The 248,316-nt window shown below is 39.8% G+C and overlaps 13 protein-coding genes across 22 annotated transcripts; 5 read left to right on the top strand and 8 right to left on the bottom strand.

Annotated features, from left to right (window-relative positions):
* Positions 1-3,796: 3,796 nt before the first annotated feature.
* LOC119741122 (probable cyclin-dependent kinase 8) lies at positions 3,797-9,032 on the bottom strand. The gene is made up of 3 exons (XM_038216811.1): positions 8,935-9,032; positions 6,289-7,563; positions 3,797-5,699 (listed from the first exon to the last, which is right to left on the bottom strand). The coding sequence occupies exons 1-2, from the start codon at positions 8,993-8,995 to the stop codon at positions 6,320-6,322; spliced, it is 1,305 nt and encodes a 434-aa protein (XP_038072739.1). The 5' UTR covers positions 8,996-9,032; the 3' UTR covers positions 3,797-5,699; positions 6,289-6,319.
* A 3,698-nt stretch (positions 9,033-12,730) lies between these two features.
* LOC119741201 (CAAX prenyl protease 2-like) lies at positions 12,731-22,926 on the bottom strand. 2 transcript variants are annotated; one of them, XM_038216928.1, is made up of 9 exons: positions 22,673-22,924; positions 21,112-21,217; positions 19,794-19,874; positions 19,350-19,410; positions 18,180-18,250; positions 17,253-17,361; positions 16,087-16,158; positions 14,078-14,140; positions 12,731-13,401 (listed from the first exon to the last, which is right to left on the bottom strand). In XM_038216928.1, exons 1-9 carry the CDS (start codon positions 22,801-22,803, stop codon positions 13,190-13,192), a joined length of 906 nt encoding a protein of 301 aa, XP_038072856.1. In that variant the 5' UTR covers positions 22,804-22,924; the 3' UTR covers positions 12,731-13,189. The 2 variants fall into 2 exon arrangements, with proteins under 2 accessions (XP_038072856.1, XP_038072857.1); XM_038216929.1 differs by lacking the exon at positions 16,087-16,158 and having other exon boundaries at positions 22,673-22,926.
* An 869-nt stretch (positions 22,927-23,795) lies between these two features.
* LOC119741199 (thioredoxin domain-containing protein 16-like) lies at positions 23,796-62,906 on the top strand. Its single transcript, XM_038216926.1, has 18 exons — positions 23,796-24,089; positions 25,061-25,146; positions 26,003-26,076; positions 26,676-26,750; positions 28,775-28,896; positions 30,220-30,313; positions 35,424-35,580; positions 37,187-37,347; positions 38,110-38,188; positions 40,067-40,193; positions 40,825-40,974; positions 51,905-52,160; positions 53,416-53,552; positions 54,649-54,733; positions 55,989-56,127; positions 57,951-58,117; positions 59,444-59,637; positions 60,235-62,906. The coding sequence occupies exons 1-18, from the start codon at positions 23,927-23,929 to the stop codon at positions 60,465-60,467; spliced, it is 2,499 nt and encodes an 832-aa protein (XP_038072854.1). The 5' UTR covers positions 23,796-23,926; the 3' UTR covers positions 60,468-62,906.
* LOC119741200 (short-chain dehydrogenase/reductase family 9C member 7-like) lies at positions 42,805-50,314 on the bottom strand. The gene is made up of 5 exons (XM_038216927.1): positions 50,050-50,314; positions 46,940-47,306; positions 44,850-45,108; positions 44,133-44,299; positions 42,805-43,319 (listed from the first exon to the last, which is right to left on the bottom strand). Exons 1-5 carry the CDS (start codon positions 50,050-50,052, stop codon positions 43,123-43,125), a joined length of 993 nt encoding a protein of 330 aa, XP_038072855.1. The 5' UTR covers positions 50,053-50,314; the 3' UTR covers positions 42,805-43,122.
* A 318-nt stretch (positions 62,907-63,224) lies between the features above and the next one.
* Positions 63,225-78,929, bottom strand: LOC119741198 (serine--tRNA ligase, mitochondrial-like). Of its 4 annotated transcripts, none has more exons than XM_038216921.1 (11): positions 78,826-78,929; positions 75,469-75,784; positions 73,584-73,742; positions 71,392-71,510; positions 69,960-70,113; positions 69,293-69,404; positions 67,692-67,825; positions 67,093-67,196; positions 66,381-66,474; positions 65,653-65,745; positions 63,225-65,097 (listed from the first exon to the last, which is right to left on the bottom strand). In XM_038216921.1, the coding sequence occupies exons 2-11, from the start codon at positions 75,772-75,774 to the stop codon at positions 64,930-64,932; spliced, it is 1,443 nt and encodes a 480-aa protein (XP_038072849.1). In that variant the 5' UTR covers positions 75,775-75,784; positions 78,826-78,929; the 3' UTR covers positions 63,225-64,929. The 4 variants fall into 4 exon arrangements, with proteins under 4 accessions (XP_038072849.1, XP_038072851.1, XP_038072852.1 ...); XM_038216923.1 differs by having other exon boundaries at positions 78,820-78,918; XM_038216924.1 differs by lacking the exon at positions 78,826-78,929 and adding an exon at positions 78,653-78,813.
* A 40-nt stretch (positions 78,930-78,969) lies between these two features.
* LOC119741196 (dipeptidyl peptidase 3-like) lies at positions 78,970-127,816 on the top strand. 2 transcript variants are annotated; one of them, XM_038216919.1, is made up of 17 exons: positions 78,970-79,104; positions 80,618-80,911; positions 81,635-81,724; positions 82,343-82,480; positions 83,903-83,977; positions 85,124-85,214; positions 85,584-85,711; positions 86,915-87,045; positions 88,200-88,258; positions 89,562-89,756; positions 92,328-92,434; positions 115,067-115,222; positions 116,560-116,684; positions 118,527-118,647; positions 119,577-119,756; positions 122,277-122,442; positions 127,545-127,816. In XM_038216919.1, the coding sequence occupies exons 2-17, from the start codon at positions 80,624-80,626 to the stop codon at positions 127,679-127,681; spliced, it is 2,187 nt and encodes a 728-aa protein (XP_038072847.1). In that variant the 5' UTR covers positions 78,970-79,104; positions 80,618-80,623; the 3' UTR covers positions 127,682-127,816. The 2 variants fall into 2 exon arrangements, with proteins under 2 accessions (XP_038072847.1, XP_038072848.1); XM_038216920.1 differs by having other exon boundaries at positions 78,981-79,108.
* Positions 127,817-140,923: 13,107 nt separating this feature from the next.
* LOC119740872 (N-acylneuraminate-9-phosphatase-like) lies at positions 140,924-149,850 on the bottom strand. The gene is made up of 2 exons (XM_038216331.1): positions 149,705-149,850; positions 140,924-143,373 (listed from the first exon to the last, which is right to left on the bottom strand). Exons 1-2 carry the CDS (start codon positions 149,795-149,797, stop codon positions 142,729-142,731), a joined length of 738 nt encoding a protein of 245 aa, XP_038072259.1. The 5' UTR covers positions 149,798-149,850; the 3' UTR covers positions 140,924-142,728.
* LOC119740871 (DNA repair protein RAD51 homolog 1-like) lies at positions 149,847-162,723 on the top strand. 2 transcript variants are annotated; one of them, XM_038216330.1, is made up of 10 exons: positions 149,847-149,865; positions 152,405-152,518; positions 153,367-153,504; positions 154,521-154,638; positions 155,386-155,477; positions 157,606-157,700; positions 158,973-159,086; positions 159,832-159,961; positions 160,262-160,383; positions 161,813-162,723. In XM_038216330.1, exons 2-10 carry the CDS (start codon positions 152,432-152,434, stop codon positions 161,934-161,936), a joined length of 1,020 nt encoding a protein of 339 aa, XP_038072258.1. In that variant the 5' UTR covers positions 149,847-149,865; positions 152,405-152,431; the 3' UTR covers positions 161,937-162,723. The 2 variants fall into 2 exon arrangements, with proteins under 2 accessions (XP_038072258.1, XP_038072257.1); XM_038216329.1 differs by lacking the exon at positions 149,847-149,865 and adding an exon at positions 150,054-150,192.
* A 1,330-nt stretch (positions 162,724-164,053) lies between these two features.
* Positions 164,054-176,930, bottom strand: LOC119740868 (abscission/NoCut checkpoint regulator-like). Of its 2 annotated transcripts, none has more exons than XM_038216325.1 (10): positions 176,698-176,930; positions 173,194-173,384; positions 171,699-171,847; positions 170,039-170,133; positions 169,012-169,123; positions 168,187-168,360; positions 167,479-167,567; positions 166,479-166,568; positions 165,801-165,925; positions 164,054-164,253 (listed from the first exon to the last, which is right to left on the bottom strand). In XM_038216325.1, exons 1-10 carry the CDS (start codon positions 176,749-176,751, stop codon positions 164,178-164,180), a joined length of 1,155 nt encoding a protein of 384 aa, XP_038072253.1. In that variant the 5' UTR covers positions 176,752-176,930; the 3' UTR covers positions 164,054-164,177. The 2 variants fall into 2 exon arrangements, with proteins under 2 accessions (XP_038072253.1, XP_038072254.1); XM_038216326.1 differs by having other exon boundaries at positions 168,187-168,357.
* Positions 176,931-177,118: 188 nt separating this feature from the next.
* Positions 177,119-184,572, top strand: LOC119740869 (histone H3.3A). Of its 2 annotated transcripts, none has more exons than XM_038216327.1 (3): positions 177,119-177,226; positions 180,846-181,147; positions 182,360-184,572. In XM_038216327.1, the coding sequence occupies exons 2-3, from the start codon at positions 180,866-180,868 to the stop codon at positions 182,486-182,488; spliced, it is 411 nt and encodes a 136-aa protein (XP_038072255.1). In that variant the 5' UTR covers positions 177,119-177,226; positions 180,846-180,865; the 3' UTR covers positions 182,489-184,572. The 2 variants fall into 2 exon arrangements, with proteins under 2 accessions (XP_038072255.1, XP_038072256.1); XM_038216328.1 differs by lacking the exon at positions 177,119-177,226 and adding an exon at positions 180,202-180,338.
* Positions 184,573-192,528: 7,956 nt separating this feature from the next.
* Positions 192,529-223,336, bottom strand: LOC119740371 (nuclear RNA export factor 1-like). Its single transcript, XM_038215645.1, has 20 exons — positions 223,127-223,336; positions 221,936-222,089; positions 218,930-219,088; positions 216,656-216,860; positions 215,373-215,456; positions 212,564-212,668; positions 210,712-210,847; positions 210,012-210,100; positions 207,842-207,949; positions 206,206-206,303; positions 202,113-202,149; positions 200,912-201,036; positions 200,173-200,233; positions 198,914-199,013; positions 197,286-197,401; positions 197,027-197,069; positions 196,254-196,384; positions 195,305-195,459; positions 193,292-193,352; positions 192,529-192,636 (listed from the first exon to the last, which is right to left on the bottom strand). Exons 1-20 carry the CDS (start codon positions 223,179-223,181, stop codon positions 192,598-192,600), a joined length of 2,061 nt encoding a protein of 686 aa, XP_038071573.1. The 5' UTR covers positions 223,182-223,336; the 3' UTR covers positions 192,529-192,597.
* On the top strand, positions 223,047-242,303 carry LOC119740372 (protein fuzzy homolog). 2 transcript variants are annotated; one of them, XM_038215647.1, is made up of 10 exons: positions 223,047-223,097; positions 232,578-232,699; positions 233,108-233,192; positions 234,874-234,942; positions 235,249-235,353; positions 236,026-236,223; positions 237,509-237,717; positions 239,599-239,780; positions 240,415-240,562; positions 241,399-242,303. In XM_038215647.1, the coding sequence occupies exons 1-10, from the start codon at positions 223,083-223,085 to the stop codon at positions 241,469-241,471; spliced, it is 1,206 nt and encodes a 401-aa protein (XP_038071575.1). In that variant the 5' UTR covers positions 223,047-223,082; the 3' UTR covers positions 241,472-242,303. The 2 variants fall into 2 exon arrangements, with proteins under 2 accessions (XP_038071575.1, XP_038071574.1); XM_038215646.1 differs by lacking the exon at positions 223,047-223,097 and adding an exon at positions 223,407-223,579.
* A 601-nt stretch (positions 242,304-242,904) lies between these two features.
* Positions 242,905-245,443, bottom strand: LOC119740374 (branched-chain-amino-acid aminotransferase-like protein 2). Its single transcript, XM_038215648.1, has one exon. It carries the CDS (start codon positions 245,305-245,307, stop codon positions 244,411-244,413), a length of 897 nt encoding a protein of 298 aa, XP_038071576.1. The 5' UTR covers positions 245,308-245,443; the 3' UTR covers positions 242,905-244,410.
* Between the last annotated feature and the right edge of the window lie 2,873 nt (positions 245,444-248,316).

Genomic DNA, 248,316 nt, shown 5'->3' with positions numbered 1-248,316 from the left:
CTTCCTTGCGCCTAACAGGCAGCATCGAGCTGTATACTCCCCAGGGAGCTGAGATGGTATATGGAATGTTTAATTGGCCCAATGATTAGGGATAATAATAATGTAAAGCGCTTTGATCTTAGTTAAAAGCGCTATGTAAGAACCTGTTATTATTATTGTTATTATTTATACCCACCCAATATTTAAACCGTGGTGCAGTGCATAACCCAACCGTTTCCGATTCAAATGAAACATTGCATACAAAACTTTGATAAAATCTGCAAAAAGCGAACAGCCGAAGAGGTGTATAGAGGGAGTAGCTTAGAAGTGTAAGGAGGAGAATGATTCTTTTAGGATTGTCGTGCAGCTGATATTATGTAGCACTTACAATTGCATGTTTCAGTCATGTTGACATTAATTGCCAGTTTCTCAATCTGAGACTTTAAACTGATCTCACCTCGAAGACTTCTTGGCCGGGATGTCACGCCAAAATTGACTCCCCCCCCCCCATAAAAAGAGGGTCTTTCTCTGCACCTTGTTTTATGATTTATTAAGATGTAATAATCATGTTTGGCCAGTGGCCATACAACTCATGTTTGAAAGCTATGGTAAAGATCCGATCATAAAATGGTGCTTTTAAATTCACTGAAATACATGTAGTTTACCGATAGGCTTACCCAAAAGATTGGTCATTTATTATAGAAAGTTGTGTCCTGCGCTTCATATGCGTTTGGGCACATGGATTGGCCTTGTACTATTAAACTTCAAAAGTGTCTCCGTAATTATTTGACCCGGTTAGCCCAACAAAATGGGTCGAAAATCGCAAGAGCTTCTTTTGAGTTAATGATTCTTAAAAAAAAAAACCTATGCAGTTCTTGTAAAATGCTGATGAGTACTTTAGTTAATAAATTCAACTCGTTAATGCACCAGTCCTTATTTCCAGCATTTAGAGTTCAGACTCGTCACTTTGACACGGGGAGTCAGGGAATGCAAAACAGTTTTTTCGATGACTATTTTTTTTAGGCCCTACCCTTTGCCTACTTGATTCAATTTTGTGTTGTTGTTTTATTAAAACTCCTCTGGAAACATGCATTGTCAGCCTTGTTATTACTTGGGTCAGTATTGGTCAAGACCCCCATTGGTTTATACACAGTATGCCAGGAGGTATTAAGGAAGAACATTTTGACCGTTTGTGACCTCTGTGCGTCTATTGTATGGAATTAAAAAAAAAAAACCTCATGCAGCTTATATAATAGGGTGTGTGCAAATAGAATTTATTTTGTTTGTAACATGTGGTTTGTTTAATCTTCATATTAGAATGGAACTTAAATCTGTATATAAATTGCGTTGACATTCAATGTATTGGGATTTTTAGTATTAATATTGAATATGTGTAGTTTTGTGTACAGGGGCATTGTTTTTTTTAAAGTGATTTTGTCGAGTAGCTGATAAGGCCAGTGACAAGCACAACATTGTATTACAATTGGTTACCAGCCACAGCACCATGCAGTGTGTAGTGAGTATTGACTGGTTCCCGTCGGTTTTGCCGCGTAGGTAGGTTTTGACTCGGGGAACAAAGTTGCTCTAAAATGAGGCACCAGATCTAGGTTAGTCTTCTCTCAAGTCAACCCTTCCAAGTTGTTCCAGAGCGTAGTTGTGTATTTTGAATGGTGCTGGGCGAAGAATGCATCCACTCCATGCCTGTGCCAAGTCTAGATAGTATGTTTTGATTGTCTAGTGCAGCTGACATACAATGAAATTTATAAAAAAAAGTTGCACCGAATGCACTCATTTATGCAAATATATGTAAATTAATTATTTCCAAAAAAATGGGGGAAGTAAAAGCCAGAAGCAATCATCCACGTGGTCGTTCTTGGTTTTTCAGTGAAATTTTTGTTGTAAATTTAGGATCAAAAAATTGTCTAACTTCTCCATTTCCACTAAACGCCCAATACGGGAAAGTGTTAAGTAGCAAGCAAATGGACCAAAAACATAATGACATCACACTTTGTTTACGTATGGGAGCCAGGTGGGTCTCATGATCATCCTGGCTCCCATAATTATGTAAACAAAGTGTGACGTCATTATGTCCAAGGGCTATTGTGCATCTTTCTCCTGAGAAACGTTTACCTCGGTTCTTATCTGAGCTCATTTGTAATCTTTCAGATATTATTTTCGTGCATTAATTTCAGCCCTTGACAAGTCACATTTGACAGGTACTGGCCTTCGGCTTCTTGTAATGTTTAATCGATCAATATGATTAATCGATCAATATGATTAATCGATCAATATGTATTCCACAAAAAAAAACCGATCAAAGTGATTGGAAAACTACTAATCTGATCACCAAGTTGGCTTGTCATTAATTTGGTTTGTCCTGTACATATTGTCACACACATAATGCCCCGACAGCTATCTGCATTCTTATGTAGCTGGAGTTACCTCAGCCCTATATCTATTACAACAACCCAATGATAAAATATAGGGCTGAGGTAACTCCAGCTAATTATTATGCATGTAAAGCCCTCCTATGCAAACATGCGTTCTGTGCCAAGGTGCCCTTTCAGTCGAAATCAAACAAGTGACTGTTTTCAACAGTCAAGAATTCCCAGCCTACATAAAGCAGGATCGACTGTTTAAGTAACTTGCAACGGCTATGCTTTGACTCCGGGTGAGTGATAAAACAGCTGTGACCACAACTTGCTGGCATTGTCTAATGACCCAATTTGACTTGTCACAGTGCTTGCTTGACATGTGATCTGATTGGGCCAATTTCATAGAGCTGCTTAAGCACACAATTTGCTTAAGCACAAAAACGTCTTGCTTAATAAAATCATGTTTACCGGCCAAAACTCCATGCGATTGTTATGCTAAGTAAGCAACAGCTAAATACCAGTCACAAGCAATGTACATCACGTGGAGTTTTGGCCGGTAACCTAATATTACTAAGCAATGTTTGTTCGTGCTTAAAGCAAATTTTGTGCTTAAGCAGCTCTATGAAATTGGGCCACAGTGTCTAGCCTTTGTTAAAAAGTATAGCAGGGGAAGTGGAAGTGAATGCTGATTGTCTGTGACTTGTTAAAGGTATAGTCCATCATTTGCAGCCATCCGAAAAGTAACTGGCGTAATTATTGTTGAAAAACATACTTGGTTGAAAGATAGTAAGGGGACTAAACTCCCTGTGAAATTATTCTTTCTGGCAAGCTGTCATTTTGAAGTTATCAACGAAAGAAGGCATTTCCAACGGTGATTCTTAAGAAGCACCGTAGGAAAATTTAAATTAGTAGTTCGTTTTGTTATTCAGCGCAGCGCGCACAAGTATTGGAACGACGCACACGCGCGCGCGGTTGTTATAATTCGTCGGATCAGTGCGCGACGTCGCGTATAGCTGCAATTCAAAACAATTCAAAACATGATTCAGTAACTTTGGATTTGAAATTGAGATCTTAGAATGCTGTTTTTCTCGGAATGTACAGCTGAAGCTTAGCTGAAACTTCATCAGGTTAGTTGCTCAGTATCCTTCATTAGATTTTGAACTCTTTTGTTGCTTCAAACGAACAAAATGCACACATTACAAATGATGGACTGTAGCTTTAAATAGCAGGAGGGTTAATTACACAAATACCTAATGGAGAGTCATAGTTGAATCCATCACAAGTCAAGTCGCAAGCTATTAACCTATACTGTGCCAAAATCATTCCTTTGTTATTTATATGTTATTACTTATGACTGGAATTGTGAAAAGGACCTTGCACTAATTATTTCACTTTTGACCGGCATTGTGATGGACTGCTGATGAACTCGACTACAACACTGATTTATTGAAAAGTGTTTACAATTTATTTTAGCATCACTTTCATTTATGCGGTTTTTTTCCTTTTCCTCTATTTTGATAGAGTACAACTCTTTGCAAATAACCTCAAAACAATTAAATTAAAGATTTGCCTTTTTCTTTTTTGTTAGAAATTAAAAAAAAAATTACATGTATTTTAAATCAGTGCTTCAATGTCAATGTCACTGCATGGTGTGTAGGTGATCCTATGAGGGGAATAACTCATGTTAAATGTATATTTGGATAGCTAACGTAAGTAAATTAAAATGTAATATGGTAATAGAATGAACACAATAGTTTGTGTCAAGCAATAACGATGCAGATGCTGTATACTATTGAATGAAATTTCTATTAAACTGAATGTTACACATCTCTTTGTCGAGTTGATTATTGAGTTCGACATAGTTGGGGTTTTTTTTTAACAATGAGCATGTTCTGTTATTTTGTGCGCAGTATTCTTTTAGTCCATAAATTCATAGTACATGCATTGGAAAATGGAATTTGAAAATCTACCATCATTTGTATTCATTCAATTCAAATTCTCAGCGGCAAGTTTTCCAGGCATTTAATGCAATTCTTTTCAAGTAAACCAGGTTTGCAGCATTGCTAAGGCCGAATAAAAACAAACAAACATGTTTCTCGTCCGGGTTTTTTGAAAAAACCTACAATAAGTTTCCTATGCTTACATAGAAAAAAGGGTGACATCCAGTAACATTCTTGAGAATGTAAAAGCTAGTTTGCAGTCAACCTATTAATATTTTTCCAAAAAGCCCTTTTATTTTGCTCTTAAAATGATAAAATATCACCCATAGACAACTGGCTGGAGAGATTCAAGAAACACTTCTTTTAAAATGTCACTTTTTAAAATAATTACGCAATGATCACAATATAATCAACTACATGTACTTGATAATTTAACTATGTACAGCCGTGAACTTTATACAGTAATTACATGTTTTATGTACAAAGCAATGTCTAAGCAAGTGCGCTTGGCCTGCAGTGCCATTTTGCAACAGTTTTGTTCCTGAAAGACACAAGATGACTTAAAATATACCACAGTTTCAATTTCCAAAGGAGAAGAGATCTGGTCTATGACCGAGTGGAGAATAATGAAACATAAATGTATTGATTTCTGGCCAAAATACCTCATGGAAATTATTATCTCCACCATTTCACACCTTTTTAGTTACTGAGTGCCCCCCCCCCCCTCTAAAAAAAATAATTGAATTTTAGCCTTTTTCCATTCTGTCCCAATATTAAAATTTATATAGTCTCCACTTATTTTGTAACTTGGTATGCAGCCTTCAACAAGTATTGAAAAAAAAACAGAATCGTTTGTGGTATAGGGAATGTACAAAACTGCACTTTATATCTGCGCTAAAACTCCAAGCAGATCCCGTCCAAGTGACCAGAGATGTGAACAAAAAATGTGATGGGACTGATCTTTCATGAACAGAAATAATGAGCATATTTCTCTGACTTCCCTGCTGTTTATTAAAACCAAAAAAGTGTGAACATTGGGAAATATGTTATCTTTGAAGATGAAATTTAAACTTTGAAACGACAATTTCAGTTTTCTGTGTTCGAAATCATCCTGTCGGATGAAAAAAAAATGCGTTGGAACACCAAGTTTTCTCTGATTCAGTGTATCTAAATTATATTAAGTATAGACCTATATACACAAATAGGTGACTGTTGATTCGCAAATGTTGACATTCTGCAGACATGTAGCATTTGGGCCGTCGAACCATGTTAGTTTACCCACAATATTCCCTATTGCCACTTTTTATTTATACAACATTTCAGAAAATAACGAAGAATATCGTCTCTGATTTTATTCGTGTCCACAGTCGGCGATCCGGGAATGCAACGCGTTCATTCTTGGACACTGAAAAGACAAAGTTTGTTTTACAAAACGTTAAAAAAAAAATGAAATTTTGGTCGGAATGAAATGATGTAATGTAGTTGGCCAATATTTTCATACCGGCCGGTACAGTGTGATATCTTCGTTGTTGTTTCAGCTTTCGTTTTTATTGACGCCGACATGGGAGTAAATGGATCGAAGTTCAATTTCGTACTCCCTGTATAGCAACTGAAAAGCTGCATATAAATATAAAGTTCGTTGGCAACGCCCCGAAAAATTGCCATGTATGTTGGAAAGAATGTTGCAACGTGACGGCAGTTTTTTCTTTATAATAATCTCAATTAAGGCCAGTCATTACAAAAATTTTGAAAAGACATGAATCTGGGACTGAGAAACATTTCCAATTTTGTTTGGAAATATTCGACAAGACAAAATCTGGCCATATTCAAAATGGCGATTATAATGCTTTCTTCAGCTGTCGATGTTGCATTACACTTTACAATTAGTTTCGATGAAGTTACCTAATTATAAAATTTCGGGGATTTCAAAGTGAATAATACCCGACGTCAGTGTTCAATGTGGACACTTTTTTTTAAAAACCAAATCAACTTACATGTGCTTTCAAACAAACATCACTGTAGGCATCAGTCGGTGATTTTCATGGACTTCTTTTGATTGAGGAAGTCACTAACACTTTTAGCTCTTTGAGACAATCGCAGAGATGCCCGCCTGATGAGGCTGGACGCTGCCTCTGATGTCGCCTTCTCCCATTCCTTAGCTGGGCCCGCCATCCTGTTCTTCTTCGGCGCTGTGGTGGTCGTAGGATCAAAGGGGATGGAGGAACTCCTCCTCTTCCTGTTGGTGGTAGTCATGAACGGAGCTAGGGGCATCTTGAAGGTGCTGTCGTCGGCTTCTTCGGTAGGTTTCCGAATCGCCTTGCAGGCGTTCAGCATCTGTATGACCCCGGTGGGTGCTGGGCGGTCGTTGGGCTCAAGCAAGGCCATCCTACGAAGCAGGCGTCGCAGGTCTGGGCTGACGGTACGGAAGAGTTGGCGGTCGAGATCCACGCTGGGATTGCTGTGAAGGAACTTGCCGACCGGCACCGACCCGTAGCCGGGGAACGGCAAGACGGTCGCAAAGACCCGAACCATTTGGTTGTCATTGTCACTTCGTGTGTTCTTCTTCTGGGATTCAGGGACCGGGAGGAGGGAGTGGTCAGCAACTGCGTTGAAGAGCATCCCCAGCATGAAGATATCAGCGGCTCTGTTTGGTTTATCGAACTCCCTCCCCCACGTGGGTTGGTAAGCCTCGGGAGGCAGGGCGTACATCAGGCTAAGGGACCGCCCTTCCTCTAGATCGTAGCAATCATCCGTGGCCTGCAGGCAGAGCTGGGCCAAGCCGTAATCGGTCAGCTTGGCCACACCGTTGCCGTTGTGGAACTCCGTCATGACCACGCTGAAAGGCGTCAGTGTGTTGTGGGCGATGTTGTTGGAGTGCAGGTAGGACAGTCCGCTGGTGATCTGCAGAAACAGCGTCTTGTAGGCTTCATCTGTTAACCCCGAGTGCTTCTGCAGCAGAAATTCGTTCAGGGTTTGACCGCCGTACTCTTTGCCCACCGAGCACAGGTACATGGTGCCTTGTTGACGGTGCAGGAAGGCCTCCTTCACCTTGGCCACATTCTCGTGCTTGGGCAGGTAGGCCAGCTCCCTATACACGCTCAGTGCTCGCAGGGCGAACTCTCTGCTACCGCACGGCACCAGTTTCACCCTCCGTTCCTTCTTGCCGGGACGTCGCTCTCTCACACGGTGATCTGAGCCGTAGTAGCCGCTACATAGCCTCTCCACAGGTGTGTAGCGATTCATTGTTGCTGATAAACTCACAAAAATGGCTGATCAGTAACAAGAAGAAACCGTCAGTATTTTTCAAAATAACCCACAAATTACAGTATCGCCTGCCGTTAACACGTTATCAGTGGAATTGAAACAGTGGCATGAAATTTACAAACTACAAGAACGGGTCTGCAGTATACACGAGACAGCAATCCATTCATCCGGTCTGTTGTAATACACGAGTCACGAGTTCAAATTTGACGGGCTGTTCCCAGGCTTCACTGCCATTGGACAATTTCCGTGTAACCAAGGAGTTAACAAAGCGCAGGCCGCCAAAGCCTTTGTCCTTGGACAATGGACCCCGGCCTCGTTATCCAAACAAATGAACCGTGCCCTTGTCTGACTAGCCTTTGTTATTTGTGGTTTCACGGTTAAGCAGCGGACGACGTTATCCCCGTTCGGTAATTAAATTATTGGAACATGACCCGGGTGCAGAGCTTGACTAAAGAGCTTATATTCAGAGAGACACTCGCAAGCGGAGAATGGAAATGCGCAAGAAATGGAAACGGAGGAAAATTATTTTTTACTTTTAAGATAATTATTATGATAAAATATTGCGGTCTTATATACAAGGATTTTATTATACAAATGTATGCCCATAACTTTAATTCTCATGCTTTTCTTGGCATAAATGCATACAAGACTCTATAAGATCATTTGCATTTCTTGAATTTCGTTCGTTCCCAATAATAACACCACTCAAAATCCAAAGAAGAATGTTCAAAACCTAGCCAGTTGAAGCAGTGGACCCAATGAAGGTGGACATAACACTTTTCGAGAAAACAATGGAAAACCACGCACAACCTTTTATTTGATCAACCTCCGTCCTAGTTCCCTCGAAAACAACCAAGTTCAGGACTTAATAACGAGTTCATCAATAGCACTCTTTAGTCCAAAAATCAGCCAATTCTCAACTGACTGATCGTTAGAAATCACCCTTATGTCTTGATTTCTTGTAAATGACAGCAAGCCAGACGGAATGTAGGCCCACCATAGGCCTAACCATAACGATCTTTGAATCCAAGTAGGCCTAAAGCTTAACCAATTTAATCGGTGGGTTACTTTTGGGATAAATACAGATGATCTTATTGGCTTTGACGCTAGTTTCTCACACATGCAAGTTGCTTGTTTAAGGGGGGGGGGGCTGTTATAAACTTTTACCTTGTAAATTTGAAGGATATAAAGTAGCCATAGGCGCTTACTTCGGAAAACATTATGGACAACATTATTTCTGCCACTCTCTCAATAGAATTTTAAACAAACCGAGGAAACAGGCCAATTCTAGCGAACATTATGGATATAATTTGACAAGAACATTCGGTCCTTGCTCTTATGATATAGTTAACAACACCGAAGTCTTCAACACTTACCGTCAAGGGTCATCTTGGCTTCTTCTTGTCTATGATAAAGATATTTGGCATGGCACAACATTTAAGTTCACTTTTTGAAAGCGCGGTCGTGGCCGTCACGCGTTCTGGATTAAAAAAAACCCGGCGCTTTTGTGCGTTTTCTTTGAATCGCGTGTCATTCTTAATCGCGGTAGAATCGCGTTAGAATCGCGTCAAGCCCATAGGCTTGTGAAATAATATAAAGACCGCTTGCAGACGCGATCGATAATTGACGCGCGAAGGTGCGCGACGCCATGTTGTGGGACAAAATGTGCATGGATAGATATATGCTTGTCCCACAACATGGTGTCGCGCGCCTTCGCGCGTCGATTATCGAACGCATCTGCAAGCGGTCTATTGTCAAATTACATGATATACAAATGGACGCGGAACGCGCAACATCCGAGACAAACAAAACTTAGCATACAAACATTCCATAGGGTTGTCTAAGGGGCGTGGGTGTAGTCGTTTTATTTCACTTTTTCATGATACATTATATTGTCCGCATAAGCTGTAAACATGAAAAATAACATAAACTTGACATTTCGCGTTTGATTTTTGGTTACAAACTCATGGTGATCGGGCAGGCAACTATTTCATTGGACACTGTCCAGTTCAGCTTTGAACACTTTTATGTAAAAACACTACAGAAAAATTCAACCTTTTCCAGTCATCCTATTAACCAAAGGTCACTAGCAAAAATATTGCAGTTTTTCCAATCAAAATGTCGCACTTTAGAAAGTTTGTGGTACCATCAATGGACGTGTTTGTTTCAGAGTGGGAAAAATGCGAGTTCTTTAGAACCATGTGGTTTGACACTCGACCAGTATTCTCTGACGATCTTCAGCAGTCCCCATGGAGGCATCTTTCAATCCTGCCATACCACATTTAAAGTTTTTCATCATTGAAAGCCTTAATTCTTCCGGACCCACTGAAAGCTTTAATACATGTACTCTGTGAAAGAATATACTCTGAAAGAACGCCTAAGTGTATCAAATAAAAATTCTAATTTATTTTAATCAGTTTGATTCCATTCAACTACAAAATAGTTAAACTGTTTAAAATCGGCATGCGTGACTTTTATTTATAACTATGATCAGGTACACTAAAATAAAAACCTTTGTTCACATACTTAAAAGACACCGAGTCTACAACACAATAATGAAACACAACAAACAGTAAAGTGCATTGATAAAAAGTCTTATATTTGCAGCTCGTCTCAACTTTACTATGATAAAATTTTCAACATAACATAAACATAAAAACATTACAAACAGAAATAGTACTGCAGAGATAATAATGCAATCAATGATCGATTTGGAAAGAAAAGCCTTCTCAATATTTCACCTAATCCGAACACAAGGGGAATGTTGATACTACTAATGACATGAACTTTAATCCACTAAATGTGAAGAAATAAAACTCGTCCGTGCATTTAGTTACTTAAAGTAATATCTGCATTGGAAGGGAGGGGTCCTAAATTTGGCCTTATTAGTTTCCTCCTATGTGAATTGTATTTTGTTTTCAATTAAAAAGAAATGTGCAAAACTGTTCCTGAGTTTGTACCTAACCAGAAAAAGGAAGATGCTTTCACTTCGTATTCTATGCCCTGTACCACCACTTTTTAATTACAATCACTTAGATAAACTAGGAATGCATTTTGGAGGTTGTAACCGAAAATGGTTCAGTTGTTTCCCATTCGTTTAGGGTTTTGGTGACTTTACTAGAGTATTAATTCAATTCGGGCGATTCACAATGCAGTGCGCCACCAAGAGTTTGCCATGGAGTCCATTATTCAAGTTTACGGTCGACAAAACACGGCCCATTTGAACGAGTGTCAGTAGATAACGAGCTAATTTGTTATAGATTAAGGCATAGCGTTCTGTCACCTTACAAAAACACCATATTGATAAAAAGAAAAACAGAAAACACCATATTGATAAAAAGAAAAGAAAAGGGCAAACATATACTTGAATCATACGCTTATGAAACTACTGACCGGAAAAATTAACAATTTCAAATGTCTCCCGCTGCGAATTTTTCAACCATCTCCCACAATGCACTGGGAAAAATGAACTCCGAGTGGCAAACTCTTGGTGGTGCACTGCACTGTGAATTGCCCGAATTGCAATTACCTTAACACTAATTGTCGCCAAAACTCAGAAACAATACCAAACACACAATGCACTTTTTGGTTGAGGCCACCAAAAAGCCCCCATCCCCCCACCCCAGAAAAACACTTTACAACAGCTGCGATGTTGAACTCTTAAACAATGAAATAAGTTACATCTACGTTTGGGGTTGGGTTGAGAGTAAAAGGCAGCCATAGACAAATTTCAAATTACATGTAGCATTGACACCAAGGATCCAGTGGTAGTCATGTTTTTTTTCACTACAAAAGAATAGCTCCTCAGTGTCCAACCAATGGCTTAACATTGAGCACCTCAGCTGCAATGCTAATGTGAAATTTGCCTCGATCCCCCACCCAACCGCCAAACCTGAACTTAACTGCACAAACCATGTCCTGAAAACCCTACAAGTACTGACTCTTAAACAAGACAATGTCATTCCCCTCCCAACAAAATTGAAATTAGTCATTTTATCCAAAATCACTTATGCAGAACCTTTGACCATGAAACATGATTTCATCAAAAGCACACTTAATTCCCAAAATTAGTCCATTGACTGATCGTTTTCAAATCACCTACATTTCTTGATTTTGTTCTTAACGACAACAAAGCCAACAGTTTGTTATCACCCAATTACTGCTACGTATTCCTAGCCACAGCACAAAACTGCATTGTCTGCAAGTAACTGTTTACTAAACCAACTTTTCAGAAAATTCCTGGCATTTTACAACTACCCAGCAACTTTTCAAGGTAGGGTACATCATTTGTAATTTGTGCATCATGTTTGTTTAAAGCAACAAAAGTGCTCAAAATCTAAAGATAGGTGCTTAACAACTAACCTGATGAAATTTTAGCTCTGTGAATGCTGTACATTTCGAGAAAACAATATTCTAGGATCTCGATATCAATTCAAAAGTAGCCGAGTCATGTTTTGAATTGCGCACGAAATCAGCGTCCGGGACAAATTCTCATTCAGCCGATAGCAACTACGCCATGCCACGCACTGAACCAACAATTATAGCAACTGCACACGTGTGTGCATCGTGTCAACACTTGCGCACACCCATTCACAGCTTCGCCGAATCAAAAAACGAATGACTAGCGGATATTTCCAAAAAGGCGTCTTTAGACACATCTTTAGAAATGACCTTCTTTTTACTGTTTTCTTCAAAATGACATGCCAGGAGGAATACCTTCACAGGGAGTTAAGTGCCATTGCTATCTTTAAACCAAGTAAGCTTTTCAACAGTAATTCAGTCAGTTACTTTTTGGATAGCTGCAAATGATGTACTCTACCTTTAACCCCAGTTAGACAAACTGTACTGAAATGCACATCGGATGCATGGACAACTTGAGTTGGACAATAGTTGCAAATGCCCAGACATGTTGGTCAGGAGATATCAACTGATATTTGACCATTGATTGCATGTGAACTTGCCTTTAGAGTAAGGACATGATGAATTCATTCAATACCAATCGGTGACTATGTTTATTTACCGTTTACTTACTTTGCATTTTCCAGACTGAGGTACAAGTGGTTTGAAAACTATACTACATGACTACCGAGGAATGATAAGATAATACGGGAATTACAACCTCCGAAGCTTACAGGCAGAAGCAAAAACGTATTTGGTTGGTCATTTTTTTTAACGTTACACCACTAATTACAACTTGTGAGTGTACAAAAAGTGCTTCTGTGTTGAACGCGATTTATCAACTCCTAAAGTGTCTCCATACAAAGTATATGCCGTAGGACACTTGCAGTGCATATGCACTTTAACGTCATACTGTTACTTCACACACTCGGCGTGGACTCCGTGTACGAACCATAGATGATGTTGTGTTGGCTACTTACGGGACCCACTGCAAGACATATCAGGTGCCTGCACCAGTTCCAGATCACATGATAGGCACATGACTAATTCTCAACGGACATGTACGCAAGCTCGTAACACCTGTGCATGAGACTATTGCGACTGAGCATGGGTGGACGGCTGGAATGGCACACATATGCCATTCAACACTGGCACTTATTTTTACTGTTCAGGACGTCCCTGTGCGAGGATTCCATGGGACAGCATACTACTACACCACTGCATGAGGTTCGGTTACCAGACCTGTGACCAGCGGTACGTCTCATTTGCAAACCACTCTGGATTGGTCAGTGGTAAGAGTAGGCAGACAAACAGCGACAGTCCGGTGAGGAACACGGCGCATATGACGACCCTCTGCAGCAGGGTGTGGTTGGGGATTTCCTCAAAGGCTGGGAAGCCCATGAAGTTGCAGAACATGTGCGTTATGATGCAGGCAATCAGGTGACCTAGGGGATCATACACATTCAAGTACAGTGTGTTAAGGAGCGTGTGACAAGTCACATGATAGGTCAGGTGACAAATATATCATTTTGCACAACGAATCATTGTAAACAAAATAATACACTTGTGAACAAAATAATTGAAAACACTTTTTTATTAACCAAAAAAGATTGTGAAATGCGACAGTTCTTTTTGCCTGCATGCAAAACTTTCTTTAAATTGTGGTAACTCATACTTTCAGGTCCTAGACTATAGAGCACTGCTACTAACAATCACAATATTACTATCATTCCAAGACAGTCATTCATTTCTTTTGTGTCAACATTAATTGACCTATCGCCAATTTGCGAGTTAGCCACGCCCCTTAGACAATCCTATATAATTTTGTACGTTAAGTTTTGTTTGTCTCAGATTTTGCGCGTTCCGTGTCAATTTGTATATCATGTAATTGGACATCATTTCACCAGCTGCGTTGATGTGATTCTACTCACTGTCATAAGTTCCAGGAAAGCAGTTTAAGGAGACATTTTTACAAAGAGCCATCAACCACTATCACTCTAATCAGCAGGGGAATATTCACCACTTCACTGATATTTTTTTTGTGATTTATGTATATATTTGTGAATTTGTAAATTTTATAAAATTTTAATTTATAGAATTAAACAAAATCAACAATCTCACCTGTCCTGAGGAATATGAAGGCTGACAAGGCACCGAAGACTGTTGTGTAGAAAAACTGGAAAACTGGGGGAAAAAATAAAAATCTTGTTGGCATTTCCGCTCAGTTATTTTAAGTCAGTTTTTTCCTCAAGTCTGTTCAATAAAAAAAGCGGTATTAAAAGACTCATTTAAATAAAAAAAACATGGTATATTGACAAAAATTGTCACTGGATAAGTCTCAACTGATGTGATATTATTTTTTCTATTCTACATGGGTATATTTTCCAATTTTCATTTTCTTTCCACTGTAGACCAGGATAAAAGCTTTCGAGTATTTCTTTTCGTTTGCAACACATAATTTATAACTGACATCCACTATATGTGAATTTAACTTCTCAGAGCAAATCAAGATTATGTTTACTTATTCATAAAGGCCACGGTGCTGTGCCCGTGGCAAACCAATGACTTGATTGCTTTTTCATATTCACTGTCAAATTGCGGATGAAATCGATAAATTTTGGAACCAATGAAGGCGCTAATAAAGACGCCATTTCAGGGTACAAGTAGCTGTAAATCACAGGGTACTGATGCCAATTAACATGTGGATTTAATTTAAAAATTATATTTTTTCAACCATCAATGTTTAGATTGAACGTTAAGCTGTTAAAAATGTGCCAATGAACAGAACATTTCTCCTGCTTAAGTACCCAGAACAATGATGGCCTCTCAATATTGGTGATGAAATGAAGAATCAGTGGCGTATCTAGCTTTTTTATGCCCGGGAAGGGTGTGGGGGTGGTTGGCAAACTTAAGACTTTACTGTATCAATGGCAAAATTAAGACTTTATTGTATCAACGTCTGAACCGTCTTAAAACCGTCTTATAAATACTGTAGTTTTCAGTTTCATGATGCCATCAAAATCCCCCCCCCCCCGGATACGCCACTCTCTAGAACCTTAAGCTTCCCCTGCATTACTCAGCATCCAGGGCCCAATTTCACGGCGCTGCTAAGCACATCATTTTCTGCTAACAGAGCCTCCGTCTATTTCAAGGAGACAGTAAGCATAAGCACAGCAAAAGGCACGCTTACTTCAGAGGAAAAATTTGCTCAACTTAGTGACGTAACAATAGAAATCTCCATGCACGCGCGACCATTAGCACACACGCCGTGAAACAGTGCTATAGGTTAGCAAATTTGTCTGCTTTGCTAAGCACAACTTTTCTGCTAACTGTTAAGCAGCGCCGTGAAATTGGCCCCAGGGAATTCACCATGGTAATATCACAACCACTGGTTGTAGACGGAATTGTTTGCTTTGCATTGAGGTAATGTACGTTTGTTAACATTTGGGTTTGTCTATCTCTGATGAAGTGTTGTTAAGTTAAAGGGAATATACACATCATTGGCTTTTGCTGTATTTTTCAGAAATGAACTATTTGAGGGGTTTGTATAATAGATCAAATATTGTTACACTGACATGTTTGAAGTTTTGTGTTCGAAAATGCTGGAAAAGCCAAGAAAAACAAAACTGTTCAAGTAGTCTGGTTCCCTGACTCCACTAAATGTAAAATGGATCAATTTACAGATGCCGGAAAATTGTAATGTAAGGGTACCAGTCTAGCTGGCCTTCACCTGTTCATGAACATGTAACCAATAGCAAACAAAATTTGGACTAAATTAATGGTAAATTTGGGGCAGCAGTTGAAAAATGGTTAGGTTTTTCCAATGGCCGACCACCGCTGAAAATTTTTACAAAAATACCATTTTCTTGAAAATGACTTCACACCAGGTGCCATAATTTTACAGGATGCTTTAGACTGTCATTTACCAACATCCTATTAAGGTATTTCGTAAAAACTTGGTAGTTTTATTTTTCGATGTTTGCAAATGTTGTATATTCCCTTTAATGCAATGTGTTTTTAAAACACAATATTCTATAAAAATAACACAAATATATACATGTATACTTTTTTAATGATGTAAATCATCATGCTTGAATATTTTTCATGCCCAGCTAAATATTGGGACTTACTTGCAGCAAACCAAACAACTAGGGGCTTTTTAACACCTTGCCGTAAACCCTCTATCACATGGTGCACATGGGCTGTAAACAATAAGAACAAAATTAAAATGTACAGACAAAGTAAACAAGTATTTATGTGATATAATAAATCAAGGGAAAAGCTATAGAGGTTAGAGATTTCTGTGTAAAATGTGCTGATGGGATGAAATAACACTTGTTTTTCAAGGAATGATTTCAGACCAAAGGTTTTTGGGGGGTGTGTGGGAGGTGGGGGAAGAGGTTACAAAAAGGTTGTTAGTAAACATTTTGAAAACAGTGGATAATGAAGGTGATTTGTGCAACAGTGCTAAAATTGTTATGATCTCTAGTGAAAGTACGTTACTCAATTCAGAAGGGGGCCTTTCAAGATGTTAACTACACAGCCAACTGACTGCACATGAGTTCTGGTACCTGACCAGGTTTGGTAGGCTACTCAATATAAAAATCCTATGTACTTGTTCACTATTCTTCAACTACACTCAACCAAAAAAGAAAGGCCCCCCCCCCCTTAATACTTTTTTGTCTAACTCAAATACTATTGGGCACATCTTGCTCAAATTATGACTGATCAGTACAGAAATTCCTTAGCAATCCAGCCATACTCTTTGTTTGGCCCAAAACATTGATGATGTGTACAAAATTATGCAATTTATGACAAATGGTACTGGAAAAAAAGTTGCACTTTTGTATACGTGCAAGGTGAGTGTGAACCACTTGCACGTATACAAAAGTGCAACTGTTTTCGGTATCATTTGTCATACATATTATCACTGTTTTGGGACAATTAAAGAGTATGGCTGGATTGCTAAGGAATTTCTGTACTGATCAGTCATTATTTGAGCGAGAGGTGCTCAGTAGTTTTTGAGTTAGACAAAAAAGTATTGGAAGGGGGGGGGGACTTTCTTTTTTGGTTGAGTGTATTTTACGCAAATGCATTTACATTTAATTAGCTTCAAATTTCATTAAATCATAAAATTAAAACTTTTAACCAGCGTGAAAATGTCCAAGCATTTACAGTTTTTGTTGTCATTTCTCTACAAAAGTGGCTTCTAGCCAGGCTTGGCGCAGTCTAATGCAACCCAACAACAAGCAAGTCTTGTGCGACTGAATCCGCCATTCCTTAATTATCCTCTTACCTACTCCAAAGAACAGAGGACAGACAAAGATAGCCTGGAGGTTCCCAAGGCAAGGCACTAGTAGCGGCAGCATGCACGCCCTGAAGACAACTTCCTCCGTGATGGGACCCTGGCAGCGCAGACACAAAGGGAAATCCATCTTATTAACATGACAAACCCTTGTAATAACAACGAGGCTTTGTCTCCCCGCGCACTTCACTGCTAGTCTAGAGGCCAGACGTTGTTATTGTTTGTACGCGATAGCGTATAGCCCGCCGCGCCGCCGCGATAATCAGCCACACGAGGGCGCTATCATGACCAACCAATATCGCCAACGAACCTGTCAGAATAACGTCTAGACCACTTGCTAAAATCTCCCCCTGAAAAATGGGGGAAATTAGTGCGCATGCGCGACTTCTGCAGACAATTACGGTCCATTTACAGTCCCACACATACTACACACAACAAAAGAGCTGACCAGTAAAATTGCAGTCTTGCTGCAGCTTTTAACCTACTGGAAGAAATTTGAGAGTTTGCTTTTGAACTACTATGATTTTTTAATTTGCGCGCTGCATATATTAGGCCGAACAGGTGCCCGCGCATTACACAACCAATAGCAAGTGATCTAGACGTTGTTCTGACGGATTCGTGGGCGATATTGGTTTGTCGTGATAGCGCCCTCGTGCAGCGGCCGGTTATCGCGGCGGGCTATCGCGTACAAACAGTAACAACGTCTAGCCTCTAGACTACTTCACTACCTGTCAACTGCTTCTTGGGCAATTTAAGATTTTGAGCAATTTTGTTGCTCCAAATAAAAAAGAATGCACAGAAAAGCAAATGATTCTTAGCACCTTTTCACTGAAAAGTTGACATAACAAACAGATAAATAGATGTTCAGGCGACAAAATAAAATAAATGCTTTGAAAAGTTTGCAACTTGCATACTTACAACAATGTAATTTCGTATTGCTACGGCCAATCCCCCACTGTTTGCCCACCACTTCCTAGGCATCTCTTTGACTACAGAATAAGAAGACACAAATACAGAGGGACAATGAAACAAACTTCTACACAGATATGCAAAGAGATTTTTAAATCCAGTTATCCTCTAATATTTTTTGAAACCGAAAAACGGTTATCTGAATTCACTGGAAGTTCCCATCCAGCTCAGTCATGCACTGTTGCTGCACAACAAAAAGTAGCGCGTGAGGTGCCACATGAAATGCCCTCCCAATGACTGGATATGTTCAATGACCACCGGGCCTTTGCAAAAACACTTCAGAGTTGTAATAATACTAATATTGAAAACAATTGGTGGGAACTCTTTGTGAAGTCGAATGGGCAGGCTATTCATAGGTATATCAAGAAGACCACTAGCAAGTGAATGCAGGTACAATCAGAGAACATAGTCTAGAGCAAAAAATGGTAGGCTTAATTGTTTTTCAAGGTCAGTTTCGAATATCTGGTTTTTAAAATCATAGTGAAATTCAAGCTGAATGTTAAAAAATCCCACCACCATAATTAATCCACAGAAGACATTACATGCTCCCCATAATGTGATGAGGATTGCCTTTATTTTACAATTATTTTATTTTTCTTTCAGAAAAACCATGGAATAACAATGCAAAGGGCCTCAACTGATGCTTATTACATGTAGCTTACAAAATTCAACCGCAAATGGGCTCCCTATATCTTTTGAAATATCCGTCTGAAATTTACCATATCAAAGGGTAAATCACTCTTTTTTTCTAACTTGCCTTCTTTCAATTTAGCAAATTAAAAATGTATCCCCGTTTGCTATTTTCAGGGTTTGCAGCTTTGCTAATGTTGCTGGTATCATGACTTTGGGCGTGATCCCTGGCTACATGGCATCTACAGGTTTATGGCTTCTGACTAGCGCCCCTTGAACAAAGACATTGACAGAATGAGGAACTGCCAACATAGGGCTGGATGGCTCAGTTGGTAGAGCACCGGAACGGCAATCGGGAGGTCAATTTTTTTTGTTCAACTTTAAAAATAATAATTCAGCAAAGTATTTAAATTAGACAACAAAGCTGTGTTCTGTTAATAATATAATTTTTGAATTTTTTTTCTGTATATACAAGACATGCCAACTCACTGGGTAAAGATTGTCTGGAGTCACCAAGCAGCAGCATGTACAGTGGTCCTAAAAACAGAAACTGTGATTGAAAAAAATGAGTACCAGTTGAACAATTAATAACATTTTTTTGCACCTGAAGAAAATTATTGGAAAATGCAAATGTAGAATTAGTAATTTACTAATTTACATCAGTACGGTATTCTTGCCTGTAGTAATCTCAATAGACCTTTTCTTAATATTAATCAAAGACTTCATACAATCACTTCACTAGGATGCACAAGCTAACCCTCTTTGAAATATCTTAGCTGCTTTTTATTTCTAGTCTATTTCATCTCTCAAAGGCTTGTGGTTCTGTAAGGCAAAACCCAATGAAGTACAGGGAATTGTATCGAGGAATTCATTTACTGATTGCACTATGAATAAAAAGAAAATGTTTCATGTCTGTCGCCCAGACTCACATACCATGGTAAGTAACAGTGGAAGGCAGAAAGATGGTAAGAGACCAGCCTGCCGTATTCCAAGATACTGCCAAATTGAATAGCCCTGTTGGCGAGGGGAAAACAAAAAACAAAAATAAAAATATTTTGTAACATCATCAGCACAATTTAGCTAATGTGAAACCTTACTTACAATTTCAAAAAGCAGTTTCAATAAAAAAAAAGCATATTCACCACTTCTTGATAACCGACAAAATCGGTTACTCACGTTACATTTTCGTAACGTGAGTAACCGATTTTGTGCGTCTTGTTTATCATACATAACACGTTTTTCTGGATGTTATCTTTGGTGCTTAGGTAGGTCTAGGTCTACTCTATCTACCATGGGGATAACAGTTATTAAACCTTTTCAGTAAGGTAATTACAGCCCAAGGAAACTCAAAAGTACATCAAAAATGTAACGTGAGTAACCGTGGAATTGCCCTTATACAGTGTATGTCAATTTTTTAATGGCATAATTGTGAAGTACAAACACAAGGAAGTCAGCTGATCCGAGGTCAAGTTGCATGCCTGGTTATTGAAAAAAAAAACCTTAAGACCTACATGTATGTCCAAACCAATATTTAGAAGACATCAATAGAAGTTATACACATGTATTTTAAGTAGAACTGCAGAGTGGCAAAAGTAGGATTTTTTCTGTACAGGGTGAGTAAGAAAAAACGAAACCCAAATGTCGGGACCATTTTTTTTAGTGAAGTTCTGCATGTAGCACTTTCAAAATCTAGGATATGAAAGCCCAATTCATATGCTTTCATTTAGTACAAGAATCATTCAGATCAGTCATGTACTTTTTAAGTTACGGAATTTTAAACACAAACACCGTTTTGAAGTTCTGTCCACGGATCACAAAAAAAGGTGGTGTTCTTTCAGCCAAACGAAAACAATTCAGATAGGGATGTGTGCCAACTCTGTGTAAGAGCTGAGAGTGAGAATTTAGCTTGATCAGAATTAATGCGAGCGCGAAGAAGCCCTAATGGCAGGGTGTCCAGGGCCCGCTTAAGGGCCCCTGAACATTTTGGATTCTAGATGCTCTGTGGTGCAATCTAAGGCAATTTCTGACCCCGTTCACCAAATATTTTTAGCAAAAGATAATCATTTCAACATCATTTTTGAGTTTGGAGTTCATCAGCATAAAAACTTGTACCGCATGTTTTCAATACCTTACGTTTTGAGACTCTCATACACAGTATTGAGAGTCCCAAATTTTCGGACTAAACTTGGGGCCATTGCTACATGCGATGCTATCACAGCTTTATAGTCCCAATGTTGGTTGCCATGGTTACCTTGCCAGCCTCGGCTCGATAAGCCTGAGTGAGAACACAGATTGGAGCAAGGAGCGTTACTGCAGCTGCGCTGAGGCTTCTTCTCTTGATTGTGTTAGGGTCATCCCTGAGGAGAGAAACACAATAAACCAGGCTTATCAAAACTGGAATCATCAAAGCAATGAACTTGATTTATACACGTTTTGAAGGTGATTCAGGAAAGGGTGGATTTTTGAGGTGGGGGGGGGGGGGTGGTTGGGGAGGAGGCGGTGGGGGGGGGGGTATGGTATGGCTTTATATTGCAATTAAAACCTTGAGAATGATATTTGTTGATACATTTGCATCCACCGCAATGACCGCCCCCCCCCCCTTTCCTGCATCCCCTTGATATGCCTGAGGCTACCACCTGAAAATTTCAAAAATGATTTTGAAGTTGTAAAATGTCAATCTGATGTATTTATACTTATCAACTTAGACCACAGAGCAAGAGAACAGCAGGGTGGCTGTCGGGACTACACAGTACTCACATCACAGAAACATCAGGGGAGGATCCAGGAATATTTGTGTCCGAGTAACTAAGACTCTACGGATCGCTTTTTTTAACATTTGGTCATGGTCGTCTGAGTTACTCGGACTAGAATATTTGCAGGTTTTTTTCTCATCAGCAAAAAGATCTGAAATGTAGTTTGTAGACATTTTTTTCTTCTTTTCAGGACACTTGGCCTCTGTAAAATCAATGGGGGGGGGGGGGGGCACTCGTAGTCGTATCATACTTCCAATGGGGGTACTGTTAAAATCCGACAATCATCAACAATATGAGTATAATATTACAGAATAGTTTAAAACTAGAAATACCCCCTGTAACCATGGTAACCCAGCTTGCTCTGATTCTGAAAAAAATCTGTGCACAGGTTGATTATCATAATGTTTTTTTTTGGGGGGGGGGGGGGGTGTCAGAGCAGGAGGGGGGGGGCTCACATTATTTTTTTGTATTCTATGAAACAAATTTTTTGCGCCTGAACATTTGGTATTTTTGGATCGCACTTAAAGGGAAGATACAACATTTGCAAAACATCACAAAACGAAATGATCAAATTATCATGAAATACCTTACTGGATTTTTAGGGAATGACAGTCTAAAGCATCCTGTTAAATCGTGGCTCCTGGTGTGCTATCATTCTCAAGAAAAATGGTATTTTTCCAACGCTGGTCGGCCGACCAGCGTTGGAAAAAACTGGCTTTTTTCAAATCCTGCTTCTAATTTTTCATAATTAGTTATTCATTGTTTTCTTTGCAATTGATTGCACACCTGTGAAGGGGTACAAGCCTGCTAGACTGATTCTCTGACTTTACAATTCCCAAAAGTCTATAAATTGCTCCGTTTCATCTTAAGTGGGGTCGGGGAACCAGACTACAAGAACATGATTGGTTTTCTTGGTTTTTCTAACATCTACAAGCCCAAAACGTGAAACAAGTCATTTTAACAATATTTGCTATAACATACTAATCCTCCTAACCCATTTATTTCTGAAAGTTGCAGCAAAAGCAAATGTTGTACATTCCCTTTAACATGCTTAATTACCTTGGAAGGTTTGTTCGCCAAACGTATAAACTGCCTACATAACTGGTAGCCAAAATAAAGCAGGTTAGAACTGCTTTTGGTAATGAATCACACCGGAACACTAGTTGATCTCCAGCAAGGTTCTCAAACATTTTGTCGATTTGGGTTTTTTAATTTCCCACCTTGAAATGCACACCACAAATACATGAAATAGCCACCAGTCATGCCAGTGTCGTGCCAAAAACCGTCCGGTGCCAAATAGTGTCCGCTAATTAGCATAATGCGATCTGATTGGTCATGCGTCCATGACGTCACATTGTTTACGGAAGCTTGCAAATAGTGTCCGCGCTTAGCGTACGAATAGGCCTAAAGTAACGCCGTAGTGTGTGTAGTATAGTACTGTTCCGTGTAGCATTATAACCAACGTTATTTCTGTTTGGTCAAAATCTAGAGGTCAAGATGCGGTTGTCTTGTACAATTAATCAGCGAATCTGCTCAAATGTCCATGGTCTATTGCATAGACTAGTCTGTGTGAGGGTTGCGCTTTAAAAGGTCTGAAACCCTGCAACTTTTTAAGACGCTTGAAGAAGCTTGATCGAAGCACGCATCGCCGACACCTATCAATGTCTCCAACGACAAGATAAATCATAATCATAAGCATAACACGAACATTTACATCTTTGCGTGCGTTTTAACCATCAATCATTCGAAGACAATTCTCCCCCGCTGCTTTCCCCGTCATTGGCCCTTGCACTTCGAGGTCATCAGTCGTATCGAAGGGACTTTCCCCAACTTTTACCGTTGGACACTATTTGCAAGCTTCCGTAAACAATGTGACGTCATGGACGCATGACCAATCAGATCGCATTATGCTGGTTAGCGGACACTATTTGGCACCGGACGGTTTTTGGCACGACACCAGTACATAATTTAGCGTGTATCCTACTACTGATTTATGTTTGTAAGCTCTTAATTTTACATGAGAATGAATTAATAGAAATAAATGAACGATATTAATGGACAATAATGCATCAAAATACAACATAAATTTAAAGCCTATTTTTTTTTTGTTCAATTGATTCTATCCGAAATTTGATTTTTTTTTACAGCAAAATACTGCACTACCCTATATGAAACAGCCGTCGTGTACATTAATTGAATCTGCCAACACTTGGTGGCGCTGTTTCTAATTTCCGCCACCAACAAATCACAACATCACTTTCCTCAACTAGCTACGGCCGTGCGGACGCAATTTGATCGAGGAGGCATTTCAAGATGGAACAGATTTTTCTGTTTTTCTTAACAGTGTGGCTTGCTGCTGCTGCAGTTTGTGCACAGGATTACTACAACGTGTTGCCTTCCAAGGATTTCGAATCGTTTAAGAGTTCAGCGTTGCCATGCGCCGTTCATTTCATCACTAAATCCCCAGAAAAACTGAGTGAGTAGAAAAAGCGGGGGGGGGGGGGGGGGGGGGGGGAGGGGGCGTGGGATTGGGGGGGGGGGGTAGGGGGCATGGGGTTGGGTACATAAAAAAAAAAAAGTAAGGACGTTGTTGATACAGTTGATGACATCAATTATTAATAATACTAGGAAATGTTATTAACATTTGCTTTTCCGGCTCATTTTTAGTCCAATTCTGCGTTCTAATTTGTTTGCAAAAATCACACTAGCTGTACTACATGTAGCCCCATAAATGTGGCCTATTTACTGGACTGCCTCCGTAAACATAGGCCACACATCCACATGTACAAAAACGTGTCGACTTTGCCAAATTTTGATTTTCACATTTAGGCTTACTTTGTGGTTTTTTTTTGCTTTAGAAGCATTCTCACCCTCTATATAGGCTAATCAGAAAGTGCTGCCTTTTTCAGATGTCTAATTTTTGTGAAATTTCATGCTGAAATTTTGATACGCAAACGTGTGCAAATGTATCTGGAAATTTCACGAAAAATGGACATCTGAAAAAGGCCGCACTTTCTGATTAGCCTATATAGAGGGTGAGAATGCTTCTAAAGCCAAAAAAATCTACAAAGTAAGTCTAAATGTGAAAATCAAAATTTGGCAAAGTCGACACGTTTTTGTACATGTGGATGTGTGGCCTATGTTTACGGAGGCAGTCCAGTAAATAGGCCACATTTATGGGGCTATACTACATGTAGCTGCATTAAAGCGAACACATTTAGGGACAAAAAAATCCATACTTTTAATTAATCAATTTTTCTTTCCTTTGCAGAATCAAATGGATTCTCTACGAAAACACATCAAAAAAAATTTATTCGAAAAATGCATTAGATTTGTACACATACAGGCGTTCAGCAGCATAGTTTTTTTTATACATAGTTTAGATTATTTCTGAGTTCTACATAGGCCTTAGTTTATACTTGTATTTTTAAACAATTTTTTTTCCAGAAAAGGATTGGCAAATGAAAGAGTTTATCACAAACTTTATGGATGCTGGACGGTACCTGGTGGACTTCGAAGTCAATTTTGCCACTGTATGTAAACTTTATTTACCCTTACGTCCGCCCAAAAATTATTATATTAATATCTTCACCAACTTGCACCCAAAAGTATAATTAACCTGCTGTGCTGAATTCTACATAATGTATTGTCACAAAAATTTAACACCTACATTTCTGGGTGGGTGGACTGTTATGTCATTAAAATACAATTAGACAATAAGATAGGGAAACTGCAAACTGGCGGCATTGGCAGAATACCGCAGAAATTCAAAAAAAAATATAGTTGTTACACGGTATTAGGCGAAATAAAAAAATACATGTTTAGCGTCCCTGCCCGCTTCCTTTTTGGAGGCCGCCTTTTAAAAAAAAAAAAATACAAAAAATACACACCTGAAAAAATGATAAATTTTCAACAGTGACATCATTTTGGTCTCTTTATCTGTTGCATCTAGCCCATAGAAAGCTGTTTGTCATTTACTGAGTCCAATGGTGGCCATTTAAAAAAAAATTGCAGGCCATCTTGAAAACTAGCCCGGTCGGGTGGCCATTTTGGAGGGGGGGGGGGGGAAAGGGCCTCCCGCTTCCTATTTTTTAAAAAGGCAGGACGCTAAACATGTCTTTTTTTTATTTCGCCTTACCGAAATATCGTCCAAACCTTATACACAGGAAATAATAGTCATGATGATATTCATTTGCATCTATTGTATTGGCAAAGTAAATTTCTCACAAATTGAGCTGATGTTATTAAAAGCAAACCTAATTAGCACGCGACCAATTCACAATTCCTTAAAAAAATACTGGTACATTGTAATTTGTATACATGATCTGCTTAAAAAGTTGATTATATTGACAACACGCCAATAGAGTACATTTGTTTTTGTGTGTACAGATTGACTGTAGCTCTGACCCTGTGGAAGATTATTGCTCAAGGGACAATCATAAGAATTCACTCTTTGTGTTCAGGTAAATAACCTTCGAAACACACCAAACAAAACTCGACAATTAACTGTTCCAGAATAAACATTTATGTAGACAAATTATGTTTACCCTCCTATGCAAACATGTACACTCTGTGTAAAGTTGTCCTAACAGTCAAAATCAGCCAAGTAACTGTTTTTAACAGTTAAGAGCTCCCAGCCTACATAAAAGCAGGATTGACTGGCTGTGACTGTTTTGTAACTTGACACAGCTAGGTGATTGATAATCCTGCCGACCACTTGCCTGCTTTTGTAGGTTGACTGAATTTGACTATAGAAACACACTTGAAATATGATCTGACTGTTTGTGACTAGCCTGTGTAAAAGGCGTGGCAGGGGAAGCTTAGGATTGATTTTTTTGACTGTCTGTGACTGTTCAGACTGTAGGAGGGTTAAATCCATTGTAAAGGTAGTTTCCATACATTGTTTTGGCCCTAAAGCAATACAAACCTACTTACAAAACTGTTCAGTTTTGTCTTTTTTTCGGGGGGGGGGGGGTACATTTTTGTCACTTCTATGTCTTGTTTTTATTAACTAGTTCATACTATTTTTCTCAACGTTTCCTTCCTTGTCCTGTCACAACAGATATGGTCACATTCTCACTGAACTGCCCATGGACGCACTGTACAATGTGGATGCCATCGTTTCAAACATGCTGCAGTAAGAAATGTCTCTCTCCTTTATTTTAACAGACATGACCTGTAATATTTTTATGGTTTATGTTTTATTATGGTTTCATATTACCATCTCACCTAATATTCGCATACAGCATAACAAATAGAGGGAAAAGGAATCTACACACAGTATATCTAAGTGGATCCTTGTGGGGCAGCTAGAACTGTCTATTTCCAACAATATGGGCTCTGTGCACAAGTACCCCCTCAACGGTAGGAAAGGGAGAGTTGGGGGAGACCACTGGGAGGGACGTTCACAAGCATCGCCGACGTCGCGTGATGTTCACACGAAGATAATATTGCTTTGTGCACATTCAGAACATAATAAGCCATGCCTACTTTGAGCTACAATGTATGCGCACGAACCAGTTCGCACATGCAGTGTGTCCTGCCCCCACGACTCTCAAAAGTAATACAGAAAACTGCCCTCTCTTGTTTGGAGCACGGAGCCCAAACCTGAGCATGCTAGTTAGTCTGGTTCCCAGACCAAAAGATTCTGACTATTCCTGATGAATCTTAGGTCAGGCAGCCGCCGTGGCTAAAAATAAACATGACGACATTGATGGCCCTTTTTCAAAGCTTGGCTTCGTTTCCGATTTCGTTTTATCGCTTTTAGCTTTTAATGTTCTGATCAAATTTGTAAATAAATCACTTGCTTCATAATATCATACAGTTATGATAATACAGTTTGATGTTTCTGTAAAATAACATTGACTAATGTTGATCTGGAATCTTCAAATTTAGGCACCCAAATAGCACTGTTAGCAGGCGGAGCCGAATGAAGACCGAGTTTTGGAAAATCTTGGTAACAGTCGTCAAATTCAAAATTGTACATGACGCGGCAAAAAGTTTACCCATACGATCCGAGTATAATTGATGCACAAAATCGTCATTGAATTTCAAGTTTTCTAAATGAAAGCAATAAATATTAATTATCAACTCATTTAAAAAAAAATTAATAAGCAATTAGCGGTTAATTGAACCTATATTATACTCGGAATTACTCGGGCACTATCCGATTGTCGACGAAACGAATTCAGCAAACTTCAGAAATTTTCGGAAAAAGGAGGAATTCCTCCCGTTTTTGTCACGTGACGTAAATTGTAATACAATTTACCGGAGGCTACCGGACCTACCCCGGTAAGATTCATCAGGAATAGTCAGAATCTATTTGTCTGGGAACCAGACTACATGTACATGCTAGTATCACTTTTAACGGAACTGGGTCCTGGGCAATTCCATCATTATGTGATGTCCATGACAGAGCTTTTAAGAGCTCATTGAATAAACCTGAAAAAGTAATTTTTCAAATCTTATACAAGTATCCATCATCTCATAATGGTCAAGGACATCATCTCATTTGGTCAAGGACATTACAGATTAGGAGTTTTGGATCATTCCTCTGAATCATGAATTAGATATCATGGTTTAATTGGCTCTGTCACAGACATAACACTTCCTTTCATACTGTCCAGGACCCCTTCAATAGCAAAAGCACTGTGCTAGCTATTGTACTAAGCAACTACCCCAGGATGGATTATCTGAACAATAGCTAGCACAATGCTTCCACCATTAACGGGGGCCTCAATGAATGTACGTTATAGCGTGCTTGGAATGGTCTGTACCAATTGCATACGTTTTTCACCAACTCCTAATTTTTGCCAAACTAACCTGATCTTTGTCGGGCTCAATTTGGTTAAAAGTCAAGGAAACATGGCTAAAAATGTTAATACTACATTGGGAGTATTCTGTATTGGACTGGTGCACATAATGTGAATTGAAAGGGGTGTTTTTTCAGATAGATAAAGTCAAAGTGTTGTTGTGGTGGGTAAGTATGCAAACCAAAACAAATTGCAATAGAAACCAACACTAGCTCAAAATCCAGCAAGTGGTCTTTGGACAATTTTGTTAGGATTCAGAGAGGTCCCAAACAATGGTGTCAAGAAAGGAGTTACTGTCGACAAAGACTTATAATTCTTTATGTGGCTGTGTGCCGTTTTTGTCTGTTAGTCTGGTGCTGTTGCGAGAAGTTCCCCTCATCCAGGAGCCTATGGATCTAGCTGCCATGCAGCAACGTCTTAAAGGACACAAAGACATCTTGTTTGCCAAGCTGCTCGCTGTCGGCACATCAGGTAGGGTTTTTTTGGTCTATTTAGTCTGGTGCTGTTACGATGTGGGGACTTTGGGTCCCGGACTTCATGCACAAGTACCCACTCAACCAGTGACAAAGAAAGAATATCTGACAGACACTTGAATGCCATTGCTACGGTGCACCTGGCGCCCATGGGTTTGAGCATATTTATTTGCATGAAATTAGTTGTGGGTAAGTTGTGCGATAGTGTGCTATCTACTATTTCAAACTTGATGGAACACAGAATTCTACAGTCTTGCAAAGTAACACTGCCATGGATGCTTTTGAGGATTCTGTGGCTTCCTTACCATAAGAATTCATTGGAGATATACCTCGTTATCTCTTTTGGTTTTAATTAATTAATTAATTTGCACTTGTAATGCATTGCACTATGCTGTATTTACTTAGAATGTGATGTTGACAGTTTTTAAAGGTTTAAACGAAATAAAAATCTAAATCCGTTGACTAATTTTCCAAAACTTTGAAAGGAAACCTGAATGTTAAACCTACATTCATGTGATCTTCATTTGAGATAAACGTACTAGCACAAATAATTCATTGTTTTTTTTTAATCTATTCAATTTACAAAACCTCCGCAGTGTTTGCGTTTGGGGTACATGTAGTTAAGTTTGTGCTTTTTTCAATGACTGCCTGCATTTTATTTTGTCAATCATTGTTGATTTATCATAGGCGTCAGCGTTTGTGCAATTTAAAAAGTAATAAAGAGTAAAGTCTGTCACGAACCAATATGGCTCATCAGGCCGGCGTTTATCTCCAGTTTCAGAAGCATGAAACGACTGAGAATATTTTTACTCCCCCTGGATGGGATGCTAGTCCATCGCAGGTTGCTCCCCAGCCAATGCTGGTACCCATTTATATTCCTGGGTGGAGAGCGGAAAGTGGGGGTGAAATGGCTTGCCCAAGGACACAACATATGGCCAGCAGCTGGATTCGAACCCCTGACCCTCTGATCATGAATTACAAACCCTAACCACTAGGCCACACTCCCCTGTTTGTGCAATGGCTGAACTTTAAACATTTAAGTTAAAATATTTGCTAAACATACATGACAAAATTAAGTCACATCCTTAGTATTTACTTCTTTATGAATCTAAAAACCCATACAGTGCTGGGGGGGGGGGGGGGGGCCACGGGGTATAAGAGGTAACAGGCAAGGTACTTGGGGCAATACACAGAATATGGGTTTATGAAAATACATTTTGCCAATGAAAAGCAGAACTAATTGATTTTCAGGAAATAGTGACTCGTTTGTAAAATGGTAGCATTTTATTAAAATAAATATTTTTTCCTCTTCTGTTTACAGAGCACCGAGCATTTATGGAAGGAGCCTTTGCATATAGCCACCTCTATCAATTTGTCATGACCACGAACATAGGCGACAACATGCTAGGATCTGGGTAAGAATCTGTCATATGTGAGGCGTTGTGGAAAAATGAGACGGCACTGGGCACTTTCTGTAGTGGAGCAAAATGCAGAAATATAATGAATGGGGTGATTTCTCTTCGATTTTCAGATTTATTGATTGTAATCTTTGATATATCTACTACACATAGTTTAAAGAAATGGTACAAAAATAGAGGAATAAAAGTGTTTTTAAGGAAAAACAATTGGCGTCTTTCATTTTCAAGACTACAAAACAGAACTCGAAGGGCCTTTTTCTCAGTATTTTACATGTTTGACGTGTCAATAAATGCGAACTTTAAACAGCCATAACTTGTCAACGGAATGCCCGATTGAAGTGCAACAAACAGTGTTGTAAAATTTTATTCTCTTTCCTAATACCCACAAACCCTCATTTTGACCTCTGCCCAGTTCCGTCTTATTTTACCAGAACACCTCACATATTTTCAATTGTTGCCTCTGTTTCTATTGAAATCTCAAACTCCATTGCATTTTCCTTGTGGGGGCAGATAAACTTCTAGAGACTGACTTGTTATACATGCTTTGCTGCCCCATAACGAACCATGTGTGTGTGTGTGTGTGTCTGGCCCCCCCCCCCCCAGATAATTATAATTGCGCATGACTTTAATTCAAGGCTAACGCCTGTCTCCCCGATGTGTGTCCCATGAAACGCAATCATCTTTTAACACGTTACGTGTGTCCTAATTTGCTGATTTCATCCCTACATAAGTACACGTAGTTCATGTCAATAGAGCACTGTTTATTTGCATCTGCTTGGCTGAACTACATGTAGGCCTACTTGTTTTAATTTTATGCTTGAAAACAAATTAATTAAATCATTTATCGTTTGGGTATTAATATGTATATATCTATAAATCCTTCTGGGAAAGACTGTAGTATCAAGACGCCCCTTCAGGGGTTTGTACAAAGTCTATGGAGAGTCAAGACAATTTTCTAAGTATTTCCTAAAGAAATTGGAATTTTTTCTCAGTCCCAGACTCTTTTCAACATTTTTGCAATAACTGACCTTTATTGAGATGATATATGAAGAAAAAAGTGGCGTCAGGTTGCAACATTCTTACCTCCTTCTGTCCTGATCAACATTTTAGATTCTTCTTATTTTTTTAAGGCTGATTTTGTTAAAATTAGTTGATTTAAATTTCTGTTTCTGATTTTTGATACGTATGAAATGTGCCTATACATGCAGTGAACAAAATTATCATCTTAAATGCAACACAACATAAATTTTGTATAAAAGTGATTTTAATTAGTAATGCATGAATGGTTATTCTGTCAATAGTCCGATAATTGAAAAATTTTACTGGTACCGTATACCAGTATAAATTTTAAATTATAAAATTTAGTAATTATATTTCATCTGTGGGATGTGTCAGGCAAACCTTTAAACAGACTGGAATCTAATTTAAAATGTATACTGGGACTGTATACCAGTATAAATGTTAAATTATTAAATTTAGTAATTACACTTCATCTGTGGCATTAAAAACTGACTAGAATCAAGAAGTACACCGGACACCTTTGTGTAGATTCCATCGCGCTAGCTCTGTGTGGGCGATTGGGCAACCAAAATGCCCCTTCAGGGACATTGCCATCATCGGATGTCAGCTGACATTACTGTACTCCTAATTGACTTCAGCATGTTGCAGATGAGATGCCATGGACATCTTGCATAACAGCATCTTGCACCGTTCTGCAATGTGATACATTGTGCGTGGTTCTTGGCCCAAAAAATGGCTTAGGCAAAAAAAAAATAGGAAAACAAAAATCTTCTGCTTCCAGTTTCCCTACCAACCCTATTCTGACAGCCCCTACCCTAATTTTTTTATGGGGAAAAAACACCCAAAACCATCAATTTATACACTTTACCCTTGACTACACGCAGACGCCTCCATATGATTGTACACACAAAAAAATGGCCAAAAAAAAATTCCCTACCTACCTACCCTATTTCGAATGCCAGGTAATCGGAAGCAGAACTATTTTTTTTGTTTTGCCTTAGCCATGTTAGCCAAGTATTGTGTTGTTTGTGATCCTGCATTAGATACTGTAATTAGTCCATTAAAATTTGTTTGGTTTAATTTTGAAAAAAACTTGACATGCATGCAGAGAAAGAATGCAGAATGCAAATATTGTTAATAGTACATGTAAGCATCTAATCATGTTGAAATTTTTGGGCTGAGTGAATTTTTTGCACATTTTATTTTTATATGTATTATTCATTTGTCTGTCAAAAACATCTGGGGTGATCTCAGATTTTTTCTTCTTCTTTCGATGTAGTTTCATTTTTGTTGTCTGATGCCTTTTTTATGATTTCTTTTCCAGCAGATGTATGCTTCATTAGGCAGTTCTATTGAATTGTTTTCAGGATGTTATCTCACTGAAATGGAACATTATTAACCGCTACTCAAAAAATTGATGAGAGATTGCCAATTTGTTTAGCATATTCCTTCAACTGTTGCACTTATTACCAAGAGAGTTTAAATTTGTCTGAATTTGTGAATACATTTAATTTAAAGATACATACTGTCCATCCTCTTCAACAAATGGGACTATTTCTTCGTTTGGATTTTCAATTAATACGTTTAATTTTAACAGAAACAAAAGAGTTTTTTTTCTTATTTGGGCATTTTAAAGTTGTAGTCTTAACTACTTTTGCGTCTCTAATTTATATAAAGATTAGCCTAAATTATCATAGTATGCCACAGATAATTTGAAATTTGTGAAGTAATTCATCCATAACTATAAAATGGCATATTATCATGCAAGAAAAAAATCATTTGAGCTCAAAAAATGGCACTGCCAAATGTTCATTTGCAAGTTGTGGCAAGTTTTATTTATGAATGGAAATACATGTTATGGTGTACTAGGCCCCTCCCCCCAAAAAAACAACTCTGCTTTCGGTTACCCAACCTACCATATTTTCACAGCCCCTACCCTAATTTTGTTTTGGAAAAATGAGGGGAAAAAACCCTGAAAATCATCAATTACATGTACCACCTTTTACCCTAGACTACATGCAGACATCTGCATATGATCGTACCAAAAAAATTGCCAAAAACAAATTTTTCCCTACCTACCTACCGTATTTTCAAATGCCATGTTATTGGAAGCAGAAGTATGTTTTTTTGGATTTATTATTTTAATTTTTTTATGATTCATTATTGAATGTAGTTGATGGTTTAATTGCTGTAAAACACAGATGCATGGCTCCAGCAGTCAAGACAAAAAATGTAACTATTGAACCGTGAAAATAATTTGAGCATTGTCCTGAACTGGTGGAGTGTTACATAATTGTGGAATTTAAGACATATTTCTGTTATATTGTACTTTTGGGGATGCGTTTATGTAATGATTTGGTAGTTTTGTTTTTTGACGTTTGCAAATGTTGTATTACTTTTAAAGATTTTTGAATGAAGCGTTACAGAAAATATTTTCTGCCAAAAAAAATCCGGAGCATACTGTGATTATATCCAGCAAGGCATGAAATCAGCCTCAATTGTGCCATCATGCAGACTTTTAAACTACGGGCTTGAATTGAAGGAGGTTGTGTGAAGCCTGAATGCCAAATGTGGAGGGAAAAAATGAATTCCATGTCACAAAATCGTTGAAGTCCAAAATTGGTGGAATTGAAACGTTAACAACATTTTCAAATTGGCAGTACGAATACTTGCCTTGAACTCAAAAATTTGCATTTCGCATTTGTGATGTGGTATGTCAAAATCAGGCACATATGGGCAAGAAGTCAATTCATGAGTTATTGCAAAATTAGTAAAATATAGACCTTGCTCTTTGAGCCCCACTTTTGTCAAACAAAGCCCCACGAAATGTCAAACATGAGAAATAGGCCTCTAAAAGTTTGAGTTAAGTGAAAAAAAAAAATATTCAGAAAAGGTGTCATTATAAAACAATAATATTACCTGAGCTACGGGCATACAGAGGTAGAGAAACTGGCCTATTATTGGTTTGCAAAAAAAAATGCTCAAAATTGCTGAAAATCACCCCCATGTCATTTTACAGGTGTTTCTCCATGTCATACTAACGGTAGGAGCCCAATTGTGCCTGCGTTTGATATACCATGTCACATAAATTTGTTATGGAGTATGAACCAGTCTCAACAAGGAAAAGGAAAGGGCACTAACTACTTCAAAGCATCTTGTTGCAAATTTAAGAATCTCTGCAAAGGTGTTCCAGAGAAGTGGCCTCTTCACTGACAACGATGCTTTGCATGTTTTGCTGCTGATGGGGTACTTGTGCCTTGAGCTCATTGCAAAAGACACACTTATCAGCATAGAGTTATAGAAAAGAGCTGTTGGACTTTCTTCAGTTTATAGCTCCAGGGTCTCAGTAAAGAGTCAATGTTTGTCAGACAAAATAAGGTTTTCTGTAGCTTACAATGCTGTGGAGTTAACGAATGTTGGTTATGCTTAAAGCTACAGTCCATCATTTGCAGCTATCTAAAAAGTAACTGACATAATTAGTGTTGAAAAACATACTTAATTGAAAGATAGTAAGGGGACTAAACTCTCTGTGAAATTATTCTTTCTGATAAGCTGTCATTTTGAAGAAATCAACGAAAGAAGGCCTTTCCAACGGTGCATTGAGACGCACCATTGGAAATTTCCGTTAGTATTTCAGTTTTTTTTTATTCGGCGAAGCGCGCGCAAGCGTTTGCACGATGCACACGCGCGCGCTCGTTGCTATAATTCGTCGGATCAGTGCTCGACATCGTGTAGCTGCAATCGGCTCTGTGAGAACGTGTCTCGGACGCTGAATTCAGGCCCAATTCAAAACATGATTCAGCAACTTTTGATTAGAAATCGAGATCCTAGAATGTTGTTTTTCTCGAAATATACAGCTAAAACTGAACTGAAACTTCATCAGTTTAGTTGTTCAGCACCCTTCTTTAGATTTTGAGCACGTTTGTTGCTTCAAACAAACAAAATGCACAAATTACAAATGTTGGACTGTACCTTTAATCCAAGTTGACACTAAGTGAAAAGACCTTGTGGAAAACAAAGGTGTTGTTTATAAGGTTGTAACTTATTTTTGTGTTTTTATTTTATTCGTATTTTTTTTCTTTTGAAGTTCGGAGGAAGAATGGGCTGAATCTCGGAACAGGGTATGGCTGTTCAACTGTAAGCCGGCCAAAACTGCCGACCTGTGTCAAAGGTCATTCTACAGGGGCAAGATGAACGTGCCAGCTTTTGCCTTGTACCTCAAGACTTTAGATGTTCTGCCATATGTGAGTCTAACATCAACTCGTCTTAAAGGCATATTGGATCATTTGCATATCCCAAGAGTAACCTTTCCCCATTATTATTTTAAAAAAAGATCGTAATGGCACTAATAAGGAACCATGAAACTATTCAGTCTGGCTGGCTGTCATTTAGAAGAAGTCAAGAAATGTAGGTGATTTCCAATGATCAGTCAATTGACTGATTTCTGGAAATAAAGAGTGCTAATTGAAGAAATTGTGTTTCTTGATCGAAAGGTTGTGCATGGTTTTTCCGCACTGTTGTCTCGAAAAGTGTAATATCCACTGAGCTGAAACTTCCATATTATCCATAAGTTAGGTTTTGAACATTCTTCTTGCGAGTTTGAGTGGTGTTATTATTGGAAATGAACAAAATGCATGAAAAGCAAATGATCCTATATGTCTTTAAACTCTTAGCCTTAATCTGTTTGTGATAATAGACCCTTTTTCAGATAAGGAATATATTGCATTGCCTTTCGGACATTTTTCACTAGAATGGGACGTTGCTGAGTGTAAATTGTCCCAAACTATGGTAAAATATGTACTTTCATCATTCACTTTGGTCTGGTCACTATCCCCACGGTTGGACGTTGGTTCTAGATGTGGTAGTTAGAACTTTAAACATTCAGTAAATTGTGCCATTACAATATGGATTTTAGTATGTATGAGGTGGAAATAGTTTTCAAAATATTTTTCCATTTTCCTTGCATGTGTGGCAGGGCCAAATTTATCTTGTATATTTTTCATGTATGAAGTGTATAGTATAGGAGTAGCTCCCCTTTAGAACAAAAAGAAATCATTTTAGTTTTACTTAAGATTCCCCCCCCCTTTCTTGGTAGTGTGTCCCCCTGTTTGTTTACTTAAGCCCACATGTTCCCCTATATAAGCTGCCACATGGTCCAGCCACACTTTAGTTCAACCAGCAGACCAACAGAGACAACTTCATAGTATACCGGTATCTTATGTTCCTCCTAACTGGAGTGGTGTGTCCTGTTTGAGCTCTGTCTGCTCGAGTCATTTGATTTCTGCCAGAAGTGTCTTTAAGGTCCACTTTATATACAACACTGTGTTGGTTAAATACTTTTGGTTTTTAACTTGGTTTTGAGTCTTTGGTTTTTTTTTTAGATTTAAGTTGTTGGTTTGAGTCTTTTTTAGGTTTGAGTCTTTAGTTTTTTTTAGAGTTTAAGTTTCTTTATGATTCTTTAAGTCTTTGGGTTTTTTTAGGTTTAAGTTTTGGTTTTTAGTCTTTGCTCTTACTTGATTTTCGTGGTCTTGGTTTTATAATTATCTGGTCATTTTGAAAGTTCTTGTAAATAAATTCTTTTTTGGTTTTTTTTGTTCGAAATCTAGAATTGTGTCCCTTGTCCCTAGTAATTCAGTCTCCTCGCGCCCTTTTCCCTTCAAAGATCCTGAGTTTAGTTTAGTTGTAGTAGTTTTAGTGCGAGTTCCCCATAGTGTGTCATTTTTCCAGGTTACACATGGTCAAAATAAAGAAGGGTCTTTTGGTAGTATGAAGTTTGACTTGTGTGAGATGAAAACCACATATTGACATGAGAATTGTCAATATTTTGTTCCCTTTTTTTTCTGGAAACAGATTGAGTACAAAGCGTCGGGTGCAACCATCTTTTACCAGCGACTGGGCATCCCAACAGCCTACGTGTACAGCAACACAGCTGAGTATGGACATGACAAAGAGATGGTGCACCAACTGGCCCAGAAGTACCGGGGGAACCTGGGCTTTGTCTTGGTTAACAGGTAAAAGCTGCCTTTTTTTATATTTATTGCCATATATTTATTGCCATATTTAATGAGCCGTTAGGCTGAGAAACTGAGTAAGCACTTATATTTTATATATCTATTTATTTATTTCGTCGGGCCAACAGTGGATAACCGCCAAGTACAGGCTGAGTAAAAATACTAAATAAATAAATTCCTTTCTTTATTGGGTTCTTCTTTTTATTTATAATATTTGCTTAGCAACTCCCCCCCCCCAAAAATTTGGTTTTGTATAAAATCCCTAAATCAGCCCTCGGGACATGATTCCTGTCTTTTTATTCTATAATATTTAATTGTTAAAGGGACACTAGGTCCTGGAACAGCCCAACTGGGCTACAAAACGCGCTTTGAACGAGATTATGTTAACCGGAAAGAACATTTAAATGAACGTGTATATCGTACACTGTATGAGAACGACACGAAAAACGTATTCGTCATGTTCGTACTCCGTCGTGTCCAATGTAAACAACCGGGTTTTTTTTTCTTTCTCGGGAACGGTAAGACATTAGGTTGGTTTCCTTTCAACCATATGTTTGAAATAGGATAAGTAAACAATCCAAAACCAATGAAGTTTTCGGGGATTTCAGGACCTAGTGCCCCTTTAATAAATAAAGAAATATAAAGAGAAACCATAAACAAATAAATAGCATGACAGACCCAACATTGAAATGAATTTGTAGTGATGAGGGTATAGGCAGACTCACATTTTTGTTTTTTGTGTGTGTGTTTTTGTTTTAACAGTGACAAAACTCCAGAGAGTGTAGTTGCTGAGAGTGAACGCTGCCAGCCGCCGTGTCTCATGTTACAACGGGCACCACAGGTACGGACAAACTGACCCTAACCCTCTGTGATCTTTCAAAAACCCCTTGAAGGTAATGGAGGATTTTGCCTCCGGAAAGTTTGAGTGTGCAGAATGAGGCCATTGGGTTCCAGCACAGTTAGGATCATGCAGTCGTGAATTTCTATACGCCCGAGGACAATGCTTTGTGTTTCTCTTTGTCCCTGTAATATAACACTCTCCCACAGACTTACGATAGCACATTACCGTACGATCGAGGACCGTTTTCAACAAAAGACTCGAGGACTGACGGTCCTCGATCGTACGGTAGACTTGTCTGAGAGGATCTTTTGTTCTCCCTTTGTGTGTCTGTCCTCTATCGTAAAGCCATACGTGTACATATGCTTTTTGTGCAATTTTATTTTGTTTACGGCAACAATGTTGCTCAGAATTTTAAGTAGCTTGCTAAAGTTTCAGTTCAGTGGATGCTGTATATTTTGAGAAAACAGAGCAAATTTATGCACATATATTGGTCTCGTAAGTGGCAGACGTGAAATTTGTTTTCATGGATTTCCCCCTGAATCATGATGCCTTCAACTTAAAGTCTTTTTTCCCCCAGTACCCACTCGCATGCCTGAAGTGGATACTATTGCCAGCACTTCCAATTCAAACATTTCAATTTTAATATTTTTGAATTCCACCCTCTCATGTAAAATCTGTAAATCAGCCCTTGGGATATAATTCCCATTCATTTGGTTAGCGTGCATGAAGTTCCGATGTGCATGACGTCAATGTTTTTTTAAAGTGTGCCAGCTTCACAAACCACCTTCACTGATGTTTTTTTCCCCAAATGATACCATTGCAGGTGGAATAATTTCACAGGGTATTTAGTATACCAGTCATTTCTTCACCTATAAAATGGTTTATCTTGTTAAATCAATGGGTCCGTGTCCAGGTAATTACAAAGGGGATTTTGGGAAACCACCTTCAGTGATAGTTTTCTTCCCAAAATGATACTACATTTTGTATTTCAAGAGAGCAAATTTACAGGGGATTAAGTACCAGTCCTTTCTCATTAAATCAATACGCTAAGTCCGTTTCCCGGTAATAACCACTTGGGGATTTTAAAAGGTTCAAAGCAAAAATTCCTACAGAATTAGGGTTGAAAAAGAAACTGTTTTGATCTAACTCAGCTCAGTGGTATACAGGGTGTTTCAAAACAAAAGAAACCCAGATGTAAATGTAAATTAATAAAAATCAAATAAACATTTTCAGATCATGTGAAACGCCAATGTGTCCTCTTTCTAATGATATCTTGATTGTGTGTCTGTGGCCACGGATGACTGAGCATTCGTTGTTATTCTGTCAAGGGTCAAAACCTGTACTGGGCCAAGGTTTACCTGGCGTAGATTGCTGGCTGGTGTGTTATGCAAAGGTCGAAATGTACTAGATTTCGTACAGGGCCTTGTGTGGAAAGTAGTGGTGGCCAATGTTGAAGGCATTTTAACTTCAACAATAAGAGTTGTTAAATCACCATTTAAAAATTAAATAAATTGTTTAATGAAACAGATGTCTTCTTTCTTTAATTAAGCCGTTCCACATGCCCAGAATAGGCCTACCAGTTTTACCCTTTTGCACAAACTTGGCCCAGTACAGGTTTTGACCCTTGACAGATAACAACGAATGCTCAGTCTGTTTAATTCTGCATTCTCCCCTAAAATTCTGGAGCCAAAGGATGATGTTCGTTAAAGCCGAATGTTCGGTACAGCGGTGTTTGTTATAGCGACGTTCTACTTGTACTGTCTTTGGAGGTGTGAATCAAGGAAGAAAAAGCCCCCAGTGTTATTAACAGCTCAGCACTGAGATCCTCTTAGACGCTAATCTGACATTCTGCTGTTGATTCGTTTTTTTCTCTCGAAGGAGGAATTGTATGTGATGTCAGCCGATCTGACTGAAGACAACGTGTCCGCATTTATTGAGGACAACATGTATGTCCGGGAAGATCCTTCAGAGAACCAAGAAGACGGTGATGATGAAAGAGTGCCAGGTAAAAACAAATATGCAGATGGTGTACTGTGTTGCCATGGTGATTTCAGAATTTCAGAAAATCTGTCCAATCTTGAGCTGTCCATTTTTTGTATATCCAAGACGGTTAGTTAGGGATAACTTTGCTTAATCTTATCATTTATTCTTTGGGTTCTTTCGTGTGTTTTTTCCTGTGAATTAATAAATGGAATTTTGTTCAAGAAAGGATATTTTTGGTTGTTTTTTTACTTCATTACAAAAAGGGAACAATACTAAACTAAACCAACAAAACCAAAAATTCACAAAACAAAACAAACAACCACAATAAATTCAACAAAGATAATAACCTGAAAATGTACTTGGAATTATAAGTACCCAACTTCTGTAAAAGTTCTTTGACCCAGAATGGTGGTGTTCAAATGTTTGACCATTTAGGGTTAATACCTACATTCTCTATTGAGAATGTGGAAATAACAATTATTTGTCTTGACTGCATTTTGAAGAGATTAAGTGCAAAAGGCTGTATTTTGGTCAGCATCTTCTTTCCCCCCGTTTATTACATCGTTGACATCATTTTGGGTTCATTTCAATATCGGTCAAGTTTGAACACGTTTTCATGCTGTCTATTGTATTATAACTCGTTGCGGTCACAGTTCAAGAGGTTCAGGATGATGAGGTACAGTACGCGGTCTACAGCGACACCAGGCTCCTGGCCATGGAGCACGTCTCCAAGCTGACGGACAAGACCTTCCCAGAGTTCGTTGCCAGCGCGGGATTGGTCGTTGTGCTCTTCACTGTCCGCTGTAAGTAGAAATTATCTCCTCGTCTTTCGCATGATTCATCCACCCCCAAACTTGGAGAAAAAAAACTTGTGAAAACGTTTTTGTAGATATCAACAAGAGGACGCATTATTCACACGGCAAGTTTTGAAATAGTGAAATAGGTGCTGTTTATGGATTGCCGTGGCCTCGTAGTCTGGAGCCTTGTATTCGTGGTCTGCGGGTAATAACGCAGGTTTTGGGTTTGAGTCCAGCCTGCGGCTATGGTGCGTGTGCCCTTGGGCAAGGCACTTTGTCATTCATTGCTTCTCTCCACCCAGGAGTAAATGGGTACCTGTGAGGGCAGATATGGTTATTGTGATTGATTTTAGCTACTTTGCACCGAAATTGCAGCATCAAGCTGTATGCTCCCCAGGGAGCTGAGGTGGTATTTGGAATGTTTCAACTTTCATTGGCCAAATGAGCAGGGTAATAATTATGTAGTGCCTTGAGCACCAATACTGGCAGATACGTGCGCTTTGTAAATACACATTACATTACTTATGCATTGCAAGTATCTCAGGGGGCATTCCTTGGTATTTTAATTTAGTTAACAGGGAACGCACTAAAGGTTAAAAAATGTTGGTGGGTTCGAATCCCACCTGAGTTACGTGTACCTTGTGAAGCTTTTTGTTTCACAAGCTTGGAAATCACCCAGTATTGTACTTCACAGATTCCTTCAATTTATCTTTTTGTATTTCTTGCCGGATAAATTGCAAACTTAGTGTTTGGTTGTCCATCCCTCCCTTAAAGCCTTTAGTTACGCAATTTTATGCCTGGTGAAATGGATTTAAGGTTATAGTAAATGGCTCTGGAACAGGTGCATCAAGTTTAGGTTGATTCTGAGGTTTAATAATGATCAAAACTTGTAACCTGTAATGGCACAATTTAATTGATTGACATGGTCAAGTATAAATTTGCCTTTGAGATTAATCCTATAATGTGTATATTTCAGATTTTACAAAAAAAGTAAAACAAATAAGTTACAAATCTATCCAAATGTAGATATCGATGGAGAAAAAAATTACTACACAATAATGCTGTTCTTACGAAGCACTTTTACATGGATGTATCAAAGTACTTCACAAAAGTCCTAATGATGTCACATTTTGTTTACATGTGCGCTCTCATGGGAAAGCGCACATGTAAACAAAGCATGACGTCATTAGGTTTTAGGTTCATTATTACCCATGTTCATCAGGCAATGAGATCAGTTTCATGCAGTTTCAATAGAGATTGCATAGTCTGTTCTCTACCCTCACTAAGTACCATTAATGCTCCACAGTTATGGACACTTGAAGAAAAGTGTCTTGCCCAAGAACACAAGCACCGTGATTTCTGCCATGTTTGGGCCCCACATAGTGCTCCTGCAACCATTTGGCAATGACACTATACAAACTGTACAACATGTATCAAAAGATGTATCAAAGTGTGTCAGATGAAAGTACCACACAAAGAAGCGAGGTTAACGGCAACTTTTTGCAAGCCTCACATAACGCCCGTACTTACATCATTTCTCACGGTACCTGTTGTGAGTGAAATTCTCACTGCATTGATCAGATCTCAAACAATTAAACTATAGTCTGCTTTAAATTCTACACTCTCTGAAGTCTGCAACAACGTCTACGCTTTATAATTGGGTTTTGCCCTTTGCCAACATGTTTTAAAAATATGTCAGTGAAGGCCAAAAGCCAAAATAAAAATCAAATTTACACAAATTCCATCTTATAAAAATTTGGTCGCAATATCAGCCAGCCGACCCTGGCAAGCTCGGTGGTCGAGTGGTAAGTCGTCTGCACTAGTGAGCAGAAGGTCGTGGGTTTGAGTCCCACTCGAGTAAGCTTTTGATTGTTTTCTTGCATGCCCTTAGACAACACTGAGTATACCTTGTTTCTGAATTACGTCGGCGAAGAACAAAACCTAAAATGTAATTTAAATCTCCCTTATAAAACGTCTACATTTTCAAACGATTAAATTAAAGACAAAGTCTGTGACAAATGGAATAAAAGACAGCTTTTGCATCAAAGTCTGTATTCTCTTAACAATTAAAAGTAAAGACAAAGTCTGTGATAAAGTCTACATTCTCTATAGACTAACCTAAACACGAAGTCTATGTTAAAGTCTACGCTTTCATCAAACGATTAAACCAAGGACAAAGTCAACGACAAAGGCCGGCATGAGTGACAAGGGTTTGAAGACGAACTTGGCATCAAGGCCTGGCAGGTAACGTCTCCAGGGCCAGCGGGAACACAGAGCATGCTCCATGGCTCCCGTCACGTGATGGAGCTTGGATGAGGCAGCCTGGAGGCCTATCTTCATTATGGCCTCGTCTGTAGAGAAACAGAGACAATTCAGACACTGGATTTGGTTATGGAAATCAGTTGTGCAGTAGCATAACTAATGGAGCTATGGGAGGGGGGGGGTGCCATAAGGCCTTTTCTCCCTTGTCTCCCCTTCCCCTTCAGAATATAAGGGAAAGCAAATATGAGCTGTTTATGGTAATAAAACCGTGTAGTGCCCCCTCCAGAAAACGAGGCCCCTGAGTCTCCCCTTGGCTCCCCAAGAAAATTGGACCCTATTAGCCCATTTCTTTGATGGTTTGGGTGTTATGTCATTCTTGTGCTCAAAATACATCATCCTGAGCCATTGTGTTTCCACAAATTGCCTAACCCTTAGACTTGCTGGCCTGGCAGTGTTTGATTTTTAGTGTGACCATTTCCCTGTTATAAACCACAAGGGTAAGGTTGTACCCAGTCTAAGGCTGGTTTATAAATAGCGAATGCAAATGCGAATTTGTGAGTGCAGCAAGTAGTTGTGGTGCAAATTTTGCAAAAGTTGAACACATTTCAACTGCGGCAAATTTCACAGCAAATGTTTCCACACGTTGTTTTCGCTTATGAACCAGCCTCTTTGCAGTGCTGTTTCCCATCGTACATACGTCAGACCCACAAGATCTTTGGAGTAGAACGCAATTTCCCAGGACAGCTCAAGTCCTGAGCTTCATCAAAACCCAAGATAACTCTACTTGAGAGCAAGTTTAATGGATGTTGAGGTATTTTTGGTAAAATGTTTGTTCCACTGGGCAGGAAAAGGTTGCACTAGGGAAATTGTCCAGAGTATTCATAATCATACTTGAAATGTACCTCTTTTGAATCTTTCGATGCCACCGTACTGTTGTCGCTCTTCCTCTGTCAGCCTTTCCCATAGTCTTCTCTGAGACCCAAGAACATTTTCTGGATTAGCGATCCAAGTCTTGAATGCTCCGGGCTCCAAGATGTGCACAGTGATGCCCTGCTTTCTTTGACTGAATCTAGAAAAGAAATTGATAACAAAAAGGTGTGTTGTTTAATGCAGAGAGAAGCTTACTGGGTTTGAATAGTGCTGCTTGGCAATTTCATTATGCATTCACTTTCTGATCCCTCAAAATACACCAAAATGTTTCAGAGGATTTTGCAGAATTTAAGAAAGGTATGATTGTGTTTGCGGATAATGATGCTTTTTATCTGAGGCCTCTGAATGCATTACATTGGTAAAGTACCACACTTAAACAACGGAGGACTTCAGAACAAAACTGCTGGAAGTTGACCTTGAAATAAAAAAGGCAAACACTTGTTTGCACTCTGTATTGTTAATTTCACCTGTAGACTCGGGGCTTAAGTAACCCTTCAACGCTGGCAAAGCAAGAAGGTTGACTCTTGGACACTTTTGCCGCTGTACGCCTGGCACGTACACAAAGATTCTATCGGTTTGTGCATATTACAAATAATATTAGGGACAAAACAGTCCATTGAGAATAACAAATTAAAAACATTCTACAAAAAGTACAGATGCATGTGTGTCTGTCCATCCACCCACCTTACCGTAGGTTATCTGAGTAAGCCTCCACAGCCATTTTGGAAGCCGTGTAAGCAGTCTCCACATAGGGCAGCATGACGGAGCAACTGGACATGTTGACCACGCGGCCCCTAGCTTGCCGAAGCAGGGGCAGGAAGGTACTAGTCACTTCAACGGTACCCATGAAGTTGACTTGGAAGATTTTATTGATCTCTTCTCGTTTGAGCCACTCGTAGGCGCCCTTGGGTGTGTTGATACCTGCATTGTTGACCAGTCCCCATAGACCTGTGTCAGAACAAGGGGAGAAACAACAGAGTCTGAATCTGACAGTTTGTGATGCGATCAAGCTAAATGAGTCGTTTGTCGGGAACCTTCATTTGGAGATTCAGGCCAAAATAGGGTCACTTCATCACATCACTTAATCACATCTCTTGGTGTTCCGACTTCCGTAATTTTTAACTAAAGATGGTATCAGCATGCGGTTTTCACAGCAGTAATGCTGAGATTGTGCTCTTTTCAAATCTGTAATAAAAAAAGCTTTTACCGGGGTCGACAAACGACTCATTTAGCTTGATCACATCACATATACTGACATATCGATAGATACAGTGAGAATTAAACCTAAGAAATGGGACAGAGTTGTCTCAAAATATTGGCTTTTGATAATGGTTGAGAACCTGACTATTTGGGCAAAAAATTACCAAATAACAAAATGTCCAAGAACTCCCAACAGGACTTGGACTTGGCCCCAAGGACCAGTGTTGTGGCTAGGGGGGTGCATTTACGGGTAGTATGGTAACCAGGTACCTGATTGAAACAAAACACGGTTACCCAGGTACTCTTAAAGAAACCTCACCCTAAAATTCAAATTCGGAAGTTGCTGTTCAGATTGTTCATAAAGGTCTGCATGATAATACTACTACATCGGTGTGCCAATACAGCGGCAAACAAGTGTGTACAGCAAGTTTTATAGCTCAACGGTGTAGATTGCAACTTTCGCAAGCGTCATAAACATTAAATATGTTTTGTATTCCCATGTAGCCTGGTTTTCATTAAAAAAATTCCCCACAAATGACATTCAAAACCTTTCTTTCTCATTGTCGGAGAAGTTACTAAGTAATTTGTAAAGTTGGTTACGCGTACCCAATCCCATAATCTGGAACGGGTTCCTGACTAGCGTTGTGCATCGGGTCGGGTTGACCTGGCCAATCTGACCCAAAACATTATCGATCTAAACTGAATCTGAACTGAAACCAATCTGAACGCCCTTAAACTGACTCGACCCGACCCGACGAGAATTCAAGGAAAACCGACCCGAACCGACCTGAAATCGAACCGACCTGAAAAAAACCCACGAATATCTGGCTTGGGCAACTGTGTCCGCTGTTTGTACCTGAACTTACCCGCGTCGTGTGAAATTTGTCATTTCTCAGTAACTGAATCACACCGTAAGGCACTCATAACGTGACCTACTGGTGGGCCTACATGTTATAGACAGTGCTTGATCGATAGACCACAAACCATTTTGGTCGTACCAGGCACAGTGACTCTGCGGTTTATTTTCAGTTTATTTTCGGTTTATTAGCTGGTTTTTCGAAAATGGCTTAACCGACCCAACCCAACCCGAAAATCGCAAATGCAAAACTGAAAATTACCACCTGATGAGATACTGCCCCCCCCCCCCCCATTGGCAAAAATCATAAGCGTAAAAATTATACATACATGTAAGTGTGTTTTTTCTTGTGGTGTGGCCCCCTTGTTTGTACTGTGATAATGCCCGGAGCTGGCGACGGTGCTGATCACAAGTCATTACAAGTTAATCACAGGTATTCCAGTACCAAGCCAACTCACAAGCTATGACAACTGTGATAAAATATTTCCTTTGCTTTTTTCCATCTCCTGTTATCTGTAACTGGACTTGTCAATTGACTTGATTACTTCTGACCATACTGGTGATCAGCTTGTGGTCCATTAGAGACACAGGTACCTTGACTACAGCACTGCTCAACTCTGGGTCCTTTTGTAAACATTTGTACGTTTCTCACATATATCCTTATCTGCTTTGTGTGTAAACACTCATATTCCATCTCATTTGAAGTCTCTGACATCTGTATACCTTGGTCTGATGGAATGATCCCGCGTACCTCGTTGTACGCCTGTTTAATGCTCTGGGTGTTTGTGACGTCAAGCACAATGGTTGTGACCGGCTGACCAGCCACTGCCATTTCCTGTTTCAGTTGTGTGGCAGCACCCTCTGTCAGGCACGCAGCAATCACGCAGCAGCCTCGGTGCTTGCCCAACGTCCGTGTCAAGAGGTTGCCGAACCCGCTATCGCAGCCCGTGATGAGCACGTATTTGCCAGCAGTGTCCAAATAAACCTGGTCCATGAAATATTGCACAATGATCCACAAGGCGAACACGGCTACGCCGATAATAAACCAGGATACCATGATGCTAGTGTCTGTTACATAGACCCAAGAAATCTGTGGGATATAAATGTAAAGCCAAAATGTCAACTTTTTTTTGAGATGGAAAGACTTGTTATGATACCTGTATGAAAAGGGCTAGTTCAAAACTCGCTGTGAAACACCACAGTAGCAAGTGATTGCCCCGAAATATTTGCAGTTGTTCAACCTCAAAAATTTGATCCTCAAGATTTTCTTTTTGCAATGTTTATTTGCACCAAATATGAACCAGCCTTTAATTGTAGCAAGAAAATGAGCAAACGGCTATATCTGTACATGTACATGTACATGTGTCTGACTGATTGAAGTCAACCATGTCTTTTTTTGTCGTTGAACAAAGCAAATTTGTTAAAGATATAGTCCATCATTTGTAATTTGTGCATTTTGTTCGTTTGAAGCAACAAATTTGTTCAAAATCTAATGAAGGATACTGAACAACTAACCTGATGAAGTTTCAGCTCAGCTTCAGCTGTATATTCCGAGAAAAACAGCATTCTAGGATCTCAATTTCAAATCAAAAGTTGCTGAATCATGTTTTGAATTGGGCCTGAATTCAGCATCTGAGATGCGTTCTCACTGAGCCGATTGCAGCTGTACTGATCCGACGAATTATAGCAACCGCACGCGCGTGTGCGTCATGCCAATGCTTGCACGCGCTTCGCCTAATAACAAAACGAACTACTAATTTAAATTTTCCTAATTTTCCTTTTGAAGTGATTACTTCAAAATGACAGCTTGCCAGAAAGATTAAAGGGAAAATACAATATTTGCAAACATCAAAAAATAAAACTACCAAATCATTTTGAAATACCTTGCTGGACTGTTAGTGAATGACAGTATAAAGCATCCTGTAAAATCATGGCACCTGGTATACTGTCATTTTCAAGAAAAGTGGTATTTTTGTATCAATTTCCAACGCTGATCGGCCGATCAGCGTTGGAAACAACTGGCTTTTTTTTCAAATACTGGCCCCAATTGACCATCGCACTTGTTTGCAATCGATTACAAACCTATGAACGGGTACGAGCCAGCTAGACTGGTTCCCTGACCTTACAATTCCCCAATGTATGTAAACTGCTCTGTTTCTTCTTATATGGGGTCAGGGAACCAGACTACAGGAAAATGATCGTTTTTCTTGGTTTTTATAGCATTTTCGAACCAAAAACCTCAAAAAAGTCAGTGTAACTATATTTGCTATATATTTCCAACCCCCCAATTCCATCCATTTCTGAAAATTACAGCAAAAGCAAATGATGTATATTCCCTTTAATTTCACAGGGAGTTTAGTCCCCTTACTATCTTCCAACCAAGTATGTTTTTCAACAATAATTATGCCAGTTACTTTTCGGATGGCTGCAAATGATGGACTATAGCTTTAATGTATAACATCAGAAATAAAAAAAATTTGCACAAAAATATTTTGTTTTGCACATTTGTTGTATTTTATAACAGTGAACATAGTATGTACAGTTCAGATTTTGAATGTATAAAGTTGATCACAGATCCTTAATTCTGGCTACATTGACATGCCTGTTGTCTAACAGGCATGTCAAATGCATTACGTGTTAAGAAGTAAAGTAAAGTCTGTCCCGAGCCAATGTGGCTCATCAGGCCGGCGTTTATCTCCGGTTTCAGTCGCATGAAACGACTGAGAATATTTCTACTCCCCCTGGATGGGATGCTAGTCCATCGCAGGTTACCCCCCAGCTAATGCCGGTACCCATTTATACTCCTGGTTGGAGAGGGGCAAGTGGGGGTGAAGTGCCTTGCCCAAGGACACAATATATGACCAGCGGCTGGATTCGAACCCCGGACCCTCTGATCATGAGTCACGAACCCTAACCACTAGGCCACACACGTTTTAAGAACATGTTACAATTTGGTCTCAATTTCATGGCCCCGCTTACTATACCAAAGACTCTCCACCACTACAGCAGAAAACTCTGTAGTAACAATTGAAATATTTAATTGAGTAAGAATATTAGGGCCTTGAATATTGGGCCTGTTCATAAGCTTATACATCCATTTCATGTGCTTACAATCAAGGTTGGGATATAGCACTGTAAGCACTGATAAACAGCACTGATCTAAGTGCAGAATTTAGCACAACAAAGGAGTGTTGCCCAGATATACTTGATTTTCAGTAAATCTTTCACTGTTTTAAAAGTCTGTCTAAAACATGACTTCAAGTATTCATGTCTAGACTTTAAATGTGGGAGATGTATTTTGTTTGTTTGTTTGTTTTTGTTTTACCTATTTACTTATATTTTATGGGTGCTTGAAGGTTAACCAGAACAACCCCTAATTTTGAACACAGAACTGCACATGTGGTTTATTCATCACATCCGCCCCAACAGAGGAAGTTAAACTTGGACAAAGAGCCAGATCAGATGAGGACAAAGAAATATCCAATTTAGTGGCCTTTTACTTGTTCAAAGGGAGACAAAATGATCTGCAATGTCCTAATTATTCGGGACAACTGTGCGATTGGTAATTCAAATTATACACACATGTGAAGGTTGGCAGCAGAACATTGGAATACTCCATTTGCAAAATATTCACGTTACTTGCACATGTACGCATTGAAATCCCAACCGTCAATTTGCAAATCTCTTGCCGCAGAACCTGTATTTTTCCCCAGCATTTGTGAAAATTAGGAGGATTCTTTTCTCACTTTATCGAGACCATCGTACATACATGTTGAGATTGATGGTAACAAAAATATTGGTAACAAAAAAAAGGAAGATATAAAATTGCTTACCATTGATTAAACACGTATTCCTAAGCAGTAATAAGCACAACCTTGCTGCTGTGCGGTTATCTGTCATGCGCATGAATGGCCACAATTATATAGAAGCCGTTTATTCAACCAGTCTGCACTATTTGGCGTGTACAAACAAAATCTCTTTGACCTTCAGAGAGCTAAGGCTGTGAACAAGGGATCCAGTTTTGTATTCAAATCCAAATATAGATCAGATTTGACCCTGTTATCGGACAAAAATGTCAACTTGAAAAATAGGGCAGCGTAAACAGCAAAGCGGTATTTTATAGCAATTACTTGGATGTTTGTGGCGACAGGATGTCACAGTAAATCTTGTTTGCGAGTAAAGTGCATCCAGCTTTGGTGTAAACACATATTTTGAGCACAAACCCCCAACTAGTAGGAGCCCAGCATTTTTAAACAGGCTGTCCTGAGACCTTAAAAGATAATCTCAGTCTATCAACTTCACTAATTTACCATGGTGATCTGTCCTTTTTTCTTTCTTTTTTTTGAAAAAATACATGAGGTAATTTTTAAATAAGTTATAGCCTCTTTTCCGGTTACAGAGGAACGTTTCTGGGAGTGGAGGGGCGGTATATAGGCAGAGCATGGCCATTTCTTTAATAATAATAATAATTACCGCGAATGGGTCATCTGGGAGACTTTCCCATAGACTTGTGCACAAAATTTTTCCAACTTAAATGTGCCCTAACCCAATATTCCCTTGTCTTTTTTCCACGAATTTCGGTATTTTTTACTAATTAGACCACGAGCAACAAATATAACCTAATTACGACGGTAAAGTTTTGCCTCTAAATGGGGGCTGCGCCATTAGGGAGACAGTTGTGTGTCTCCCTAAAAGCCGGTGTCTCCCTATTATCAAAACAATTACGATAATGTGTCTCCCTAATGGTACATTTGTAGGAATTCTACTCCTACTACTAATAATAATAACAGGCATTTATATAGCGCTTTTAAACTGGGTATCAAAGCGATTTACAGTTTAATATTACCCCTTCAGTTTCTTTAGCAAATGATACAAAAGATTGTTGGTGGGTGGGAACAAATTCATGATTCTCTCAATCCCCCCCCCCCCCAATACTCAGACTACCCAACACACCCCATCCCCCCCCAGCCAAACAAAAAGTGGGAATTACTACACATGTGGGAGATCAGTTAAAAAATTGGGGATGGGGGACACATTATGTCCATAGGCTGTCAGTTTATTGGGAAGAGGCTAAAAACCATAGTTCCCCCCCCAAAAAAAAAGTGGGGGGGGGGGATGTGCAGGTGGAACGTTTCTGAAATTTACTTGGAAAAGATAAAATATTCTTTCCCTGTTGGTACCCCTGGAGTAAAAATGCCCTAATTTTTCTACTGTTCTCGTCATCTATTATCTTCAAATTAGGTTTTGCCCTTCACAGACGTTTAAACACTGTATACTCAGTGTGTTACCTCCCGAGTGAAAGTTGGAAAAAATCACTCGGGTGGGACTCGAACCCGAGACCTCCTGCTTTCTAGTGCAGATGTCTTACCACTCGACCACCGAGCTAACGGGATCGGTTGGCTGGTTTGAATCTGATGTACATAGCAGCGGGTACCGCATAAACTATTATAAGATAGAATTTTGCATCGGGGTGATAAATCAAATTAGGTTTTGCCCTTCACCGACGTTTAAACACTGTTTTTTTTCCAACTTTCACTCGGGAGGTAACACACTGAGTATACAGAGTTTAAACGTCGTTGAAGGGCAAAACCTATAAATTTGATTTATATCGACCCGACGCAAAATTCCATCTTATAATAATCTGTTATCTTGTTCTTCATTTGTATAAATCCTTTCCCATTTCTGCAGGGGATCCTCGATGCAAGGCATTCCTAGAGTCCTACTCCGATGCTGCAACTACCATCCAACAGAACGATCTACCGGCGGATATCCAAGCCACCGCTACTGGTCCATTTGCCCAGGTAGAGTGCTACAACTGGCCCGACGTCTGCCAGCTCAACAACGTGACTATTTACCCGACCATCAAGCTGTATAGAGAAGGAAAATGGCTGACGGATTACAAGGGATCGCTCAGCGATCAGGGCATCCTGAAGTCATACAGACTGTAAGTAAATTGGTTTTGTTCGTATTTCAAGAAAATAAAATGACTTTTTGATAATGATTTTTGCCATGTAATAATGATTTTTGCCCTGTTGTAATTTTTTTTTACCAGCATAGTCAGTGCTCTCAAAGAGTTTGCAAGAAAAAAATAGCAGATTTACTTAGGTGGAACTCGAACCCACAACCTCCTTCTATGTAGTGCCGATGTCTTAAGAATCGACATCGGATTTTTCTAGGGTCTGATGGCCGATTCAAGTCTGATATTATGGCACGTACCACATATTAAGAGAAGGTCATTGGTTAAAATCTCCTTTCAAAGGCCTAGCAAGCTTATCGATTTATTCTTGCAAGTAAGTACTGAAAAATAAATTACAAAGTAAAAAAAAAAATCAATGAAGGCAAAACTCAACATCAAAATGTTCATCTCTCCTCTGCTAAATTTAGTTGAGAAAGGAAGTTTGACGTAAATTAGTTACTAGTACAGTTGAGGATTATGGGGAGAAGCAGGCAGATTTTTAGCAAAAATGCTCCAGAATTAAGATTAAAGTTACATTTTTCCGGGCTATTTTCGAGTTTCATCCCGAAAAAAAGATTCCTATTCTAAATTGCTATTTTTCAAGCAGTGCAAAAGTTATTCACTTTTGAATAAGACATTGATCGAAAAAATTGACCCGTGTTTAGTTATTGAATGACTACTTTACAAATTTGAATTATTGGCTGCCAGACAATACATGTAGTTTCCGTTCTCGCGGGGTAGGCTGGTTCCCGCCCCACAATCAGTAACCGAAAATGGACCGGAAGCCAGCCTGCTCACAGAGCTGATCTGTTTGTGCCAAAAACAAAACCTTTTATTCAGAGGGTTCAGACGGACAAAAAAAGGGGGGAAAAAGGTTTTTCGGTTGGAGTAAAACACACAAGTTGAAAATTTATTAAAAGAAAAAAAATTGAATTTGTTGAACTGCACGGGGAATTCATCTCAACTCATCAAACCCCAACGGCATGTTTTGTTGGAATCTGTCAGGATGGGTACAGTACCCCTAAACTGACAGCCTTTTGCATTGGGTTGGCACACCTCCAGAATCAAAGTCAGAAATATGTGTGTGCAGTTTCCCATATGGTGTTGGAATTTGCCAGGATGGGTATGGTTCCTAGTAAATCATGCTAGGGAGTTAGGGTTCAGCTTTTGAGAACCAAGTGGTGTTCCTGCAAATACTCCCAGATGAGATTGCAGTTTGTACTTGATTTTCCTGGTATTCCAGGTACTCTACTGCTAATCCCCTCGTGTTGGAGACCTGTTCCGATTGCCAAGCCTTCAGCAAGGGAGAGCTGCCGCACTGGGCTGCTTCCACTCTCAATGCCGTGGTGACTGGATACTTCCCAGATGCAAACACCGGAGGTACATATGACAAAGAAGCACACTAAACTCATTTTTAATGAGGGGATAACAGTGTGATGGAGCAGTTGTCAACGTGTGGTTTAAAACTGGTTAGGGGCCAGGCTGTGAATCTTTTTTTCCCAAACGACATCCGTTTCCCATCTTCTGATTGGTCCATTACATGCATATCTAATGCCTTGTTCTCCACAACACATTCACAAATCCAAGATAGGCTTTATGTCTTGTGAGAAATGTTCCTTCCTCACTTTAGTTATTTAAAAGGTAAAATGAGAAGAAGCGAAAAACGCTCACTGGGCTTCAAACTCGGATCACCTGATTAGAAGTCAGGACTACTTCCAACCAGTCCACGAATCAGCTGCCAATCGTCGGTGATTTAAACACCATTATTCCTTGTTGTGTAACCTCTTCTCTAAAGCCCTGGGCATATCATGAATATGCATAATGCAGAGAGAGTGCCCTCGTTTGATATTGTCCGGTTTCGTTCGGGAAAAAAAAATTGGCAGCCTGGCCGCCAATAATGGCCCGAGCCAGAGGCCAGGGCTATTATCGACGACCAAGCTCCTTACCGGTTTTACACATGTGTACTTATTACTCCATCACACTTTTAGCCCCATTCATAAATACCTTTTTTGGTTAAAAACCACAAGTCGAAAAGTTGACAAATTTCCAACAAGTTTTGTTCTGCCATTTTACTTCCATGTTTGGGACTTTCCTTTGGTGCGCGTGGCATGTGCGGTGTGCTCTACCTCTCCGCATATAGAGATTATATCAGTGGCTCTCAAACCGCGAGCGTGCAGCGCATACTGCGCACATGTTGCGCAGAGTGCGGGTGCTCACAATTGGTTATAAATATTGCTGTTTAAACACTGAGCAGTGTTTTTATACAGCAGTTTAAAACCGCCCGTGTGACGGGCTCTCGACCAATAAGAATGGGTGAACTGTCTTAGGTATTTATGAATTCTTCAAGTGTTTAAAGTCAAGTAGCAATACAGTAATGACTGTGTACTGGATGACTTGTGATTGACATGTAACGACTTTGTAAGGATTGATTACCAGATTGTGTGAGAGAAAGTCTGTCTGTGTTTTATATTTGTAGAGCGGTCCGCATATGAGCAAGCAGCCAAGATGCTTCAGGGTCAGCACTTGATGGCAGTATGCCCAAAAGACTGTGCAGAACACAAGTAAGTATGCTATAGGGCAGCACATTAGGGCATTACATCATGATCAGCGGAGCGGATGAAAAGATTTTTTATACAGGTGCGTTTTCATCCGTTGTTATCATTCAGCACTCCAGACTCAAGAACCATTGACTTTAAAGAACATGGGTCTGGGAGCTAAATAAGCCATTGTAAAAAAAATCCCAGATGTTCGTGCCCACCTAATAACTTTCGCCTAAGCAGTGCCACATTTAGATGAATATTTGTTCTTGGGCTACTTTACAACTGATTTGTTGTCAAATCTGGAGCCAATTTTAGTGTACATGTAGGTATGTAGAGAAACTTTACTGTACGATAGAGGACAGACACACAAAGGCAGAACAAAAGATCCTTTTAGTCTTCGAGCGTTGGGTCTTTTGTTGAAAAGTAGTTAGAGGAACTGTCAATTATAAACATAGAAATGTTGGGTTTTACTCTTCACAACTGTCAGTTACATGTAGTAAGCTCTGCATACTCATTGCTGTCCTAGGATTTGGCAGACAAAAATTCACAAGCTTACTTAGCTGGGACTCAAACCCATGACCTGCTCACTAGTGCAGGTGCAGAAAAATTCCATCATGTAAAACAGTCTGTTTGGTTCAGCATGGTGAGCCTTTATGAAATTTCACGCTGCCGTCTCGCATGTCGAAATTAACACGGGCCCAATGTAAGCAGAGCTGGGCCTCATCGAACACGGGCAGGCAAGGCATACTGTTCACCCTTAACCAGGGCCCAATTTCATGGTGCTGCTTAACAGTTAGCAGAAAAATTTGTGCTTACTATAGCAGAAAATTGTGCTAACCTTAAGCACTATTTCACGGCGTAGATGTGCTAACGGATACACGCGCATGGAGATTTCTATTGCTACATCACTTAGTTAAGCATTTTTCCCCTTTATGGTAAGCGTGCCTTTTGCTGTGCTTACTGCTTACGGTCTCCATGAAATTCGCGGAGCCTCTGTTAGCGTAAACTCATGTGCTTAGCAGTGCCATGAAATTGGGCTCAGGTTGTACACAGGTCAGCTGTAGATTTTGGATTTTCTACCTGGGTAGAGCCTCTTAACCCTCGTCCTGACCAGGGTTGGATCTTATCCGGGTAAAAGCAGACCCATGTAGAGGCCGTGTTGGATTCATGCTAGAGTGAAAGTGGTTCCCAAAATCTCTGTGTTGGTCCCGGGTCCAATTAAAAGTGCCTTAAGTTACCCACTCCGATCCAACTTTGTGGTGTGATTTGTCGTTAGTTCTGACGTGGATGCCTCCAAGCCTACAGTGACTGCATTCAAGTGGGGGGACCACCACCAGCCATCGGTGAAGTACAGCGGAGACTACACTGCCAGCGATCTGATCCAGTTTGTGCAGGCTGCAACTCTACCTTTAGTGGTGAATGGGCAAGATTAATTCTTTACGCAAACTGTTTTATTATAAGCCAAGAAGAAGATGACCTGATGTGAGTTATCTGCTCAAAGAGGGTGTTATTTAAGTGTGAGCTAATAAATTCATTTGTATTTGGCAATGAATATGCTCACCCTAGAACAGGAACACAAACTTATGAAGTTGTGGCAAACCTTTTCAGTGTAAATCCCATTACCCCCCATAAAAAAAACCCTGAAAACAAAACACATTTCAACAAAACACATTTGAACTTGCCTTTTTGCTAGGATAATTCCCAAATCCGTCAAGAACCAACAATGGGCAGTAAACCAATTAAACATATTTTAATATTCAAACAAAATTGGGTCATCAAGCCAAATGTGAATTCAGTTTGATAGTTGCTGGGCTGTAGAGCTCTGAAGACATCAAAATGCTGCAAAAACGAGGTGTTGGGTGCTGGTGAGCTTGTCTTACATATGCAGTGTGGACTTCCGAACAAAAGACGTCCACATAATGTAGGTAGCAGCGACGAAGTGTGGACTTGCCCACGTCCACACAGTGTTTCCCCATTTCTGGAAAACAGGTTTAGAGGCATTTTTGGGTTAGGTTTATCTGTAGCAGAATGAAGAGAAACACTAAAGGGAATCATTGAAAAAAATTGGGTTGTAAGAGTTTTCACAGTTTGAGAAAAATGAGTTTTTCCACTGGTGTTCCTTAACTACACGAAAAGAAAGGAAAGTTCACACTAGGTATGTGAAACAAGTCTGGGTGTGTTTGAGGTGGCTTAACATCAGAGGTTTCTGTTTGCACAGTGAATTTCTTATTTTTATTTTGGTACACTTAAAACTTCTTTTATACAGGGTGGTGCAAAAGGAAGGAAACCCACTTACGACAGCAATTTTCAACTTCTTGTTGAGCATATTTCAAAAAGTCAATTTAATGGTATTAAAATATTGATCTTTAACCATAAGTGACGAAAAAATGATTGTAAAGGCATTATTTTGTCTCTGAAATATGGTAGTTTAAAAATTTCATGTGCCAAACCTGTTTGTCCACGGACGGCTTTATTCTATCTGCTTGACTGAGCTCCAAAGCTTCATTTTACAGACAAAAACCACTACACTAGACTTACACGTGGACAACAGTGATTTTGGTGACTTGTACTCAAATTAGCATAATAACACTTTTCTTGCCATTTTTTAAAGACTTTATCACCATGTGCGGTTGAAGAGCTATACTTCACTACATTATAAAAAAAGAACCAGTTCAAATAAGTTAAGTAAGTAGGTAAAAATTCCTGTCAAAAGTGGGTTTCCTCCTTTTTGCACCACCCTGTAGTTCAAAATGTTGTTTTTAAAATTAACATTTGGGTCATTCCATAAAATTGGGGCCTATTTGTTTTCATGTCCCTGTTACATCTGATATAAGATTTTGAAAATTCATGACACATTCTTTTAATACCTTCTATCTCCAAGAGTGATTATGCAAAGCGCAAGACCTGCCAAACAAATAAAAAACAGTTTTGAAGTCAAATTTAATTATATTTGTATAGCAAATTACACAGGTCAGGTCACACTTGTGGAGCCCACATTTATGAATTGACCCATGTCATTCTTAATAATACATTTTATACACTTTTTCAGTGTTGTATGAAAGCTTTTGAGGAATAAAAAGTTTGCAAGCTTGATCTGGTGGTACTGAAATGGTACTGAGCCCACAACGTCCTGTTTACTAGTGCAGATATCTTTACCAACCGACAACCGAGTTTGCTGGGTTTCTCCTGTCCTATTCAAGTCACTAAATCTTCTGTCTTGATTTCTCATTCTGACCAGCCTGAGCTGACGCCAAGCACCCTTCCGCTCCACTTTGCCAAGGGCAAGCCTTTCCTCATACTCTTCAAGGACACGGACAAACAGTCCAGGGAAGCAGAGGCATCGCTGGCTAGTCTGGCCCGAGAGAAGACGTTTGAATCGGAGCTCAGCATACTGTGGATAGATGTGTAAGTGGGTCTTGGAAGCCAGACTTGCAGTTGGGATGAATGAATAGATGTGATAGTACGAGGCCCCTCCCCCTTTTGACATATATGGCAATGAGTAGTTTTCAAAGGGCTGGCTGTCATTTTTACACAGAGAGTTGGTTCCAGGGTGTGGCCCCTGAGGAGATTTGAGTGTTGACTGGAACAATCTCTGCCTGCTGAAAAATATTATGAAGGGATTTCTATACCGGTACTTCTGCACAAACAAGTCAATAAATTGTTGCAAAACCCCTCCCCATTTTGCCATACATGTACATGTATATATGGCAATACAGTGGAACATCGCTATACAGAACACTGCTGTACCAAACATTCGGCTATACCGAACATCGTCCTTGGCCCTCAATTTTTGTGTACAAAATGTACCGAACATTGTTGTTGAAAAATGTCAACAGAAGAGTGACAAGTGGCTTTCCCCAAGGAATAGAAGGAGAAAGCCACCCATTGCTGTAGGTAGTAAAGCTAAAAAACTGTGTGATTACATAATTCAGTAGTCTGCACATGTTCAAAGTCATCTTTCGGTGACTACCAGGGCGTGCAGGGTGAAGTTCTGAAGGGCACTATTTATTGAAAAGTGAGTACCGGAGCACCAGCAGCTTAAAATCGCTATACCGAACGATCGCTATTACAAACAATTTTTGTGGATCCAGCGATGTTCATTAGAGCGACGTTCTACTGTATATTGTTACAAGACCCCTCCCCTTTTTTGCCATATATGGCCAAAAAAACCTTCGCATGAGATTGTGGCCACTCTCTGCCCGCTGGAATTTCCATCGGTTGTTCCTAGAGTGGATAATTCTGTGCAGCGTCAACCAAGCCAAGGGTGTATCTTTCCACATGTGTAAACTGTGCAGGTGGTGTTTCCTTCAATGACTTTCATGATCAAGAGATGCATTACTATTTACAGTCCATGTGCAGAGCCCATAGACTCCAAATGGGCCTTATTCACGAGTCGGCCATATTGAATGGAAAGTTAGGTAAAATCTTAATTTTTTTAACTTGCGAAGAGAAATGAAAGCAACTTAATTTTATAATCAATTCCAGTCTGCCTCAATAAATGATTTTAAATTTGTAATTAAACATTCCCTAATGTTTAAAGCCATATTTTAAAAAAATGACAGTAAAATAAGGCTGCATTGTGCCTGCATAAAAAGTCTGGCGCCATCCCATTCAACAGTTAACAATTAATGAAATACATGCAGGGAACTCGACAAAAATGGCCAACTTGTGAATACGGCCCATTGATAAAAAAGAAGTAACCGTTTTTGTGAAAAAATATCTCCGGTTCAGATCTCAGCCTTCCTGTATCGGCTCGGAAATCCTTAAGGACTACGGCATCAAGCGGCAGCCGTTGCATCCTTGTGTGGTCTTTGTGGACCATGCTACCAGCCGTGTGTGCAACTATCCAGCCGACTACAGCCTCAAGACTTCGGCTATGACTGACTGGGTCGTCATTGTGCTGAAGGGCGAAACCTCCTGCTCAGGTTGGTATCCTTCTTGAATGAATTAAATTAATTTAAAAAATAGATTCCTTTTCTACACTCCTGTTTTTCTAGCAATATGGAAATTCTTTCCTCATTCGAATTACTTCTACTGTGAATGTTAGGCCCGTTCTAGACGTCTTGCAACTGCCATGCCGAACTCAATTAATTTGACTGGTTTAAATTCGGCATGGAGATAGCACGGCATTTAGAACCATTTGGCTTGGCGAATTGAATTCGGCACGGCACCATCCTTTGGCTCGATAGGGCTGCCGTGCTATCGTCATTCCAAATGGCAGTCACATGGCACTGTACTCTTAAAGGCCGTGCCATTGCTGTGCCGAACTCAATTCAAGTCGAAGTCAGGGCAAACATTTTAGGAATGTGCATGCTCACAATACCCTGTGAAATTGGCGCGAATATTTTGACGGCCCTGAACTGCTTGAACCTCTTTAACCTGGCCCATTCCTCCAAATGCATTAAGGTTTGACTAACTTAGAGCAACTGCCGTGCTGTAGACGAGCTATATTGCAGCACTCATTTCAGTTAAGTTTGGCACGACAGTGGCACAACATTTATTCCCTTCCCCATCCCCACCAGGTTTGAGAGAGGGCAAGTTTGAGCCTCAGGTCAGCCCCTACGACTACCTGGCGTTTATCGAAGAGAGCAAGAACAAAGACAACAATGCCCCGAGGATGGGCAGGCTAGCGACGGACCATCGTCATGTGACAGAGGCAGCAGGGGAGGCGCTTGATGACGAGGAGGAGCATGATGAAGACGGGGGGCGTGGACGGCAGTTTGTCTCCGATGAACACCGCCACACTGAACTCTAGCTTAGATCCTGGCAAATTGTTAGTGTGTTAAGGGATGCCAACGCATTGAAACTTTGTTTTTCTTCTCTTGAATCCATTTATGCACTTGTGTAGTTGTCCAGTTTACCATCACTTTCAATGTCTTAGTTTTATGAGTGTTTTGTGACCTTGTTTCATACTTTTGTGGTTATGTTTTAAGCAAATATTCGTTTCCATGAGCACTGATGTGATGTCACCTCAGGGGGGACATTGGGAGGAAACTAGAAATCCATGAGATAGTCGGCAGACGGTTTGAGGATAGCTGAGGGTCCCAGAGTAACGTAGGGTCTTTGGTATACATGTATGGTACACATGAATTTACCTAAAGGCACCTAATAAAATAGCCATTTCTTTTGCTCAATATCAACTTTAAAAGATAAAAACACCTTTACTGTACAACCTTAGGAATTCCGGATCCCAAAAGGGAGTTCTTTAAAAATCCGGAGACCAAAAAATCCAGATACAAAAAAAAGTCCTGGAAACAAGAAAAAAATCTTGACACTAAATCTCACTCCTGAGGTGGAAGCTAAGTTTCACAGCTATTTTAGTATGAATTGTTTCCAGAATTTTTGTGGGTTTTTTGGTCAGCAGCTGTTTGAAAAAGTGCACATCAAAATGGGATATTCAATAACTTTGGTTCAGCTCGGGAGCGCGTAGACATTGGCACAAATTATGTTTTCCTTTGCAAGACATGAAGCGGCCCTTTGACACTATCTTTGTACTGTAGTCCTTGCTACAAAATCACCAATGTTCAATTTCAATTATTTTTTAGTTAGTAGTACATTTTGGGGGAATGTAGTGGTAATTCTTACTGTAATTTGTGAAGTATTTGAAGAGTTCTGTGGTTTAGGGTTATTGTCTTACTTGTAGCAAAGTCCTCGTAAAGATGTGACTTTTCGATGATTTTTGTAGTGGGTGTTGGGGACGTAATTTTCAATAGTGTGTTTTAGCCTTCCACAATAGTCACTTGCTTCAATATCAGATTTTAATAGGCCGATAGACTTTTTAGGGCGAGTTTAAAAAGCCCATTATGATGAGTTTTTCATTGGTCACAGTGCTATGTGGAAGTGACTTATTAATCTGTTTTAGGTGATGTGTTGTAAGCGACTTGTTGTCTTCAGTGTTGTAAGCGAATGGTTGTCTTCAGTTCACTTTCTTTACATTTTCACAGCAGGATCGCAATGTTATACCTTGGGTTGATCGAGACCTGTGTACTGGGATAATTTCAAGTTTATGACGCCAAGTACGCAAATGTATTAGATTGTGGTAGTTTGGTCAAAATATTGCTTGTCTTATTGTTGCACTTGTAGCGGCACTAAAATTTGTGTTCTATGTACTTGCCTGGAATTGAAGTACCGGTACCTACTCAGGTTTCAAATAACTTACTCAGTACTTGAAGTTGGGCCAAGTTTGCATACAGGCCACACACATGCACTCTAGCTACTCGGACCGATGTATACACATTTGCTTGGCAGCCATCTTGAAGAGCGCTCTAAAATTTTAAGTTTAAAGATGGCTGTAGGATAGGTCTATCCTACTTATGAAGAGTGTGTGTAGCATGGCACCAGTAATGTCAGATTGTCATTTCAAGATTAGTCTGTATGTAATGCATTGATTTTTGAAACATTATTACTTGAGCCCTTTTACACTAGTTTAGGTGTAGTTTTTTTGGGGAAAAAACATCAAAAAATCACCTCAGAAGATTTTTGGAATGTGCAGTTATATTTTGGACAAAGAATAATGAAAAGAGTTTGGCTGAAGTACTGTACTTTTTGAGAAAACAGTAATGATTGCATTTTCAAATTTGCAATGATGTGATAAAACTTTAGCTAGCGCAGTTTTTCAGTCGAAGGGTGTACTGAAAATAACCAAACTTGAATTTTAGAATTATTTGAAACTAAATTTTAAAATATGGAATACATGCGAGGAAGGTACATCAACTCATGTAAGGCCAAAAAAAAAAAAAAAATACTCGGTCTCTGGTCAGCGTGCGCGTCGATTTTAATTCCGGAACTTCGGTCTGACCAGAGACCGACTATTTTTTTTTGGGGGGGGGGCCTAAGTGACCATGTCGAATGGTAACTTAGAGGTTGAAAGATAGCTATTACTAGTACTAGAAATTGAAATGGAAAGCATATTTTTGATTTCTATTGTATATTTGGTTTTAATATTTACTCTTTGCCACAATGTTGCCAGTCCATTATCAAGTATCATTATTTATATCAGGCTTCCAGTGGTAAATTAAATCAGTGTTTTGTATGCTTTCGTAAGAACTACCTGGATGACGGCAATATTATTTTTGATATTGTCTTCATCTGGGGATTTTAACAATTTTATTCTATCTTTCAATCGGGAGGTAACACACCGAGCACACAGTGTTATACATAAATTTGAGAAATATAGACATTGTCATGAAATGTATTTCCTGTCGATCAAGTCAGCCTGATATAAATAAATAATAACAATATTGCATGGCTTTTTTTCGGGGGGATACAAGAATATAGTGCACTCGTCTACTACTCCTGCAATATAATAATTAATAATAAGAATTTGGGAGGATAATCAACCTAACACGCAGATGAGAAGCTGAATTGCTGAATTGGCTACAACGTGGGCGAGCCGCAGGCATGTAAAAGCATGACCATGGACCACAGCCAGATATTGAGTGTTTGATTTATAATGTTGTAGCCCGTGCAACATATCCTTGTTCCTTCTCAAAGCCATCCAATATTACATAAATATTTTGCAATTTTTAACAGATGTTTTTATTTTCTGACCATTACATTAAGCAGACTAACATCTTTAAAGAAAACTGAAATATTGTTTGCCTCTTAAAGTAGAATAATTTACATTATAACATCTCATGCATATTTATTAGGCAAGGCACCTCTGCCATTGGTCAGTATTTCTCCAGTCAGTAGATCTTTTGAAGATACGTCTGACAAATATGTTATGCGCCTTGTTTCCAACTCTGCGATGCACAAGGGACAATTTTATGATCTGTAAATATGTGCGAGATGTAATGAAAATTAACAACTTGGTTGTTTTGAGGATAAAGTACAGAAATACCGGCCCTTCGGTGTTTGCGAACATCTCTGGACCAGTAATTTTCCATAAAATTTGCACCCCCCCCCCAAGCCAAGCTGTCTATGAATTACTATCTGTTTGATGAGTATGGACATTACTATTATTATTATTATAGATCTCATTTTTCAAAATCGTGTCCAATTCTTACCAATGATCATGTGAACAAAATCCTAAATGAAGAGAGTTAAAAGTTATAAGGGTACAGTGCATTAAATACAATAGAATGAAGCACCAAAAACCTTTTTTTGAAATTGTTTTACTGCATTTGTGTGAACTTACTGAACTCCTTTAATTATTTTTAAAAAAGTATTATAACCCAATTCTTTATCTTACAGTGTGACCCACACTGTTATTTTTATCAACCAGAACAAGTCTCATGAAGGGAATTATTATTCCTAAAATGAAACCGAATAAACAAAACAACCACCAGTTTTGGGTTTCGCTCTTTTTTTTTCTACGCAAAATGTTTGCACCAAATCTGAAATAAAAAAGCTGGATCGCGGAAGCTACGGGCCAACAATTTGTGTTCATGTACGAGTCACATGACTGTGCCATGTACTTTCTGGAAGGAGTAGTGTTTTGACTAGAATAATCAGGATTTTGACCCCAGTTTGGTCATGTGACATGTTGGGGCTGGGCTACTGATACTTTTGACAAAGTTTGGTTGAAATCGGTCAAAATATGTAGGAGCAATAGACAGTGTCAGCATTTGTTACTAACTAACGGACTAACAGAGACGCAGGATGATTTGTTGAGCGGCTATCCTGCTGCTAAAAACCAAAAGAAGTATGAAAAACATTCACAGAATGAAGTTGGTATGGACTCCACGTGCAACTACCCCTTATACAATTAAAAACAAGAAAGAGATATGACAGATACTTCATGTCATGCTCAGCACCAATGTGGCAAAAACTATGATTTTTTTTGCACATCAAGATAAAGTGGTCCTGTGTATTTTGCAACGTGGACTGTGTATTTTGCAACGTATTTTGCAACGTGCACAAGTCCTTCCTCAATGGTTACGAAAGGTAGAGTTGGAGGAAGAAAACATTTTAATGCACAGCTGACGACACCTGATGCTCACACAAGGATGCTACGGGTTTCTGCACTTTCAGAACAAAACAAGTTGTTGGTACTTGGCACCATATGTGCATGAACAGTACGTGTATGTGGTGTGTGTCCCTCTGGGCTCTCGAAAGTGATAAAAGAGCATCATCTATTGTCCATAGGCATGCAAATCTTGAGATTTGTCCCACGACATGAGTAAGCCTCGTTGCCATCTATGGTGTCTGTAGAATTTTCTGTAGAATTTTCTGCCTGTTTATTTGTTATTTTGGTGGTGATCCATCGAAAGATGTCAGAGTCTCGTGTGATGTAAGAGTCCACTTGACGGTTTGGTGATGACGGTTTTCCCGTTCATGTACAGCTGCAGCGCGTTTGGGATGGTGACACTTCCATCCCTCTCTTGATTACATTCTAACAGCGTGAGAAGGACACGGGGTACTGCACAGGCCGTACCATTCAACTGGAAACACAGCAGAAGGGAAAATACGACAACATTTAAACAAAAAGCTTACAAATTACAAGGGCTGAGACAATTTAAAAAATGCAATACTCAAATATTTGAAATTCCATTCAATTGAATATTCAAATATCCAATATTATTGGATGGAGGATATTTGGTGAACAAAGCAATTCAACTGAACTTACAGTTCTGCAGAACATTGCTTTTTAAAACCACTTCAATACTTTCTTCATATGGAACTACCACTAATGAAGGTGGGTTTTCACAAAGTATTCAACAAGTAAAAAATGACAAACACAATTCCGTACCGAAAAGGGCTCTGTCCTGTACTGCCTACCAAATGGATAATTTTCAGAATACTCCTTACACAAAGCGGTTTATTTTAGAGTACTGTTAAAAAGTATTTTAATATTCAATAACCGATCACATATTCAAATATTACAAACTACACAATTTTGAAGATGATATGAAATAATGATGTGAATCTTTGATAAGATGAGCTGTAATGTTGCGGAGCGAGTGTTCAAAGGCAAATGTATGACGAAACCGAATTACCGTGTATGCGTGTCTGAGATCACCCTCCTTGGATCTGTACTTGATCCTCAGCCTTCGGCTCTGGTAGTCGGTGCAGTTGGACGCGCTGGATATCTGCAGGGGAGCATCAGAAAAAAGAAAACCTTGACGGAAAAAGTCATGGTGAAAGAAGTCGGTTGGATATGATATCTTACTACCACCAGTTAACCCTAACTGCCTAGGACCGTTTGGCTAGGAACCATTCGCAATCCTAGAAAATCCTCATATTGCCACCACGTAAAAATTAGAGTCAGCCCTAATCGTCTGAAATCATCTGTTATTTCTTGAACTTGATCCTTTGATCCTTCAAAATCCTCTAATAATCAATCACTTGACGCACCTTTGGAAATGGCCTATTTTTTTGTTTTCTTCAACTTAAAATGACAGCACGCTAGAGAGAATAATTTCAGTTTTCACAGGGAGTTTAGTGTCATTACTTTCTTTAAAGCAAATAAGATTTTCAACAATAATTTTGTCGGTTACTTTATGGATAGCAGCAAAATGATCTACTCTTCCTTTAATATTATTGTCAAAAAGTATTAAGTCTAGAACCGAGTTCTAGACCGTTCTATGTTGAAGTCCTACCAACGGTCGTTAAACAACCAAAAACACTTGACAGATTTTTTTCTCAACTGAAAATTTTGAAATTAGCCCTCAATTAAAACATTTCCCCTCCAGCCTTTGGTCCAGTTTGTTGCATTCATTCTTACCTCCCCGTAGCCGTGTCTAGCAGGCATCCATGCTTCTATGTCGTATTTTCGGAAGGCGGGTGCTCCCAGATCATGGGATGGCATGTCTAAAACCCTGGCAAAGATTGATAATAAATAAACAGAAAAATGTCAACATCTGTATAAGGAAGAAACCATGAAAAGTACGGGCATCTCGTTTTATTTCTAGTATGATTCTCATATTTTTGTTTGGCCTCTGAAGTAGGGTTGGTCGGTCGGCAAACTTGTATATATATATCTGAAGAAAGAAATTGCAGTTACAGCAGCATGGATGGCTAAATGTATGCTGTCTTTGTTTTGTTTTATTGGACTGAGATTATCATGAGTTGATTTCACTGAACAGAATAATATAGTCATCTTGGACAAGAATTAGTTGACTTACATTATATCTGCAGCATTACTAATGTTTTGGATGTAGTGGCAGCCATGACATAACAGTAAAAGTAAACCACAGACCCCTGCTTTGATGAGAGGCAACACCCTAGCATCTTCTGGGATTGCATTGGTTGCTATATGCAGTGCTTCACGCAAATTGGATATGAACTTCCATAGCTTTTCAAATAAGACAGAGCCCGATTGCCTGAATTTCGTATTCATATATTTTTATATTTTTTTGCATTTTTTAAAAAAGTTTGTGGGGGTTTCCAGACAGGGTCGGCAGTAATAAAAAAGAATTTTGGTCAGAAACACTCACTGGAAGTGAAGGCCAAGTTCGGCGAAGAGATCTTTTTGGATTGCAACCAGCTCATCAAAGATGCACTCACTCTGATCATCAGTGGTGACACAGAACATCTCAACCTGGTGGGGAAAAGAACAAAAATGTAAAAACACAATTTCAGTCCGTGGAAATGTGCTTTTCATAATCTTAACATGGTATGCATTGAAGCTGAACCACTTAGAATTGGCTTTTAAAAAGTTACATTTGCGATTTTGGGTGATTCTGAAAAGAACTCGCAGAAAATTATTGTTTCAGATAGTGTGATGTGCCCATTGTTAGGAGTCTTTTCTGATGGTGGGAAAACTGCTTACGACGGACAGAGCATCTTGTCAAACCTCGAAATCATCTTTTAAAAATTACTTGAGGTTCAGACAAAAAAATGTTTTATTTATTGTTTTAAGAAGCACAGCGCAAGCAATAGAATACAAACTTTTAATTACTGTACAATAATGATTAAAGTACAAAATGTGCTTATCAGTTTTGTTCTTAGTTGGTCCAAGTTGTGATTAGTCTAAGTTAAAGCTAGCCATTTTCAGGTTGGTTTCAATTCAAAAAATATGTCTTGAGGTTCGGACCTTGGTGAACTGATGGACCCTGTACAGCCCCTTTGCCTCAGCACTGTGAGTGGTCTCCGCCCTGAAGCACTGACTGACTGCAAACACCTTCTGTGGTAAGTCCTCAACGTCAAGCACCCTGTCCATGAAGTAGCCTGACGAATAACACACAAGACCAGGTTAGTAAACACAACAACAAAAAAAGCGAAATGCCACTGTTTATGTTTTCTGACTCGTCTAGGCAGCTGGCAGTGATACCATGTTGAATATCAACAGGATTAATTTTGTGGAAAGAGGGCAGGGTTTTGATTTATGAGGGAAATCACGGGGTAAAACACGACGATGACGACAAACCATATGACTAAAAAACGACGATGGCGACAATGCCGAACAAGTTTTAAAGCACGTCTCTGATTGGCTGGTGTTTTTGTAATATGATCTCTGATTGGTTGAGAATGATAGAAGGATGCCGGGTACAGAATGAAGTAATTTGAAGCTATATTTGGAGATGCATTGGTGTTCGTAAAAGGACAAGTTGCAGTTTTAGATCTGTTCTGGAACGTTGTGATTCACGTAATTGCAACATCGTCATTCACCCTTTTTCCCAGTGGCGTAAATCTGTGCCGGCGAGTAGGGGGGATGGGGGATGACCAAAAGCCAAAATTTGCCTGGCCATGGACATTCGAAAAGCGGGGGGGGGGGGGGGGGGGGGGGGGGGGGGGGGGGGGGGGGGGGGGGGGGCTGGGACTGGACACCACATTACCCTAGGGGGCGCTCTTCAGGATATAGACGTATATCAATATGTATGCTCACGCTTACATAAAAATGCCGCATTTTAAAAGCTTTTGTACTGTGTTTCTCCACTTTTCAGTGCTATTAAATACATTTTGATTGTTGGGATGTTTGAAAAAAACCTCGAAATCTGCATTTTTTTTTCGCATCACGAAAAAGTGTGTGTGTGGGGGGGGGGGATGATTCAATAGCCCATCCCCCAGGTCAAAAAATGGGGGATATATATCCCCATCCCCCCGGGATTTACGCCCCTGCTTTTTCCGCCATGCCTCACAGTATTTTAAATGTCTTGGTGTACTTTTTGAACGTCTCAGTTCACTATTGACGGCATTTGCTGATATCATTACAGTGGAAACTTGTTCATTCTGAAACTGCGTCCAAATCTTGATAAAGCGAGAGCAGAAGGTACGCACAGAACGTTCGTGTATCGGCTGCCATTTTTGGAATACAGAGGGCAAACTGGTCAATAAGCGACCAGGGCCCCATTTCACGGCGCTGCTAAGCACAAAAATTTGCTTACCACAAAAAAAGTCTGGCTTATAAAAGCAGGTTATCAGCCAAAACTCCATGTGATTTTCATGCTAAGCAAACAACAGCTGAATATTAGTCACAAGCAATATACATCATGTGGAGTTTTGGCTGATAACCTGCTTTTATGAGCCAGAGTTTTTGTGTGCTAAGCAAATTTTGTGCTTAGCAGCGCCGTAAAATTGGCCCCTGAGCATATGTACGGGTGTAATAGGGATAGCTATCCAGTCAGTTTATCAGTGATAAAAGCCTGCGCATACAGTCACAATCAGACTCAATTATAAAAACAGATGGATGACTACCTGCTAGACCGACTTCAGCCGTGCCAGACAGACACAGGTTTCTGTCGTGTTTCCTACGATCCAATTGGTAGACCTGGGTGTGCAGACCCTTGGTGCGCATTCCACATCCTTCCTGGAAAATACAAAAGCAAAAATAAGTCCACAAAATTACAGAGTTAGCAGACTGTACTATCTTGACGGATCGTACCGAGAAATTTACATTTCAATACTTCATGAATCGGCAACTTCATATCATGAACTGTAACTTGCCATATCAGTTATGACAGTGTTGGCATTGAAACCTTGTTTTGGTGGGGAGGGAGGTGTGAATAGGGGTATGTAATGTATTTCTGAGATATCTTTATTTTTTTGTTCCTTTATACAATTTTTGGTAAATTTATATGTATTTTTAAAAGATTTTTCTTACATTTATTGTTAATAACTAATAATTTATGAGCTGTCGACAATTTTCTCCTTCAGTGGTTAATAAAGGGAAAACAAATGATAATAAAATTAAAATCTGGTCTTTTAGAGCTCAGTGTACATATTAAGGAAGGTGCAATCATCATTCCAAAACCATTGTTGGGGTTGCATGGGCAATATAAGTACAAATCTCCAATTCTATAGGTACTTCAGAATCAAAAATTCAAAATAATGTTCTTCAGATTATTTAAAATTTTAAACTTACAAAGACGATTGGCTGCACAAGGTCCGGGACAGTCACAGCCCTGAAGCCTCTGCCTAGAAGCCTGTCCACCGTGAAGCGAATGAGGGCGTGCTCCAACATGGCTCCGGCACCTTTCAAATAATATGACCTGTGACCTGTGACATGACCCAGATTCCTGTCATCAAAAAAACAAATGATGTACTGTTGAAGAACAATTATTCAATGTAAGAAAATCTACCATTGTTTTGTTTTTTATAAATACCAGATGCTCTGTACACATATCTGGTTCTACTACACGGAACTCTTAGACTCTTAGACTAATGCACAATCCTCTTAATAGGAAATTATCATCATTACCAACTCTACCAGTTTTGGCAGTAATCTTTAACTTTAAGGGGGCCTGAAACATCCTATCCCTTATTTTCCTCTCAAAATATCTACCGGTAATTATCACTTTCCAAAATTCCTTTAATGGGAAAATTCGGCCAAGAAATGTTGGCACATTTAGTACTTAAAATACTCACATTTGGAATTCATTGGCCAAACAAAATTGAAGTCCCAGTAGGTTGGTTCCAAATAGTTGACTAGCGTAGTCAACCACTGTCGACTAGACAGAGTTCGGGATAACTTTAATCGAACTACGGTTAAGCAATGGTCAACAATAGTTCTTGTGCGAACTTGCCCCTAAATGCGCAAATGAAAGTTCTAGAACTATGTTGGCTTGTTGGCATATTACAAAGCTTGCTGCCCATGCCTCCAAGTTTAATGCTAGTACTAGTCTAACAACATGTTCACCTGTTTCTGACTTCCAAATTTCAGCAACTATGAACTTTTTAACACTGTCTTAAATTTCTATTGACAGATGACCAAACTTGATTGATCAGAGAACAAGCTGCTGTTGCAGGTGCTATATATCCTATTATAACACCTCACCCACAGATTGTGTGTCTTGATTGGACGAGAGCGAGTCACATGGCATTCGCTATTTTTGTTATCTTGCTGTGCATGGCCAAAAGTACTATACCCATAGCAACCAAAGTACTATACCATTAGCAACCAAAGAACTATACGCACTGTGTGCAAATGCATACGGTGTGTGCGTTGCGGGTTCAAGCATTTCTTTAAGGGGTAGTTTGGAAAAGTGCAAGTGAATTTCAACCAATTTTGTATTCAAATAGAGGTAAATTTTAATTGTATTCAGATTAAATTAATCAGTTATCGCTTAAAATCAATCAGAATCTGTGGGAGAGGTGTTATAAAAAAAATATTGACTGCTTTATCTCGTGGTGTAGTAAAATTAGCCTCCCTCAGTGATCCATGGAGCTAGTTTTACTACACCACTCGAAGCAGTTAATATTTGTATACTATATCCTGTTCAATATAAAGAAAAAAATTAAATCTGGCAAACTCTAGATCTTTTGGAAAGTCAGGATACTTTGTGGTAAGAACGTACTTGATTCTGATGATATCTAGATGTTCTCCCAACTCATAGTGACTCCTGATTGAGAAAGTAAACTTCGGTTTCTCACCAACCAGCAGGACCAATTGAGGTTCATCTTCCTCACCCCAGGGCTGTAGCAGAGTAAGAAAATATCAGTACACCTTTGAAATGATTTTTTCGATTTGCAGTATTTCAATTAGGCCGTGGATATTTGGCCGGCGCCGGTTTTCTTTGGTAAACGTTATTTTCACGGAGGCTTTCTCTGATTGGCTCATATATAATTACGTCATATTGGCTGCGTTGGCTTTCTTTTGTTAAACACTAATTTGCGGGGGGAATCAAAGGCAACCTCCTGCAAACTAGCATTTAATAAAAGAAAACCGGCGTGGGCATTATGACGTATTTATATTTGGGCTAATCAGAGAACACCTCCGTGAAAATAACATATACTGCAAGCTGCCTTTCAATTGCTGTTCGCACAAAATGAGTCGTAAGGACATTTTTTGTTGTTTTTCAATTGAAGTAGGAAGATCACAGTGTGCCCTTCATTTTGATATCACTCAGTTTGGCATCATCACTTATTAATCAATATATGGGCTCCATGCGCCAACAAGAGAGGGCGCTTTTTACTTCTTTCAACAACCCTGTGGACAGCACACATCGCATGAGCGTACTGTTTTGAGAGCGTATAGTGTGAAGTTAATTACGCGTGGCATATTTTATTCTGAATTTGATTAAGCCACAGCTTCTTCTATAACACCTCACCCACAGATTCTGTGTCTTGATTGGCCGAGAGCGAGTCACATGATACTTTCTATTTTTGCTGTCTATTTGTGCACGGCCCAAAGTGCTATACCCGTAGCAACCAAAGTACTATACCATTAGCAACCAAAGTACTATATCCACGGCGCGGTATTTGTGTGCAAATTATGCATGCTGGTATGCGCGTTGCACGTAGCGCGTATTGTTCCAAAGAGAGCGCTCCGCAGAGTTGGGTTCAAACATTACGTGAAGGGGTAGTTTGGAAGAGAGAAATACATTTTCCACCGAATTTGTATTGAAATTGAAGTTTATTTCAACTGTGTTCAGATTTAAATAATCTAAAATATTAAAACCAAGCAGAATCTGTGGGTGAAGTGTTATAAAACAAATATTGAATGCTTTATCTCGTGGTGAAGTAAAACTAGCCTCCCTCGTTGATCCATGGAGCATGTCCATGGATCACCTCGGGAGGCTAGTTTTACTACACCACGAGATAAAGCATTCAATATTTGTATACTATTTGCGTGAGCGTCATGCGTCGCCAGCAATCATTCCAATGTCTCTCCCAGTGGTCTCCCCAAACTCTTCCTTTCTCACTGTTGAGGGGGTACTTGTGCACGTAGCTCATACCACCCTAAACCCCCTGCGAATTACTCCCTGTAGTGCCAGAAACTGCCCAAGCTCTTTAGTAAATAAACACAGTGTAGTACTATACTATGTAGTACCGCTGCTAAAGGGTTAAAGGCATAGTCCATCATTTGTAATTTGTGCATTTTGTTCGTTTGAAGCAACAAAAGTGCTCAAGATCTAAAGAAGGGTGCTGAACAACTAACCTGATGAAGTTCCAGCTCAGCTTCAGCTGCATATTTCGAGAAATACAACATTCTAGGATCTCGATTTCCAATCAAAAGTTGCTGAATCATGTTTTGAATTGGGCCTGAATTTAGCGTCCGAGACACGTTCTCACTGAGCCAATTGCAGCTTCACGATGTCGCGCACTGATCCGACGAATTATAGCAACTGCGCGCGCGTGTGCGTCGTGCTAATGCTTGCGCGCACTTCGCTGAAAAACAAAACGAGCTTCTAATTTGAATTTCCTACGGTGCATCTTAAGAAGCACTGTTGGAAAGGCCTGCTTTTGTTGATTTCTTCAAAATGACAGCTTGCCAGAAAGAATAATTTCACAGGGAGTTCAGTCCCCTTACTATCTTTCAACCAAGTATGTTTTTCAACAATAATTACGCCAGTTACTTTTTGGATAGCTGCAAAGGATGGACTCTGGCTTGAATACTTCAATGCCGGTGAACTTTTTCAAATCTGCAAGAATCCGACTTTGAACACTGTGGCATCAAGTCCCATGTCAACTTACTGGCGTTTACATTTCTGAATTGATCTGAGTACTGTGAAACCAATGATGTTCGTTCCAGTATGCTAAAAATTACCGCTTCTGGATGTGTCCTGTTTGGCAGCCGAGATGCGGACTGGTAGAATGCATCTTCTGTTTCCCTAATCTGGTCCTTCAAGAGGTTGAGGCGATCTTCCTCAATCTGAAAGTCACTCATTTCCTTCTCCAAACACTTCAACCTTTTCCAGAGTTCTACCTGAATCAATAAGGCATCAAAAATGTCATGTGTGCAAAGGTGGTCCATCGTTGCTTTTACGTGTGGCACCAGAAACAATTACTTTTCAAATTGCTTTGTTAAAATTTAAAGTGAAAGCAATGATAGATAGGGGAAAAAAAATCCCCAAACAGGTCAAGGATAATTGAAGTTGCGTTCTCCGTGCTATTTTCGAGCTTCATCAGGAAAAATAGATTTTGTTTCTTAATTGATATTTTACTAGTAATACAATAGTTATCCACTTTTGAATAGGACATCAACAGAAAAAAATCAGCCCATGTTCAGTTATTGAATTATTACTTTACAATTTTGAATTATTGGCTGCCAGACAATAATTCTGTTCTGGCAGGGTAGGCTGGTTCCTGCCCCACAATCAGTATTGATAACGTACGGACCAGGAGCCAGTCTGCTCACAAAACTGATCTGTTTGTGCCCAAAACAAAAAAACCCTTTCTTTTCAGAGGGTTGCATACGTTCAGAAAAGAAAAAAGAGAGGTTTGGGGGTTGGAATAAAACATACAAGTTGAAAATTTCTTAATAGAAAAAAAATTGAATTTGTTGAAGAGCACAGGAATGCAACTTTAAGAGAATAATGAAATTTAAAAATTCTAAAGCAGGAGCACCCCACTTCTGTGACTGGCTTGTGTTCAGACTTATGATTGACTTGCGATTGACTTGAAATGATCTGAGTTATGATTGACTTGTGATTGACTTATGATGATCTGAGTTATGATTGACTTGTGATTGACTTGTGATTGACTTGTGATGATCTGACTTTGGTTGGCTTTTGATTGACTTGTGATGGTCCGAGTTATGATTGACTTGTGATGATCTGACTTAGATTGGCTTTTGATTGACTTGTGATGATCAGACTCAGATTGACTTTTGATTGATTTTTTCTGGTCGGAGTTATGATCGACTTGTGATGATCCGAGTTATGATTGACTTGTGGTTGATTTGTGATGATCTGACTTAGATTGGCTTTTGATTGACTTGTGATGGTCCGAGTTATGATTGACTTGTGATGATCTGACTTAGATTGGCTTTTAATTGACTTGTGATGATCAGACTCAGATTGACTTTTGATTGATTTTTTCTGGTCGGAGTTATGATCGACTTGTGATGATCCGAGTTATGATTGACTTGTGGTTGATTTGTGATGATCCAAGTTATGATCTGACTTGTGATTGTTTTGTGATGATCGGACTTAGATTGACTTTTGATTGACTTGTGATAGTTTGAATTATGATTGCCTTATGATGGTCTGAGTTATGAATGCCTTATGATGGTCTGAGTTATGATTTACTTGAGATGGTCTGAGTTATGATTGACTTGTGATGATCTGAGTTATGATTGCCTTATGATGGTCTGAGTTATGATTGACTTGTGATGGTCTGAGTTATGATTGCCTTGTGATGTTCTGAGTTATGATTGCCTTGTGATGATCTGAGTTATGATTGACTTGTGATAGTCTGAGTTATGATTGCCTTATGATGGTCTGAGTTATGATTGCCTTATGATGGTCTGAGTTATGATTGCCTTGTGATGGTCTGAGTTATGATTGACTTGTGATGGTCTGAGTTATGATTGACTTGTGATGGTCTGAGTTATGATTGACTTGTGATGGTCTGAGTTATGATTGCCTTGTGATGATCTGAGTTATGACTGACTTGTGATTGGCTTGATTACAACTTTGTCTAGTGGTTACCACTTCATGCACATCAGCATCTCCTTTCCTGTGTCGTACGTTCTCCGCAATCTGCTCTATGTTGTCGCAGATTTCCTGCATGTCAAATTCGGGTCTCAGACTCTTTGAGTAGACCCATTCGCTCATCAGCCGCTGGCACTTGGAGTGACGGCCGATGGGTCTAAGATGACGGCTGGTATGTTGGGTAGTCTCGGGTTTTGAAGGCAGGACTTGGAGACCTCGGGATGGGATTCTCTTTGACTGTCGCGCTAACAAGGTGCTCAAGAACTGGACTGATCGTTGTGTGAGAAGTCTCCTTGCCATCATGTTGTACTTGCTGTTAATGAAAAATACTCTTGAATGAGTTGGTTGATAGCAGAAGAATCAGGTTGGCGTAGCGGTACTTTCCTCGCCTTCCACCGCTGTGACCTGGGTTCGAATCCCGCCTGGGCCAATATGTGGATTGGGTTTTCAGTCCCTACCTGATTCCGTGGGTTTTCCTCAGAATATTCTTCTGGGCTTTTCCTCCCACCTCTAAAACTGTAATTTCTTCTCATTGTCTTCTCTCCACAGGTTTCTTCAGGCTTGCGAGCTACAGCGCCTAGGGCGCTTTTGAGGAATCCTTGGTTTCATTACCAAAAACGATTAATAATAATAATAATAATAATAATAATTATGATCATCGATTCTCCTGTTTGTCTAATTGTCTGAGACTACTTGTAGTTCACCTTAGAAAGCCTTGTTACATCCCAAGTTGGCTCAACTATAGCAGGGCAATTTCCAGTGGGGTTATGTAATGTCCGTGACAGAGCTCGGTGAATAAACCTGAAAAATGTATGTCAAACATTGATCATCTAGTAACTGTCAAAGAGAATAAGAACTACTGTAGGAGTTTTGGATCATTTCTCTGAATCATTCATTAGATATCGTGGTTAACTGGCTCTGTCACGGACATTACACTTCGCTTCATAATGCTGGATCTGCCCAGCATCGTCCGATCGTAACAATAATTTAAGACCACTCGACCGACTTTTTCCTGGTATATGCATGTATCATCTCAACTACGGTTGTGACTCTCAACTGTAGTTGGGTACACTGCTTGCTACAGTTTGGGTGTTACAGCCTCAACTAATAACTGACAAAAATTGAAACTTTAAGCGAGTCATCTAAAAAATTACTCCAGTACATTGACAACAATCAAGACAATCCGACAATAGTCCAGACACATATTCTATATCTTCCACTCTCAGTATTACATCTAAATGCTCAGGATGAGTATATGAAAATTCAATGTGAGATATACCAAATTAAGCCAATCAACATTACATCAGCCCTTTTATGGATAAAGCCGCCCGACCAGAAATGTGGACTAGAAGTAGGCAGGAAAAATCCATTTGTAGGACAAATTGTACCATGACGCGATGCAGCATTATAAGTCTGGCTAATACTGCTGGAGTGAATCTGCACAATAGATAACAAGTACATGTACTGTTAATTATAGTGGGAAGAAAAAAGGCACCGTCGACATAGTGTCCCTTTTCCTTCCACAGTGCTTTGTAAACTCATGCAACTTGGAAGAAAGAATAAAACGAGGAAACCCCAATGCACAATTCAAATCTACCTGGAAAAGGCACTGTGTTAGTACAGAAAAAATGAAAGTGAAACTGATCATGCAATATGGTGATGAAATTGAAGTATGCTCATGCAATAGGGCCTATGGTGAGGAAATATCAATCAAGGCAGTTGATATCAATATATTAGGCTGGCGCTGGTTTTCTTTTAGTAAATGTTATGTTCACGGATGTTTGCTCTGATTAGGCTCATATACAAGAGGCAATTGTACATGTATATTTGACAGTGAACCAGACAACCGGTTCAACCGGTCCCCGTTTTCTTTTGCTCTTGTACTGGCACTACTTGGATGTTTTTGGGACTTAGAAATTTTTACTGTGACGAATCTTCATCTAGTGCCTCGCTTCCACTGTCATTGTGACTTTGTATTTAGGAGTCTTTAGGAGATAGGTATTAATGAGGAATCACACGTGTGCACACCTACATCCTCCAGAGCCATGATTTAGAAAAGAAGACAAAATATTCATCAATATATATTGATGAATATCAATATCTGAAAATATTCAGATTTAAATGTAGGATTTGATTTAAAACGGTAGAGGAAGAACACTCGTACTTTAGGAAAAACAAAAATATAGAAATGCTGAACAAATTTTCTACATTTGTTTTTAAATTGGTTTTGTAGAGAAAGTCGCAAGATCATTTTAATTCCAGTTTGGGTTCTGTCAGATTCTGCAAAGCAAAGAAACTTGTTTTCAAGCAGGCATTCTTTTGGGAAATACCTGGACATCACTTGACACCCTGTGCACAAACCCTATGAGACTGGTCGGAAAAATTCCAAGTGTTTTCTCAGCAAATGCTTCAATATTTTCCCTTCCAAATTTGACTTTTTAGGAATTCATTTCCGTTTCTGACAGCTGAAAGGTCATTCAGGGGTGTGAGTGACCACTGATAAAAAGAGCTGAAAACAGCTGAAAAAGGTGTTAAAAAAGCTGAACTTTGGAAATTTGCTATACTTTTGTACACAGCAAGTGAGGAAAAAGGTGAAAAAAAGCTGAAATCCAAAACTAAAAATAGCTGAAATCAGCTTTACAGCTGAGATTTCACACCCCTGGTCATTGCAGGGAATATGAGTGATGTCCATGTATGGAATTCTTCCCTTTTTTGTCTCTAAAATGTGTAAAGTAAAGTGTGATTATTTTAGATCATTATCATGTAAACCAAAGTGCAATTAGACTTAAATTTTCTCAAATAAAGCTTTGTCTTTATTCATTCATGCCTTGTTTCAATGAACAGTACAAGACATGAAAATCACGTTTTCAAATGTTTTGATATCTAAATTTAAATAGAAGTATGCTTAGAAAACTAAAAATGAGCCGGAAAAAAAAGCAGGAAAGAAAGTTGCAACTTGCTGCCACTTTTTTCTTCATACCGGTATATCATCTAGTAGTACTCTAGGCCTAAATGAAGGTCATTGACTCATCCATTGCAAAAATGATGATAAGACTTGAATCTGGGACTGAGAAACATTTCCAATTTTGTTAGGAAATACTTACATCAGGTTGCAACATTCTTTCCAAAAAGCAAATTTAAAATTTAACTATTCCTCATCAAATGAACAGCGCCCTCTTACATTTTCTAATACCGTAAATGTTCCTCTCGAACTTCGAAGTTGATCGTTTTTAGTTAAAATAAGACGGGCCTCTAAAGTTCCAATGATACATTCGCTAAAATGTAACTCGAGTGAACAACACTTGTCGTTCTATTTCACACAAATATCTACAGTTAATCATTTATTACCGGTACCTCAACCACGATCACAGCACGACGAAATTATTGCGTTCATGGGCGCCGCCATATTGAGTATGGAGCCCTACTTTTCGAATCGCGCTATCGATTAATCGTATTGGAATGGCACGCGTCGGCATTATTTATGGTATCTGACTATTTAGCACTTGTAGCTTTTGTGCACAACAACAGCGTCGGCTCTTTTTATGTGTGCACCTGCATGAGTACAGTTGATCGCCCGGTTCCGCAAACAAGCAGTTTCCCACTCTTCTTTCTCTTGATCATTAGTGACAAAGTGTGAGTGAATATTTAGTTTTGAACTCATGCGTGTTTTTACTTTTAATCCTGGTCTTAAAATGTTCAACTTTTTTGCCCTGAATCATGAGTGTTGTGATTTTTTCACTAAATTTCAGGACACGTAGCATGATGAAGCAAGTCAGTGTAAATTCAACTTTTTCAAATAAATCAACAGGCCTATGTTTGGCGCAATCGGTCGATCAGCGCCATTGGATTGGTTGATCACGCTGCGCCATCTGTCGATCGTTACCGATATCTCGGACTTTACTTACCTTTTAAAAAAATATCCTCCAGAACCGTGCATTAGAAAGAAATTGTTCGAGTGTTGGCAGCGTGATAGACCGGCTGATAGTGTCATGATCGACAAATAGTGCCATGATCGACCGATAGCGCAGTGCCATCGACCGATCGCGCACATCGACCGATCGCGCCCAACAAATACATTTACGAGGTGGCTTAGCTTCAGCACAATATAGCCCATCGGATTTCGACATTTATTATAAATGTCGCATTCCGATGAGCTTTTTGCGCTGGGGTTTCCAAAGTTAAAGTGGCTATTTTTACAGAAGCAGTAACAGTGGCTGTTGCAACATAACATTACGAATCTATTTATTTGAGGTTTTAAATTCCTGCAACAGTTGAAGTACTTCAGTAGCTAAACTAGTACGTACGTAGTGGCTATTGTTACGACAGCCGTTACGCAATTTCCAAAATACTATCGTTACGGCATTGTAAAAACACAATGCGAGCGTACATGTATATCAGATTGCCCATCCATCCAGAACGCTTTGGTAGCTCGATTGGTACAGACATTAGCTCAATCAGCTGCGGACCCTGGTTCGAACCTCTGCCGCACTACTCATTTTTAAAAAAAAAATTTGGAAATAGATTTCTTAAGTCTAAGGTTTTTAATCAAATTGTTCTTTTTATTTAAGTTAGATTTCATTTTCTTCCCTTTGAAATCAGTGGTGTTGGAGGATTTTTTTTATAAAGAAAAGTAAAGTCCGGGAACTATTTAGTTGATAGTCTGGTTCCAATCAGTAGGAGATCGTGACGTTGAATACTATTATGCCAGGGAACCAGACAGTTCCGCGATAGCAGTTGAAAGTTGCATTATGTCTGCTGTAACGATAGCCACGGCGAAACTAGTATCTATTAGTACTATTAGTACTAGGAAGTGCTTTTTGAATCCCGAATGTGCTGAGTTTGAATCCCGATGACAACGTTTTATAGGAAAATTCTCGAAATATGTATTTTCTTACTTTCAATTTTTGAATGTTTTTTTTTATCAAATTCAACTTTTCATTGAAGTAGGAGTAATTTTTCATTTTGTTTCATGGCTCTGAAGGATTTTCTTTAAAGTGAAGTAAAGTCCGAGAACCATTCAGTTGCTGTCTTTATGATGTTTGCATGACACAGTATGCAATGATCGACTTCCGTAAAAGTGGTGTATGGCGATAAATTGATCAATTGCAAAATGCCTTAAACTGTGTCTCATCTTTGCATCCACCAGATCACCATGGCAACCGAGCAGAACATTGACCGGTCGCAGTTCCTGATCCCAAACGAAGTTCCGATTGTTCCCTTGGAATGTAAGAAGGCATTCCAGGAGCTCACATCCGAGGAAAAGAAGTACGCCCATTATTTGGCCAGAGCTTCCTGGAGTGGTGGACTGATCTGCCTGTTTCAGACGTCGCCTGAGTCTCCCGTCATTTACCTCCTCCTACAGAAGCTGTTCAAGACGGAGCCTGTCGGTGCCTTGAAGGAGAAGGCTGTGAAAGCCGGTCTCACTGAGAATGAGTTTCAGGTGAGTTTTTGGCAATTCATCAGTCAGTGGTGTGGCAGAGATGACGCTACCTTGCGATCAAGTGTAATAGATAATGGAGTCGTTTACGATTATTTATAGTATCCGATTTGTTGTGGTTTCTTTCCCCCTTTTCAGTCCCAATGTTTTTTGTGAACTCTTGAAATATTGGAAATTTGTCGAAGTTTATCAATTTGCCTTTTACACAGCCACCGTGATATATAGGCCCTATTTGTGAATGTGTAAATTGACATTTATAAAAATTAATGCAACTTGACATTGTTTTTTTTTTTTAACTAGGTCATTTCTTTTAATTGACAAATTAATATTGATTATAAAACAATCAGATTTGCAGACCAGCCTCTGTAGCTTGAAAAAAAATTAAGATATTGGGGAAATGTAATGCTGAAAGGCCCCAACTGTACCTAGCATTGTTCAGCTCACATGTGGACCACGCAGAAATTTATTGTCCTTGTTGAAAATGACCTCAATCAAAGGATAATCAACTCAGGAATACGGACAATAAATCTGCATGTGGTCCAAATTTGCTTTGAACACAGCTAGAAACATTATGTTTCCCCAATTTCCCTTTTTTTTCAAGTTACAGGCTGATCTCTAAATGTGATTCATCTACACTTTGGATGTTCCTGCATAGTTATGACCAAAACTGAGAAGTTGAAAGTTCCTCTAGTGTGATTTGTCTTATTTTGTAACGTTCTTTTCCAGGCATTTCTGACCTATGCTGCTGCCTTCTTCTCCAACTTGGGCAACTACAAATCTTTCGGTGATACAAAATTCATTCCAGATTTGCCGAAGGTATTTGACAGTTTTATTTCCTTTCCCTATTTCTCTTCAATATCTATTAGAAAGTTACAGATTATTTTTCAGGAAAAAACTGTATGTAAAATGTATGCAAATTTTGCAAGCCTTGTGTAAGGCCAAGTTAAAAAAAATAAACTAGTTTTTCGTCCCTGCCTGCTTCCTTTTTTTCTGGCCTGCCTCCTCTTTTTAAAACTCATGCATTTGGAATATATTTTGCCAATATATCGTCAATACATTGTCTTTTAATTCGTTTCTAACAAAATTGTACTTTCTGGTATGTAGAAAGTGTTACAGCTCCGTTGGACACAATTTGAAATCAGCAAAAGAGTCGAGAAAATGGAAGAATATATCCACAAAAATGGAAATTAAATCTACCATCTTGGGGGAAACAAAGAGAAAAAAACAAAACAAAGCAAGAAAACCCTCTTGAATCCTTCATTCGTTTCTATAATTTGATTCATTCCTCGTTATCACCTGACCTGGCAATTAGACGTTTACTTTTATGTCGCGAGTGAAGAGGATTGGAATGAAGAATGAAAACTGTGTCTCATTTCTGTACATGAGTTCATCTATAGATAATCTTGTCAATTTATCTCATTATAATCCGCACAGGACAAGTTGCTGAGTCTACTCAAAGCCAGTGCAGCCTATGCCTCGGACCCTTCATACCTTGACGAGCTCATCTCCCGCTGTGGTGATGCCATCTTGACCCTCTCCAAGAAGACACAGCAGCTAGGTCTAGGAGATGATGTAAGCTTCCTTAGGCAGTGTCTGAATCATAAAGCCACGGCCAGCAGTTACACATTTCTATAGGTGGTGGTTCCAGCTGCTTCCATGGTGTAATTGCATGTCACGGCCAAGTAATTCAGATACTGTCTTAGACACCCTACGATTCCCAAATGCACCTTTTGTGTCCCATTTTGCCATTTTCAAGGGTTATTGGGTACCTTTTTGGTTCTCATGTTTATGATAATTTCCATATTCATGAGCAAAACTGTGATGTCATTTCAGGCAGAAACCTCAATGATAAATCGCTATTTCAGCACCAAGAGTTGCCAGAATTTTGGTTATTTTGCTGTTGTAAATTTTCTTTTCATTGGTGATTTTTTGTTGTGTTTAGTACATGGCAATAAGCCAATGAGCAAACTTTTCTCAAACGTTTTCAATGAACAAATTTTTGGGTCACAATTTGAACAGGAAACACGTAGACTGAACAGTGCCTTCCTGAAATGACATCACAGTAACAGCGCCCTCAGTTGTCCGAAAAGACAATTTTTAAATGTTTAAAGACGAGCATTTTTCAATAAAATTAACCAAAAAGGGATGTCAAATAGTTTTCATACGTTTATTGAGGAGTGGAAAATTGCACAAAATGTGTTTCTAAGAAGAAAAAAAATCATCTCATGGACCCTTAATTTCAGAAATGACTGTGACTTGGCTAGGGTTAAAATGAGATCTGTGGTTGATATAGGTCTACATGTTAAACACGTTAAAGGAACCACAGCTATGTTCAAAATTTACATAATTTCATTAAAGCAAAAACAGCTGTGAAACCGTCACGAGAAATATACATTGCATTACATTTCAGTTCTGCTGAGAGAATATTATTTGTGATTTGCAAATGTTGATGCTTAGTAAAAACAGGCCGCCGAAACCTTTCAAGAGAGTTCTGTAATTCACTACCTTGTGGAGACGTGTGTACAAAAGATTGTAAAGGTCTCCACAAGGCAATTTCTATAGGTGAATACGTCTCCACAAGGTTTTCACGAAATAGATATATGGATTTCATTCAAAAAGTTAGAATTTCTAAGGTGTGTTTATTTGTCGCAAATTGAAGCATTTTATGTAAGGGATATTTGGTAAGAATTTCACCCCAGGAAATTAATTCTGGTTAAAATAGAAAATTTTGGAACTAGATTTTCACACTCTAAAATTTAAGTACACGAGAACAAAGAGATGTATCCAAAAGGATACAAATTCCAGTATGTTTGAGATTATAGTGACAACTTAGTGTGTCTTTGTAAGCATTTTTTAATTGATAAAAGAAGTTTTTGTTTGCAACAATTGTGAACAACGGTGATTGATTTATGATTTTCAGTTTCCAAAATGAATCATGTGTTTCTCTGATGTCTCCAAACCTACTGATAATTTGTTATCCTCATTCTTGTGCAGGGCATATCAACATATTTCTCCGGCAATTGCACCATGGCAGATGCTGAGCTGGCCAAGAGATTCATGTTGGAAAAGGTAATTTTAAGTCAAGTGCAGATTTTTGGAAAGTGTTATTTTATCATAAGTCATAGCTGTCTTTTTTTGTCTTGTTTTCCTTTGGGTGACAATCGTTATTCGTAAGGTGGAATTTTGCGTCGGGGTGATGTAAATTAATATAAGGTTTCGCCCTTCACTGACGTATAAACACTGTATACTCGGTGTGTTACCTCCCGAGTGGAAGTTGGAAAAAACTCACTCGGGTGGGATTAGTACTCACTGCCTCCTGCTTTGTAGTGCAGACTTCTTACCATTCGACCACCGAGCTTGCGGGATCAGTTGGTTGGTTCGAATCTGATGTACATAACAGCGGGTACCACATTAAAGTATTCATAAGATGGAATTTTGCGTCGGGGTGATGTAAATCAATATTAGGTTTTGCCCTTCACCGACGTATAAACACTGTATACTCAGTGTGTTACCTCCCATGTGAAAGTTGGAAAAATCAAGTGCCGATGTCTTACCACTCGACCACAGAGCTTGGGGGATCGGTTGGCTGGTACATTTACATTCGAACCAGTCAACCGATCCCGCAAGCTCGGTGGTCGAGTGGTAAGACATCTGCACAAGAAAGCAGGAGGTCCTGGGTTCGAGTCCCACCCGAGTGATTTTTTCCCAACTTTTAAAGTACTCGCAAACTGACCACGATATTTTCTTTCGGATGATACCAGAAAGAAAAAAATCACTTGCTGATAAATGCCTATAAATTGTTTTGGCGGTCGGCAATTTGGACCAATTTGGATGGGAAAACAGTATCGTAATATATATTTTCCCCAATAAACCGATAAAATTGTGTGGGGTCGCATGTTATCGCTTTCAAAAATAGGGTTGGTCGGGTGACCTGAACCAAAGGTATTTATTTTTTTTGGCCTTAGATGGGAGGCTGATGCCAAATTCAACTAACTCAGTGAAGCAGTGTTAATGCCCCTGGCAAGTATTACCTGGCATAGCAGCAGAATATGAGGATCACTTAGAAAGATCATGATGCATCCTTCTCAACCTTTTGCAAAATAGCTTACTACTGCCATTGCAATCTGGATGTTTAAAGTTTATGACCTCACAGTTTTTGGTTCAATCAAAATTTGTGTGAATTTGTCAATGTTGTTTCTTTTTTTGTCGAAACAGAAAATCGATGCGTACAACACTCGTCTTTTTAAGTCCAAGGGTGCTGATGGGAAGTTTGAATATGAAGTACGCTTGGCATCTGCCCAAACTGGTAAGTTGCTATCTTGAGGGAAAAAAATTGTGAAGTTTGCAAAACTTTTAACATTAACCCCCAGTTTCAAGTTTGTCTCATACTGCTGCAAACAGTGTGCAAGATACAAATGAATATAACAGTACTTGCCTACACTGTGTGCGGAGGTCAGACAATAAGCCGAAGCTAACAGACGAGGCATAGTCCTTTTTAAAAACACTTTAGTCAATGGTGTAGTAAAAAATATTTCTGTGCAAAAAATATAGCCCTGTTTTTGCTATAGAGCAATTTTTTATGCTCAGCAGATTTCTTTGCTTACTAACTCATCAAAAACCAGCCCCCGTTTTCAGTAATGAATGCACTTTCCCATTATTCTTGCCTTGTATTAAGGTGCTGCTGATGGTGATAATAACCTGAAGTTGGGCTCCTACGACTTTGAGGGCGTCAAAGTGAACGTGACCAGGGGTGATTACGGACCCCTGATGAAAATGGTGTCGGACAATCTGCTGAAAGCAAAGGTACGTCCCTTTAAAGTGTTATGATTGATGGCTAGGTGATTTTTAGAACATAATTTTCTGGCACATATCTGGAACCAAATGTTAGTGGGGAGGCAAGAAAATGGGAATTTTACTTTTTGAAAGGAGTAATGCTGGTCACCTTTAAAGGTAGACCGGAGACCTAACCTCATGACACATTATTTGTATATGAGGACAGGCAACGGCCTCATGCTTCTCCAGGGTGGTTCAAAATAAAGGAAATCTGCTTGTGACAGCAGTTTCACCTACTTAGTTAACTTATTTCAGTTTCTTCACATAGTAGTTAAGAATAGCCCTTTAACCATGCATGGTGATGAGGCCACAAAACAAATAAAAATAGTCGGTCTCTGGTCAGCGCGTGCGTCGATTTTAATCATGCGCGTCAATCTCTTTTTTTTCCAAATTTTCCGTGGTAGCTACAACAGTGATTTCTATTGCCGCACCTCCTCAAATGTTTGGAGCACCGAGAAATGTGGAAATTGCACAAAGGCAAGTGATGGAGGGCACCAAGGCAAATGATGGAGGACAGCAATGTTCATGAGGACACAAAAAAGCAAAATAGTACCCACCTTGTCTGTACAATTCAAGCTTGAAAAAAAAAAAGCCCCAAAAAAAGAAAAAAGAAAACACGTCGCCGCATCAATTCCGGAACTCTGGCCCGACCAGAGACTGACTATTTTTTTTGGCCTAAAAAAAAGCTTAGTGGCAAGAATAGTGATATTATGCTCATGTGAATACAAGCCACCAAAATCAGTCTTGTCCACTTGTTATTCCATTTCAACTGCAGACATGCAACTTTTCCTCGGATCAGCTGATTTCCGTGTTCTTCACTTCACAATTATGACATTAAAGATGGAAAAACACTGTACATTCTTGTAAAGAGAAGTTTCCTAGTTTTTTGTTTCTTCCAAGTTGCATGCCTGAAATTGGACAATTTTGTAGTTCATTCAAAATAATCCGCCATCTTCAGTCTGTGTTCAGACTATATAGGTTGATTTTACCCGAAGGAAAAGGGTGATTGGTAGAACACAGTATCAATTTAAAGAGAGTTGTCTTCTCTTCGGGGGTGAGGGAAGAGGAATGGGCCAATTGGAGGCCGCCCCCCCTCCCCCCCCCCCCCCCCCCCCCGATCCCTGATAAAATTAGGAATTCAGGTTGGGATTTTGCTTGCTTCCCTGCATGCAGGAGTATGGGGCTAATGAACATGAGGTTAAGATGCTGCAGTTGTATGCCAGCAGCTTCACCACAGGGCTACTCCAAGACCACATGGATGGATCCAGGAGCTGGATCAAAGATAAAGGACCCATTGTTGAACAGTAAGCTCACGACCAGTTTTAACAAATTTGGTTTCGTCAGAACAAAGATTCAGTCCAAAAAAAGGATCTAACAGCACTTGATATTGCATGGTTACGAATACTGATTATTCTGTCTTTCTACGAGCATTCATCTGGGGGAGAATTTTTGTCCCTTCCTTGATTCACAACATAATAGTTTGTGAATTTTTTGTTCCTGTTGAATGTAAACCTCCTAACAAATATTATTGATATATCCTGTGACTCTTTCTTACTCGTTTCCAAATAAATCTAAGTTATGACTTCTGACTATCACCCCTTGAACAAAGACATTGACAAATAGAGGAACCACCAACAGAGGACTAGATAGCTCAGTCGGTAGAGCACTGGAATGGCAATCTGGAGGTTGCAGGTTCATACCCCGCTCCAGTCAGTTCTTTGTTCAGCTTTGAAAAAAAAAGTTTTTTTGGTGAGTTCCAAAATAGTGCCAATTTTCTGTTCTCGTTGATGGCAATCGGTTGCACCTTTGTAGCCATTAAAAAATATTAAATATTAGTTAATTTATATACTTAATTTCACAAATGTGCTAGACTAGGGTTTGTTATCAAAAACAAAGTTTTGGCCTTCCTGATGTTGTCCTGGTTACTAATAATTTGACCGACACCAAACTTAACACCTAAAAATTGTGAACAATGCCCATTTGCAGTTAGCCTTCGTTAAAAATCTGTTGAAATTTTCAAATAAACCTCAAAGGAAAACTGACTAGGTACGTTATAATAATACTTTCTTTCAAAAGATAAACAAAGAAATTGACTGGAGCAGGGTTTGAACTTGGACCTATGGATTGCCGTTCTGGTGCTCTACCAAATGAGCTATCCAGCCCTGTGTCACCCCATTCCCCAATTTGTCAATGTCTTTGCTCAAGACACACTTCAGAAGCCATAGGGCTGGATGGCTCAGTTGGCAGAGCACCGGAACAACAATCCAAGGGTCGCAGGTTCAAACCCTGCTCCAGTCAATGTCTTTGTACATCATTGAACAAATTAAAAATCTGATGGTGTGATATTTCTTTGGTAGTCCCCACTCCTTATATGTCGGGGATGTTGGCAGTAATTGTTTTTGGTTTTATCTGATGTCTTTAAAAAATATTACTATCACATGGTGTTTTGTCATTGCAGCTATATTGGCTTCATTGAGACGTACAGAGATCCGTTTGGCATGCGGGGTGAATGGGAAGGTAATACAGTTTGATGTTGGTGCAGTGTTTAAATGTGTGTAGAATCCATAGAGCTATATTAAATTACTAGAGCGCTAACTCTGTGTACAAAGAGATGCCTGCTGGGCGCATCCATGTTTGTGCACAAACCTATGGAGACCTAGACATTTTGTACGGCCTTTGTACGGCTCTTTGCATATGTGCATTTGTATTCCATACCGGTGCGTTATCGAAGCCAATACGCCCAAAACTGAAACGCACGATCAGCAAATGAGCGTTTCATTTTGCTCTCCGCAAACAGTGCAACGTGTGCGCGTATTCGCTGCAGATGCTTCTTACCATCATATTTTTTTGAACCGGCAATGACGCGCTTAAGTTGCTTGCGTATGTTCTACTTGCGCGTTGCATATAGAGTACACTTTCAAAATTGATCTATCTAATTTCTTTATGTTCTACAAACACGCACATGAATTCAAAATGTCTGCACCCAGGACGGCTTCAAAGCGTCTCCCCACGCAGAATGACGAGTTAGCGCTCTAGTAATTTAATATAGCTCTATGGTAGAATCAAATCTTTCAGCAAGAATAGACAACTCCGGGTACGCTATCACTTCTATCAAGTAGGCCCCCTTCAATGGCGAAGGCATTGTGCTAGCTATTGTTCAGATAATCCGTCATGGGGCAGTAGCTTTACACAGTAGCTTGCACAGTGCTTTTGCCATTGATGGGGGCCTCGTGTATGTACAGTGATCACTTGCCCAGATTTGTCTATCAAATGAATGTTTTCTTTTTAACATCATAATTCACTTTAACCACCATACCCATATTCAGAGTTATAATCGCTGGTGTCCTTTTTCAGGGATTAAAAGGGAATGCTACCCTGTACATTTTTTTTATGCTAGCCGAGGTTTTCCTACGCACTGAATACTCCAGTCTGGAATTACAGGGCCAACCTTTGTTAGCCAATAGGAGAGCGCTTTTCGAGACGGCACCGTTTTACTTCACAGGAGAACAATCCTGGGTCAGCTTTTGTAAAAGAGCGATATGATTATAGTCAGAAATTATATCAGTCCATATTTGGAATTGTTCGTGAATAAATCTCGCGAGGTCAAAATAGGAAAGATGTCGCCTGGGCTTGCACAGCTTCCGTCTTGTGACCTAGGCGAGTAAGACTACCCTGGCTAGTGAGGGTACACTGCCCCAGCATTGTATGGCTTTATGAATTCATTAGGGAATTAATACAATGTTATACAATGCATTACAGGTGAAAATTGGTAAAGATAAATTACATGAGGATTCGTGCCTCATTGCTCCTTGTTTTGCAGGCTTTGTGTCAATCGTCAACAAGCAGATGAGCGCCAAGTTCGGACAGCTTGTTGAGAACGCCGAGAGGTTTCTGCCCCTCCTCCCGTGGCCCAAGGACTATGAGAAGGATGTCTTCCTCAAGCCAGACTTCACCTCGTTGGAGGTCCTGAGCTATGCTTCCAGTGGCATCCCAGCTGGCATCAACATTCCAAACTGTAAGAAGATATTATTGGCATGTAGTTTTTGTATGTATAGTATGTGTGTAGTATGTATTGTATGGGACTTGACATATCTGGATCAAATACAGTGGAACGTCGCTATACTGAACACCCCTATACCGAACATTTGACTAAACTTAGCCCAGGTTGGACAAAGTCTTCATTGCATTACGACTAACGTCCAGGATGAGAATTCTCTACATAAGACCACCCAAAATTTGGACCAGATTTTTGTTACGTTTTACCTCGTTACAGAAGCTTATTTCACGCCTACATTTTCTATGTGTCCTTCTCTATTGATCCAGGGGTTCAGGAATTCCATATGTGATGCTGACCGACATTAATCAGGAAAATAAACTCTAAAGCAACGTTAAACTTGTACGTGTTTGTAGTCTCTTTTCATCAGTTTTATTCCCGAGTCGTACATCATGTACGGGCGCACGAAAGCGCGCACAAAAGCGCGCGCGCACGCTAGCGCCCTCATTTGTTTAGTTTTGGTTGGAACAGTGACGTCACTCCAGCCAACCGACGTCACGAAAACGCTCAACCAATGACCAAAGCCGAAACATGTTTCTGGTAACTGGCGTGAAAACACGCTCGGTCATTGGATTATCGACCGCGCCTTCAAGTAAGTGCGCGTGCGTATGAGGGTGGTTACTAAGCAAATCGCGCGTGCGCACTGCATATTCACGCTGCATAGTCTGGCTCCCAGACCAGACGTGATATGAGCGCCGAGAATAATTGTCAGGTCTAAGGAACCAGACTACACGCTGCACGGACGTACTAGAATAGACTCGGCAGAATTCCTGAACCTAGCGGCCCAATAGATAAGGACACATAGAATACTACGACGTAAAAATTGGCTTCTCCAACAAGGTAAAAATATTGAAAACATTGGTCATAAATTTTTTCGGCCGGTTTTGAGCACTTCATACCCTGGACTCCCTCCGTTACGTAGGGAGAAAAAGGGAGTCCACCTGGGCTAGACTAAACTGAACTTCGTCCTTGGCTCCACATCTTTGTGTACAAAACATACCGAACATTGTTGTTGAAAAATGTCAACAGAAGAGCAACAAATGGTCATTACTTCTCCAAGGAATAAAAGAGAAAAGCCACCTGTGTATTAAGCTAAAAAAACTGTAATTACGTGATTCGATAGTCGCACTCATTCAAAGTCGTCTTTCAGTAACTACCAGGGTGTACAAGGTGAAGTTCTGCTTTCGGAACTGAAAAGATGAATGGACAAGTTTGGCTAAACAGCACATGGTTTGTAAATGCCACTACATTGTAACAATGGTCAAAAGAGGGCGCCACTAATGTGTAAAAAACCACAAGCTGGTGAGTATCGGCTTAATATCGCTATACCGAACAATCGCTATTACGAACAATTTCTGTGGATCCCGCGATGTTCGTTTTAGGGACGTTTTACTGTAAAGTGATTTGCATGCTGCTGGTCTAGTATTTTCAGGAACCGCCTTGTGATTTTGTTTGTAGTTTTGTGTCATTTTTTTTTCCAAAATGGTTCTTGCATATTTTTTTCTGTATCGTACATTGTGACCTTGCATGTGGTCTTTTCTTTCGTTTATGGAATTCAAGCCCTGTGGTATAATGTGCATTTTACAATTTCACCGCATTGTGTTTGTCCCTTCCTGAGTATATTAGTGCGACTGTCAAGTCGACCCATACAAGTAGCGCTATGTCTTCTCGCACATGCCAACATTGTGAGCCTACATTGTTTTATTGTTGTGCAAAGGGTACCATAATATTAAGCTAAAAAAATATATCTGTGAGAGAAAGCTTGTGAAGTGTGCTCATGAAGGGAGATAAAGGATAAACAAGATTTGTTTTTCCCTTTTTTTGGGGGGGGGGCCTAGTGTCACGTACTCCACACAGAAGTTATTGATGGGAAATTGCATGCAGATTAAAACAGGAATAATATGAGGATACTAAGGGAATACACATTTGCAAGCATCAAAAAACAAAACTACCCAATTATTATGAAATACCTTACTGGACTGTTAGTGAAAGACAGTCTAAAGCATCCTGTAAAATCGTGGCACCTGGTGTGCTATCATTTTCAAGAAAAGTGGTGTTCTTGTATCCATTTCCAATGCTGGTCAGCCGACCAGCGTTGGGAAAAAAAATGGCTTTTTTTTTCAAATTCTACCCCAAATTTACCACATTTAGTTAGACCCCACTTTGTTTGCAATCAAATACACACCTGTGAACGGGTACAAACCAGCAAGACTGGTTCCCTGACCTTACAATTCCCTGAAGTCTATAAATTGCTCCATTTCATCTTAAGTGGGGTCAGGGAACCAGACCACAGGAACATAATTGTTTTTCTTGGTTTTTCCAGCATCTACGAACACAAAACTTCAAACAAGCCAGTGTAACAATATTTGCTATAAAATACTAACCCACCAAATCAATCTTTTTCTGAAACTTACAGCAAAAGCAAATGTTGTATATTTCCTTTAAGATAATGTGGACTCACGAAAAATTAAACTCTTCTGATACAAAAGTGAAAGAGTTTTGATTCCTTGATGGGTTTTTTGTATCCCTCAGATGATGACATTCGTCAGAGTGAAGGGTTCAAGAACGTGTCGCTAGGCAACGTCCTATCAGCTCACACCAAAGACCAGAAGATCACTTTCCTGAAAGAGGCCGATAAGGTATGTGGACTTAACAATAAAGACTGAAATAACCAGACAAATTATAGAAATGTAACCGACCACTCAACAACGGCACATAGTTTTATCTGCCCTCATCCAGTTGAAACAAGCAAAATACAAATTGTGAGTTTATGATGACATCACGTGACAAGACGCCATTTATTAGTGTTTAGCATTTTTATCCTGGGTTTAGCGGGTTTATTTTTTTTGCTTCAGTTGGGGTGCAAGTATCTGTTTTTGGCAAGCTGCAAAGCAGATGCGAGCCTATGTATTGTAATACCGATTTCCGTCCGTCCCTATGGGTGTCCGTCGCACCGTCAGTACTTACCACAGCTACCTGTGGGGTACTCACACAAAGGGAAATTTAGCGGTACCCCAGCGGTACCCCAACGGTACCCCAGAAGTGAAATTCTAAAGAAGAGGGATGAAAGGACAACAATGCAAGTACCCCAGAACTCCCATCTGCGCGGATGATCGTCTGTCCGGGGATCCGGCAGTCCACATTCAGATTAAAATGTTTAAGTTTTTGCTTCTAGCTAATTTGGTAAAAAAAAAAGGCGATTTATCAGCTCTACAACTTCCAATTAGGTTCATTGCCTTGCAGTCAATTTTACGATTTTATTGAGGAATTTTAATTCCAGAAAATGTTAAAGTTGTTGATTGTTACATGTATAAACTGGTATAACATGAACATGTACATTTACATGTGCATGAATTTCCAATATGTACTAACTGGCCCACGTGTACGACCGTCTCCTGTCATGTGACCAAGCTTGGTCACGTGATGGGTCACGTGAGGGCCTCAACAACACCAGTTGATAAAGACACAGTGATGGTGTCGCAAGCTCCTGATACGAGCTCTGTAACCAAAGTCTCAAAAAGGTATCTTTTATTTAATGTACTAACTGGTTTGTTAGTGTGACGTCATCTCAACTTAACCATGCGTACTTCACACGGTGTAGCATAGCACAAATGGAACCGGAAGTTAACGCAACTTGAGTGTTCAGCCAATGGGCGCTAGTAATCAATGGTGCGTGCGCATGTATGACTTTTTTACTAACGAACAGGATGTACGTGTAGAGTACGTAATTTGGGGGGGGGGAGCATTCATGTGCATGTGCGTCTGGTTTGACCTTTTAGTTTTATGGGGTGGGGTGGGAGTTGGATCAATTCTCCCCCCCCCCCAGATTTTTTTGTGGTGGGAAACTAAAAATGCTGATTTTAAGGTTATATTCTAACTTTCCAACAGCCCAAATGTATTAAATAGCACTGAATTGAGAATAGAGAACAAACAGTACAAAATCTTTAAATGTATTGTCTTGATGTATTGTAATAGAGAGCGAACAGCACAAAAACTTTAAATGTACCGTCTTGATGTATTGTAAACACGCCAGTTTGCATGAGATGTACATTTGTATCATAAACAGAACCCCCTAGTGCCATGTGGTGTCAACCCCCCTCCCCAATTTTAGGATTTCATTCATTCCCCACCCCTCCCACTTGCTGGCACGGTTGTGTGCTGTGTCCTCACTCACTTGGCTGCAGCCGAAAAAGAAAACCATGCACACCTATGCCACTGTTATTGCTTGCCATAGCGAAATGATTCCATTCAGATGCAGTCTATGCTATGCAAGGCCTAGTACTGTTCATATTTTTTAGTATCTACTTTTTTTCTAGGTATTTTTTCATCTCTAGAACTAGATCAATGTTTTTGCGAGTGGTTTTAAAAATGGTAATACGGTCTCCTGACGACCAACAGTGTATGCTGTTCCAAATGTTGAGTTTCACACAGGCAGAACTCATAACCGCACACAACATACAGAGGGTGGTGGCAAACTCCTGTATATTTTTTTTTACAGAAACGTGTGTCTCATAACTGTCTCAACTAGGTTTAACCTTAAAAAATGTTGAGAAAGCTTTTAATAATGAGATTATCTTCTATGGTTTATCAAGTCTGACAGTAGGTACATAAACGTTTCCTCATGTAAAGCTTGATAAATGTTTACAATTTTTTTTTTTTTAAATGAATTGAAGAAAATGAGGTTTTTTATCATTCTTACTAAAACTCATAACGTAACCTCCCTATTATTCAGGCATGCAACTTTTCCTCGGATCAGCTGATTTCCTCGTTTTTCACTTCCAGTGTGTGCCATTGAAAATAGAAAAACACTGTACAAAGTCTTGGATAGATTTGATTTTCCTCTTTTTTTGTGACTTCCCAGTTGCATGCCTGATTATTGCTATGTTGAGAGACAGCTGTAATAAAGCTTTTAAGTTGTTCTCTCCATGCTAGTTTCAAGTTTAACCCCAAAATTGTGCTGTTTTTGTAAATTGCCATTTTTGTAGTTATACACGAGTCATTTACTTTGGAACAAGACATTGAACAAAGATCATTTACTTATTAAATATTTACTTAACTTTTTTCAAATTATTTGCAGCCCGACCTTATATTTCAGGCATATCTTTTGTACACTTTCAAGGGCGGATCCAGAACACAATTTTTTGGGAGGCCAAAAAAAATGTTGTTCCCCCCAAAAAATGGGTCCAAAAAATTACGGCGTGGGGTTCGGGGCCCGCTTAAAAGGGCCCCGAAATTTTTTTGGATTCTAGATGCTCTGTGGTGCGATCTGAGGCAATTTCTGACCACTTTAACCAATGTTTTTTTGGAGGAAAAGATGGTGGTGTACTCATTGCCTGCCTTTATTGCGATGTCACATAAAAAAAAAAAAATGGTTTGTTTTGGGGGGGGGGGGGGGCCATGGCCCCCTTTGGCCCCCCTGGATCTGCCCTTGTACACTTTTGAGGCAAAAGCAACCCAAAGTTAAAACGTATTTTCAGAGGAATGAAAACTTCCAAAATAGGAGAAAGTAGCCTTTCCCGTTTAAATTAAACACATACAACACGAACATGAGTTAGGAGAAAAAAAGGTAAGGAGAAGAAAAAAAAATTGAATATGTTGAAGTTGCGCGGGTAGAGAAACTAAAGTAATACCAGTTTGCTTCATTTATTTATGGTCTTGCTGACACTGCAAAATATCAGTGAGCCTGAATTAATTGTTCCCTGGTCTGTTCTTGACAAGATAACGTGCATGAATGCACAGCCAAGGTTTTTACTGGATAAGCATTGATACCGGTAGGTACTAATCATTCGTAATCGAGGTTTTTTTTTACGACAATATGTTCTTCTTCTTTGGAGAGTGACATTTCATTCTTCAGCTCCACCCACTGCGTTTTCAGTTACCATGGTTTACAGCAACAGTTTTTTCGTCAATTCTTGCTTGATCAAATGTAGCCTAAGATAAGAATTCTCTGCTTGTTGATGGAATCACAGGCTGACATGCCTATCTGAAATCAATAGGACCAGGTTTCAGTGTTGTTTGCATTCCTATTACTCTATATACAGGGTGAGTCCAAAAGAAAGTGACCTAGTGAGAAAAAATATTTAAAAACAAAATTGTGGGTCGCTCCATTTAATCAAAGTAACATAGGGATTAAGTTCATGTTATCGACTAGTAACTGTGAAAATCTCACGTAATTTGTGTACTATAGTAAAGTCTATTTTAATACAAACATCACAAAATTCAGCTGTCCACCAATGATCATTTACCGTTCAAATACAATGAAACAAGGGCGTTTTCCCGTCTTCGTGAATGAACGTAAATTTGCACTATTGACGGCTAATATGACGAGAGGCAACATCCTGTCATCTTCTGGGATTCCACTGGATGCTATATGCCACACTTTGTGGGGAAAAAAAACTGATGTTCGTGTTCAATAGCTTTTCAAATAACATAGGGCCTGATTGGCCTGAATTTGTATGCAATATTTTTTTTCAGTTGTTATTTGTTCTTTTTTTAGTTACTGGGGTTCAAGACCGGGTCGGCTGTAATTAAAAAAAATTCAAAATTCTTGGGTCAGGAGACCAAAAAAGAGTAAATGGAAAAGAGAATCACCCAAATAAGAAAGGGATGCCCTTCAAATAAAAAAAAAATTACCTCTAAATTTCCCATTAAAAAGTATTACATTTATGAGCATTTCACCGTGACCCACGTTTTACCTGCCACTTTCGTTGTCAATTAGCGGTAACCATTTATCAATAATCTAGAAGGTCAACTTACAAGTTTCATTAGTTTTCCGAGGAGAGCACCGTGGCATTAACAATTGAACAGTTGATCCACGTTGATCAAGGTCGGCCCTCTTGGGAAAGTACATGTAGTAGCGTTGATGACTCTGTCTTTGGCAAAACAACTTCTTTAATTATTCAAAAGTAGTTGCTTGGCAACAGCGCATAAACAAATAACAAATAAGACCTTCACATTGTGTGTCAAGTTTTTTTTTTAAGGTACAGACTTTCCCTTAGTCTATAGAATATCCCCTAGCACAGCAAGTATCTATGATATGCGAGCGATTAATTTTGCGATTCAGCGATAAATTAGGCAAAACAAGATGAGATTCTGACCATTCAGCGGGCGCCTTCTATCGGGTCTTCTGTAACCCATTGTTGTATAATTACAAAAACATGGTAGTCAAATTGACCAATCAGCAGCTTGGTCCACTGTTCTGATCAGATTGATGTCACAGTGACGACTCTCATTGGCTGGTGCTTGGGTCGCATACAATTTGCATCAGTCATTGGTTACGGAGAGGGTTCTATTGAACAACGGCTGATACTCAGACTAACCTTTCCTGGTCTCTCATCAAGATCTTCTGTAGTGTTTCATCACGGCAGTTCTCTCGACATCAATTTTCCTTGGAAACTGGACAGACGCATCTATCTATTGCCACTTTACTTAGTCCAAGTGCAGGATAAGTCAGTTGTTAGTTGTCAGTCAGTTGTTCAGTTGGACCTGAGATACTTGTTCTTTCGTTAACAACTGGCATCGTCTATAGCCACCAACATGCATTCTACAGTTTCCATCATCCTGGTTGCTTTGAGCTGTTTTGTCATTCCTCAAGTCACAGCTCGATGCAGATCTCTGGGGCCTGACTGCCTTCTCCCCTGGCGTCAGTTGGGCAACTCCTGCTTCTTGGTGACCGAGTCCACAGTTCAGCGCCAGAGCTGAGTGCGGCAAGGTGAATGCCGTGCTGGCCGCGCTGCGCTCCATGGAAGAACAAGACTTTGTGGCGTCGATGATCCCAGACGCGAGCTCAGCCTGGTTGGATTGCAATGATCTCGACGCCGAGGGAACATGGGTGTGCATGGAGGGACAGGTGGAGGTCAGCGAAAGGAATTGGGATTGGGACCAGCCCAATAATTACAATGACCAGGACTGTGGAGGAATTTTCAGTGTAGTTAATAGTGGTAATGACAGAGGATTGCACGATTTTGACTGCGCCGACAGGATCCATGCAGTCTGCAAGATATCTTTAGCCTAAGGCCAAAAAAGAAAAAGTCTCCGGTTTCTGGTATGCGCGCGCGTCGCCGTAGCCATGCGCGTCGGCAAAATGAAAAAGTTTTTTTTTCAATACAAGATGATGTCTCAAAACCGCCAAACTCACTGGTTTGACTGGAATCCTGCTGCTGCACAATTTTAATGTGTTTTTAGATGGGGTTATGATCGAGAATAAGCTTTATGTGGCCTCTCTGGACTCCCATATATTTGCACTAAGTTTAGTCAGGCACCATTTGCAGTCATCAGCCGACATGTGAAGCCAGAAAAAAAAAAAAAAAAAGGTAAAAAAAAAAAAAAGCCGCGTCGCCGCACCACTTTTTGGGCAAGCTCCATACCAGAAACCGGAGACTTTTTTTTTTTGGCCTAAGCCACTGCTTTACTCAGCTTTCATTTTGATTTGAGGTGAGATAGATCGGGATTCTCAAGAACGCTCAATACAACACAAGATTGACAAATCATTTATGCTCTCAATTTTTGCATTACTGATAACTTTTGGTATCCCACTGTTTAGCTGCTTGCAAATAGGTTTCAAAATCAAATCAAATTACAGAGATAACTTCACTTGCTGAGATAGTTAGCTTATTTTGCAACCCTTAACTAGTAAACTTGTCTTAAAGATGGGACAACGGCGTACCTGTCTTTTTTTGTCAAGACGTGGAACACTACAGACCTATATTCTCAACTTTGCACCTGTAAACCTGTAATGTGGAGGCAGAACAATAGAGAAACAGAACATCAACTCTGAATTTGTATATATTTGCGTTGGAGGCTGGACAATAGAAATCTGTGCCTGTACCTTTTGTACAGACGAAACACCTTTAAATGTATTTACTAGTTTATAGCGTTTGATATCCATGGTATCCCTCACCAGTCAAAACTGGTCTCCATTGGGGAGACCAGTTTGAAGCATAAAGTTGAAGCAAAGTAAACTTCAAAAGGAAAAATGCATTGGTGCAACAGACTAGGAATATTAATAATTATCTTCAAGTAAACTTGAATCCTCGATCCTGATTGGTCGATCCATGAAGCTGTGCTACGTGTACATGTAACCATGTAGCATGGCCTCCCTCCATACCGCACTCCGCGTATTGCGCTTTTCTAAGATGAGAGCGCCATTCCGTACAACACGCATGTGCAATGAGGATAACCGCTGAAAAGATTGTGTACAGCGTGCGTGTTCCATCTTTACTGTGCATCAAGTTTGCTTGAAGATAAATTCGTTACCGTACTCGCGCTCGTGGAACACAAAAAATGTTGTGCGTCTGTGTCCCACATCCGTGTTCCAGATAACTAATAGTACGTGTACTTTTGGAAATATACACTGGTGCATTTTAAACATAAAAGTATGAGGCACCAATTAACGATTAAGGGATGGGTGAAGACCCTTCAAAAACCCATTAAAAAGAAAAAACGGTAAAAATTCCAATCTGCCTGCAAATACTGTGGCAACAAACTTCAAATCTTTGTAGATCAGCACATCTGTGATATTATGTTTTGAAAGTGAAACACATAGATTTCAAATTTTTCAAAGGTGCGCCATTAAACTTTACTGTGGATATAGAATAGTAGATAACTAGAATTTCTGCTTCAGAACTGCACATTTTATTGGTAGCAGTGAAACAATAGAAAGATGTGTTTGGACTTGTACATTTATATTCATTGTGGAGATGGAACAAATGAGAAAGTTATAGAAAAGGAACTCGACACTGTTAAACTAAGTTTAGGAAGTGAAAAAATATCAAATGTGCTCCAATTAACTTGCTGTGGAAATAGAACAGAAGATACAAGTGATTAGAAATTCAACTTTGCAACTGTACATGTATATTTTTTAATATTAGCTGTACAACAATAGAAAGATCATGTGTTTGCACTTGTGCATTCATATTCATTGTGAAGATCGAAAAAAAGAGAAAGTTCCAGAAAACAAACTCTGTTTAAGTTAAGTTTTTGAATTTAATCAGTAGACATTGGAAAATCAGCTGTCCACCATTGACTGCTGTTGTAAGAAAGAAACAAATATATAAACATTGAGAGAAAATCAATAGAAATATTATAATTAGAAACTGAACTGTGCATCTGGAAATATATGTGGTGGTAGTGGATTGAGAAAACAAAGGCTAAGTTTGTCATCTGTATTTTCCAGTGGAGATGGAACAGTAGAGAACAAGAAATCAAGTCCATACTTGTAAATTTTGCCATGGGGCTGAAATACTTGGGCAAAAACAACACTTTATACCTGTTTAATTTACTAAACATGTAGACATGGGGGTAGAGAAATAGAAATTTGCATCTGTATAAAGATAAAAATTCAAGTGTGAAGCTATACTTAACCGTCATTTGGTAAAATCAAACAGAGGTGAACAACAGGTTGTCTCACAAAACCCTAAAAATAACAGTTGAAAACCAATTCGTGAAGGATTACATGTGAGTTTTGGAAATTTCCAAATTACCTCCTAAAATCAGATAACCAATCTACCATACAAACTTTATTTCATTCAAATCGATGCATTGTAACAAATGCTATGCTTCATCGAACTCAAGGGTTGAAAATCGTCTTGAGCCACTTTCCTTGAAAGTTATGAAGCGTTTGTCAACAATTGAAAGCAGTTTGAATGGAAAGTTTAATTAGTATCAGTGGAGAGCCCCGTGGCATTAAGAACGGGACAACTGGTCCATTGTCCAAAACCGGTGAATTTGTACGCGTCAGCACTCCAGGGAAAGTTGTCATAGCAATCAGAAGCACCTGCTACTCTGCTTGGGCCGTTATCATTGCCATTGTCATTTTGTCAACAATAGGAAGCAGTTTGAATGGAAAGTTTAATTAGTATCAGTGGAGAGCCCACTGATCTCTATATAAAGACTGGATAGCTAATAAAGAGCCGCACAATGAACGAATTTGACGCCATATTGGTGAGACCGGCTGGTGATCTACAAAGGACAAGTTGCTGTCTTTATAGACAGCATGATTTCTTTTGTAACGTCGCGGTTCACTTGACTTATATTTTGACCACCACCACTGACCAAGGTTAACTACAATTTTTCTAACGTCGTGGTTACTAAAATGCCGCAAATATAACTTTTTCGGCGTTTTGAAATAATAATCACTACGGAAATGTGTCCCTTTTAGAACATCATAATATGTGTACGTGACCAAAATGCGCGTCAACTGTTGATACAACGCGCGCGTAGTTACGCGTAGAACGTTCGTATTATACGCGGCCATCTTCGTGAGACCGGGGGCGAATTGGTCAATATGCAAAGTCTACTGTGTAAATTGTATGCATATCCGCTATCCAGTCTTTATATAGAGATCAGTGGGAGAGCCCCGTCGCATTAAGAACGGGACAACTGGTCCATTGTCCAAAACCGGTAAATTTGTACGCGTCAGCACTCCAGGGAAAGTTGTCATGGCAATCAGAAGCACTGGTTACTCTGTCTTTTGTTGCTGTCTTATACAGCTTCTTCTTGAATTGTAAGTTGCTTGGCAACAGTGCCGAGCCAGACAACAAATGAGACTTTCATATTGCTTGTCCAGTTTTTTTTTGTTGAGATGCATACCTTTCCTGGTCTCTCATCCAGATCTTGTGTAGTCGGTAGTGTTTCATCACAGTAATTCTCTAGGTTACTTGGATACTGGACAGCCACATGTATGTGTTGCCACTTTGAATAGTTAGTCCCAATAGTGAAACACAGGATAAGTCAGTTGGACCTGAGATACTTGTTCTCTTGTTAGCAACCGACATCATTCTCTAGCAACCAACATGCATTGTACAGTTTCCATCATCCTGGCTGCTTTGAGCTGTTTTGTCATTCCTCAAGTCACAGCTCGATGCAGATCTCTGGGGCCTGACTGCCTTCTCCCCTGGCGTCAGTTGGGCAACTCCTGCTTCTTGGTGACCGAGTCCACAGTTCAGTGGTCCAGCGCCAGAGCTGAGTGCGGCAAGGTGAACGCCGTGCTGGCCGCGCTACGCTCCATGGAAGAACAAGACTTTGTGGCGTCGATGATCCCAGACTGGGGCACAGCCTGGCTGGATTGCAATGATCTTGATGCCGAAGGAGCATGGGTGTGCATGGAGGGACAGGTGGAGGTCAGCGAAAGGAATTGGGATTGGGACCAGCCCAATAATGCAGAAGGGAACGAGAACTGTGGAGGGATTTACAGTGAAGTTAATAGTGGTGGTGACGGAGGATTGCACGATTTTGACTGCATCGTCAGTTTGCACGCAGTCTGCAAGATATCTTTAGCCTGAGCAGCTATATTACTGCAGCTTTCATTTTTATTTGAGGTGAGATAAATCGGGATGCTCGATTCTCAAGAACGCTCAATAGAACACAGGATTGACTAAGTCATTTATGCAGTGTTGGTAACTTTTGGTATCCCACTGTTCAGTTGCTAGCATGGAGATAACTTCACTTGCTGAGATTATTTTGATGGAGTTTGTAGGGGAGAACTTTTGATAAAGAGCAACTCTTAACTAGTATACTTGTCTTAAAGATGGGACAGCGGTGCACCTGTCTTCTTTGTCAAGATGTGGAACACTACAGAACTAGACTATTAACTTTGCAGCTGTAAACCTGTAATGTGGAGGCAGAACAATAGAGAAATAGAAAATCAACTCTGAATTTGTATATTTTGGTGGTGGAAGCTGGACAATAAAAAATCTGTGCCTGCACCTGTTGCAGAGATGAAACATAGGAGAATTAGAAAAACAGTTCTGTACCTTTAAATTAATTTACTAAATTAAAACATTTGATACCCAGGATATCCCTCAACAGTTAAAACTGGTCTCCATTGGGGCCCTGCACACATTACAAATTTTATGATAAAAGTTGAAGCAAAGTCGGAGTACGAGTCACAAGCCTCGAGTCCGAGTCCAAGTCTCGAGTCACAAGCCTCGAGTCCGAGTCTCGAGTCACTTGTTCTTAGTTGTTTACCAAACTAATCAAATTTGTTTTGATTCTTTTTTCAATCATCCATTCTGTCTTTTAAGTAAATCCCAGTGTATATACCGGTAGTTTACTTTGTGTACATGTTGTTTAGACCCAAAATGTGTTTTCCTTTAAATTCCAATCCCTAAAAACCTCCTCCATCCCTTCCCTCCATGTTTTATCATCCAAACATTATTCCTCAGGGTGCACATCGGTAAATAGGTCTAAATCCTTCCGCCGAGCTCATGAATAAAAGTTATACCCTCAAAATATTCTATATTAGAGAGTTCTGAGAGCCATAAACTTGGGAAATTGAAGAGATATGGCAATGAACCTCTGGCCCGGACTTGGGCTTCCTACCGGTATTCTGAGCATTTTGGATGGAATTGGGCTCGAAAGTGGAGTTATTTTGTGGAGGGATCGTTTTTCAAGATGGCTACTTTTCCGCTTTGGGGAAAATGAGGGTTGTCTTCTTTGGGTGAGAATACCTTATCTCGAAAAGTCAATGGTCATCCCACATTTTAAAAGAAAATGAAAGATGACATTTTGATCATCATTTATCTGTGCAGCTTAAATATCGGTACCTGTGAGAGTGCTGAGTATTTTGAAAAGAATTTTGAAGTATGGGCATTTAGCACTAGTGTCTATGGGAATTTTTTTGCACCTGGGTGAACCCTCAATGATCCTTTTCCATCCCTACGTTACAGTGTATGTTTTTTCTTTTGATGAACATGTGTGCGTGACTCGATTCACGAGTCACCAAGCTCGAGTCCGAGTCATCATGGTCAAGTCCGAGACTGAGTCATTTTCCAATGTGACCCGAGTCGAGTCCGAGTTACAAAAAAATGTGACTCAAGTCCGACTCGAGTCTGAGTCCTGGACTCGAGTCCTACAACACTGTAGAGCAGTAGATACCTAGAAAAGCAACTTCACAACTGTACATTTAATTGGTAGCAGTGAAACAATACAAAGATGTGTTTGCACTTGTATGTTTATATTCATACATTGGCAATTCTTGATTGATCAAATAAAGCCTACAAATATAATTATCTGTTTTTGATATATAACGCAGGCTGGCATGCCTATCTGAAATCAAAGGAACCATGCTTTAGTGCTGTTTACATTCTTATTTCTCTATCTAGACAGATAGAGTTACATGTACATGTAAATGTACCAGCAGTAATACATAATAGCATTAACCATATTAGCAGGAACCAGATTAGCAGTAACCATAGTAACACCAGTGGTTCTTTGTTGCTCTCCTATGCAACTTCTTCTTGAATTGTATACAAAAGAAGTTGCTTGGCAACAGTGCTGAGCCAGACATCAAATGAGATTTTCATATTGCTTGATGTCCATTTTTTTTTTTTAAGATACATACCTTGCCTGGTCTCTCATCCAGATCTTGTGTGGTGTTTCATCACCGTAGTTCTCTAGTTGACTTGGATACTGGACAGCCACATGCATTTATTGCCATTTTAGTCCCAATAGTGAAACACAGGATAAGTCAGTTGGACCTGAGATACTTGTTCTCTTGTTAGCAACCGTCATCATTCTCTAGCAACCAACATGCATTCTACAGTTTCCATCATCCTGGCTGCTTTGAGCTGTTTTGTCATTCCTCGAGTCACAGCTCGATGCAGATCTCTGGGGCCTGACTGCCTTTCCCCCAGGTGTCAGTTGGGCAACTCCTGCTTCTTGGTGACCAATTCCACAGTTCAGTGGTCCAGAGCTGAGTGCGGCAAGGTGAACGCCGTGCTGGACGCGCTGCGCTCCATGAAAGAACAAGACTTTGTGGCATCGATGATCCCAGACGCGAGCTCAGCCTGGTTGGATTGCACTGATCTCGACACCGAGGGAACATGGGTGTGCATGTAGGGACAGGTGGAGGTCAGCGAAAGGAATTGGGATTGGGACCAGCCCAATGATTATAGAGGACAGGACTGCGGAGGAATGTACAGTGCAGTTAACAGTGGTAATGACAGAGGATTGCATGATTTTGACTGCGCCGACAGGATCCATGCAGTCTGCAAGATATCTTTAGCCTGAGCAGCTGCTTTACTTAGCTTTCATTTTGATTTGAGGTGAGATAGATCGGGATGCTTGATTCTCAAGATTGCTCAATACTGATACTCGTGATTAATTAGAAGATATTAATTAGTCAAGATATCCGGCGCTTCGTCAAAAAGGAAAATCTACTTCTTCACAAAAACGAGGCATATGTTTGTACACAGCGTGCGCATATATAAAATGTATACATTTTGGAACGCAGGTTCGTCACTTCCTCATAACGCAAATCGTGGAGGCTTCATATTTCTAAATATAGCACACGTGTAAAATCAATGAGACTAGGTGACAATGGAGAAAAACTTAGTGTTGAGCACTTTCAGTACTTTGTGTAATTAGCGTGATTAACAAAGGATGGAATGTTGTGTCTCGAAATTTGGTTATCATGTAGAGGACATCATAAAATGTTAGAATATCCAAAAATCTCAGATTTCAGAAAATTTCGGTTTTGGACGGATTCATCACTTCGTCAAAACGGTGACGATTCGATACCCAGGATATCCCTCAACAGTTTAAACTGGTTTCCATTTGGGGCCCCTACACATTGCAAATTAGAAAGTAGTTGAAGTTGAAGCAAAGGAAAATTCAATGGGAAAAGTGTATTGGTGGAACAGACTAGGAATATTAATATGTACGTGTACTTTGGAAATATTTACACAAAGGAAAGCGTATATACACTGGTGCATTTTAAACATAAAAGTACAAGGCATCAATTGGTGATTAAGGCATGGGCTTAATCAAAGACCCTGCAAAAATCCATTTAAAAAAAAAAACGGTAAAATTTCCCATCCGACTGCAAGCTCGATCTGAGGCAACCAACTTTATAACTTCGTAGATCAGCACATCTTTGAAATTGTGTTTTGAAAGTGAAACAATAGATTTGTAAATATCAAATGTGCACCATTAAACTTTGCTGTGGAGATAGAATAAGAGATAACTACAAAATCAACTTCGCAACTGTACATTTTATTGGTAGCAGTCAAACAGTAGAAAGATGTGTTTGCACTTGTACATTTATATTCATTGTGGAGATGGAATCAACGAGAAAGTTCTAGAAAATTATTATTATTATTATTCAAGTTTATTTCATTAAAAAGACTCATGACAGCCCAAGGGCTGAATTACGGTCATTTTACAATAGTTAAAAAACATTAAAACCCTAACCCACCTCACTCCTCCAAAATCCTCCTGGCGGTTTTGGAGGATTCTAGAGGATTGAGGATGAATGGTGATTGAATAATATGAGGATTCTGGAGGATTGAGGATGAATGGTGATTGAAGCACATGAGGATTTTGGAGGATTGAGGATGAATGGTGATTGAAGCACAAGAGGATTTTGGAGGATTGAGGATGAATGCATTTTGAGGCAGGACTGTCTGATGATTTTGAAGGATTTGGCGTTGGTTATCCTTCATTTAAACACGAGTGCAAAGTTTTGGGATGAGGAGGATTTTGGAGGATTGAGGATGAATGCATTTTGAGGCAGGACTGTCTGACAATTTTGAAAAATGTAGGCGGAGTTGCAAAATTTTTGAAAATTTTGGAGGATTTTGGAGGATTGAGGATGGTTGTAAGCAACAAGGGCCTAGGGGGTTAGGGTTAAAGTTAAAACAAAATCAACATGGTGCAATGATCCTAAAAGCTAAAATCAGAACATGTACTTAAAAATATATTAAGGGAATGTGGGGGAGGGGGGGACTAGGAAAAAGGTTTGGCTGGGAAAATGGGGGGGGGGGGGGTAAGAGGGATGGTATTAGGATATTTAAGTGAATAAGGAATTTGGTTAAAATAATAAAACACATTCAGTAATATCTGGAATAACATCAGATACATAATTACTTCAAAATTGCTAGTGAGGGGATTGCTGAATTTCTATATCTTTCAGTGCAACATTTTGGGATTACCAGGGCATGACTTCCACTCGACCGCAAATCTTTACAATTTATTTTATCTGGAGGCAGCATATCTCAAAATTTTGTCGAAGACATGAGCTTTTTTCCAGATTTGTACAGAAGGCTTTGGCGCCTGATATCTAGCGTGGTGATTTTTAACCTCTCGATGGCATCATCATATTTAACATATTCATGACCCAGAATAATGCGGCAAGCCCGCTTCTGCACTTGTGCTATTTCGTTACTTTGCTTCAAGGTTATTGAGGTATGCCAGACTTGACTTGCATATTCTAGAATGGGTCTAATGTAACATTTACAAGCCAACAATATGTCAGATTGATCAAGGAATCTTGGCCTTTTTGAGGATGCACAGGGTGCCTACAAGAAGCTCTAGAGACAATATCATCAACACACATCAACTCTGAGTTTGTATATTTTTGTGATGGAGGCTGGACAGCACAGCGCATCCCAAAATATCTGCAACTTTTTTGCGAGGCTGTAGCGTCAGCACGGAAACACGTACCACCGTTCTTTTTATACCATTTTAAAGCTTGGAATCTGAACTTTATCCCTGGTGAGTATTGGTTTGATATTTAAAAGAGTTTTAAAATTATTCGTGTCCAAATAAGGCATGTCCAAAACAAACTTTACCGATTTCAAGGAAAATCGATAATGCGGTACATCAGATGCAAACTCGAGTCACACTTTGAGCGTGCTTTTTGAATAGGTACATACTTGCACATGAATTTCAAAATTGAACTGAAAAAAACAACAATATTGTAAATTAATTTAAGGTGTAGCCTACGTGAATCGAAAAGAATAGAAAACACAGAAAGTTAAAGGCAACAGGATCGTCATATCATGAACATGAACCATTTCCACATTAGAAAAAATGCGCATGTTTGATTTTGACACCCCTTTATTTGAACACGAATCATTTTAAAACCCTTGTGAAAATCAAACCAATACTTTACCTGGAATAAATGTCAGATTCCACGCTTTAAAATTATATAAAAATAATGGCGGTATGTGTTTCCACGGCGATGCTAGAGCCCCGCAAAAAAAATGTTGCGGGTATTTTGGGACGCGTTGTAGAAATCTGTGCCTGCACTTTTTGTTGAGATGAAACAACAGAGAACTAGAAAATCAAATCTGCACCTTTAAATTTATTTATTTCATTATAGCATTTAATACCCAGAGTATCTCAACGGTTAAAACTGGTTTTCCATTGGGGCCCTGCACACATTACATATAATAAAATAAAGTTGAAGCAAAGTAAACTTCAAAACGAAAAGTGCATTGGTGGATCAGACTGTGGGAACATTATTCCTAATACTTTGGAAATATTTACACGAAGGAAAACACATGCACTGGTGCAATTTAAACATAAAAGTATAAGGCATCAATTGGTGATTAAGGCATGGGCAAAAACTTGTTAAAAAAAAAAGGGAAAAACTCCCATCTGCCTGCAAATACTGCATGGCAACCAAGTTGATAACTTTGTAGATCATCACAGCTGTGAAATTGTTTTTTGAAAGAAATAGATTTGAAAATATCGAACGTGCACCATTAAGCTTTGTTGTAGAGATAGGACAGTAGATAACTATATTCATTGTGAAGATGGAACAAAAGAGAAGTTTCTAGAAAAGAAACTTGGCAATATTAAAATAAGTTTTGGAAGTTCATCATTGTACATTGGAAAATCAGCTGCCCACCATTGACTTTTGTTGTGTGTAAGAAACAGATATATAGAATATGTACAGCACATCAGCTCTGCACCTTCAAATTGCGTTGTGGAAGTGAAACAATAGATCTTGAGAAATCAACTGTACTCCATTGAATTTTGTCGTGAGAGTGGATCAATTGATACATGTACACTATGACTAGAAAACCAACTTTGCACCTGTAAATTTATGTGGTGGAAGTGGATCAAAAAAAGGCTAAGTTTGTCATCTGTATACATTTTTCGTTGTGGAGATGGAACATTTGGCTGACATTTTTGAAAAAAACAACAGCTCTATACCCTTTAAATTTCCTAAACATGTGTAATATGGAAGAGTAGAGAAATATAAATTTGTATTCGTTGTGGAAATTGAACAGTATTGAATTAGATAATCAACTTACATGTAGCACCTAAATTTTATTCAGAGGAAACAAAAGAGAACTACAATCTGAACTCTGCACCTGCATGTGTTGTGAAATTGAAGAATAAAGAACCAGAACAATTTAATAGTAAAGAACGAAAAGTTGACGTCTGAGCCTGTTATCATAAAATCATGGAGAACATTGAGTATCGATTTGTTAATTTTAAAGTTTGATAATGAAATTGGTAAAAAAAAAAAAGCAAATAGAGAACTACATGTAGAAACTCAACTGAACGCTTGTACAGTTATTGTAAAAATGAAATCATGGAAAACAAGTAAAATTAAAAAAAAATTTTTTTAAAGATTTTGAAAAAAAAATGGACCTCAGAAGAAAATAGGAAAAATATCAATTAAAACATCTTATTAATTTGAATGACCAAACGATGAAAATGACTGCCAATAATTGAATAACAAAAGAAAAATGTGGTCATACGCCATATGCCCAGCGACGTTCGCTAATTTGAATGCGTCAACCGTCAAAAGATGTCAAAACTAAAATGAAATAGAATGCCCCAAAACGAAAACGAACATGAGGAACAAAATCTTGAGTGCCAAAAAAATTGAAATTGAATGCCCCAACTATGACAAAAGAAACCCCAATCTAATCCGATGTGTCAAAATCACGCACAATTGAATGGCAAAATAATGAAAATGATCGAACAAATTTGGAAATTGGTCAAAAAACCTATTATAAACAAATATAAGAGTTACAGAATAAGTCTCCTTCACTCGGTACAATTCCATGGCGCTGCTTAACATTTTTTTTGTTCTCCTTATGAGAAAATTGCTGAAGCATAAAGTTATTTCATCAGCGTGGCTTTGTCACAGAAACCGCTGTACATGTGCATCTTTAGATAATGAGTGCAATTCGTGAGGCCTGCAGCTCAGCTCAGCTCAGCTCAGCGCAGGTAATGTTCAGATTCAGATCCAGGGGAGTGGTTGGGTTGGCTTTTAAAAGCCAACCATCCATCAAATGTCAACTATATATACACATTTCTAGAAAATTGAAAAATAACCTGTTCTGAGAAAGTCACAGAGAGTAATTAACTCCACTTCTCCTCTTCTACACTCAAAGCGGGGCTGTATCAAGTTACTTAAATATAGGTTTTCCTGGCCAGTTTTCTCCAAGTTTTCATTCAATTTAACGCCTGGCTCATTCAGTTCAGATTGAAATTGAAAGATCATGCAGATGGTCATTCGACAATCAAAAAGAATCATTCAACTATCCGAGCAATCTATCGTCTTTTAGCTTCACTCGTCCCTGTAAAAGATGTATTCAAATTGAAAGTGACGTATTGTTCATTCAATTGCGTCTGAACCAGCAGTAAGGGGTTGATTGGGCATTCATTTTTCACATTTGTTCAAGCTTCTTTTAGGAAATCCCTGCATTTTGTATTCTTGTAAAAACCGGGGGAGAGGGTGGTTTGCACCATCTTCAGTTAGAGGGCACTGTTAAAAGTAAACAGTAATGGACATTTTCGCTGTTCATCCCTGCAAATTTCCAGAAGGATGTACGATTTTTCTGACAGGCCGATTTCGCTGTCCCGATTTCGCTCCTATCAGCTTCCCGTTTACGCTTTTAAAAAGTCTAGCCCATTGCAATCTTCCACTCTGCACTCCCACCCCCTGATTACACCACTTTGTCTCACATGTCAAGAGATCGATAGGTGAATCAGGAAAATAGCAAAAATATCAATTAAAACATCTTATTAATTTGAATGACCAAACAATGGAAATGACTGCCCATAAACAAATAAGAAAAGAAAAACTTGGTCATACGTCATATGCCCAGTGACGTTCGCTATAAATTTGAATGCGTCAACCGCATGTCAAAAACCTAATGTATGAATGCTGCAAATTAAGTCTTGAGTGCACCAAAACGAAATAGAATGCCCCAAAACGAAAACGAACATTAGGAACAAAATCTTGAGTGCCAACAATTGAAATTAAATGCCCCAACAATGGAAAAGAAACCCCAATTTGATCTGATATACCGGTAGGTCATTCCATGAAGTTGAGGAACAGGCCATAATTTCCTGAGGTCTGATTATAAAACAGTTTTTTCTTAGTTATGGAACTGTTATTTCAAAAACAAATGTCATTTGACAATAAGGCTATAAGATGAGCTTTTAAATGATACCACGCTCGATGATATTTAAAAAAAAATGAGGAAAAAGTGTGACAAAGAAACCTATAGTTCAAAAATAACTCATTTTGAAAAGAAAACAAGTGGGCTGGAGTTGAGTTTTACACAGATTATAGCGAGAAGATGTGCCCTTTCTATTGAAAAAAATAAATATCAGATGTTAAAATGTTTTGCCAAAATGGCATGCACAATTGGGTTGTGGATGTAACATATGTTCCGTGTTTCATATTATGTTACATCCACAACTGGCTTGTGCAAAGTTTTCTTTTTGCAGCAATTTTGGTCGGATTGATCCCAATATCTCATGATTGAACTGGTATTTGTAAAATAATGTGATTGTAGTCTATGCAAATAAACGTTTTGGCCAAATATGAAGAAAATCTTATGCCTGTGGGCACATGGTGTCCCGTGTTACATCCACAACTGGTTGACATGGTCATGCCTAAAATAAGTATGAAAATCATGACCTGCAATCTGCAAATTGCCCTTGAAACAGAGATTTGGGGACAACATTTCTAAACACAAACAACATTTAGTTCCATTCATATCGAGGTGAAGAATACCACATTGTGATGTACCGGTAGTGGTTTCCCACATGTTACATCCACAACCATTATTTTTTGTTGTTGGAAATAACAATTTTATCAGTCTTTAAAAGTATATAAGTATGGATATTATTAAATGAAGCTATTTGATGATAAAATCAAGTTTGGTGTGAATTTGAAGTATTTTGAAGTATTAATTATGAACAAAACAAGGTTTGGATGTAACAGGACGTGGCATCCGGTTACATCCACAACTTCTCCATAGTCATTATATGTAAATATGTATCGTGCACAAATTTACCAACTTTCCAAAATCATGTGACTTAAATTTGAATGAATTGTTAAACCACAATGTATGGGCTATCAAAAAATGCATAAACAAAACTTGTACGAGCAATTTGAAAATTTGACCCCAATGTCACACTTTGTATCTCAACTTCGTGGAATGACCCATGTGTCAAAATCACGCGAAATTGAAGGCAAATAATGAAAATGATCAGAAAAATTCGGAAATTGGCCGGGAAAACCTATCAAAAACAAATATAATAGTTACGGAATGAGACAGTCTCCTTCACTCAGTACAATTTCACGGCGCTGAAAAACAATTTTTTGTTTGTTCTCCTTATGAGAAAATTGCTGAAGCATAAAGTTATTTCATCAGCGTTGTGTTCCTAGCTCAGTGGTCACACGCTGTACACGTGCATCTTTAAATAATGAGTGCAATTCGTGAGTCCTGCAGCTCAGCTCAGCTCAGCGCAGGTAATGTTCCCCATTCAGATCCAGGGGAGTGGTTGGGTTGGCTTTTCGAAGCCATCCATCCATCAAATGTCAATTACCGTATATATGTACACATTTCTAGAAAATTGACAAATTACCTGGTCTGAAGGTCAACTCTTTTACAGTTTAATTAGTAACAGAGTAATTTAAAGAGCTTGTGGAATGCTCGAAGACATTTCCGTCATTTTTCGGGTATATGTAGCCTAAGGTGTGATGAAATAAAAACGAGTATTGTTTCTGTCATAAAATGAGTACAAAAGGTACTTTTGAGAGCTGTTTTTCAAGTCCTGTCATGCCTGTTTCTACCCGAGCGTGCAATTTGTGTAAAAGTCGTCGTTGCGGGCAGCAAACAAAACACAGTAAATCGTGACGTAATAAACAGGACTCCCGATGCAGAGTTGCATAAACGAGTCCTGTTTATTACGTCACGATTTACTGTGTTTTGTTTGCTGCCCGCAACGAGGACTTTTACACAAATTGCACGTTCGGGTCGAAACAGGACCTGAAAAATAGCTCTCAAAACTCAAAAGTACCCTTTGTACTCATTTCATGACAGAAACAATAGTCGTTTTTATTTCATCACACCTTAGGCTACATAAACCCAAAAAATGACGGAAATGTCTTCGAGCATTCCACAACCTCTTTAATCCACTATCCCTCCCATAACTTATACATAGGCTCGTCACCAACAGTCAGATCATATTTCATGTAGGCGTATAGTCAACAGACCGTAAAGCCATGCGCGGTTCTAGAGCCTATATTTTTTTTGGGGGGGGGGGGTGGGGCTAGCAGGGTGGATCCAGAATTTTTTTTCAGGTAGGCGTGCTGCAATGTAGACTGGTTATTTTCTCCGGACAATTAGGCAATGTTAGGCCTCCGAAAATCAATAGGGGGGGGGGGGGGGGGGGAAAGAGCTCGTGCAATACTTTCAATGGGGACCGCTGATAAAATCCTACAATCAGGCATACTATATTAAATGAAAGTGTACAAATGCACCCTTCTCACGACTATTTATTTAGGGGGAGACCATTCGCATGTATGTCACATTCTTAAATTTGCTAGTGCAATTTTTTTTTTTTCTGGACTTTTTTTGGGGGGGGGGCCTAGCCCCTGTAGAACCGCCATGGTGTAAAGCAACATTAGCAACTAATAAGCCGGAAGATGCTGGCCGACCAGTGGTGGAAATTAATAAAAAAAATACCACTTTTCTTGAAATTGTCAGCACAACAGGTGCCATGATTGTACAGTTTGCTTTAGACTGTCATTCACTAACCAGGTATATTGAATGTGAATACGTTTGTGTATACATTTTGAAACGTGTAAATTAATTTCACAAACTGACTTGATATATCTAAATTATTGAATAGCATTGCTAGAAACTAATACCCGACACCGAAAATGTCATCAAAATGTGGCGCACACAGGCTGTTGTGTCTCTTTTGTTGATGTTCATAAAACATGCAAAAAAGTCCACTCGTCTATTTCCTTTCTACACATGAAGCGATACAAAGAAGGATGATTAATGATGTCATTAGAGTTGTTTTCAATGAATAGGTATTGTTGCTTTGCTGCAAAGGGCATGGCAATTAATCATCTATGGAGAAGCTGTTGGAAAGCTTGACGAACATGCAGCGCATGATTGTAAAATTTTGTAATTTGAAAGGTAAAAGTTGGTATATATGTGCTTTTTTTCAAAATGTGTATTTTCTTTTTTTGAATGAAATTAAAAGGAATATAATGTCCTGCAACAAATAAATTTGCTTGTTTATTTTTGCAGGCCTTTATACAGCTTTAAAAAGTGGTTTTAAATGGCGCGCTCCAGTTATGAAATGGAGCAGGCCAAATATTTTAAAAATATTTTCAAATTCAGTCACTTTCTTTTTGACTCGCGCTGTATGGAGGAGCCGGTAGAAAGTCTTGTGAATCAGTATCGGCTGAGCAGCGCATGCATGGTTGTATACACGGTAGCCTCATCAGTAACCTCTGCTCCGAACTGACCCCTAAGTATTAACAATTTAGGTCGATTTTGGATCTAGAATCGCTTGTAATTTCATACTTGATGACATCAGAATAACGTCTCAGTGATATTGAGACCGATGTCTCATTCAAAAGTGAATAAGTTTTATAATTGCTAGAAAAAGAGCAATTGAAAAGCAAATTTAATTTTCGAGGTGAAACTCAAAATAATTCATCTCGACAAGTCGTCATCTAGAATTCGTTAAGTCGACTTGGCAAGATGATTTATCCCGGCAAGTCGTCATCTCGACTTCTGGAGGTCAACTTGGCTAGATAATTCATCTTGACAAGTCGTCATCTTGACTTCGGGAAGTCCACTTGCCTAGATAATGCATCTCGACAAGTCGTCATCTCGGCTTCGGGGAGTCGACTTGACGAGATAATTTATGTGATTAAGTCGCCTTACTCTCCGTTATATGTCAACATGGCGTGATAAATTATCTCAGTATAGAAATAAGTGGATGGCACTCATGGAGCACCCTACTTTAATCTCTGAATGTGCTGACTTCAACAACTCAGCCTGGAATTATGAAGAATTTCAGTATGGGATTGGGAAAGTTTTGAAACAGCAATTTTTGGCTGGGATTGAGGAGATTTGATTCTTCAGAAATCCCTTCATTTTGTGGGCAGTGTGAAGGCTGAACCCATAGCATGATGGTACACACATGCCCCATGGTTCTTTTCTAATTGTTTGTATGTTTGTTTTGTTTTTGTTTGTTTATAGGAGCTGTACAGCAATCTAAAGGGACCCTCCTTCGAGGTGCAGGTTGGCTTACATGAGCTTCTAGGTCACGGTAGTGGCAAGCTCTTCATTCAGGATGAGAAACAAAACTTCAACTTTGACATTGAGAATGTCAAACACGCAGAAACAGGAGAGAAGGTCAGTAAGGGAACATACGCAAAATAGCTGTGTCTGCTCTGAAATGAAACCTGTATACAGTCAGCAGAGATCTAATCATTTAGCAGATCTATGAAACGGGGTCTTTGTGCTATACATGTACATGTATGCTACCACATTATCTCATGTTGGGGAGTTGTAGTCATTTGTCCAATCCAATCCAATCCAATCCAATCCGATGTGAACTCAAAAGTAAAATCACAAGCCCAAACACAAGCCCAGACACATGCCCAATCACAAGTCCAATCACAAGCCCAATCCAAGTCAAATCACAAGCCCAATCAAAAGTCAAATCACAAGCCCAATCACAAGCCCAATCACAAGCCCAATCACAAGTCAAATCACAAGCCCAATCAAAAGTCAAATCACAAGCCCAATCAAAAGTCAAATCACAATCCCGATCACAATTCAAATCACAAGCCTACATAATCAAAAGTCTAAATCACTAACTCATTGCAAGCCCAATCACAAGCCAAATCACACAAGTCCAATCACAAAACCAATCACAAGTCCAATCACAAAACTAATCACAAGTCAATCAAAAGTCCAATCACAAGCCCAATCGCAAGTCCAATCACAAGCCCAATCACAAGTTCAATCACAAGCCCATCACAAGCCAATCACAAGGCCAATCTTAAGTCCAATCACAAGTCCAAATTTGCTTAACTTTAAGTGACACAAGAATGGAAATCCCCATGCGCGCAACTGTTTGCACATCCACGCCATGAAATAGTGCTTAAAGCTATAGTCCATCATTTGCAGCCATCCGGAAAAGTAACTGGCGTATTATTGTTGAAAAACATACTTGGTTGAAAGATAGTAAGTGGACTAAGCTCCCTGTGAAATTAATCTTTCTGGCAAGCTATCATTTTGAAGTAATCAACGAAAGAAGGCCTTTCCAACGCACCGTAGGAAAATTTAAATTAGTAGTTCGTTTTGTTATTCGGCGCAGCGCGCGCAAGCATTGGCACGACGCACAGGCACGCGCGGTTGCAAACAATTCAAAACATGATTCAATACATGATTCAGCAACTTTTGATTTGAAATAGAGATCCTAGAATGCTGTTTTTCTCGGAATAAACAGCTGAAGCTGAGCTGAAATTTCATCAAGTTAGTTGTTCAGTATCCTTCATTAGATTTTGAACACTTTTGTTGCTTCAAACGAACAAAATGCACAAATTACAAATGATGGACTATATCTTTAAGGTTAGCACAATTTTCTGCTATAGTAAGCACAACTTTTCTGCTAACTGTTAAGCAGCGCAATGTAATTGCATCTAGGGCTTTAAACATGGACTAATTCATATTTGACCAATCAGATCAAGAGCTGGTATCTGTCAAGTGACACCTATGACAGTAAGTTTCCAGTCATCGGCTCATCCTATGAAGAATGTCGCGCTGAGTGCGTTGGGCTCTATCTCTGTCTCAGCAGGGATATACTCAAGTAAGTCTGATAGTTAATGCTACATTCTGTTAGATTATTTATTTTGGCACGATTGGTTCAGAGCTGAAATACACGCATCTGAATTGGAAGTTCTTATATTTTTAAGTTGAGCATGATTTTTTTTTGGGGGGGGGGTAGCTATAAGCTCAGGTATGTGACAAAAAGGCACGGAAAAAACATGAGAAAAGTGTAGTGCTGTATTTTTTTACTTGAATGATTCTCATGGACTTCTAAAGTGAAATCATAAACAGAACATAATGAATTTGTATTTGATATAAGATAATAAAAAAAAAACTTTGTAAGTTTACTTCATTTACATGAACATGAGATAAGTTTTTAATTGGTACATCCTGGTCCCATCACGGACATTGTGAAACCAAGAAAAGTTTTGAAAAAATCTCTTTGTTTTCCTTCAGTCTTTGAAGGAAAACAACCAAGACAAATAAATAAATAAATATAGGCGTATATATATTTCCACTATCCATTTATAAACAGCAGTGGCTTGATTTCAGCAAATTCAAAATTCAAAGTGAAGATAGGACCGGTATTAAATACCCTGCGAAAAATTTACCTGAAATGGTTTCATTTGGAAGAAAGTAATCATTGAAGGTGGTTTTAAGAAAGTGTGCATGCAGACACAATTTGTTTACATGTGTCAGCAATGGAATCCAGTTAAAAGACCCCAAAAATTGTGCCTAAGTTTTCTCTGTTTTCTCAAAATGTATAGTATCCACCGAGCTGAAACGTCAATAAGTTAGTTGTTTCACACCCTTCTTAAAGGGAATGTACATCATTGGCTTTTTCTGTAAGTTTTAGAAATGAACTATTCGGGGGTTAGAATAATAGATCAAATATTGTTACACTAACATGTTTGAAGTTATGTGTTCGAAAATGCTGAAAAAACCAAGAAAAGCAAAAATGTTCAAGTGGTCTGGTTCCCTGACTCCACTAAAGATAAAATGGATCAATTAGATGCAGGAAAATTGTAAGGTAAGGGAACCAGTCTAGCTGGCCTGCACCCGTTAATGAACATGTAACCAATAGCAAACAAAATTTGGACTGAAAAAAAGGGGTAAATTTGGAGCAGTAGTTGAAAAATACCATTTTCTTGAAAACGACTTCACACCAGGTGCCATAATTTTACAGGATGTTTTAGACTGTCATTTACCAACATCCTAGTAAGGTATTTCATAAAGACTTGGTAGTTTTATTTTTCGACGTTGCAAATGTTGTATATTCCCTTTAAGATTGTGAGCAATTTTGTTGCTTTCAAATGAAAAAAAAATGGGGGAAAAAAAGCAACTGATTCGATTTGCCCTTAACACCTACACTTCCTTATTGCCCTTGTGAAAAGTGAGTATTTTTTGTGTCTACACATCAGTGGCGTTTCGAAGGGGGGGGGGGGCACTTTGCTTTGATTTCTTTTGACAATTTTTTTTTGTCAGCAACGATTTAAATAAATGTATAAAGAGTTCTTCTGACATCAATTCCACCAAAGAAAACCCACTCAACAACCATTACAATGCGCCGTGATAATGTCCATATGTAGTATGCATAATAATGGTCAGTTTTGAAGAGCGCCCCCATTTGGAAGATGGATACTAGCCCCTCCCCCCCCCCCCCTGCTTTTTTATTTTAAGAGGGCAAGTGTCCGGAGAAAAAAAACATGTCTACATTTCTGTGCAGATGTGCGGTTGCCCCCTCTGACATCAAAAGCTGGATACGCTGCTGCTACACATGGATGTTGACTTCACACCACAGTGCACTGTGATCTGATTCTCCAATAGCAGCTTTTCTGCGTTGTGAAGTGCTTGAATTGTTGAACTTTTGTTTTTTTTACAGAATCTTCGGCCATGAAGGCAGTGCAGCTGAAGACATTTTCTACATCAACTGGCTGAATATGGTCCGGGCCGGGCTCCTAGCACTGGAGTTCTATACGCCAGAGACTCGGACTTGGCGGCAGGTGTGTGAATTAAATCAATGAAATTATCAACTTTATCAGAGGGGATAATAAGGTTACAACTTGGATCATGCTTGTAACAATTGATTAAAATTATCATAATGATATCAGTGTTGAAACGCAGACTAAACACAGCTACAAGATAGATTCTAAAAAACTCTTTTTTGAGAAAGATCATTGATAAGGCCCAAAAAAAAAAGTCTCCGGTTTCTGGTATGCGCGCGCGTCGCCGTAGCCATGCGCATCGGCAAAATGAAAAGTTTTTTTTCAATGAAAGATGATGTCTCAAAACCGCCAAACGCACTGGTTTGACTGGAATCCTGCTGCTGCACAATTTTAACGTGTTTTTAGATAGGGTTATGGTCGAGAATAAGCTTTATGTGGCCTCTCTGGACTCCCATATATTTGCACTAAGTTTAGTCGGGCACCATTTGCAGTCATCAGCCGACATTTGAAGCAAAAAAATCAGGTAAAAAAAAAAAAAAGCCGCGTCGCCGCACCACTTTTTGGGCAAGCTCCATACCAGAAACCGGAGACTTTTTTTTTTGGCCTAATATCGGGTTGATAAAATCAGGTTGCATGGGAACCAGTCTGCCTGGAAAGAACACAATTATTGTTACAAAATGTAGACCCCAAAATAAAATCGATGTTTGTACAGAAATTGTTCCACAACTACATTGGGGCTGATTTTTCAGTTGGTACATGTATTTCATTCAAAAAATAAGTTACTTTTTTGTTTTGCTTACAAAAAATATAATGTTTTCAAAACATCAAATTTTGGGGATGAAACTATGAAAGAGCTTGGACAGTAATCTTTTAGTAATCAGGTAATAGTCGCTGGGCTTTACCTTCTTCGTCACTTTTTGCCAAATCTGGCAAGAGGGCTAGCAATAACTTGTTATTGTCCATGGAAACCAATGCTGTTTCTACAGGCTCACATGCAAGCTCGCTACGTCATCCTGCGGGTGCTACTAGAGGCCGGCAAGGGGCTGGTCACCATTGAACGGGACACCGGTGAGGATGGACGGCCCGACGCAACCGTACTACTAGACAGGCAGAAGATAGAGACGGGTGGCAAAGAAGCCATAGAGAAGTTCCTCAGGAAACTCCAGGTATTCTCAATATCCTTCCCAGAAATTCCACATCCTGTATCAAAAAATCCTACGCTGTCTGTCTGTTTGTCTGTATGATGGATGTCTGATGTCTGTGTGTCACTTTTTTTTGTAAAAAATCCTTTGGAATACATGTGCGGAAGCACAAAATGCAAGGGTCAGTGGAGGGGCTTGGCTATTGTATGCAGGTCCTTAAATGGTATATATACTCTGATTTCACTGTCCTCTAAAGCCACGGTTGGCACGTCAAAAAGTGATTTATAAATTGTTTTGTTCTGCTTTTTTTGGCATTTTTTTTTTCTTTCAGACTTTGAATAGTTAAATATTACAACATTACATCAATGAAAACACTCTGTATAATGAACCCCTTCTCAAAGATATGTCAATTGAGGGCGCACTGACCAGCTAGTGGGATGCCACCCAAACCTGGGGTGCGTTTTGGCGGTCATAACCAAGAATTGGTTCGGTGGTTTCTCTTTGGTTAATTGTTTTGGGGATTTGAGTTCTACATGATCACGCGTAATTCTAACCCAATCAAAATTGCCGAAGAAATTCACCGACAAGAAACCACTGAACCAATTCTTGGTTATGACTGCCAAAACACACCCCTGACTGTATAATGAACCCCTTCTCTAAGACACGTCAATTGAGGGCGCACTGACTAGCTACGCGAAGTGTGGCATCCGGCTAGTAATATATAAAAGCAGAGTTCCAAAATGATTGTCCTAACGAGCGTTCACCCCAAATTGTACCACCCTAAATTGCCTAAGCTCTCTGTGGTTTATCAGGAATAATAATATGTACCGGCTATGTAAGGCCCCCCCCAAAAAATATTCGGTCTCTGGTCAGACCAAAGTTCCGGAATTGACGCGGCCATGCGGCTTTTTTTTTTTCTTCTTCAAGCTTGGATTGTACAGACAAGGTGGGGTACTACTTCGCTTTTTTGGTGTCCTCATGTACATTGGTGTCCTCCATAATTTGCCTTGGTGCTTTCGATCATTTGCCTTGGTGCAATTTCCCATTCCTTGGTGCTCTTTGGTAAAAAAAATTGAGGAGGTGCGGAAATAGAGGGCGCTGTTGGAGCTACCGCGGAACATTTTGGGGAAAAAAAAGATTGACGCCCATGATTAAAATCGACGCGCGCGCCGACCAGAGACCGACTTATTATTTTTTTTGGCCTAATACAGTATGAGTGCTATTGGGTTAATATGTTTTGCCAAACATTTTCAGATTAAGTTTTGTAAAGGGAGAATACCTCCAGGTTTTTACAAGTTTTATGGGGTACCTCAGGATTCAACTTCAAGTTCCTGCTTAATGTTGCATTTTTCCCCTTGTTGAAGGGCCTAACCCAATATTAAAATTTCCTCATCACCGCTGATGTAAAATTCCATCAGAGTCACTGACCATGGCCACCACTGTCTTGTTTCATTGCGATGGGACTCTTTTGTTTTCTCGTCATTGAGTCCAGCAGGTCTTCCAAAATATAAGTTGGTATTATTATTATTATTATTATTATTATGCATTTAGGTACGCTATTCATAGTATAACTATATCACAGCGATTACAGTAGTAATGAGCAATATAATAACAAATCATTAAACATTATACAAACAAAACAACAATAATACATCAATTGGGAAAGAGGTATGTTTTGAGGATCTTCTTAAACACATCCACTGATGGAGCAGATTTAATATAGGAGGGAAGTTCATTCCACTCCTTAGCTGCTGTAACAGTGAATGTACGATCTCCTGCCTTACTATGAGTCCTGGGAAAAGTTAGCCGAGATTGATCTGCATTGGTATGAAGTAAGAATCAAGCCTTCATAACTACACAGGCTTTTTCTTATGGAGAGAGATAATAGTTTTTCGATAAAAAAAGTGTGCTGAAAGTGTCCAAGTATTTGCAAAAGGTCTGGCAATTGAGACTGACTCTGAATCCAGTTTCTTTTTGCAAATATTTGCTGTGTGTCCATTCATGCATATATTCCTGACTCATTCAACATGTTCGTTGTCCTCAATCATTCTATATTACCTCAGAAAAACAGCTTTATTTCTATACTGTACAAGCGACCAGATATTTCAGCATGTATCAGCCATATTTTAGGTGTGTCCAACAGGGATGTGCACGAGTTGCACCCCAGACGTGCATTCATTGTAACCCCTAGAGAGTCAGGTTGGCATGGAGGGACTTTCCTCGCCTTCCACCGCTGTCACCCGGGTTATGTCTGGACCAATATGTGGATTGGGTTTTCTATCTGTCCCTGCCCTGTGGGTTTTCCTCAAAATATTCTTCTGGGGTTTTCCTCCCACATCTAGAACTGTAATTTCTGCATGATGTCTTCTCTTTACTGGGCCCCATGGGAGACCAGTGGATTCCACTTCAAATAAGAGTTAAATAAATAAAATAAATAGATAAAATAATAGCAAAATAATCCGCTAAGATGGCTGCTGATTTCAAAGCGTCTATACTTGGGGAATCAAAAAGGAAGTACATTACAGTTTTATTCCATGCTTTCAGGTCTTCAAATCTACTGGCGACTATGACAGTGCTAGGGCAATGTACGATGGCTACTCGGCAGTCAACGACGACACGGCGGAGCAATTCCTGTCTCTAAGGCAGGTGGTCTTGTCGAGGAAACTGCCCCGCAGGATGTTCGTGCAGGTCAACACCACTACAGATGCAGGTAAGTGGGACAGGAGTTGGTGACTTCTCAGTCGGGGCTGTTTTTGCTGGTCCCAGAGGGCTAGCCGAGTAGTACGTGCCTTCTTTGTACCTTTCTCACTGACCGTCACTTGTGAGCCGCGCAGTGTCTTCGTTTATGATCACCGGTACTGCCCCGCCCATGCGCATGTGGGCAACCAACCTCTCTAATGCCATACTGCATGTTCCAGCAGCTCGCGTCATGCGCATGTGCACGCAGGTCAGACTTTTGTGGACGCACATCGGACATTTAATCACGGCTGTGATTGTTCAGAATATTATAGTGTGGGGCTTATTATGGATCGGTCTATTCTGAATTAATTGAATAGATTTTTGGTGGGTTCTGGGACCACTTTTACTGCTCATCTTGTTTTATGATATAAGGTTGACGGGAAAACAAATTGAATGGAGTGGGAATTGAACCGATACTCCTGAAGAAGAGACCTGAGTGCTCTACCAACTGAGCTTACCGGTCAATGCTATTTGTCAATATCTTTGTTAATGGCTCGGCACTTGTCAGAAGTCGTCAACCCCGGTTTACGGGTGTAAAGCGAACCCGGAATAAATGGCTATTTAAAAAAAAATTGTGTGCTTCAACCGAGGTTATAGAAAAAATGGAATTAGGACTGCTACATTTTACCCAGTGCAACTTGGGTTAAAGACTTGCCGTTAACCCTAAGATTTTTTTTATAGATTTTAAGAGTTACACATATGCATAGCCTTGGTCAAGGTGTTCGTCGATAGAGTCCAATGATCGGTGGTCGGCCACCAACAAAACAGTAGCCACGCGCTATGCAATCACACGTACTGTACGAAGCGCGAAGAGCAACCTCACATGGCTAGGCTAGATAAGCAAATCAGGTGGGGCTGAACGAATGCCTTGGAACACCTGTGGGCCACGGCTTATCTGTTTCTTGGGCAATTTTTGTAATTTTGTCCCTGGATTTATGTCGAGTTCTTTTTGGTCTGCGGACTTCAAACTTGTTTATAGGGAATGTAGCCACACGTACTGAATGATAATCTCATCTTTATTCGCATACCGGGTCGTCGCTGGAAATCCAGCGACAAAAAAAATGTTATAAGCCAAGGCTTACAGATGTTCCAAGGTGTTCAGCACCAGCTGATTTGCATGTTGTAGCCTAGCCGCGTGAGGTCGCTGCAGTTCGCGCTGTACATGTGCAGGCCCGGATCCAGGGGTGGGCCGCGGGGGCACGTGCCCCCCGTCAAATTTGAGTCCCAAAAAAAAATAGAAGGGGGAAAAAGAGGGGGAGGTGACAGAAAAGGAGGAGAGGAGGGAACCTCCTTACTGACAAAATACCGATATTAAACTTGAGCCTGCAAACATTGCGTACTCAACTCGAGAAGCTTCGAAATAAACCGCGATCCCACCCTGCATATACCGTTATTAAACCGATTCGTAAGAACGTACATGTACACGATTTATTCTCTACGAACATGCAGCTCAAACACACGTTGTGCATTGCTCTTTGGACCACACCATTGGTCAAGGGTGTGTTTTAGTAAGAACAATTTGCCAGCAGTTCCACGCGCTTTTGAATTACAAATTATACTTTTTCACGGAGTCCAAAACATGTCCTTGTTTTAAATTGACTTCTTCAACGTCACGTCATCATTCGTAAAGACTTTATTCGAGAAACGATGTAAAACCCTGAAAAAATTGAAACACCCCTGAAGGTCATGGATCCGTCAATAAAACATTTTTTTAACGAAGAAAGTTGAGATCCAAAAGTTGGGTTTTGACGTTACTAGGCGTTGCAGAAAATACAAATCTGATAATTTTGGTACATAAAAGAGATCTGTTTGTTCTTAGGACAAAAACAATCAGCACTCAAGACATGCTCTTGCAAGCTAGACGAAACGCAAGTGTGTTGCTCTTTGAATTGCAAGCGACGTAAATTTGATCGTAGTTCGCCGGTGGCGACGCGGGCCGGCATCCGTGTCCCAGCCGGGAGGTATACACCTATTCCCGATGTGTACCTCTCAACGTTATTGTCAACCATTATTTACTGCAATGTTTTTTTACATAACTAAATGACGAATACTCCTTCAAAATTGTACCATGGCGCCGAAAGACCCAATGTCAATTATATGTCCGCAATGTCTCACACAATTTGTCTTGCCGCTCCACCTATCTGCCGATGGTATATTTACAAATACATGCACGTGTAATATGCCCTATTCTTGAAATTAAAACTGGACTGAATTAAAAGAACATTTCTTTAAAATGTTTGGGCATTTTACATTATGCAAAAAAAGAGGGAGAAACTTGGATGACGTTTGATTAATTTCTGTAGTCATGAGATAAAACTGAGCTGTGAAGTTACAATGGAGGCTAATTGCTCCTCTGTTTAAGTTTGATTAAATTACACTAATTTTAAACTTGAATTCGATTAACATGTTCAAGTGGTTTGTTCTTGTTGATATAACTGAAAATTTCAACTTCAAACAGAACATTTAATAGAAAGCATCCTTACACCAGCTACCAAACTAAGTTTTTACAATTCCTTTTTCAAAATATATTGCACGAAGACATGCAGACGAAAATACATGGTATCAAGTGAAGAACAGAAGAAACTGAGAAGGCTTGTAAAAAGCAAGAGTAATTTTAATCAATGAAAAAATCTTATAATCTTTAAACAAATTTAGTCAAATAACTCTGGGGAAGAGGAGCCAGGAATCGCCTCAGATCGCACCACAGAGCATGTAGAATCCAAAATTTCCCGGGGCCCTTAAGCGGGCCCCGGACCCCACGCCGAAAGATGTTCGCGCTACGCATTGGTCTTCGGGCAGATGCCCTATACTCATCACTGCAAGATACGATTCCTTTTCAAAAATAAGCACGGAAATAACTATGCAGACAAAAATATTTGGAATACAAGTGAAAAACAGACAAAAATAAAAGGCTTGTAAACGAAAGAGTATATTATAAAACCAATGAAAAATATCCTCGTAATCTTAAAACATTTTGCTCAAATAACTGGGAAAAAGGGGCCAGGAGTCCCCTCAGAATACACCACACAGCATCTGAAATTCCAATTTTCTGGGGCCCTTAAGCGGGCCCCGGACCCCACGTGGTAAGACAGGCGTGATCCACCCTCGCATTAGTCCTCGGAGCAAATGTCACAACGCATCGTTGCAACAGTTAACAAAACGAAGTCAATACAATTCCTTTTCAAAAATAAAAGCAAGAAAATATAAAGAGGAAAATAGTTTGTAAAAGTAAGAGTATGTTTTTAAAAAATCCTTATCTTAAAAACTTTTGCTGAACTAATTCAGTCGAAAGGAGCCAGGAATCGCCTCAGATTGCACCACAGAGCATCTAGAATCCAAAATTTCCCGGGGCCCTTAAGCGGGCCCCGGACCCCACGCCGTTAGGGCTTCGCGCTCCGCGCTCGCATTAATTTTCGGAGCAAATGATTTTTTTTTTTTACAACAGTGTGCCCCCCGTCTAAAAAATTCCTGTCCTGGATCCGGGCCTGATGTGAGTACATAGCGTACGGCTACTGTTGTTCGTGGCCAACCTTTGATCATCGGAATCTATCATCGAATGCCTTGACCAAGGCTAACATATGCACTGAATTTAAGAGTTGATCTATTCTGAATCAATTGAATAGAGTTTTGGTGGGTTCTTGGACCACTTTTACTGGGCTTGCCTCATCTTGTTTTATGATATAAGGTTGACGGGAAAACAAATTGACTGGAGTAGGACTTGAACCCATACTTCTGAACAACAGACCTGAGCGCTCTACCAACTGAGCTTACCGGTCAATGCTATTATTGTCAATATCTTTGTTAATGGCTGGGCAATTGTCAGAAGTCGTCAACCCCGGTTTACGGGTGTAAAGCAAACCCGGAATAAATGGCTATTTATTTTAAAAAATTGCGTGCTTCAGCCGAGGTTATAGAAAAAATGGAATTAGGACTGCTACATTTTACCCAAAGCAACTTGGGTTAAAGACTTGCCGTTAGGCCAAAAAAAAAAGTCTCCGGTTTCTGGTATGCGCGCGCGTCGCCGTAGCCATGTGCGTTGGCAAAATGAAAAAGTTTTTTTTTCAATTAAAGATGATGTCTCAAAACCGCCAAACTCACTGGTTTGACTGGAATCCTGCTGCTGCACAATTTTAACGTGTTTTTAGATTGGGTTATGGTCGAGAATAAGCTTTATAAGCTTTATGTGGCCTCTCTGGACTCCCATATATTTGCACTAAGTTTAGTCGGGCACCATTTGCAGTCATCAGCCGACATTTGAAGCAAAAAATCAGGTAAAAAAAAAAAAAAAGCCGCGTCGCCGCACCACTTTTTGGGCAAGCCCCATACCAGAAACCGGAGACTTTTTTTTTTTGGCCTTAACCCTAAGATTTTTTTTGTAGATTTTAAGAGTTACACATATGCATAGCCTTGGTCAAGGTGTCTGTCGATAGAGTCCAATGATTGGTGGTCGGCCACCAACAAAACAGTAGCCACGCGCTATGCAATCACACGTACCGTACGAAGTGCGAAGAGCAACCTCACATGGCTAGGCTAGATAAGCAAATCAGGTGGGGCTGAACGAATGCCTTGGAACATCCGTGGGTCACAGCTTATCTTTTTGGGGCAATTTTCGTTATTTTGTCCCTGGATTTATGTCGAGTTCTTTTTGGTCTGCGGACTTCAAACTTGTTAGGGAATGTAGCCACACTATCCAGCTCTCTGTCCATGTACAATATGAGCCTCCATGACCAAGCACTGAATGATAATCGCATCTTTATTTGCGTTAGGGGTCGTCGCTGGAAATCCAGCGACAAAATAAAGAAACACATACTGTTCAGCCAAGGCTCACACATGTACCAAGGCGTTCGTTCAGCACCAGCTGATTTGCATATTGTAGCCTAGCCACATTAGGTCGCTGTTCGCGCAGTATATGTGAGTGCATAGCGTACGGCTACTGTTGTTCACGGCCAACCATTGATCATCGGAATCTATCGTCGAACGCCTTGACCTAGGCTAACATATGCACTGAATGTAAGAGTTGATCGCACATTTCTCCAACTGATTCATTTCCTTGATCTTTACTTTATTCTTCAGAAGGGGAGATTGTACTACAGGAGTACGAGGCGACGGCCGCCGGGATTGTCCAGTCATTTGTGGAACGCTTCCCAGGGACAGAATACGAGCAGATCGTCAAGGAACTGTGGGAAAAGGACAGGAAGCATTTCTACTAGATCCCACAGTGTCTACAGGGACGAGCACCAGTGCCTAATCTCATGCAGCTGCTTACTGTCAAAATATCGCTTAAAGGGAATATACAACATTTGCAAACATCAAAAAACAAAACTACCAAATTATTATGAAATACCTTACTGGACTGTTAGTGAATGACAGTCTAAAGCATCCTGTAAAATCTTGACAACTGGTGTGCTGTCATTTTCTAGAAGAGTGGTATTTTTGTATCCGTTTCCAACGCTGGTTGGCCGACCAGCATTGGAAAAAAACTGGCTTTTTTCAAATACTGCCGCCAATTTACCATATTTAGTTAGTCTGCATTTTGTTTGCAATCGATTACACACCTTGCAGTTCTGAAGTTGATATGTTTGGTGAAAAAACAAAAAAAAAAAAAAAAAAAATCGGCTGAGCACCGGTCTCAAACAAGATAAATCCTGCAACAGTTTAACTGGTATCCTGTTGAGATTAGCTACCTTCTGTGCTTAGCAAACCCATGAAAGTACTTGATTTCTGACCCATGATTTCCGTTTACCAGTGAAGCAGTTGTTTCTCGTATAAAAGCTTTCGGAGAGCTAGCACTAGGTATAAACAGAAATGTCCGTGAAGGGATGTTTAAAAAAGTTTAAACTCCCCATGAAAATAAAAATCCATTATAAGGCCAAATAAAAAAGTCTCCATTTTCTGGTATGGAGCTTGCCCCAAAAGTAGTGCAGCAACGCAGCTTTTTTTTTTTTGACTTTTTTTCCTTCAAATGTCGGCCGATGACTGCAAATGATGGCCGACTAAATTTAGTGCAAAATGTATGGGAGCCCAGAGTGGCCACATAAAGCTTATACTCGATCGTAACCCCATCAAAAAACACGTTAAAATTGTGCAGCAGCAGGATTCCAGTCAAACCAGTGAGTTTGGCGGTTTTGAGACATCATCTTACATTGATATTTTTTTTTTTTTGAATTTTGCCGACGCGCATGGCTACTGCGACGCGCGCGCATACCAGAAACCAGAGACGTTTTTTGGGGGGGCCTAAAGGCCGGTTCATTCTCCATGTGAAAGTAAAGCAATTTCATGACGTAAACAACTGAAGTTTCATTGCGACGTCCTCCGTTACTTGAACAAATTTGGTTCACACCAACATTTGCATTAAGTATGAACCGGCCTCAATATACTCACAAGATCTGAAGTGGTGTGGAATACCTGCCCACAGGGTAACAACAGTCAGCTTTTGAGATCACAATCTTTATTTCAAATATTGCCTCTAGATCCGACTCTCAATTGAGTGCCATTTCAAAGGCCTCAAGGCACCGTCTGAAGTACTTGGACCAAGTTCAATGGCTCTGACTACTGCTCGACATCTAAAGCTTTCATGTACAATTCAAAACAAGTCTTCTGTCATTAGCGGTGTAAAATTCAGGCAGCGAAAGCCACAATTTCAAATACCAGGGGCATCCGAGCCTTTTGATCTTCACTTGTCTCTTAGCCTTTTGATCTTCACTTGTTTCATGTGGTCTTGCGGTGGAGCACAGGATTCGTGATCGAGAGGTTGTGGGTTCGAGCCCCACCGTGGCCATGCGTGTTGTGCCCTTGAGTAAGGCGCTTTAGCTCAATTACTCCTCTCAACCCAGGTGTTAAATGGGTCCTGGCATTATTCAATGCTGGGAAGGTAACAGACTCGCTGTGGAGGAGGTGTGGCGATCCCCCCACAGCAGCATATGAGTCTGGCCCAATCGCTAATGAAAGAGAGATGGGCACTCCGTTCCTGTCTGTGGGTCATTTTGGAAATTTGGGGTCCACTTTTTTCCCTGTCCCTGTTACATCCGACATCTATGATTTTATAATTCTGATGCACTCCTTAATGCAGTCATCCTCCAAGAGTGATTATGAGTAGCAAACTACCTACCCAACAAATGAAAAATCATGATGCATGAATGGCAAATTACAAAGTATCAAGGTATCAGGGTCAGGGAAAAAAAATGTCACACTGAAATTTTCTTCTCTTAGTTTTGATTTCGTTTGTTTGAAGACATTTTATTGTATTTCACTTTATCCATTATTCATGTGGATGCATGGATCATGGCAGATCCATGTTTTTGATTTATAAAAGGTACATGTTTTTTTGTTAATGTACATGTATTCTGCAATTCCTGCTGTCGCTATTTCTTCAAAAGATTTCCAATGTATTATTTTCTTAAAAATCAATCACTGGTATTGATTTCACTGATGAATTTTTTTATAATAAATGGAAAAAGTTGGTAAAAAATCAAGTTGTTGAAAAATCAAGATATCAGTGTGTGTGTTTTTTTTTTTATGAAGATATGTAACTTAACTATGGGCAGGAAGGGAGGGGAGTATTTTTATGCAAATCTAAGGAACTTTTGAAAATTTGCGTCACAAAAAGCGAAGCTGTTACCCAGACAAATTCGCTTCACACTGAAATTCCCGTGACTTATGAATCAGCCCTATTTGAAGTAACAGTGTCGCAGATTCAATGACTGTCCAACTCAAAAAGTGTACATACATGTAAATGATTGTTTGCCATTCGGGCGATTCACAATGCAGTGCACCACCAAGAGGTTGCCAAGGAGCGTTCATTTTTCCCAGTGCATTGTGGGAGATGGTCGACAAATTCGCAGCGCGGGACATTTGAAATTGTTCGTTTTTCCGGCCAGTAGTTTCGTAAGCGTATGATATATAGTGGGTTTTTTTGCAAGGCGGCAGAATGCTATGCCCCAATCTATAACAAATAAGCTCAAGTTGTCTACTGACACTCATTCAAATGGGCCATGTTTTGTCGACCGTAAATTTGAAAAATGGACTCTCCATGGCAAACTCTTGGTGGCGCACTGCATTGTGAATCGCCCAAACTACATGTACTATTATTATATTTCTGGTACTGAAACCAAGGAATCTGCATTAGCGTCCAAGGCACTGCAAGCTGGCAAGCCTGAAAAAAAAAAAACTCTTTAGAGAAGACAATGACAAGAAATTACGGTTTTAGTGGTGGGAGGAAAACCCCAATAGTATTCTGGGGAAAACCCACGGAATCTGGTAGGGACTGAAAACCCAATCCACATGTGGACCAGGACAGGAATCGAACCTGGGCCATAGAGGTGGAAGGCAAGGAAAGTAACTACTGCATCAACCTGAAAGAACATCACAAAGGCAGCCTCTCAACTGAATACATATAGTGACTTTATTCAAATCAACCGAAAAAAACAACAAACAAAAAGAACCACAATAACTGAGTATTATTAGCACATGGCCGTTTTACATAGGTCACCCGCATTTAAGTCTTTGAAAGGCTAAACACACACACTTACACTAGAAAGGCATAGTCGATTGGCAAGTGAAGTACACGTACATCTAAATGTAGATACTACTAATAAAGGACCACATGCAGAATTCCCATTTCAGGGTGGGGCAGTTTATCAAAATATAAAGATGGGAATGTTCAATGGATTAAAACTCACTCAAATTGGGAAAAAAATTAAAAATCTTTGGTGCACCGACATATTCAGATTAATTAACCCTCCTGTTTTCAACAGTTTAGAGCTCCCAGCCTACATAAAGCAGGATTGACTGGCTGTGACTGTTTATGTAACTTGATACAGCTATGCTCTGACCGTAGGTGATTGATAAGCCAGCTGGGCCTATCACTTGCCTGTTGACTAAATTTAAATAGTCACAGTGCTTGCTTGAAATATGATCTGACTGTTGGTGACCAGCCTGTGTAAAAGGCATGGCAGGGGAAGAGGATTGATTTTTTGACTGTCTGTGACTGTTCAAACAGTAGGAGGGTTAATGTGGTGACATACTGGGGGAAATGAAATTGTTGGGAATTTTCTTTTTGATACTGTGCTTTGGGAGTCTGAAGGGAATTGAATCACTGATAGGAATATGTCATGCATATCCACAGTGTACAATTTGTTGATAATTTCTTTTGTAGCACATGGTTCTTTAATAGCTCAACATGACAAACATTAGAACTATTTTTTTCTTCAGTTTACTAACTTGGTAAAAATGTATCCGTTCAGTGGATTATCTAAAAAAGATCTTAACATTGTTCACGGAACCAAAATGTATGTTTTGGACCCATCAATCTAGGCAACAAAGAGATATCATAGGAAACACATTCTACCTGACCCCAACTGAAATCGAACCTCTTGGCCCCACCGTGAAAGGGAAATTCTGAGGAAATAAAAGGTCACCTCTGCAATGCTCCGCAAACTGAGATGGCTCAGTAAAAATCACTAACTACATGTATACATCTAGAATAGTCACTATTATTAAAAACAAAGGCTCAGCATAACTACTTGCATAATAAGGTGTTGGTGAAGCATTCTTCCCCCAAAAATAGAAACCTTGTATGGCCATCGTTTTACAATAACAAAAGGGAATCATTTGACAAGAGTACATGCTAGTAAACTTTGGTCATTCCATTGCTCCAAGTACATGGTCTAAGATCTTAAGAAGTAATACTTATTGGGACCTGTTCATTGTTCCTCTTAAAGCTATAGTCCATCATTTGCAGCCATCCGAAAAAGTAACTGGCGTATTATTGTTGAAAAACATACTTGGTTGAAAGATAGTAAGTGGATTAAACTCCCTGTGAAATTAATCTTTCCGGCAAGCTATGGTTTTGAAGTAATCAACGAAAGAAGGCCTTTCCAACGGTGCGTCTTAAGACGCTCCTTAGGAAAATTTAAATGAGTAGTTCGTTTTGTTATTCGGCGTGGTACAGCACGCGCAAGCATTGGCACGACGCACAGGCGCGCGCGGTTGCTATAATTCGTCGGATCAGTGCGCGACATCGCGTATAGGTGCAATTCAAAACATGATTCAGCAACTTTTGATTTGAAAGTGAGATCCTAGAATGCTGTTTTTCTCGGAATATACAGCTGAAGCTGAGCTGAAACTTCATCAGGTTAGTTGTTCAGTATCCTTCATTAGATTTTGAACACTTTTGTTGCTTCAAACGAACAAAATGCACAAATTACAAATGATGGACTATATCTTTAAGATAACAGTTATAATGCACATATACAAAAAAATTTTTTTTAAAGGCTTACAATGTTACATTCAGAATTCAACTTATTCAGAAAGACAACTTAACTTGACATTTGTATTCCCAACATTAAATTCAATTCATTGTTATGTAATTTTGTTCATTGTATTTAAGATATTTTATCAATGTGACTATACGCCCATTCCTCAGAAAACCAAATATGTGGTAAATATGAAAGCCACTGACCAGATTTAAATCATCAGTTGGATCCAGGAAGTCACATGACTGGCGTCGGAGTGCAGCAAATATTGTTGGTACTAGAGCAAGGGTTGGTGATAGCACCATGTGACAAAACTCTTAAATTACCCAAGTCTACCGCCTAACTTCTCAGAACCATTCATAACTTCAAAGAAATTGATCGCATGATACTATCACAAACCAACCCATCATAACCACTTCCTTTGTGCAAACTTTCCAGTGTTAAAAAAAATCATTGATACTAATGCAACATCATCTGAATGATCTTTTCAACACATTGAATGCCTAAGATAAAATGTCCATAGTAATTCTTGTAATAAAAAAAAAGGTAACTTTGCTCTAAATGTTGACTCACTCTCGAAAATTGAAACTCAACGGTTTTCGTATTTTAGTTTTTAGCTTCCGGTAGATAACAGAAATACCTTGAGTTCATTTTGAAAATTACTTGCCACTTTGTGGGTTGCGGATTTTACTGCAAAATTACTCTCGCATTGTTGGTCCAACCCTCAAAATGTCTACACCACGAGCAATTGTATACTATAAATACGTAATAATTCTACACTCTAAATATTTAAAAGCAGCAAACTCTTCAAACCAGCACCATAAATACATACGAAAATCGATAATATGCACAGCATACAGTTTCAGACATATTTTTTTTCTTTTTCTTTCTTTGGCAGTTGGAATGTAATAATGAAAAGAAAACAAAAAAAGAGCACATTTTGGTATTGCATACGTTGTCAAAGGAGCATTACAGCATTCACCTCGTAATCCCGGGTAAGTAGTACATAAATACCATTCGCCACGTAATGAGTCAAAATGTAAAAGAGGGTTAAATTTAATACCCTTCTACAGATCACGGCCCTATTGTATGGCTCTGCTAACCACAGACTTCCGTGCTTATGATCACCAATTTGTGCTTACCCCGCTAGCAGAAAAGTTCTGTGCTAACCCTGTGAGCACAGGATCCTTAGTTATGGGACGTACGCATGCGCAGAAGCCAAAAGTCCTCACTAACCCATGAAATACACTTACTGTAAGCACGGAATTTTCCGATACCATGAAATTGGGCCCAGGAGTTTGGTCTGAAATGTCCTGGTAGTTACGGTAAGGAGTTAACACCCATATAGCTACTGCAACATGTAGGAATCTGCAGGGATGTCAACACGATTGCAAACAATGGAATGTCCTGTACAATTAGTGCGAGTTTAACACTGACAAACTGGGCTGATGTGGCCAAAATGAAAATCTCTATGACAAGATTCTTCTTCAAGCATCACAAAAATAATGTGTGTTCGACGTCCAAATGACCAAAGTCCATTAGCAAGGAGGGAAAAAACCGAGAAGACTTTGGGGTTAACACAAAACTTGAATTTCAACAGCAGAAATCAACATTCGGCGATGATTCAGTATAAATAAACATTTTCTCACGAAATGTTTTGGGCCCCCCCCCCCCCCCCAGTTGAAATTTGCAGCAGGGAAATTTCCAGGCTGTTCTTAAAAGTAACCACATTTTGTGCTGCCTTCTTGCAGATAGTTAATGGAAGAAAGCAACATGTATGGAGTGTATGCGTTCCCTGCAGATTCCTAAACCAATGCACAAATTTAATGAGATGTTCCATATAAAAAACAATTAAAAAAAAAAGCTTACTACATGTATTTAAATGTTTCCAAGATGAATATTCATCACTTCCAGCCTACTTGCACCGCCCAATGTCATGGCTTGTGATAAAGGCGTTTGAAAACGCTTCTAAGCAATCGTTTCATTGGTTGACACTGCATGTCGGCTTGTGTTAACCTAACCCAAACATCTGCTTAATCAAGAACAAACAGAGTTTTGGTTTCACCAAGTTTTTCTTTGGTTTCAGGTGAATTGTTTGGTGGCTTTGCACAAGTTTTGTTTTCTCAGTCAGCAACAAGAGTTTCATGCACATCAAGAAGCCATGACATGAGTTGTGCTGTTTTGCTAAACGTTACTTTTTGATCTTATGCGGCACGGCGAACAAACAACGACACTAATTCTCCATTGAAGTGCCATACAATGTTTGAAATACAAGCATCTCCAAGCATTTCAGACACCACTTCGTGAATGAGAACAAAAAAAACAACACAAAAACCAAGTCACTACTTATTCTCCTTTACATTGCATGTCCCTAAAAAGATGATTATTTGCTGAATTTGGTTACATTTGGCACATCATAAATCGTACATAGAGCAAGACACTGCAGCAAGTATACCATACATGTACAATCAACAGAGCTCTAGGCACCAGCAAGGTTTTCTGTAAAATACACAGGCAAGATTTAACTAGTCTAGACACGCTTTTTTTACAAATAAGATTTTCTGACTTTGGGAAACGAGCTCTGGTACATTCTACTAGCATCTACATGTACCGGTATACATCATATGTGACCTGTTCTGTCAAAAGCAGACGCTTCTGGGCAGACGTTGAAATTGAGATAGGGCCAAAAAAGGCTGTGGGGGTGATTTTTTTCCATTTTCAAATTTTTGCTTATTTGTAATCCTGAACATGTCTAAAATATACTATAAAAGTTTGAAACCCTAATTTGAGCTCTAAATATAGTATTTTTGATGATTTGTTAAGGTATCAGTTAAAGATATTACTGTTTTGTGACGTTCGTGGCCTTTTTCTCAGTTTTCTACTTTTGGACACATTGAACTTCAAAATAGCATAACTCTGCCCAGGAATGACCGGTTTCAAAAATTAAACCACCTATGAAAAGGAAAAAGAACATATTTTAACAATGTGCAAAAATCTCATTTTTGACCTTATGCCCAGAAGAGTCTGATTTTGACAGAACAGGTCACATATGAGAAACCCAGCTAAAATTAAAGTTATAAATTGAAATCATTAACAATCCTACCCTGATAAGTACTCTCTTGTACTGGATTTAAATATACACATATACATACTGTCATAAACACTGCAATATTCCATACTTTTAAATGTATCTGCTATGTGTAGAATATATATTTGTTTTTTTATTTGGTTGGAATGGAAGTGCTTATTCTTTATGCAACCATGGGCGCAGTTGCATAAGGCACAGAGGTTTCACTGCGTAGTTTACTACAAGGAATAGGAATTCTACGCAAAACTTTGAAAAGTGGAAAAATCGGTGTCACTTACATAATCGGAACCCATGTGAGAAAGATTCACTTGGGTAAACGTGGCAAGTACACATCAAATGTCAAAATCTGCACCAATTTTACCACCACCACCAGACTGCAGAAAACAAGAGACACTACTGCACAATTCTTGCAGTGTTTCATATTAAATATAAGTGCTTTAGCAGCCTGGAAATAGCAGGAAAGCTTACTATTACTACGTGCATAGATGCTTCGATTTGATAGCAAAATACTGCAGAATTCTTAATTTTGTCTGAACACTGACTACACTCACACATCACATCAATTTAGAATTTGCTCTGAGTTTTCCATTTACTGAACATGTGTTTCGAACTGAACGGATAAAAAAAACCCCAGAATTTACAAAATTGAAATTCCCCTATTATTAAATCAACCAGTTCACATCAGATGACGTGTATACACACAAAGGTTTTGCATTATTTGGAACGGATGATGGATAAACACACAAGGAGCGAGGCCGGAATTATCTGTCTGCGACCCGCTCACAGCGAGTGAGGCGGGAAATATCTGGGCGTGCTACCCGCAGATGACAGCCTGAACCCGTCTGCCATCAAGGTTTGTGAAAACAATCCCGCGCCTGGGTCCGGTCAATATCAAAATATAATCCCGGCATGAACTGGTTAAAACAATTTTTATTTTGTAATGCCCTCATGTGCAACTGTATAATGACCCTCCCACATGTCCACAATAGTTGGTACAATTTTGCAAAAACCTTCAAACACTGTTTTCAAGAAGAGAGCATACCGGTATGTGCACATGCAGCATACATTGTATGTACACGTTCTTTACAAATACAATGTATTAAGCCCGGTTCATACTTCATGCGAAAACGAATGCAAAGCGAAGTTGACGTCATGAAACATTCGCTGCGAAATTCGTCCGAGTTGAAATGTGTTCAACTTTTGTGAATTCGCAGCGCGAATACTTGCCATGTCGTCACAAATTAGCGTTCGCTTTCGCGCCGAGTATGAACCGGGCTTTAGAACTCTGATTCACATTTTCATTACAAAGATATTCACAGCTGCAATTTTGCTAAGTCTTTTTGCTTTTTGTGTAATTTTTTTTTTTTACAGATTGCTTAGTTGTGAAACTGCACACCCCAGTAAAGACACTACAATTCTGATTTACCGAGTAAATGTAAATCTAGTGGACTACACAGTTACCATGGGAACAGCACCATTCGAATTACAAAACAATAGACCTATGTTTCTGTTTCTGCAGAAATAAACACATGAATACTGGCGAGAGAAAAAAAAACTGAATGATTAAAAAAAAATAATAGACATGTCAGCCAAACGTTGAAGCTTATGTGGCTTCACGTACAGATCTTAAACTTATACGTACATGTGAACATGTCGGTCTGGTGTACAGAGGTAGTGTGTATATATTTGTATCGATGAGATATTTTAATGACTTTACAATATTATTAGTTTTCCCATGCACGCGAGTGGAACACGGAATAATGTAGTGCGTCTGTGTCCCATATGCCACAAGGCCAAAGGCAGAGTGGCATATATGGAACACAGACGCACTACGTTTTCCATGTTCCATGAGCATGAGTGGAATAGCAATTTTTTCCATGCAAACCTACATGTTATGCACAATAAAGATTGAACGCACACGCTGCGTGCCATTCCTGCTGCACGCAACTCAGAATAGCACGATATACGGAGTGCGATTTGGACCATGCTACATGTATATGGGATAACACGCTGTTTTTGCCATGAATCAACCAATCAGGATCAAGGATTCAAGCTTGCTTGAAAATAATAATTCTTATGAGATGTCATCAGAACTATAATATACAGTGCAAGAAGTCCCCCAACAGGGATCATTTCGGAATTTGGGGTGTAGCTTCTAATGACTAGCGTTAGTTTTAATGACAGTAACATTTAATTGTGTGATAGCACGCTATTGCTAAACACAAGAAGATGTACAAATTTAATACAATTAGCAGAAAAATTCATTTTAAAAAATCTATAAAGTGCCATTATTTGCCACGATGCAATACAAGTACATTTTTGTACATGTATGAGCATACAGATGTGCACGTACAATACATTTGTATGTAAAATGTATGCTGTGTTGCTACAGGTTCAACAGCAGGTGTTCATGATGATTGTACCTTGTTGGTGTTGTAATTAATTGTACAACAGTGAAAAATAAAATTATAAATCACAATTGGAATTTGATTTTTAATCACAGTTTACCACATCATGCACACTAAGAAGTTCTTCGAATTAGAGAAACTCAAGTGTTTGAAAACGTTTTTTTCTCTCTTTTTTTTCAGTGCATAATGTGTGAATATTTAAAGGCATATAGGATTATTTGCAGTTACCACAAAAAGCAACTTACTACAAATCATGATCAAAAAGCTTAGTTGGATTAAAAGATCGGACTGCTACTAAACACCTCATGAAATTATTCCGTCTGGCTTGCTGTCATTTAGAAGAAATCAACAAGTGCAGGTGATTTCCAGCTATCAGTCAATGGACTGATTTTTGGATATAAAGAGTGCTAAATAAAGAGTGCTATACTTGACAGGTGTTTTGTAATCAAAAGACTGTGCATGGTTATTTCCTGTTTTCTCGAAGAATTGTAATATCCACTGAGCTGAAACTTCCAACAGGTTAGGTTTTGAACATTCCTCTTTGGTTTTGAACGGTATTATTATTATTGGAAACTAACGAAAAGCATGAAAAGCAAATGATCCTCTATTTCTTTAATGTGCTGAATTTAACAACACAAAATAACAAAGGCTCCGATAATCCACCGAATGAAACCAAAAAAAATGGCCTTTACCGCTTCTTGTTGACTGAAGTGAGTGGGGCAACAAGTATTTCTCCTACATGTTTGACATGTGTTTTGAGCACATACATGTGTTTTAAACCTACAAAAATGTATGTACCGTTATAACACAACTTAGAAAACAAACCTGGAAGGAATGTGAGACGTATTTACCCCTGGCTTGCCAGAGTTTTTGGGAAAAGGCACTGATTGGAAATGTGCTGAATACTCACACATGAAACCCTGTCAAAATTCACACTTTAAACCCAACTTAAAGTTCCTTTAAAAAAAAAATCAATTTTGACGACTGACATTTCAAGTGGATCAATACTGGCACTTTACGGAACTGTTTTCCCCCCAACATAAAATCTGCACACTTACACTGTATGCATACCATGCACACTGTGTGGAATTTGAAAGCATGCAATCACGTCAAGTTAGCCGTTCCTTTCAGAGCCACTTGCCGATCTATACCAAACCGAGCTACTCCAAAAATCCAAACTGTGGCAATGTAAATTAGAAAGAATTGAATTATCAAGCCAGGAATTGGTGCCATATAAACCAAGTAACAGCAGTCACTGAGTTGCGGTATGCTGGTAGCCTGAAATGGTAAAAACTACCGTTATGACGGACTGCTAGCCGTCTACATGGTCAGCCAAATAGTAACAATTTATAGCATTTCACCTTATTGAGTAAAACACCCCTCACACTGTACATGAACATAACTGGGACATCATTCCTCACATTAATCTTGACTGTGCAGTTGTTGGATATGGGTATTTGTTTGTTGTGGTGGTCAGAGTTGAGGAAAACACTGACACGATAGGCAACAAAAATCGTACAGATCCATGGGCTTCTCAATACATGAATATAAATCATTGCATCCACATGAATGTTCAGCACATGCACACACCTGAACCTGCCACCTACATGTAGTCAAATTCAAAATACTTCAAATATTGCACTACAGTTACAACTTACATACATACTAATGCTACCTGGGATCTGAAATTTCATTTAACACGATTAAAAACAATGTCCTCTACTCTCCACTGCAAATGGCAACAAACCACATATCTTCCATCTGATTAGGGAAAATAAGATACATCTAGAGACTTAAATGTCTTCTTTGTAAGCGCCAGTAAATGACTGCATTTTCTTTGTTTTTTCTTGCAAACATGATTTCAAGTCATTTTCCTTCTTTCGTTTTGTTCATAAGTTTCTAATGTCACACTGACATCCAGACTTCAGGTAAAATGAACTTTGTTGTCCCCTTCTGAATGTACACAAATTAAGTTGAGACCAACGTAGAATTTCTATTTCAATTCCTTTGATCATGGGTCACGTTTTATAATTCGGAAGCATTGTTACTTCTTGTCATGAGTAAAGAGTAAAGAAACACAGCCAGAACATTTTTTTTTTGGAAGGAGTTGATATTGTTCGTAAACACAGCAATCTTGAAGAGAAAACAAATTGCTTTGTCTGAACCATTTTCCTGACTTCATTTCGTCGGTTGCACCACGAAGTGACGTTTCGTGTGCACAAAGTCCATAGACGTATCGTCACTTCGTAATGCACCCGACGATTTGAACAGCCCATAGACTTTTTGTAATGCTGTGCAAAGTACTGTGTGTATATGGAATGCATTTGGTTATTGCATAGTAATACAAATCAGTAAACACTCCTGGACTACACAAAAATAATAATAATAATAATTATGAAAAACTCGACAGTAAATCATATCTGTTAACTACATTCCTGAAATTTTCTTTAAAAGGTGATTCCTGTGTGTCGGAGACAATTCATCCACAAATCAATTTCTGGTCTTTAGGAATGTAACCGTACATCCGTGGCCACTTCGACGAGTTGATTGTGTTACTTGCATTTTAATCCAATTATCGGAACATTCCAGGTACATGTTGAGTGTACAACAAAAGTAAGTAGGCACTTTATTGTGTCTTGAGATAAGACATGGCAAGAAAATACGGGAGGATTCTTCAAATTTTCACTGACCACTAGAAGCGAATTTTTTTTTTTTTTTTAGATTCTTCTCCCTCCACTCTGCATAAGGCAGTTTTTAAAGTTGACTAGAATTTTATTCTGTTGACTTGTGAGGTTCATTACTTTAAACATTAGGATCAGAAAAAGCTGCAGGTACATATACAACTGTATCTGCTTTTTGTTGTTTCGCAGTAAACCTTTCTCGTCAATTGAAAATTCTTGGTAACGATGGCACTGACAATTCACTTAATAGCTATACTGTTGCTCTCTGTGGAGACCAACTACTACGTCATTGTACATAAAACATCATACACCTACAAATTTTGCAGATGAGAGAAACCTACCGGTACATGTATGCGCATGTTACACATTTAGCGTAGTTTTGTATACGTTTACCATAAAATACACTCTGGACGGTGCTGTGCAAAACATAATTGTTATACTTCCGTTTTGGATACTGTATTCTTATTGGCCTAGAACAATCATGTGTTAAGTTTATAAAAAGTCATGGCACACTCCCTGTGGGATATCACGTACATGATATCCCAAAGGGACTGTGCTGTGACTTTGTATGTACGGTACGTACGGAGTGAAACACTTGCACCGTTGGTACCCACGCTATTTTCATCATGTTTTCACACATGAGTGGGAGCAGTGAACTAGCAGACGATCAGCTGTTTTGAGCACGCGACATGCATGCGAGTTGATGTTCCATTGTCATGATTGTTGCGTTCACTGCTGTTTGTTTTGCGATTTTTACATCAAAATCCAAAGAATCCAAGACAGAGGTATAACAAAACGATAGTTGACTGCTGTGATGTGGGAAACGACATTTTGAACACCCCCGGGACGCATAGTATGTTCAAAACGTCATCAAAGCAGTCAACAATTATTAAAGGTCAAGTTGGTCTTCCAACTCACAAAACACCTCTGACTGGAAAACAATTTTTTTTAAAAAGGTGATCAATTGTATATGAAACACAGCAATGAACACTAAATACGTTCATTTTGTAGCCCAGCTATGGGGTTGGCAAAAGAAAACAAACAAACTTCAATTTCAGTACGACGTCAGCATGATGCACAACACAGCCCTGCCCACTCAACAGTACCATTACACTAATACTTCAGATTTTTATAAGACTTCTTCTGTACAAAAATATTGTGGTTACTCAGATTAAGTATCTTAGAATTTCAGTCATTATTCTTGTCTTCTTTTTTTCCCTCTTAAATTTCTCCCTGGCAGTACAATTTATTTTACACATTTTGTTTCTTTTTGCACTGCGAGCACATTGCACAAACTCACACACTTTGTTAATGTTAAACTGTTTATCAAAGTAAGCCTAGCTGGTGAAAAGGTGCGCCCCTGATTCATAGCAGGAAAACAAATAACATGAATAAATTGAGAAATAAACAGCCAACAGCCAGACTGTAGGCTATCACTCTAAATTGAAATAATAAATTCATTTCTATAAGACACATACTGTAGGTGGGTTGAAAGCCTAAATAACTTGCATTTCTATATTTTTTTGACGAACTAATTTGCCCACTTTGATGCTGAATAAAGCCTCGAATTCTTGGCAATCTTTTACAAATGTACATCTAAAATAGAGCTTCATAAGCAGTTGACTTTGATATTTTAGTACATTATTTTGAGCATTTTTACAGATTAAGATTTTTTCACTGATTGCTTTCATTTTGATTTATTAATTATGTGTTAATCAACCGAATTAATCACTGGCAATTTGTTTTCTAAGTTGTGAACAGTAGAGGCAACACTCTGGTCAAACCCGGCCCTTAACTTATTACCTGTATGCATAGTGAGTAAACCTTTTACTGAGATGTAGCAGCAGAAGCATTGATGTCATCTAGAACCTTGTCGATATCCATGACGGAGGAAATACTGTAGTTGGGGCTCGGGAAGAAGATCTCTTTGTTCTGTCGCTTGGGGTCGATCCAGACGGTTGCCAGGCAATTCGCATCCAGGCCGCCTTGGATGTCGGTGCTCAGACAATCGCCGACCATAATGCAGCGCTCAGCGGGCACTCCCAGCATCTGGAAGGCCGTCTCGAAGATGGAGACGTTGGGCTTAGGGTGGGGTTGCTCACCGCTGACGATGATGCCAGTGAAGTAATCGTCGGCGCCGCAGCGGGCCATCTTGAGCCTCTGGATGCCTGAGGGCCCGTTGGTCATGAGCAGGAGCTTGTAGGTCTTACGCAGGCGTAGTAGCAGCTCCTTGACCTCAGGGCTAAAGGTCATGTGGTCCAGACGACCACTCATCCAAGTGCGGTACAGTAGCATAGCTGCGTCCTTAGGGTGGTGGCTGTTGAGGGCTCGCTGCCACAACTCGGTGCGCCATTCGTCCACAGGAATGACTTCATTGGGATCCTTCTCAGCCTCGGCAAGGTATTTCTTGAAGGCCGCTACAACATCATCAGCATCGACTTCAGCATACTGGGAACGCAACACATGTTTCACCTGAACGTAACACCGAAAAATCAACCATCATAACTTTAACTGATACAAAAAGGCAATTTTAATGTCCTTAAAGCTACATGTATGTAAGTATTGAACATGTACTGCTCGTTTAATTTCGAGACTTTAAGTGGAAGGTCTCCAAATGGGCTTTAGAACACGTCTAATGCCCAGAGATTATTAACGGAGTGTGGGCGCGGCTATGTAGCAGAGTTGTAACGAGCCACTGATTTTTGCGACTAGAGTCGAGTCGAGTCATTTCAAAGAAGTGTCTCGAGTCGAGTCGAACCTTTAGGTCAAGAAGGTCGAGTCGAGTCGAGTCAAGTCAAACATTTAGCTCGACTCAATTCGAGTCACAAATATTTGAACACTATATAACAAAAACTTCGGTCTTATAGGCCATCTGGTCTGGCTTGGGATCTAGAATATTTTTCGCTGATCCCTGACAACATCAAAACAAACTGCATTATACAAAACTATTTCTGATTATTTAAAAGTGGGCATGTATTTTTAAAAGGAGGGCATAAATTTAGCCGGCGTTCGAATCCAAGAGCTTAATAAGAAATCGCCCAAAACCAATGATGAAACCACAAGTTGGAAAATGTGTTTGTTTGAAGTCCGGTTCTGAGATAGCATTTTGTGCGATCCACTATGTGCGAGTCTTTGACACGTTGTACGTTTGTACATGACAAGCGGCCACTGTACCGTACTGTATTAGCAAAGTGGCGTGAAAATAATGTTTGCACAGTAAGTCATTGGAAATATTTTTCGCAAAGTTTTGCTTTTATTTTTGGGACTCGAGTCTTATTAGCCTTCGCTCGAGTCGAGTCGAGTCTTCTGATGAGGGACTCCAGTCGAGTTGAGTCATTTGCTCGCAGTGACTCGAGTCGAGTCGAGTTGAGTCGAGTAATTTACCCTTAGGGACTCGAGTTGAGTCAAGTCACCAGATATTGAGTCCGACTCGAGTCGGACTCAAGTAGAGTCAGTGGAAATTTAAGTAATCGTTTGCTTTCTATGGCAACACACCAGCCCCACTAGCGGTGCTTGAAGGCGGTGTGATACCCACATACATCGCGCCCATAGATTTTTTGATTGTCATCACGTGATGCATTACATTTGCAGCCGTTGGAATTTGACGTTTTTTATGGACAAGCCACCGAAATCATCAATATTTTTCATATTTTAGTAACTTTTGTTCTGTTTCAAGTCGATCATTAGCTTCGTGAATGACTGCTGAATGGTAATATGAGGTACGTAAATGGAATCTGGGTTGGGATAATAGAGGGAAAACGGACCATTTTGTAGAGGCCGTTTTTTAGGGTCTCTTAAGATCTCACTTTTATGACGTAGTTCTGTCTCCAACCAGCGTTACATGTGAATTCCTGATGAGCATGTCAGCTGGAGTTACTCAAGCTAGGTATGAGTGTACCAGTCTGGGAATCCATAGTCTGTACCAAACATTTGTATTTATAAAGTTATGATAAAAACAGTTACGATTTACCAAGTAGATTTTATTTTACACGGTGGTTTAAATGAAAGTGCCGGATCACGCGGTAATGTTTGGCACAATCATGGCAATCTGTCGATATGGAAAGCGCGAGTTGGGAATTCGTTTTTCTCATCCAAATGAATGCAAAGTTCCGAATGAATGTTTTTGATAATATAGGAGTCAGTATTCCTCTTGGTAGGCTATCAGGATACTATTTGTATTTTTAGAGTCATGTTGATACTTATTAGCATGATTTGAAATTGACTAATTTTGCGTAGTTACATTATACGGCCCCAAACCAACCACTGGACTCCCTAAGTATTATTAACAGATTAATACAACAAACATTTGTCATGATTTGATGCACGAAAACTGACGAAATAATAGGCCTAGCCTACAACGCTAGAAAATATTCGGATGTGTTGGACAAAGGACGAGTCGGACAAAGGACGAGTCGGACAACGGATGACATGACTTTTCCAGTTGAACGCCCAACGGTTGAGTTGGTTGGAGTCAAGTTGGCAAATGGTCGAGTTGACCGGATACTGATTCGGCGCAACCTCGTCCCCGGTGCTTACTTTATTTCCAACCTCATTTCCAATACAGTAAGCCCCGGATAGGAAACTTTCTTCCTGTATCCTGATTCAATACCGCAATTTGCTAATAATGGATTTATATCGTGTAGTTGGTGTTATTATTTCCAACGTGCATTACGTGGTTTCACGATCATTGTAATTATTGTTGATGTACCCTAACGTGGCGTGGCCCCCAACGTGGCGCACTTTGATTTGTCGCCTGTAACGCCTTGCTAGAGCAAAAGTTTTAATTGAAATTTCACAGAAAGTGGAATTTCATTAAGTTCTAAATACTTCCGTTCATAAATCACGAGTTTATCTCAGTTCCCATTACAAAGTTAGAAGAAAAATTTATTTCGGCGAGATTTTCCGATTTTATTTCGAAGTGCACGGTGAACCCTTTGAAAATGTCCCCCTAAAATAGAAAATAATTTGCTGACAAACTTCTAGTTGGGTATGTAAGTAGAGATAATAATTGTTTATCAGAATTTATCAACTTTACAGAAATTCTTAAATGTTAATTTGGAATATTCCGAGATTTATTCAAGTGCGCCACGTTTTTGAATTTCAGATGAAATTTCATGAAACCGAAATTGTTCACGGAGGTTAAATAGCAAGCATTAATTAATTAATTAATTAATAAGGTAAATGTACCAGTATTTTACTGAATGAGTTTGAAGTTTGTCAACAAAGAAGTTTGGCAACACTGATGTGGAAAGTCGGGGTAAATGTTGAAGTGCACCACGTTAGGGAACACCACTATATAACATCCAGGCTTTCTCAAAAATAATCCTTTCCTTTCCTTGTGAACATTCATATGAAATGTGATACTGCATATTGGCACTGCATATTGGCGGGCCATATTGTAACATTTTAACTTCCAAAAAAATTGTGTTTTCATAACTCAAGGCGCAACGAATTGATGGTGTTTTTACCACAGACACCGCATACAAAAACAAACGCTAAGGCCGAAAAAAAAAACAGTTCTGCTTCCGATTACATGCCTTTCAAAAATAGGGTGGGTCGGTCGGAAAATTTTTTTGGGGGGCCAATTTTTTTTATGCAGATTGAATGGGGTATTCAATTATATGCGAAGTTTTAGCCCGAACTATTTCCATTGCACTACGAAAGCTATACACAAAATGGCCACAAAAAGTGAATAAAACCTACCTTAATTATTGTCAATATATTTAAGTTCGATAATAGAAAATTCAGGCCGTTCGTATCATATGCACAATGCTAGTCAAGACGGGAAGCTGGCCAAAACTCCGAAGTGTGTGATGCACTGTGCACGGCGGCCGACAGACCTCGTTTTACGGTCGAAAATTTCGGGAAACACGCTGCATGTATCACTCCAAATACGAGTAGTGCGATCTCAAAATGAACTCTTGAACACGGAAACTACATACACGGACAAGATATATCAATTCTGTGAATTAACTTGCAAAAACATTCTTTCTCCATCGGTGTTTTCTTGGCATTTTTACGATGTCGAATCCGACCAGTTGACACTGACAGTGCACGTGCCTAATGCATAGCCATATTCATGCTAGCACTAGCAATCGCATAGCCATGACAGACTGGTTACCGCACTTTCATCATGTCTTCTAAATTGGCCCCTGCGCGGCGCGGCGGGAACCAGTCGTCACTGCATCGAGCAAGGTTTATGCACGTGATTATAGTCACCGTGACATCGAATTGCGAGATATGATGACAGATCGCGAAGCGAATTTGGTTTCTTTTGAAAAAAATAGCGAATGAAAGTAAGAAAACAAATAAATACAAGCATTTTTTGACGCAAATGGGTTGTTGAGAGGTATTTTGTGAAGACAAAAAAGACAACAAGCTTTTATTTTTATTTATCCAATCATTTTAATTTTTTTTGTGTGGAATTGCCGATAAATTTTTTAGGGTCGCAGCCTAAAAATAGGGTCAGTCGGGTAACTAGCCCCATAAATGTGGCCTTTTTACTGGACTGCCTCCGTAAACATAGGCCACACATCCACATGTACAAAAATCGTGTCGACTTTGCCAAATTTTGATTTTCACATTTAGGCTTAGTTTGTAGGATTTTTTTGCTTTAGAAGCATACTCACCCTCTTTATAGGCTAGTCAGAAAGTGCTGCCTTTTTCAGATGTCTAATTTTTGTGAAATTTCATGTTGAAAAAGGCAGCACTTTCTGATTAGCCTACAAAGAGGGTGAGTATGCTTCTAAAGCAAAAAAACCCTACAAACTAAGCCTAAATGTGAAAATCAAAATTTGGCAAAGTCGACACGATTTTTGTACATGTGGATGTGTGGCATATGTTTACGGAGGCAGTCCAGTAAATAGGCCACATTTATGGGTCTATCGGGTAACCAGAAGCAGAAGTATTTTTTTTTTGGCCTAATGTAACGCACATGCAGGCACCAGACTATTCCTCATTTGCATACGTGTTCAAATATCTTGCACATATATGCAAATGATCCAATATTGTTGATGTACCCTAACGTGGCGCGGCCCCTAACGTGGCGCACTTTGATTTTTCGGCTGTAGCGCCTAGCTAGAGCAAAAGTTTTAACTGAAATTTTACAGAAAGTAAAATTTCATCAAGTTCTAAACACTCCCGTTCATAAATCGCGAGTTTATTTACCCGCTACAAAGTTAAAAGAAAAACATTATTTTGGCATGATTTTCCGATTTTATTTTCAAGTGCAAAGTGAACCCTTTGAAAATGCCCCGAAAAATAAGGAAATAATTTTCTGACAAACATCTGGCTGGGTATGTAAGTAGAGATAATAATGTTTTATCAGAATTTATCAAGTTTACAGAAATTCTTAAATGTTAATTTGGAATTTTCCGAGATGTACAGTCGTTTTCCTAGTTCCGGATAGCAAACATCATTCAAGCTGCTTTCGGCTCAACTACCCCACGAATTCAAGTGACACTGGTTTAAAAGTTTACCTTGAGTGATGGAGAGACTACAAAATAATTTCCCAAATTTAAGCTCTTTTTACTTTGACTTTACGACGTCAAAAGTACCGATGCCGCTTTTCCTAGTTCCGGATCGGTTCAATCAGTTCCGAATCGATCAAAAACTGATTCGTGCGAAAAAAAAAAATCACGCGAGAAAATCAATTTTTCAGCCAGAACCACCCCAAATCAAGCACATTTTCTGACGAAGTATTATTAAATTTTCCAAAAAAGTTCATTCAAGGGATATTCCAGCAAATTTTCAAAAGAGAATTAACGTAAATAATTGTGAAACTTTTGTCTGCAGCGCAACGGCATGAACTCACGCACGGACCGAAAACCTTGCACACGGCACAGAATACGTCACACAAAATCGATTAACGCGCGTGTAGTTGGGTCGTAAGTGCACGCGCGATCCGGAACTAGGCAAAAGCATACCGTCATTCGTTGGCGAATTTTCAAATATTAGAGACGCTACAAATTATTTTGATTGAACACACATTCGATGGAAGAGTTTATACGACTGTAGTGAATGAAAAAAATATTCGAAACCACACGGTACGAGAGAAATACCGAGGAGAAAATTTATCGTCGATTCGCAGCTCCCATGATTTTCTACAAACGGTCCAAACATGTCAAAGTGCGAGTCGGAAATCTGGCCAAAATTCCTTTTCTCAAAGTTTTATCGAAAAGACCTGTGTGTATCAGGAAGCTTACATTTTCCTTTTCACAATGCACTTCATCAGAATTTTTTTTATTGGAGACTAGTCCAAAAGAGGTAGGTTTTTATTTGAAGCGATCCGGAACTAGGAAAAATCCGGAACTAGGAAAACGACTGTATTCAAGTGCGCCACGTTAGGGAACACTCCGCCAATTTGTGCCCAATTTGAATTTCCGGACGCCACCGTTTTTTAATTTCGGCTTAAATTTTATGAAACCGAAATTGTTCACAGATGTTAAATAGCAAGCATTAATAAGGTCAAAGTACCAGTATTTCACTGCATGAATTTGAGGTTTGTCAACAAAGAAGTTTGGCAACACTACACGAGGAAAGTTGGGTAAGCTTCGAAGTGCGCCACGTTAGGGAACACGACTATACTACCAGGGTGAGAGAGCAGGTAGTGGTGGGCACGTACTGCTCGACACCCTGGGGACGTGGTTGGATTCGGCGATGTTGAATGTCATGAATGTTGGACGATCGAGTTGGAAATGTTGGACCTTGAATAACAAAATCAATCTGTTAGAAGTAATCATTAGTATTTAAAGAACAAATCTGGTCTTAAAATAACATTTAATCATCTAGGATAATATTCTACCTGTTTGAAAGCGAAATAATCAGCGTTTCTTGTATCAATTAGCGTGTTATCTAAGTCGAAAATTATTGCCGAGACTTTCCTAGCGGCCGCCATCTTGGAAGATTACCCACAATGCATCTAGAAATTGGGAATCGCTTCGAGTCGAGTTCATTATGATCCGGGTATGATGAGTATGCCAATGAACATGATGAACAAAAATCATTGAAAAGAAACATTATTTATTGTATTGTGATGTCAATTCATATGAATATATATCGTTTTATAACAAACGATAGAATTTTTTGCGGTATATTGCTGCAAAAAAAATCGAAGAAATATGGACAAACTTAGTGCCGAAAATATTACACCCCTTGAAATAATAGTTGAGCTCTTTTCCCGCGCGGGCCGCCTGAACTTGTTTTTTTTCCGTCATTTTCCGAGTCCGATACAAGAATTTTGCAAAAAAACAGGTTTTACTACTTGTTTTATGTTTATACAGAGTCTTAAGAGTAAGTATTTGCTTACCTACCATACACGAGGATTTCTACTTCTAAGTTCTAGTATTATTAGAAGGCCTAGAACTTAACTAGAAAGTACAAATTTGGCAGTCACATTTTTGTAGGCCGCTAGGGCAGCTAGCCTTCCTGTAGCTTGAGTAACTCCAGCTGACATGCTCATATTCATTCACATGTAGCATGTGAATGAATATGAGCATGTCAGCTGGAGTTACTCTAGCCCCATAAATGTGGCCTATTTACTGGACTGCCTCCGTAAACATAGGCCACACGTCCACATGTACAAAAATCGTGTCAACTTTGCCAAATTTTGATTTTCACATTTAGGCTTAGTTTGTAGGATTTTTTTGCTTTAGAAAATTAGAAGCATACTCACCCACTTTATAGGCTATGTCAGAAAGTGCTGCCTTTTTCAGATGTCTAATTTTTGTGAAATTTCATGTTGAAATTTTGATACGCAAACGTGTAAAAATGAATCTGGAAATTTCACGAAAAATATACATCTGAAAAAGGCAGCACTTTCTGATTAGCCTATAAAGAGGGTGAGTATGCTTCTTAAGCAAAAAAACCCTACAAACTAAGCCTTAATGTGAAAATCAAAATTTGGCAAAGTCGACACGATTTTTGTACATGTGGATGTGTGGCCTATGTTTACGGAGGCAGTCCAGTAAATAGGCCACATTTATGGGGCTAGAGTTACTCAAGCTAGCCTTCCTGATAATTTTTGGATCTGAGCTGGAACAGTGGAAGTCTATTGCATGCAGTATTGGCTTGGCTGCGTGACCGGCTTATGAAACTTATGACTACCATACTACTGAGTATATATACTACCACTCCAGTGATAGTGATACCATGGAGGGGACTTTGTATGAAGGTGGATGTACTACTGATGGAAAGAATGCAGTATCCTTCCTGACGCTACTTTAGATGTTTAGTGGTTTGCGAACAACCATGATCATTCATGATCATGATTGGTGATGACAAACCAGGCTCAAGGCTCAAAGTGAAACTGAAACTAAAGTCTACGGGGACCCTTCAAAATTTTCTCACGAAATAAAGATTTCTCAGCCGCAGAGTGACTGCTCTCAATTTAGACCTATTACCGGTAGACAAAATGATGTCACGCTTTGTTACATGTGCGCTTTCCTATGTGAGTCAGCATGGTCAGGTGAGAATGCCAGCCAATATTGTCCCCACCTGGCTCCCATGGAAAAGCGTGCATTGTAAACAAAGCGTGATATGTTACGTGTATATTATTGAGTTATATCATGTAGCCTATATGAACTTATTTTAAAAGGAATAGTGTTAGGGTTTGCTAAAATTATGGAATTAGGACCTTGTTCACATAACCTTAGGCCCTATAAATTGGTTTACGCTGTGGCTATCGTTACAGCAGCTGTAACGCGACTTTCAACTGCTATCGTTACGGAACTATCTGGTGCCCTGAAGTAATAAGACGAGTATTCAACATCATGATCTTTGGCTGTTGGAACCACACTATCAACTAAGTGGTTCTCGGACTTTATTTCCCTTTTCAAAAAAATCCTCCAAAACCATCAATTTCAAGGAAGAAAATGAAACATACTACTTAAAATAAAAAGAACAATTTGATTAAAAACCTGAAACTTAAGAAATCTATTCCAAAAAAAGAAGAAAAAAAAGGAGTAGCGTGGCAGGGGTGTAAACCAGGGTTCCCAACTAGTTGAGCTAATGTCTGTACCAATCGAGCTACGGAAGCACTCTGGTTCCATGGGCAGTTGTAAATCTGATAAAAGTTCGCATTGTGCTTTTACAATGCCATAACGATATTATTTGAAAATTGCGTTATGGCTGTCGTAACGATAGCCACTACATTTTTTTTTGCTATGTTGTCCATTTGGTGAAAAGTTTCCTGATTATATGCCTTGCCAACTATATTATTTAGAATTACCAAATGAACAGCACAGACTGAGACAGGACTGAACTATATCCAAACATGCTAACAAATGTAAAAGCCTGACAAGGCCTCAATCAATAGGAAAATAATATTCTCATGAAACTCGGGAACAATAATTTTTTATTTAAAAAACAATGGGTTTTGTCATGGCACCATGCTGAAATATAAACAGCATCCAACAACAGTAAAGTATGAATTCTATTGAATCAAATTCAAAAGATCATTTTTTTTCTTATTTATTCTGCTTTCTCTGTTACTTTTTTTCTTCAGAATTCATATTTTAGGACATCCTGAGACATGCAGCAGCAACAGCAGAACGCCACAGCAGGTCACGTGGAGGAGAGTGAAGAAGACTTTGGGCCCCTCATGATCACCCGTCTAGAGGTAGGCCCCTAAAGAAGCAAAAAGAAGAAGAAAAAACCTGAACATTTCAGTCTAAAAAAGTAAAACCATTTTCACCTAATTTCAAAAGAACAGAACTCTGCGCACTCCATTGTAAATTCTATTCTCTAATTGTAAATTCGGGAAGAAGACTTTACATGGACATCACTAAAAAAAAAATCCCTGCAGTGACGTATCAGCCATCAGAAAGCGATAACATGTCCTAAAAAGTCAAATTTAGCAGGGAAAATATTGAAGTATTGACTAAAAAAACACTTGGACTTTTTGGGACCAGTCTCATAGGGTTTGTGCACAAGGTGTGAAGTGATTGAACTCTTTCCAAAATGTAAAAAGTAATAGACCTAAGACCTTATGACGTAATGGCTTTGTTTACAAATGCGCTTTCCTATGGGAGCCAAGTCAGGGTGCCAGACAAAGCAGGGACCGTCTGCCATATACATCTAAGCGCACATGTAAACAAAGCGTGACGTCATTAGGTCTCAGGCCTAGTAATCTCCCAAATGTTGGACTTTTTCCTTCCATCAGACCTATTGCATTGGTGGGTTGATTTTGTTCCCTTTTTTGGCTATAAAACCATTGCAATCAAACTTTCTGACTTGATCAATGCAATTTAGTGCAATTTAGTTTCTAATGACACATTTGCCTGATTCATGTGTCCCTTCCAGCTCTGCACTTTGTCTTATCTTTTTGCTGTGTCGCTTGCAGAATTGGAAAAACAACAGATACTGCAACAGATATCAGGCTTCACAACACCAACTGCATACACCTTCAGCAGTTAAAGATGTCTAACTACATGTATCTAAAGAATATTTCATTTTTATCATTGATAGTCTCAAGGCATCAGTGCTAACGATGTCAAGAAGCTTGAGGAGGCAGGTCTGCACACCGTGGAGTCGGTAGCTTACTCTACCAAGAAAGAGCTGTGCAACATCAAGGGAATCAGTGAGGCCAAGGCTGACAAAATCCTGGTACAACAGTTGATTTGACCATCCAAACCATTCATAATCATGTCAGATGCAACCATTCTGTTCCCTGTACCTATCAAGCAGCCAGGATAGTAGGGCTGTGCACTTTTTTTCGAATAACTTAGTATTTGATTAGTCCAACTTGTACTTGATCGAAAAATTTGAATATTCAATTTGAAATTGTTATTTGCGTGCACCTGTGGTTCCTGTCGACAATTGACAAAGAGTTTATTAAAACCATATAAACAACAGGTACGTGTAGCAGAATGGCTGATATTTAACTGATTTTATAGAAGAAATTTGAGCTAATTTTCCTCGTGGAAACTCTCAAATCATGCTCAAATGTGGCTTTCAGCAAAAGTGTCACTTGACAAACAATCAAACCATGCGGTGATACAATTAAAATAACATCATGGATGTTTTTCCTCATCACCTTGAGACCTCTCACATTTTTTGAATATTTGGGTGCATGATCCAATATTTCAATATTTATTATTTTTAGCACAGCCATAGAGAACAGAGCTTCTCCGAGTCTTTCATTGTTATCGGGTTCGTTAGTGTGACGTCATCTCAACAATGTAGCATAGCACAGATGCAACCGGAAGTTAACGCAACTTGAGTGCTTAGCCAATGGGCGTTTGTAATCAGTGGTGCGCCCACGTGAATGACAAAGTCACTGACAAAACCGGATAGTCTCATCATAGAGGTCCAGCCAAAAGCAATAATCAATGTGTGGCATTTGGCACGTAATATCTTCCTTTTTTTTGGCTAACGGTTTCTGTACTTTGCAAATTTGTGTTTCCAGCATTATTGATGTCGCCCATGGCCTAATTATATAGCCGAAAGAAAATGGTTTTCTTTGGTAACGGAAACTGTATTTCTAATTATGTCTTTAAGGTATCAGTGAAGTAATTTCCATAGTTTAAATCTACTTTCAAATACATGCATACAGCGCGTACATGCACTCTTCACTGTAACTTAATGCTGTTATATTTTCTTAACAATGATTGATCTCTCAGAATGAGGCCATGAAGTTGGTGCCCATGGGTTTTACGACTGCCACCCAGTTCCACCAACAGAGGGCAGAAATCATTCAGATTACCACTGGCTCTAAGGAACTGGACAAACTTCTTCAAGGTACTTAGCAGATTTTTTTTTATTTTTTTTTTTTACTTTTACAATAGAAGATCAAGATATTTTTATCTTCAGCATATGTTACTGGTCACATTTATAAGTAAGAATGTGATTGTACGCATAAAAAAAACCACCTTAAGGCCAAAAAAAAAAAGTCTCCGGTTTCTGGTATAGAGCTTGCCCAAAAAGTGGTGCGGCGACACGGCTTTTTTTTTTTTTTTTTACCTGATTTTTTTTGCTTCATATGTGTGCTGATGACTGCAAATGGTGCCCGACTAAACTTAGTGCAAATATATGGGAGTCCAGAGAGGCCACATAAAACTTATTCTCGACCATAACCCAATCTAAAAACACGTTAAAATTGTGCAGCAGCAGGATTCCAGTCAAACCAGTGAGTTTGGCGGTTTTGAGACATCATCTTTCATTGAAAAAAAAACTTTTTCATTTTGCCGACGCGCATGGCTACGGCGACGCGCGCGCATACCAGAAACCGGAGACTTTTTTTTTTTGGCCTAATTCCCCAAAGTAAGATTTTCTCACTGTGTGGGGCCAACACAGAGGTGCACACTCCCCCTAAGATAGACTCTCTGGCTGAATTTATTGGTAATTTGACTCAACAAATTAAGGATTTCTTTGACACAATCGCTGGGAAGACACATAAAAAAAACTGCAGTCACAGTGTGAAATTCCTCTGCAGAAATATGTTTATGTTTGTTATTTATCATATATGCTTCTTTATTTCATTTGTAGGCGGTATTGAGACAGGGTCCATCACGGAGATGTTTGGAGAGTTCCGCACGGGGAAAACACAGCTATGTCACACACTAGCAGTCACATGCCAGGTTAGATTTTTACCATGAGCCATTGCATTCTGGTACACGGTGCCCTGTGGAGACATGCGTATAATAGGGTACAAAAGATTGTATGCGTCTCCACAGGGCAATTTCTATCTATAGGTGAATACGTCTCCACAAGGTTATCACGAAAAAGATATGTGGATTTTACTCAAAAACTAGGAATTTCCAAGGTGTGTTGTTCTGTGGCAAATTGAAGTATTTTATGTAAGGGATATTAAGTCCGAATTTCAGCCCAGGAAATTAATTTTGGTTAAAATAGGAGCATTTTGAAACTAGATTGTCAAACTCAAATTTTTTAGCACTTTTTTAGAAATGACTCCACAAGGATACAGATTCCAGTATGCGTGGTTGTGAAAGTGCATTTCTGTGTTTCCTATTTTGTCAAAATCCAAGTTCCTTTTACTTTCAGCTCTAACTTCTTCCTTAATCTACAAAACCCCAAGAGATCACACATGTAGCAACACAAGGCCAAAAAAAAAATTAGTTCTGCTTCCGATTACATGGCATTCAAAAATAGGGTAGGTAGGTAGGGAATTTTTTTGTTTTTTGCCAATTTTTTTTGTGTACGATCATATGGAGGCGTCTGCGTGTAGTCAAGAGTAAAATGTAGAAATTGATGGTTTGGGGTGTTTTTTCCTCATTTTTCCAATAAAAAAATTAGGGTAGGGGCTGTCAGAATAGGGTAGGTAGGGAAACCGGAAGCAGAACTATTATTTTTTTTGGCCTAAGCAATGTTGCAAACCTGGCGAATGGCAAACAGGAGTTGATCCTCATTGTGATATTGGGTTTCATTGTCATTGAAATCTCATGCACTTTCAGCCTTTACACTTTCAATAGGGCGTTCCTTTTTATTTCGATGGTTCTAATATTTTGTTTGTCTCAGAAGTGGGGTTGGTCGGTTGCCCGGCAAAAATTAAAAATCTAAAGAACACAGAATTGCAGTTGCACCTGTTTAGATGGCTAAATTAATGCCAAGTACATGACAATGATGCCAAGTGCATGTCTCTTGCTTTGTTTATTGGACTGAGATTATCATGAGTTGATGTATGTCACCGAACAAAATACATAAAGCCATCTTGGGGAAGAATTTGTTGACTTACATTATATCTGCACAATTACTAATGCTTTGGATGTAGTGGCAGCCATGACATAACAGTAAAAGTAAACCACAGACCCCTGATATGATGAGAGGCAACACCCTCGCATCTTCTGGGATTGCGTTGGTTGCTATATACATACGCCATTCTTCTAGTAAAATTGGATATTATTTTCAATAGCTTTCAAATAACACATAGCCTGATTGCCTTAATTTGGTATTCATTATTTTTTCATGCCTTTAGTTTTTTTGTTAGTGGGGGGTGCCCATAAAAACAAATCACATATAGGGATTGTGCAGTATCATTGCTCGTCCGTGTAAAAACAAAACTAGTTTTCAAAAATGAAAAGACAACATTTCTCTACCCAACTACTGAGTTAAATAAATGAGTACTTTCCCACAGATCAGCTTCAAACGAGCCAGAAGTGGTATTGTTATAACTCTGTCTTGAATACTGTATTTTCATTGGCCTAGAACGATCATGTGTTAAGTTTATAAGAAGTTATGGCACATTCCCTGTGGTACGTGATATCCCACAGGGAGTGTGCCATGACTTTGTACGTATGGTTCGTACGGTGTGAAACGCTTGCATCATTGGTACCCACGCTATTTTCACCATGTTTTCACACATAAGTGGGAGCAGCGAACTAGCACACAATCAGCTGTTTCGAGTACGGCACGCGACATGCATGTGAGTTGATGTTCGATTGTCATGATTGTTGTGTTCACTGCTGTTTGTTTTTGTGTTCTCAAAGTCCAAAGAATCCAAGAAGTTCAAAGTCCAAAGAACAACACCCTTGGGGCGCATAGCACCCTCGGCTTCGCCTCGGGTGCTATGCGCCCCTTGGGTGTTCAAAATGTCATATCCCACATCACAGCAGTCAACAATTGTTAAATGTCCATCTTTCAGTATTTACCTGTTTTTATAAGTGTTGGCAATGTGGCACATTTGTATGCTTGGCACCTCAATGACATTTCCCCCCTAATAACTTTCCATCTTGACATTGATCTTCACAGTTACCAATCGACAATGGTGGAGGGGAGGGCAAGTGTCTCTACATTGACACAGAGGGTACATTCAGGCCAGAGAGACTCATTGCTGTAGCTGAGAGGTAAGGTTACGTTTTCAACAGATAGATTTCCAGATGCATTGTGATTAAAGGCATATAGGATCATTTGCATTTTTGGTAATTTATTGAAATGAACTGATTTAAGGGCCATTTATTCACAGAAGACATCGTTTCACCGAGCCGCTCAATGGTTTGTGTCCATTCGTGCTGGAGAACATTTTAAAAAAACGCTGTCCTTTTTCAAACGTAATACATACATATACCTAGTGTACCTGAGTGTATGCATGAAGTCAACAGCTGGCTCACAGCCGTTTAACGGAATTAGTATTTGAGAAAAACTGTTCTCAGTGATGTTTAGGTCCTAACCATAATTAGTATCGATACAAAATTCTCTTTTTACTTGAGAATGACAGCGTACCAGGCTCACTGATTCCACAGGATGTTTCATACTAGCATTCACTTACACTCAAGTGAGCTCTTTCGTTGTATTTTGGCAGTTTCAATTTTGAGTCATGTTGCTTGCTATTTTTCCGATATGTGCTCTTTCAGTCTACTCACAAGGCCGTCATTTTTCGAAGTTTTGCTCACAGCTGCAATTATCATTCTGGTGCATTGTGAATGCCATATGAGCTTTGAATTTTGAACAGTTCAATTTGGACAGGTTTGTGATGTGACTGTTTCTAAACCAAGAAGTGTGTGAATCGGGGGAATAATTAGTGGGTATTTTTCACTTTTGTTGTCCCTATCCCAATCTGGTGATAGGGCCTTTTGTCATTTGATGATGTGCAATCTGTGTTGCTTGTTTGTATTGTGTAGCATAATACATATAATAACAAAAATTTCCAGACGTTTTTGTTTGTACAATAATCTGAACATCATCAGAAAAAAGAGGCAGGGGTGAGATTTGTCAGGATTTTTTCCTGATTTCAAGATTTTTTGTCAGGATTTTCCCCATTTCAAAAGAATCCCTTTTGAGATGAAGAATTCCTGAGTTGTTACCATAATGGTGTTTTTACCTAAAGAAATGGGTATTTTAAGGGGTGTTGTTAGGCAAATATGCATTGTAAACATATAAACCCTAGACCCTTAGTTGCTCTGAGGCCCGTTGCAGCCCTCAGACCCTCTGCTGAATATTTCATGGATTTTCATTGTCCCCAAAACTCGCCCCTGAAAGGGCACATCATATTTACTGAAATGCCAAGTTAATACAACGAGTTCTCCTCAGTGTCTCACGTCTGTTCTTTATAGAAAAGCCACTTCATGTAGTGTATCTAAAAACGTATCACAATCTGGTCATTCTGTTCGGTTCGTCAGATACAACCTGTCCAGCAGTGATGTATTAGATAATGTCGCCTACGCTAGAGCTTACAATAGTGATCACCAGGGGCAGCTACTCCTACAAGCGTCTGCCATGATGTCTCAGTCAAGGTGAGTGATTAGGTCTGAAGATTTGGACTCTTTGGATATGGATTTAACTTAACATTGAAAGCAAGAACCTCAATGCTCTCCTTCCAGGAAAATATGAAGAAGAAACAGGAAATCTCCTCCATGATTTAACACTAAGAGCCTCCACGTTGATGCAAATTTGAAATTCTTCTTTACTTTTTATTGAGGGTTCCCAAATTTTGTGAAAACATGCAATAAAACAAAAGAGACTGGTACCTGAACCCAGTCTAACATTTCTTCAGAGCCGTGTGACATATGAAAAGGAAAGTTGCCAGACTTTAATTGTAATTATTGTAGTAGCTATGCCGCATAAAAAAATCCAATCTGGAGGGGGAAAACCTCAAAAACGAAAGCATGTTAGAGATGAAGAATCCGCCGTGATTTTGCATGTCTTGTACATGACGTGGCGCCTCTGGAGTGGGTTCGTTCAGAAATGTCAGTTTTAGACTTTGGGGTTTGTAAATACTATGCACATGTACACAACTCTTTTTTTAAAATGGAAATTGTGGAAAAGGTACCACCATCATAATGATGCCCAAGGTACTAGATAAGATATCCCTTGCTCATCACACCCATTAAAGCACTCTTTTGGGAGTAAAAACCTGATTTACTGCCATTTTGACGCAAACATTTTGATTCCAAAATCATATCCAGACTCACTGATCAGAGTCAATACTAATCAGAAATTTGCGTTAAGTTCTTTTATAACTTGGTGTTTTTGTTGCAGATATGCTCTTCTCATAGTGGACAGTGCCACAGCTCTGTACCGCACAGATTACAGCGGGCGCGGGGAGCTTGCTAGCAGACAGATGCACCTGGCCAAGTTCCTCAGACACCTCCTAAAAATAGCCGACCAAGTAAGCATTCCAAAGTTAAAAGATCGTAGGGAAAGGAAAAAAAACGAGGCTAGCAATAGAGCTCATGAATCTTTGCTGAGTTAGTACTGTTAACTGTCTTTAAGGCCCAGAAAAAAATGTTGTGCTTCCTATTTCATTAAAAAAATAGGGTAGGTGGGTAGGTTAAAAAATACTTGCTCTGAATTTTTATAGCCAGCAATGTTTCACATTCTCTTTGCTATGAGAAGGTACTTGGACACAAGTCCATTAAACTGGTAACTATTTCTCTGTTTTGTTCTCCTTTTGACCGTATTTTGACAGTACGGTGTGGCGGTCGTCATCACAAACCAAGTGGTAGCCCAGGTGGATGGCTCAGCTATGTTCTCAGCGGATCCCAAGAAACCTATCGGGGGCAACATCATGGCCCACGCTTCAACCACCAGGTAAAGATTGCAAACAATTCTGTGAGTGGGAGCCAGTGTCCGTACTCGGGGAGTCATAAGTCATTCAACCTCAAAGTGAACTGTGGCAGAGGCGTGTCCTCGCTCATCCCTTGGCCTGACTTGTGACAGTGTTGTAGTCAAGTCCAGTCACTAGGAAATCACAGGTCCAGTCACAAGGAAGTCACAAGTCCAGTCACAAGGAAATCACATGTCCAATCACAAGAAGGTCACAAGTCCAGTCACAAGGAAATCACAGGTCCAGTCACAAGGATATCACAAGTCCAGTCACAAGGAAATCACAAGTCCAGTCACAAGGAAATCACAAGTCCAGTCACAAGGAAATCACAAGTCCAGTCACAAGGAAATCACAAGTCCAGTAACAAGGAAGTCACAAGTCCAGTCACAAGGAAATCACAAGTCCAGTCACAAGGAAATCACAAATCCAGTCACAAGGAAATCACAGGTCCAGTCACAATGAAATCACAAGTCCAGTCAAAAGGAAATCACAAGTCCAGTCACAAGGAAATCACAAGTCCAGTCACAAGGAAATCACAAGTCCAGTCACAAGGAAATCACAAGTCCAGTCACAAGGAAATCACAAGTCCAGTCACAAGGAAATCACAAGTCCAGTCACAAGGAAATCACAAGTCCAGTCACAAGGAAATCACAAGTCCATACATAAGTTATTTGATTGTGACTTGACTTGGGACTGGGTGACTTATGATTGACTTGTGATGGAATTCATTGAACATGTGAGAATTTGTGATGGACTCAACTACAACATGTGACTTGTGATGACTAAATTACAACTCTTGTGGGATCTGTTGGTGCATGGTCTGTTTGTGGTCTTTGACAGTCTTCTGGGCCTGAAATTTCTCTTCAAGGGCAAAATCTCCTTTCTTTTTACTACTACTAATAATAATTTGGGAGGCTAATCGTCCTTACTCGCAGCTGAGAAGCTGAATTGCGAAGGACGTGGCTACCACATGGTCGAGCCGAAGGCCATACGACCCATGTATGACCATGGAGCACAGCCAGAGATCGAAAGTGTTTTGTCTTTTTTTGCGGAGGGAGGAAAACTGGAGGGCGTGGAGAAAAACCCTCGTGGCACAGGAGAGAATCAACGCACAACTCTACTCGCATTATGGTCCGAGCCGGGAATCGGACCCAGGCCACAGTGGTGAGATGCAAGTGCATTATGCACTAGCCACCCATGCCACCCATAAGTGGCATTTGTAAATGGTGCATCCAGTAACTCTGACTAGCCTGAATCAAATCCACAACCGGGTTTCACAGTATTTTGATACAAAGCATAATTTTTCAAGTAAAGGAATCTGATGATGATTTAACAATAACAAGACAAAGCAGCGATTGTGTTTTTCTCTTTTGGATTGAACATTGTCCTTTTTTCCCGTTGCTTCTTTCACAGGCTGTACCTTCGAAAGGGACGGGGTGAAACTCGAATCTGCAAGATTTATGATTCGCCTTGCCTGCCGGAGTCCGAGGCCATGTTTGCTATCAATGCAGACGGTGTGGGTGACGCAAAGGATTAAAAAAAGATTCAGATTATTATTTAACTTTTCAGCTGACTTTTGAAGAAATTTCTTTGCCTTTGATGCATGTTAAAATCAGGCACGCAACTTTTCCTCGGATCCGCTGGTTCCTTTTTTTTTTTACTCCTCATGAATGCCATTACAAATTGAAAAATACTGTGCAAAGTCTTGTGTGGTTTGGAGTTTCCTTGTTTTTTCTAAAATTCCCAGTTGCATGCCTGTATAATGTTCAGCGGTAAGCTCCATTGAGACTCATTTTGGAAAGTCCCGTTTTGTTTTTGTAGTAAAATTTGGTTTCAGCAAAAGCATTTTGCCCCGACGCTAAACTTCAGCGGCAACACATTCCAAATCATGTAAAAACGCTCTGGCTTATACTTGTTGAATCTCCGACTTTACATTCAGGAAAAGAAGTACTTAACCGTATACCTGTAGCAAGAGATTACATTTTTCTGAGTTTTACATGAGGCACTGGGAATTTAGTTGACAGGCCAAAAACAGCAGAGAAATATAAACTTTAAAAAGCATTATATTTCATTCTTCGTAGATAATTAGAAATAAAAATACCCTTTTTTGGTTCAGTTGCTTTTGTGATGGCATTAGAAAAAATTGTGATCGTTGACAACGCATGCAGTCCTATTTGATGACAAGCAATTACAAAACACAAATTGGACAAAATGGTCTCACACAAGCAGGTTACTGGTTTATTGTTAGACACATACACCTCTGAGATATAGTCCAGAGAATTTCAGGAAACCTCTTTGTGTACATAGTGTACAGTATTTCTTCATGTTTTGCACTTCGTACTTTTATTAAAAGCAAATGAAATCTACCGTGGTGGTAAATGAGTTGTAAACTATAACACACAATGAATGGAAGTGGCCAATGGGCCTTATTCACGAGTCGGCCATATTGGATTGAGAGTAAGGTAAAATCTTGATTTTTGGAACATGTGTAGAGAAATGAAAGCAAGTTAATTACTTATTAATTCTAGTCTGCTTCAATGAATAATTTCAAATTGGTAATTAAACGTCTCCTAATGTTTAAAGCTAGATTACAACAAATTGACAGTAAAATAAGGCTGCATTGTGCCTGCATAAATAGTCTGGCGCCATCCCATTGAACAGTTAACAATTAATGAAATACATTCAGGGAACTGGACAAAAATGGCCAACTCGTGAATAAGGCCCATTGGTGCAGCATACTTTGCCCTGTATATGAAAAGAACTGTCTAAACTTATTTAACAAGAAAATGTACTACTTAATAACTTAAACATTTTGTATAATTTTTGTTTCGAAAAATGATAAATATTTCAATTTTGTATTTACAAATAAATTTAATCAACATGTACTTCCTTTAAAACTCTCGCATGTCTAAGAAGCATAATATGTATTGTAATTCAAATAAAAATTGCAAGGTGCCTGCACACTACATAGTGCCAAATATTCTCAGAAATTAAAGAGAGTGCCGTCTTTTACAAAGCACACAATACATGTAACTTTTTTTTCATATGTAGTTCATTACTTTTGTAAAGTGCTCGTTTTCCTTTGAATATAAATTTTGTAAATGTAAATGGCAAAACATACATAAAAGAAAGAACGGTGCTCTATGGTCTTGTCTTTGAATAGGCTGTGTAAAAAAAAAAACTACCCCCACCTCCACCCCCCCTGCCCCCTCCCCACTCCCTACCCTAAGTGAACAGTTTGTTCTTGCATCTGTTCAGAGTTTTAATCAATCATCCAGTACCCAGTAAAGTAACAACCTACTGAAATGAGCTGTGATAAAGGCATTGCCTATGTCATGGTTCATCCCTGGTTACTTCTGGTTCTGTTTCTGTCAACGCCCCTGAAAGGAGCAAGGTTTAGGGGTTAAATATCATACTTGTGATTAATTCACTGACCACTGTTCATCTGTTGTTAAAGTATGACAAATTCAAGCTGCTACAGGCTAATCCAGCGGCAGCCGTTTTCTGCTGAGGCTCAAGCGAGGCGCACTCGGCTAATAGGCACGGGCTCTGGGCTCCTTCGACCAATAGGAATACCAAAATGCATGAGCGCCTCGTCTTTAAGAATGTGTGTGTACGGGTGTGGCACCACAAAAACTGCTTCTAATTTTGTACGCCGAATTACACAATATGTACATACAGCCATAACTAGTCTTATTTATACTATGTAATGTAGAATGTCACTAGTTGTGAAATATAGCTTTCATGCTAGTGCATAATTGTATAACCGTTACTTGAGTCAGCTTTGTCCAGCCTTGGGTTTTCGGTAGCTCGATGTCTCATGGTCTTTCAAATCAAATCCATCATGGCCTTCCCTGTAGACATGCAAATAATAATTTTAAAAAATCAAATAATGATAAGAATTTCAGTGTTTTGAATTTATGTTATCTGCAGGTGGACACTGAGGGATGTAAGCTATAGAGATCATGGGCATGCACTAAACAGTGGTTCATGTTTCCATTGTCTCAATACCTTGCACAAAATATACACAATATTCACTTTTGTGGAGCGCTGTGGTCTATGGTTACGGTGTTGTCCTCGTCCAGGCATTTTGACAAATATCACAGTGGGTTTGAACCCTGATGGGGAACATGGGTGCTTGTGTTCTTGGGCAAGACACTTAACTACAATTGCCTCTCTCCACCCAGGAGTATAAATGGGTACCTGTGATGGTAGAGACCAGAATGCGCTGATCTCGAGCTGCTGCAAAAACTGGTCTCAAGCCTTATGAACAGGAGTAATTGTGAAGCGCTTTGAGACCTTTGGTATATAAAGCGCTATATAGGCACCACATTATTAATCAACATTTGATAATAATGTTCAAGAGTTGTAGTTGAGTCCATCACAATTCATATTACACGAAAAGAATCAACAGGGGAGGAACAATCACAAAGGGAATTCTGTTTTCACAGCTCCTTTGAATAGCTCGTGAGGAGATTTAAAAGTCACATCCTGTGCTTTTTCGAGTTTTACCCCGAAAAATAGATTTTTCTTTTTTTATCAAAACAATATTCACTTTTGCAAAAAAGCGATCCAAAATAATACCATATTTTCTGCAGGTTGGACAATTCCAAAAATAGACAAAAGTAGCGTTTTCCGTTTAAGAAATAAAAAAGGAACTTGTGTCCGGACTTGAATACAAAGTCTCAAAATTTCACTGTTTAAACTAAAAAAAAAATGAAAAAAGTAAGACTGGTGCAAACTGCTTACTGACTGGGTGGACCTGAAATATATAAATCTAAAAATTAATGTGGCCTGACGTTGCGAACTTAGCAAGTTCTTCTTCAGAGGCTAAAACAGAAATGACAGAGGTACATACATTAACATGGGGGTGCACACAAACATGCAGGGATGAAAGAAGAAACACAAAAGGAGGATTAGGTGGGAAAGGTGTGGAAAGATGCAGGGGAGGGTGGATGAGAGAACAAAGAAACAAAGGGAGATGGCAAACCACAAGGGGTCTGGTATGAACAGGGGAGGGACCAGAAAGGGGAAGGATCAAAGGTCACAGGGAGTGGGAACGGACAAAAGAGTGTGGGAGAGAAGGGGGATTATGCGGGGGGGGGGGGGGGGGGGGGGGGAACAGTATGGAGGTGGAAAGGGATGAAAGATGGGGAAAGATGGGGAAACACAAACAATGAAGACCAGGTGGATTATCTGTAACAGAAGACAATGGAGGAAGAAAAATATTAATCATTTCCAAGTTGGATGTTGAGACCATGTGGTTGAATAGTTAAAACTTTGGAGGCTGTTTTGCAGCAGGTTACTTGCACACTAGTTATAGGAGTCATTGCATGGTTTTCCTTTCCAAAGCAAGACAAAAATTACAAAATACAAAAAAACGAGCACTTTTGCAGCTAACCTGAAGCATCTTTTGCAGTAGAGGTCATCATCGCATCCGTGGCATCTCAACGTGGCGTCTTCATTACAGATGCAGCACCACGGCAACTCATCTGGGTCCGGCAGAGCACTGCCTCCATGGAATGGCTGAAATTGGATAGCAAAATAATTGCTGAGACACCAAAAAGAAAAACTGGATTTTGTCTAATAGGCAGAAAATTTCGAAGGTTCTGCTCGGCATTCATCTTACTCTGAATTTGGTCAAAAGAAACAGTGGATGAACAATAACAAAGGAATGCTGAAGTTGTCACAGTTCATTTTGAATAGGTTTTGACTTGGGAATGGACTTGAGAGGACTTGTATAGCAATGGAAGGCTTGTGATGAACTTGACTACAACACTATTGTAAACTGTATTCTAAAATAAATTGCCCATGACAACAAAAAACATGGACAAGGGGAATACATAGGCATGATGGAAAATGCACTGAAGTTATATATGTGCAAGAGGCCCTTCCTTGAGCAGTGGGGGGATATAGGGACAGTGGTTTAGGTGGTCATGTGGTGTAGCACATGCCTGCTACCCCCCCCCCCCCCTCCAACTGCTCAGCTAACCCCTCCCCCCACAACAACAACAGCTGGATCCGCCCCTGTTGAGTATGCCACACAACACAATCCTCGTTCCTGAATGGAGTCATTTACCTTTTTTGCTGTGGTTGACTGAGGCTGGATGTCCTGTGATGTAGAACCAAGCGCCCCTGTCCTTGCCTCCAACTCGTCCTGCTCAAGAAGCTTCCGTTAAAAAAAATCAAAGAAAAGTATAACCAATAGGTTGATCTTAACTCCAATGCATTTTCATTTTTACTAGGAATCTGCAAAACATTACCACTTTGCAGTAAGCCAATGGCACATTCTAAATTGGAGCATAAAGTAATGGGGGGGGGTGCACATAGGCCATACTGAACCCATCAAAGTACGTTAGATTATTTCGACTGGCATTGAAGATTCAGTGAGAAAAATGAATAACAAAAGCATAAATATTCCATAAGAACTGGATACAATACTGATATAATATTGGATGGCTTTGAGGGGGATACAAGAATATATTGCAAGAGCTAAAACAATATTGCACGAGTCAAACATATTCTTGTACCCCCCCCAAAAAGCCATCCAATATTATTTTTATTTATATCAGGCTGACTTGATCCCCAAGATATAAATTTCAGGACACTGTCTTTATTTCTCATATTTCGTCAAATGTTCTTTGCTTACCGAAGCAAATTTCGCGCAGCTCGAAGATGCCATTGTGATTGTTGACAACAGTGTGCGTATACCCAGCTGCACCCTGCATCTGCGTGCGACGCCACCGCACTACGTTCTGTTGACTGGTTGACAAATGTGAGTTACTACGCTCATGATTATGTGGGAGCCAGCGAAATTTGTCAAAATGCCTGGATGAGGACAATATCAAAAGTAATATTGTCCTCATCCAGGTACTTTTACTGACATAATATTGCAGTCATTCGGGTACTTTTTATGAAAGCATACAATACGTTGAAGTATCTTTACCAATGGAAGCCCAATATATTAATATTATTTTTTTGACAAAAATAAATTTAAGAAAACCTCATCAAACGGGAGGTACAAATGTTGGCCCTCCACCAGTAATCGCCCTATTCTTGCTGTATTCCCTCATAATCACCTGTTTGATAAGTCGCTGGCTGGCTGCCTCTTCATCTTCTTCATCATCAGCCTCCATCCCCGCACCTCCACTGGGTCCCCTCTCACCTACTACGGATTCAAAAATCACAGTGTAATTCAGCAAAGTTTAATCCCAGGCAATCACAGCACCAACAAGTACATCTGAAGTCCACTCCAGGCCAAGGGTCTGGGCCTGGCCACGCTCTTGACACTAAATGGCACTATCGGGTCTGATCGTATGACGTCAAAGTACCACATGACCATCCAGTTTCCCCGTGATCGGCCACCATTGCAGTAGGCAAGCATTTGGTTAGCAACCACATTGCGGGCTGAAACTATACAATAAGTCTTATTTTCAGGAAAAAAAATTACCGCAAATTCTTTATCACATGGCATAATAGTCACTACCTGTGCTGTGTTCAGATGTCATAATCATGCCGACCCAGCACTAGGTGTTGGCTCCACGTTTTTCTCAACAGTTTTTGCCATGCATTACAGCATTGAAGACTTGCCTACTACCTACTGCGTGGTGCGCTATACGATCTTTGCCTACCACAATGGCGATACTGACTTTCCAGTACCAGGATGTAGGCCGGGTCAAGTGAGTCATTGAGAGAGCCCTATTCATCAAGGCATATTGGCCAACAGTGGCATGATTTTACCCACAATGCCCCCCCCAAAAAAAATGGCGGGAGTTTTTAGAGCTAACCTGATGTTGTCTTTCCTGTGTTGAGCTTGGCTAGCCTCGCTGCTATCTCCACATCTCGTCCCAACCCTTCCTTATCCTTCTTGAGTTCCTCTTTGGCTTCTTGCATCAGTTTCTGCATCTCTTGCTCCAAGTCTTCCTCCTTGTTGCCTGGGGGAATCACAGCTGTGTCTTCTGCTTTGCATTGATCAAAAGGACAATAGAATAACCAAGCAGTTTTACAATACCTTTGGGGAACAGAAAAAACAACCTGGCACAATCTAACTAGTTAAAAAAGAAAAACCAGAAATTTCTGTCCATGCCAACCACTGTGTAAAACCCTACTGCAACACTAAACTGTAACCCTTGACACCAGGATCCCTCAAACTCCACAAAGATATTGGGAGAAAAGTGCAGAATGCGCCCCCCTCCCCCTTAACTTTTTCCGCAATAGCATTGCAATTTTTTTTTCGTGACCAGAGCTGTTATGACTTTTTAGCCTCGAGCCTTGCGCATCTTTTGATACCAAAAACATGAAAATCGGACCATCAGTACCGAGTTTCAAAATTTTTCGTCACTTGATGGCCGAGATCTTAGGGGAGGGCGGAATCTCCCCCCCCCCCCTCCCCTGGCTGAGAGATGGTCAAAATAACCCGGCCCTTTTAGGGTTAAGGAAAAAACACTGTTGGACAATGAAATATTTAAACACCTGACCAGAAAATGCAATATCAACATGTCAATGTCAACCATCGTGTGTAACCTACTGTAATACACAACTAACCTTTGCCTTCAGGGAACCTTCCAAATTGACCAGGAGGTTTTTTCAGAAAAAAATCAAGGACAACTCACCAGTTATTTCAGTTCCGTCCATCTTGGCATCGATGGCAGCTTCCTCGTGCATTTGTGTCAGTAGGTCGTGGGTTTGCTCATGAGGGGTGCGTTGATCTGGCGGCTGATGTGTCTGTCACAAGTAAAAGGTATATCAATGTTAGGTTTTGCCCTTCACCGACGTATAAACACTGTATACTCAATGTGTTACCTCCCGAGTAAAAGTTGGAAAAATCACTCGGGTGGGACTCGAAGCCCCGACCTTCAGACGTCTTACCACTCGACCATCGAGCTTATACGGGATTGGTTGGCTGGTTTGAATCTGATGTACATAGCAGTGGGTACCACATTTAACTATTCATAAGATGGAATTTTGCGTCAGGTGATGTAAATCAATATTAGGTTTTGCCCTTCACTGACATATAAACACTGTATACTCAGTGTGTTACCTCCTGAGTGAACAGTTGGAAAAAATCACTCAGGTGGGACTCGAACCCACAACCTCCTGCTTTCTAGTGCAGACGTCTTACCACTCAAAAGTAAAAGGTACACGTGAAGGTTCACGGTAACACCATGTGGAAATCTCTTTTGGGAAGATGTGTAATTCCAAAAAAAAATTGTTGGTTGAAAACTTGCCAGTCAATATATCTTTACTATTCACACCATTACGGTCTATGGCCAAGTGTATTGGTGAGGAACAGAAAGACACTGGCCCTGCCTACTCAAGCAATTAGGCTGCCACAAATTTTACCCCAAGATTGCGTGGCTCATAACATCCTCAATCACTCATGGCTCTTAACACGCAAAAGTTTTGCGGTATTCAGAACGGACGACGGGTAAACACGCAACGAGCGAGGCCGGAAATATCTGTCTGCAACCCGCTCACAGCGAGTGAGGCAGGAAATATCAGGGTGTGCTACCCGCAGATGACGGCCTGAACCCGTCTGGCATTGAGGTTTGTGAAAAACAATCCTGCACCTGGGTCCAGTCAATGTCAAAATAATCCCAGCGCGAACTGGTTAAATCAAGAGACTGCCTTGTTACTTACTGGTGCTGTCTTACTGCCAGTGGATGCGGGAGCAGTTGGCCCTCCTTTCAGCTTGTGTAATCTGTCTTCAATCTCCTCGGTGGACAGTGTGCGACCTTGGAATAAACAAATACACGTATAGTTTGATATCCACCTTGCTTTCAAAGAGATATCATGATCCATGCCACACAAAATGGGATGGTATTTTTCGACCCAGTGCTTTCACACAAAAGGGAAAAGGATTTCTATTCTTCTGCACTTCACAACCCTTCAAGTTTTTTCAAAACTACTTTTTGCCCATATAATTAGCACCCACACTTCAAATTCCTTAGAGGTAGGCCTAATCTTCTTCTGTGGAGTATAAATAGCGTACAATTCCTTAGGGAGGTTAAGCTCAGGGCAAGCAGGCAGATTCAGTCACGCTTCACTGCTCTCCACAGTGCTGTTTTTTGGGGGCAGTGACTCTCTGTGTGACACAGTTACTTTAATACTTCATATCCCTTCACCTGAAACAGACCTGCAGGGTTCTAAAGGGTATTTACACATTGCTCTGAATATTGACTTCCCACTAGGCGGATTAACCCTAACCCATCTCACTCCTCCAAAATCCTCCTGGCGGTTTTGGAGGATTCTAGAGGATTGAGGATGAATGGTGATTGAATCAAATGAGGATTCTGGAGGATTGAGGATGAATGGTGATTGAAGCACATGAGGATTCTGGAGGATTGAGGACGAATGGTGATTGAAGCACAAGAGGATTTTGGAGGATTGAGGATGAATGCATTTTGAGGCAGGACTGTCTGATGATTTTGAAGGATTTGGCGTTGGTTATCCTTCATTTAAACACGAGTGCAGAGTTTTGGGATGAGGAGGATTTTGGAGGATTGAGGATGAATGCATTTTGAGGCAGGACTGTCTGACAATTTTGAAAAATTTAGGCGGAGTTGCAAAAATTTGGAAAATTTTGGAGGATTGAGGATGGTTGTAAGCAACAAGGGCCTAGGGGGTTAGGGTTAAGACTTCCAAGTTCACCTTGCCCTACCTTAATGATTATCATAATTAAGTTTCAGTCTACAAGACTGTGATGTCATCTTGTATGTGTTATCACCTGATGCATACATTTGAGCACAAACAATTATTACTGGGTGGTCAATACGTGGTTGCTCTAGCACAAGGCAGTCATTTAATGAGAAAATTGTTACAATGTTAGGGTGTAGAATCCCTGATCAGGTGAAGTTAGTGCGTGAAGTGACATTATAGCAACATTATTTCCCCCAACCTCCAAAAATGCAAGTCTCATAATCTTCATACAATTCAATGTAATGGATATCTGCACAACCTACCGTTTTAGTGTGAAATTCATTTCATGGCATCTATCAATTTCAGTGTTGTAGTTTAGTCCAATTGTAGTCCTCACAAGCCAATCGTATTTCATCCAGATCCCAAGTCACCACTCAATCTATACCAACGAACTATGTCAAAGGAAAGGCACTCCTTTCTTTTGTTCATCCTGTTACTTGTGAACGGACTTGTGAATGTACTTGTGATTTTGTAGTGACTGGACTTGTGATGGACTGTGGATGGGCTGGACTACTGATAAACATCTGATAAATATCATGAAGGCTTTCCTTTTTTTTTTCAATTCCCAGTGAGAACAGCTGTTTGCTGTCTAGCCCCTTACCTCTCATTTTTTTCCTGTCCTCTTTCAGCCTTTCCAATCTCTCAGCAATGTCCCTGTCTTCAGACTTTGCGAAGCCCCTTTTTCGTGATGCTTCAGACAATGAAGGGTGGGACTTCTCATTCTGTTTCTTCTCAAGGGCAGCGATTCTCCTAAACGAAATTGAATATAATTGATAGGTATAGATCTGTTATTTGGAAATGCTCAACTCACCGTAATGACCGTAGCAACTGTATACAATATGAACGATTTATCGTCTGATTTGTTTAGCAAGATGAAATTAAAGGTTTGTCAAATATGATCAGATCGGGTATTAGCCCTCCCTCTCTGGCTGGCAAATTCAAAAAAGCCATCCCAGCAGTTAAAGGGAATGTACTTCATTGGCTTTCGCTGTAATTTTCAGAAATGAACTATTTAGGGGGTTAGTATAATAGATCAAATATTGTTACACTGACATGTTTGAAGCTTTGTGTTCGAAAATGCTGGAAAAACCAAGAAAAACAAAATATTCAAGTAGTCTGGTTCCCTGACTCCACTAAAGATGAAATGGATCAAACATACCAGAAAATTGTAAGGGAACCAGTCTAGCTGGCCTGCACCCGTTAATGAGCATGGAACCAATAGCTAGCAAAACAAAATTTAGACTAAAAAAGAAAATGGTAAATTTTGTGCAGTAATTGAAAAATAGTTAGGTTTTTCCAACGGTGGTCGGCCGACCAGCGTTGGAAATGTAGACAAATATACCATTTTCTTGAAAATGGCTTCACACCAGGTGCCATAATTTTACAGGATGCTTAAGCATGTCATTTACCAACATCCTAGTAAGGTATTTCGTAACAACTTGGTAGTTTTATTTTTTGATGTTTGCAAATGTTGTATTTTCCCTTTAAACTCAATGAGTGACTGTTTTTAAAAGTTGAGTGCTTCCTGCCTACATAAATAAAGCAGGATTGACTGGCTGTGACTGTTTCTGTAACTTGATACAGCTATGCTTTGACTGTAGGTGATGGATAAGTCAGCTGTACTTACAAGTTACTTGCTCTAGTCTGTTGATGGAATTTGACTAGTCACAGCGCCTTCATAAAATGCGATCCGACTGTTGGTGTCTAGACTGTGTATAAGTTATGGGAGGGGAAGTGGATTGACTTTCTGACTGTCTGTGACTATGGACTGGAGGTAGGTTTACCTCCAAGGTGTGACTGACCAAACAGTAGCAGGGTTGTTAAGCTTTCAAAATAGGTAACAGTTAATGTATGATTATCCAAGTTTTGAGGTTTAAAAAAGTTACAAAATTTGTCTCATTTAGTAAATGTGCTGGGAAACAGCATTGCACACCAATAAATATGTGACCACTAGCATTCAATTATCGATGAGATTTTTGTTTATCAAAAAAAAAAAACAAGTTACTTGGCAAAGAGTTGAAGATAATCACTATTCTCTTATATCTCTTGGACATTTTTTGAACCTTTCAATAGACTACGTAAAATGATCTGTTTACTTCTTAAAATTTTCGGGTGGTTCTTGAAAATGCTGGGATTCTCCAGTGTCTGCTTTCTCGCTAGGGGGCGCCGTCAGCTGCTTGTAGCATTTATTGCAGACGCTCTGTTCCTTCGGGCCTTTTCCTGGGATCACAATGGACTTCTCCAGGCATTTGCTACAGAAGGAATAGCCACAACTCTTGCAGCCATGCTATTAAAACAAAACAAAACAGAGAAAGACTTGCAAGATTCTTAAAAATGTGAAATAGGGTGTACCACTCAAAATCCAGAAACACACAGTTTTCCTTCCAACATATTATTAGTGGCTGCATGATCATCAGGTCCAGACAAGGCTCTGGAGTGCTCTGAAACATGCAAAACTAAATCAGGCCCACTTTACTCACAGTTTAGCCAGCAAATTTCTCCAACATTTCCACTGGGGCGAAGAAAATGTCCTCAGTATTGCACCAACCAAGTTTGCAGACTCAATTCAAGTTTTAAAGGAGACTTTTCTTCAATATTTTGCACATGAGAGGGAAGTCAAGTGATTTCAAAATGGGGCTAAATACTAGACTGGTACATGTCCAGCCATGGTCCAACTATTTGAAAAGACTGACCTCTTCATTCAGTGTCAATAAACTGGTGGCTAATTGACTATGGAGAAATGTGTAGTAAAGTAAATTGAGACTAGTTCCCACTTCATGCCACGTTTCTTAAATTCTTTTGGCATGGTTGATTGCTGCAGTACTGAAGCTGTGTTGGACTGGTTGTTTTAGGTGCCAGTCTATTTTCTTGTTTTGCATGTTTTCAATACCTTAAGGCAAAATAAAAAAAAAAACATGTTTAGCGTCCTGCCTCTTTGACAAAAAGGAAGGAGGAGGCCCTTTTTTTTTTTTTTTTCCTTTTCAAAATGGCCGCCCGACACACTTTTCAAGACAACGCGGCCGGGCTATTTTTCAAGATGGTTACCAGCTTTTTTTCAAAATGGACGCCACTTGGACTCATTGACTATTTCCACAGCTTTATACACGGTATAAAAGTCTAAAAATATGATTTCTTTCGTCAGAGATTGTTAAAATTTATCAATTTTTGTCTTTAAAAAAAAAAAAAAAAAAAAAAAAAAAAAAAGGAGGCGGCCTCTAAAAAGGAAGCGGGCGGGGACGCTAAACATGTTTTTTTTTTACTTCGCCTAAGTTTGGCAACTTCGCCTAAGTTTTGGGACTCTCATACACAGTATTGAGAGTCCCAAATTTTCGGACTACATCAGGTCCTGAACCCCAAACTCCCTTGGCACTGCTACTCCCCAATTAAAGCACAGGCCCCAACTACGGCTTGGACAGTCCCAACTATAGGTGGGGGAGTCCCAACTCGGACGATATGCAGCAGTACTTCAGCGTATCGTCAGACCCCCTAAAGCTACGCCGTGCTATCTCTACGCACTCGCCTTCAATTTGTGTGGGACAACTCGCACGCGTTGCAAGCGTTACCTGCGCAGATTATGGAGGCCAGGAGGGTCGAGGATAGTAAGCACATGACAGAACTCTAATATTTTCTGGTATTTGGTACCTGCATACATAATTTTTGGGCGATCGTGTATCTACGGGCCCGGTTCCTAGTAGGCTACTATATTAAACTATAAGGGGAAAAAATCCACTTTTAAATTATTTGACCTAGGCCTACCAAACTAGTTGGCGACATCCCAGGTAGGCCCTATGTCATAGATAAAGGGCAGGGTTTTGAATTTATGAGGAAAATTTGGGGGTAAAATGACGATGACAACGACAAAACGCAACACGAAAATAAAGATGGCAACACTGCGCGAAGTACCGTGAGCGCGCGATGTACCTTGAGCGCGCAAGGCGCGCTGAATCGTACAGTACCAACCGTAAACCGCATAGGAGAACTGTAATTTCTACCCCAAGAAACTGTTCAAAAATTTAAAAAACGGTGTCATTATATTGAAAGAAGTCTGCTTAAACTTTAAAGTTTAGGTTGAAAATGTCATTTTTGATTAAGAAAAAACACTAGCTGAGTGACTCTAATTTGATTGAAACAAAACTGGGGCCCTACACTACACCGTACACGATCGCCAATATTTGTTGTTCGTTGCAGTATGTGGTACTTTACCCTAAATGAACTTTTTGGGGGTTAGGGTTAATTCCCCCCCCCTTTCGCGCCCCGCCCCCTCACCCCGATATGGCCTAGCCCGACTGCGTCTGGCCGTACAGTACTATCGCAAGCTCTGTAGTACGGCCAGACGCCCGATGCTTCCACAGAGACTGAATTTTTTTGGCCGCCGATGTAGCGATTTTGCTACATCTTTCGATCGCGATTATCTTTTCATCCAGGACACAAATTTCCAAAGTTAAGGTTCGTAGTCGTAGAGCAACTCATACCTTTTCGAAAAAACGTTCTTTGGTCTCAATATTTTCATCCATCTGGCCACAAGACGAATTTCAGTCATCAGATTCCACAAATATCGTCCCCCATGCGATCCCCCATGCGATTTCAAAATGGCGGCCGCGCTGTAATGTATGCATTATGCGAGCGCGCTTGGGCAAGATAATGAATATGCATCATAGTTTATGACGTTTGTCGGACACTCAGCGCGGCTGGCCATACAAACACGAGGTCATGAACTAAATAATGCATATTCATTACTTGCCCAAGCACGCTCGCATAATGCATACATTACAGCGCGGCCGCCATTTTGAAATCGCATGGGGGATCGCATGGGGGACGATATTTGTGGAATCTGATGACTGAAATTCGTCTTGTGGCCAGATGGATGAAAATATTGAGACCAAAGAACGTTTTTTCGAAAAGGTATGAGTTGCTCTACGACTACGAACCTTAACTTTGGAAATTTGTGTCCTGGATGAAAAGATAATCGCGATCGAAAGATGTAGCAAAATCGCTACATCGGCGGCCAAAAAAATTCAGTCTCTGTGGAAGCATCGGGCGTCTGGCCGTACTACAGAGCTTGCGATAGTACTGTACGGCCAGACGCAGTCGGGCTAGAGAATGTCAGACAAGTCGACCGTTGAGACAACTCGACTCGGGACAAGTCGACCGTTGAGACAACTCGACCGTTGAGACAAGTCGACCGTTGAGACAAGTCGACTCGGGACAACTCGACCGTTGAGACAGCTAACGTGCACGGCACGTGCACGGTATGGCCACGCGGTTGAGCGGAGATGCGCGCACAGGCCCGGCAAAAACGAACGATGTGCACGGACAATCACGCTGCGCTATATTGGCTCTGCTCTGTTACGTGTCATAACTCCCAAACGGCGATCAGCCGCCGTCAAAATCCCCAGTACTATCCCCAAAACTAGGCCCAAAAACATGCGAGGCGACTTGTCTCAACGGTCGACTTGTCTTTCCATTTATCGCACATACGGTCGAGTTGTCTCAACGGTCGAGTTGTCTCAACGGGCGACTTGTCCCGAGTCGAGTTGTCTCAACGGTCGACTTGTCTGACCCCCGGGCTAGATATGGCCAGGCATAACGATTAACGTTACCTCTCTCCTGAATATTCCAAACTTTTCTGTGCAACTAAAACACTTGCCGTCCATTCTCAGTTTTTAACCATATCACAATGGCCCGCTAAATCGTGGCATAAATCTAGACCCTACACAGTCTCGAGCTGTTCTAAACATCAGCAGTAGAAACGCAAAAAAATTCACGCCCGAATAAATTCTCTCATCTCGACGACCGGTCTGGCGCCCTCTCGCCTGTATGGATATTTTTGGGTACGTGCGCGTGCGTTGTTATTGTTTTTTACTCGGTCAATCACCCCTGCACAGGCTCTGAAATATCTTATTAATATAAATTAGTTAATATTCATTAATAACGCTAATAACTAATTGCATTACCTTAATTGTAATATTTTTGTCAGATATGTATAATTGTAAATTTTGAATTGCAATACTAGGAAAAATCACTTTGAATATCTATATATAGAAATTATATCATCTGAGAGAGGATGATTTTGCCGTAAAAAATTATTTCGTTGTAAAAACCGTCGTTTCCCAATACAGCAGCCGAAAGGTATTATATCTGATTTTCTTTCCCTAACAATGCTTCTTTATATCATTATATTTTGAAAGTTCATTTTAAGACATGTATGATAATGTATTCATAACATTTTTGTCAAGTTTTTACTTCGTCGGTGATCAGTTTTGTCTTTTTTTCGTTCGTCATTATTTTTTCGCAGTGGCTATTGTTACGGCAGCCGTAACGCATTTCCCATTTTCTATCGTTACGGTAGACTACAACTTTTATAAACCAACATGACTATAAAATTAGAAGGAAAAAAGTGAATATGAACGTTATGAAATTCGGACTTTATTTCCCTTTAAAAAAAAATCCTCCAAAGCCTTAGGTTAGAAAAGGAAAAAAATTCGAGTGCAAAACTGAGATGCGAACCCGCAACCTCGCGGTGCAAAATCCTACCCTCTATCGACTGAGCTGTCGCACTGCTCGCTAAAACGTGGGGAAACAAATAATTATATACCTGCGTGTGTATCAATAAAGTATCGTAGAGGGCGCCAAACAACGGCCGCCGTAACGATAGCCACTTCGTATTTTTTTGCACACTTCCAAAAACATGTCAACTCAAATTGGATTTCCCTTCACATTAAACAATTAAACACTAGGCCTACAGTAAAGCACTGACACCATGGGAAGAAAAATGGCAAAATGTCTGTGCCTTTCCTCATCCCATAATTCTTTTTATCCATTGTTTGTACAAATTGAATTGAAATTCACTCAACTGGTATTGCAATAAGGCTTAGGACTACATTTATGTTGTCAGGAACTGAGGAAGAATGTATTTTGTATGTTGCTTGAGTTGTTGTGTACAAAGTCAAAGTCAATGGAGGGTCGTGTGCATTTTCAATGTTTTTTTCTTGGAAGTGTATATTTAGCCGGCAAGATTTAGCTGGCTGTTTTCAGTAAACGATATTATAAAGCCAGCTATACAGCGCCCTCTTTGACACGTATGTAGGCCTATACGCATATACAACATTTGTTTATAGAATATTATTATTATAGCCGGATAGGCCTACATTTTCTTTTTCTGACTCATGGCTCTGGAGGATTTTTTTTTAAACATGTTTAAAGGGAAATAACGTCCGAAATTGTAAAATGGTCTGATTCGGTCTCGTGAATACGAAGTCACAACGGCAATGTTGGTGAGGAACCAGACTAAGATTTGTCACCGTAAAAATTTCTCTTACGTCCCCAAAAAAGCCACTGCGCATGTTCAGTGCCTATCCGGCAAAATATCATTTTCTAAGTTAAAGAAAGACTGCGCTGGCTAAATATTCACTGCCTATTTTTTAACAAAATTGGAAATGTTTCACAGTCCCAGATTCATGTCTTTTCAATATTTTTGCAATGACTGACCTTCATTGAAATATATGTTGAAAAAAGTGGCGTCGGGATGCAACATTATTTCTGGGTCATTCTATAAATTTGGGGTCCACTTTTTTCCCGTCCCTGTTACATCTGACATCTATGATTGTATAATTCTGATGCACTCCTTAATGCAGTCATCCTCCAAGAGTGATTATGAATAGCAAACTACCTACCCAACAAATAAACAATCATTTGAAGTCACTTTTAATGATGCTTGAATGGCAAATTACAAAGTACCAAGGTAACAGGGACGGGAAAAATGTCACACTTTGGACCCCAAATTTATAGAATGACCCTTCTGCAAGTCACAGTTAGACCGTTTCAGGGATACCAGGTGGATCACGTGGTAAACTTTGGGGTATTTCAATGAAAATATGATGTGATGGTGGAGTGCGATCAACCAATAAAGGCTTCATTCCGTACTTAAATTTTAAGCTTGGACTCTTGTGTTGAAATAGCATTTCTCTCGCAGCTCTATAACAAGTCCGTAAACTTAAGAATGCTTTTTTTTAACGAAGTGTTTAACCCTAACCACCCGAACTCCATCAAAATCCATCCCCCCATTTTGCTGGATTTTAGGGGACTTGGTTCAGGAGGCCTGGCGTGACTAAATATTGATGGAATATGATGGACTTGGACCTAATGGCCTGAAGCAGTGCTGGGGGTATCCAATTGATTTTGCCTAGCATCCTGCACTGCTATTGTTGTGATAAAAGCCATGTGTAGCAAGTCCGTGAATGTCAACCAGTGTGTCAGTGGTGGATTCCATTATGTCATGTACAGTTTTGTATTGGAAGCACAGTGATTGATGGATTTTGATGAACTTGGTCCAGTTCCTAGTAAAAGACGCTAGGGAGTTGGGATTAAAGAACTGTGAACCGGTCCTACATTTTTTCCCACTCTTGTGCCGGCAATTCCTCTGCATTTATATTACACATTTATACAAGCACATTTATACAAGCAAAAAAAAAACATGTGAAGTCCCAATTTTCCACAGCTTTCTCTGGAGCATATTGCTCAGACTTTTTAAAACAAATCTCAGCACCGAGAGTTTGTCCAGAAGGGGTGGTTTGTTTTGAGGTTTTACACTGGGGAGACCGTGAATTCCAGCGGACGCAGAGCACAGAGCGACGCCGCTTGACATTTTGCAATGTTTTTATTTTGAGTCACATTAAGCACAAGTTGCCGTCGAGTTTTATTTAATTATACAGCAAACGTTAAACACAAAGTGAGAAATTGCTATCAGCGATATTGATATCAAAATAATATCGAATAATCGAGTAATATTGATATAGCGATGGTGCTTACCACGTTTGTGATTAAGAAAGGTACCTAAATGTAACATAGATGCCTATAAGTACAATGTAGGAGTTAAAGAGGACTTGATGCTTATTTAGTATCTCACAAGTGTCATATTTCAATTGTTACCTTTCTTTAATGGTTGACAATGTGTTCATGACAACAGAACCACAGGATGTGCGTCCTTCCTCCAACCTCACTGTTTATTAGGAAACTGTTGAGGTCACACAATTCTTTCCTGTGTACGCGGACATGCATTGTGTTTGTTGCAGCACGTAGTACTGGTGTCATGTGATTTTCTATGGAAACTTATAATCAGTGACACTTTGTTGTTTGGTCATTACTTGGAGGATATTGGTCAGTTTAATACGTGGTACTTGAAATATTGGGTTGTACATTCTTTGACTGTGAAGAGGACTCTGATAAGATACATTTCCATGAGGTATGTGTACATCTAATACATGTTCCATACAAAAGTCAGCCGTCTACATAGAAGAATGACAACAAAATCCTAAACTACTAACACAATCTTGTGTGAAAAGTTCTTTTATTGGTTAGTATACTATTAAATATAATGCACGTGTGGTCTAGCAGTTGAGCATAGGATTCGTGATTGTGAGATTGTGGGTTCGAGCCCCGCCATGGCCATGTGTGTTGTGCCCTTGAGTAACCCTGAATTACTCCTTTCAACCCAGGTGTTAAATGGGTACCGGCATTATTCAATGCTGGGAAGGTAAACAGACTCACTGTGGAGGAGGTGGGGCGATCCCCCCACAGCAGCATTTCATGGACTCGAGTCTGACCCAATCACTTCAAAAGAGAGATGGGCACTCCGTTCCTGTGAACACAGCTTCATCCTCCTTAAATATAATGCAAAACCGTATAAAGTGGACGTAACAGTCGGTTGAGATGCTTGCAAAAACTACAGTTTTTTTCCCCTCTCCCACAGAAGGAACAAACTAATCAATCATGGCTCGTACGAAGCAGACTGCACGTAAGTCTACCGGTGGGAAAGCTCCCCGCAAGCAACTGGCCACCAAGGCCGCGCGTAAGAGCGCCCCGTCCACCGGTGGTGTCAAGAAGCCTCATCGTTACAGGCCCGGTACCGTGGCTCTCCGTGAGATCCGTCGCTACCAGAAGAGCACGGAGCTGCTGATCCGCAAGCTGCCATTCCAGCGTCTGGTCCGTGAGATCGCTCAGGACTTCAAGACCGAGCTGCGATTTCAGAGTGCGGCTATCGGAGCCCTGCAGGTTAGTGTAAAAAAGGGCTGCTAAACTCGGCAGAACACACTTCAATGTGAGTGTCAACTGTCAAGCAGATCTCTACTTGGTTCTTAACCCTAACTCCCTAGGCCTTTTTGCTAGGATGTAGCCTGAATCCTGCAAATTCCTCCATTATTTCTTGAATATAGTCCATGGAGGGGTGACCACTGCCTGAATCCTGCAAAATCTTCCGGCTATGACTGTCAATAGGCTGAGGCAGAGGCAGTGACATCCTGGAGCAGTGCGGAGGATGTCAAGTATAATCAAGGACTAAATTTATGCACGGCTGAGCATAAACAACACAAGGCCCGGCCCAAGACCTTGACACAGTGCATACTCCGAAATTAGCAACGCACTTTCGCCATGTAACCTCAATCCTGCAAATTCCTCCAATTTGCAATTTAAAAGGATTTTGGAGGATTCAGGGCGGTTAGGGTTAATTTAAGCTTAACTCACTTGATGTGTTCAATCTGAAACTCCCTAATATCTCAAAATTACAAAATGAGGCACTTCTTGTACTTCTTCAAAGTTGAGACATTATCCATTAACCCTAAACCACCTCAATCCTCCAAAATCCTCCTGGCGGTTTTGGAGGACTTTGGAGGATTTTGGAGGATTGAGGATGAATAGTGTTTGAAGAGGAGGAGGATTGAGGATGAATAGTGTTTGAAGAGGAGGATTATTTTGGAGGATTGAGGATGAATGCATTTTGAGAGGCAGGACTGTCTGACGATTTTGAAGGATTGCAGCCCTTTGTGTCCTTCATTTGAACATAAGTGCACATTTTTGGAGGATTGAGGATGGCTCCTAGCAAAAAAAATCCTAGGGGGTATGGGTTAATCACCACGAGAAGGATTCCGGGATCAATTTTAAATCCTGTATCACATTACGTTTAGATTTTGGAAGATTCAAAATAGGGTGAATGTTGTCTAGTGGAGGATTCCTCACACAAAAAACAGAGACCCAATTACTGCACTTATCAAGAGATTATGAAGAGAAATTATGTTCCCTGTGAAAGTGGGAGAAAAGCACAAGGTGTTCATGGTACAAAAAATAAAAAAAGCCAAAAATGGGCTGATTCAGCATGGGTTGTGGCAAAGTTGTGGGTCAAACTGAAACTGAAACTGAACGTTATCTTTGGCCAGGTGTTCTAAATCTTGTTTTTTCCCTCCCATTTCCTTGGTTCGTTACATCATGCAGGAAGCTAGCGAGGCCTACCTGGTTGGACTCTTTGAGGACACCAACCTGTGCGCCATCCACGCCAAGCGTGTGACCATCATGCCCAAGGACATCCAGTTGGCTCGTCGCATCCGTGGCGAGCGTGCCTAGGCTCTGATGGCCCCGGCAGAGCGTTGCCAACTCAGCCGCTCCTTTCTTGGTGGTGTTTTTTTTTTATTTTAAATAAATTCCTTGGCAAATTTCTTCTTGTAGCCTTGCCAAACCGATAGAGTATTTTTACAATTTGACGTTGTGCGTATGTGTGTGGTTTCGTGCTTGTTTGCCCTCTGGCTTCGTGAGTAATTAATATGTTTTTCCCTTCATTTTGTACTTTTTGTTTTTAGATTTTAACTAAAAATGTGCTCTTTGCTTAAAATCTTACAGTCTCATTGCCTCAAGTAATACACAAATTGTGCTGGGAAAAAAATCAACATAACGGAAATACCATTTTGAATTCAAATGCAACCTCAATATCAATCTGGGAAACTGATGTGAAAATCCCACCCTGTCTGTAATTGGATATCACGCAAACGTACCAATCTTTGATTTTTCTTTCTGTACTACCTGAGGTAATTATGAGAACACATGTCATTCAAATTATGTGAGTGTTGTCATTTCTAGTTAAAGTATCGATGTTTATCGCTTGTAAGTAGCTTTCTCGCCCTTAATTTATCAAAAGAATACACTTGGCGTAAAAACAAAAAGAACATGCAGCATATAAATTGCATTTGTTAGGAAGTTTACAGACTGAAATTTCCCCAAGACTCTCGTTAATACGAGGTTTTATTTATGTCCTTTTTACCAGCATACCAAGACAAGGCAAGCCTAATAGAGCTGGTCCCAGAGTTCACAAAACTCTAGTTTAATTGATTCAGAACGGCTTATTCACTGGATGCCCATTACAGTTGATCCTATTTGATTGCAATGCCGGGCTCTCTTCAACATCCTACAACCAGTCTCAGTCAGTAAGTCTGTCAGTCAGTAAGATAAGTACAAAGATAGGAAAGAATGTTGCAACCTGACGCCACTTCTTTTTTCTTCATACATCATCTCAATAAAGGTCAGACATGGCAAAAATGTTGAAAAGACATGAATCTGGGACTGAGAAACATTTCCAATTTTGTTGGGAAATACTTGGAAGATTGTCTTAACTCTTCATGGACTTAGTACACAATTGCTCAAGTGGAGTCTGGATACTACATTCTTTTCCTAAGATAATTACTAGGCTGACCCTCACAGACAAGCAGATGCATTACATCATTTTTGCCTTTTTCAGAAAAAAAGGAAAACAATCTTTGTATTAAACAAGACTTGAAATATTCACCGAGGCTACATTTGTTGTTTGTAAGTGGTAATGTTAAAACCGTATTTTACTACATTCTATAAAAGGGGACCAAACAACTTATTCGTACTCAGACAAGTACACAAAATGTAAAACTTCGGTGCTGGCAATGTACGGAAGTTCTATCAGGGATTTTTTCAACAAGTTTTGGATTGTATTTTTTGGATGTGTATAAGTCCCATATACCCTGCGTGAATTATTCTATTTCGTCTGTTTTAGTGTCTTCAATTGATTAGTTATTAACATGTAGCCAGTAATATGTCTGTGTCAATAAGGAAATTGTCTATGTAAAGTATCTTAAGTAGTTTGTTCCCAGACCCAGGTAATACTATTCACATTCATTGGTGATATAAGGACTATCTTAAAGGCATAAGGATCATTTGCTTTTCATGCATGTTGTTCGTTTACAATAATACCACCACTCAAAATCCAAAGAAGAATGTTCAAACCCTATTAAACCTGTTGAGGTTTCAGCCCAGTGGATACAAAATGCATTACACTCCGATAAAGCAGTGAAAACCCATGCACAACCTTTCGATCACGAAACACAGTTTCGTCCACAGAACTCTTTCTAAAAACCAGTCGATTGACTGATGATTGGAAATCGCTTCATTTCTTGATTTCTTCTAAATGACAGCAAACCAGACGGCTAATTGCTTGATTATTATTCGGTAGGTTACTTTTGGAATACATGCAAATGATTTTTCATGTATATGCCTTTAAATATGAAATATTACATAAAAAAAAACTCTCCATGAAAAATGCCATCCGAGACCTCAAGTATTTGGAGGATTGTATGCTGCCCTCATCATTTGCGTAATTGTAATAAAATACTCCCCAATTGGAAAAAAAATGGTTGTGTGTTTTGAAGTAATGTTCCATTTGTTGTACTCGCATTGCATGGATATCCTTTTATATATAGAGAAATGAATATTGAGTATAATTGCACAGCTGTATTGAAGATTATTTCTATCAGGTCAAGTGGGTTGGTACAGAGCCAGGTTATTACTGGGGTACATAGGTAAAAAAAAAACAAAGACGATTCAAAATAGCTTATTTCTCTTGCCAATTTTAATACAAAACATTTTTATATACTTTGTGATGGAACTTGAATTTAAAACTACAAAATACAGTTGCAGAACTATTTAAGATGAATCATATTTTGAAAAAAAGGGGGAAATACATCCGGCTTTCTTTGAAGTTTCTTATGTGTTCTACTTCTACAGTTTTTTTTCAGTTTTATTAAAGCCCAAACGGTACTTGCCACATCACAATTTGTTTATACAATTGCCACCTGGTCTCAACTGGTGGGAAAGGCCGTGGGTATTTTATGGCACATATTAAATTTGCCCTTCAAGCCTTAATGGTGAATAACTGTTTCAGACACGGCCCAAAGATGAGTCAAACAGGCTGAGTAGTCAGTGCAGAATCTTGCATCAGCAACTCGCGTTGTCGAGCAAATCAGAGTAGTTTTGGCACATCGAGCATATATATTTACATCGATTAGACCTAAGACGTAATGATGCCATGCTTATTTACATGTACACTGTTCTATGGAAGCCAGGTGGGACGAGAGCCAGTCGTCCCCAGCCGGCTCCCACAGGAAAGCGCGCATGTAAACAAAGCATGACGTCATTATGTCTTGGCTCAACAATGAGGGCACTATCAAATTTAAACTAGCCTGTGATATAGTGCGGCTTGGCCATACATGGGTCATCATGGGTGTATTAACTATGTAACCACACGCAGTGCCTCACAGTAGTAGTCAAATCACAAGTCAATCAAGCAATGGAATGAAACGATGACAAAGGAATGCCTTTGCCACAGTTCATGTGACTAGCTTATGATTGACCAGAAATAGCCCCCGAAACAAAACAATGTCACGCTTTGTTTACATGTGTGCTTATGGGAGCCAGTTGGGGATGAAGGAACCTCAATCGTCCCCACCTGGCTGCAGCATTAAGGCCGGCTCATATTTCAAGAGAAAAACAAGTGCGAAGCAAAATTCATGTCGTCAACAATGGTGAACGCCTTTCGAACGTATTGTTGACGTCACGAAGTTTGCTTAGCGTGAAGTATGAACCGGGCCTTAGAAAGTGCACATGTCATGTAAAGTAATCTCAGGCCTTTTGACTTTGTGAGGCTTTGACCACAGAGCTGCAGTGTCTTTGAAATTGCCAGAACCACCAGCTAAAATAATTCCAAAATGAGCAGCTTTTGCTATAAAACATGAATAAGAAAATAGTAACTGTTTGTGTGTGCATTGAACTTCCAACAAAAAATTCCACAATTCTTGGATAAACAAATATTAAATAGAAATTAGTGTCCAATCCAGCAAAGTGAGTCTGAAGCTGTAAAATGAGCATGCTTCTGACAATGATCCAGAAACCGACTGCTTTCAAAACACAAATGCTAAAAACTCTCCTCATTCCCCTACCCATATTTTGTTGTATTGATCACTTAACATGTAATGTCAATAATGAATCTAAGGCCAAATATACAAGGTACATCACATGGGAAACTTCCCTGATTCATAATGACTTTGAACTGTGTTGTGGTCGAGTCCATCACAAGTTCATCACACACAAGTCCAGTCACAAGAAATTCAGGGAAGTCCATGCACAGGTCTGGTAATGAATTATAACAAAGGAACACCTTTGGCACAGTTTCACTTGACTTGGGATTGGAGGACTTTTTGTAATGCACTCATTAGGACTTGTGAGGACTTGTGATGGACTGATGCGATTACAACACTAATTCTTATTACACAAACCAATGGGATAAAAAGACACACATATACTATAAACAAAACGCGACACCATGATACATTTGTAGCACGATATGGGACAGAGGAACCCCCCCCCCCAACACCTCTTTTGTGTGTTTTTTATGTTGTCAGAATCTCAGGAATTCTTTTGAGATAGGGGGATGTGGTAGATAACATAGTCTAGGCCAGGGTTTGCATTGGGTATAGGGAGATTGGGGGGGGGGGGGGAGGGACCCGTTCATCCCATATCGTGATGGGTATATCATGTTTCAGTCCTATTCCAGCATCATGTATATATAGCAAACAACAGAACAAGTGAAAACCTCTTTACCAAAACAGTCAATGGTTAAAAAAAGGAACTAAAATTTACACAAAAGCAGAACAATATTATATCAAACTAAAAACAACAATGAACGCTTCTCTCTTCTTATCGTGGCAACGTGAGAGTAAAATTTACTACAAAGTAAAACAATGGGAGACTTTTGAGACGTTGGTGGCAGCAAACACACCGGTCCTTTTTCCATTGTTTACGTCATGTTTAAGCAAAAGCGTGCATGCTCAAAATGATGTAAACAATGGGAAAAGGACCGGTGTGTTAGCTGCCACCAACGTCTCAAAAGTCTTCCAATGAAATCATAAAAATGTCTTTAGTTTTCACTTTTGTGTACAATCATTAACAAGTGACATTCATTTTAAATTCTTTCATATTGAGCACTATTAGAAATTTGAAATTGGTCTGAATATTTACATGTATAGCTGAATGACTGACAGTAGAATTAATAACAGTCTTCGAGGAACAAAAACAAAATAAATCTTGACCTCTGCTATTAAAGAGCACTATTAACAAAAATAACATCAAACTGTAGCGAAACTTGCAAAAGTGTTATCAATTCAATTTCTCAACCTTAAAATTATTCACAGCATTATTCACTTTAGATGTCAAAGGTTACACAAGACATCCCATTAAAAGCATTTCAGATGAATGCTGTTATAAAACAATGACAATATTTACAAGTAATTCTCTCCAACAAAACGTTTTTAACAGATAAGGTACAGTACATGATTGAATGAACTAACATGATGCCAGTTTTTCTTGTGAGGGAGCGTACAAAATTTGCATTTTTCAAAATGTTTAATGTATAAAATCTACTGTCCGAGTCTGGGCCCAAAAACATTCCTCAACATTTTGAGAAAAATTTAGCTCTTTTTAATCGGTTACCTTTCTTGCATTTTTTTTTTGAAATTGCAACAATTTTGAAATCCGAACCTATTTTGAGACAACTTGGAATTTTACAAATGGTCTTCCAGAATATTTCGATGTTTGATCGTTGATGGTAAACATCAACACTTAGAAATTAAACAGTAGAATTCAAAGAAAAAACCTTTGAAGTTTGCATTTTTGAGACACACTGCCTTTTTGCTTCACAATTACACTACATGAAGTCAGATACTTTGTATAATGCCTGAGCAATTATTGTCAAGAAACCTTGGAGTTAATTTCATCAAACTGTTACCAGATTTTTTTACCAACAAAGCAATTTCCTTTAAAAAAAAGTTTGGAACAGGCTCTATTTTGCAATGGAACGTAGGCATCATTTTTCAAAATGGCGATGGCCCAAAGGACTACTTTTCAGGGTTATCATCTTTGGATGGAACTTTCTCCCAAAAGTCATCGGATTATTGATCAAAAATTGACCAGAAAATTAAAGATGATGAAATAAGCTTTAATTTGATGAGTGTATCAAACACTTTGGAGAGTTGTGAGTATTTTTAATAATTGTCGGAAGTACATGTAATTATTACCGAGGTCTATGAGAGTCAATGTGCAGGTCTGCACCCATTTGGAATTATGCTCAGCATCTATAGCATGTACCAATCATGGGATATGAATAGTTTGCATATTCATTAGGAACAGACCAAGAAAGAACAAGCTATTAGTTGAAGAGTTGATCTTGGAATGCTTAATTGAAGTCGATATAGTAACCAAAATTCTGATTTTCATTCCATCTTTATCAAAATCATCATAACTGTGAATTTAGTCTGAAAAGATCGATGCTGGAAAATGATATTCATATTTAGATTTCCCCCACGATTCTCCCTCTGCACATTGAACAGCCCATTATGTTACCAAAGTGGGGCACAAATGCAAAAATCTGGGAACACAAACCGCACCACATTCAAATATTTTCTTAAAACCCCTTAAAGTCTCAAATCAGTCAAGAATGTAATCCATTAATTAAAAAAGCATAACCTTTAGGTCCAATTTACACATTTAAACTGAAGTTTTGGTTAGACCAGGGCCTAATTTCTTGGTTCTGCTGTCAAATGAAGTTTTCACGCATGTTCATAATTAGGCTGTCAGTTCAAGCAAAGAAATAATGCACTGGCCTTCTTGGCACAAAATCCCCAGTTATCCTGATTAACTTGTAAAACTGTAAAATGTTGGCACAAATGTTAGGCTGTGTAGTTAGCAAAGAATTTACTCTCTTGGTAAGCAGAGCCATGAAATACATACTATGTACATGTATATTCCAGCATGTCCAGGCCCAAGTTTAGTTCCTTATAGATACAACATGAACTTAAAAAAAACCTTACAGAACACCCATTATCTTAGCATATTTAGCATTGTTTGTGTATTGAATCACTGATTAACATATTTTAGATTTTTTGCACAATGTTGTAGTACAGTCCATCCCAAGTCAATCACAAAACAGATCACAAGATTTTCACAAGTCCGTACACAAGCCCACTCACAAGCATAAGTAACAAGGTATATAAAGAAATGCTTTTGTCACAGATCAGTTGAACAGCTTGTGACCTGGGCCCAATTTCATGACGCTGCTAAGCACATGATTGTCTGCTAACAGAGCTTCCATTTATTTCATGGAGACTGTAAGCAGCAAGCACAGCAAAAGCATGCTTACTTCAGAGGAAAAAGTTGCTTAATTCAGCGACTTACAATAGAAATCTCCATGCGTGCGTAACCCTTAGCACATCCACGCCATGAAATAGTGCTTAAGGTTAGCACAATTTTCTGCTACCATGGCTACAGCAAGCACAGCTTTCCTGCTAACTGTTAAGCAGCACAATGAAATTGGGCCCTGGTATAGGACTGAATGATTTGTAAAGTTGTGATGGGCTTGTGATGGAATATAGAGCTATATTAAATTACTAGAGCGCTAACTCCCATTGTTGCCCGCAGAGACGCTTTGAAGCCGTCCTGGGCGCAGACATTTTGAATTCATGTGCGTGTTTGTAGAACATAATGAAATTAGATGGACTGAATTTTGAAAGTGTACTCTAAATGCAACGCACAAGTAGAACGTATGCAAACTTCTTACGCGTGTTAAGGTTACAAAACAAAAGAACCACGGGTAATCATCTGCAGCGGATACGCACACGTGTTGCGCTGTTTGCGTAGAGCAAAATGACACGCTCATTTGCTGATCATGCGTTTCGGTTTTTGGGGTATCGGCTTCGATGACGCACCGGTATGGAATACAAACGCAGATATGCATATAGACGTATTTTCTAGTTCTCCATAGGTTTGTGTACAAACATGGATGCGCCCAGCAGGCATCACTTTGTACACGAGTCAGCGCTCTAGTCAATTAATTTAGCGCTATGTGATGAACTCATTTATTGTTCCGATTTTACCCAAGCAAATTTCAGAATGCCTCCCACATATTCCCTAGTTTTCAGTCAAAGCCCAAGTAACACTGTGGGAGCTGACAAACCCATAGTTCACATACTCCTGTTTGGGCCGATTCCTATTCAGTGCCAATGCAAATGCAAGCCAATTTGAGATGTTACGTTTCGTATCCACACTCTGTAAAAGTTTAGCAACATTTCAACTGTGCAAATATTATCACAAATGTTCAAAGACATCAAATTCACTTGGCATTTGCATTCGCATGAACCAGCCTTACTTTCACAAAGTTTTAAACAACTAGGTCTCAATTTTTCCTCACCACCATAAAAATCATCCGACAAAAAAAAATAAAAATAAAATTGAGGTAAATCCAATGTTGGTCTTTTTCGGGGATAATGCTGTGATAAAGCTAGGGCCTTGACTGAAGGCTATCGATGGCTCCATTAAAGTAGCCAGGTTGGTTGAATGCGTGACTTTGCGTAGCTGCAATCGGCTTACTGAGAACGTGTCCCAAATGCTGATTTTGGGCGCTATCCAAAACATGACTCATCAACTTTTGAATTGAAATCGAGGTTCCTAGCATATTGTTTTCTTGGAATATACATCATTCACCGAGTTAAAACTTCACCAGGTTAGATGTTAAGCACCCGTCTTTTAGATTTCGAGCACTTTTGTAGCTTCAAACAAACAAAAATTGCACAAATGACAAAATGATCTACCCTACCTTTTAAACTCTGCGTCATGTCTTTTTTTTCCTCAAAAGTATGTTGTCTCAGAAATCTAATGACTCCAGAATATTGTAGCATCACAAATGTACATTGTGTAAAGTGCCCGCTTATTGTGTGAAGTTGAAATTGTCATCGGGCAAGGCTAGCTTGCAAATGGCAACGGGCTTTGTCGTAGAGGAAAAACTTGAAATACAAGCAATGGATCGACTATGTCATCAAGCATTTACAGTTTGTTACAATACAATTCACATTTCTGTGTTTTACAACCCCCTTTTGCTTTAGAATCCCAATAACAAATGTTTTTATGCAAAAATCTGATCAAGTCCATCATTCCACAAAAATATTTTTGGGCATTTTTATCAGCTACTTCTTCAGAACAATGTCCTTAAGAAGACACTTTGAACGTTTAACACCGTTGACGATATTTACAAATACCTAAACATGCAAGTTTCATTGTGTGCTCTTTAATAGCAATTTAAAGTTTAATTTTTTTCCCATGCAAATTATTTTCCATGCACCATCCTAAAACGAATTCCCTTTATGTTGATTTTTACAATATTTCAACCAATATTCATGGCGATTGCTTTTCAGTGCCATTATTGACTTCTTATCAATTGCCTTTTCCATTCTGAAAAAGATTATAGAATTCAGAAGTTTTGTGTAATTTAGTTTTAGTTAACTTTACAGGCTTCTCAGCACCCAAACTTAACATATATTTTTTTAAACTTAAGGTCAGTCACTCATAACATAAAACTCAACTAATCTTTTGAATGTTCTAACCATACCTGAGAATACAAAATTAAAAATACTTTGAAAAACAAGCTGAAAAGTGTGAAGATTTAATGCCAAAAACGATTTGTTTTGAAAAAAAAACACCACCAATTTATCGGCCTTACTTTTAGTCTCTTTTCAAGTTGTTGCAACTGTATTTCAAAAACATGATTCACCGCCACAAGAGGTTGCTATTGTCAATTGTTAGCAAGCACTAACTTGATAATAGCACTCTCTTGAGTGGTGGATCATGTAACACAATTGCAACGTCTTGAGCCAAGACTAATTGCACATATTGAAATAAGTCGTGTTTTAAAGAAATTGTACCCATATCCTCCCCAGAGCAAGCAAAACTGCAAATACCTGGCCACTCGAAACTCAAAGAAATTTATGTCATTTTAATTTTTTTTTTAAATCAACATAGACTTTCTCATTAGAAAGCTTGATTGTTTAATAACAAGACTATTTTTGTTGTGATATATGGCAACTATGGCAGTGCAATGATGACTTCAACTTCGCAAAAAGAAATAAATAAAGACAAGATCTATCAAAAGTCACGGCTCAGACTTATTTCAATATGCACAACCCCCACTCCCCGAAATCACCACCTCCGTCCCTTGTACCCCATAAGCCTCCCAGCCCCACCCCAACAGCCCTTTTCTGATCATATTGGCCCCCCTCAACCCCCTTATCCCCTCCCCCCTCCCTCACCAACACACACAAAAAAACGATTAAAGAAAAATCAGAACCCCACCCCCCCTTTCTCCCCCTCAAACAAACCCCCACCCCTCCCTTCCCCCCCCCCCCCCAAAAAAGGTCATGGTATTTTGGCCTCTCACAATCAAACACTATACACATTTCTCTTCTTTCTCTCTACTTCATTTACAAAACTAATTTACAATGCTAAGCAACAATCAGTTCACCTCGTTGTTGACAGGTGTTCTGTTACAATTCTTGGGTTCACTTGACAAATGCCTCCACTGGTATCTTGCCTGCCCTCTGCCAAAAAAGAAAGGGTAAAGCAAAAAAGAAGGTCAATTCACCGTTTAGGATCCTGAAAGCGTCTGTACAGGGATGAAGACAAGGACTTTTAGAAGCATCTAAAAAAGTTATGCACTTTTGAATGAGACATCGACTGAACAGAAAATCGGCTCATGTTTAGTTATTGAATTATTACTTTGCAATTTCAAATAATTAGCTGCCAGACAATAATTTCTGTTCTCACGGGGTAGGCTGGTTCCCGCCCCCGATTCAGTATTGATAACGTACAGACTGGGAGCCAGTCTGCTCGCAAAGCCGATCTGTTTGTGTCAAAACGAAAACCTTTTTTTTTTCCAGAGGTTTGCAGACGTAAAAAAAAACGGAAGAAGGGAGGTTTTTGGTTGGAATAAAACATACAAGTTGAAAATTTATTAACAGAAAAATATAGAATTTTTTGAAGAGCAAGGGCGACGCAACTTTAACTGTATTATGAGTGAAAGTACACCAGCGACTAAATCCTTAAGGAAGGTAAGAAATGAGTACTGTAGTTAAAGTAAAGTGGCCTATTTGTATGTACTCAGCAATAAACAAGAAAACATCAAGTACATAAGGAGATGAAGACCTGTGGATAAATATAAATACAAGGTTGTGAAGTATTTCCAAAACGACTTACTTGCAACATTGTGAATGAAATGCCAGCCTTTTCGTAATCCCACTCATTCTCGACTAAACATCTGAAATAATTCAAAGGAAAGAAAGAAAAACACATTTTAACGAAATCTTTAGAATGTAGTTGCAGTGGGCTCATCTCTTCTCCACATTTGATTTTTTTTTTTTTTTTGATTATCAAATTCTAGTATGAATGGGAGTTAAGACTTGGAACTGTTGTTCAAAAGGTCAACAAAATATGGGATGGGGCTATTCTGGTATCGTTGAGTCTTGCACATCATTTTGGATAAGTTGTGACTGTTTCTAAGCTGATATTGCACATGACTACTTCTCGGCTGAGGTAGCCAGTCCTCAAATAGGCTAGCGTTTTTTAGTTTGTTAGCAAAGTCAAGACAGAGATCCATTCTACGGTTCTGAAGAGAAACTAAATTGCATTTCATTAGGGCATGCTCATAATCAACATAATCAAAGCCCAGTATAATTTTGAGGGCAGGTTTTTGGATGCTCTCCAGTTTATCAACATGAACTTTTAGTATACATTTTGATATAATTTGGGTTTCTGAATTGATGTCAATGTATACATCCATGAGTACAACAGTGCTGTAATCAAGTGAATGCTTCCTTTTTACAGATACTGCACAGAAAGAGAATTTAGGTTCTTGTTCTCTTGAGTCACCTTTTATGACCATTTTGGATTCTTTGTGACTAATTTTATCACATCTGGATGCATGCTGCTCAAGAGCTAAGTTCCCTTGACTGCATTAGTAAAACCCAATGCAACAATACCATTTGTGCCAGAAATACCAAATCATACATAGATATCATAGGCATAGATTTCTATGCCCATGATTTGCTGATTTCATTGAGCGCAAAAAACAGGCAACCTATCAAACTGTTGTGTGATGTATATTAGCTTCGACTGGTTCCCTGCTTATTTCTATTTTCCGGGCTAATTTGCTGGTAAATAGATATTTCAGGGAGGTATTAAAAACACAACTTTACGAAGGACAGAAAATACTTGCTAGACAGAATGAGGAAACCATTCAAAATATCCTGTGATGCATATTGTCTGTTACTGCTTCTCAGCAAATGTGGGCTTAGCACATAAATATGTTGACCTTTTAGTCACTGTACTGCCCCAAACTGCCCTGCCTATTACTCACTGTTGCGCCTGAAATCGCCTGAGCACTCTATGGTTTTATTGATTCTTTGGCGAATGATCACAATGTAATAACACAGTGTAGTACAGATTCGAAAGCCGCTGTCTTCAAGGCAACTGAATGAAATCCGGTCCAGAAGCGCGTTCAACATACACAAACAACGCAAACGTTGCCAACAATTTCCCACTGGCTATCCGGTTTGTTAGTGTGACGTCATCTGAATTCAACCATGCGTACTTCACACGGTGTAGCATAGCACGAATGGAACGGGAAGTTAACGCAACTTGAGTGTTTAGCCAATGGGCGCTAGTAATCAGTGGTGCGCGTGTGTATGACGTTTTTATTAACGAACCCGATATATCAAAAGTTTACTCAAGTGGAACGCAACCCAGATAAAGGTCACTGGATGGTCTCCTGATTTGAGATGCTGCTGCTGATACACTAGTGATGTGTATTTACGGGTTGTACAGGAACTGGGTACCCTATTGAAGTAAAACCGGGTATCCGGGTACCCGTAAAAGAAATCCATGCCCAAAATTCAAATCCTGGAAGTTGTTTGAAGGGCTTTTATAGCTTTACGGCGTAAACTGAAAACTTTTGTCAGCGTCATATGCCACGTGTTAACATACACATAGACATAAAATCTGTTTTTGGTTTTCCATGTAGCCTGGTTTTCATTTCGAAAATTCCTCACAAATGGCATTCAAAACCTTTCTTGTTCAAAGTCTGAGAAATTACTGGGTAATTTTTGAAGTTGGTTACCGGTACCCGATTCCATAATCTGGAACCGGTTCCTGACATTGGCGGTAAGGTACTTGGGTACCTGGTTCCGATCCACACTCCGATGATTTACTCACTTGATAGACCACTCGGCGTTCATGTTGGAATCCTTGATGAACTTGGCTACCATCTCTTGCTGTAGGGCTGTCAGGCCGTGGCCGGGGGAAAGTGATCCCTGGGGGACCGTCACTGGGCTAGGGGAAGGGGTGGGGGCAGGGGAGGCAAAGGCTGCCTGCAATGACATAAAACAAAATTATAGACTGAATGGTTTGAGCTCATAGGAATAATGACTGTGCACTGTCAAGCATTGTAGCTTCTATGGGGTCACGTATGAGAAGTACCACAAATCATTAAATGCATTCAGTTGACTCACAAATAATGACCAATAATTTTTTATTGTTATAATTACTGATTCTCTTTTGCCCTGATAATTTCCATTGAATAGGTCTCTCTCAAAGACGGCCATCTTGGTAGGAGAACTGCAGCTGCGCATTTTACGCAATCAAGCACGCATTGGGCAGTGATGAAAATGTTCCAAACACGTGGCTTGTTGCTCAAAATGTGTTCAAAATACGATGCAGCCGATCAAAGTTGAAGATCAAAATGCCGATGCACATAGCTGGTCTGTAGGAAATGACGTCATTTGAGAGAGACCTATTTGCAAACTAACTTTTCCTCATTTTTTGTGTGTGCAATGAATTCATCTCATGTCTTTTGCTTTCCCATTCTATTGTAATTCAGCTCGGCAACAGTTCTGTTGGGATCCAAATGCCGAGCCAGTGTTGTAGTCCAGACCATCACAAGTCCATTACAAGTCCGGTCAAAAAGTCACAAGTTCCAGGATGAACAATAACAAAGGAATGCTTTGGGCACATTTCATTTGAAAAAAGCTTGCGATCTGATGGCCTAAACTATAACACTGCGTTAGGCACTACTACCTTTTTTCAGTCGGTGAGCAGTTTACAGCAAACTGTGATTTCTTATAATCTGACAAGAAAACAAGGAAACATATCCAAACTTCCTTACCTTGAGCTGAGCGCGCGTTGGCTCTTTGATCGTCAGGTGGTCGTTAATGATACACAGCGTTGGAGGCTGCATCACGGCTAGGAACATGCGACTGAATGCAACCAGATGAGATGAAGACCGGTTGCTGCTGACTACAGTACAAAATACAAGGAAACAGTCAAACTTAACAAACACAAAATGTACAGGAAAAGCAACGATTGTGATAAACATATATTGTACTATTGCCCCTATTCTAGTCTGGGAGAAACATTTGAACGCATTGCTGATGCCCGATGCTCACGTGAAGATGCAATGGTTTTGTTCACATTCAGAATAAAAGAAGAAGTCGCGAGTACTTCGCACTATACGCATGTAACCAGTATGCGCATGCGGTGTGTCCTGTCCACATGGTTCTAGAAAGTGGTAAAATAATTCTAACTCTCTAGAGTGATTAACTACGAACCTTCCTCACTCATGCAAATTCCAACACCATGTGGTATTAAACTGTGCACATAAACAGTTGGACTCCACCAAACCCTTGTGTTGGAGTTTGGCTGGATGGGGATCGTTAGGTTTAAGGATTTTGGACAGTAGAGATGGGCCACTTTTACTGTTTATAGGAATTGATGCCACTTGAAACTTTTAAACTACAAACGGTACGTCGTTGTTTTCATACATGGCAGATTTAATCAATTTAAGCACTTTTTAACAACTTATTGGGCAAGAAAAATGCAGCAACAAGTGTTTTTGTTCTTGCATAATGAGAAATACTAGACAGAAATATCTGAACTCACACTCTTTGTAGATGCCATTCAGGGTGAAACTAATCAGATTGCCCTGAAACAAAGAAAGATTTATGATGAGTTATTTAGCAGGTTACTTTTCAAACATTGTAATCTTTTGAGATCATCAACATTTACATAAATGCGAAAACAATTTATATATGTGCAAATTTGAAACTCAAAAATTGGGAGCATTTTTTGCTAGCAACTGACTAATGACTGATATTCTCAGTCGAATATTTCATTTTCAGTTTGTTGGGCAGTCGCTTACCTGTGCCATGAACAGATCCACTTGGAATGAGTTGGTGTCGTGTTGTGTCGGTGGCATCTCATTCAGATGGGCTACCACAGACAGCTTGGTGTACTTAAACAGTTTCATCTCAAGATCTGTTACCATAGAAACACCGAAATATGACCTTAATAAAATACTTTCTTAAAAATTTGTTATTTGTAAATCGAGTCAGGTGGACTCGGGGAATGTATATATCACATAATGGCTGATTAGTTTTTGTTGATTTGTTTTTCTCTGTATATTCTCTTCTATGATGCACAGGGTGAGTAAAAAAAAACCCAAATGTCGTGACCATTGTTTTAGTGAAGTTCTGCATGTAGCACTTTCAAAATCTAGGATATGAAAAAAGCCCAATTCATAAGCTTTCTTTTAGTACAAGAATCATTCAAATCACTCATGTACTTTTCAAGTTACGGATTTTAAAACACAACCACCGTTTTAAAGTTCTGTCCACGGACCACAAAAAAAGGTGTGTGTTCTTTCAGCAAATTGAAAACAATTCACACACATCCTTATGTGATTTGTTTTTGTTTTGCTGAAAGAACACTGAACTTGTTTGTGATCCGTGGACAGAACCTTAAAACGGCAGTTGTGTTTAAAACTCCGTAACCTGAAAAGTACATCAGTGATTTGAATAATTCTTGTACTAAAAAAAAGCTTATGAATTGGGCTTTCATATCCTACATTTTGAAAGTGCTACATGCAGAACTTCACTAAAACAATGGGCCCGACATTTTTTTTCGTTTTACTCATCCTCTATAGTTGTTATCAAAATTCTCATTATTTTGTTTTTAATTTTAAGGGACCACATTACCTCTGATTTTTGTTGGTGTCTACATAGAAATAAAATCAAATCCTATATATTGTGTTTGGTAATTAAAGTAGGGCTGTGCATCGGAACCGGGTACCCGAGTACCCGACCGTTAATGTCAGGAACCGGTTCTAGATTATGGGATCAGGTACCCGTAACCAACTTTACAAATTACTTAGTTACCTCTCAGACAATGAAAAAGAAAGATTTTGAAGTCATTTGTGGGGAATTTTCAAAATAAAAACCAGGCCACTAGGGGAGAACAAAACATATTTCACATTTATGACACTCACGAAGGCTGCAGTTTACACCGTAAAGCTATAAAGCTCACTGCGCACACTTGTATCTTGCTGTATTGATGCGCTAATGCCGTAGTATTGTCGTGCGGACCTTTGTAAACTATCTGAATAGCAACTTCCGAGATTTGAATGTTGGCATGTTTGGCGTTGGGGTATTCGGGTACCCATGTTTTTTTTTCAATCGGGTACCAGGTTCCTGTACTACCATGTAAATGTTCACCCCTAACTTAAACAGGTATTTAATCGTTTTCAAATTAACTATAAAAGGGAAACTGAATGGATGCAATATAATACTTTACTAAAAGTAAACAAACAAAAAAATGGCTAGAGCAGGGTTTGAACCTGCGACCTTCGGATTACCATACCGCTGTCCTTCCAACTGAGCTATCCAGCCCTATACTGACTATTCCCAATACGATCAATGTCTTTGTATTTATGGTGACATGGAAACAAAGTAAATAACTTGGCAGTGTTTGCTCATGCAGTTAGCAACTTACTAGGGTCCCTTATCTTCAGCAGATTGCGGCTCTGAGATAGGTATTTCCTCATGAAAGGGCTGGAATTCGAGGCATTCTGAAACGTCATTGAGAAGCAAGCCTGAAAAAGAGAAGAAACTATGCGTCAAATGCTAAAGAGAATACATAGATTTTTATGTATTCAATGTGGTATTTACAAATGATGTAGTGTTCGCACTCAATAGGTCTGTTCCTAGAAAACTGCCAAAGAGTTCAGATTATGGCTTCACACATTTAAAGCTTTTTCTATTTTATCAACACTTGACACCCTCCAACACACCCACGATTGTTTATGGTGTAAATCAAGGATTTTCTATTGTTCCATCAATCTTTTGTTTCTACTCTTAAACATTTTTGCAACAGTTCCCATTGGTTTTGTACACGTTTTCTAATCGAGGTTGTCCTCAACTTGAGTCCTGTCCTCAATTACCCGATGATACTTCAACCGTATTTTTCTCAAAGCTTTCGAGACCACACACATTAATGATGTGCATCGGGTTGGGTTGACCAGGCCAAACCGACCCGAAACATTAAAGATATAAACCGAATCCAAACCGAAACCGATCTTAACTCCCTCAATGGTTGAAAATCTTGCCACAAACAAGTGTGAAACGATGCGGGGTTGAACTCAGGGTTGAAAATTAAAAAACTCAACCCAGGTGTCACTGGGTTTGCCCAGGGTTGAGTTCAACCCGGGTTGAGAGGCTCTAATGTGAAAGCGCCTTAATGTGAAGACCACAAACCAGGTTTGCATTGTGAAAATCAATGGTTATAAATTAACATCGAGTAGAAAAAGCTCAAGTATGGTGCAGGGCGCGGGGGCGCAGGGCTCGCATGAGTTTCGCTCAGGTATTTCACACGCATCCGGACTCCTTTGACCTCTAGGAATGCCAACATGCATGTGCGCCTCGTCTTTAAGAACGCATGCAGCATGCGCGTGAGTGTGACACCACCACAGTAAAAGCTTCTGATTCTGGTCGCTGGATTCCACTATAGACGAATCCGAGCATGCCATTATTATATATGCTTGGAGGCCCCCTTGAATGGCAAAAGCATTGTGCTAGCTATTGTACAAATAATCCATCAGGAGCTAGTCGCTTTGTACAATAGCTAGCACAATGCTTTCGCCATTGAAGGGGGCCTCTGTGTGCATTGATAACATGCTCGGATCTGTCGATAGTGTCATGATAATTGTGTCATCGGATCACCATGAATAAATGAAGCATGCATGCACTACATACCTGGTCATGATAAATCTCAATGAATGGCTGCCTGTCGCCAGAGTCAAACACTGTGAAATATCTGCAAAATTAAAAACAAACAAAATCTCTCAAATATCAGCGGTCTTAAAGGCATAACATTTGCAGCTATCCAAAAAGTAACTGTAAATATTGTTGAAAAGGTTACTTGGTTTAAAGATAGTAATGGCAGTAAACTCCCTGTGAAATTATTCTTTCTGGCATGCTGTCATTTTGAAGAAAACAATGAAAGAAGGCCATTGCCAGCGATGCGTCAAGTGACAGTTCATTAGAAAATTTCCGTTAGTAGTTGGTTTTGTATTTCGGTGCATCCGTGAATGGGAGGGCACCCGCGTTGACACGACGCACACAAGCGCTCGGTTGCTATTATTCGTCAGCTCAGCACGTGACATCGCGTAGCTGAAATCGGCTGAATGAGAACCTGTCCCGGACGCTAAATTTTGAGCGCAATTCAAAACATGACTCGGCAACTTTTGACTGGAAAACGAGATCCTAGAATATTGTTTTCTCGGAGTATACAACATTCACAGGGATAAAACATCAGTAGGTTAGTTGTTAAGCACACATCTATAGATTTTGAGCACTTTGCTTCAAAGGAAAAAATGCACAACTAACAAATGATCTACCCTACCTTTAATTCTAAAATATTGTAAAAAAAGCTTCTTAAAACAATTGCCAGGAAGTTCATGTGAAATGATGTGTAGGCAAGACCGATACTCACTGTTCAACAAATCTCACAAGCAGTTTCTTGATAGTGCTAGTCCCAAAGTAGCTGTGTTGTACTGGCGGTAAGACCGTGGGTGACTCCAAGTCAAAGGCAATGGGCGGTGGGAGATCTTGTCCATCCTAAGCGAGGTGTAACATGAGGGACAGAAATTTTATAACTTAAGGGGGAGAAATTTCATGCAGTTAGGCTGGAAATACAAGCGTCGGTAGAGCTCAGTGAATCTTCTAGACCACTGGACTGAGTCTATTGGTTTCAGTGCCACCCTAACAATCCCCATCCAGTCAAATTCCAACACCAATCTGTTTGTTGGAATCTGTTGGAGTGGGTACTGCACTAGTAAACTGATTACGCTTTACATGGTATCAGGCATACCACCATAATCAGAGTCCAACAGTTTAGGTGTAGAGTTTACCATAAGGTGTTGGAATTGGCAGGAGTGAGGAAGGTTCCTAGTAAATCACTCTAGGGGTTAGGGCCAGTGGTGTTGTCACTGCATATATCACAAGTCCACCGCAAGTCCGGTCAAAGGTAAATCACAAGTTAATTCAAAAATCTGGTCCAAAGTGATTGTAACGGGAGATAAATAATAACAAAGGAATGCCTTTGTTACGCTTCAGTTGAATAGCTGGTGACTTCACCTGGGACTGGACGACTTATAATCAAAATTGTTGAAAACTTGTGATGGACTCACAAAAGTGGGAGTCAGGTTGGTGCAGTGGTTACTTTCCTTGTCTTCCACCGCTACGGCCCAGGTTTCGATTCCTGGACCACGTGTGGATTATGTTTTCAGTCCCTACCCGATTCTGTGGGTTTTCCCCAGAATATTCTTATGGGGTTTTCCTCCCACCACTGTCTTTGTCTTCTCTCTATAAGTTTCTTTGGGCTTTCATGCTACAGTGTCTAGGGCATTTTTGAGGAATCCTCGTTTTCAATACCAGAAATAAATAGAATAAACATCACTGCAGTCTGGTGCGCTCTATGACCCATGGATAAATATTCATCTTGCAATTACAACTTGTGCTTCCCATTTAAAAACGCACAAAACTGTCTGGTAAATATATTTTCAACTCGGCAATCTGCGTTGTTCGCACCAGACTTGTAAAACTACATCCATTCTGGTTTTCACCTACTAGCATAATTTTGGTCAGTCGCTGTCACATGACAGTTAGCATAATTGACTGAAAACTGTACTCACTAGTCTGATGATCTTGGGGAACTGTCGCCGAATGATGCTGGAGAGGTGTGGAAAGAATTAAAACACACAGCACAGGAAGGGCAAGTTTCAGAAAAGGATCAATAGTGAGGATTATAAAACTGTTACGGATTTTCATTGTTCAAAACCAAAAGTTCAAAAGTTCTGTTTCAGAGACTGTGTCACTGTTGTTTCTTTTAGTCAATTGTTTTTTAAATGGAACGGTAAGGGGCCGATCTGCAAGTTGCATATAATAAAACCTGGTAACGCAAAACTAAGAAGATGGCGTCAATGAAATTCCATCCAACATGGCCGGTGACGGTATTTTCAGCTCAGCCACAGTATGGGCTCCCTGCGCAAATACCCCCTCAACGGAGATAAGGGGAGAGTTTGGGGAGAGACATTCCAATGCATTGCCAACGACGCCCTACGCTCACGCGAAGACGCTATGGCTTTGTGCACATTCAGAATAAAATAAGTCGTGCGTACTTTGCGCTACATGCGCGCCCTCCAGTACACGCACGCGGTGTGCCCCGTCTACTGGGTAAAACAGCGCCCTCTCTTGTTCACGCATAGAGCCCATACACGGGAGGAAATGTTCGTTTGAATGAACATATAACAGAAACTGGTTGCTCAACATTTTTAGGCTTGCATGACCAGGACGGTCCGGATGGAAATGTATTTACGCAAATCTACCACGCTGAGCAACAACTAGTTGAATGTCATTACCAATTGCGGATTTACGACGATGCCTTTTTCAGCTATGTTGAAACGCTTTCCATTTCTTACTTCAGTGAAGTTGCAAACAAACTATATCTCCTGCAGAATATACCTATTTGCTTTTTGACGTGTTTGCCAAATTAAGCAGCTTTCAGATTTGATCATAATGTAATTTGAAGTGTATGTAATTCAACTGACAACGATGCTGGAAGCATTAGTGAACAGATACACTATAACGGGCCCAATACGTTAATTTGCATAAAAACGTAGAAATTGGGAATTAATCATTTGAGTGTTTAGGTGATAAACAAATCCAAAAATGGACTAAATTATGTGACCAATGAATACAATGGAGGCGAAATAAAAACAAATCTGCAAATTATTATCTCTGTTGGAGTTTCTCAAGAAATTTCACCTTCTACATGTATCTATAACAGCAAAATTGTCTACAGCGAAGAGTTCAGGAAAGATATGCTGTGATATGATAACACAACTCTAGTGAACAAGTAAACCATGGACTCATGCTGCCGAGCATACATGTACTTACCGCTCCCCTGACTGGCTTTGGCATCAACTTAAACAAAATACCAACAATCTCTTAAACTCCAACAAAAGTGTTGAAAAGATCTATAAAGAAGTGTGTGCTTTTAACTTGGGGACTCTAAACAAACATACACACAAACACAAGATGGGGATCACAAAACAAGACTGACTACAATGAGAAAGAGCAGAGAGTACATGCAGCAGCATGCAATATGAAACAAAGGGTTGTGAAACAAGAGTTACAAATGAAAGGGTGACAAATGAAGGCGAACAAGGAAACTAACACCATTTTTAGGTGTATTCAGTCTTTACATTCATTAAAAATACTTGCAGAGAGCTTAACTACCAAATGTGACTAATATCCTGACGAAGTAACTCAATAGGAATGTAGTTCTATGCCATTCCCAGGGTAAAATATCAGTTCTTTTCCTGTTTTCCACTTTTATTTAGAACCAATCCAGCTTGATTCCAATTCAAGCAAATACCTCTCCATGAGAATGTACAGTTGGTCACTGACAAAAACAATGTCCGTGTCGCATTTTGATGACTCAACACTGCTGTATAATTTCACTGAGTAGGTTGTTTTTCTACTGATGCTAACGGCTGACTGAAGACTCTGTGGGTCTTGGCCATTATTGTCTGACCTACCGGAAGTCCAGTTTTGAGTTTGGGGGGCCTGCTGGGTCCTACGCCTGGCTTAGGTTGTCTGCCGTAGCTAGATCTTACCCGTCATTGGCTAGCAGGACTCGCGAAGCCCCCCTGTGCAATGCTGACAAGGCACGCTACAAGAGGATAACATGATCCTGTTGCCCCGAGTCCACACCGAAGGGTGGAATTTGATTAACGCAGCACGGCTGCGGTTAACAATGCTGTGCTCATGTCCCAGCATGCACTGCATACTTCCGGCTTGAACTGTACAATTTCGGAGGCCGGAGAGTGCAGCCATCCTGCCATTGTCAAACAATCTATCTTTTTTTTCTTCAAAAAATCGGATGATTTTTTAGAACGTTGATTGTTTGCAAGGACAGCCTGTCCAGTCTGTCGATACAAGCAGACAATGCTAGTGGGTATTGGGCACTATTGCTCCCTTGTCATTTGCACTGGTAGGTTTGAAGTAAAGGATGTTACCAGTGTGTTGTCACATCAGATGTAAATGGATCCATGGCAAATGGCGGCATACATTGGCGACTATATAAACAAAGTGGACGCCCTTCTCTGAAATTTTCTCTCTGTGTAGGATTTTTCAAGACCTCCTTTCTTCAATGTCTTATTATTGCTTGCAGAATAAATTAAACTCAATCATATGTGACCAACATAGTTCAGAAAAGCCTTCTAGGGCTAGAGGTTAACATGAATGAGAAGAATAAGGGTTGGTAAGTATTAATTCTGAAGAAACAGTTAAAGCAACAACATCCCCCCCCCCCCCGGCCCGGAAAAATATTGTAGCAAAAAAACTGTTAATGCGTTATTTGTGAACAAAAAATGAAACAAGTGCAGCAGAAATTAATAACCAGAAAGCGGACACACAGAAACAACAAACAGGGAAACGGACTTGGGAAAATACGGAAGGTACAAGTACAACAGGCAAATAATGGCATGATACTCAGGGGCCAGATTGGGGGGGGGGGGAGGAATGAAAAATCCACGAACTAATTGCAGAGGTTTTGAGGGTTGCAAAGGGCCTCATAGAAATTAAGGGTCTAAGGTATATACAATCTATATTTGCCTAAAAGACACCCCTTAAAATACCCATTATTTTTGTTTTTATATAAACTTTTACGTAAGAACACCATTATTGTACAAACTCATGAATTCTTCGTCTCAAAAACGATTCTTTTAATGAAGTAAGGGAAAATCCGGACAAAACAATCCGAAATCAGGAAAAATCCTGACAAATCTCACCCCGGAATTCTATTTATTTTTTTTCTAAAAATTTAAGGGGAAGGGGAATTTTCTCTCCAAGAACTCTGTAAATTTTTGAGGGGGAACTGTCAGTGTTACTGAAACATGACGGGCAATGTACAATAACGATCTCTGATGGATTATTTAATTTATCCGACCTGTGATTAGGGAAACAAGTGGTTATGAGCAACATCAAAAAACAGGTTTAATCAAATCAAGGCACAACTAGAACAGAGTAGTAAAACATATGAGGGCAACAAATACTATTCAAAGGGTGCAATGATCTAGATTTCAAACATTCAACAGGCAAATGCCAAAAAAAGGAAACAGTGGCTGATACACTAAACACAGCAAAAAGAACCGGATGAAAAGTAATTTCTGTGAGAAAAATAGTGTGTCTTTCTTGTTGGACATACAAACAGACAATTTTGGATGTTTACATCCAAGTTCTATCGTCAAATGTGTGCAAGAGCTAAATCATGTCAAGAAGCTAAACAAGTATGGCGATTTGTTATGAAAACATATTTTGGTGATATCACATCCACTTCAATGGATAGGACGCTTGCTCATGACATTGAAGTTGTACATTTGAAAAGGTGTCCTACTGAAATCTTCAAAGAACTTTCTACATGGCAACTGCCTCAAGATATCTAAGCTTAAACAGCATCTTAAGCTTTACGCATAGCTACACCCTCTCCACTGACAAACGTAATGCAAACTGTTCACAGAGAGTAACTTATGGCACCATTTCCTCTGAAGTACAGACCCTACAGGGTTGTGCACGTTCCGGTTGTGCCATTCACAAGTTTGGGCCATTATTTGCAAGCAACGTATACTGCCCTCTACAGTTCCTACGCTTTTGCGCAACTGGATGTGATGCATTGAATGCATTGATTGTACTCATGCAGTATGCTTAGTACCATGCTATTACCTTCTGTAGTTGGGCTTGTTGGCGATTTCGTTGCCTTCTAAAAACAGCTCCTCCAGTTTGAATTCTTTGATTGGCTCCAGGTCGCCCTCGTTTCGAATCTTGAAAAAAAAATCAAAATCTCTTATTAAAGAGGTCTTCATCAATAACACTAGAATTACCAGATTAAAATCACGACCATAAAAGTTTAGTTGCGTAGCTGAAGTGGTTGCTACGATCAGAGAAGCAAGAGGGCTCTGACAGTTTTGCAGGAAATTTCAAAGGTTACAAAAAGTATGGCGGTAATATGTCATCAATTTGAAAAAGCAAGAAGTCCTGTACTTGCAGGACTGGCAACTCTTAAAGAGGTTGTGGAATGCTCGAAGACATTTCCGTCATTTTTTGGGTATATGTAGCCTAAGGTGTGATGAAATAAAAACGACTATTGTTTCTGTCATGAAATGAGTACAAAGGGTACTTTTGAGAGCTATTTTTCAGGTCCTGTTTCGACCCGAACGTGCAATTTGTGTAAAAGTCGTCGTTGCGGGCAGCAAACAAAACACAGTAAATCGTGACGTAATAAACAGGACTCGTTTATGCTACTCTGCATCGGGAGTCCTGTTTATTACGTCACGATTTACTGTGTTTTGTTTGCTGCCCGCAACGACAACTTTTACACAAATTGCACGTTCGGGTCGAAACAGGCATGACAGGACTTGAAAAACAGCTCTCAAAAGTACCTTTTGTACTCATTTTATGACAGAAACAATAATCGTTTTTATTTTATCACACCTTAGGCTACATATACCCCAAAAATGACGGAAATGTCTTTGAGCATTCCACAACCTCTTTAAAGATATGTATGAACAGAATGCTTGGAATTTTCCATCGTTTGAAAAATGTTCGGGGAAAATATGTTTTTTTTCCTCTTTAAATCTCTTTTTTTTCAAGAATAATTTTTACATTTGGACAATCTTAGCTCATAACATGATGTAAAATTCTATCTAATGTTCTCAGAAATGTTCATGAGTGTAGGTCGTTTGTAACTTGTGGAAGTTATGTGATACTGTTTTCGGCTGATCAACTGGTGCGGAATGGCGCCATCTGTCGTCTAATTTCAGAATCTTTTGGTCCTGTAGGCATGCGGGAAAAAAAACTAAGTGGTGCACAATAGCTGAGATTTGCAAATGCAAATGCACAAACTAAGTGGAAGGGATGAACATACGTGTAGGGATGACTGCAACATTGAAAAGGCAGTACCTCAAGGTTTTACGAGGTTATACGGGTACCTCAGGGTTCAAAGTATTAGTTTCTGCTGGAATTTTTTTTTGCAGCATTCTTCTCTTAGAATTGACAAGCAGAGTTGTTACATTTTTTCAGTATCCAAACCTCGAGATGAAAATATAAAAGAAACTTACTGATAAAGAAACTTATTATGCGGTACCCGCTGCTTTGTACATCAGATTCAAACCGGCCAACCGATCCCGTTAGCTCGGTGGTCGAGTGGTAAGATGTCTGCACTAGAAAGCAGGAGGTCGTGGGTTCGGGTCCCACCCGAGTGATTTTTTCCAACTTTCACTCGGGAGGTTACCCACTGAGTATTTAAAGGTCGGTGAAGGGCAAAACCTAATTTGATAAACTTATCGATGACATCTCTTACACTGTTGGTGCCAAGATTCAGACTCCGTAACTGTGTGGCTTTCTCTGCCAGTTTGCTGAAGGTTTTAAAGCTGAACAGTCTGTTGTTGCTGAGATCAATGGCTAGGACCTGTACATGGAAAAGAGAGATACAGGAAGTACATGTAGAGTTCAGCCACAGACCTTAATATGCACTGCAGGTACCTCAGGGGCGTTCCCTGTTATTTCATTCGGTAACAATGAATGCACAGGCTTACTCAAGCTTATGCAAGTGAGACAAACCATTGCCCTCCGACTCCGCCTTATTGCATAAGGTCTATTTTTATTATTGTTATACATACAGGACAGTTCTATGGCTCTGAACATTGGAAGCCGAAAATTGCTTTGTAGTGGGACAGATAGGGGAAATATTTGGGGGAATTGTGCCTTTAACCCTAACTGCCCTGAATCCTCCAAAATCCTTTTTGCAAATTGGAGGAATTTGCAGGGTTGAGGTTACATGGCAAACGTGGGTTGCTGATTTCGGAGTACGCACTGTGTCAAGGTCTTGGGCCGGACCTTGTGTTGTTTATGCTCAGCCGTGCATAAATTTAGTCCTTGATTATACTTGACATCCTCCGCACTGCTCCAGGATGTCACTGCCTCTGCCTCAGCCTATTGACAGTCATAGCCGGAGGATTTTGCAGGATTCAGGTAGTGGTCACCCCTCCATGGACCATATTCAAGAAATAGCGGAGGAATTTGCAGGATTGAGGCTATATGCTATTTTTCCATGAGGCCAATTGGAGGATTTTGCAGGATTGAGGCTACATCCTTGCAAAAAGGCCTAGGGAGTTAGGGTTAATGATACAAGCATGGAATTTGGCAGAAAGTCGGGGAATGTACAACATATGCTTTTGCTGCAATTTTCAGAAATAATTGGATTTGGAGGATTAGTATGTTACAGCAAATATTGTTCAACTGACTTGTTTCACGTTTTGGGCTTGTTTATGCTGGAAAAACCAAGAAAACCAATCATGTTCTTGTAGTCTGGTTCCCTGACCCCACTTAAGATGAAACAGAGCAATTTATAGACTTTGGGGAATTGTAAGGTAAAAAAATCAGTCTAGCAGGCTTGAAACCCTTCACAGGTGTGTAATCAATTGCAAAGAAAATGCGGAATAACTGAATATGAAAAACTAGGAGCAGTTTTTATCGCCAACGCTGGTGACCAGCATTGGAAAAATACAGTTTTTCTTAAAAAATGTCAGCACACCAGGAGCCACCATTTTACAGGATGCTTTCGACTGTCATTCCCTAACAATCCAGTTAGGTATTTCGTGATAATTTGATCATTTCGTTATTTGATGTTTGCAAATGTTGTATCTTCCCTTTAAGAAAGACATTTGGCTATATGGCCATCGCAGATTTGTCCTTTGAAAAAATATAGATACATGCAGAATAACAAACAATTTTCAAAATTTACAAAATGGCTGCCATTGCTTGTTATTGTACCAATATTTTTTTCAAAGGACAAATCTGTGATGGCCCTATAGCCAAATATGTTTCTCATGACATACTCTGACTGTGTGCCAAGTGCCATGCTTGTACAATGTATCATCAAAGGGACAATCCCATCACCTATCCGCCGTACTATTACCACTGTACTTGAAGATTCGTTCACAAGCACAATTTCAATTTTTTTCACGAAAGACACTACAAACAAAATATGTGACCTGTTCTGTCAAAAGCAGACGCTTCTGGGCAGAGGTTGAAATTGAGATAGGGCCAAAATAAATGCTGTAGGGGTGATTTTCTTTCGATTTTCAAATGTTTGCATATTTGTAATACTAAACATGTCTAAAATGTACTATAAAAGTTTGAAACCCTAATTTGATCTCTAATTATAGTATTTTTGATGATTTGTTAAGGTATATCAGTTAAAGAAATTATTGTTTTGTGACGTTTGTGGCCATTTTCTCTGTTTTCTACTTTTCGACACAATGAACTTCACAATAGCATAACTCTGCCCAGGAATGACCGGTTTCAAAAATTAAACCACCTATTAAAAGGAAAAAGACCATATTTTAACAATATGCAAAAATATCATTTTTGACCTTATGCAAAAATATCATTTTTGACCTTTTGCCCAGAAAAGTCTGATTTTGACAGAACAGGTCACATATAAGTAGCAATAAATCAGCATTTCCTACCTCTGGGATATTCTCAGCTATGATTTTGATCACACCTTCCATGATGTGATTTCGACTCAGTATACCCATCACATCTTTACTCTTAAGCCCTGGAGGATAACAAAAACAACAATCCCAATTCAACATTTTGCTGGAGACCTAAAACAAGAAGAAGAATATTTTCATTCCGTTTATTTAAACACTTAGAACGACATTCAAAAATTCAAATGCAGGATTGTATACAAGCAACCTTTTCGTCAACACAAACAATTTGCCCACGTACCACAATTTCCAGCAAACCGGTGAAATATGATATCTGTTAGTGCAGAGTTTTCTACTACACATAAAGCGAACAGCCCCCCCCCCCAAAAAAAAAGGTTGTCAATTTTTTGTTTTTAGGGGGGTCAATTTTTTTGTCCCAAGATCTGACCGTGGTGATATGTATGTGGCCTGTTTTCAAGTAGTATATTACGGATGTAATTGGCGCCACCAACATAAAAATAGCCCGTCCCCCCAAAATGTTTTTTAAAAAACCCCAATTTTTATTCTGCGGCCAAAAATTGTGGGCAACAGTTTTATAAAAAAATTAAAATTTCTAAAAAAAAAAAGGGAAAAAAAGTGTGAGCCCCCCCCCCCCCCCCAACCAAATCCTGGGTGCCCCACTGCAGGCTACGGATTCATACATACATAAAGTATTGAGCAAACTTTCAGACATCAGTACCTTCGTCATTCAGCAACGCCTTCAAACTGAGGGACTTCGTGGACGGATCGTAGCGATCACTAAGACACACCTTCAGCACTTCATAATCCTGGGCGTCCAATGTCATAGGATGACAAGGCCTGGTCTTGACTATAATCTATGCATTCACGAAATATTGCAAAGTTTAGTAATATTGTGAAGTTGAGTATATAATTTTTTACTTTTACATCCTTTAATAACCACCAACAGAAAATGAGTGATGTCATTTGAGGCAAGAAAATTCAGTGTCACATCTGCTTCAGCATAAAGTCACCAACATTTTTGGGGTACGCGGTCAATACTTTTCTGCTTTCAGTGAATCATTGTTGATTCAATGCATGACAGTAAGACAATGAGAAAACTTTATGCACAAATGTTTTCAATAAAAATTTGGGTTTAAAATTGGAAGAGAAAACCTCAATCCAAAGAGTGTTCTTCAAGTGACAGCACAGCAAGAGCGCCCTCAGTTGTCAGGAAAAGCATGAAACATTTCAAATGTTTTAAAAAGTGCACTTTGCAAAATTCTTTTCCAAAAAAAGACATGTCTCACAGTTTTTATACATATTTCAGAGGAATGGATATTTGCTACAAATACGCTCCAGTGTAAAAATTCATTTAATCAAAACTAAATAAAACAACCAAATTGACTGGAGTGGATTTAAAATGTCTGACCACTGGAACACCATACTGAAGCTCAAACAACTAAGTTACTTAGCTCAATGGAGGTGAGCTATCCCCACTGATCTCGATATAAAAACTGGATATCGAACATCCATACACCAGTCACACAGTAGACTTTGCATATTGACCAATTCGCCCCCGGTCTCACGAAGATGGCCGCGTATAATACGAACGTTCTACGCGCATATACAGCGCGCGTTGTATCAACAGTTGACGTGCATTTTGGTCACGTAACGTATTATGATGCTCTAAAAAGGACACATTTCCATAGTGATTATTATTTCCAAAACGCCAAAAAAGGAACTACGGCATTAAAAAAAAAATAAACCACGACGTTAGAGAAATTGTAAACCGTAATCAGTGGTGGTGGTCAAAATATAAATCAAGTGAACTGCGATGTTACAAAAGTAATCAAGATGCCTATCAAGCCAGCAACTTGTCCTTTGTAGATCACCAGCCGGTCTCACCGGTCTCACCAATATGGCGTCATATTCATTCATTGTGCGGCTCTTTATCCGCTATCCAGTCTTTATATAGAGATCAGTGGCTATCCCTCTTAGATTTCCTAGTTCAGCTGCATTTTGTTTTCACAAAAAAATTTCAATTCCAACCACACAATAATGATTTTGAGAAATCAACGGGTCTGGCATACCAACCACTGGCCAATGCTTTAACCCTCCTGCTATTTAAACAGTCACAGACAGTCAAAATTCACTTCCACTTTCCCTGCTATATGTTTAACAAAGGCTAGTCACCAGCAGTCAGATCAAATGTCAAGCAAGCACTGTGACTAGTCAAACTGGGTCAACAGACAAAGCAGGCAAGTTGTAGTCACAGTTGTTTTATCGCTTACCCGGAGTCAAAGTATAGCTGTATCAAGTTACTTAAACAGTCCAAGTCAGTCAATCCTGCTTTATGTAGGCTGGGAATTCTTAACTGTTGAAAACAGTCACTTGTTTGGTTTTGACTGAAAGGACTACTTGGCACAGAATGCATGTTTACACAGGAGGGGTAATGTCCACTGCAACCAATGAAGATGTATCACGCACGGGATGAAGCTTGAGCTGTCTTTGTTCAGATGTTCTTATTTTTAACAACACAGAAACCAAATCAGCAAAAGCTGTTTACTGCTTCCAGGTCACATACCACATACCTTGTGTCCCGTTTTGGCTGTAATGCGATTACTGACATTTCTTAGTGCATTGCCTGTTGCAATATCGTCCACGCAGAACACCGCTAAATCACCTTCATAGTGGAACTGGGGAAAAAATATGCAAATTATCAATCTTTGTTATTCAACGAGGTACATTGCAGGCTATACGCTGACTGGTACCCTGCCCCATTCAAAATACTAAGCTAAGCAAAAGAAAAGCCATTGGTGTTTATACAGCTCTTTACTTTTGCATTGATTGCCAAGGGTCGGGGTTTGTTGCTTACTTTTGGACCTTGTTGTAAGAGAACTTTACAAGTATTACACAGAAAAGACTGCAGCCAATAATTCTTAACCTAACACATTGCAAAATGGTATTTCCTTTTGCAATATCCAGCTTTTATTGTTAGAAGTGCTGGATTTAAGTTGAATTCTTTTGTAACAATTGTATATATTTTGAAGCAGTAAAATGTACGGCTATTGAAAAAAAAAAGTTGTAGATTTAGCATTTCCTGCCTAGAATCACTCAGGTCATGAACTTTGCCAACGTTTCCCGGCAGATTAGTCTGGTTCCCAGACTAAAAGATTCGGACTATTCCTGATGAATATTAGGTCCGGTAGCCTCCGGTAATACATTGTATTACAATTTACGTCACGTGACTAAAACGGGAGGAATTCCTCCTTTTTCTGAAAATTTCCGAATTTTGCCGAATTCTTTTCGTCGACAATCGGATAGCGCCTGAGTATTTCCAAATATAATATAGGTTTCATTAACTGCTAATTGCTTATTAAATTTTTTTTTTAATGAGTTGATAATTAATATTCATTGCTTTCATTTACAAAACTTGAAATTCTACGACGATTTTGTGCATCAAATATACTCGGATCGTATAGGCGAACTTTTTGCTGCATCATGTACAATTTTGAATTTGACAACCGTTACTGAGATTTTCCAAAACTCGGTCTTCATTCGGCTCCGCCTGCTAACAGTGCTATTTGGGTGCTTAATTTTGAAGATTCCAGATCAACATTAGTCAATGTTATCTTACAGAAACCATCAGCTGTATTATCATAACTGTATGATATTACGAAGCAAGTGATTTACTTAAAAATTTAATCAGAACATTAAAAGCTAAAAGTGATAAAGCGAAATCGGAAACGAAGCCGAGCTTTGAAAAAGGGCCATCAAAGTCGTCATGTTTATTTTTAGCCACAGAGGCTGCCTGACCTAAGGCCGTGTCCGAAACGGGCTTCCAAAGCTACGGCTACGTCTATTGTCACTGCGTGCCTGCGTGTTTTCAATGGGTGCAGACCTAGACCTAGCTCTAGAAAGCTGATTCGGATGCAGCCTAAGATTCATCAGGAATACAATGTAGTCAGAATCTTTTGGTCTGGGAACCAGACTACCGGCTGATTCAAATTGCACAGACCCAGGCTGACAACCAGCATTAGATAATTTGACTTAACTGATCGTCATGTCAGTCATTTGGTTAGATTTTTCAGTCTGATTTATCCAAAACCACTTTGTTGACATAAAGGCTGCCTTTCAGAACGTGCAAGGGCAAGCATCAAAAAACTTTTTCTCAACCCAAACCCTAAACTTTCACCCATAAAACTCTTCATCAAGGAAGTGGCAGAAACACAAAGCTGGTATTACTTGGTTAACGTAATGGCAAGACTAATGTTCCGAAAAGGTGACTGAATAATTGGTTAAAGGGAATATACAACATTTGCAAACATCAAAAACAAAACTACCAAATTATCACGAAATACCTTACTGGACTGTTAATGAATGACAGTCTCCAGCATCCTGTTTAACTTCACGGCACTTGGTGTGCTGACATTTTTAAGAAAAGTGATATTTTTGTATCAATTTCGCGTCGGAAAAAAACTAGATTTTTCAAATACTGCTCCCAATTTAGCATTATTTAGCTAGTCCGCATTTTGTTTGCAATCGATAACACACCTATGAACGGGTCCAAGCCAGCTAGACTGGTTGCCTGACCTTACAATTCCCCGACGTCTATAAATTGCTCCGTTTCATCTTACGTGGGGTCAGGGAACCAGACTACAAGAACATGATATACATATGTAATATATACATGTGTTTTTCTTGGTTTTGCCAGCATCTACAAACACATAACTTCAAACAAGTCAGTGTAACAACATTTGCTATAAAATACTAACCCCTCAAATCCATTCATTTCTGAAAATTACAGCAAAAGCAAATGTTGTATACTTCCTTTAACCCTAACTCCCTAGGCCTTTTTGCTAGGATGTAGCCTCAATCCTGCAAAATCCTCCAATTGGCCCCATGGAAAAATAGCATAAAGCCTCAATCCTGCAAATTCCTCCGTTATTTCTTGAATATGGTCCATGGAGGGGTGACCACTGCCTGAATCCTGCAAAATCCTCCGGCTATAACTGTCAATAGGCTGAGGCAGTGACATCCTGGAGCAGTGCGGAGGATGTCAAGTATAATCAAGGACTACATTTATGCACGGCTGAGCATAAACAACATAAGGTCCGGCCCAAGACCTTGACACAATGCATACTCCGAAATCAGCAATGCACTTTTGCCATGTAACGTCAATCCTGCAAATTTCTCCAATTTGCAAAAAGGATTTTGGAGGATTCAGGGCAGTTAGGGTTAATGAAACTTCCGTTGCCTAGCATTAATTCATAGTTACCAATTGGTGCAAAAATAATTAAGTTACTAGATTAACTGAAACAATAAATGAAAAGGGAATGAGAAAATAAAATGATCAAACAAAAACCATCCGATGATGAAATGACAAAACTTGAAACTCACCTCCAAGGGAATGAAGGGTACTGTGCAGATATTCTGTAAGCTGCGGAGAAGCCACTCCTTCTCCACTCTCTTTCCATAGGGTATCTGGGATGACATTCAAAGAGTACAGTTATCTTTATCAAGGTAAATTCAGATCATTTGGAAATTTCTTACCACAATTGATGGTACGCCACGGTCCAGTGTCTGTATCAAAAACCCACTGATCTCTATGATATCCTTAGGGGCCGTTCACAATTATCAACATTTTCAACCGGTGTAGCGTGAATATCTGACTCCATGAAATGTGGACTCATTGGTAGTAGTGCGCACGCGTGAGTACGATACTATGCTATTTTTAGGATCGTTTGGGGGAGAGTGACCTGTCACGTGCGGCTGTCGGCTGTGGCGACGGGCGAGAAAACAGATCGACATTTAAAAAAAAAAAAAGTATGGCGGCCATTAACGCCCTCCCCCCAGCGTACGGTTTGTACGCTCGTGAAAATGTTGATAATTGTGAACGGCCCCTTAAAAAGTCTTACCAAAATGTCAGAATTAAGAGCTGAACACATCACACTTAAAAGACAAATGATCAGCTCATGGAACTTTCAATCAAGAACTGGTTTGTAAAAACTGAATACTACAGGGATGGGACTGGTCTGTGACAAAAAACCTGAACATTTGTGTATGAAGTGCAAACTCCAGCGAGCGCGAAGTGCGAAGCCATTACGGTGTGGGGTCCGGGGCCCGCTTAAGGGCCACGAAAAATTTTGGATTCCAGATGCCCTGTGGTGCAATCTGAGACGATTACTGGGCACTTTCCTCTGAAATTTTTGAGCAGAATTTGTTTTACTTTTAAGAAGAATGTTCTTTCATTTGTTAAAATGTACTCTTGTTCTTATAAAGTTTCTTCTGTACTCAAACCAAGCATTTTCATTAAACAAGGATAATACATAAGCAATACAAATGAAAGTTAACTGCGAGGGAATGCAAAAAGCATACATGTATGTACATGAATCTCGCAGCCCTACACAGGAGGTGCAAATGCCATTGAAGAAAATACTTAGTCTGGTCCTGAAGACAAGTGAACTCACCTCCAGCCGAATACAACACACACATGTACATCGCAAATTACAGAGTAAGTAAATTTCGGCATAATTAATTTGTAAATTCTCCCCCCTCCCCCATTTTCTCAACGGATTCACACGATTCACGTGGGTTGACTTTTGAGGCTAAAAAAACCCCGGATTTCCTGATAAAAACGGAGAAATCACATCCCTACTACTGGTAAACTTTTCATGATTTACCGTGATCTTCATCCACGTCTGTCCGCTCCCTTTCCCACCCTTTCCACTATGCCTGCTCTGTCCTGAAGCACCCCTGTCCCTACTCCTATCTCCAGGGTTGATCGGTAGACCCAGTCTGGACATGGACCCAGCACTGCCGCTTCCTCGGGAGTCTCTGTTCTTGGGACGGTTCCCTCGTCTACTGTTCGGCCGGCCGTAGGGGTTGCTGAGAAACGAGGGGGACATAAAAAAAAATATGGAGTCTGTCCGGTAGTCTAGTGGGTTTTTTCAAGCTCTCTTCCAAATTGCTGTGAAATGTAAAATTTTCAAATGAAACACACGGGGACCCCGACTAGGTGGATTATAACAATTGAAAAGTTGAACAAAGAAATTGACTGGAGCGGGGCTTAAAACTGCAACCTGTTGACGGTTCCCAATAAGTCAATATCTTAGGTTCAAGGGGTGCCAGTCAGAAGCAATAATCCAGTATATCTGGAGGTCGCAGGTTCAAGCCCTGCTCCAATCAATTTCTTTGTTCAACTTTTCAACTGAAATATAAACTGCGTGAATCATTGTACTGAGGCAAAACAGGCAGATTCTAAATCAAGATATTTTTTCTTTATTGTGGCGAAGCTTGAGTTATACAGAGAGGAGTAGTCCATGTTCCTGTGATGAATAAAAATAATAATAATAATCAGCATTTAAGAACGCTCTTTTAAGTAAACTAAATCACAGTGCTTACAGTATTATTATTACCCCTGATCATTGGGCCAATTAAACATTCCAATTACCATCTCAGCTCCCTGGGGAGTATACAGCTCGATGCAGCCTGTTAGGCGCAAGCAAGCTTATTCAATCACAATAACCATCTCTGCCCTCACAGGTACCCATTTACTCCTGGGTGGAGAGAAGCAATGAGTGACAAAGTGCCTTGCTCAAGGGCCCACGCACCATGACCCCGGCTGGACTCGAATAATGGGTCATTGGGCCACAGGCAATTTTAAATGAACAGTGACAAAGACATTCCTGTGTTGTTGTCCACCCCCTGTTATTTGTGACTGGACTTGTGATTGATTTTATGACCAGACTTTAACCCTAACGGCGTGTTCTGTTAGAATCTGTCAGGATGGGTACATTACCCCTAAACTCACAGCCTTTTACATTGGGTTGGCACACCTCCAGAATGTAAGTCAGAATTATGTGTGGGCAGTTTCCCATATTGTGTTGGAATTTTAATGTGCTTGTGATCCATTACAGACTTACAATCGTTGACTTGTGATGACTTATGACCAGACTTGTGATGTGCTTGCAATTTCATCACAGACTTACAATCTTTAGTTTGTGACTGCACTTGTGTATTGACTTATGATTGACTTATGACCTGATTTGTGATTTGCTTGTGATCCATGACCGACTTACAATCTTTGGTTTATAACTGGACTTGTGAGTTGACTTGTGATGGGCTTATGACCTGATTTGTGATTTGCTTGTGATCCATGATCGACTTACAATCTTTGGTTTGTGACTGGACTTGTGTATTGACTTATGACTGACTTAAGACCAGATTTGTGATGTGCTTCTGATCTATCACCGGCTTACAATCGTTGGTTTGAGACTGGACTTGTGTATTTACTTATGATTGACTTATGACCTGATTTGTGATGTGTTTGTGATCTATCACCGACTTACAATCTTTGGTTTGTAACTGGACTTGTGTATTGACTTATGACCCGACTTGTGACTTATGATTGACTTATGATCGACTTATGACCTGATTTGTGATGTGCTTGTGATCTATCACCGACTTACAATCTTTGGTTTGTAACTGGACTTGGGTACTGACTTATGATTGACTTATGACCTGACTTGAGACTTATGATTGACTAATGACCAGACCTGCAATGTGCTTGTAATCCATGACTGATTTACAATCCTTGGTTTGTGACTGGACTTGTGTATTGACTTATGATCGACTTATGACCTGATTTGTGATGTGCTTGTGATCAATCACCGACATACAATATTTGGTTTGTAACTGGACTTGTGTATTGACTTATGACTGGCTTATGACCAGACCTGCGATGTGCTTGTGATCCATGATCGACTTACAATCTTTGGTTTGTGACTGGACTTGTGTATGGACTTATGATTGACTTATGACCAGACCTGCGATGTGCTTGTGATCCAGGACTGACAGTGACTTACAATCTTTGGTTTGTGACTGGACTTGTGTATTGACTTATGATTGACTTATGACCAGACCTGCGATGTGCTTGCGATCCATGACTGACTTACAATCTTTGGTTGGAGCTTTCTTCCATGTCTCCCATCTGCACATCGCCATCCTCATCAGCGAACCTGGAGCGTGGGTGTGGTCCTTGGTATCCACCCCTATCACTGCCTCCACCCCTCCTAGGTCCTTTACCCCTTTGCCATTTTCCTCCCGATGGTCCACTGAAACAGAGATGTATATTTGTAAAACATGGCAAAGGGAAGAATATGATGTATTGCTTTGGGAAAACAAATTCGGGGTCATGAGAAAAGTGCTGCTTGTCATATTTTGTGGCATTTTTATATGAAATGTGTGCCAAAACCCCCCCCCCCCCCCCAAACAACAAGCCTCTTTGAAATATGAACAGCTTGTATGAGTCAACAAATTTGGAAATTAAACAAAATTTTCCAAACGGAGAAGTCTTGCTTGATTTCCAATACCTTCGCAACAGCTACAAAGCCACATCCAGAAAATATCTGATCAGCACCTGCAATTTAAGCCCGACTCCTTTGGCATTTATATAAGGAAGCTTAAAAGAATCTGTAAAAATCCAATGCTGTGCAGTAACAATCCAAACCCATGTAAAGTAGTAGGGGCTTAATGTAGAGCCATAACTCCACCCAACAAATTTCAAAACCAGTTGTTCAACAGTATAGAAAATGTGTGTGTAAAGGACTTTATTCAGGTTTGAATAAACAATTTCAATATTGAGTTTTGCCCTTCATTGACATAGTTAATAAGGTAATAAAAATGTGTCTTGGCCAGTTTTAAACACTATGTTTAAGACCGGTTTGGAATCTGGATGCCGATAATGACCCGAGCTGAAGGTGAGGGTCATTATCAGCTTCCAAACTTTCAACCGGTCTTAAACATAGCGTTTAATACCGGCCAAGCGCATATTCATTCCCATTCATAAAATTTATACTTTTTCAGCCAAACAGTCAAAAATGATAAACTTCCAACGATTTTGTTCAACAAGTTTACTTCATTTTTTTTTAAACACCCCTCTTGTGAGTAGTCATAAACAACTCCTTATATGGAGATTTGCGCATACTGCGCGATGTGGCGCAGAATGCAACTGTGCTGAGTGCAGTGTGAATTTAGGACTATGAAATACAGACTCATGCGCATGCGTATCAGAGGATTGTGAACGTTCAACCAAGTAAAAGGGTAAAAGGGACCGGATTTCATACAAGTCAAATTTCATGGGACACTGGCAAAAGTGTTAAAGACCAGCCAGCCGGAGTTTTATCAACTGTTTAAATGGAATGTACATCATTGGCTTTTGCTGTAATTTTCAGAAATGAACTATTTGAGGGGTTAGTATAATAGATCAAATATTGTTACACAGACATGTTTGAAGTTTTGTGTTCGAAAATGCTGGAAAAACCAAGAAAACAAAAATGTTCAAGTAGTCTGGTTCCCTGACTCCACTTAGGATAAAATGGATAAATTTATAGATGCTGGAAAATTGTAAGGTAAGGGAACCAGTCTAGCTGACCTGCACCCGTTCATGAACATGTAACCAATAGCAAACAACTTAATTTGGACTAAAAAATGGTAAATTTGAAGCAGTACCGTAATTTTCGGAATATAAGCCGCGGCTTATACGTTGAATTTGCCCATGAAAATGTTTACTGCGGCTTATACACAGGGCGGCTTATACGCCGAGACTTGAAGAATAAAAATGACATTTACATGTGTATTTAATGTACTGGTACAAGAAGAGATGTGTTGCTGAAATAATTATCAATTAAGAAAGTCATTAACAAACCGAAAGCACGTCCCACAAAAAGATACCAAGCGGTAAAAAGTACGGCTAGTGAAAGCAGTCCCTTTGGACATCGACAACCGGCCGTACGTGATCGATGCTGCCTATGCTGCATACATGCTGCATGGATTCCCCATGGACCACACCATTTGTGGTAATAAAGGGGTGCACTTTCTTGGGAACAATAATTACCAATATTTCCCCAGTTTAAAAAAAGGAAAAAGACAACTAATACTTTTATGGAGTTTGAAACATATCTTTATGTGATAATCAGTTGTTCAACGTCACAATATAATTTTTTTTCTTGAAATGTATTCAAGAAACGATGTAAAACTCAAAACAGGGGTGAAACCACCCCTACGAAATTAATGGATTCGTCCTAAAAATCTCGGCATGGTGACTTCGTGTTGACTGTTTTCGAAGAAAGTTACGATCCAAACTTGAAGTTTTGACGTTACTACTCGTTAGTAATCACAACAATTTGATAAGTTTTGCTGTAAAAACAGACTTGTTTATCCTTTAGGACAAAACAACTCCGCGTCTGTTGCCACATCACAAAGCAGGATTTGTAGCGCTTCAGTCAGACAATACATGGTGGGTTGCATACTCTCTCAAGTGCGGGGGGGAAATAATGTCATTCGCCGGCACAGGCTCACTGACGAGCCAGCCGGCAGCAATTCCCGTTTTTTATTTCTCATCATCAATTTCCATATTTGTTTGTAAAAGTAATCGACTGTAAATGATTTGACATAACATTTGTGGCCCTTTTATAGCTTTCGTAGTGCAAATGGAACTGGTTCAGAGCATTTTGACTAGAATTTAGAGGCCTTACAAAATTGAACCGCTGCGGTTGGTGCGGCTTATACGCCGATGCGGCTTATACGCCGACTTCAAATCTTAATTTGCAGATTTTTGCGTGCTGCGGCTTATACACCGCGCGGCTTATATTCCGAAAATTACGGTAGTTGAAAAATAGTTAGGTATTTCCAACGGTGGTCGGCCGACCACTTTTGGAAATGTATACAAAAATACCATTTTCTTGAAGATGACTTCACACCAGGAGACATAATTTTACAGGATGCTTTTGACTGTCATTTACCAACATCCAAGTAAGGCATTTCGTAAAAACTTGATAGTTTTATTTTTCGATGTTTGCAAATGTTGTATATTCCCTTTAAGACCAGCCTAGTGACAGGCTTTCGACCAAAAGGAATGGGTAAACTAATAGAAGAGGCTTTTTGTAATGAGCTGATCTTACTCTCGGCCAGGTGGGCCCCCTCCTCCTCCTCCTCTGCCACCTCGGCGGTTCTTCCCTCGCCAGTGATCGCTGCCTCCAGAATGTCCTCCCCTCCAGTTACCTTGGTTACCTTGGTTACCTTGGTGACCATCATCTCGGTCTCGGTCGTCGTGGCCTGAGGGTGGGAAATGTCGCAAACAAAATTATGCTTTTGGTTTGTCTCAATAGTTATGAGCACTGAGGCATGCCAGTTCAACAAAAGGGAAAGATTTGACCATCATACCTCCAACGTAAGCTCAAGTCAAGAACAGAAACACCTCGGAAAAAAAACCCCATTTGGTTGATACTGATAGTTTGGTTCCAAGAGTCAAAGATTCTGACATATTGTCAGGTCAGGGAACCAGATGGGCACAATTGCAGAATACCCCGCCACTCGATCTATCCACCTCGTAGCCGGCTACGAGGTCACGGCTGATTGACCTCAATAAACATTCTCAGCGCTACTTGTATGTACTATGCGTCATGCTCCATTGCACTCCCACTTCGTAACCGCGTAGCCGCCAACAGGGTAGTTGGTTTGGACTTAGAATATTTTCAGCAACTCCCATTCCTTTTGTGTTGCTTCGTTCTCAAGCATATTCAAGGGGACTCCCACTCCGTAGCCTCGTAGCCGCCAACAGGGTGGTTGGTTTGGACTTAGAATTTTTTCAGCAACTCCCATTCATTTTGTGTTGCTTCGTTCTCAAGCATATTCAAGGGGACTCCCACTCCGTAGCCTCGTAGCCGCCAACAGGGTGGTTGGTTTGGACTTAGAATTTTTTCAGCAACTCCCATTCATTTAGTGTTGCTTCGTTCTCAAATAATTTTAATGGACCCCCACTAGTATCCGCGTAGCTGGCAATGGACTTGAATTGTTTCTTTTGCAGTGATTCCAACCTCGTAGCCAGTGATTTTAGGGGTGTATTTCCGAGTAGCGGGGTATTCTGCAATTACTCCACCAGATGGTCGACTGCTGCAATGATAGCCATAATGGGGATTGTAAAAAAAAAAAAAACCAGAAAAAAAAGCTGCGCATTGATTTGGTCATTGACTATACTTGGTTGCAGAAAAAAATAATTGCGTATCACGGTCACCGTCATGCCGCGCCGCCGGTGGTACGGGCCATATTATGAGCAGTAGCACGGTGAGTAGTCTAACAAAGTGCACACTGACCGTAAAACTGTTGACTGCGACCTCCGTCTCTGTTCCGATTGTTTCTTCTGGACATCTTGACTCAGTTTAACGTTCTAATTTGAGTTTAAAACCCCTTCGTACAAGAAGCACTTCGGTTGCGAAGCTGCAGCAAATTACGGCACCATTTTGCGGAAAAAACCTGTGGTACTGTTTCTGGAATTCTTTCGTGATCAACTCCATACGATTTCCTGTAGTAATTGGAGCCCGACTATAACAAAAATTGTCTGATTGGACCGCAAGAGGGCGCTGTGTTAGAAACCAGAAATTTCACGACGTTGAGAAATACAGTTTAGAACGGGCCTACAGCATCATCGACCAAAAATATTTACAAACAACATGAGAATGGATGACACTCAGGCAGTGTATTTGGTTTGTCTCACAAATGAAGGTGGTCTTCCTTTGTTCACGCGATCAAAGGGCCAATCAAAGGCAGTAAGGACATAGTGTAGTTTTGTCACGCCCCAACTATCGCATCGGTCCCAACTATAGTTGGGCCTGTCCCAACTATAGTTGGGCCTGTCCCAACTGTAGTTCCACAGTTGGGCTGGCCCAACTATAGTTGGGCCTGTCCCAACTATAGTTGGGACGGTCCCAACTGTAAGTTCCATTGTTGGGCTGGCCCATCTATAGTTGGGCCACTCCGATCTTTTTATTTTGCGGTGTCCCAACTATAGTTTACATTGATGTACAACTGTAAAACGTTCCTTCAGCTCTGATACACATCTGACTTTACTGGGGACCACTGAAATTAGTTATTGATGGGGCGAATCTATAGTTGGGCCACTCCAATCTTTTTATTTTGCGGTCCCAACTATAGTGTACATTGTTGTACGATTATAAAACATTCCCTACAACTCTAATACACATCTGACTTTACTTGGGACCAATGAAATTATCTATGGGTGGGGACCATCTGTAGTTGGGCCACTGCAATATTTTTATTTGGCGGTCCCAACTATAGTTTACATTGATGTACGACGACTATAAAACATTCCCTACAGCTCTGTTACATACTGTCCGACTTTACTTGGGACCTTTGACATTAGCTATGGGTGGGGCCCATCTATACTAGTGAATTTTGCAAAATGTTGCTGGACAATCAACCCAGCAGCTGGACAACTCATCCAACTAGGCAGTACCACGTGACCGGCCAGCCTTGCGGCATGCATGCACGACGAATACACGGTGCCAGCGCCGCGGAACATTTAATCCAACAAGATCTATCAAGCATGAAGCATCCGGCGCAACTCGTACTCCAGTCCTAACTATAGTTGGGCCGACCCAACTGCCGCACTATAGTTGGGACAGTCCCAACTATAGTTGGGACCGATGCGATAGTTGGGGCGTGACAGTTTCATTTAGATTCATTTAGGCCTAATAATAATAAATTTCTAAATTAGGCATTTAGTACGCTTAGCAATTACGGTACCTGACTAGCTTGAGTAACTCCAGCTGACATGCTCATATTCATTCACATGTAGCATGAATATGAGCATGTCAGCTGGAGTTACTCAAGCTAGTACCTGACGTTATTTTATTTATCGATATAGATTTGTACACAAAGTTAACTATGTCTCTGTTGTTGTTGCTAAATTGTTACTGGTGGTAGTACTAGCCTACTACATTGCAAAAATGTCTGGGACTGAGAAACATTTCCACTTTGAAAAGAATGTTGCATCCTGACGCCACTTTTTTCATCATATGATTATCGTAAATGAACTTATGAAGGTCAGTCACTGCAAAAATGTTGAAAAGATAGAAAATGCATTCAACTCTATCATTGTCTATACTATAGACTCCGTACACAGCCAAAGACGTGGCGTCAGGATGCAACATTCTTTCTGTAAAGGAGCAGAAAATAAGTTAAAGTTTTTCCCTAGTTTCAGATCTGCTATCCGTCTTTTTATAGGAGTACACCCCCTCTTCTCCCGTGTTTAGTTAAGTAGTGGCCTCCCCCTTCCCCCATTGTTTATTCTGGCCCCAACTTCCTGTGTAGCTTTAGTTCATTGACCTAGAGGCTCATTCAGCAGACCAGCATCACACAGGCAAGACATATAAGCCCTACTCTAGCATTGGTGTACATTTTCATCCCGATCACAAGTGTCTGCTCCATTTTTGGTAAGTTTCATGAGTTTTCATTACTTTTCTTATTATTGTATAATTCCAGTTTTATATTTGCCTTTATGATACTCATATTATCCAGTTCAGTATCATTTTAGCTCCTTTTAAGACTGAGTTTTTTTCCTATACATGAAATCGTTTGTGTCTCCGCTCTTTTCTTAGAAGTTGTTTTAACTAGCTTTTTGTTTAGAAACTTAGAAACTTTTGATTACTGTTTTAAGTTTTTATTCCAACTTGTTTATTCTTTTGGCTCATTTCTAGACATTTGAGAAGTCCTTTTCTTGGAAAGTATTGAAAATGTGTGATTTTCTAATAAGTTTTGTAATATAAGTTTGCCCAGGTTTTAATTGCTTGAGTCTAGGATTATCTGCATTTACGTTTCATGTGTATAATATCCTCAGAGTTTAAGTTCCTTTTTCTTGCATTTTGAGTTGATTTTCATATTATTCTAGGTTTTTTAGTTGCTCTTTTTGACTTCATGTACATAGACCTGTATTCATTTAGCCTAGACCATGCCTTAATCCTTTGTTCCCTCCTTCCTAGAAGTAATAGTTTATTGAGGCAGTCCAGAGGATTTGCATACATAATGACCCATAGGACTGTGCAGGATCTTGAAGTTTATATGTGTTAATCCCTTGTGCACACAGTGGCAAACTTGTATTTGGACCCTTTTGTTGCTTAGAGCATACTTTAGTACATGGACTGTAGTTTCATAGGAGTTTTGTTTTATAAGAACTGTTTTTAAATTGCCATTTGTTTCTTTCTTATTTTCTTGTTGCAGGTTTTTAGTTCATTCCTGTGCTTTTAGAGTCATTTCCTTTAGTGCTGTGTGGGTTTTCTTCTGTTTCTCCTTTTTTTCTTCTGTGGGTTTCTCCCTTTTTTCTTCTTTGGGTTTTATTATTTTAACTTAGTTTTTTTTATCAAATTGTTAATTTTTTTTATCCCTGGCAAATTCTTTTGAGTGTTTTATACGTTGTTGATCCTGATTGAGATTTTTTTGCCTTGAAGTATTTCTGGAAACTAGTTTTTGCGCTTAAGGATAGAAATTGTTTTTTTTGTTTGTTGGAAGTTTTTTTTTTTGAGACTAAATTAAATTTGTGAGAAGTCTATTTTTGTTTCCTTGATTCCTTTTCTTTTTCTTTTTTTGTCCCAGTTTAAAAAGCTAAATCGCGACATAATCATTGGAACCAGGTGTTTTCTCTAGTGATCTATTTTTCTACGTTACATTTTTGGTGCCGAAACCCGGGTTGATTAATTTTCTTTAGGAATTTAGCCAATTTTTGTTTTTTAGCTGGGACATTTTTTTCTTCTTTGAAAGTTTTTTTTTAAATCGAAACCCACACAGTGCTTTTGGTAAATGAGAGGAGCACAGGAATGGTTTCTACCCAAGCTTGCCAGGAATCTCAGCAAAAGGAGGGGCCAATGCATATCGCTGGACCAGTCAGCACCACCGAAGTGGTAGTTTCAGGCAAATGCTGTCAGGCTCTCGTGGACACGGGTTCCCAAGTGACCACCATCACTGATGTGTTTGTCAGGGGACATCCACAGCTTAGATGTGAGGCCCTGCGGTCTTCAGATATCTTAATCAAAGGTGCTGGAGGTCAGAGAGTCCCCCACAAGGGATACATCCTGCTTAGTATTGACGCCCTGGGACAAAAGGTAAATAACGTCCCTGCCCTGGTAGTGCCAGACACCCCCTTTCGACGCAACATCCCCCTTCTCCTCGGAACGAATGCGATCCTGGCTCTGCGCAACACCCTGCATGATCGGTATGGCAGAGGACTGATGTCCCAAACCAAGAAAAGATCACAGACCTGGTATACAGCCTTTCAGTGCGTCAACGTAGATGGAGTTGACATCGCCAGAACGAGTGGTGACATTGGCCATCTTCGCTACACAGGCAGACGCCCATTGAAGGTTCAACCGGGAGCAGAAGTTGTCATCACAGCTAGGGCACCACAAGCAACCAGAGGGCGGACCATCACTGCACTAGTAGAGGGAAACAAGTACCAGAATTTAGGTGTCGGTCGGGCACTTGTAGAGGTCAAAGATGGCAGAGCTCCCCTCCGACTGTGCAACTTGTCTCATCAGACAATCACTGTCAGGAAGAACTCGGTCCTCGCATTGCTTTCGTGTGTTCAAATCCTCCAGTCCTCCACATCTGAAGACGCAGCGGAGATGACATCCTTTGAGCATCTGGTGTCCCATGACAATCCTGTACCAGATATAAACTTTTGTGATGTAGACCTGTCGCCATCTGAGAAGACTGCTGTTGAAGAGCTGCTGAGGAAGAATGCTGATGTTTTCTCCCAAGATCAAATGGACATCGGCCACACACCGGCAGTTGAGCACGAAATACCCCTCATCGACCCTACCCCTTTCCGACTGCCTTATCGGAGGATACCACAAGCAGAGTTTCAAGAAGTGAGAAAACACATAGATGACCTCAAGAATGCTGGTGTCGTTAAGCCCAGTCAGTCCCCATTTGCCTCACCAGTCGTGGTTGTGAGGAAGACGGACGGCAGCATCAGACTTTGCATTGACTACCGTAAGCTGAACTCCCGCACGGTCCGAGATGCTTTTCCCCTTCCACGAATTGAAGAAACGCTGGACGCTTTGGGAAAAGCAAAATACTTCACATGCCTGGACCTCACCTCTGGCTATTTCCAAGTCAAGGTAGCAGAAAAGGACCAATCCAAGACTGCCTTCACGACACCCATGGGCCTGTTCGAGTTCACACGGATGCCCTTTGGCCTCGTGAACGCCCCCGCAACCTTCCAACGGCTGATGTCCACAGTCTTTGCCGGAATGCACTTTGAGAGTGTTCTCCTGTATCTCGACGATGTTATCGTTTTCAGTGAAACGATCGAGGAACACATCGCCAGACTAGACGAAGTTTTCGGACGGTTCAGAGAACACAATCTGAAACTGAAACCCTCAAAGTGCCATCTTCTGAAGCGAAGCGTGAAGTACCTCGGCCACATCGTTTCATCAGAGGGTATAGAGACAAACCCAGACAAGCTATCTGCAATAGAAGAGTGGCCAGTTCCAACATCTAAGAAGGAGGTGAGAGGTTTCCTAGGAATCACAGGGTACTACCGAAAGTTCGTCCAGGACTATGCGAAGATAGCCAGTCCCCTCTTCTCACTTATAGGAGGGAAACGAGGCACCAAGGACCCTCCATTTGTTTGGACCGAAGCATGCGAAACCGCCTTCCGGACCCTCAAGAGCAAGCTGGTGTCTTCACCTATCCTCGCCTATGCCGATTACCAACTGCCGTTTGTAGTACAGACCGATGCGTCCCTGGATGGCCTTGGAGCTGTACTGACTCAGGTGCAAGAAGGTCGCGAACGAGTGGTGGCCTATGCCAGTCGAAGCCTGTCTACAGCGGAAAAGAGATACCCGGCGCACAAACTGGAGTTTCGTGCACTACACTGGGCTCTGACTGACAAGTTCAGGGACTATCTCTATGGTCACAATGTAACAGCTATCACGGACAACAATCCCTTAACATATGTCCTGAAGAGTGCGAAGTTAGATGCCAACGGCCAACGCTGGGTGAATGACCTCTCTCTCTTCAATCTTGATATTCGGTACCGCCCAGGAAAGGCCAACAGCAATGCCGATGCCCTATCAAGAATACCACGGGAGGAGGTAGCTCGCATCCTAGACTCCACAGAAGGAGGAGAACCTGTAGGCCAGAGCCCTGTGAAAGAGGCCACCGTGACGGCAGAGGTACATGTGGGTGTGGCAGCAGCAGCAGCAAGAGCACAAGACACCCACCGGATGGATGATGCACATCGAAGCAGCCCTAGCACAAAATCTAGCGAAGAACCCTCTGGATCTGAGCAGGACCACCATCAACTTCCTGACACAAGCCTGATGGAGAATGGCATCGACCTTCTTGAGGCCCAACAGAATGATGCAACAATAAGAAGAGTCACACACCTTAGGTTAACCCGGCAAAGTAAGCCCAGCATGAGGCAGTGCAGACGGGAAGAAAAAGCAGTACAGCGTCTCCTTCGATCCTGGGACCAACTTGATGTCAGCGAGGGTCTGCTTACCTACGACAGAGGTGAAGATAGACAGATGCGTCATATCCCTGTTCTTCCTGAAGCTCTGAAGTCAGAGGTATTGAGGAGGTTGCATGACACGATGGGCCACCTAGGGTTCCAGAAAACACTTCAGCTGGTGAGGAGCCGTTTCTTCTGGACAGGGCTACACACCGATGTAAAGAGGTATGTGGAGGCCTGCAAGCGGTGTGCACTGAGGAAGCTCCCAGACACCAGGAGAAGTGCTGGCTTGCAGAACATCCGGACAGAGCGACCCCTGCAACTCATCTGCATCGACTTCTTAAGCCTAGAAAGATCATCAGGTGGATACGAGAATGTTCTGGTCCTCACTGACCACTTCACGCGCTACGCACAAGCCTACCCCACGAAGGACCAGAAGGCGACAACGGTGGCGAAAATCTTGTGGCAGAAATTCATTGTCAACTATGGTATCCCCGAACAGATTCACTCTGACCAGGGGAGATGTTTTGAGTCGGGGATCGTGAAAGAGCTGTGTCGCCTCCTAGGAGTGCAGAAGTCAAAGACAACTCCGTATCACCCCCAAGGCAACGGCATGACGGAACGATTTAATCGTACACTCCTGTCGATGTTGGGCACCCTTGAGGAGACCGAGAAGAGGAACTGGGCGATGTACACCGAGACATTGACTCATGCTTACAACAGCACACAACACGAGTCAACTGGCCACTCACCTTTCTTCTTAATGTTCCTGAGGGAGCCCAAGCTTGCTGTCGATGTCCAGTTTCCATCCCTGACCCAACGACATGCTGAAGGAGATGCAGATGCTGAACTTCCTATCTTTGTCGAGAATCTTCAGCGACAACTTCATCGAGCCTATCAAGAGGTTGAGGCCAAAGCAGAGAGATCTCGTCAGAAGCAGAAAGAAAACTACGACAAGACAGTCAAGGAAACCACCTTCAATCCTGGGGACAAGGTGCTTCTGGCCAACAAGTCGCTTCGAGGAAAGCACAAGCTGAAAGACAAGTGGGAGGAGACCCCCTACATTGTGGTCAGACGACATCTCCAAGGTCCAGTGTATGTTGTCAGGCAACTTGACTCCATGAAGACGAAGTCTGTCCACAGGAACCTGTTGACAAGATGTCCCTTCCCAGTAGATACACCAGAACACGAGGCTGTACCACTTCTCTCTTCAGATGAGACGTCCTGTGTCATCCGTCCGTCGCCCAAGTATGACGACGCGGCATCTTCATCCATCGATGAACCCCAGCCTAGAGACCAGACATCAGGCTCTAACTCAAGTTCCGATCCTGACGATTCAGCGGATGAAGACTGCCCCTCCAGCTCTGACGAGTCTGTGGAGATTTTCAGCAGACCTAGACGTGTGACCCAGCTACCACTCCGTTTTCGAGACTAGATAATTTTGTGTACTGTATATAACTATTGTTTTTTCATAAGTAATTTTTGTTGTTGTCAGGAGCCAACATTTTAAAGATGGGGAGAGTGTAAAGGAGCAGAAAATAAGTTAAAGTTTTTCCCTAGTTTCAGATCTGCTATCCGTCTTTTTATAGGAGTACACCCCCTCTTCTCCCGTGTTTAGTTAAGTAGTGGCCTCCCCCTTCCCCCATTGTTTATTCTGGCCCCAACTTCCTGTGTAGCTTTAGTTCATTGACCTAGAGGCTCATTCAGCAGACCAGCATCACACAGGCAAGACATATAAGCCCTACTCTAGCATTGGTGTACATTTTCATCCCGATCACAAGTGTCTGCTCCATTTTTGGTAAGTTTCATGAGTTTTCATTACTTTTCTTATTATTGTATAATTCCAGTTTTATATTTGCCTTTATGATACTCATATTATCCAGTTCAGTATCATTTTAGCTCCTTTTAAGACTGAGTTTTTTTCCTATACATGAAATCGTTTGTGTCTCCGCTCTTTTCTTAGAAGTTGTTTTAACTAGCTTTTTGTTTAGAAACTTAGAAACTTTTGATTACTGTTTTAAGTTTTTATTCCAACTTGTTTATTCTTTTGGCTCATTTCTAGACATTTGAGAAGTCCTTTTCTTGGAAAGTATTGAAAATGTGTGATTTTCTAATAAGTTTTGTAATATAAGTTTGCCCAGGTTTTAATTGCTTGAGTCTAGGATTATCTGCATTTACGTTTCATGTGTATAATATCCTCAGAGTTTAAGTTCCTTTTTCTTGCATTTTGAGTTGATTTTCATATTATTCTAGGTTTTTTAGTTGCTCTTTTTGACTTCATGTACATAGACCTGTATTCATTTAGCCTAGACCATGCCTTAATCCTTTGTTCCCTCCTTCCTAGAAGTAATAGTTTATTGAGGCAGTCCAGAGGATTTGCATACATAATGACCCATAGGACTGTGCAGGATCTTGAAGTTTATATGTGTTAATCCCTTGTGCACACAGTGGCAAACTTGTATTTGGACCCTTTTGTTGCTTAGAGCATACTTTAGTACATGGACTGTAGTTTCATAGGAGTTTTGTTTTATAAGAACTGTTTTTAAATTGCCATTTGTTTCTTTCTTATTTTCTTGTTGCAGGTTTTTAGTTCATTCCTGTGCTTTTAGAGTCATTTCCTTTAGTGCTGTGTGGGTTTTCTTCTGTTTCTCCTTTTTTTCTTCTGTGGGTTTCTCCCTTTTTTCTTCTTTGGGTTTTATTATTTTAACTTAGTTTTTTTTATCAAATTGTTAATTTTTTTTATCCCTGGCAAATTCTTTTGAGTGTTTTATACGTTGTTGATCCTGATTGAGATTTTTTTGCCTTGAAGTATTTCTGGAAACTAGTTTTTGCGCTTAAGGATAGAAATTGTTTTTTTTGTTTGTTGGAAGTTTTTTTTTTTGAGACTAAATTAAATTTGTGAGAAGTCTATTTTTGTTTCCTTGATTCCTTTTCTTTTTCTTTTTTTGTCCCAGTTTAAAAAGCTAAATCGCGACATAATCATTGGAACCAGGTGTTTTCTCTAGTGATCTATTTTTCTACGTTACATTTCCTCCAATGTTCTTATGAATACTTTGAGTTTGAAAATGTTCTTAACTCACGTTCCAAAACATAAAAGTGTCTTTTCGTCCTCTTAATTAACGGGGCCCGAAACTACACGATTACCCAAAACGTTTGAATATTTGTATTTTGTGTCTGTAATTGTGCTTACCTGAGCAGTAATAAATGAAGTGAAACAGAATTTGCAAGGCTGCTGACTTTTTTGTATGCAAAAAAATATCCCTTTTATTTAACCTTGTTGTGTCTTTATTTTCCAGTTGGCCTTTGCGGAGCAAGGCATGCTGTATGGGGTTCAGATGTTTGCCCAGAATCACGATGTAGGATTGCAGAGCACAACCACAGAGGAAGCAAAGGTGGTCTGGAAAGTCTTTCATAATAGGTATGTCAGAATGAGCTACCAAAAAGAGACAAGTTCAGACAATTAAGGAAGTTCATTTCTGAAAAGTTGGCTGATGACTAATGTAGAGATTGTTGAAAACTCCAATAACTTTGCCTGTGAGAACAAAGGACAGAAAATGATTTGTAAAATGGTTGGTCTACTGAAAATGAGGTCTACTTTAAAATGTGAAGATTTCATTTCAAAACCTCATTTTCCAATTTCAAATGTTCAATTAAGACTTTACGCATTGTTTAAACAGCTTTTACCAGTTTTGACCTTTGTTGGGCCATCATGAGCTGACATAGAATGTGCACCCTGATTTTCTCAAACTGCAAAAAAGTGTGCAGGTCTGCAGATAAGTTTTTTCTTTCAGCAATTTTAGACTAAATGTGGTCTTTTCCTTGATAGTGTGACACTAGTGCTGATTGTACCAGATGATGGTTGCAGTGATGTTCATCTTAACACGCTACTCGATCATATCTTTCATACAATGGTAGGTTTGTTAATGAGCTTGGGTCTTTCTCATTTATTTAGAGACCATACACTGTTTTACATTTTCCCAGGGACCATCTGGAGTTATAATATCCAGGGATCTGCTAGGTTTACATTTTCCCGGGACTAACCGTTGGTTATATTATCCAGGGACCTGCTAGGTTGACATTTTCCCAGGGACCAACCATTGGTTATGCATGTATTATCCAGGGACCTGTAAGGTTTACATTTTCCCAGGGACCAACTAAAGTTATATTATCCAGGGATCTGCTAGGTTTGGATTTTCCCAGGGACCAACCGTTGGTTGTATTATCCAGGGACCTGCTGGGTTTACATTTTCCCAGGGACCAACCATTGGTTATATTATCCAGAGACCTGCTAGATTACATTTTCCCAGGGACCAACCGTTGTTTTATATTATCCAGGGACCTGCTAGGTTTACATTTTTCCAGGGACCAACTGTTTGATATATTATCCAGGGACCTGCTAGATTTACATTTTCCCAGGGACAAACCATTGGTTATATTATCCAGGGACCTGCTAGATTTACATTTTCCCAGGGACCAACCGTTGTTTTATATTATCCAGGGACCTGCTAGGTTTTCATTTTCCCAAGGACCAACCGTTGGTTATATTATCCAGGGACCTGCTAGGCTTACATTTTCCCAGGGACCAACCGTTGGTTATATTATCCAGGGACCTGCTAGGCTTACATTTTCCCAGGGACCAACCATTGGTTATATTATCCAGGGACCTGCTAGGTTTACATTTTCCCAGGGACCAACCGTTGGTTATATTATCCAGGGACCTGCTAGGTTTACATTTTCCCAGGGACCAACCATTGGTTATATTATCCAGGGACCTGCTAGGTTTACATTTTCCCAGGGACCAACCGTTGGTTATATTATCCAGGGACCTGCTAGGTTTACTTTTTTCCAGGGACCAACCATTGATTATATTATCCAGGGACCTGCTAGGTTTACATTTTCCCAGGGACCAACCATTGGTTATATTATCCAGGGACCTGCTAGGTTTACATTTTCCCAGGGACCAACCATTGATTATATTATCCAGGGACCTGCTAGGTTTACATTTTCCAAGGTACCAACGGTTGGTTTATATTATCGAGGGACCTGCTAGGTTTACATTTTCCCAGGTACCTACCGTTTGTTATATTATCCAGGGACCTGCTAGGTTTACATTTTCCCAGGGACCAACCGTTGGTTATATTATCCAGGGACCTGCTAGGTTTACATTTTCCAAGGGACCAACCGTTGGTTTATATTATCCAGGGACCTGCTAGGTTTGCATTTTCCCAGGGACCAACCGTTGGTTATATTATCCAGGGACCTGCTAGGTTTTCATTTTCCCAGGGACCACCCATTGATTTATATTTTCCAGGAACAAGGAAACCAAAAGAAATTGGGCCTTACTCTTGTGTTCTCATGGCTTCTCAGGGACTAACAGGGTGGCATTTTTTCCTTGAAACCTTCCTCAATCTGCCAAAATCCTTCACTACACATTGATCCCAGTGTCTTGCAATCGAACAAAATCAGATCATCACGAACATTTTTAAAAAGATTTAAAAAGTGGCTGCCTTTCACATTCCGTTAACCATCTGGATTTTGGCCACAGATTTATTCAGGTAAAAATGAAGTGTTCTCTGTTTTGTCTATTTTTAGGTGATGTTCATTGGCTTAGACACCCTCGAAAACATTAAAAATGTGGAACGGCTAAGGAGAGACCTGAAGGTAAGAGCTTTCAATGCTAGTTCATAAAGAGTTAACTTTTTATATGGAAGGCATGGAACCTTTATTTGGTATGGAGCATACTTCCCACATTCTTCCCCTTAAAGGCACACATTCTTACGAAGATTGTCAAAATTTAGTGCTTTTGAAATATCAAGAAGATTTGAATTGATTTGAAGACAAACCTCCAAAGTGGTGCAAAATTATTTTCAAAGTGTCTAACTCTGTATGATAGGCCAATATATTTTTTGAAAGCTCTTGGCAGGAAATGCACAATTTGATGTTGTACATGTAATTCTGTGCATGCAGGTGTGTTTTGGTGTCATTGACTTCCTCCTAGTCAACTCAGAGTTTTTTGGGGGCCTGTGCGAAGCTGTAGATGTCCTGGCATGCCCAGAGAATGCTACCCTTCAGGTACAGTAAGCAAAAGATGCAGTACATGGTATGGTGGGGGTAGGGGTGGGGGAGGGTTCAGAGTCGTCGTCACTTTTGGGGAGATAGCAGAAAGGGGAGGTCTTTAGATTAACTTAAATTGGACAAATAAAAGCAAATGTTTCTCCGCATTATTCATAGAGCTGGATTCTGCTGGAGATTATCACATGCTTTCTGCTATTTGCTCTCTTTTTTTCAACACACTTCATCCATGTATTATTTTGAGGGGTAATGTGTTGGAAAGGAAGGGGTGGGGGCCTCAACCTGATGAGGAAGGGGGATGTTAGGATGGGTTTTTGAATAGACCTTATGCATAGCAGGTACATGTATCTCAGAGAGTGTTCCTTGTTATTTCAATTTTGAATGCACAAAAGGTGTGATCATGCCTATCCCAGCGATACAAAACCGTTGACTTCTGACTCTGCCTTGATACATAAGGTCTGTACGCTAGAACAATTTTTGTTGTTGGCAGATTGACATCATAATTAAAAGTATGTTATAACTGGAATTTTACAGTACAAACAGAAATAGGCAATCCAAGAACAGAACTGAAACAACTTATTTTTGGCCAAACCGTGGTTGCACGTGCTTGCACCTCCGAGTGATTTCACAACTTCCGCAGTGAATAACATCTCCACAACTCTGATCATACAGGAGCCTCTGGAGGCTTTCATCAACAGCGCTGATAGCACCTTTGGCTGTCTGCATTGCAACGGCCGGCTGGTGACAGCCACAGACAAATGGTGGAGTCTGACTGGCCAGGAGATGACGCTCCTCGCTGCCTTCATCAACACGTTACCCACGGGCACCTCCAGTGATGTACCCATTTACCTCCCGCATGCAAGCCCCAAGGTAATGTCCATCAAAACCCCTTGTTAAACTCTAAGGACCGTGTCTCACAACGCAATTAACAGTCCCCTTGTTTGAGGCAGTCTCTAAGAAGAACATGACCGATAGACCTGTGTCATGTTTTGAAGACATTCAACAGAATGTTGCACGGCATTTCGTTCCTCCAGATTTTCTTTTGAAAATTGTCTTGTGTGACTTTGCCCTAAATCTATCAGAACCTTCAAGATCAAGAGTTTGACAGACTGATGTTATAGCTTTGCCGCTGATTTCTTTATATGGAGCTTAATATAGATGGAGTTAGGGCTTGCAAAAAGTGTTCAAATGTTGGTGGTCAAATTGGAAACATGTACAAGAACAATTAAGGTAAATTGACTTGATATGATTTCAACATAACCCTCTTGTCTTCCCAATCAGAAATCCCAATGTCGATAAAGCTTACCAATCCAGGTCTGTTGGCTAAGCGTGATAACCCAATGACAAATGACTCTGAGGATCATGGAGAATATTCTCCCAGCAAAAACAAGTTACCAGCCTTTCTCTCTGCCTTAAAAACTCACGTTAACAGGGTACCAAAATGACTACCCAAAATCCACTATTTTTGGCTCAACAAAAAAATGTTTTTTTGATAACAAATACACTTAACCATACTCCATCTCACTGCCACATCATTCAAATGAAAGGTCTTGTTGTCCCCTTTAAGTTGATACCACATTTGAGGTTGTCATGCTTGTAGTTTTGAAGATTGCAGCAATTTCCATTTTTCAGTCAGGTCCACTTTCTCATGTAAATTTTGCTGAACATTTATTTTCTATGTAATAATAATATCGGAGTTTTATATAGCGCATGTATCTACCAACAATAAGGTACTCAAGGCGCTGGAAATTATGTTTATTATTAAATACAGGAACATGAAGTACATGAGAAATATGAGACCCGTTATGTAGCACCTTATAAGGCTTTACAAGGTGCTGCGGTGCATATTGCAGCCACTGCCAGAAACACCGGGGCAAACCCCTTCTCTTATCGATAAGTGTTATTGGGTGCATTACACAAAACACGGGACCTACGGCTTTACGTCCCATCTGAAGGACGAAGCAATAACGGTAAAGTGCCTTGCTCAAGAGCACAAGCACCATATGTTCCCACGGTCAGGATTCGAACCCATGTACCACGGCACACGAGTCGAACAACGTTAACATTGGACCACAGCACTCCACAAAGCATAGCAGCTTTGTGAATGATACCAGGCTAATGTGGACTCCGCCCACTCTTGAATCTCTCTTGACAGGTTCCCCACCGTCTCCTCAGCATTAGTCTCCTCCCAGGTGTCATCGTCAGTGTACTGTGTCTGGACACGCCCACTTTAGCCGACGCCCAAGCCACATTGGTCGAGCCCTCATGGCGGGCTTACGTTGAGTCGCTCCGGGCCTGTCAGAAGGCCTCGCTAGCTGGCCAGCATATACCAAAGAGCCTCAGCGTGGATTCTGGTATTCTAGGGTAAGATGCTCAGAAATGCACTTAAAAAAAAAATCATTCATTTTCTGAAAACTATTACTGTCTGTATCAGTCTTGGTGAAAATCACACTGTTGTTGACATTCAAGTTTCAGAATTATGAGATTAACTCTTCAAAAGTTTCAATTTTTATTCTTATTTTATCTTAGGCCAAACAAAAATAGTTCTGCTTCCGATTACATGGCATTTGAAAATAGGGTAGGTAGGGAAATTGTGGCGCTTTTTTTTTGGTGTACGATCATATGGAGGTGTCTGCGTGTAGTCAAGCCTAAAAGGTAGTAATTGATGGTTTTCTGGGTTTTTCCTCATTTTCCTCCAAAAACAATTAGGGTAGGGGCTGTCAAAATAGGGTAGGTAGGGTAACCGGAGGCAGAAGTATTTTGTTGTTTGGCCTTATCAATGAAGAAATGCTCTTGTTTGAGGCGTGCTACTTTTATTGCAGATGGATATGTGAATTGCTTCAAATGTAGCAAAATTGTGTAGAGAAATTTGGCATGTACAAAGACAACCATAAACTATAACCTTGCTAATTCCTCCCTGACCCCAATCCTCTTTGCACAAGTGGAGGTTTTCAAAGGATTGAGGCTGTATGGCAAAAATTGTATCGGTTGATTTTGGAGGATGCATTGTGTCAAGGTCTTAGGTTGTACCTTGTGTTGTTTATGTTCAGCCGTACATAATGTTAAGCCCAGGTAATACTAGAAATCATCCACATCTGCACATATCAATTGTTGGAGGATTTTGCAGGATTGAGACGGTGGTCGTCACCCCTCCGATTAACAAATTCAAGAAATTAATGGAGGACTTTGAAGGATTGAGGCTGTATCCAATTTTGACCTGGAGACAGTTGGAGGATTTTGCAGGATTGAGGGTACTTCCTAGCAAAAAGCCTAGGGATTAGGCCAAAAAAAAAAAATACTCGGTCTCTGGTCAGGCCAAAGTTCTGGAATTGATGCGGCGATGCGGCTTAATTTTTTTTTTTTTTTTTTTTTTTTCAAGCTTGGATTGTACAGACAAAGTGGGGTACTATTTTGCTTTTTTTGGTGTCCTCATGTACATTGGTGTCCTCCATGATTTGCCTTGGTGCCCTCAATCGTTTGCCTTGGTGCAATTTCCCATTCCTCGGTGCTCTTTGGTAAAAGAAATTGAGGAGGTGCGGCAATAGAGGGCGCTGTTGGAGCTACTGCGGAACATTTTGGGGAAAAAAAGGTTGACGCGCATGATTAAAATCGACGCGCGCGCTGACCAGAGACCGACTTATTTTTTTTTTGGCCTTAGGGTTAATTTCCATGTTCTTCCGATATATATCAAATGGAATGACAATCCTTTCCATTGCAATTTGAAGATCTTACAAAGTGCTGTGGAGGTAGAATACTTGGTATTGAACAATAAACATAACATGTATACTCTTACATACCATAGTAAAGAAACATTTGTCATTTGTTGCAATGCAAAGAAAAAAAAGTCGTATCACAGAATAGTCTTGGTTATCATTCGCAAGGGCGGATGCAGAACACAATTTTTTTTGGGGGGGGGGGGGCCCCAAAAAAGTGGGTCAAAAAAATTACGGCGTGGGGTTCGGGGCCCGCTTAAGGACCCCGAAAAATCTTTGGATTCTAGATGCTCTGTGGTGCGATCTGAGGCAATTTCTGACCGCTTTAACCAATGTTTTTTTGAGGAAAAGATGGTGGTGTACTCATTGCCTGCCTTTATTGCGATGTCACAAAAACAAAAAAACAAAAAATTGGTTTCGTTTTTTTTTGGGGGGGGGGGAGCCATGGCCCCCTTTGGTCCCCCCCTGGATCCGCCCTTGATCATTCGTCAAAATTGTATTCAGCATTTTTTGGGTTTTTTCATGGTAACAGGTTTCTTCTCGTGAACACAAACCAACACAAGTGTCTTTCGAGTTGCCGCTTGCCCATACAAGAAGGCAGCGCCGCTGACAGACGTCCCTTGACCCACTCACGACGGAGACAGGTTCTGAATGCGTTCTACAGGAACACAGTGGGTACGCTGTTCCCGGTATGCCACAGTCCTCAGAGAACCGGTGAGTGGCGAACACCAGCCGAGATAGGTCTCATCAAGTTTCTCTGAAGAATTTTAAGTGTTACTGCTCAGAATCCGACGCAAGGGCTAAATGCGAGGCGTTCTGGCAATTACAGACAGAAAAGGGCAGAGTTCTGAATGAGGGTCTGCGGGTATTAGGAAAGAGAATCAAATTCTCCGTACAATAGTGTTTGTTGCACCTCAATCAGACTTTCAGTTGCCAAGTTATGGCTGTTTAAAGTTTGCACATCTCGACATGTCAAAAAAGTAAAACACTGAGAAAAAAGCCTTTAAAGTTTTGAGCTTGGTAGTCGTGAACACAGAAGATGCCAATTAATTTCCCTTTAAAACACTTTTATTCAACGATTTTTGTACTATTTCTTTTAAACATGTGTAGTAGGTATATCAAAGATTACAAATATCAATAAATCTGAAAAAAAGAAAAATCCCCCCCCCCCAATTTTTGCTTATTGAAAACATTTGAACGAAAAGGTTGCTTACTGACTTACCGTCTCGTATTGAAACAACGAATCACCAAAAACAGAAAATTTAATTCGGAAAAGAGGGTAAAAGAAGTCCCTGCACACTCTGAGGACATGTTTTTTACTTAATTCTTTTCCCCATTCTCATAAAAGATCCGTCGGGGGATACGTCGTCCACATTCAGCCACACCGTCAAGGAGACGTACATGCACGCCAAAGACCACAAGTGCTATGCTATCTATTCCAATCCTTACCAGCTGTTTGTTGTGTGCTCTGTGGCTGTTCCCAATTACGCTCTGAGGTAACTATGTCTTTTTGTTTAATTGCTAGGGCCCGATTCTGTTCTTACACGGGTGGCATATAGCATAGAATGGCGATAATGAATGCAGAACTCCATAGTTGGCAGAGCCAAGGAATCAGGTTCTGATGAGGCCATGAGGGGTTGATCAATCCAGGCCATTGCTAGGCATTTTGAGAAAGATTTTTTGGTTGGACCTCAAGTTTTTCAGTTCATGATTTGACTTTGTGGAGTTTCAGTGTCATTAAAAAAGAAGAAGTTGTCCACACATATTAGACCATATCTTAAAACGTGCTTACTACACACTATGGCTAAGGCCCCCAAAAAAGTCTCTGGTTTCTGGTATGCGCGCGCGTCGCCATAGCCATGCGCGTCGGCAAAATGAAAAAAAAAAATTTTTCAATAAAAGATGATGTCTCAAAACTGCCAAACTCACTGGATTGACTGGAATCCTGCTGCTGCTGCACAATTTTAACGTGTTTTTAGATGGAGTTATGATTGAGAATAAGCTTTATGTGGCCTCTCTGGACTCCCATATATTTTCACTAAGTTTAGTCGGGCACCAATTGCAGTCCTCAGCCGACATTTGAAGCAAAAAAAACAGGTAAAAAAAAAAAAAAGCCGCGTCGCCGCACCACTTTTTGGGCAAGCTCCATACCAGAAACCGGAGACTTTTTTGTTTGGCCTAATGAAAGTATTTTGTTTTAAACTTGAAAGATAATGCACACTTAAGTTTTACTCATCATGAAGTCACTCAGTCAGTCAGACGACAAAAGGCTTCAGCAAATACTTAATTACATTTGTATACTTTTTTTTTTTTTTTTTTTTTAAATCTCCAGGTCCATATCTGTGGACTTACTCAACACCCTCAGCAAAGACAAGGTCTTCCACGACAGAAGAAAATCCAGTTGATAGACTTCATACCGTTTAAAAGACTTCATTCAGTCACTGAATATTCATGAGATAGTTGTCGGTGAATATTCATGAGATACTGAAATATTCATCATTGCTGAACTACATCTCCTCCAGTGCTTATACCTAAATTTACTATTGAATGGGTTACTCATTCAAGGAAGTGCAGACAGGATGAGAATGAGTGGCTACAAGGATGACAATAATAGGCACTTCAAGTTCAGTCGAATGTCGCAGTCTTTAGATGTGCAATCTGCTGGTGAAGTTCTAATGAGCACCAAATCTGAGGGATTTACTGAGATTTTTGGTGGTGTGGATTGAAGAACAAATGGTATCTAGTGTCCTACAGTGGCGGAGCACAAAGACTTGGGCTAAGAAGATCATTTGAAATTTGGATCTCTATAAAGATTTATCCTCCAAAGTCAAAAGTTTGTGTTTTATCCGTGTGTATTGATGAGGCAAATATTTGCCAATATTGTACCATTATGTGCTACATAAAGCATTCCTTGGACCATTTTAGCTCCCTTGGGGAGCATAATACAGCCTTATGCTGCCATTTTGGCGAAATCAAACACAATAACTATCTCTGACCCTCAGAGCTATATTATGTTAATTTTACTTCTGGATGGAGAAGTAAGTTTAGTAAAAGCTGTCATTTAAATTACCTGGTGTAGTAATGAATTCCAGATAATTAATTATCATATCATTGTTCGAGTTTTTACAACTAATACTTTATAAAAAAAAATAAATTACTGCGACTGGTAAACTTAGTATTTTTGGGAATGTGTGGTCATTTTTTTTGTGGGCGTGAGAAATAAACCATTTGACGTCAGCCGAACGTGTAGTAACTTTCACATTAGCCAGGCGCGCTTGCAGTACAATGTTAGTTAATCCATCATGGTGGACCGGCAGACTTCATGTCAGAAGTACGCCAGCTTAGAATTATATTTGGGGAAAGAAAATACCAAGATGGCCCGATAAAAAACAAAAAAAAGGCCATCCGCGGCGCGTATTCATTTATTTTGGAGGTTGAAGTCGATATTATATATGACAAAAGAAATGGGTTTCAGACTTGAAATTTAACGTTTCCCGCACGGGACAGAATATCCTGGGGATAAATTCTCCATACAGGTAGGGGACAACATCCTAAAGGGGGGGGGGACACTATTTCTTAGAGGAGAACTGTCCGGGGGGACACAATATCCTGGCAAAACTAAGAAAACTTGTCCGGGGGACAGACTATCCTGTGGGACAGAATCTCCATCCACACCAGTCCTTGTACACGAGCGGCAGTTATTTCGAAACATTCTGCCGCGTGCCTTTGTTTGAATCACTGATTTCCCAGTTTGTCATTGAGAAAGAAGACAATCAAACCATATGAATAAAAACAAACCCAAAATTCAAGAGGAAGGAAGAAACAGTTCGAATCAAAATTACATAGAAAAATAAAGTATTTATTGCCAAGTTGTAAGCATCTACATGGAAACCATAATACATTGTACTGCATGCTGCTTGAAGTTTGCCAATCAGACACTGACAGTAACGAGAACTCAAAAGCTGTGATGATGCCCCCTGCCTTTTCTCGTTATGACATCAGGTCTATAACAATCACTTTCAAACTTCAACTCAAATAAAACTATCGTAGTAAAATCGTATCTGCTAATAAATATCATTACTAAAACTATTCACATCAGTTATCTGAGTGTTTACAATAGACATCGAGGTTTACGTATACGATTAGCCTTATAACTCCCGCTAAACTGCTGAAGCTTTCAATGTCTTCGAGTGGAATTCTGTTACACGTATTGTACCCCTACTCATCCTGAGTTCAAGAAAATATTGTCCATATCGTCTATATTGTCCGGGTGTTTGATTCAAAAACTATTACAGTTTTTTCCTTTCCTTTCCCTCGAAGCTATTCATTTCGTTCTGCAAATATTAATTTACAAAGTATTTGCGTTTTTAAATAAACCTTTCCTTTCTTTTGTGACGAAATATATTTACAAAATAATATTTTAAACCGAAGCTGGTTTTGAAGTTCAGCCGGGAAAATGTGGTATTTGATTAAGCAATTAATGTTAGATCGAGGGACAAAAAGAAAATGTGGCTGAAAAACAAGTGTAAAAAGTTGAGATTAAACAAAACGGGTCTGCTTGCTCGCGATCGCAGGTATCCCATGCAAGCATAATTAATTGTACACCAGAAAACGGTCACACAGGCGCCAGCCTGCCTTGCCTACAAATACACCGCGTCGCCGTTAACGGCCTAAATATTTACGGGGTTATAACGCCCTTTTAATTACGGCTAAAATTGGCGGATCCAGAGGGGGCCCAACGGGGGCCAAAATGAACATTTTTTTGGCCATTGCATAAACTACCCACAAAATTCAACAAAATCAATACATTCGCAGCCCCTCCACTGACTTTCTTTTCATATAAAATTTGGAGCGGAATTGTTTTTTGACCCCACCTTTCTTTTCGGCCCCCCAGAAATTTGTAACAAGGCGTAATAACACCATAATAGGACGTTATAACGTCATAAATTCAGGGCGTTATAACGCTGTATAAGGCGTTATAATGCGGTAATACGGTGTTTTACCGCCGTAAAATTAGGACACCTTTCATATAGGGCACCATGATATTACGTCGTTATAACGCCCTAATGTAAACCATGTGTTCATAGATCAGTCACCGTAGCTTTGACAGCCTTGCCTTGTCTTTTTTTGCCGATAGAAAATCATGAAGGCCAAGGTATAAAAATGAAATATTTCTAGTTAGGCCTATACGATAAAGTGAGCGCACTACGCCTGCGTGCTTATTCCTCCACAGGGTGTTTTATAAGGCAGTACCGAAGCAGAAGCAGAAGCAGAGTTAGTGTTAAGACAGTAAATATATTTTTGATCAACTGCTATTAAATATAATGACCCAGAGGTCTGAATACTAATTATTTTGAGGCTTGATTCTTTCACGATGCAGTCTTTCGTAGTAATCCATGCTGTACTCAACACACGCTTGCACGTCATCCGGCAGGCTCGCCAGATCAGGTAGCAGGGAAGGTTCCTCGAATCCCACGCTCTCAAATGCTCGCTTGTAGAAGCCATTCCTCCTGTTCGATGCTTGGACAATATTTCCCATGATCCAGGTTTTGGTGATGTCATCACCGTCGGCTTGCCAGGACAGCAGATTGTCGGAGTACGGTATTCCCATCCTGGAGCAATAGGTCGACAAGATCCCCGCCGGGTCCTGCAGCAGATCATCGGCGTCCAGTATGACCGGTGAGGGGTCGATATTCTCCCGGACGTACTCGGCCAAATCGTAGAGTTCCTTGAAACCGCACCCAGATGGAAACGCTATGGGAGGCAGGGCCCGCATGTCAGGAATCTCACACCCCCACATATTGGCGAGAAAAGTTTTGTAAGATCGGAAGACTCTGATGGGATGACGGATTAAGAAGCTGTGCTTGAATCCCCGAGGTAACATGTCGTATCTGCCGTTCAGGTACTGGGCTTGATCTCGACACAGAAGGAGCTTCTTGTCGGGGTAAGAGGCTTCCAAGACCTCATCCCGGATCCACTGATAAGACAACATGGTGTAATCTATCCCCGATGCCTTGTCCTTTTCAACATCAAATCTCCTTATAGTGTCCAGGATTTGACACACTGTCGAGTTGTTCGGATCTGGTTCGGGAAGTTCTCCAGTGACACCCATGTAGTGCCCAACAGCATACAGCTGATTAACAACCTGGATTCCGTCCACATAACTCAGACACTTGACCATGGCTGTGGATACGGAACGAGGCATGCTCCAAAGACACGCACGACGGAGCCCATCCGCCATCTTGGTTTTTTTATCAATATTATTGGTAGGGCCAGTATCACAACTCCAGTGGTACACTTATGATAATTTACTCGTATGTCAACGGGTCAGTTTGTGAACGGGCCAGTATATGATTATGAACACACATTGTTGTTATTTAGTCAACCCGTAAAGCATTTTTAAGAACGGTTGTCTCTACGGAGCCCCTAAAGGGACAAGCATGATGATTTTTCTTTCCCTCAAAATTTCGTTCCCTCAAAATATATTTCTTTCCCTCAAAATATATTTCGTTCCCTCGAAATGTAGGTTTTCTCGGCTATTTTCAAACGTTTATCATTCGAATTCACCGATTCTATATAATATTCAAATTCGTCAAGCAACATCAATAATTTTAGTGCACTTCCAATATTTAATTTCGCCTTTTGCCAGACAATTTCAAATTCAGTTCAAGCAAATTCAAACAATGAGCACACGATTTTGTCCCGAAGTATTGGATTTCGTCTCGTCTACGCCAAAGCTTGTTGTTTAGAAATCAAATTCGTCTGATTGATTAATATAAGACGAGTATTCGATCTCTGAATGCTGCCAAAAACAAGTGTAAAAAGTTGAGATTAAACAAAACGGGTCTGCTTGCTCGCGATCGCAGGTATCCCATGCAAGCATAATTAATTGTACACCAGAAAACGGTCACACAGGCGCCAGCCTGCCTTGCCTACAAATACACCGCGTCGCCGTTAACGGCCTAAATATTTACGGGGTTATAACGCCCTATTAATTACGGCTTTAATATAAATTGGCGGATCCAGAGGGGGCCCAACGGGGGCCAAAATGAACATTTTTTTGGCCATTGCATAAACTACCCACAAAATTCAACAAAATCAATACATTCGCAGCCCCTCCACTGACTTTCTTTTCATATAAAATTTGGAGCGGAATTGTTTTTTGACCCCACCTTTCTTTTCGGCCCCCCAGAAATTTGTAACAAGGCGTAATAACACCATAATAGGACGTTATAACGTCATAAATTCAGGGCGTTATAACGCTGTATAAGGCGTTATAATGCGGTAATACGGTGTTTTACCGCCGTAAAATTAGGACACCTTTCATATAGGGCACCATGATATTACGTCGTTATAACGCCCTAATGTAAACCATGTGTTCATAGATCAGTCACCGTAGCTTTGACAGCCTTGCCTTGTCTTTTTTTGCCGATAGAAAATCATGAAGGCCAAGGTATAAAAATGAAATATTTCTAGTTAGGCCTATACGATAAAGTGAGCGCACTACGCCTGCGTGCTTATTCCTCCACAGGGTGTTTTATAAGGCAGTACCGAAGCAGAAGCAGAAGCAGAGTTAGTGCAACAGCTTAGACGAATTTGATCTGTAATGACGAATATTCTCGACCCGGTGATTAAAGAGGGTGACCAAACTAAGATATTGAATGGTAAATGACTAAATTGGTTTTGTTTAAAAGCAAGTATTTTTTTCTCGAGCGAATTCGAAGTTTGCATGACTGTTTTGCAATGGAATATTTACAAATATCAAGCAGTATTCACTCTTGCGTGATGCTTGTCCGATGTGCCTTTTATATTCTGTTGCGTAAGCGTCTGCTCTTTAAAAAATGTGTATGGGGTCTGAATTCATAACATGTGACACGTGTCAGTCCGTGCTTTAATGTATCAACTATACCGCAGCCTATACACGTAACTATACGTATTGGGTATTCATTATTGAAATTCATTGTCAAAAGTGAACACCGAGATAAAAGTGAAATAAAGAATGTTTAAATTCGTCAAGGACTATTTCAGTATTCATTTATGTTGGAGGTTGAAGTCGATATTATACATGACAAAAGAAATGGGTTTCAGACTTTAAATTTAACGTTTCCTGCACGGGGACAGAATATCCTGGGGATAAATTCTCCATACAGGTAGGGGACAGAATATTCTAGAGGGGAACAATGTTTCCTGTAGGAGAAACTGTCCGGGGGACACAATATCCTTGCACAACCAGGAGAACTTGTCCAGGGGACAAATATCCTGGGGGACAATCTCCTTCCACACTGGTCCTTACAGTGCAAGTTACTTTGAAACACTCCGCCGCTTTTGTTTGAATTCCCGTTTCCCAAATGTGTCATTAAGAAAGAAGACAATCAAACCGCATAAAGTAAAGAAATCAAGAGGAAGAAAGAAACAGTTCGATACAAAATTACATAGAAAAATAAAGTTTTTATTGCCAAGTTGTAAGCATCTACATGGAAACCATAATACATTGTACTGCATGCCGCTTGAAGTTTGCCAATCAGACACTGAAAGTAACGAGAACTTAAAATCTGTGATGATGCCGCCTGCCTTTTCTGGTTATGACATCAGGTTCTTAAAAATCTCTTTCAAACTTCAACTCAAATAAACCTATCGTAGTAAAATCGTATCTGCTAATAAATATCATTACTAAAACTATTCACATCAGTTATCTGGATGTTTACACTAGACATAGAGGTTTACGTACACGATTAGCCTTATAACTCCCGCTAAACTGCTGAAGCTTTCAATTTCTTCGAGTGGAATTCTGTTACACGTATTGTACCCCTACTCGTCCTGAGTTCAAGAAATATCGTCCATATTGTCCGGGTGTTTGAATCGAAAACTATTACAGTTTTTTCCTTTCCTCAAAGCTATTCATTTCGTTCTGCAAATATTAATTTACAAAGTATTTGCGTTTTTAAATAAAACTTTCCTTTGTTTTGTGACGAAATATATTTACAAAATAATATTTTAAACCGAATCTATCACAAAGTTTATCAAGAATATTAGAAATATCTCTTTGTATTTTGATTATGGGAATAAGAAGACAGTCTGTACTCCATTGTGGCCGATTAAAAGTACCTAAAATATCTTTATGGAAAGTTTGCAACACTTGCACATCCAGCTAAAATCGATAATCACTGCATTTAAAAACTTGGTCCCACGGTCAATTTGACCTCTCTTGGGAAATTACGCATAACTCGGTCAAACATTGACAGATTTGAAC

Source organism: Patiria miniata, unplaced genomic scaffold (assembly GCF_015706575.1).
Source record: "Patiria miniata isolate m_02_andy unplaced genomic scaffold, ASM1570657v1 HiC_scaffold_5, whole genome shotgun sequence".
Classification (NCBI taxonomy): domain Eukaryota; kingdom Metazoa; phylum Echinodermata; class Asteroidea; order Valvatida; family Asterinidae; genus Patiria; species Patiria miniata.
This window is presented reverse-complemented; position numbering and strand designations above follow the sequence as displayed.

Coding starts and splice junctions, on each gene's coding strand:
- LOC119741122 (XM_038216811.1), bottom strand. CDS start 8,995: ATGTTGTGCCATGCCAAATATCTTTATCATAGACAAGAAGAAGCCAAG. Junction 7,564..8,934: donor AGCCAAGATGACCCTTGACG/GTAAGTGTTGAA, acceptor GTTACTGATCAG/CCATTTTTGTGAGTTTATCA.
- LOC119741201 (XM_038216928.1), bottom strand. CDS start 22,803: ATGTTTGAGAACCTTGCTGGAGATCAACTAGTGTTCCGGTGTGATTCA. Junction 21,218..22,672: donor TGGCGAACAAACCTTCCAAG/GTAATTAAGCAT, acceptor TTCTCTCCTCAG/GGATGACCCTAACACAATCA. Junction 19,411..19,793: donor TTCCACTGTTACTTACCATG/GTATGTGAGTCT, acceptor TTTCAATCACAG/TTTCTGTTTTTAGGACCACT.
- LOC119741199 (XM_038216926.1), top strand. CDS start 23,927: ATGGAACAGATTTTTCTGTTTTTCTTAACAGTGTGGCTTGCTGCTGCT. Junction 26,077..26,675: donor AATTCACTCTTTGTGTTCAG/GTAAATAACCTT, acceptor CTGTCACAACAG/ATATGGTCACATTCTCACTG. Junction 38,189..40,066: donor TGTTACAACGGGCACCACAG/GTACGGACAAAC, acceptor TTTCTCTCGAAG/GAGGAATTGTATGTGATGTC.
- LOC119741200 (XM_038216927.1), bottom strand. Junction 44,300..44,849: donor GCTTACTCAGATAACCTACG/GTAAGGTGGGTG, acceptor TTTCTTTTCTAG/ATTCAGTCAAAGAAAGCAGG. Junction 43,320..44,132: donor CATCGAAAGATTCAAAAGAG/GTACATTTCAAG, acceptor GTTTCTCTACAG/ACGAGGCCATAATGAAGATA.
- LOC119741198 (XM_038216921.1), bottom strand. CDS start 75,774: ATGATGGCAAGGAGACTTCTCACACAACGATCAGTCCAGTTCTTGAGC. Junction 67,826..69,292: donor GGCTGAAGTCGGTCTAGCAG/GTAGTCATCCAT, acceptor GTTATTCGTCAG/GCTACTTCATGGACAGGGTG. Junction 65,746..66,380: donor CTAGACACGGCTACGGGGAG/GTAAGAATGAAT, acceptor GCTCCCCTGCAG/ATATCCAGCGCGTCCAACTG.
- LOC119741196 (XM_038216919.1), top strand. CDS start 80,624: ATGGCAACCGAGCAGAACATTGACCGGTCGCAGTTCCTGATCCCAAAC. Junction 82,481..83,902: donor AGCTAGGTCTAGGAGATGAT/GTAAGCTTCCTT, acceptor ATTCTTGTGCAG/GGCATATCAACATATTTCTC. Junction 115,223..116,559: donor ACGCAGAAACAGGAGAGAAG/GTCAGTAAGGGA, acceptor TTGACCAATCAG/ATCAAGAGCTGGTATCTGTC.
- LOC119740872 (XM_038216331.1), bottom strand. CDS start 149,797: ATGGCGGCCGCTAGGAAAGTCTCGGCAATAATTTTCGACTTAGATAAC. Junction 143,374..149,704: donor ATTATTTCGCTTTCAAACAG/GTAGAATATTAT, acceptor TGTTACGTTCAG/GTGAAACATGTGTTGCGTTC.
- LOC119740871 (XM_038216330.1), top strand. CDS start 152,432: ATGCAGCAGCAACAGCAGAACGCCACAGCAGGTCACGTGGAGGAGAGT. Junction 153,505..154,520: donor CCAAGGCTGACAAAATCCTG/GTACAACAGTTG, acceptor TTGATCTCTCAG/AATGAGGCCATGAAGTTGGT. Junction 157,701..158,972: donor CTCATTGCTGTAGCTGAGAG/GTAAGGTTACGT, acceptor TCGGTTCGTCAG/ATACAACCTGTCCAGCAGTG.
- LOC119740868 (XM_038216325.1), bottom strand. CDS start 176,751: ATGGACGGCAAGTGTTTTAGTTGCACAGAAAAGTTTGGAATATTCAGG. Junction 173,385..176,697: donor TTGGAATATTCAGGAGAGAG/GTAACGTTAATC, acceptor TTGTTTTAATAG/CATGGCTGCAAGAGTTGTGG. Junction 164,254..165,800: donor TACTGCAAAAGATGCTTCAG/GTTAGCTGCAAA, acceptor GCATGTCTACAG/GGAAGGCCATGATGGATTTG.
- LOC119740869 (XM_038216327.1), top strand. CDS start 180,866: ATGGCTCGTACGAAGCAGACTGCACGTAAGTCTACCGGTGGGAAAGCT. Junction 181,148..182,359: donor CGGCTATCGGAGCCCTGCAG/GTTAGTGTAAAA, acceptor TACATCATGCAG/GAAGCTAGCGAGGCCTACCT.
- LOC119740371 (XM_038215645.1), bottom strand. CDS start 223,181: ATGTCCAGAAGAAACAATCGGAACAGAGACGGAGGTCGCAGTCAACAG. Junction 199,014..200,172: donor TTGAGATTTATCATGACCAG/GTATGTAGTGCA, acceptor TCTCTTTTTCAG/GCTTGCTTCTCAATGACGTT. Junction 196,385..197,026: donor GAATGGCATCTACAAAGAGT/GTGAGTTCAGAT, acceptor TTTGTACTGTAG/TCAGCAGCAACCGGTCTTCA.
- LOC119740372 (XM_038215646.1), top strand. CDS start 223,484: ATGAGAATGGATGACACTCAGGCAGTGTATTTGGTTTGTCTCACAAAT. Junction 236,224..237,508: donor TCCCGCATGCAAGCCCCAAG/GTAATGTCCATC, acceptor CTCTCTTGACAG/GTTCCCCACCGTCTCCTCAG. Junction 237,718..239,598: donor GTGGATTCTGGTATTCTAGG/GTAAGATGCTCA, acceptor TCATGGTAACAG/GTTTCTTCTCGTGAACACAA.
- LOC119740374 (XM_038215648.1), bottom strand. CDS start 245,307: ATGGCGGATGGGCTCCGTCGTGCGTGTCTTTGGAGCATGCCTCGTTCC.